The sequence below is a fragment of the Pristis pectinata genome, chromosome 7 (assembly GCF_009764475.1).
Source record: "Pristis pectinata isolate sPriPec2 chromosome 7, sPriPec2.1.pri, whole genome shotgun sequence".
Lineage (NCBI taxonomy): Eukaryota > Metazoa > Chordata > Chondrichthyes > Rhinopristiformes > Pristidae > Pristis > Pristis pectinata.
The window spans coordinates 59,203,924-59,440,736 of NC_067411.1; the positions used below are offsets into that span (position 1 = coordinate 59,203,924).

Consider the following 236,813-nt stretch of genomic DNA (forward strand, 5'->3'; position numbering starts at 1 on the left):
CATACAGCACAGAAACAGGCCCTTCAGCCCAACTGGTCCATGCTGACCCAGGTGCCTACCTGAGCTAGTCCCATTTGCCTGCATTTAACTCATACCACTCTAAACCTTTCCTGCCCATGTACCTGTTCAAATGTCTTTTAAACATTGTAATTGTACCCACCTTCACCACTTCCTCTGGCACTTCATTCCACTTAGCCATCCACCCTCTGTGTGAATCTTTCCCCTCTCACCTTCAATCTATGCCATCTAGTTTTAGACTCCCCTACCCTGGTAAAAAGACTGTGACCATCTATGCCCCCATGATTTTATATAAATCTATAAGGTCACCCGTCAACATCCTACACTCCAGGGGAAAAAACCCCAGCCTATCCAGTGTCTCCTTATAACTCAAACCCTCCAGTCCCAGTAACATCCTTGTGAATATAACTCAAAGCCTCCAGCCCTGGTAACATCCTTGTGAAGGTGTCCTGTTTACCTGATTCTTGGATGAATGATTTCAGAGTCATGAGGGCAGGAGTACATCAATGAACCTTCTAGAAGACCAGAAGAAACTATATAAAAGAGGGGCCATCGAGGACATCAGTAGCGATAACCTGGGAACAGACAGTGCAGAAGGAAGACCCTGAGTTTGGAACTCGGAGAAGACTACAACCGCCATTGGACTGAGCATGGCCAGTTCACCTAACACTGGTAGTGTTTAAGACCAAACCGTGAGTCTTGTGATTTGGTATAGTGAGTGTAGGTTAGAACAGTAAATCAAATTGGAGTTAATAGAAATTAATTGTATGCCAGTATGTCTAAGTAACTTGAGTACTAATAAAGACTATGTCCAACATGTGAGTTGATACCCTATAGAAGTAAGAGGCTCAACAACGTCTTAGTGTCTGTTCAAGAGTGTCAATAATGGAGATCCTGAAGGAGACACCTCCTAGCAGGTAGAATTTGATTTTTCTTCAACTTCAGTGCAATAAAAATGACCACTGAGCAGTTGCACAACCCAGTTATTGTGAATCTCGAGTTCATTGTCTCAGTACTGCTGTAGCTGCAAAGTTTATTTTGGTGTACTTGTTTGCAGAGACTTAATTAGTCATCTTTCTTAAAACACAATGGTTAGTTTGGTTGAGCTTATTGCAATTTCACTAATTCAGGTCACAGATTTGGTTTAGCCAAACTATAAATTAATTCTTTTTAAATTGTTTGTCAAGGAGAATTATTGAACTTGTTGACATTAAGAGGAAAATAATGAGTGAGGTCATGCTCTTCATTGGCTCCCTCTTTCCTTCCTCCTTCAGCTGCTCTAGGACTTTTATTCACTATTCCAACACAAATCAGTTGGTTTAGCACCAGAAGTACCAAGAAAATACAAGCAAATACAACCAAAGTTCAGGGATAGACTCAATATCCCCACCCCATCGCCATGGAGATTACTGAATCATGGAGCTCAAATACAAGCCTTTTGGCCCACGAGGTCTACTCAGACCACCAACCATCCACTTTTTACATTAATCCTACCTTAACCCATTTCATTCTCCCAACATTCCCGTCAACTCCTTCCAGATTATAACCCACAGTACAGGCAACATAGTGGCCAATTAACCTATTGACTCACACATCTTTGGGAATTGGGAGGAAACTGGAGTACTTGGGGGCGTGGGGTTGGGCTGGGGTGGGGGGAACCACGTAGTCGCTGGGAGAGCGTGCAAACTCCACACAGACAGCAACCAAGGTCAGGACTGAACCCAGGCCTTTGGCACTGTAAGGCATTGACTCTACTACCTGTGCCAATGTGCCACCCTTACTCCTGTTTGCTCTCACTCCCATAGCTAGCTTGTGTGAATAACCATGGGGCCTGCCTTTCAGTCATTTCTCCGCCATCCATCCTTTTACCTTTGGTTTCTGGTGACAGCTTTTGGAAAGCAGTAGATATGGTTAGGCCCTTCACTCTGTGTCCACTCCATGTCTTATTTCCAATTAGTTACTTGGATTATTTTCCTTATCCTCTTCAGATTCTTCGGCCACTTTAATCCTTTGCCGTCTCTTCTCTTGCTGATCTGCCAATCCCACTGTAGATTCTGCTGGGGGCCTGTTCCTTCAGTCCTTTGAGCCCTGACCTGGGTAAATTAGGTCACAAACCTTCCACAATGTTGAGCATCATGGGAAAATCCAACCCTATCCCTCCTCCTTTATCATCTTCTGTCTTCTCTTCACAAGCTTGTCCTCAACACCTCAATCTGTTAGACTTTCTTCTCAGCTTTGTTCTATTTCCTCTCTGCTTTATATCTTAAGAACATGAGAATTTAAGAAATAAGATATCTTTATTAATCACATGTACATTGAAACACACAGTGAAATGCACCTTTTGTGTAGAGTGTTCTGGGGGCAGCCTGCAAGTGTTGCCACACTTCCGGCGCCAACATAGCATGCCCACAACTTCCTAACCCGTATGTCTTTAGAATGTGGGAGAAAACCAGAGCACCCAGAGGAAACCCACACAGACACGGGGAGAACATACAAACTCCTTACAGACAGTGGCCAGAATTGAACCCAGGTTGCTGACGCTGTAATAACGTTACGCTAACTGCTACACTGCAGTGCCTGCCCTCAAATATAGAAACTGGAGTTGGTTTTGTGGTCCCCCTCAGCTGCTCTTTCACTTAATGAAATCATGGTCGTTCCTGTGGAGCTTTCTCATCCAATATCTGTGTCCCCCAATTTTCTTGGTATTTAAAACCTATCCATTTCAGTCTAAAATATACAATACTGAGTGACCGAGCTCCACAGTGGTGCAGTTCATAGAATTGCTGACTCACGACTCCACCACCCTGTGTTCAATCCCAGCCTCTGGTGCTGTCCATGTGGAATTTGCACATTCCTACATCCCAAAGAGGTACGGATTGGTAGGTTATTTGGCAACTGTAAATTGCCTCGAGCATGAAGATGAGTGGTAGGCTCTGGGAGAACTTGATGAGAATGTGGAGAGAATGAAATGAGATTAGTGTATGATTGGTGAACATGTGCTCCTGATGGTCCGCACCAACTGGGTGGGTCGAAGGGCCTCTTTGTGTGCTGGGTGGCTCGGTGATTCTACCCCACCAATGCAAAGAATTCCAAAAATTAACAATGTTCTTAAATTAACAACTCATCTCAGTCCTAAGTGGTTAGCCCCATATCCTGAGACCATATCCCCAGTTCTAGACTCTCCATCAAGACGAAGCAGCCTCTCAACATCTACCTGTCAACTTGCCAGAATTTACTTTGCTTCATTGTGATCGCACCTTATTCATCCAGAACTCAGGTGAGTAGAGAGAAATTGTCTTCCGCATCTTGTTATAAGGTAATCCCCTTATCCTGTTTCTAGTGAATCTGCAGGGAAAGTGTATCCCTTTTGTAGTTCTGGAGACAAAAACTGTGCACAGTCTACCAAACCCCATTGTCACATGTTAGGGACTTTTGACAAGGTCCTACCATGCAGGGCCATGTCAAAAGCCATAAGAAAGTCCATATAAACAACATCTACCACCCTGCCTTCATTCATCTCCTTTATTATCTCCTCAAACAACTCAAACAGGACAGGATTTCCCCCACACAAAGCCATGCTATCTCTGATCAGTCTTTGGAATGTGGGAGGAAACTGGAGCACCCAGAGGAAACCCATGCAGTCATGGGGAGAATGTACAAGCTCCTCATAGACAACGGAGGGAATTGAACCCCAATCGTTGTTGCTGTAATAGTGTTACGCTAACTGCTAATTAGAATTTTCTCCAATAATTACTCTACCACTGATTCACTGCCCTGTAGTTACCTGGTTTATTGCTGCCGCCCTTCTTAAATAAAGGAACAACATTAGCTGTTCATGTAGTTTTGGGATTGCCATTGTCAGGCACTTGGGCCAACATATATTTAATAGTGCTGCTCCCTTCTGACTCATTAATTACTTTCTCACAGTAACATCTGCCCCCACTCCCTAATCTCACCTCTGACCAATTAGCACAGCCAAAATCCACAATCACTCCTAGCCATAATCACTCCCTTCACCCATGGCTCCTGTCCCACTGATTTCCCTAATCACCCAACTCCACCAAATCAACAGCCCAAATTTACCATCACCCTCATTGTCAGCTTCCCTGACTTTCACAACCCCAAACTTCCCAGTTAAAGTCCTGATCACTGCCTGCAGCATTCCCACCCTACCACATGATCCCAAAATCTGGCCAGCCAAATCACCCTCCAGCAGCAAGACCTCAGACAGGCCTCTGACTGCTGATAGTCTCTTCCCTTGAACCTGGCCTTGGTTCTAGATACCACCCGCAGCCAACGAAGGCAATGGAGCAACAACTTAGTAATGCCTGAGCTATTGAACCTGTTGAAACTTTACATATAAGTTACTGATACAAATTGTGACTGGCTGAGGCCCATCTCTGATCCCACCTATATCAGACAGTCAACCAGAAACAGATCTATATATTCCCATGCTCTCTGAAGGTCTTTCACACACTTTTCTTTCCTGAATCCTTCAGTTTCTCCTCGTGTATCTCCTATTTTTTGAATGTCCAAAAGCCCCACTTTAAAATGCATCCAAATCCTGCTTTGTAGGACCCTGTAGGACCCTGGTTTGTAGAAATCAGTACAGCTCTTCCACAGTCTACACAAGGGATCCATCCCTGGAAAACATTTTGTTAACCAAATTTTGTAAATTTAAAAGGCTGGGCAAAATATGTTATAGGTATTTTGGTATATGTATTTATTAATTCTTTTTCAGGAACTGTGTGTCAGTGACAATAAAGACCGTGTCATTTTATGCCCATCCTTAATTGCTCTTGAGGAGGTGGTGAGTTGTCTTCTTGCATAGCAGCAGTCCTTCTGGTGGGTTGGGTAGTGAGTTCCTCAAGTGGGACCCAGTAATGATGAAGCCCCAGTGATGTATTTCCCTGTCAGGATGGTGTGTGACTTGGAGGAGAACCTGCAACTAGTGGCATTCCCAAGTGCTTGCTGCCCTTGGTGTTAGAGGTCATGGATTTGGGGGCTGGGCTCAGAATAGCCTTGGTGAGTAACTCCAGTGAATTTCTGTGGGTGGACATGCGTTTTCACAACAAATGATAAAGCCGTGAAATTATAGGCTTGTTGTAGAAGTTCATTTGGGTGATTAAGTCCTGCAGGCAAGGTCTTTTGCGCAGTCTGTCCACGTTTGTGACTCCAGCATCACCAATGTGGTTGACTCTTAACAGCTCTCTCAGTTCAGGGGCAATTAGGGACACAAACTACTGGAAGAACTCAGTAGGTCAGGCAGCATCTGCAGAGGGAAATGGACAGTCGATGTTTCAGGTCGAGACCCTTCATCTGGACTTGAAACGTCGACTGCCCATTTCCCTCCACAGATGCTGCCTGACCCACTGATTTCCTCCAACAATGTCCACATCATGTGACTAAATAAATATATTTTAAAAATTCTTTTCATGAGGTTCCATCTGCTTTCAGCACATCTAATCTGCCTGCAAAAGCCCCAAGGGCCAGTGTTAGAAACATATGGGAACCAAACAGGTCAGGAACTGGCTGGTTACTAATTGACATTGAGATTTTATGATCTTAGTGGGCATTCATTTCGAGAGGACTGGAACATAAAAGCCAGGATGTACTGCTGAGAATTTATAAAGTGTTGGTCAGACCGCATTTGGAATATTGTCAGCAATTTTGGGCAACATGTCTGAGGGAGGATATGCTAGCCCTGAAGAGGGTCCAGAGGAGTTTCACAAGAATGATCCCAGGAATGAAAGGCTTAACATACGATGAGCGTTTGATGTCTCTGGGCCTGTACTCAATGGAGTTCAGAATGATGAGGGAGGATTTCATTGACACCTACCTGGTACTGAAAGGCCTGGATAGAGTGGATGTGGAGAGAATATTTCCATTAGTAGGAGAGACTAGGATCTGAGGGCACAGACTCAGAATAAAGGGACTTTCCTTTAAAAGTGAGATGAGGAGGAATTTCTTCAACCAGAGGGTGGTGAATCTGTGGAATTCATTGCCACAGAAGGCTGTGCAGGCCAAGTCACTGGGTGTATTTAAGGCAGAGATTTATAGGCTCTTTATTGGTAAGGGGGCAAAGGCAGAAGGTGGTAGAATGGGGTTGAAAAAAAATTAGCTGTGATTGAATGGCAGAGCAGGCTCGATGGGCTGAATGGCCTAATTCTGCTCCTAAATCTTATGGTCTTGTGGTCTTAACTGATGTGGTTAAAATCAACCTTAATGAATTAATCTGGATTCTTCAACTGTAGTTTTGAACAGCTGCTATTTGAACCCTTAACCTTCCAATTTCTTGCATAACCAACATTGTTAGTTCATATTTTCTTTACGTATACAGACATAAATGGGATATGACTCAAATTGTCAATCATATGTTTCAGTTAAACATGATCACAGGACATGTACTTGAACAGCAAAGCAATCAACTCAAATTTCCTTCTACCTCAAGAGTTTGTGAATCAGATTTTTAAAAGGTGCAAAGTTATTTCACAGAACCTTCTACCAAGTTGCACAATGACAGAATAGGATGTGGGCTAGATGCGAGGGGGAATAGATAGAGTAGATAATAAGAATCAGAGTAGATAATAAGAATCTTTTTCCATTGGTGGGGGTGTCTAAAACAAGAGGGCATAGGTATAAGGTAAGAGATAAGAGGTTTAGAGGGGATCTGAGGGGATATTTTTCCCCACACAGAGTGGTTGGAATCTGGAACACGTTGCCTGTGGAGGTGATGGAGGCAGATGCTCTCATGACATTAGAGAAGCATCTAGACAAGTACTTGAATCACCAAAGCATAGAAGACTATGGACCAAATGGGGGTAAAATGGACTAGTTTAGATGGGTTGTGGGTTGCCCCCAGAACACTCTACGCAAAAGATGCATTTCACTGTGTGTTTCGATGTACATGTGACTAATAAAGAGATCTTATCTTATCTTACAATTGTTGGCCTGGATATGGTGGGTCCAAGGGCTTGTTTCTGCACATCTATGACTCCAGCATAATTGCAATTTATTTGTCATGATAGAGCTGAAGGAAAACTCTGATTAATGCACACGGCATTATTATTGGGTAAATCAGCAGGAACTTGTGAGCAGAAAATGTTTCCTGATCAGCAAATCATAAAATATTACTTGACATGCTACACTTCTTACAATTTTTGCACAAGACCATCTTTGTATTTATTATAATTGCACAGTATCACTCAATATTGTAAATTGTTGTGGAGACACAAGAGACTGCAGATGTTGGAATTGGAATCTGGAGCAAAAATGAAACTGCTAGGGGAACTCAGCAGGTCAGGCAGCATCTGCATAGGGAAATGGACAGCCAGCAGTTCCTCTAGCAGTTTGTTTTTTTGTAAATCATTGTAACGTTTGTAACTTGGTAAGGGCAGTTAATTAAATCCATCAATGATCCTTAATCATTTCAAGACCATACTGTTGTTGCTACAGCAATAAAATTACCATTGTTACTGTTGCCCTGAGAATCCTGATGTTACAGCATGCCTCAGTCAATAGCATTCCAACCACTGCAGTAAAATGTCATAGCTTTGGGCCTCACTCCAGCTCTTGAGTGCGTCACTTAGGCTGACATACAAAGAACAGCACTTTGGATGTGCTGTGGAATTGGTCTATAAAAGATCTCGGGACTATTCAATATGGTGCACAGAGTTGTCCTTTTATGCCAATGAGCCTTTGGCCTTCAAACACTACCACAAGATCAAAGCAGCTGTTCCAATATCTCATTATGAGAACTTATTACTTCCCTGAAGGTCTTGTAGAAGTACGATGGGGTATTAGAAAATTCTCCAAATGGATTTTAGAGCTTTAACATCAAGTTAAAACATATTTACAAAACATCTTTCCAAGCTGCAGTGAGTGAATGAACTGCTTTATCTGGCAAAACCTCACTGGGCAGATTCACCCCATTTACAAACTCTGCTTTAGATCATTGACCAGGAACCAACTGATCTTAAACCAGGGAAAGGACAAATAGGTGTCCCTTTTCAATGCTGTGTTAGTGCCTCCTTCAGAAACAAATATCAGATTTCAGAAACAAATATGTAACAAATATCAGATGGACATATCGATTCAGTTGCACATTCACTGTACAGTCATGGATCATATTCAAAGGTTAGCACTTTATTGAGTTAGTGACACTTGCTGTTATCCATGGAGCTGTGACCATCCTGACTCAGCCAGGTGACTCTTTGTGTTGTTTGCTTCCCCGCAAAGAATCATTGCCAGACAAGGGCTATCCGCAGAGATCATTCACATTGCATCCATACCCACGTCGCACCTGATTGCATTCCAGTTGGTTACTACAGTGGCCCAGGGTTTGCACACGAGAAGTGGAAGGAAACCTCATTGTGATAGATTAATGTAGAAACCCCATTCATCCCCATCCCCATCACCAGCAGGTCAAGGGTTTTAAATCAATAAAAATGTGAAAATTAATGCCTTTTTTTTCAGATATGCCTGTTTCAGGTTGAATCGTTTCACCTATGTTGAAAAAGAGTAATCTGCCTGGAGAGGTGAGCCCGCATGCAATTGCCCATCCCTAATTGCCCTTGAGAAGGTGGTGGTGAGTTGTCTTCATGAACTACTGCAGTCTTTGAGGTGTGGATATATTCACGATGTTGTTAGGGAGAGAGATCTGGGGTTTTGACCCAGCGATGGTGAAGGAATGGCGATATATTTCCAAGTCAGGGTGGTGTGTGGCCTGGTGGTGTTTCCATACTTTTACTGCCCTTGTTCTTCTATCTGGTAGAGTTGTGGGTTTTGAATGTGCTGTCTAAGGAGTCTTGGTGAGTTGTTGCAGTGCCTCCTGTAGATGGTACAAACTGCTTCTACTGTGCGTCGGTGGTGGAGTGAGTGAATAGTTGTAGATGGGTGTCTTTCAAGTGGGCTGCTATGTCCTGTATGGTGTCGATCTTCTTGAGTGTTGTTGAAGCTTGACTCATCCAGGCAAGAAGAGAGTGTTCCATCATACTCCAGACTTGAGCCTTGTAGATGGTGGGCAGGCTCTGGGAGTTAGAAGCTGAGTTAACTCTGATTCAAGATTCCAATCCTCTGACTTGCTCTTGCAGCCACATTGTGTATATGGCCATTCCAGTTCAACTTCTGGTAAATGGTAACCCTCAGGCAATTGATAGTGAGGGATTCAGTGATGGTAATGCCATTGAATGTCACGGGGTGATATTAATATAGAACATAGAACAGTACAGCACAATACAGGCCCCTTGGCCCACAATGTTGTGCCGACCTTTAAACCTCGCCTAAGACTATTTAACCCCTTTCTCCCACATATCCCTCTATTTTAAATTCCTCCATATGCTTATCTAGTAATCTCTTGAATTTGACCAATGTACCTGCCTCCACCACCACCCCAGGCAGCGCATTCCATGTCCCAACCACTCTCTGGGTAAAAAACCTTCCTCTGATATCTCCCTTAAACTTCCCACACATTACTTTAAAGCCATGCCCTCTTGTATTGAGCAGTGATGCCCTGGGAAAGAGGTGCTGGCTGTCCACTCTATCTATTCCTCTTAATATTTTGTACACCTCTATCATGTCTCTTCTCATCCTCCTTCTCTCCAAACTGTAGAGCCCTAGCTCCCTTAGTCTCTCCTCATAATGCATACTCTGCAGACCAGGCAGCATCCTGGTAAAACTCCTCTGCACCCTTTCCAACGCTTCCACATCCTTCCTATAATGAGGCGACAAGAAATGGACACAGTACTCTAAGTGTGGTCTAACCAGAGTTTTGTAGAGCTGCATCATTACCTCGCGGCTCTTAAACTCGATCCCTCGACTTATGAAAGCTAACACCCCATAAGCTTTCTTAACTACCCTATCCACCTGTGAGGCAACTTCCAGTGATCTGTGGATATGGACCCCCAGATCCCTCTGCTCCTCCACACTACCAAGAATCCTGCCATTAACTTTGTACTCCGCCTTGGAATTTGTCCTTCCAAAGTGTACCACCTCACACTTCTCCGGATTGAACGCCATCTGCCACTTCTCAGCCCAGCTCTGCATCCTATCAATGTCCCTCTGCAATCTTCGACAGTCCTCTACACTATCCACAACACCACCAACCTTTGTGTCATCCACAATACCTATTAATATCTAATACTTAAATGCCTCGCTTACCTAGATGTTGTTAACCATTTGACTATAAATATGTTGGGACAATTTTCACAGAGCTGTGGAAACCATACAGCTAAAGGATGGGGTAAACAGTCAGATCCAACAAATAACTGCTATTCCAGCACTTTTTGTGTGATCTCAGCACTATTTCTTCAAGCCATCAATGAACTCACTTGTCTTATCTCATCCTTCCCATCTAATGGCTGCCAAGACCTTTCCCTATCAATAATCTTTATTTCCCTCCCTAATATTGTGCTCTGAGAGTCTCTCACATTCCCTCCGCTGCCTTGTTTTAACCTCCTCCACAGCCAAGGACTATCCTCAGCTGTCCCAGAACCAATTTCCCACTGCTGGCTTTTTGGCCTGACAGCCAACGTCCTCTCAATCTAAAAAGTTATAGAAAAAATGCAGTGTAAGTTCTGCCTTCAAAAGATTCAACAGGATTTCTGTGTTCCCAGTTTTTTCCTTCCATGACACTACAGCCTCCCATCTCCCCATCAACATGTGGTCCATAATTAACGCTTAACTAACTGCATGCCCAAGGATGTAAATAATTCAGTTTCAACCTTTCGTTTGTTTTTTTTCTGAGGCTGGTGCTATGGTTGGAGAGGGTTCTGACATAGGATTTGACCTTCCAGCTTCTAGCCATCAACCGACCGGGTGAATTATGGTGACTGACAGCTGCTGGTTCCAAAGGGGATTGCTGACTATCTGCTGTTTGTGGCTTAGCACATGTCAGGCTTCTGGGTGTGTGCAGTGAAAGCTAAAATCTAAGGCAAGCTCAGAGTCAAATGCTGGTGCATCTATCTGTCTAATACCAGAGAGTTCTCAGCAGCAGAGCACTGCTGTGCTAAAGAGATGATCCAGACACACTTTCCATTCGACTCTCAGCTGCACACTAGGTAGGGATGGCGTTTGGAAAGCGCCCTATTCATTTAAATGCGGTCACCAATCCTGTGGACAAAGGGAAGTGCAGGTAAGAGCTTTACCTAACTTTAAGGCAGTCAATCAATTAAAACAGTGGGAGTTCATCGCAGTTTTGATGTCACTCTTGAACAACTGAATACCAATATTTTTCAACAGTCGAGTGGGAAACACTTTGTCTTATGAATCTCTCCTGATTTCATGATGTAATTTATATTTAAATCCCTCCATGGACTTGTACCTTCCGGTCATTGTAACTTCCTTAACTCCACAAACTGCAGGTCTCTGTGCCCTATATTTTTGGCCCCTTTCACATTCCTGATTTCCTTTGCCCCAACCAGTGGCGACTCCCTAACTCATTATCAGGTAGCTTGGTTGCAATTGCTGCTAAATTTATGCATTAAGAATAGTTTTTTTTGGATGAGATGCTCCAAAGTGAGAGGAATGAGGAGCCTAAGGAGAAAAGCTAGAAGCTCGGAGAGATCAGCAAGGAGTCTAGATAAACAGGACTGGGTTTAGTGGCTCCTCACTGGCAATTGCTCTGAGTGCTGATGACTGGTCCATTGTCAGCTTGAAGGTTATGTGGAGGATGAGACTTAACCTTGGATTGGATCTGGTTCTGGGTTGAGATGTTGAGTCAGATTGGAACCAGTTATCATTACTCCCAATGCTGGGTCAGTTCCTGGGAAAGTGAACAATAAATCAAACTGACCACTGACTTTCAGTCATGTGAACTGAGTCTGAGTTAAAAACAGAAGATACTTGAAACACTCAGCAGGTCAAGCACCATCTGTGGGAAGAGAAACAGCATTACTGTTTCATGTCCAAGAACCCCTGTCAGAACTGGGAAAGAGAGTGAAAATAAGAGAAATAAAGGACTGCAGATGAAAAACATGATGATGCTGGAGGAACTCAGCAAGCCAGGCAGCATCCATGGAGAAAAGCAGGCACTCAACGTTTTGGGTCAGGACCCTTCAGGACTGAAGATAGGAAAAGGGGAAGCGCAATGTATAGGAGGGAAAAGCAAAGCAATGATAGGTGGACAAAAGAGGGGAGGCAGGCTGGGAACAGGGTGGTGATAGGCAGATGCAGGTAAGAGGTAGCGATAGGCAGGTGCGGGGGAGGTGGGGAGAACAGATCAACCGGGGGATGGGTCAAAGGTAAGGAGACAGTTGAAGTGAACTCCCCCTCCCACACTATCACAGATATCTCAGTCCTCGGCCTCCTCCACTGCCAGGAGAATTCCAAGCGCAAACTGGAGGAACAGCACCTCATTTTCCGTCTCGGAACCTTGCAGCCTAACGGCATGAATATTGAATTCTCATACTTTAGGTAATTCCCACCCCCCCCCTTCCCCACAAACAGCCCCCCACCACCTTGCTTCTGTCTTTTTCACTTTCCTAGCCTCTTTTTCTACTTTTTTCCCTTTCTCTCTTTATCTTTGTAAGGAGAAAGGTACCTTTAAGTTTTCAGTTGCAGGGAAGGTGGGGGAAAGTGTGGGTAGAACAAAAAGAAAATCTTGGGTAGGGTGGGGCAGAGGGGGTTGTGTGCATTGGAAGTACTTCATGCTTCTTTGTCTGTGTTTTATGGTGTTAATAGCAGGGCTGTAGGAGATGCCCAGAGGAATTCATTTTACCCATGGAGAGAGAAACAAACACGTGAATTGTAGAAAAGCCAGTTCTGATACAGATGGAAAGAAAGAGCAAGTTACCTAATGTTGGAGAACTCAGACTTAAGTCTGGAATGCTGCCATATGTCCAAATGGAAGGTAAGATGTTGTTGAGCTTGAGTTGGGCCTTGTTGTAACAGTGCAGGATGTTACAGATAGAGAGCAGAATGGAAGTGGGATGGAGAATTAAAGCAGCAGGCGACCAGCAGTTAAAGGTCATTCCTGGAGACTGAGTGCAGGTGCTCCCTAAAGTGATCGCCAATATGCATTTGTTTTTTCCAATGTAGAGGAGATCATGTCGTACACATTGAATGTGGTGCAACTTTTACAGATGCACCATAGAAAGCATCCTATCTGGATATATTGCGGCTTGGTACGGCAACTGCTCTGCCCAGAACCGCAAAATACTGCAGAGAGTTGTGGACACAGCCCAGCGCATCACGGACACCAGCCTCCCTTCCTTGGATTCTGCCTTTACCGCTCGTTGTCTTGGTGAAGCAGCCAGCATAATCAATGACCCCACCCACCCAGGACATTCTCTCTTCTCTCCTCTTCCATTGGGTAAAAGATACAGGAGCCTGAAGGCATGTACCACCAGACTTAAGGACAGCTTCTACCCCACTGTGATAAGACTATTGAATGGTTCCCTTATAGGATGAGCTGGACTATGACTTCACGATCTATCTCGTGACCTTGCACCTTATTGCACTGCACTTTCTTTGTAGCTGTGACACTTTACTCTGTACTGTAATTGTTTTTACCTGTACTACATCAATGCACTCTGTACTGACTCAATGTAACTGCATTGTGTAATGAATTGACCTGTACAATCGGTATGCAAGACAAGTTTTTCATTGTACCTCGGTACAAGTGACAATAATAAACCAATACCAATACCAATACTAGAATGGAAGAAGTGCAAGTGGATTGTTGCTTCAGCTGGAAAGTCCCTGGATGGTGGAAAGGGAAGGGGTTTAAGGATCAATACTACAAATCCTGAGGATGTCAAGAAATAGCGGTAAGAAAGAGAGTGGGTAGTGGAGATGGAAGACCAGACCAGGGAGTCATGAAAGGAGTGATCCCTTCAAAACGTTGAAACGTTGAAAGAGGATAGAGTAGAATAGGTGTTTGGTGGTGGTGGAAATTGTGAAGGATGATCCACTGAATGTAGCTGGTGGGGTGGAAGGGGCGGACACAAAAGCTCTGTTCTTGTTTTGTGCAGAAGAAGAGAAGGATGAGCACACAGCTGTGGGAAATAGATGAGATGAGGTCATAGGCTCAGTCCACCTTGGTGGAGGGTTCAGGAAGTAGGAAGACATTTCCAAGACACCTGCAACATACGTCTTATCGTTGGAGCATATGCAGTGGAGGTGGAGACTGTACCTGGGGGAATGAAACCTGAAAGTCTGGAGTCTGTACCTGGGGGAATGGAACCTGAATGTCTGGAGCCTGTACCTGGGGGAATGGAACCTGAACATCTGGAAACTGTACCTGGGGGAATGGAACATGAACATCTGGAAGCTGTACCTGGGGGAATGGAACATGAACGTCTGGAGACTGTACCTGGCAGAATGGAACCTGAACGTCTGGAGCCTGTACCTGGGAGAATGGAACATGAACATCTGGAGCTTGTACCTGGGAGAATGGAACCTGAACATCTGGAAATTGTACCTGGGAGAACGGAACATGAACATCTGGAGCTTGTACCTGGGAGAATGGAACCAATATCTAGAGCCCGTACCTGGGAGAATGGAACCTGAACATCTGGAAACTGTACCTGGGGGAATGGAACATGAACATCTGGAGCCTGCACCTGGCAGAATGGAACATGAACATCTGGAGCCTGTACCTGGAAGAATCGAACCTGAATGTCTGCAGCCTGTACCTGAGAGAACGGAACACGAACATCTGGAAACTGTACATGGGGGAATGAAACATGAACATCTGGAGCCTGTACCTGGGGGAATGGAACCTGAACATCTGGAGCCTGTACCTGGGGGAATGGAACCTGAACATCTGGAGCCTGCACCTGGGAGAATGGAACATGAACAACTGGAAACTGTACCTGGGAGAATAGAAACTGAACATCTGGAAACTGTACCTGGGGGAATGGAACATGAACATCTGGAGCCTGCACCTGGCAGAATGGAACATGAACATCTGGAGCCTGTACCTGGGAGAATTGAACATGAACGTCTGGAGCCTGTACCTGGGAGAATGGAACCTGAACGTCTGGAGTCTGTACCTGGGGGAATGGAACCTGAACATCTGGAAATTGTACCTGGGAGAACGGAACATGAACATCTGGAAGCTGTACCTGGGGGAATGGAACATGAACGTCTGGAGCCTGCACCTGGGAGAATTGAACATGAACGTCTGGAGCCTGTACCTGGGAGAATGGAACCTGAACGTCTGGAGTCTGTACCTGGGGGAATGGAACCTGAACGTCTGGAAACTGTACCTGGGGGAATGGAACCTGAACGTCTGGAGCTTGTACCTGGGAGAATGGAACCTGAACATCTGGAAATTGTACCTGGGAGAACGGAACATGAACATCTGGAAACTGTACCTGGGGGAATGGAACATGAACGTCTGGAGCCTGTACCTGGGGGAATGGAACCTGAATGTCTGGAGCCTGTACCTGGGAGAATGGAACCTGAACATCTGGAAACTGAACCTGGGGGAATGGAACATGAACATCTGGAGCCTGCACCTGGAAGAATGGAACATGAACATCTGGAGCCTGTACCTGGCAGAATCGAACCTGAACGTCTGCAGCCTGTACCTGGGAGAACGGAACATGAACATCTGGAGCTTGTACCTGGGAGAATGGAACCTGAACATCTGGAAATTGTAGCTGGGAGAACGGAACATGAACATCTGGAAACTGTACCTGGGGGAATGGAACATGAACGTCTGGAGACTGCACCTGGGAGAATTGAACATGAACGTCTGGAGCCTGTATCTGGGAGAATGGAACATGAACATCTGGAGCCTGTACCTGGGGGAATGGAACCTGAACGTCTGGAGCCTGTACCTGGGGGAATGGAACCTGAACATCTGGAAGCTGTACCTGGGGGAATGGAACATGAACATCTGGAGCCTGTACCTGGCAGAATGGAACCTGAACGTCTGGAGCCTGTACCTGGGAGAACGGAACATGAACATCTGGAGCCTGCACCTGGCAGAATGGAACATGAACATCTGGAGCCTGTACCTGGGAGAATGGAACCTGAACGTCTGGAGCCTGCACCTGGGAGAATTGAACATGAATGTCTGGAGCCTGTATCTGGGAGAATGGAACCTGAACATCTGGAAATTGTACCTGGGAGAACGGAACATGAACATCTGGAGCTTGTACCTGGGAGAATGGAACCTGAACGTCTGGAAACTGTACCTGTGGGAATGGAACCTGAATGTCTGGAGCTTGTACCTGGGAGAACGGAACATGAACATCTGGAAACTGTACCTGGGGGAATGGAACATGAACATCTGGAGCCTGTACCTGGGGGAATGGAACCTGAATGTCTGGAGCCTGTACCTGGGAGAATGGAACCTGAACATCTGGAAACTGTACCTGGGGGAATGGAACATGAACGTCTGGAGCCTGCACCTGGGAGAATTGAACATGAACGTCTGGAGCCTGTATCTGGGAGAATGGAACCTGAACATCTGGAAATTGTACCTGGGAGAACGGAACATGAACATCTGGAGCTTGTACCTGTGAGAATGGAACCAATATCTAGAGCCTGTACCTGGGAGAATGGAACCTGAACATCTGGAAACTGTACCTGGGGGAATGGAACATGAACATCTGGAGCCTGCACCTGGCAGAATGGAACATGAACATCTGGAGCCTGTACCTGGCAGAATCGAACCTGAACGTCTGCAGCCTGTACCTGGGAGATCAGAACATGAACATCTGGAGCCTGTACCTGGGGGAATGGAACCTGAATGTCTGGAGCCTGTACCTGGGGGAATGGAACCTGAATGTCTGGAGTCTGTCCCTGGGAAAATGGAACCTGAACGTCTGGAGCCTGTACCTGGCAGAATGGAACCTGAATGTCTGGAGTCTGTACCTGGAGGAGGTTGAAATATTTTATTGTTAATTTTGGATTTGGCAGATCCCTCAGCTTTTCTACAGAAGCATTTAATGAAACAGTAATTGGCTGTGAGGTGTCTTCATGCGTAGTTCCTCTGTGGGCATGAATCAAGTTGGCACATAGTACTTGACAGTGTTTTAATTCTGAGTCAGGAGCTCATTTATGGTTCTTGGACTCCTCTAAACCAGATAATTATCAGTTGCTGACAATGCTGTGCTCAGAAAGCATACTTCCTTTAAAAAGACTGCTCTGAGGTTTTGTTTCCTGTCCTCATTTCTGAAAGTTATATTTTTTTGACACTTGGGACATGGCACAACTTATATAAAATATATTGTAACAGAACGAATGTCCCTGTCTTATTAAACAAGTCAGACCTGGTTTCTCTAACAGAGCTAGCAGGCTTGGTAGATCAAACCCATGGACCACTGGAACATTTTCTAAGACATAAGGGGGGCATAGGTTTGATCTGCCAAGCTTGCTAATCTCTGTAGGTGATAGTTCTGGGAACACAAATGGTCAGCAGAAAGAATGTTGCTGCTAATAACGAACCTGTTGAATACAAATGACCTTTGGAGGGATGTAACATGTTTTATTGCAAAAAAAGGATATTTTGTTATGATTAGATACTGACCAGGGTAGGCTCTCCTTTCTAGTTGGTCAAGAAGTAATGATTAAATGTTGATAGGTTGATCAAGAAATGTGCTCATCTATGATGAGTAACCTTATTATTATAACCATTCACATCCTCATCCCACAGTGAGTGAGCTGTGAAGAGGTGTAGAAGTTTAACAAATCTGGCCTCAAAGTCTCAATTCTCTGCTGCGTCAATGACCTTTCAGTTTATGTCTTCTCTTCAGTCTTTTTAAAAGGCCAAAGGGTAAATCACCATACCCCATGAAACTTTTTGGTTGCTATGTGATGTTATGTCTCATCTTTTCTTGGAAGCTAAGCAGGAGAGATGAGTCCTGATGCAGGGTTTTGATCTGAAATATCAACAGTTCCTTTCCTCCCTCCGATGCTGCTCGACCCACTGTGTTCCTCCAGCAGATTGTTTGTTGCTGGAGAGACAAGAAATTGAAATAAGAACATAATGTAAGAATATATGAAATAGGAACAGAAGATGCCATGCAGTTCCTTGAACCAGTTCCACCATCAAACTGCCTCGGTACTGATAAGCAGAGGCCCAACTAGTCAGTTTTGTCTATGAGACCAGAGAAATGGGACGTGCTCAAGTCCCATAATACCTAGTCAGTTTTCCATTTTCTAACATACTCTATTGATTGTTCTCTGCTTTGCAACATACCTACTTATGCATTTCTCCATGTCTACTTTGAAATGCTATTTCTACCCTTCTGACAACTCTTCCCTTCAACCCCACCCCCCACCCCCCCGCCCCCGGCTTCAAATCATTAACAAATTTGCATAAACCACACTCTATCTTCTAATCTAAACTGTTGGTAAAAACTGAATTGTTGATGTGTCTCACTGGTAACATCTGACAAAGACCTATGTTTTCCACTTTCTGTTTATTGCCCTTTAACTGATCCCATATACCTTATTTTATGTTAGAACTTTTTCTGTGGAAGTTATCAAATGCCTCTTGAAAATCTAGAAATGCCACTTCCACTAGTTTCCCTTCAACTACCCTTCCAGTTACATCCTAACAAAACTTTATGACATTCATCAAACAACTTTCCTTTCATAAACCCATGCTGCCTCTGCCCAATCAGATTATGATTTTCAAAGCACCCTGCCATCATGTCCTATGTCTTCCCTCTTCCTTCTTTCTTAAATAGTGATGTCGCATTTTCTGCCTGCCAGTCTGCTGAGATTGTTCCAGGATTAAGTGAACTTTGAAAGATCTTCACTAATGAATCCTCTATCCCTGAGTCTTGGGTTGCAAGCAATCAGGTCCAGGGGATCCGTTAGCTTTTCTCCCCACTGTTTTCTCTAGTACTTTCTCTTTAGTCATATTAATGACTTGAGATTGTTATGTCATTAGACCCTTAGTTGCATACTGTCTTTCTTCCATTTATTCTATCTTCTATTTGTTTTATCCTCAACCATTTCTTTGTTCCTGTTATAAATTTTCCCACCTTTGGCTCTGAGGTGTCACACTTATTTTTCCTACTCTCTTTTCTCATGGTCTGGAAGATATATTTTTTAATAGTTTGTTCTAAATGGCCTGAAGGTGACTGAGTAATGCTGAGCTGGGTGTAACAGTATATATTTGCATCATGTTGGAAAGTGGATTGAAACCTACACTCCAGGAAGTAATATGGTGAGAATTCCAGGCAGGTTCTAATAAGGGGAAAGTATCTTGATACTGTGTACTTTTTCTTAATTTGTTCTATAGGAGGAAGTAACAAATCTAACCATTTGTAAACCAGCTATTCATAAAGTTTTCAAAAGAAAATATTCTCAGAAGCAGAAGCAATAAAAATGCAAGCACTTTTCTTTTGGTACATAATTGTTGATTAATCGGTAAAATGTATGCAACAATTTAAATGAAAGTCAAATCTTCCTTTGGTAGACCTTCCCCTCAGATTAAGACACAATCTTTTGATGTATTACTACATTCTGGCTGCTTTCCAGTTGGTAGGTTTCCTCTACTGATATTGCATTTGCTGAATAGAAAGTGTGCCTAATCTTACTATAATTGCATTTCTTGAAAGTAGATTTAAAGGTGTGGAAACCAAAGGTGCAGTGAGTCTCTCATCTCCTGACACCCCAAAGCCCTTCCACCATCTACGAGGCAACGTCAGGAATTCTCACTACTTGGCTTCTCCAACAACACTTACGAAACTCAACTCCATGAAGGACAAAGAAGCCCACTTGATCAGATCCCATCAACCTAAAGATTCACCCCGAACCATCTCATAGTGTCTGTGGTATGTGTAATTTACAAACTGCACCGCAGTTACTCATCAGGCTACTCTGACAGCACCTCCCAAACCCTACCACCAATAAGAACATGGGTAGCAGTCGCATGGCAATTGCCACCTGCAAGTTCCCCTCCATGATGCACACCACTCCAATGACTATTTATTTCCAATTATTTGGAAATAAATAGCCGTTCCTTCATCACTACTAAATCCTGGAACTCCTCCCCAAAAGCAATATGGGAGTATCTTCACCAAAAGGACTACAGTGGTTCTAGAAGGCAGATTACCATCACCTCCTTCAACATTTATTGCTTTATCGTTATATACCAACAATACCCAGTCATGCACCATTGTCACTTACTGAATGAAGACCAGTTTATGGGGTTTAGAAAATGCTACTGCTGAAGACCACTAGCACCTCTGAGGGTGACAGTCCCACTCCGGCTGTAGGTACCAGTAGATACAATAAGAAACACAGAAATTATTCCAGACCTGCACATCTGGTCCCCAGCACCTCAGGTACTTTGGAGTTCTGAGCCCCAGAGGTGGACTGAGAACGGGACTCCCATCACCCGAGGGGTAGAACATGTTCCAGGCAGCTTTTCTCCTTATAGTGGGAAGAAGCCACTGAGGCAGTCAGTTCCAAGAGCTTAGATTTGAAGGCATACCTGACATGTCAGGATTTAAAAGATAATACCTAGGCAGACATGGTTTATAAAATGTCTTGTTACTTACTGCTCACACATCATGCTGAACCCTTTCCAGAGTTCCCTTCAAGGGGGAGATAGTTCAGGTACAGCAGTCTTGACATGAGCTGCAGAACAAAAATAGAAAATGCTGGAAGTACTCAGCAGGTCAGGCCGCATCTGTGGGAAGAGAAACAGAGTCAAGGTTTCAGGTCGAAGACCTTTCGTCACTGAAAAGCAGACAAAAGAAGCTTATACAGCAGCGGTGGGGGGGGGGGGGGTGTATGTGACAGGGTAAAACCGAGGTCACCACGGGGATAAAGTGTATTTCCACCTGAGATGAGCCACAATCTGGGTGGGGCATAGGGGAGGGCAGGAGGAAGTGGTATTCTATGCTATATCTGTTCTTCCTCTTCTTCATACCGCTTGTTCCTGCTCCAGACCTTGCAGCCTGGCTGATGGTAAGAGCTGGTCTCTCACAATGGTGACATTATTGAGCATGCAGCTGATCATAAGCCTGACACCCGTTCAGGGCAGCGTTCCTCTAAAATACTCCATCTGTGGAAACGTTGCTTGGGCGTGGCAAGTGTCGAGCAGTGAAATGAGTCTGATTGTCACCAAATCTGCAGCTTTGCACAGGTAGTGGGAATGAGTCACATTTGAAAAGGATAAAGCTTGTTGCTAAGCAAACAATCTCTAATTTGACAACAGGCTTCATGAATGCCTGTGGTCCTTGGAGGGGAACTTGCAGGTGGCAACTGCCACGCGACTGCTACCCTTGTTCTTACTGGTAGTAGGAACCCAGCTCATTCTTGAGGTAGTGGAATCTTTTTTGATTCCAAAGATACCAGGCTGGTGCTGAGGAACAGCAACAGCAGTTTACAGCACCTTACACTCCAGGGAACTACCACACGTAAGAAAAACTAGTGCTCTCCTGCTCTGCCTTGTTTTATCAAAATGAAACTTAAGCAATAAACCAGCAAAATCTTACTTGAAGCAGTCCATTTGAATTTTCAGGAGAAGGATAGGCCATAACCAGCCAGAAGACAACCAGAAACCAGAAACGACAATAATTGGAATTGGTTTATTATTGTCAAGGTACGGTGAAAAACTTAGTTTTGCAAGCCATCCATACAGATCATTTCAAGACATAAGTATGTTGAGGTAGTACAAGGGAACAGCAATAACAGAATGTGGAATACAGTGTTACAGTTACAGAGAAAGTGTAGTGAAGGTAGACAGTAAGGTCAAGGGCCATGATGACGTAGATTGTGAGGTCAAGAGTTCATCTTTAATGTACAAGAGGTCCATTCAAGAGTCTTATACCAGCGGGTTAGAGGTTGTCCTTGAGTCTGGTAGTGCGTGTTTTCAAGCTTTTATATCTTCTGCCCAATGGAAGGGGGAGAAGAGAGAATGTCCAGGATGAAAGGGGTATTTTATTATACCGGCTGCTTTTCTAAGGCAGTGAGAAGTGCAGACTGAGTCATAGTATAGCACAGGAACAGGCCCTTTGGCCCATGTTGTTCTGCTGAGTAATGGAGGGGAGGTTGGTTCCCATGATGTGCTGAGCTGTGTCCACAACTCTCTGCAGTTTCTTGCGGTAGCTGGCAGAGCAGTTGCCATACCAAGCTGTGTTGTATCCAGATAGGATGCTTTCAGTGGTGTATCTATAAAAATTGGTGAGGGTTAATGGGAACATGCTGAATTTCCTTAGCCTTCTGAGGAAGTAGAGGCACTGGTGTGCTTTCTTGGCTATAGTGTCTATGTGGTTGAAGTAAGACAACCTATTGATGGTGTTTACACCTAGGAAGTTGAAGCTCTCAACCATCTCCACCTCAGCACCACTGATACATATTGGGGGCGAGGGGGGCTGCTCCACTCCACTTCCTGAAGTCAACGACCAGTTCTTTTGTTTTGCTGATATTGAGGTTGTTGTCCTGACACTGCCACTAGCTTCAGCAAATACATAGGGTGCAAGATCTCAATACAGAGCTGACGATTTTGGTTCTTTTATCTTTCTAACCAGAAGAGCAACAGTGTTCCTTTTAATGGCTCTTGGTAGCACATGATATCCTACCCATAATCAAGCAAGCTTCCAATTAAAGATGTCACTGATGCCTTGGGCACATGCCTCTAATGTATAAATCAGGCTTCCCCGGAAAAAGGCCAGGTCAGTGCCCAGTGACTTAACCGGGTATGACATCTCCAGGACCATCTTCCCTAATGGAGTGGAAGATCAGATATCACCAAACCGTTATTATATAACAGGACAAAGACAGTATGTTAAAGCAATTCATTATTCTGCTCGCAATAATTAGATTATTTTAATCAGAAAAGATAAAGTTTTGTAACGTTTCAATTGCTGGGTTTGATTGATCGTGAGATATTTTGCCATGAAACAACTAAAATACATAAAATTCTTGGAAAAAGTGTTGGGAATCATTGGGACATTTATTAAATCCATAACTGCATTCTGTGTGAGCTAAGAACATCTCAGAAGAAAGGACACCACTGATATGTCTGCTGTGAACTAGTTGGCAGTTATTCACTGGGAGGGATAGGTCCAGCTGAGTTTCCATTACAAATTCATGGGAGATGATGAAAAACATTTAATGTGATTCTGAAAGAGAATCAATGTAGGGCAAAACGCTAAAGTTTCAAACCAAGTTCTACCTTATTTCATACTGGTTTGTTAATCTTCACAAAGTTTACTTGTAGCAATTTGCCGTCCTGGACTTGGTGTCCTTGAATCACCACCGTCTTTCTGGTGAAGATACTCCCACAGTGCGCCTACAGTTACCACAGTGCACCACTGTTAGGTGAGGAGTTCCAGGAACTAAACCTAGCAATGACGAAGGAACAGTAATATATTTTCAGGTCTGGATGATATGCAAGTTGGATGGCAACCTGTAGATGGAGTGTTCCCATTGCCTTTGCCATCTTGTTTTTTTTGATGGCGGTTGTGGATCCAGAGGTTGCTGCTGGTAAATTGTTGTAGTGATTTGTTACTGTAGCCACGTTACTTATGTGACTGCTCCAGTTAACTTTTGGGTTATTTTTAATTTATTTGGCTTGGTCGTACTCCCCTGCATCTGGCATTTACAATAAATTGAATGTTCTTTCAAATTACGTTGTTATTTCTATTATTATTTTTTAAAGAGTGTGATTTATTTAAATGTCTTTCAACAGCTTCTAAATGTCTGACCATCAGAAACATTTAGGAATGGTGGAAAAGGCCTTTTGGAAGAATAAGCTGTCAAAAGGCTATCAGGGCAGGTTGGGGGCAGGTCCACACTATCTTCAGCCAAGTTACCACCAAACTGTGATGGAAGTAAATATTTAAAATCTTTAAAAACCATTGACTGTTTCCCAATACGTTGAAAACTTGTGATTAAGACCTTGTGGAATCAAGAGTCAAGTAGTACAATGCTTAGCAAATTGCTTATAAAATGGGAAATAGAAAGTAGGAATGATAGGTAAGATCTTGGATTGGAAAATGGTCTTCCACAAGGACTACTGCTGTAATTCTCTATTTCCTTGAACAATTTGGACATAAATTGGAAGTAAACTTTGAATATTTTTAGATGGCAGCAAATTGGGAGGTGTAATTAATACTGAGGAAAACTACTTCAAAATACAGGAAGACATGAATGTACTTGCAGAATCTTCATCTATTTGACAAATGAATAAGTGCAAGATGCAGTTTAGAAGGAAGGGTAAGGAGGCCACTTATTCTTTCCAGAAAAAAGAGGGTCAGGTCACACCCAACTCAGCCTTTTGTCCATTATCACTGCCTGCAATCTCTGTATGTCTGCTTTTATCTAGGTTGGAGGCAGAGGGCTGATGTCAATGATCCTGTACCTTCTTGATCGGGACAATGAGGACAGAACAGCAATTGGAGGCCTGAGTTCCGAAAGCCTGTAATAGGAGGCAAAACTAACGCAGGAACTTTTTCTCTAGTCTAAACTTAGAGGTATTGTAAGAGTTTTTATTCTTATTTCTCTTAAATAAGAATATATATATTTTTAAAGCACATACATACTATTAGAAATAAATAAAAATATCAACCCAAGGAAAAATAAATATAATTTATCTTCTCAGGTTTAGATACAATGGGACATCAGATCACCTACTGTGTCTGTCCAGGAGCAGCGTTTAAGTAGTGAATGTTCAGTGTAACTCAGATGATTCCCCCAAGACTAGACTCCAGTGTTGGAGTCATGTGATGTTCAGCAATAGAGCAGAATGACTGATGCCACATCACATGTGGCTCTGACTAGAACAGCCAAAATGTTACCAGCGAGATTCACCGCAGTGTCTGAAGGGGCAAGGAACAAGGGATTTGGAAAGTACAGATACACCAGTCACTGAAGGTCGCAATAGTTATTATTAGAACCATAAGAAAGCAAGGATGACATTGAAAACAGATATTAATCCCCACCTGATTTTCTGCAGTCAGCAGTTCTGGTCTCCCTTTCATTACAAAGGGCTTAGAAGTGTTGGAGAAAGTGAAAAAGCATCTTGTAAGAGTGATGACAAAAAATCATTGGGAAAGAACAAACAAGCTGGGAATTTTTTCTCACAATAAGAGAATTGTGAGTGTCCTGTTAGAAATCTTTACCATCAGGAAAGGTGTTTCTGCTTGCAGAAGAGGCCAGGACCAGAGGCATAACGACCAATTGCTTCTGCAAATTTTACTTTTTCAATTAGTGTCATAAAGATAGGATGGTAACTATTTGTTCTGGAGAGTTTAGGAGGAAGCTATCCAGAAAACAATTAACATGAAGAACTCATTGCCACAAGAAATATTTGAAACAGATATTTGGATGTGTTCAAAGGGAACCTTGAAAAGTACATAGGGGCAGGAAAAAACAGATGTAGGTGGGATTGAAGCATAAACATTGGAATGGCCTGATTCTATGCTGTAAATATTTTGTAATAGTTTGTAAATCTGTCGGCATGACTCAGTCTGGACTGTGTGTGACTCAAGTCCAACACCTAAATGATTATTTATTAACTTCTCTCTGAAGTAGCCTAGTCAGACACTCAAATCTATCAGAGTTCATACAGCTGTCGATGAAGTACCTGCCTCCATCTTCACAGGGCTCCTGTAAACTGTCAGTGAATGGTCCCTGTGTCAGCAGCAGCTGGATCCCAAAAAGAAAGTGAATGAAATAACTATCCATAGCAGATTCAGAATGTGGATAGGTACAGACTCAAGGTGAGGAGCAAAAGCAGACTTTGAGACTGGCTCTGTGCAGATTTCACTGGAGGAGAGGCAACAATGCAGTCTGCACAGGAACTGTGTAACTCCACATGTGCGAATGTGGGAAGTAGTTTTCAGCTTTACTCAATAATGATGGTGATGGTGACAGGTTTGCTGAAATCACATCTGCATTATCTGACTCTATATCTCATGCAAATATTGAATTGCAATATCAGTCTAGGTTTTCTGTTCAAGACTTAAAACCACATTCTCTGGCATTGAATTGCGAATGCTACTACAAAGACAAGCGAAACCATTGAGTAAACTCCCACTTTCCAGAGAAACAGGTGAAGTTCCAAATTAAACTCTTAATGTCAGTTATTAATGAAAGATTACTTAAAGAACAGATTGAGATTAAGTTTCACTATGCATAATTAGCAACAGCAGAAAGTAAAGTATGAATACCTTATGCAAAAGTCAACGGAATTAAATTTGGAGCAAAGTAAAGCAGGCTGGTGACTCATCACCCTTTACACCTTTCGAGAAGGCTCATCCTGACTTTTGTACACTGGTTCCCTGTCTGCCAATAAATAAATGCAGCACAACAGGATGCTGAGATTAGAAGACTAGAATTGTTCTGGCACTGATTTATGCTGGCTCCTTGAAAAACAATGTTTTCAGTCCCATATAGACCTGAAAAATTATTCCCCATCAACTGCTATCCAATTCACTTTTGAAAGCCCCCTATTGACTCTGCAACCACCATTCTTACAAGAAGTCAGTTCCAGATCATAACCATCCTCGTACATTTAAAAAGAACCTAGAGAAGTCCATAGGGAGAAAGCAACAGGATAAGTATGTAAGGTTGAAGCATAACTATCAGAGTGGACCTGTTGGCACAAATGGCCTGTTTCTGCACTGTTTCTGCACTGTAAATACTTTGTAACACTTGTAAATGTGTCAACATTACCCAGTCTGGCTAAACGTTTCACATGTTCAACAACATTATGGTTAGATTTTTCTCACTTGCCTCTGTATCTTTTACCCTTCACTTGTCCCTTGTGTCCTTTGGTCTTTGAACTATCAGCTCATGGGAACAGATTACAAAATGTCTTGTCCAACCTCAGGAGGAGTTCAGAATGATCTGATTTTATAGCATGGGCCAGAGGGAATGTCTTTTCAATGTGGAACTGGAGGAAGAATTGATGGCAAACAAGCAGCTGAAGGGCACAGAGACAGTTGAGAACTTAAATAAAGAAGGGAGAGTGGAGTGAGATATCATCAGCACACTTGCAAATGTTGATCCTTTTTTCTTCAGATGTTGTTATGAAGTAGTTGCCTATAGACACCACCTCAAAAAGCTCAGTCACATTTGTGAGACGGGATCTCCCCTGCACAAACCCATGCTGATTCCTTCTTATCAGTCCCCACTTTTTGAATTTCTATTGGATTTCCTGGAGCCTTCTAGTTATGATCTTCTCAAGTTGAAACATTCTCTCTGGATCCGTGGTATTAAAATCTTCCATAATTTCAAAGACCTCACTTAAGTCAGCCCCTCAGTCTCCTTTCCTCATGAGAAATGAGATGTTGCTTGACCTTTGCATTTCAGATATCATCTTTGTAAATCATCCTTTCACCCTTTCCAGTATCCCCACGTCCTTTATACATCGGGGCCCATCATCCAATCAATGTGAGCTGCGTAGTGCTGTTCTGCTGGCTGACCCTGTGGGAGGCATAGAAGGGCACGTGGCTTCTGCATACAGTTGGGTTTTCTCCCAGTGATTCACATATCATAAGTGATCGAGAGGAGGTGGTGGAGACAGGGACAGCAGTGGAAAATCCAAGTCAGAGGTCTTAGTGCTGTTGAAGTTGTGCTCAGATGCTGAACCTCAAAGGCCAGCAACCAACAAGATACTTCTGATGCAGCAACAAGTCATGTGGAATGAATAGACAGACTCCCCAGCCACAATGTACATGCTTACACAAAGATTGGAGGAGTCCATTTTGACTAGGAATGGTATGACATTGCAGGACCCTTGCAATGTCTATGGAAAGAGTGGTTACCTGTATGAAGCAGCAGATGTGACAATCACAAGAATGTGTGCATGTTCTAACCAAATTAAAACAGCATGCACATTATGAACACTACCTTGAATAGGATGCATAATATCCTAGCATTTGTTAATCTCTGCTCCACTGATCTGCAACAAAATACTCAGCAAGGAAATGCAGGTAGGCGCTAGGAGACTTGGAAATGGGAGTCTAATGCATGGGGGCCATTTTCACAGTGTTCAAAGCACTGCTGGATTTCCATCTCACCCTCTTTCTTCAATTGTGCTGCATTTTGCACTGGTGGTTTGGTTATCTATGCAGCCATTCTTCTCAGCCAAAATCATAGAAACAGTGCTGTTCAGCATGGTAGCATTATTTGAACTGCAGCAGTTGAAAAAGCAGACTCAAGGGCCGTAAGGTAAATGCTAGCATGATGTCCAAGTCCTGAATAAATTAAAAAGAATCCCAAAACAAGGTCAGGGTTAGGGATTCAGACAAGACATAGATGCAACATGCATTCATATGTTATGTGCCTTCACACAGACTTGATCCTGGTTAATCCCAAATCAACCAACCTGCACTCATGTCCATAGACAACAAATCTCCCACCCTCCTACTAAAAACCTGGGGTGGAGACCAATTTCACTTCGTTCTTGCTGTCGGAAGGCAGAGAAGTCCCTTTAACCACGCATGTGATGTGTCACCACCTGCCTCTGTTTGAATATGGTAGTAGGGAACTTCTTTGGCACTAAAATCTACTCTGGACTTCCTGTAAGTCTCTTTCTGAATTCCATAAATTCCCATGTACATTACTAAATGACTTTATTTCTGATGATAAATTCACGGAACTTCATGCATCAGCTGTTTTTATGAACTTTGAGCTTGTAACTTACAGTCTTGAAAATTCCCCTGTGCTTTCTCCACACTTACAAAAAGAATGAAGATACCCAGGTATGAAAATTAGATACATTCATCCCAATTGTCTTCAAGTTACTCTGTCTGCCACCTGGGAAATGCATGGTATCTCTACTCAGCGCTCTGTGTCAATAACTAAATGAATTTTAGTTGTTTAGACCTCAGCAATTGCACTAACCATATGGTCTTGCATCCCTCACTGTTTCCAACTGCCTTTAACTTCTCCAAACTCACGTATTACACGTTAATTTAAATGATTGGGCTTAAAAAGGGCATGAAATTAAAATGTCAGATTAATTGCTGATGTTATTGACATGTGTAATAATCTTAATGATGGTGTGGGCCTTATTCCTTCTCCCTCTCTCTTCACAGCCTCTTCAAGGGTGCCTTTAGCCCAAGCTGTTTCTTGATTTGCATCCTTCCAAGCTCCTTTTAGATCCAATTAAAGCTAGCAGATATAATGGGGGAAAGTGTTCAAGTTCATTGTCATGGATATACCTACTCAGGGTATAAATGCCATGGAAATTAGCTTTTTGCAGCAGCTGCACAGTACAAACATAAATAAATGACAAAGATAAATAAAAAAACTAAAATTAATATAATTTATACATAATTTACACAACAAATAATCTAAATACAGACCTTTACCTCTGTGATACAGGGACAGCAATAAAAGACCAAATGGACACAGATGGAATAAAAAGCCTTTCCTTTCATGTAAACTACAGCCTTGTCAACTGGCCCTTAATCATAAATCAGGCCCCACACATATGAAAGCCGGCAGTTCTGTAGTGTTGGGTAGTGTATTCACATTACAAGCTGTTTTCAATGAGAAAGGAGACAGTGCTATTTTTACATGAATAGTAGCAGTCTTATGTTCTATACCCATTGCACACTCAATGAGGTCATACTATTGGTCGTATCCTTTAGCCTAAACATTGAGGTCCATGGCCATCTTGAGTTAGAGTGGCTGTGGATCTTCTTGAAACGATTACCAAATTCTGTTATCAGGGACTGGCTGGAGGGACACTTGGAAGATGCTGAGACCAACAGAAAATTGCAATCAATCATAGTTAAGGATGTTAAGGGATCTGAAACAAAGAGGGTAAAAGTAAAGATACTGAACAACCAAACAGAATGCAGGATAGACTCAAAGAGCTGAATCACCCATTCCTGTTCCTTTGTTCCTACAGCCCAGTTTTGTTCCAGTGTCCCTGAGCTTGTACCTCTTCAGTCACTGTGGTGAACTGCTGCCTACAGAGAATACAGAGTGTTACGGACTCGGTGAAAGTCCCTTTAAGATAGAGTGTGTGTGTGTGTGTGTGTGTGTGTGTGTGTGTGTGTGTGTGTGTGTGTGTGTGTGTGTGTGTGTGTGTGTGTGTGTGTGTGTGTGTGTGTGTGTGTGCCGTGCTTATGTCAATAGAAGATAAAGGACGTAATGACGTTGTTGAAGAGGTCAGAAAAAGGGAGAGAGAGAGAGAGAAGGGAGAGAGACACCAGCCTGCTAGTTTCTCTGTCGATGGATGAGAAACAATAACTGTGTCTGCCACAGAAATCCATGTATGGAAATTGGAAATAATCCGGCGGAGTTCACTTTGTTGCTGACCTGTAGAAGGAAACAGGTATTTGTGTGGACGACCACGATTCGGATGCTTTTCGGGGTGAAGAAGTCACTACCGCGTAAACGCTGAAGTGTCATCTGGGTTCCATCGTGGAACATTTGGACTTCGTAATTACTCTCTCTCTGTTTCTCTACGTCTACGTCTTATCTTCAGACAATGGTGGTTGTTGAAGAAGCCTTTGCTCATGTTTCACCTTATGGCTTGAAGAACTGAACTTTAAGAACCATCCCTGAAAGTGGAGTTTGGGACTTTGACACACACACACGACGAGTTTAGTTTTTGGGGTTAATGTTCAAGGTTTAACATTTTTGAATTCTAACATACTAACATTTTTACTTCTATTTTTCATATTATTATAAGTAGTGATTAATAAAATAGTTTTTAACACTGAATTATGACTCAGTGTGTTCCTTTTGTTGCTGGTTCATGACAAAATTGGAGGCTCGTCCGGGATCCAACCCAAAGATTAACGAGTGTCGTCTGGGATCGTTCCCCAGATTGACGAGATTCGTTTGGGATTCAATCCAGAGATTGTTGAGGGAGGTCTGATAAATTCTTTTTAATTGGCTTGTGTGTGAAAACCAGCAGCAATGGATATTAAGGCATTTTTGGAGTCACCAACTCTAAAGGGATTGGAGGTGGTGAAAAAGGATGATTTGGTAGAGATTGCTACAAGGCTAAACCTTACAGCAGTAAAGCGGTCTATGAGAAAAGCAGTTATTCATAGAATGATAGTTGACTATTATTTGGAGAAGGAAGTGTTTGAGTTGAGTGAGGTAGTTGAGTTTCCTGAGATTAAACCAATGATTTCTGATGTGACTTCTCAACCAGTGGAGTTGGAGGATCTGGAGGAGGAAGAATTAGAACAGTTAGAAGAGTTTTCTGAGAATGAGTCAGAGATTCCTGTTAGCCAGGTGCAGATAGCAAAGGTGGAGTTAGAACAAACATGAATGAAGTTCGAGTTGGAACAAAAAAAGATAGAGGCCGAACAAAAGAAACTAGAGGCTGAACGAAAGCTAACTCGGATGAAGTTAGAGGCTGAACGGGAACAGGAACTAATTCGGTTAAAGTTTGAGGCAGAGGAGAAGGAAAAACAGAGGCAGCACGAGTTAAAAATGAAGCAAAAGAGTTTGGAATCTGATTCTGCTGATGGGTTTTTAGCCAGCAGGGAGGTTCGATTAGTCCCTTCTTTTGAGGAAGATCAGGTTGATCAGTATTTCCAACATTTTGAAAAGGTTGCTGTGAGTTCAAACTGGCCAAAGGAAGGATGGGCTCTTATGTTACAGAGGGTTTTGTTTCACTGAATGATGAGTCACCCCAGGTGCCAGTGAAAATTCTTAGAGATACTGGGGCTTGTCAATCTCTCTTGCTGGACAGTGTTTTAAATTTTCGTGAAGAAACTGACACTGGTGAGGTAAATCTAGTGCGAGGCGTTACAGGTGACATCATGTCTGTCCCTTTGCACAAGGTGATTTTAAAGTCAAAGTTCGTAGAAGGACCTGTCGAGATAGGGATAAGACCTAGTTTGCCAATGGAAGGAGTTTCTTTGCTATTGGGTAATGACCTTGCGGATGGAGAAATTGTCCCTGTGGTACGGTTAACGACCAAACCAAGGACTGATGATTCTGAGAATGATCCAGATGTTTACCCATCATGTGCGGTGACTCAATCTAAAGCTAAAGAATTAGCCAAGACCGATAGTCCGGTGCAGTCTGATGTGGTTCCTTGTAACAGTCCTAAACAGGAAGAAAATTATGATGCCTTGTCTGAGACTTTTCTGTCTTCACTGGAGAATCAACATCCTTGTAGTGAGCCTGAATTTAAAGATTTGTCTTTGTCGAGGAAGGAATTTATGGTGGAACAGACAAAGGACCCTGAGTTGACAGAATTGAAAGAAAAAGCACTCTCATGTGAGGAGATTGAAAAAGTTCCAGTTGGATATTATATCAAAAATGGAGTGTTAATGAGGAAATGGAGACCTCCTCATGTCCCTGTTAATGAGGAATGGGAAGTTATTCATCAGGTTGTTGTTCCAAAAGTTTATAGGAATGAGATTTTAAATTTGGCTCATAGTATGCCTTTGGGTGGTCATTTTGGTATGAATAAAACTGTAGGGAAGATCTTGAAACAATTCTATTAGCCTGGTTTGAGAAAGGATGTGGTGATGTTTTGTCGAACTTGTCATACATGTCAGATGGTAGGTAAACCAAATCAAAAACCCCCTGTGGCTCCGTTGAAGCCAAGTCCTGCTTTTGGTGAAGCCTTTTCGAAGGTGATTGTGGACTGTGTTGACCCATTGCCAAAGTCTAAGACTGGAAATCGGTATTTGTTAACCATCATGTGTGCAACTTCTAGATTTCCAGAGGCAATACCCCTTAGAAATATTAAGGCCAAGATGGTGTCAAAGGCTCTTTTAAAGTTTTTTACTTTGTTTGGTTTGCCAAAAGAAATCCAATCTGATCAAGGCAGTAATTTTATGTCTAATTTTTTTCAGCAACTAGTCTATGAGCTGGGAGCAAAGCAGATTGTATCATCTGCATATCACCCAGAATCTCAGGGAGCTCTGGAGAGATTTCATTCTACTCTCAAAAATATGCTGAAGACTTATTGCTCTGAAAACACAAAGGATTGGGATGAAGGCGTTCATTTACTTTTGTTTGCCATTAGAGAATCAATCCAGGAGTCATTAGGATTTAGTCCGTTTGAGCTTGTATTTGGACATAGGGTGAGAGGACCTTTGGAATTGTTAAGAGAGCAATGGGTTAATGAAGAAGTGCACTTGAGTCTGTTGGACTATGTCCAAAAATTTAAAACTCGGTTGGAGAGAGTCTGCCAGCTAGCGAGAGAGAATTTGAAAACCAGCCAGATAAGAATGAAGACATGTTTTGATAGATGTGCTTGGCCTAGGACATTTGCAGTGGGACAAAAGGTGTTGGTATTTTTCCCTAGCCAAAATAATCCCTTGCAATCTTGTTTTTCTGGACCCTATATTATTGAATCCGGAGTGACTGATTTAACATATATAATTAAAACACCAGATAGATGCAAGAAAACACAACTCTGTCATGTAAACATGCTGAAGCCTTATTATGAAAGAGATTCAGTTGTGGCCATGGTGGATGATATGAAGGTTGTTTCTAGAATGCCTGATGTTGACATTGAGGAAGGCCAATTTAGACCAAATATTATTCCATCGAAACTAAAAAACCAAAATACCCTGGAGAACCTTGAAACAAAGTTGGACCATTTACAAGTTTCACAAAAACAACAGATGAGAGAATTAATTTTAAAATTTAAAAATCTGTTCCCAGATGTTCCAAACAGAACATCGATAATTACCCATGATGTTGATGTTGGGGATGCAAAACCAATCAAACAACACCCATATCGAATGAATGTGGAAAAAAGTAAACTTGTTGATCAGGAGATAAAATACATCTACTTCAAACTGGAGTTCACCTTGTGTTATTGTGCCTAAACCTGACGGAACTGTTAGATTTTGCACAGATTACAGGAAAGTGAATGCTGTAACAAAGTCAGATGCTTACCCTATTCCTAGGGTGGATGATTGCATAGATAGAGTGGGAAAGGCAAAATTTCTTACAAAGATTGACCTATTAAAAGGGTACTGGTGTGTTCCATTAACAGATAGAGGAAGGGAAATATCTGCCTTTGTAATCCCTTCTGGATTGTATAAATACAATGTTTTGCCATTTGGAATGAAAAATGCTCCGGCAACATTTCAACGAATGATTAATTCAGTGATCCATGGGTTAAAACATACAGATGCCTACATTGACGACTTAGTGACCAGGAATGATACATGGGAGGATCACATCTCTGCATTAGAAAGGTTGTTTGAAAGACTTTCCGAATTTGGCCATGCCACTGTGACGTATCTTGGGTATGTTGTAGGTCAAGGCAAGCAAGCTCCTGTTCAGGCAAAAGTTCAAGCAATATCTGAGTTCCCTATTCCCACAAGTACGAGGACTGTTAGAAGATTTTTGGGAATGGTTAGATATTATCGAAAATTTTGTAAAAATTTTGCTGATATTGCTCTTCCCCTAGCTAATCTTCTGAAGAAGGGAGTAAAGTTTGTTTGGACAGATTCTTGTCAAGAAGCATTTGAGAAGCTGAAAGCCATTTTATGCTACCATCCTGTGCTCAAAACACCTGACTTTGAAAAGCCATTTTCATTAGCAGTAGATGCCAGTGATGAAGCTGCAGGAGCTGTGTCGTTGCAGAAGGGTGACCTTGATGATATTGACCATCCTGTAGCTTACTTTTCAAAGAAATTTAATGAGCATCAAAAGAATTATTCCACCATAGAGAAGGAATTACTGTCACTTGTTTTCGCCTTGCAACATTTCAGTGTATATGTTTGCACTGCTCAGAAACCACTGACTGTGTATACAGATCATAACCCATTGGTGTTTCTGAGCCGAGTCAAAAACAAGAACAGAAGGCTGTTAAACTGGAGTTTAATTTTGCAAGAGTTTGATCTCATGATAACTCACATTAAAGGCAAAGATAATGTGATTGCTGATTGTCTTTCCCGATGTTAAGTGGGAAGCATGTATCTGTACTAATCTGATATTCTGTAGTTGTGTAGCATGATAATTATTAACATTACTAACTGTATGCGTGGTTAAATTTTTCTTGGGAAAAATTCTTTTTAGGTGGGAGGTGTTACGGACTCGGTGAAAGTCCCTTTAAGATAGTGTGTGTGTGTGTGTGTGTGTGTGTGTGTGTGTGTGTGTGTGTGTGTGTGTGTGTGTGTGTGTGTGTGTGTGTGTGTGTGTGTGTGTGTGTGTGTGTGTGTGTGTGTGTGTGCCGTGCTTATGTCAATAGAAGATAAAGGACGTAATGACGTTGTTGAAGAGGTCAGAAAAAGGGAGAGAGAGAGAGAGAAGGAAGAGAGACACCAGCCTGCTAGTTTCTCTGTCGATGGATGAGAAACAATAACTGTGTCTGCCACAGAAATCCATGTATGGAAATTGGAAATAATCCGGTGGAGTTCACTTTGTTGCTGACCTGTAGAAGGAAACAGGTATTTGTGTGGACGACCACGATTCGGATGCTTTTCGGGGTGAGGAAGTCACTACCGCGTAAACACTGAAGTGTCATCTGGGTTCCATCGTGGAACATTTGGACTTCGTAATTACTCTCTCTCTGTTTCTCTACGTCTACGTCTTATCTTCAGACAACGGTGGTTGTTGAAGAAGCCTTTGCTCATGTTTCACCTTATGGCTTGAAGAACTGAACTTTAAGAACCATTCCTGAACTTGGAGTTTGGGACTTTGCCACAAACACACGACGAGTTTAGTTTTTGGGGTTAATGTTCAAGGTTTAACATTTTTGAATTCTAACATACTAACATTTTTACTTCTATTTTTCATATTATTATAAGTAGTGATTAATAAAATAGTTTTTAACACTGAATTATGACTCAGTGTGTTTCTTTTGTTGCTGGTTCGTGACAAGAGTGCATCAGTGGTGTCACAGGAAGATCCATCGGAGTGTTAAGCAATGATTAACAAAAGGTTGTAAATAATAAGGTAACAATAAAAAGGGAGCATAGAACTTCATAGGGCATAAACACACCTATGTTTTTATTCCTGGATACTTTAGGAAAAAGAAAATGATGAAGAGGCAGATTGAACCTTTGAGAACAAGAGCTGGTGGTATCGTAAAGAAATAACAGACATGCAGAATCATTACTCTGCATCACACTTTCAATGGGAGAATTACATGCCAGACATCCCAAGGAAACTTGTATTGAATCAAGAACATGGATTTGGCACAACTAATGTAGGCAAGATGACACCAAAGAGCAAAAGATGGCACTAAAGAACAATAAATCACCAGGACCATTCTGGGTTTGAAAGGAAGTAGATGAGATCACCTTGGATGCTCTGAATGTAATCATTCAACGATCTCTTCAATCAGGAACCATTGCTTGGGATTGTGAAATTACTGCTGTCACTGTGCATTTAGGAAACTTCAGAAAAGAAAACCAATATTACAGACCTTCAGACAGTTTAAGATCAGTTGTCAGAAAGGTACTTTAGTCCATAATTAACGATAGAATGACTGAAAACCTTGGAAAATTTTAGCTGAGAGAAGCAGCATGGATTTATGCAAGGATATGTCATACCTGATGAACATGACTGAACTTATTGATGAGGTGGCTAAAGTAACGAAGAAAGGAACATCAATAAACGTTCTGTATTTGCACTTCCAGAAGCATTTAATGGAGTCCCAAATAGAAGATGATTGGATAAAATTATCTTTCATGAAACTGAATGTAAATGGGTTGAGTAGTACAAGGTGGAGTATATGGATAAAGGTCAAAAACTCTGATTGGTGGTATGTGCTTAATGATTCCAGAGATGGCAGGCTTTGCCATATGAGAAGAAAGTGAGTAGACTAGGTCAGTATTCTCTAGAGTTTAAAAGAAGGGAAAGAGGGTCTCTTTAAAAATTAGAAAAGTCTATAGGGAGTTTAAAGCTGAGGTTACAGTTTCAGAATATGGTTGTAGTCTAACTTGGACTGAGATGAGGAAAAATTTCTTCACACAGTGAATGGTGAATCTTTGGAATTCACTACCCTGGAGGGCTATGGAGGCTCAGTAATTGTGTTTATTCAAAACAGAAATTAATAGGTTTCCAGACATGAAAGAAATAAAGGGATATTGGGATACTGCAGGAAAATAGCATTAGAGCAGTCTCCAAGGCAAAATGGCCTGGTCCTCTTCCTATTTCTTATGTTCTTATGGAACACCAATAAAAGTACAGGAGATGATCAAAAAGGCTAATCAAACACTGAAGTTTATATTGGGAGGGCAGGCGTATAAAGGAACAGAAGTTATGTTACAGCTGTTAGTCCACATCCAGACTTGTGTGAAGATTTCTGAATGCCATGGCTTAGAAAGAATATGTTGGCCTCGGAGGGTCTGCAGCTTAGATTTACCGCAATGATATCTGGCCTCTATATTAAATCATGATGAAAGATTATATAAACTAGGCTTGTATTTCTCTGAATTTCAAAGATTAAGGAGTGATCTGGTTGATATTTTCAGTTTAGGAAAGGGAAATGATGGGACAGATAGAAAGTAGTTTTCATTGCACGGGATAAAATGGAGCATGGCCTAAATATTAGAATCAGACTTTTCAGGAATAAAGTTGGAAGTCCATTTGCACATATTTCATGGCTTGGAACTGTCTTCCACAACTTGCATTGGTGCCTGGTAAGTCATTTATTTTGACCTTGACAGATTTTCGCTCACCAAAGAGACACAGGGGAAAGGTAGGTATGTTAAGTTGGGTTACGGAGCAGCCATTTTCCCATTGAATAATGAAATAGGTTCATGGAGGAAAGGGCCTACATTTGTTCATATGTTCCTTCCTTTAGTGCCATCTGAGGTCCTTGATAATTGTTTAACCATCATTAAGGCCAAAACCTGTACAGAATTCACCCTCCCAGGACATTTATCAGGCTGGAACTTTAAACATCTTGTTTAGATTCCACCTGACCTACCGAGCATTTTCAGCATTTTCTGTTTTACTTCTTAACAAGCCAGGACACATTAATTTTGATTTTATGGGCAGCCTGAGCAAATCCTGAAACATGTGATTAATAGTGAATCACTCTCAAAAATCAGAAGCACTGGAAATACAGAGCAAATTCAATAGCACCTGCCAAGAAAAATATAAATTATGTGGAGAGATGTGCACACTCACAGACGCACGCATGCATGCCAGCACGCACACGCGTACATGCACACACATACAATAAATAATGGTAACAGTGTGAAGTAAAAACTGATGTTCTCCGTGCAGCTTCTAAACCCTAAACTATGACTTCTTCCAAGTTATTCCCTCGTAGAAGGGATGTGAGTACTTGGTGGCTAATGGAGTTTTTAATAAGTCATTGGGAGTTAGAGAGTCCTGCAGCTTTTAATGCTGGTTTCTCACATGACCTTGCATTTGGTTCAATTTGTTACACCACTTGTCTGGCTGTTCATTAGGTTGGGATTTTGGATAGGGTCCTTTGCTAACTGTGAGGTCAGTTTCTGCTTGAGTATGTAATTGGGTTTCTGCCCCAGATTTTGGCCTAGTTTTGGCAGGAGATTAAGAAACCTGCAACATGCCTTAAATTTGTTATATTAGATTTATTGAATTTTGAATTGAATTGTTATATTGAATTTATTACATGTGTTTACATGTGCTATACTAATCTATATAAATTCTTAATATTGAATAGTTCCACATGTTTACTCAGAGTTATTTGTTCTTTTCACTTTGGTGGTGTACTGTATCCATATTGGTTTGTGGCTCAAGTTGGTGGGGTTGCTTTACCTTAAGAACCTGTGTTGGATAGTTAACTTATCTAATAGTAGCTATTATTTTAGTTACTATGCTTCAGTTCAGTTATAGAGTTGATTGCAATAGTAAGAATATGCTCCATGTCCAAATGAGTTTATGTTATACTCCACAGTACAGCTAAAAGAAGAATATATTAATGTATAAATCAAGAGCAGGGGTAGGCTACTTCCTGCCTTAAATCTGCTCTGCCATTCAATAGGATCTCGACTGATATGATGGCAACCTCATCTCCACATTCTTGCCTACCCTAGGTAACCTTTCACCCTTTTTCCTCATCAATAATCTATCTAAATCTGGTTTAAATATTCAACACCTCTGCTTCCACACCCTTTGAGGAAGGGAATTCCAACGACTCAAGACACTCTGAGGGAAAATAAAATCACCTCATTTCCATCTTAAATGGGTGACCCATTTTTCTTAATCAGCAAGCTCTCGTTCCACAAGACAAAATATCACTTCCACATGCAGCCTGTTAAGACCCCTCGCATTCTTATAGTTTCAATCAAGTCACCTTTCGCTCTTCTAAACTCTGGGATGTTAGAGAATATCAGACAAACTTGAATTGTATTCACTGGAGCGGTGGAGGCTGAGGGGCAACCTGATAGAAGTATATAAAATTATGAAAGGCATAGACAGTGTAGTCAGTCTTTTAAATGTTAAATATTGGAGGGCATAGATTTAAGGTGAGAGGGGGATTGTTTGAAGGAGATTTGCAAGACCAGTTTTTTTACACAGACAGTGCCTGGAATGCACTACCAGGGGAGAACATAAGAAATAGGAGCAGGAGTAGGCCATCTGGCCCATCAAGCCTGCTCTGCTATTCATTAAGATCATGGCTGATCTGACCGGGGACTCAGCTCCACCTACCTGCCTTTTCCCCATAACCCTTAATTCCCCTACTATGCAAAGATCTATCTAACTGTTTTTTAAATATATTTAATGAGGTAGCCTCCACTGCTTCCCTGAGCAGAGCATTCCACAGATTTACTACTCTCTGGGAAAAGCAGTTTCTCCTCATCTCCATCCTAAATCTACTCCCCTGAATCTTGAGGATATGTCCTCTAGTTCTAGTCTCACCTACCAGTGGAAACAACTTTCCTGCTTCTATTTTATCTATCCTTTCATAATTTTATATGTTGCTATAGAGGTGGTAGAAGCCAATATGATAGCAACATTTAAGAGGCATTTAGACAAATTCATTATGGATTGAAGGGCCTCTTTCTGTGCTGAACTGTTCTATGTTCTATATTCAATGGATGCAAGTCTAGCCTGTTCAACCTTTCCCCTAAAGACCACCCATGCATTAGGATTTTAGTTGGGCTTTGGGTTTGCTTCTACTAGGAATTTTTATCAGTTTCCAAGTGAGTTTCTGCCTCATCGCTTTTGGTTTGTGAGTGAGTTTTTGGTTAGATTTCTAGATTATTTATTTCTAGATTTCTGCTTAGATCTTAGGCTGTTTTTGTATGGGATTCAGTCACACATGCACTCATTTATAGAGGGAAGTGACTAAATCACGTATGGGATTACTTGGGGAAAAAAATCTCCTTTCATGTTTACACTAACCAAATCCCAGTTACTATATGGCCCCATTGATCTACGGGGGAAATCAATGAAAGAAGTGGGGTTTCTAAATCTCTTTCTCAATCTCGTTTCAGCTCTAAAGCCAACAGGAGCATTGTAGTTACATTACTGGACTAGTAGTCAAGATACCTGGATTGAAAATACAGAGACATGAGTTTGAATCACTCTATTTAGTTCAGTTAATTAATTAATTAAGATTAAAATGGCAGATATCGTTAATGGTAAAGAGCTGTCATAGAAACAGATCAAGGACCTTTAATGTAGGAAATCTGCTCTCCATACCCTGTGAGTCATGACTCCAGCAATGTGGTTAACTTTTAACTGTCCTCTGAAATGACCTTGCAGTTTATTCATTTAAAATCACAGATCCTATGTCTGTCAATCTAGCTTCAACCTGCCTTGCCAAATGAGTTTTGGAGTGTACAATACCTTGGCAGCACCATCACACAAACCACATTATATGTTGCTCAGAGGCACAAAAGAGTTCTGATGCAGGATCTTGACCCGAAACGTCGACTTTCCCTTTGCCTCCACAGATGCTGCCTGACCCACTGAGTTCCTCCAGCAGTTTGTCTATTACATGCTGCTGATGACTGCCAGCTGATTATTTTCAGTGCTGGATTACATAAAGTGTATAAGGCAACTGAAGACGATTTTCCTTTGATCTGACCAATCCTCCGCTCTCTTTCTCTCCAGCTTAAAACCGGTTTCATTTCTAATTTTTCCCAGCTCGGATGAAAAGCCGTTGATCAGCCCTTTAGACACAACATTGAATTCAGCAGTTTCAGATAACCATACTTTCCAGTTTGTATCAGATTTGGCCAGTTCTGTTGAAAACTTATCAACTGTAACAATAGCTCAGACTTATTCTGCCTCATCTCACCCAGTTCCTTTTAGCCTAAAGCAGCCATTAAATGATTCTTCCAACAAAAGATCACTGACCAGAAATGTTCAATCTGTTTCTCTCACCATGTGTTGCCTAATCTGCTGAGTATTTCCAGCACTTTCTGTTTATATATCAGATTTCCAGCATCAGCAGTTATTTTCTTTTGAGGCCAATAAGTATGACCTGTGATTGACATGCTGACTGATACACTTCAGAAGCACCTTCACCAGAGGGTTCAAGAAGGTGGCTCACCACGACCTTCTCAAAGGTGTTAGGAATGAGCATTAAACATCCTGGGAGTGAATAAGAAACAAAAGAACCAAACTTGTGTAGATACATAATATTTTATAGAGGAACCCAAGGCCTCTAATGCAATAGAATGAGCGTTCTACATTTAAGGTGAATACTATTAGAAGGTCTCACCAATGACACTACTGCAGTATATTGATCTTTCCACTGTTAAGACATGTTCCATTGGCAGCGCTGCAGTCAGTGTTGTCATAAAGTACATCATGTGGTAGCACATAATTCAATGGAACTATAATTAGTGATGGCATGATTGCAACAAGTAAAACTTGTTTACACACCCAGCCAGATGTTCCAAAATGGCCTGTTTACTTGTAAATAGGCTTTTTAAAGAGAAGAACAAAACTAGTGGAAGTACGCAGCTGGTTGGTCGGTATCTGAATAGAAGGAAAGCTCTTTGCATAGTATTTCATATCAGAAGTGAAGACATGAAAGGTAAGGGAAATGGAGAAATTTATTCAAATCCCGGACAGTGGTAAAAGATTATTTCAAAAATTACCTCTCTTCATCCACCTCAATTTCCGTTAGTGTCAACACACAAACTATAAATGACCAAAACACATACAGTATATCCCTTTGGTGCAAAAAACAGCCTGCTGGAGAAACTCAGCAGTTCAGCGGCATCTGTGAAGGCAGAGGGATGGTTGACATTTCAGGTCTAAAACTCTGCATCAGGACTGAGAGTGTTGAGGGGAGAGAGCCAGTATAAAAAGTGTTCAGGGCTGAATATTTCCACAGATGTTGCTTGACCCACTGAGTACTTCCAGGAGTTTGTTTTTTTGCTCCAGCTTCTAGCATCTGCAGTCCATTGTGTCTCTAGATCCCCTTGATATTTGTCACAAACTCTTCTCCACTTTTGATTCTCCCATTGAATCTCTCTGCATTTTCTCTCACTCTCTTTCTTTCTCACTCTCTTGATTTGGTTCATTTACAGAAGTATTTATGATTCTGAAATGTATTGGTAGAGTGGATGTGAGGAAGATATTTGCAGCTGAAAAACACAATGATGCTGGAGGAACTCAGCAGGCCAGGCAGCATCTGTGGAGAAAAGCAGGCAGTCAATGTTTCGGGTCAGGACCCTTCTTCAGGACTGAAGATAGGAATTTTCCCACTTTAAGTAATCCATAGCCCCCTTCCCAACAAAACCCCCAACCCCACCATGCTTCTTCCCTTTCCTAGCCTCTTTTTTTCAAACTTTTTTTCCTTTCTCTCCTTACCTTTGACCCATCCCCCGGTGGATCTGCTCTCCCCTCCTCCCCCGCACCTGCCTGTCACTATCTCTTACCTGCACCTACCTATCACCACCTTGTGCCCACCCCACCTCCCCTCTTTTGTCCACCTATCATTGCTCTGCTTTTCCCTCCTATATATTGGGCTTCCCTTTTTCCTATCTTCAGTCCTGAAGAAGGGTCCTGACCCGAAACGTTGACCGCCTGCTTTTCTCCATGGATGCTGCCTGGCCTGCTGAGTTCCTCCAGCATCATTGTATTTTCCATCTAGATTTCAGCATCTGCAGTCCTATGTTTCTCTAGATATTTGCGGTTGTTGAGTAGACCACAAATGAAGTTCTTAAATATAACACAAACATGAATGAACCCAGAGGGAATTTAGGAGAAACCTCTTCACCCAGGTGTTAGTTAGAACATAGATCTTACTACTGAGAGGAATAGTTCAAATATGGTGCATAGATACATTTAAAAGGAAGCTGGATAAACACAAGAAGGAGACATGAAAGAAGGTCAGGTTGAGGGGACGAAATGAAGAAGCTAGCGTGGAGTAAAAGACCAGCATGGATATTTGGGCCTTGTGAAGGATCGCTGCCTGTTCATGGTGTGTAATTTGATGTAACAATTTTAGAGGAAGCTTAAGGCAATGGAGCCAATGGTGTAAATGGGGAGGGAAGTGTACAACAGGCTGATAATGAATGGTAGTGGATTTCTTCACGCTGTAATCTGAAATTAACCTCCTTCAAAGAGAAATAAGGGCGAAGGCAATGAAGAAGCAAAAATTAAAAAAGAACAGGGAAATGGGATCAATTAGTGAAAATTTTGAAAATTCAAGAGGCCAGAAATTAAACCAAAATGTGGGTCAGTTCCTATAGCGTGGAGCTAATGAGAGTTCCAAACTTGTTCTTTCACAGCTGATGCTTACTCCTTTCTTTCTCCTCTTCACAGATCACTGCAATTTAATTAGTGTGACCTCCTGCTGGACTGGGTACTGGATATAATAAATGGCAGGGAATCGGTGATGTGGGTCTGTGAGTCTGATCTTCTCCTTGCTCTGGTACTCTGTTCTTGCCAGCCTACAGAAAGAGGAAAGAACTATATGTTATGAACTGAATGTAATACACCATTTTATATGGTGTTTATACTACGATATTCTATGCACCATGGCATTTTGCTGGATAGGATACATCGAGTGAGCAGAGAAGATTTACCAGAAGCAAGTTTATACAATAAGCATAGTGAAGGGAGAGTCTTCTTCTACTCCTTTCAAACCTTTGACTGTAATTAAAACTTGAAATTATGCCTTACTACAGCATAGCTGCACAAAATAAGTATTCAACAATCCTGATGAAGGGTCTTGACCTGAAATGTTAATTGTCCATTTTCCTCCATTGGTGCTGCCTGACCCGCTGAGTTCCTCCAGTATCTCGTGTGTTGCTTGGTGTTCAACAAGTAAGGTGGTGTGAGGGCTTTAGCAAGTGTCATGTAAATAAATAATAAAAGATGAGAAGCAGGTAATAACTTTGGATAGCTAATTGGTGCAGGATTGGGTATTTTGGAAATAACTTATCTGACAAAGATCATCTACATGAAACATTACCTCTGTTTCTCTCTCTACAGGTGCTGCCTGACCTGTTGAGTACTTTCAGCATTTTCTGCTCTTACTTAAACTATAGAGTCACAAAGAGATACAGCACAGGAACAGATCATTCAGCCCACCAAGTCTGTGTCTATTTTTACTCAATAACTCTACCCTAACCCACACTATCCTCCCCAGATTTCCATTAACTCTATCTCCACCTCAGATTCTACTCCTCATGTACACTAAGGACAATTTACATTGACCCATTAACTTACCAACCCTAATGTCTTTGGGATGTGAGAGTAAACTGGAGCACCCGGAGAAAACCCATGCAGTCACAGGGAAAATGTGCAAACTCCACACAGCATCAGAGGTCAGGATGGAACTCAGGTCACTGTGAGGTTGCAGCTGTACCAGCTGTGTCACTATGCCATCAAAAAAATGTTTTCTTATAAGCGGAAAGGGAGGAGGCTGGGGTGGGGAATGAGGAGCAGTCATTCAACAAGCCAGCTTTAGGCAGAATGGAACTGGGTGAGATGATGTAGGATAGATCTGTAGGGAAATGTAATTAGTAATCTCTAGGACTCTCTTAGGTGCTCACTTCTGAGAACATCTTTAGGGGAATTTACCTCCACCTTCCCTCCCAAAACCTACCTGCTGACCACTGCTGGCCTGGGTTAGCTTCCCCTGCCTCTCCACCTCCCTATACTTCCCTAAGACCTGTCTACATATTCCAGGAAGTAACCAGTATTTTTCAGACACACAATATCTTTCTAAGCTGCTTTACCACATCTAAAGCTGTGGCTGAGATCATCACATTTCATGAGGCTTCATCATTTGCCACAAATATTGCCCTAAGTGAAATACTAAAGCACAAACTGAAAAATCAGAAAATTAGTCCAATACCTCCTTGACCCATAGTAAAATTTTCTGTTGCAATGCAAAACCCACAATTGTGTTAGAAGCCCTGTAATTACACTGTTATGTGATGTTCCCAATTCCAGTAGCCTTTCAATATTTTACAATGATAATGCTTCCAGACAATAACCTATTCACTCTCTGATGTCTCTGTTTTTAATCATGCTTACAAAAATGTTTCTTCTGGTAATTTATAAACTAAAAACTTCCCAATCTTCCTAACATTTTAACATTTTAAATTTAAGAGAGGCTCCAATAAAATTGTGTGAGAAAAAAAATAAAATGCTTCTCATGTGTTTTCAAATGTAGTTACAAAAGTTCTATTTATCTAAGCACTATCAATTATTCAGTGAACATTGAAGGTAAATTAGATTTCCACCATGACAAATTTGCCACCTTCTCTTCATTTGGGCCACTCTGATAATCAACATTTTGGACTGTTTTAGTGACTTTACCACAGTGAGAAGCTCCAAGGAGAGTTACAGCAGATCCTCACACCACAGGAAGAAGCTGTTCAGTCCATCATGCCTCTCTAAAGGAAGTGACTGACTAGTGCCAAGTCCTCTGTGTGTTCCCTATTTTCCCTTTCATGTCTGATTCTAATTCCCCTCTGAAAGTTAATACTTTCTACACCTTTGATCTAACTTCACACCAGAAATCACTGCCATTCTCATTAATCTTTATTTATTAGTTGGTGTTTTCTGCCTTCTCAAGTTTGGATTCCCGAAAGGCCATTTTCCTGCTCACTGCCTTCCACCCTGGTTAATCCTCTGATGTCTGCACTTGTGCACTTGTCATTAATGAAGAGAACACTTGATGTCATGTGTTCAATCACATTGACATAGCTGGGGCTGGCGTATGTCCTGTGTGCTTTGCACATCTCTTGAAACTCACTGCTCTCCTTACTCGCAAGGTAATGTGGAAAAGAACATAAAGACATAAGAATCAGAAGCAGGAATGTGCCATAATTTCTTCAGTCCTTCTCTGCCATTCATTATGACCTTGGTTAAGCAAATCTTGGCCACAGCAACATTTTCCTGCTCTTTCCCCATACTCCCCGATTCCTTTGTTTTTCAAATGCCTATTATCACCCACCTTGAATATGTTCAATGACTATGCCACCACACCTCTCTGGGATAGAGAAATTCAGAATCACAACCTTCAGAGAGAAGAAACTCTTTCTCATCTTCATCCTAAATGGATGACCCTTCTGAAACAATGCCCCCTGGTTCTTGGGAACCTCACCAGAGAAACATTCAGCATCCACCTTGCCAATCTCCCACAGAATCTTATATGTTTCAATAAGATCATCTCTCATTCTTCTAAACTCCGGTGAGTAGAGGCTCAACCTACTGAAACTCTTTTCATACATCAACCCCTTATCCCAGGAATCAACCCTCTCCAACACACCCTTCCTTAAAAACCAAAGCGGTATTCCTGGTAAAGTTGCATCAAAAGATCCCCGCTTTTATATCCCATGCCTCTTGAATTAAAGGTCACGTTCCATTAGCTTTCTAAATTACCTGCTGTGGTTATATGCCAACCTGTTGTATTTCATGTTTTCTGATGTACTACAACTCACTCCACTTAAATAACAATTTACTTTTTCTTTCTTTCTTCCAAAGTGAATAACTTCAAATTTCCCCACACCATATGCCATTGCCAACTGCTCACCCATGCACTTCACCTATCCATATCCCCAATCAGGCTCTTTGTGCCCTTATCACAACTAGTTAACCCTATTACTTTGTATTATTAGCATATCTGAGTACATACACTGTGTCTCTTCATCCAAGGGATTACTATAGGTTGTAAATAGTTGAGTCCTCAGCACTGATCCCTAGGGGAGGAGGAGGGGTGGGGCACTAGTTGCACTAGGTAACTCCCAAGACCCATTCATCCTGATACGTTCTAACAAAAAAGAAAACTTCCAGGGACAAGACATACCATTCGTGATTAACTAAAATATTTAAAAGATAGAGCAAAGCATTAAGAATAAGCACAGAGGCAATTTGGGTGGAGATCAAAACCAGGAAAGGTGCAATTATGCTGATGGAATTATACTATAATCCCCCCACTAGCTACTGAAAGGTGGAGGAACAGATTGTAGATGGATTATGCAGAAACAACAGGGTTGTCATAGTGGGGACTTCAAATTCCCCTGTATTGACTGGAACTTCCTTAATACAAGAGGCTTAGATGGGGCGGGATTTCTTCAGTGCATCCCAGAGGGGTTCTTAGAACAGTGTGCGGAGAGTCCAACTACAGGAGAGAACATGACCTGGTTTTTGGAAATGAACCAGGCCAAGTGACAGACCTGATAGTGGGTGGACATTTTGGGAATAGTGACCACAACTCATTATGTTTTAAGATAGTTATGAGTAAGGATAGAAGTGGATGCTGCGGGAAGGTACTATATTGGGGGAGGAAAAATTACGGCAGGACAAGGCAGGAGCTAAGGGCCATTGACTGGGAGCAGCTGCTGTCGGACAAGTCCATGTCTGACATGTGGGAGTTGTTTAAAGACCAGTTGATCAGAGTTCAGGATTGGCCTGTTCCAGTAAGGAGAAGGATGGTAAGGTAACGGAACCTTGGATGACCTGAGAGGTCCTAAACTTAGTCAGGAAGAATAAGGAAGCATCTGTAAGGTTTAGGGAGGTAAACTCAGACTGGGCCCTCGTGGAATATAAAGATAGCATTAAAGTGCTCAAGCAGGCAATTAGGAAGGCCAAAAGAGGCAATGAAATGTCCTTGGTGAGCAGAGTCAAGGATAATCCCAAGGCATTTTATACATATATTAAGAAAAAGAGGATAACTAAGGAGAGGGTAGATCCACTCAAGGATAAAGAAGGGAATTTGTGCTTGGAGTCAGAGCAAGTGGCTGAGGTACTAAATGAGTACTTTGTGTCGATATTTATTGAGAAGAAATTTGAGGATAGCGAAAACAGAGTGAGGCATCCTAATGTGCTGGAAGATTTTGAGATTAAGGAGGAGGTAGTGCTGGGTCTTCTGAAAAGCATTACGGTGGATAAATTCCCAGAGCCTGATGGCATATATCCCAGAATATTGAAAGAAGAAAGTGAGGAGATTGCTGGCACTTTGAGAAGAATCTTTGATGTCCTCACTGACAAAAGGTCCCAGAGGACTGGAGAGTAACAAATGTTGTGCCCTGTTCAAGAAGTGAAATGGGCATAATCCAGGTAATTACAGACCAGTGAACTTCACGTCAGCGGTGGGGAAGCAGTTGGAGAGGATACTGAAGGATAGGATTCATACACATTTGGAAAGGCATGGTCTCTTTTTTTCTTTTTCTATCTTTTTATTAATTTTCAAATTAGTACAAAATAATATATATAACATTAGTAATTATACTTATGGTGCGAAGAGATCAGGATAACAATCATAACAGATAATATATATAATCACAAGGAGTAAAAAAAAGTAATCTAGCCCCCCCGTTCTCTTATTAAGTGAACAAATACAAGAGGAAAGATTGAAAAGAAATGAAATTTAATTATATGAAAGAAGAACCCCCAAATCAAAAAACTATTGATAATAAACCAAAAAAAAACAAAAACTTCAAAAAAAAACTGGACTGATATTTTTTCAATTAAAAGGAAAAAAAACATTACTATGTTGTCAACTCCACTCCTCTGCATTCAAGGGTTATTGAAAGGGATCTGAAAAAGGTCAGCTTATATCAAATGGAAATATTGAATAAATGGGCTCCAAACTTCCTCAAATTTAAGCAAAGGATCAACAGTACCACTCCAAATTTTTTCTAAGTTTAAACATGCTATAGTTTGAGAAAACCACTGAAGAGTGGTGGGAGGTATTGGATCCTTCCATTTGAACAAAATAGATCGCTTGTCCATTAATGTGACAAAGGTGATCATACAACAAGCAGAAGCAGATAAATGGCGACATTCCATCATTGGTAACTCAAAAATTGCAGTAATAGGATGAGGTTGTAAATCAATATTCAATACAAATGAAATAATGTTAAAAATATCTTTCCAATATTTTTCCAAAAGGGGACAGGAACAAAACATATGTGTCAGGGAAGACATCTCTGAATTACATCTGTCACATATAGGATTTATATGATGATAAAAACAGGCTGGCATGGTCTCCTTAGGGAATCAGCATAGCTTTGTGCAGGACAGATCATGTCTTACAAACTTGATTGAGTTTTTTGAGGAGGTGACAAAGGTGCTTGATGAGGATAAGGCATCTACGTGGACTTTACTAAGGCATTTGACAAGGTCCCTCATGGTAGGTTGATTCAGAAGATAAAGATGCATGGGATCAGGGTGAATTACAAGTTTGGATTCGGAACTGGCTTGCCCATAGCAGACGATGAGTAGGGGTGGAAGGCTATTCTTCTGGCTGGAGCTCCATGACTAATGGTGTGCTGCAAGGATTGGTGCTGGGACCTCTGTCATTTGTGATATATATCAATGATTTGGATGAAAATGTAGGTGGATGGCTTAGCAAGTTTGCGGATGACACAATGATTGGTGGAGTTGTGGACAGTGTAAGGGGCTATCAAAGAATACAGAGGGATATAGATTGGTTACGGATATGGGCAGAAAAGTGGCAGAAGGAGTTTAAACCAGGCAAGTGTGAAATGTTGCACTTTGGGAGGTCAAATGAAAGGAGAAAGTATTCAGTTAATGGTACGATTCTTAAATATCATTGAGATACAAAGGGATCTTGGGGTCCAGTTCCATAGTTCACTGAAATGTGGCTACGTAAGTGGATAATGTAGTAAAGAAGGTGTATGGAATGCCTGCCTTCATTGGTAGGGGTGTTGAGTATAAGAGTAAGGAAGTCATGCTGCAACTATATAAAACTTTAGTCAGACCACACTTGGAGTATTGTGTGCAGTTCTGGTCACCCCATTATAGGAAGGATGTGGAGATTGTGGAGAAGGTGCAGAAAAGGTTTACCAGGATGCTGCCTGGATTAGAGGGGATGAGCTGTAAGGACAAGTTAGATAAACTTGGGTTGTTCTCCTTAGAGCATTGGAGGCTGAGGGGAGACCTGGTAGAGGTTTTTAAAATTATGAGAGGCATAGATAGGGTAGACAGTCAGAACCTGTTCCCCGGGGTAGAAATGTCAAACACCAGAGGAGATGCTTTTAAGGTTAGGGGGGAGGGGGAAGGTTAAAGGCGACATGAAGGTCAAGTTTTTTATGCAGAGTGTGGTAGGTGCCTGGAAGCAGACAGTTTGGTGGAGGTTAAGAGGCTTTTGGATAGACACATGAATATGAAAGGAATGGAGGAATATGGATGATAATCAGGAGGAGGACACTTAGTATAAATTGGCATCAAGATCGGCACAACATCATGGGCTGAATGGCCGGTCCTGTGTTGTACTGTTCTATGTTCTATAGAATTGCACAAAGGCGGGTGGTAGGTCAGAAGATTGGACATAATATTAAAAAATAATGGAAAGACGAAAAGCATTAGAGTACAAGATAAAGCTAGCCAACAATGTAAAATCAGATAGTAAGAGTTACTGTAGATAGTTAAAAAAGAATTCAAAGTGAGCTTTGATCCTACAGAAGGTGACTCTGGGAATTAATCACAGAAAAAAAGGAGTTGGTAATTGAATTAAACAGATATTTTACAACATTCTTCACTGCAGAGGATATTCAGGTAAGTAATATAATTTAATCATGGATGAGGTTTACAAAACTGAGGTCTGCCTGTCCTTTGCATTAAAGTTCCCACCATCTCAAGGTAGAGTAGGGGTGTTCTCTCCAATGTATTAGTCAATATTTATCCTTTCATTCATGTCAACATTTTATTACTTATCTCAGTCCTGATGGAGAATCATACAGTGCACAAATTGAGCACTCAGTTTACTGCATTGCATCAATGACCATACTTCAAAAGTACCTCAGTGGCTACAAAGCCTTTTGGGACCCCCTTGGGTTGTGAAGGCTGCTGTATAAAGACACATCTCTCTTCCTTTGTATGTTCTGATATAATCTTCCCTAGCAGGAAAATTCCAATAATGCAGTTTCCTGCAGATAAGTCTGAAGTTGAGATATATAATCAACAGAATGCCTGAAAATCAGACTACTTTCCTACCAGAACTAGGAATCTTTTCTGTGGAGAGGAGAAATAAGAAAGGCACTTGATGGAGTTATTCATATTCATGAAGCTTAGGATTGTAGGCTCAAGGCAAATTAATTTAATACAGGATAACAGAACAAATGGGTAAAAGTGAAATTGAAAGGGAGTATGCTAGGGAACAGTATCCCAGTTTTGCAGCTATCGTGGCAACTGACTGGGCGCCAGTGAGTGAAATATTTGAAAGGTCAAATTGGGCAAGTATTTTGGAGCAACACATTTTTAGATACAGTTGTTGGATGATAAGCAGGGGAACTCTATGCGCCTTATTGAGAAAGGATTTTCTTATATCGCAGTGGCATGCAAGTAACAGAGTGGAGCATAGCAATAGGAAATCAAAAGTCTGAGTTCATACATCCATAATGGACCCTGCCTAATTCTCCATCCAGTACACAACCAAAATCTTCAGTAACAATGATTTCTTTGAGGTACTTCACCACATTTGTGACTCAGATCATAACATTCCATGAGAATTTATCATTTGCCACAAATTGTTTCAATAAAATCTTTCTTCCTTGAACAATGTTTATTATAAATTGCCTGTTGCAATGCCAAATCCACAACTGTCTTCAATGCCTGTAGTATTTGTCATGCATAGTACCTCTCTGGCAGCCTCTCGCTATGTTACAATCATGGGATTTCCAGACATTACACTTTATCTCGCCCTCTAGTATCCATGTTTTTAATCACCCATTAAGCTTGCAGAAGTTTCTTCTGACAATTTATAAATTACTGATTTTTTAAATTTTCCTAATATTTTAGCGTTTTTAAATAAGTGGTACTCTAAGGGGAAAAAATTGAGTAATTACTTAAACAGTTTTCCAATTGTAAGAGTACAAATTCAAATTATCCGATTGCTAACAGAAGTTATGAAAGGAAGTTACATTTCAACCACAGTAAATTTGTCATCTTCCACTCATTTGGACTATACTGATAATCAACAACTTTAATCTATGTCATACCCTTAACCTAGTGAAAGATTTCAAGCCGGTTATGCTACTGAATTCGTGCCAACTGGCCAAGCTTTCTCCATAGATGTTTCCCCACTTTTCCTTTCAAATATATATTTGATCCCTCATTGAAAGTTAATACTCTCTATGCCCTTGCTTTAAATTATGGCCTGAAATGATGTCCACTATCTATTAAACCTTGCAGAGAAACTGATGTATTTAGAAGTTGATGTTCTGTCCCCTCTCAAGCCTTGATTCCTTAAGCAACCTTTTCCTGCTCACTACCTTCCACCCTAGGAGATCCATCTGATGACTGGGGATGTCATTAATGATGTGGTGTTGGAGTGCTCTTTGTGAGCTTTGCAAGTCTTTGGAGGCTCACTTCCTTCTTTCAAAGCAACATAATGTCAATGAGATATAAAATCAAGCTCCATCTTCTTTTGGGGGAGGGGCCATGCTGAAGGTCCTGTAGGAATGTCTAATTGATTGTTCACCTCTGAGCAGTCATTTTGCAGTGGGGATTATTTTGTTGTTACTGCATGATCTTTGGCAGATGCCATTTATCTCTATTAGGATTATGGTTGACAGACACTTGTTGGCTTAGCTGGCTTGCAAGGAATAAATAAAACTGTGAAAGTTTTAAAAATTAGCCTCCTCCACTTTGTTAAAAATACAACAGACCCCATAATCTCAAGGAAGAGGAAGAGTAATACTTCCAGCATCTGCAGTCTCTTGTGTCTCCAAAAGTAATACTTGGTTCAGGAGTTGAAGTGGATGTATAATTGAGCAGAGAGACCTGCACACTTGGATGGGAATTTCTGCCTCATTTTCTTTGACAGTTGTGGGATTTTCTTGACTCCTAACCAAGAGTTTTGATATTGATAAGAAGGATTTTTTAGCTTAATCTGTAGGTTTGCAGTGTTGAAACTGAGTTTCAATATTAGAACTGAGTTTAGTTCTTAGAGATACAACTGGATAAAAACAATGTCATTGATACTGGAACATCCAATATAATGAGCTAAGTGACTGCTTTGTGAAACCCGTTTTCACTTGCAATGTATTATCTTCTAAAACTTCAACTATTTTTATTGTCATTGATATTTGACCAGATTAGTTGAATCATCTCTGGTATGGATATGACTCTTTGTTATTATAAGCTGAATAAAAAATATTTTGTAATTACTTGGTGGTTCCACATTGGTATCAATATAAACCTAATGGAATGTAGAATGAATTGGAGAAAATTTAACCCTAAATTAGGCAATAGTTTTAGGGAAACTGACTAACACAAATACTATTACAGTATTATATGTCTCTCATAAGAAGAAAGTCTCTCCGTCCACTGCTGTTCACGCTGCTGACCCATGACTGTTCTGCCAACTCAAGCTCCAAGTATATCATCAAGTTTGCTGATGATACAACAGTGGTGGGCCTCATCAGCAGGAATGATGAAACAGCTTACAGAGAGGAGGTGGCAAGACTGGCGGATTGGTGCTCGGTCAACAATCTCTCCTCGAACGTGGACAAAACAAGAGAGATGATTGTGGATTTTTGAAAGACTCAGGCTGACCACTTACCCCTGTGCATCAATGGCATCATTGTACAGAGAGTCAGCTGTTATAAGTTCTTGGGAATACATATAGCAGACCACCTGTCCTGGTCAACTAACATCTCTTCCCTCGCCAAGAAGGCACAGCAGTGTCTCCACTTTTTACGGTGACTGAAAAAAGCAAACCTGCCCTCCCCCACCCTCACCACATTCTATAGGGGTACCATTGAGAGTGTCCTGACTAGCTGCATCTCTGCCTGATACGGTAACTGTAACATCACTGACCATAAGTCTTTGCAGAGAATTGCGCGTACAGCGAAAAAGATCATTGGAGTACTTCTTCCCTCCATCTCGGATATTTACAATACACGATGTACACGTAAGGTTTATAGAATCATAGATGACCCTTCTCATCCCTCCCACAACTTGTCCCACTGCCGTCTTGCAAGTGGTACCAGAGCATCCGGGCCAGAATTACCAGAGTGCATAACAGTTTTTTCCCCCAGGCTGTCAGGCTCCTGAATATCCTGGTAGATAAATGCCGTGTCAAAAGCCCTGGTTTGCACAACAGCGTATAAGAACTTTGGCTGCTGCTGAACATGTTTATACAATGAGTACAACACACTGATCTTGTATTTCTCTTGCCCGACTTGGATTTGCACTAACTCTGCACTAAATTTGTATTTTGTATATACCGTTTTTTTGCACTATTTGTACTTGCACTATTTTTTTTGATTTTTTGTTTTTTGTTTGTGTTTATTGTATGTCTTCTGTTCCATGCATATCCTCTGTTGTGTGAGTCTGGGGGAAACGACATTTTGTTCCACCATGTGTTTTTATAGCATGGATGAATGACAATAAAGTAACTTGAACTTGAACTTGAAATAATTAATTACATGCTCTCAGATTCTTATTTTGTCTTTGATGTTTATTCATCTTTCTAATTTCACTATAACTTTACCTCCTAAAACATTTGGGTAGTTTTTGTACCTCTTTCATTCTTTCTCCTGGTGCTCTCTACCTATTCAGTTGAAGGACTTTTGCAATTATCTGTAATTGATTATCTGAAAGTCGAGGTCCAGTCAGCTCATTGGGCGATTGAATAGAAGACCAGCAAAATTAAGTCTTCCATAATCTGAAATATCCAGCAATGGACTCTCTTCCCACTCCTGTTCCGTTACATCAGGGACCATCCAAGGATCTAACCTTGGCCCCTCGTTTCTCATCTACATTCTGCCCCTCAGCAACGTCCTTTGAAGCACAACAGCAGTGTCCAGGTTCTATGATGATACTCAGTTCCATCTCATCAAGGCCTCTGTTCAGCCTCTACAATACTGTTGTGTGGTGGGTAACCTGTCCAACATCAGTTCCTCTCTGAACCAAAATTTCTCCCACAGAACATAAGGAAATGGAAGACATTGCCTTCAGTTCTCAAAACCAACTCCATTCCTTAGCCACTTAATACAAAGAATAAAACTCATTTAAAATGTCATTGTACTAGGAGTTTCAAATAATTTGGCAGTGACAGTGAGAAATCTGCTACTGATGTCCATTCCTGGTAAGCAATTGAAGGCTGCTAGTCAGTCTGAGTGGAGAGGTGCACTTTATGTACGTACTCAGTTGACCTTGTCACCTTCTACCATTCTTAAGTTCCACTGGTTCCATCCTCCTTCCTCTCCACTGGCCCACAGACAATTGCAACCACAGATTCTAATAACACCCGAGCTCAGTTTACATCCATATCCTCTCAGTCTCTGTAATGTTGCCTGTTCTCTGCCTCAGCCTTTTGGTTCTGAAGCCTCCCTCTATGTTTTTATTGCCTCCTAGCTATTCCAATACTTTCCTTCTTGTACCAACGTCCTTCACAAATTTAAGTTCATCTGAAATTCTGCGACCTGTATCTAACCTGCATTGCCCAGTTCATCCATCACCTTGTGCTTCGTGAGCCTTTATTGGACTTCTGGTACACCAAGAGAATGAATATATAATGGTCAGCCTGGTGTTGAAATTCTCCATGCCTTCGTTTCCAGCTCCCCCACCCCTCCAACCCCCACCTATCTCTCAAACATCCTGTAATCCCTTGGCCCTCTGAGAACTTTGAATCCTTCGAACTCTGGCCAAATCTTCTTTCCTCATGACCTGATGACTTGGCCCTAAACTCTGGAAGTAATGCCTGGAAATTGGATCAAAACCTTACTTGCTTTATCAGCACTGTGAGCTACAAAATTGTTTATACAGGGAGAGAATTGCAATGATGATCTTCTCTGCATAAAACTGCAATCTCTGCTCAGTTCGACTGGGCATATCACGTCAGGAGGTATGGTGGTGCAATGGAGTGGGACCACTGGTGACTCAGGATATCATCAGGACAAGTGATTGTGTGTGTGTGTGTGTGTGGGGGGGGGGGGGTGCATGGTGTGTGGGGGAATCACCATATCCTGCCTCCCCTACGCTTTCCTCACCTCCACAGCAGCCTCCAAGCTGCCATAGGGAGAAGTCATTCAGGGTCCAACTTGACCAAGCTTTTAATCGATCTTCTCAATATCTACTTCAGCTCAGCATCACCCTTTGTCTAATTTTAACTTTGCACTCTACTCTGGGGCATTTTTCTATCATAAAGGCCCATTAAAAATGCAGGGCTGAAATGATGAAGGTGAATTTGAGTTCTTGGCTGGCAGCGGGTGGGATTGGAAGTTGGTGTCATCTCTTTTGAAGGTGATGATTAGCCAGCTCAATAACCTACAGCAAGTTTTCAGTATTGTGAATTATGCTGAAGAGAAACAAGGTATGTTTCAACAAATCAGGGAGCTACTCCTTCAGTAAACAGGAGACTTCAGCTTTACATGATCTCACTGTGCAATGGGATACACTAAGTTGTTGCTCAGAGCACTATATATGCATATGGATTCCAACTCTCATCTCTTCATCCAGTTAGATTTTGTGTAAGACTGTACCCATGTACTTTTGGTATTGGTATTGGTATTGGTTTATTATTGTCACTTGTACCGAGGTACAGTGAAAAGCTTGCCTTACAAACCATTTGTACAGGTCAATTCGTTACACAGTGCAGTTACATTGAGTTAGTACCGAGTGCGTTGAGGTAGTACAGGTAAAAACAATAACAGTACAGAGTTAAGTGGCACAGCTAAAGAGAAAGTGCAGTGCAATAAGGTGCTTTGTGAACAGTACTGCTGAAAATCCAGTACCTTTTAGCCTTGCACATCCTCTCAGGGCTTTCACATATAATCTTGTCTCTAAACTTGGGGCCTGGTCAGGTCATTTCAAGCCCTCACTGACATTGAGTTAAGTGGGAAAGTTGTGTTTTGAAATCCTCACCTTTGTACTTAATTACACTAAACTGTCTGAGCATCACGTTCTCACAGTGGACTCCAATGTCATACAAGATGTGACAGATGATGAAGAAGTGATTTATGTTGAGAGAATGTAGCCTCTGCCAATCAGAACCAGCATATCAATAGTTCATTGTAAAACCTGCTTGTAATTGCTGCGTCAGAACCACCTCAAGGATATGGCAGTAGACTTGCTAGCTGGGGCTGATCCATTTCCTGTCACTATTTCAAAAAATACCTGTTTTACTTTCCAACACATGCAGCTGCATGTACTTGCTTTGGAGTTAAATGCGTAAATGGTAATCTGTCAATCTCAAAGTGTCTGGGAATCAATGGAGTAAACTAGTCCAGTCAGATAATTAGCTAATACAACTTTGATGGCAGAGATACTACATCACAGATCACAATCTATTTGGATGTAGCACAGGACAGTGTTCAACAGCTGTGAGAATATTTTAACATGTTGTTAACCTGGAATATTCTTGTCATAAAGCAACTGTTCCAAACCCTTGCTACTCCAGTGAGTACTGGGGGTGAGAAACAGTCCTCTTTGATGTCCCAGACTGCTCAATATCCCAGAACCCCTTAATGATGAGACCCAGTGGAGCATTATTAGTGAAATACAAGCCCCAAAAAATATATTAGGACCCTAACCAGGGTTAACAGTACGAATTTCCACTTAGAGAATCCCGATCTGGCTAACTACCTATATTCTAAAGAAAATAATAAAATCTGAATGCTGGATCTGTTTCCTGGAATTCTTTCTGTCTCACACAGCAGAAGAATCCCTACAGAATCTGATGCTTCGCTTGTTCAATTTCATGTTACAATACTGCAGTTTTATTATTACATTATTTAAAAGAACTGGTCAGAATTATAAAATGGGAATTAACTGTTTCTATTGGTGTGAAGATTGATGTCGGGTAGGGCAATTGATCTAATTAGATAGGTGATCAAAAGAGGTGACACATATAAATGACCAGCCTAATGAACTCCTAATGTGCTGTCAGACTCCATTGCCTAGAAATTTATCACTTGCAATGTAGTCATGGATGTTTGTGAACTCTTATTTCGAAAATTCAGTTCCATTGAAATCTGTTTGAATCAAATTATTCACAATTTTACTACCAACCAAACAATGACAAAATGTGTGTAGGATATTGGACTACAGCTTGATGATAACTACAAAAATACACACATGAAAATATTTTGCTTCCTTGATGCCCTTAAGCAGGTTTTTCAGAATTATACTAGAGGTTGAGGGGTTCACCAGTAAAGAGAAACCAAAAAAAAACAGGTAGAGTTCTTGTAAAAACCTTCATAGTGAAGAGTAAGCTTTAAGACCCTGTGGGACCCCTGTATTGTCATTCTATTGGTATCAATGCCCACCAGTAGACGAATGTACAAATAAAAATGGCTTCTCCCATAACTAGCAGATGCCCTACCTTCTGCATCATGAGTGATAGTTTTATGTGATGGTTGAAAACATTGAAGAGTGTCATGATGATAGTTCTCCTTGGAGTATGGAAGATTAGACCAGAGATTTAATGGAGATGTTCAAAATAATTGGAATAGGTAATGAGAAACTGAGTCCCCTGGTGACAGGAGGAAAACATTAGTATGCAACCAGTTGAAGGAGTGACACAAATGGATTCAATAGTTATTCACAGAAGTGATTTGAACAAATGGTTAAAGGGTAAAAATGTGGAGGGCGAGAGGGGCCGACCGGGGCTGACAATTGGATTGCCCTTCCAAAGAGCTGGCAAAGCTGCCACTTTCTACAATAAAACTATGTAGTAACTTGTTATGAAGTACCTTATTTTATGTATTTCATAGTGCTGAGTCATTTGGTAACATTTATTTAATTCTACAACTTAACCCTGAGAAGTTGGAGCCAATGGTATCACAAAACTTCCAAATTGGCTATATCAGTGTTTTCAATGGAGACTGCATCAAATAATTCCATTGCCATTTTCTACAATAAAACTACATTGTAACTTGATGTAAAGTCTTCTCTTTGGAGAGAAGGAGGATGGGAGGTGACTTTGTAGAGGTGTACAAGATGATAAGAGGCATAGATCGAGTGGACAGTCAGAGACTTTTTCCCAGGGTGAAAATGGCTAACACAAGGGGGCATAATTGCAAGGTGATTGGAGGAATGTATAAAGGGGATGTCAGAGGTAAGTTTTTCACACAGGGGGTGGTGGGTGCGTGGAACACACTGCCGGCAGAGGTTGTGAGGGCAGATACATTCAGGACATTTAAGAGACTATTAGACAGCCACGTGAATGATGGAGAAATGGAGGGCTATGTGGGAGGGAATGGTGAGATAGATATAAGAGCAGGACAAAATGTCGGCACAACCTCGTGGGCCGAAGGGCCTGTACTGTGCTGTAATGTTCTATGTTCTATGTTCTAAGGCAAAGATGGGCCAAGTAGCCTCTTACTGTAGTCTGCAATACTATGTTACACATTTGGTCTGACTGATATGTCAAACCCATTCCTGCTCTCTGCTTTAACTGCCCAGTTGGGATGCCCTGTGTAATTGATCGGTCAGTACCTGCTCCTTCAAAAGTTGCAGTTTTGTCTGCTTGCCTCAGAAAGAAGCATTTCAATTGTAATGTGCATGCCAGAATGGTATCTTTCAGAATTGTGCATACCACCTAGTTTGACTTGGTCACACTGGTGTGTCAGCCACTGCTATTAATTGCGTGTTGGCTACCAACAATAAAGAATATTTTGTTGGTAGCTCTGTCTCTGTTATATACCTAACAGAAATAGAAGCAGAGTGAGAGAGTTGGAAGGGCAGGGCATAGGGAAAGAGAGAGCAAACAAAGCACAGAGAGAAAGTAACTGAGAATGTGAGACAGGTAGAGAGACTGTGAAAAAGACAGGAAAAGAGAAAGTTGGTCAGAAAATGCTGAGTGACCATGTGAAGAATCCTCAGAGAAAGGTTTGTGTACCGTGTCGAAGGAGCCTACAATGGCACAGAATGTTCCTTCATCCTGAGATTTGTATTGGTATTGGTTTATTATTGTCACTAGTACCGAGGTACAGTGAAAAACTTGTCTTGCATATCAATCGTACAGATTAATTCGTTACACAGTGCAGTTACATTGGGTTAGTACAGACCTAAAGATCTAAAAATAGGAAACAAAGGGTTTGTTCAGAGTTCTGGTCATTGCCACACCTTAGAAATTGTGACCACCTCTGGTCAGTAGAAACCAGGCAGACATCCATTTTCTGAAGGCAGAGAAGGGAAGTATCACCAGCTGACCTCCAGAATCAGAGACTTGGGGTATGAGGAAATACTGGAAGAACCTGTATCAAAAATGATTCATTTATGAATTTGGGTTGGAGAAAGCCAGGTTGTCCAAGCTGAAAAGAAGGTAATTGAACAGTGATCTTACAAAGGAATGCAAGTTTGCAAATATATACAAAAGACAAATCCAGAAAATTGAGTCAAATTTTAGGAATAGATAAAAGAACATTGAAGGCTGTGATTAGGAAGCTTTTCCTTACACAAGTGATTAACACGGAACTACCTCCCAGATGTAAAAACTTTGCACATAAGAACCAAATTAAGTAACAATTGAATTCTGCAATGGAAGAGACTTTAGATAAATTAATCCAAAGGAGGTTAATTGTCCTTCTCAATTACTAATTACCTAGAAATTTCTGTCCCTAGTTTTGTTCCAGCCTTCCTGTTTACACAACCCTTCCATCCTGTACGTGCTGACAAGCACTGGCTTGGTAGCAAGCTCTTCCATCTGCATTTATCCAAAGTTAGACAAATATCTTTGACAACTGGACAAGTTACTTTGCTGAAGCATAATACTTGCGTGGTCAACTGAAGTATTTCCACGTCTACAGCGGACACTTGTATGTTCAAGCCCCACTGCAAAAACTTGAGTCCACAATCCATTCTGTGCAGTAGAGGGTAACTACTACATACTCCACACCTCTGAAATATTAAAAAATGTTCCCACTATCCTGAACAATGTTTAGCACCAAAGTAGACAATTAAATCATTTATGCCTTTGTAGTTTGTTGGATCTTGCTGTGTACAAACTGACTGACTCATTTCCTACAAGATAATACCTGTAAAAGGCTTTATTCTCAAGGAAACAATGGTTTGTAAGTGAAAGTTCTTGCTTTTCATCTCTGCAAATTAGATTTCTTATTTGCCATTGAAGGGTTTAACAATCAAACTAAGCTTTCTTTTTAAAGTGGAGACGTCAATTCTCATTGGCATTTTATCAAATCTGCTGGTAGGCAGTAGATTCAGCTCATAAAAATGAGATGCTAAGGGGATTCAATCAATGGTTGGGGAAAATTGATTCATAGATTCATGGAGTTATACATCACGGAAACAGGCCCTTTTGCCCAACTCGTCCATGCCAACCAAGATACCGATCTAAACTAATCCCATTTGCTTGTGTTTGGCCCATATCTCTCTAAATCTTTCCTATCCTTGTACCTATCTAGATGTTTTTTTAAACATTGTAATTGTACCTGACTCTGGCAGCTCATTCCATATACCCACCACCCTCTGTGTGAAAAACTTGCCCCTCAGATCCCCTTTAAACATTTCCCTTCTCACCTTAAACCAATGCCCTCTAGCTTTAGACTCCCCTACCCTGGGAAAAAGGCCATGATTATCTAGCCTATCTATGCCTCTCATAATTTATAAACTATAAGGTCACCCTCAGATTCCTTCACTCCAGGGAAAACAGTCCCAGCCTATACAATCTCTCCTTATAATTCAAGCCCTCCAGTCCAGACAACATCCTTGTTCCATGTGTGGTCTAACCAGTGATTTGTACAACTGTAACATGATATCCCCACTCCTGTACTCAATGCAACAGCCAATGAAGGCAAGCATTCCATACACCTTCTTCACCACCCTGTCTACTTGTGTCACCATTTTTAGTGTACCCCAAGGACTTGCTGTTCATTAACACTCCCCAGGACCTTGCCAGTCACTGTGTATGTCCTGGCCCAGTTTAACTTCCCAAAATGCATCACTTTGCACTTGTCTGAGTTAAATGCCATCTGCCATTCCTTTGCCCACTTTCCCAGTTGATCTAGATCCTGTTGTAACCTTAGACAACCTTCTTCACTGTCCATTAGACTACCAATTTTGGTGTCATCTGCAAACTGATTAATTGTGCCCCCTACATTCTCATTTAAATCATTAATGTAGATGACAAACAACAGGGGACCCAGCACCAATCCCTGCGGCACATCGCTGGTCACAGGCCTCCAATTTGTAAAACAACCCTCACTACCACCCTCTGCCTCCTACCACCAAGCCAATTTTGTATCCAGTTGGCTAATTTACCCTGGATCCCATGTGTTTTAACCTTCTGGACCAGTCTACCCTGCAGGACCTTGTTAAAGGCCTTGCTTTTCACCCAGAGGGTGCTCAGTCTATGGAATGAGCCACCAGAGGAAGTGGTTGAGGTAGGCACATTAACAACATTTAAAAGATACTTGAACATGTACATGAATAGGAAAGGTTTAGAGGGATATGGGCCAAACGCGGCCAAATGGGACTAGCTTAGATGGGAATCTTGGTCAGCATGGACCAGTTGGGCTGAAGTGACTGTTTCCATGCTATATAACTCTGTGATTCTTTGACTCTGAAGTCTATGTAGACAACATCTATCACCCTGCCTATGTCAATCTTCCTCAGTAGTAAAAGAAATGCACCTTAACCAGCTTTTTACAACATTAGAGCAACAGACTCACTGTTTCCACTTGTCCACCCTGTGTGGTCACAGACTAATGTCTTGGGTGATTGGACATGGGGGATGCCCAATTACCCAAGCCTTCCAACCTTCAGGTATCATGTGGCATGACCAGTTTGCTAAATGGGATAGAATCAGAAAAGATTTGGTAGCTCAGCACTTGGCATGGATGAGTCTCTGTGGATCAGCAGCAGAAGTGTACTCCAACATAACCAGCAACCTCAAGGTCCAGCATATCCCCCACTCCACCATTAAAGTCAAGCCAGAGGATCAACCTGGTTCAATAAAGAGTGCAGAAGAGCATGCTACTGGAAGCAACACCAGGTGGACCTACAAATGAGGCGCCAACCTGATGAAGCTGCAACAAAGGACTGCATCTGTTCTAAGCACCAAGACCACTGTGCTAAGGGCAGACCTAAGAGACTGCACATTCAACAGATCGAGGCTCTGCCTTCCTGCCACACCTAGTCTTAAATGGTGGTATATAATTAAATAGCTAACAGGAGGAAGACACTTCAAACAGGAGGAAGAGGCTGCAAGAACATTCCCATCCTCAAGGACGATTAGGCCCAGCATATGAGCATAAAGATATGGTGGAAGCAATTGCAAGCATATTGAGCCAGAAGTGCCAGATGATCCATCTCACTTCCTTCTGAGATCCCTACCGTTCTCGAACGCAGTCCTCAGCCAGTCTGATTCACTCACATAAGAAACAACCAAGGCTACAGGACTAGACATCAATCCTGCACACCTGTTCTCCTGAACTAACCACACTTCCAGCCAAACATTCCAATACACTTACAAACCTGGCAACTACCCAATGGTGTGGAAAATTGTCCAGGTATCTCCTGTTCACAAAAAAGCAGGACAAATCCAATCCTGCTAAATTCTGCCTCCTCTCAATCTTAGAAAAGTGATTTTAAGTTTGTTGATAGTGCCAGCAAGTGGCATTTACTCACCCTTAACCTGCTTACTGATGCATGTGCAGGAAATATCCAGTAGATTATGCAGGATCCGTGAAGAGAGTAAATCAAGCGAATATTACAGGTCGACAAGCTGTCATTGCAACCGGCCAGATATGATAGAAACTGGAAAGGTTGATGTTGTGAAATTTTTGAATTCAATGCTGTATCTGAGGGCTATAATGTGCCAAACTGGAATATGAGATGCAGTTTGTTGAGTTCTTATTGGGTTTCATTGGAATGGTATAGGAGGCTGAAGGCTGAGAGGGTGGGATGGAGAATTAAAGTGACAGATAACTGGAAGCTCAGGGTCATCCTTGTAGACTGAATGTAGGTGTCCTGCAAAGCGGTCACCTGATCTGTATTTGATTTCTCCAATGTAAAGGAGACAACATTGAGAGTATTGAATGATGTACATCAAATTGGAAGAAGTACAAGTAAATTGCTGCTTTGAGTTTGATACCCCAGATGGTGAGAAGGGAAGAGGTAAAAGAGCAGGTGTTGCATCTTCAGAAACTGTGGAAGGGAGCCATGAGAAGAGGAATGGGCGTTGAGAAGGGAGAGGAAATCAGGGAGTCACTGAGGGAATGTTCGCTTCGGAATACTGAAAGGGAAAGGGACATGAAGTTATATCTGGTGCTGTTGTATGTGGAACCCGGTGGCTTGGAAGGTGAGGACAAGGGAACTATGGCATTCTGGATGGAAAGAAAGGGGGTGAGAACAGAAGTATGGGAATTGGAACTCTGTGCCATAGATTTGCCAGGCCAGCTTCCTGTGTCCCACACTGCCAGCATGCCAGCAGGAAAATGCTAAATCAGTGCTGAAACAATGAAGTTATGTGAACTATTGCATCTGCACTTGCTGAAGGCAAAGTCAAGACTGAGTGAGTGTTCATCATCTATACAACTAACAAATGTGTTGCAGTGTTGTTATTGTCTAGTCAGTAACATTAAAGGTACAGGCCACTCTCAGTGGGCTGTGTCCTTATGACCTGTGATGGCCAGAAATCATTGCTTTGTTGTGTTTGTTGTATGACAGTGGACAGTGAGGAAGGTTGTCTAAGGTTACAAGAGGATCTACACCAACTGGGAAAGTGGGCCAAGGAATGGCAGATGGAACTTAATTCAGGCAAGGGCAAAGTGATGCATTTTGGGATGTTAAACCAGGGCGGGACATACACAGTGAATGACGGGGCTCTGGGGAGTGCTTTAGGACAGAGGCACTTTACAGAACAAGTATGGAATTGCCTAAAATTAGCAGCACAGGTAGACAAGGTGGTGAAGAAAGGCTTATGGCATGCTTCCCTTCATCTGATGGGGCATTGAGTACAGGAGTTGAGACATCATGTTACAGCTGTACAAGACATTGGTAAGAACACACCGAGACTATTGAGTGCAATTCTGGTCTCCGTACTACAAGAAGGATACAATTAAGCTAGAGAGGGTGCAGAAAACACTCACAAGGATGTTTCCAGGACTGGGGGGCTTGAGTTATAAGGAGAGACTGGATAGGCTGGGAATGTTTTCCCTGGGGCAAAGGAGGCTGAAGGGTGACCTTATAGAGATTTCTAAAATCATGGGAGGCATAGATAAGATAGATTTTTCCAGGACTGGGGAGTCCAAAACAAGATGGCATAGGTTTAAGGTGAGAGGGAAAATGTTCAAAGGGTACCTGAGAGGTAAGATTTTCTCATGGAAGGTAGTGGGTATATGGAATGAGCTGCCAGAGGAAGTGGTAGAGGCGAGTAAAATTACAACGTTTAATAGACATTTGGACAGGTTCATGGATAGGAAAGCTTTAGAGGGATTATGGGACCAAATGCAAGCAAACTGGACTAGCTCAGGAAAGCATCTTGGCTGACATGCACGAGTTGGGCCAAAGGGCCTGTCTGCTCCATGAACTTATGGCTCTATGGCCTTACGATCATCACGGACTAGTAGACAACACAGAGGTTTCAAGATACACTGAGGCCCATATCAATTATGTGATGCTGTGTTGCCACCTGCTGGAAATCTGAAGGATCACATCACCATGGTTTCTCATTGCCCCTACTGGAAATTATGCTCTTCACAAAGCAGTCACTTCATTTACTCACACCCTAAAGAACCTCACCCAAGTAAAGCAGATAGTTCTCAATATTCAGTCACCATTCTGTGTCAAAGAAACATGTCATCATGAATAGCTTCCATGTTGTCATTACATTGTTTTCAATGAAAATACTCTGTTCGAGTAATTGCATTGGTCTTTCTTGGATGATATTTCCCTTCCCTAACTTCAGCAGCAAAGGTATTTCAGTCCCTCAGACTGGATTCTGTGCTTTCTAATTCCACAGCCCATGAATTTCTCTTCCACTGTATTTTTCCTTCTCATTCCTTCCTTTGACAGGTCTTCCGATTTAACTCTCTATTGGTCAATCCCTGCTCCACAACACCAACAGCACAACGGTCCAATATCACTAACAGTGTACCACCAACACTAACACAAAGACAAACACCAGCAGTCCCACACTAGCACTCATTCCAATTTAAACCAGGGTCCATCATTCTATCATGAGTTGGTGATTTCCTGTCCACAATATCTTGTTGCTTTACCAAATCTGATGCACCCCTCCATTGCAGTCAGTTATTTGCAGCTATAACATCAGGGTGTACTGTACACTGATATTTTAATGACCATGGAGCAGTGCACTTCACCAACAGCATCCTTCATTCTCCCCCCAGGCGTCCCCATTCCCCATATCCAAACCCTCTCCATTGGCACTGCAGGGTCCAACTTAGCCCAGGACTCATTCTGGGCTAACCTTGGAAATGTTGGATGTTAATGAGTCCTGGGCCTCCAAATAGCTGGGATCTCACAGCAGCAGTAACAGGCAAGTTACAGACACACAAAAACACAGAAAATAGGAGGAGGAGCAGGCCACTTAGTCCTCAAGTCTGCTCCATCATTCAAAAACATCATGGCTGATCTTCTCATTTAATACCACATTCCCACACTCTCCCCATACTCCAAGATGCTTTTTGTGTGCAAATATCTGTCTATCTCATTCTTAAATGTTTTCAGCAACTTGGCCTCCATAGTAATTCTACAGGTTCATCCAACCTCTTGAGTGAAGAAATTTCTTCTCATCTTAGTCCTAAATATTTTTTCCCATTTTCCTGAAACTGTAACCTCTTCATTCTAGACCACCCAGCCGGGGAAACATGCTCCCTGCATCTGGTATGCCAGAAATTTGTGCATTCATTCAGATCTCCTCTCCTTCTGAACTCTGGTGAATGCAGGTCCAGGTGATCCAACAGTCCTGCCATCCCAGTGAACCTTTGCTGCACTCCCTCTATGGCAAAGTATATCCTTTCTTAGGTAAGGAGACTAAATCCACAAACAGTTCTCCAATTGTGCCTTCACCAAGGCCCTGCGTACTTGCAGTAAGACATCTTTGCTCCTGCATGTAAAACCTATTGCAATGAAGGCCCACATGTCACTTAACTTCTTAACTGATTGCTAAACCTGCATGATTACTATCAGTGACTTTTCATGCATTAACACTTCCTAATTCATCATCATTTAAATAATACTGTCTTTTTCTTTTACCTACCAAAGTGTATAACTTCACATTTATCCATGTCACATGGCATTTACCCACTCACTCAACTTGTCTACTTCACCATGAATTCTCTTTGCATCTTCCCCCACAACTCACAATCCAATCCAGTATTGTGCTGTTGGCAAACTTAGAAATGTTACATTCAGGATCCCCATCCAAGTCATCGGTATGTGCTATGAATAGCTGAGGACTCTGCAATACCCCACTAGTCCTGATGCAGGGGTTTGACCCGAGACGTCAACAATTTCTTTCCTCCTACAGATGCTGCTTGACCTGCTGAGTTCCTCCAGCAAATTGTTAGTACCCCACTAGTCACTGCCATCCATCCTGAGAAAGACCCATTTATTCCTTCTCCTGTCAGTCAAACCAATTTTTAATCCATGCCTGTATGTAGCCTCCAAATCTCATGTGCTTTAATTTTGCCTTCAAAATCACTCCAGCACTTTTTTTTTATCAATAGTAATTTCCTTTAATTCCTCCTCTTCATTGAACTCTTGGTTCCCTAGAATTCTGGGAAGTTATTGTATTTAATTACTCCTCTGTTGGCCAAAAAGGAATTAAAATCTGCAAAACAGCTAAATGGAATGAGCCAAAGACAGAGAAAGCAGATAAACCAAATGCCTTTGTTCATGCAATGTGGTCGAAGGAATGGGGGCTGCCATTTTGTGAGACTGTTCTTGCAGCCACCATTTTGTGAACTGCTTTGTGAACTGGTTCTTGTTCAGAGATGACTTGATCAGAGCAATTGAAGGTGGACACAATGAGGTCCCTGCTGATGAGCTGCTAAACCACAGATCATTTTCAAATAAGAAGCCACTTATGAACTGTTTGTTTGGTTAGGTAGAAATGGCAGGCTTATGGTAAGAACAGCGTGAGACCTGAAGTAACCTGAGCCCAGTGCTTGGCTGAACTGGCTAAATTGGTTGGAACTGGCCTGGCTCAGGGAGAACAAAGAAAGTGACATGAGGCACAAGTCTGGTGGAAGAGCAATAAAGTAATACTGCTTATAGCGTTGGGCTAGATCCAATGAGAAGCTAACACAAGCTAGTCAGATAAGCCTGGGCCAACGAAATCAAAATATAGCAGTTCGATCTGATAAGAAAGAGGATAAGAATGGAGGACTTCGGGATTAGAAGCAGTGAAAACGCTGGAGACCAACTATCGTGGAAGTGGATGACCCCAAACTGGAAATGTAGAGATTACGTTGGGATCAAGAGGAACATCCGGCCAGCACAAACTCCTATTCCCAGGTATTACCTTTTTTATTCTTTGACAGTTCAGTGAGGGTCAGAGAAACCTAGCAGGAGTGCGCACAGATACTTAGTCTTGTATGAATTGCATGCTTGTTGTTAACTGAACCAATAAAGGTATTTGTCAGTTCTCTCTGTGTCTAACCAATCATTATTGCTGAGGGTAGTTACAAGCAACACCTCCATTTCTTTTTTTTCCCCATTATAATTTCTTCCATTCCTAATTGCAAGAGGCATACATTTGTCTGCATTAAACTATATGTTTTCATTCTTGTAGAAGCTTTAAGAATTTGCTTTTATGTTCCTTGTAAGCTTACTCTTATACTCTATTTTTTTCTCTCTTTATCAATACCTTGCTGAATTCTAAGTGCAGGTCCAACAGTACTTCACGATGGACACCAACCAACAACTTTGAATAATGCTGAGAGTTGCTGCCTCTTTATCTCCCTGGTATCAGGTTGGACGTCCAGCTTCGGATTTCTTCCTACTATATCTACCAGAAACTTCCTGTGTCACTTTTCCTTTAGAAGGGGAAGTGTTGCCCCTATTGTTTGTGTCCTTGCTACTTCTCTAGCTCATCTCCTCACATGACTTGCCCTTCCTCATTCATATCCATCTTCAATCACTTTCTGGTACAACAGCTCAGCTTCTCCCAGGGAGACAAAGATAGAGCCTGAATTTTTAAATAGCAATGCCAGATACATTGGACAGAGCACCTGGAGAGTGTGGACAATTGGAGGAGATCTTGGATGGGTTGGAGCATGTTGAGCCCAACAACCTCAATTTGAGGCCCGGGTTAATTTAATTCTCAGGAATCCTGCTGGAAAGCCATCCATTTGGAAAACAGGTGGAAGAAGCAATGTGCTTGGGGTGAGAGGGGAAAATGGCAGAATATTGTGAAGCTTCAACCAGCACAAGGAGTGCAAGGTTTCAAGAGACCTGGGTGGGTCCGAACAGCAAAACTTTCTGAGGCCATGGATGTGGAAGGGAATGGGCAATGAATGCTGCCCTTGCCAGCCTGAGCCATATCTGGAGAACAAAAATAAAATCTAAGGTAATATTAATATTTCCAATATTGAAACTGTGAATTTGGCAAGAAAAATAAACTAGAGGAGTATTATCTAAATGGTGATAGATTGCAGGGATCTGAGTTACAGGGAGGTCTGGGTGTCCTTTGCGTGATTCACAAGAAGCTAGTATGTTGGTACAGTAAATAATTAGGAAACCTAGCAGAATGTTATTTTTTATTGTATGTTCTCCCATTGTTGTGTGGATTTCCACCGGGTGCTTCGGTTTTCTCCCACATTCCAAAGACGTACGGGTTAGGAGTTGTGGGCATGCTATGTTGGCGCCGGAAGTGTAGCGACATTTGCAGGCTGCCCCCAGAACACTCTACGCAAAAGATGTATTTCACTGTGTGTTTCAATGCACATGTGACTAACAAAGATATCTGATCTTATCTTATACAGGGCATTGGTGAGACAACACCTGGAGTGCTGTTTGCAATATTGGTCTCCTTATTTAAGAAAGGATGTAAATGTTTTGGAAGCAATTCAGAGAAGGTTTGCTAGACCTTTAGGGTAGTGGAAGGAGAGTCTGAATATTTTTAAAGCAGAAGATTATAGATTCTTGATAAAGAAGAGGGTTAAAGGTTACCACAGGTGGAAGGGAATGAAGACGTGACAGCCATGATCTTATTGAATAGTACAGTAAGGTTGAGGGGCCGAATGGTCTACTCCTTCTAATTCATATGTTATAATAGAATTAGATGAACAGAGTTAGTACAAAAAATGAGAAAATTATGTGCATTAAATCTTAAATTGTTTCTTTAACAGAAACAACTATGTCCTGTAGTACTTTAAAGAGGAATTGTAGTACAAAGTCATATAATAAACCAGACACATTACAATGCTAACTAAATACTGTGATTGTACAACGACTGGGGACATCCTGAGAAGGAGAAAGGTCTTTCTTGCTTTTTACTAAGTAAAAGTTTTGGTCATCAGTTACAGTGAAAAGGACGATTATTTTGAGCATGTCCCATCCTGCAATTACAACCAATAATGTTTGTTAATGATAAAGAAATATTTCACTCTCAAACATGTCAGGTCTTGCACTTTACAAGCAGCAATGGCTCAGTCATTCATTTTTAATTCTGGAAAGAAATCTTCAAAAAGAAAATAAACCTCACAGTGTACATTACATTAAAACAACCAAAGTGGAGCTGTGTGTGATGATGACAATGTTCTCACGTTCTGTACTGACATATTGACCTTTGCTGCGCGTAAATGTGTGGATCTTAACGCAAGTCTTGAATATAAGTTCAAATGCTTTAGCTACAGAAAACATTCTCAATATTATTGTCTACCTGGCGGTTGAAAGTACCCATTGGTCAAGGTGAAGTGAATTTTATTCTTACCATATGTAACTGTGGGCACAAGCCAAGCTCTCTATATCCTGTACTCTTCAGTTTTGGCCTTTGAGATAGGAAGGGCTTCGAATCAATTTTGCCAACACATGCCTTCAACAGGGAGTATCAGAAATCCAGCATTTTCTGACCACACTTTGTCTAAGTTTTGCACATTGTTGCCAAGGAAGACCTTTGGCTGAAAAGGTAGATGGTAAATCCTGCCATCAAATGCGCACAGCTCCTCTGGCATGAATATTCTAGTCCTCTTTGTTTGAAATGATAATTCAGGTTGTATACTGTAATAACATTTTCTTAGGGTTTAATGCTCTTGTTAAATATTAAACATAACCATTTTTGGAATATGTGTTTTGATAATATGTATCCAGCTTCTGCCTTGTTGGCATTGTTATTGGGCTTGTTATTACCTGAATAGGGGACTGGGTAATGCTATGCATTGGCATCTCTGTATCGTGCCAAAACCTTCTTGCTCACCATAAGGTTCCTACAATTTGTTTCAATCATCAGCATGGTGGGGGTGAAATATTGCACTGAATTCGCCATAGCTTTAATGCAATGTAATTCCTCCCACTGGGAATGTATGCCAGGAAGTTATGGGGTGCACATCTGCATTTTCCTAATATGTCTCTCCCAAAGGGTGAGGTTTCATGACAGAAGCAAGCAATTGCAAACTATTATTTTGTGAAAAATATCTCAATGGCTTACAGTGGGAACTACTATTGTATTCCACCATTTGAAAAAGCAAAAAGCTTCCTTCTGCCCTCTACTTAATGCAGATATAAATCCTCAGAACAGTTCAACGTCATATTCCCCACACTCACTTCCATCACGCTAATCAACATTGATGTTTCTCTGTTCCAAGCAGATTAGCTGTAGTTTCTTCCTCTGTGTCAGGATTAAGGCGGGGTTTAGCTATATAACAGGCATGAAGTGACAGGAAATCGCAGTTTGCCTAAAAAAACAAATCAGTGTTTAGGAATTCATTTTTTCAAAGAGAAATCATCCGTGAGGGCCTAACTTAATGACTTAATTTGGTAAAAACACAGGCAACAACTTGTATATCTGTTCAACCCACATATGTCACATTTTAGAAAAGGAACATTCCAGAACCTTTAAGTATTTTTAGGCTGGCTGGAATCCCATTCTCTACCTACCACACACACAGCTTGTCCAATGTTCTGCTTGCTGAACCTATCCTGCATCAAGTTGCACTCACCTGTCACCTGTGTTCTTATTAGGAGTACTATATCCCTGGGCCTACAATAGCCAAGTTTAAAATTCTTGCTCTTCTAAATCCTCTGGCATGAATATTCCAGTCTTTTCTCCCTGATTCCCATCCCAGTTTCTTCCCACTTTATAACAACCTTAACTTCTCCCAGCTTCACAACACTTTCATTCACCTGGTCCTCAAGCTCTGATCCTCCCAGCACTCTTGCCTCTTGTGATTCCCAATACATTTTATACCATTGGTGGCACCCCTGTCTTCAGCCATGCAGGCTCTTGTCTTAATCCCTTCCTTAAGTCCAACTTTCTAGTGCTCTCTTTTCTAAAATATAGTTAGAATATTAGAATTCATGCTCTAGTCTAAACACAATGTGACTGAATTCAATGGAACAAAGTTCAGAAGCAGAATTCTACATGCATACTTTAGTGCACAACAGAGGACAAAGTTCTACTTCTCTGACTCAGCATGTGATCACCTTTTTGCTTTGACAGTGTCAAAATTTGGTCTAATTGTATTTCTGCTTTGCACATTGATACATTTTTCTACATTGAAGGTACTTTGTAGAAGTTGTTGTTGTTGTTGTTTTTACCTGCACCCGGTGATTTACCTGAAGTCAGGACTTGTACATCAAGATCCTCCTGTTCTTGAATATTCCCTCAGGCCTTATCATTCATCGTGTATGTCCTAACGCGATTAGCCCTCCTAAAACGCATCACCTCACATTCATCAGGAATAAATTCAATCTGCCATTGCACTGTCCATTTTACCAACTCATCAATATCATCTTGTAGCCTAAGACAGAGGTTTTCAGCCTGTGGTGTCCTTGCCGGGGGTCCGCGAGCAAGCCAAGAAAAAAAATGGAAAAACGACCTGTTACAAATACGTAGCTTACTTGCTTGCTCCAGTTTTCCACTATTCAGGAAATCGGCCATATCTATTCTATCTGCTATAGGCGACAATCTTAGAGATTCAGACAGTGTTCCCTTCTGGTAAGCTGCCACTTAATATTCAGTTTGTGTAGTCAGAGTAGTCAGTAGTGCTCACTACTCACTACTATTCTGTTGTGCACTGTAGTGTTAGTGAGACTGAGTGACGTTATTGGTGTGCCTTAATAATATTGCTTACTTACCATGCATTTACGCCACAGTGATGTCACTGTTAGACGAAAAGTGCACAAGCGTGTAAATTTTAGATTAGTTTTGATCATTTTGTTTATCAGTAATAGTAATTAAACTGTCCAGCGTGTATTGCCAAGTATGGAGAAATTTCTGAAGAGAAAAGCTGACCAGAAACCGTAAGATTCTGATGACAAAGGGGATAAGGGTGACCGAAAGAGAAAACAATGCAAGCACGATCCAGAATACATTTCATATGGCTTCATCGCAGTGGGGACAAATGCAGACCAACTTCTCTGTGTTGTGTTTTTGCAAACACTGTCCAACGATGCAATGAAACCAGCGAAATTGAAGCACCATTTAACAACAGTGCATCCAGATATTGCCAGTAAGCTGAAGGAATATTTTGAGCAGCAAAGGGAGCTGTACCTCAAGCAGAAAGGCAAAATGACAGCCTGCGCCACTGTAAATGAGAAGGCTCTTCGCGCATCATATTTGGTAGCATTACGAATAGCACGTTCCAGAAAGCCTCACACAATTGGAGAAGAGCTTATACCGCCTGCAGCAGTAGATATGTGCGAAGTTGTACTGGGAAAAGAATCTAGTCAAAAACTGAAAGCCATTCCACTGTCTGATAACACAGTAAACAGAACAATTGGCGATATGGCGGAAGATATACAGAGCCAGCTGATAGCACGTCTTCAGCAAGTCAGATTTGCGATTCAGCTCGATGAAAGTACTGATGTTGTCAGTGCTGCGCAGTTGTTGGTTTATGTTCGATATTGCTGGGAAGGAGAGGCTTTGGAAGACTTTTTGTTTTGCAAGGCACTCCCAGGGTGTACAACCGGTGAAGAACTTTCCATGTGCTTGACACTTTTTTTGTACAATCGGCATTGGCGTGTATTGGAGTATGTACAGATGGTGCTGCCGCAATGACGCGACGGAAGTTGGGTCTAGTCACACGAGTGAAAGAAATAGCTCCACATGTAGCAGCAACCCACTACATGATTCACCGTGAGGCTTTGGCTGCAAAGGATACGGATGAAAATCTTGCGGATGTGGTTTCCACGTGCATTAAAATCATTAACTTTATCAAAGACAGCCCGCTCAATCATCATTTGTTTGAAAACATATGCCGTGAAATGGAAGCCGAGCATAAGCATTTGTTGCTAAATACAGAAGTCAGATGGCTGTCACGAGGCCGCGTTGTGCAGTATGTATATGAATTGCGAGATGAACTGCTCATTTTTCTAAATGAGCATAACGGATCATTGGCACAGTTCTTGACAGATGAGACGTGGGTTGCCAGATTAGCTTATCTTGCAGATATTTTCAACATTTTGAACAGCTTAAATCTATCATTGCAAGGACCTGGCTCAAATGTTCTGAAAACGCATGACAAAATCAATGCCTTCCAGAAAAAACTCCATATCTGGAAGGGAAGATGCGAACAAGGCGTCTATGATATGTTTCCGTTGCTGGTTGAATTTCTGACAGTGAACGAGACTAAAACAGAGGCCATTGCGAGCACCGTTTTGAACCATATTCAACAGCTGTCACATTACTTCTATGAGTATTTCAGCGACGATGACACGAGCATGTTTGATTGGATTCGAAATCCGTTTGAATGCATGCTTACTGATTTAACTAGATGTGAACAAGCAGCATTGGCTGAACTGTCATCTGACAGAACTTTGCGCCTGCAGTTCAACCGAATGTCACTGTGTCGTTCTGGATAGCATGTTCCCAAGAATATCCACTGCTGTCCGGCAAAGCCGTCAATGTTCTGTTACCATTTGCAACCACTTACTTGTGCAAAATAACATTTTCTGCAGTCACTGCCATGAAAACCATACAGATCAAGACTGAATATTGAGGATGACATACACGTATGTTTGTCGCACATACCACCACGTTTGGACAAACTCTGCAGTGCAAAACAGGCACAACCTTCACATTGAACTGAACACTGAAAGTCATTGCTGGTAATTATCAGTGATTGAAATAGCCACTATTTCAATAGGGCCTATGTGCAGTAATTTAAGTGTTGCATGCATGAATTATCGATTGTTTGATTTTGTGGACTTTGGGGGTCCGCCACCTAACAAGGACATGTTCTGGGGGTCCACAGCATGAAAAAGGTTGAAAACCACTGGCCTAAGGCTACCCTCTTCACTATCAACAACACCACTAATTTTTGTATTAACTGTGAAATTACTAATCTTACTTCTTGCATTCACATCCATATCGTTAGTGTGTAAAATAAACAGTGAGGGTCCCACACCAAGCTTTCCAGTACACTACTGGTTATGGGCTTCCAATCACAAAAGCCACCCTTCATTATTATCCTCTGCTTCTTACTCTCTGTCCAATTTCAGGTTCAATTTGCCAAATTACCCTGGATCCCATGGGCTCTAACCCTTTGAACCAGTCTCCCATGTGGGACTTTGTCAAGGGCCTTACTGAATTCATGTAGAATATCTCAACTGCACTGTCCTCATTGATATACTTTGTTACCTCTTTGAAAAATTCAATCAAATTGGTCAGGCAAGATTTCCCCCTAATCAAACCACATTGACAATTTTTGATTAATCCCTATCTTTGCAAGTGTAGATTAAACCTTTCCCTCAGGACTTTTCCCAATAACAACCAGTGCCATCAGATTAACAGGCTTTAATTAACTGGTTTATCCCTGCTGTCCTTGTTGAACAAAGGTCCCACATTTACTGTCCCCTGGTCTGGCACCACACCTGTGGCTAGTGAAGGTTTAAAGTCTCTGTTAGAGCTCCAGCAATCTCCTCCCTTGCTTACCACAGCAATGCAGTATCCATCTTATCAGGCTCTGGAGACTTATCCAGCTATAGACCTATTAATATCTCCTCCTTTTTAGTAGTAACTTATTTTAGAATTTCATTGTTCCCCTCCGTAAATTTTCTAACAACTATGCGCTTCTTCTTAATAAGTACAGATGAGAAGGATTCATTTAAGATCTCACCTATGTCTTCTGGCTCCACACACAAATTGTCCATTTGGTACCTAATGGGTCCTGCTCTTTCCCCGGTTACACACTTGTACTTAATATATTTATAAAATGCTTTGGGATTTTCCTTAATCTTGTCCACTGGTGATACTCTTTGCACTCCTAATTTTTTTTTAAGTACCCCCAATACACTTTTATACATTTGTCAGGCTTCCTCCCTTTTCAGTTCTCTATATATGCCACATGCTTCCTTTTTTTTTGATCCAACCCTTGATATTTCTTGACATCCAGCGTTCCTTGAATTTGTTGTCCTTACCTTTAACTAGCTCAGGACTACATTGGCCCTGAACTCTCACTATTCCACTTTTTGGATGTAGACTTACTTGCAAGTAGCTTCTCCCAGGTTACTGTTCCTAGTTTCTGCACCAAGTGTTTTTGAAGTAGACTGGTTAAAACGTTAATTCACTAAGTAATGTTCAACATAGGGTTAAGGCAAGTAAAGGTCCTACATGTTTTGGGTCTGAAGGTTATAACTCCTTGAGGTCAGGAGGGAGTTATAATTCCATATAAGGTGACTGACATTAGCCATTATGGGAGAATAAATGTAGTTTCTGGGAGTTGTTGTCCTTTTGCATGAGCTTCCATGAAGGCAAAATGGAATTTAACACGGAACACAATAAGGCAATCATTCTTTTGATATTACTGTATACCAAGGAGAGGGAGATTCTTTCAGACACATTTTTGGAAAAATAGATAGGTACTGGATCTTTAATCAATTTACTGGTGGTAGAATTGTTATGTAATTATGTTATGAATATGACTATAATTGTCATGAACACATTATCTGTGATCCCTTTCTGCAACTGTCTTTGTGAAAGGAATCAAGCTGTGAATGATGACATGCTACATAAAATTTTGACTGACCGATCAAAGTGTAAATGATCAACTATGCTACCATGGGAAATTCAGGAAAAGAATTCACCAGACAATGGAGAGTATAGTCCCTACCACTGTAGATGCAGTTGATAAAGGATTCTATATGACAAATATCCTGACTGATATCAGTACAGTAGGTATATTGAAGAGATATCCATCAAATGCAGCAATTTGTTGTGTGATAATGCACACTCCATGAAAAGTGTGAGAAAAGATTATTGATTGATCTCACAGTATTGCAACAAATCTTGCAGTGAAAGGAAATGCCTCAAATTAAATGGGTGCACTCAAATCATCAACTGTCAAAGATAGTTTCAGTGAAAGAAATATCTTGAGGAAAAATCTGTTTGAGTTACTGGAGAGGGGTCGCCTCACGGTGCAGTACATTGTACAGTATGGATTACGCAGCAGATTGAAGTATTTAGTCTTTTTTGAGAGAAGGGAATTGGATAAAATCACAGAGGAATAGTTTTCAACACTCATGGTCAATATAATTATTTTACTCTTGAATAATTTTCTTCCCCACCAGATCTTGGTTACTGACTCTTACATTGCTCTATAAATAAGTTTGCTCATTAGTCAACATACAAATCCTAACACTTTGATTTATTCCTGTGTTAATTACAGCTGCATAATGATATCCCTTTCCAATACCCCTGGTGTCAACAAATTACTTTTTTCTTGCTAATTAAATAATATATGCTCACTAATTTTTCAATTCTCCCCTTAATAGACTTCCAAAACATAATGAATTGAAGCCACAGTCTTATGCATAAATTAATAAAATATTGTCGGTTAAGGAGGCACAATGACGCGGCTGGTACTGCTGCTACCTCACATCCCCAGCGACCTGGGTTTAATCCTGACCTCGGGTGCTGTCTGTGTGAAGTTTGCATGTTCTCCCTGTCACCACCTGTGTTTTCTCCAGGTGCTCAGGTTTCCTTCCACATCCCAAAGACCTGTGGATTAATAGGTTAATTGGTCACCGTAAATTACCCCTAGTGTGGAAGTGAATGGTAGAATCTGGCTGGGGGGACTAGGTTGGTAGTTGATGAGAATGTGGGGAGAATAGGTTACACAGGAAATTTGTGGGTGAATGGCATTGTTCTGTGAGCTGGCATAGACTCCATGGGCTGAATGGCCTCCTTCTCTGTCTTAAGAACATATGATATATGACACTTGTACGGTGCTCCCTCAATAGCTGAGCAAGGCAATAGCTGAGCAAGAGCACTGAAGGAAAGAATCACATCTCTTCTCACCTCCCTTGACTCCCATTCCCAGATTATTCCTAATGTCTTTTCTCTTCTTTTACTATACCTACATGGCTTCTTATCTTTCTTCCTTAGCTGGGTTTAATTTCCTTGATTTTTCAAGAGTATGTACATCTTACCACGGTGAAATAAATGAATCAATTTTAATATACCTTTAATAAACTAATACTTGTTTTTTCAACCTACCTATGTGTCCATCCTCAACAGTCTAGGATAAGATAAGAGTAGATATCTTTATTAGTCACATGTACATTGAAATACACAATGAAGTGCATCTTTTTGCGTAGTGTTCTGGGGGCAGCCCGCAGGTGTGGCCATGCTTCCGGCGCCAATATAGCACGCCCACAACTTCCTAATCTGCATGTCTTTGGAATGTGGAGGAAACCGGAGCACCCGGAGGAAACCCACGCAGACACAGGGAGAACATACAAACTCCTTACAGACAGTGGCCGGAATTGAACCCGGGCCACTGACGCTGTAAAGCAGTATGCTAACTGCTGCACTACCATGCCTGCCCTAACACTCAGCTCCAACTTCATTCATCTAAACCTGCGAGCGCCCAGCTATGGTCAAGGTGGGGAAGTCTGGGCTCACAGTTGAGGTCAGAGGTCTGGACTCTTTCTGGGGTCGGTAAAGTCAGAAATTCCCAATTGGGATAAGAAAGTAGGAGAACGTCCCAACTACGGTGTGGTGGTGCAAGATCTTCTAGCAGAGGCTGGGTGACTCTTGGAGTCCAGGTATACACCTCACCAGATCTAAAGTGAATCTTGAAGGAAAAAAAGACCCTGAACCGAAGTGCAACAGAAAAAAATGTGTGGTGTGTGTAGAAGCACCTGCCATGACAGAATGTTTTGTGCGCAGATGTGTCCTGGATTGAGGTTTTCACCTTCCAGCAACATTCAATACACAGCCTCCTCCAACACAACACAGGTAACAACATGCTGTGGACTCTGTGGTATGTGTCTTCAAAGCCACAATTCATACCGAGTGCTTCACCATGAAATATTCTCCTTCGTGTAAATAGGCAGTGAAGGATAGTTCACAGTGCTAATACACTAATGTGTAGGCAATCCTGGATTGAATGTAACCCACAAGAGCATCATCAGCTACAGCCGTATAGATTTGAGGGAGGGGGTCTTGCATTCTTTGGTTTTACATTTTATTACATTTACTTTCGAAATCTAATTCTGAACACACCTTGAAATAAATATCATAAACACAGCCTGTCATAGGATCAGTAATTGAGAGATAGTGATGTTCCGCAGGGATCCGTACTGGGACCCTTGCTGTTTGTGATGTATAAAAATGACCTGGATGAAAATGTAGATGGGTGGGTTAGTAAGTTTGCAGATGATACGAAGATTGGTGGTGGTGTGGATAGCGTAGAAGACTGGCAAAGGATACAGCGGGATATAGATCAGTTGCAGATGTGGGCAGAGAAATGGCAGATGAACTGGGCCAAATGTGAAGTGTTGCTCCTTGGAAGATCAGATGTAAAGAGACAGTACACTGTTAATGGCAAGACCCTTAACAGTGTTGACGAGCAGAGGGATCTTGGGGTCCAAGTTCATAGCTCCCTGAAGGTGGCTACACAGGTTGATATGGTGGTGAAGAAGGCAAATGGCATGCTTGCCTTTATTAGTCAAGGCATTGAGTTCATGAATCAGGGAGTTATGCTGCAGCTTTATAAAACTCTGGTTAGGCTGCATCTAGAGTATTGCATTCAGTTCTGGTTGCCCCATTATAGGAAGGATGTGGAGGCTTTGGAGAGGGTGCAGAAGAGGTTTACCAGGAAGCTGCCTGGATTAGAGAGCATGTGCTATAAGGAGAGGTTGGACAAACTTGGGTTGTTTTCTCTGGAGCGGTGGAGGCTGAAGGGAGATCATAGAGGTTTATAAGATTATAAGAGGCATAGATAGACTAGACAGCCAGTATCTTTTTCCCAGGGTTGAAATGTCTAATACCAGAGGGCATGCATTTAAGGTGAGAGGGGAAAGTTCAAAGGAGATGTGTGGGGCAAGTTTTTTACACAGAGAGTGGTGGGTGCCTGGAATGTGCTGCCTGGGGTGGTGGTGGAGGCAAATACAATAAGGGCATTCAGGAGGCTCTTAGATAGAACCATAGAACCATTGAATAATACAGCACAATACAGGCCCTTCGGCCCACCGTGTTGTGCTGACCTTTAAATCACGCCTAAGACTATCTAACCCCTTCCTCCCACATATCCTCCTATTTTAAATTCCTCCATATGCTTATTTAACAATCTCTTGAACTTGACCAACGTAGTAGTCTCCACCACTACTCCAGGCAGCGCATTCCATGCACCAACCACTCTCTGGGTAAAAAACCTCCCTCTGATATCTCCCTTGAACTCCCCACCCATTATTTTAAAGCCATGCCCTCTTGTATTGAGCATTGGTGCCCTGGGAAAGAGGCGCTGGCTGTCTACTCTATCTATTCCTCTTAATATTTTGTATACCTCTATCATGTCTCCCATCATCCTCCTTCTCTCCAAAGAGTAAAGCCCTAGCTCCCTTAGTCTCTCCTCATAATCCATACTCTCTAATCCAGGCAGCATCCTGGTAAATCTCCTCTGCACCCTTTCCAACACTTCTCCATCCTTCCTATAATGAGGCGACCAGAACTGGACACAGTGTGGTCTAACCAGAGTTTTGTAGAGCTGCATCATTACCTCGCGGCTCTTAAACTCGATCCCTCGACTTATGAAAGCTAACATCCCATAAGCTTACTTAACTACCCTATCCACCTGTGAGGCAACTTTCAGTGATCTGTGGATATGAACCCCCAGGCACATGACTGTGCAGGAAATGTAAGGATATGGATACTTAGGCAGAAGGGGTTAGTTTAGTTGGGCATTTGATTACTAATTTATTTAGATCAGCACAACATTGTGGGCCAAAGGGCCTGTTCTGTGCTGTACTGTTCTATGTTGTAGATACAGGCCCTTCAGCCCACTGAGTCCAGACTGACAATCAACCATCCATTTACACTAATCTTACATGAATCCCCACTTTTTTATTGTTCTCATCAATTCCCCCCAGATTCTACCACTTACCTACATACTAGGGGCAATTTACAGTGGCCAATGCAGGAGGCCAAGACATTACTTTTGTTTCTCCTCTTTACCCCTACCAAGCAAAATGTTCTTTGGGACGGGACTGACTAATATGGCAGAAACATTTTTACTTTGTACATGGTTGTCTGGTATAATAATGGATTCAGATAAATGAATACAAACTTCAAGATAACGCATTTACAAAATTCTTAACAGAAAGTGAACAACCACTATAGTCGCAGAGCAATCCCATTCACCCACAACTTTTTCCAGAGATGCCTGCCAATAGAGACAAAAGGTTAAAGCAACCTACCCTGCCTCCAATCACTAATCTTAAATGGCTGCGGCTCCAGTGAAGACAAAGAGTTATGGAATTTGCAGATTGAACAGAGGGTGCCTTGCAAAGTAATCACCCAAATTGCATTTCATTTCCCCAATTTAGAGGGGCAGTATTCTGAACTGGAAGAAATATAAGTAAATCACTTCTTTACCTGGAAGGAGAGTGTGAGTTCCCTGGACAATGGGGAAGGTAAAAATGGTGGTGTTGGTTCTCCTGTAGTTGCACAAGGAAATGAGTTCATTACTTCAAGGGTTCTACTGGAGTTGGAACACTGAGCCAGTTCCTTCAGAATGCGGAAAGAAGAAGGAAAGGTGTGTCCAGTGGTGGCAGCACTTTGGAGGTATCAAATATTATAAAGTGGGTTACACAAGCACATCAACTAAATTTAGTCATAAGTCTTTGAATGTGCTACGTCATTAAGAACTGGTACAGGAGTTAATGTACTTCGGGAAGTTCCTCTATAGAAGTCGTACATTCCTTTAACAGAAAGTTTCCCAAAGAAGTACAGAGTTCTCTTCCGACAATGCCAGTGGGGGAGTGTTTATATCAGCTGATACAACAGCAAAGTAAACACTTCCAAAGGCACACGGTAGCTGGTACTGGGTGTGTCATATTTCAAACACAACAGTTTTGCTTGGCTGATAATTAACTTCTTCCTGAGGCCCTTCCACATTTTTAGAGGTGAACTGACGGGCATTTCTGAAGCTATCATGATCCTGAATGGGCAAGTAAAGGGGTGCGTGAAAGAGTTCAACATTTGTACTTTGGATTTCATCAGGTGAGTGAAGCTTACAGATTAAGATATTATGTTTATGACTGTTCCTTTGAATATGTCTTTGTTAAATTGGTCCGGGAATGAGAAGATCAGGATCGAAGAGTAACCCGTTTTATTATTCACCAGACTGGTTGCACAAAAGCATCCAGATCATGTTCTTGTACTAATCCTGAAATTTTCCCAGCTGCTTAAATTTTAATAGCATCTGTTTGATGTGTTCAGTCATGGCAAACAACTGAAAGCCACTGGCACTGGAATTAGTTTACATGTTTCACTACAAACTGAAAGGCACCATGTTTGTTTATACCAACAAAATGAAAGCTCGAAGCACACTGTTGTAATAACACTGACTGTGTTTTAATTTTCTGCATTTAAATAACCAGCAAAAGTTAGGTTCTTACAGTGCTATGTTTCTCAACATAGTTTATAATTCTGCCACGTTAGCCTTATCAGCCTGGAGTTCATTACAGAGCTCAACATGTTACAACTTGAGAATGAAATAGCATTCCTGCTGCTTAATCTTTTGCTTTTAAATCCTGCTTGTGACTGAAGTACTTTGTTGCAAATGCATGTTTACTTTATTCATTTGTACCCAATAAGAACTGCGAAGGGTTAATGAATATTTAACCAAAACACTGTACTTTAGGGAGTATGCAGTATAATCAAGTCCTTTGCCATTTTTACACCACAATTCAATGCCCCCTTTACCCCCTCAGGTTGAAAGTGTTAACTCCATGGCCAGTGTCTGGTGTAGTTTCCTTAACATTTAGCCCTCAACAGCACCAAGGTTCTATCTTATTCTTGCTTATGGAATCTTGTGCACAATTTCTTTTTTTTTCTTTTCTATCATTTACTCTTTTCATTTTTTTTCATAGTGAACCAGCTTGCTGGCTTTTTATTAACATACTTCTCTCGATTCATTTCTTCTGGTTACCCTGTATTGTGTACTTTGGTTGGCAAAAAGTGAAGCAAGTGTCAATCTTTCAGCTTTCAAATATTTTCCTTCCTTGAGTGCAGTGAGGTTCCCAGGCAGAGAACTCTTAAATACAATCAAAACACCACTTCAGTCCCAGAATTCAAGAAATTCAAGAATTTGCCACCTTTGCCTCCCTCTTTAAATTAGAAAATACATTTAACATTGCTCTTTGGATAGTGATGGCAGCTAAAGTGAAAATAGGAACTAAATAAAGAACTGTGGATGAGTTATGTATTAAAGAAACATGGTGAGTATGTGTTGTGACCAATGAAGAAGAATCCAATAAATAATCTACCATTGCCTGCTGTGTATTAAAGGTTGGAGAGAATTTAGATACCTGGTCTCCAAACGAGTTTGATCTTCTGGGCCATAGCACCATGACCTCACTCTGTCAAGGCCAGTGGTAGCTGGTGTGCATCAGCCAATACAGGTTAAAAGAAACAATTTCATCCTGTGGAAGTCATACTTGACTCTAAAGGACTGCTCAGGAAGAAGAAAGGCGGATAGATTAGTTTGCAATTGATCATCAACCAGGAAGTGGAAAATCTGTTGCAGAAAGTAACCTTTAAGTCACGTTCCTGGCAAAGGTGAAGCTTCCAACATTGTTGCGGATAATTCACCCTTCGCCTGAAGACTTGAACTTTTGGCATGAGAGTAGTTTGCCTTTCATCTCTGCAAACATTCAACTTTCACTGTTTCCAATGGTCTGTTGTAGTGTAGGTCTGTTGTAAGTTTTTAGACAGGATACTGCAGTCACTAATTTGCATGCATGAAACTCATTTGCAAAGTATCTGATCCTTGGAATTTAATCTTCCTCTGGGTCATGCCAGATAGCAAGTAAGGGTTGTAGTAGAGGCAATCTTCACAAACCACTAATCAGATAATAGGACAGATTCCACCTCCATATAGCCATGTGTAGCAAACTTTGGACTTTGAATCCCCACTGATGTTCTGCACATTGAATCTATTGAATTTGATTTTAACCTTGGTGGTTTCCAAACCCAGTTTCAGAGATTTGAAGAAAGTATGCTTTATCTTCTCTTCTTCAGTAATCTCTCATAGTTGACTTGGTTCCCTCCAGATCTGTAGATTCTGAAGTGACTGAAGAGTCTCACATCTGATCCACAGACTCTGGACAACAATAGCAAGTGGAGCTTGACCAGATGGCTGGGTTTAGGATGTTATACACCCCTTCCACTGTTTATAAATGCTCTGTGTGTGCTCCCATCGCAGAGACTGGAGGTGCTCAGTTCATTCCCAGACACTCTTTCCCTATTTTGAACAGCCACAAACCAGTGATTCCCATGAGTCAGTAAGGATGTCAAGAAATCCAATAAATACCATAATACCAAGAAATAGGAATATTCTGGATGCAGGGTCTTGACCCGAAACGTTGACTATCCCTCTGCCTCCACAGTTGCTGCCTGACCCACTGAGTTCTTCCAGCAGTTCTTTTTTACTGCAAATAGGAATGTTCCTTTTGCAAATGTGTTCTGCTTCAAATTTTCATTGAAGGCTCAAGGTTGTTGATTTCATGAACACAGACACTAATGCTGAAATACCAAACAAGTTTTGGATACTTCAGAGTATCTTTAAGCTGCCAGACAGGTTCACCTACAAGTGACTGAGTTCTTATCTAAGGTTTCTCATTGTTAGTAAATGAGTTGCCATAACAACAAGGAGTGAACACAGCAGTATTGTAGGGCAGATAGAATGAGTTGGTACTGCTTCAGGGAGATGTATGGATTCAGTACCAGGACACAATAATAAGAGGGATTTGGCAGTGATGCAGGGGAAATGGAATGAGTCAGTATTTTATACAGGGGAGGGAGACTGAATCAACGTTTTGCAGGGGAGATGGAGAGAGTCGCAGTGCCCCGCAGAAATACCCCCTCATAGTGCCTTATTCTCTTGGCACTTCCCCTCCCACAGTCTGGTGCTCAATTGGCAATGCCACTGCCAAGAAATGTTGCCCACTCAGAAATGAAGAGGAATGTCAGGATGGTACTTGGAATAAAAAAGGAGTACAGGAGGGAGAAACTTGGGGATAGCGCAGTGAGCAGATTGTTTCTACTTGATGAAGAAAGGCTCAAAGTGAGGATGAATCCACTCTACGGCCTCCTTTACTGCCATGTTGAGACCAGATGCAGGTTGGAGGAACAACACCTCATATTCCGCCTTGGGAGTCTCCAACCTGAAGGCCTCAACATGAATTTCTCTAACTTCCGGTAACCCCACCCCTTCTTTTTCTTCACCTCCTCCCCCCCCACTCCTTTGTCTTTCCTTCCCCTTCTGGATGACCTGCCTATCTCCTCTCCTCCTCTCCCCCATTGTTTATTCCATGATTCACTGCCCTGTCCTACCAGACTCCTTCTTCAGCCCTTTGCCTCTTCTACCTATCACCTCTCAGCTTATTATATCTTGCCCCCCACCCATCTACCTTCCCCCCTCACCTAGACTCGCCTATCACCTGAACTCACCTATCGCCTGCCTGCGTGTGCTCCTCCCCCTCCCCCCACGACCTTATTCTGACTTCCTCCCTCTTCCTTTCCAGTCCTGATGAAGGGTCTTGGCCCGAAACATCAACTGTTTATTTCCCTCCATGGATGCTGCCTGACCTGCTGAGTTCCTCCAGCACATTTTGTGTCTTGCTCCAGATTCCAGCATCTGCAGAATTTCTTGTGTTTCCATCTGCATACAGTCTGCCTACATCACTGCTTTTGCAACCTCTTTAAGGATGATGGTAATCTGTGTGAGAGTGACATCAAATGAGCAACGTATGTCATTTAATGACAGAGTGCCAGTGCTAGTTTTCATGAACTACCAAACCAAGTGCCAGCAACAACTTTGGCCCAGAGTTCCAACTTGAAAATGGACCCTCGTGCTTAAAGCTTTGGGCCCTACCTGATGTAACAGACAGTGGAATTTATGCCATTGGAATCAGCCTTGCAAGAAACATTAACTAAGATGTTTAGTTGATGAGGGAGACAATTAAATTCTGTTTTCTAAAAAGAAAAGGTACAAGAAGAGACCTTGCTCCTTCACAAGGTCAGATGCTTTGTTGATAGAAGTGAGGGACAATGTTTTTTCTGGTCTCTGCATTTTTCCCTACACTGCCTTAAGGAGAACATCTTGTCTATTGTTGATCTTTCTGCTCCAACGCTCCACTGAGGTCCTAGATACACTCGCTCAGCCGGTGTCTGTTGGCTCTTCAATACCACTCGAGCAAATAGTTTTCCCATCATGCTTCGCAAAGAGACCCCACAGTTGTTGTCACAGTCGCTTCAGTTCTCTTTGTTCTTGTGATGTGCCAAAATGTTTGCATTTTTTATTTCTTGTGGTACATCAGCGTACAAAGGTCAGTTCAAGTAGCCATGGCAGAGGGGCCTTCTTCTCACATTTGAGAATGGAATTCCGCCTGCTGCTTTGTTATACGTAAGCGTGCCTGGAATTTTATTCAGTTCTTCCCCACTGGGCTCCGATTGTTCAGTTTATCCAGCCCTTCAATGGCACCTAATCCTGACTAGTGAAATGCCTCTCAAATTAGACTGCAGTCTCTAAAAAGCCAGATCTAGATGAAGTATGCAGCAGCAAACAGGGCACGGCAGTCAGTGTGGGTTCAGTCAGCTGCACTGGAGGATCCGGCAGAGGCAACAAAACTGGAGCAGGGCACTTTGCAGGCTGGAAAGAGTGCCTAACTTTAGCAGGCCAATGTTAAATTGCACTGCATAGAGGCAGCAAATGAGAGAGAGAGACAGCGAGAGAGAGACAGCGAGAGAGAGAGAGAGAGAGAGAGAGGGAGAGAGAGAGAGAGAGAGAGGGAGAGAGGGAGAGAGAGGTTACGAGGTATAGAGTGACAATCAGAAAGAGATTCAGAGGCACTGAGAGGATGGGAGAACAGGAAGTGAACAGAGAGTGACAGCAGAGACACATCCCATATCCAAGGAACAGGTGTGGGCCTTATCAAGCAAAATAATCCCTGCCTGTTTCTCAAACCCTCTCTTTCTAAGATTTTTTGTTTAATAAAGCACTTCATTAATTCATTATTATATTTATAATGTAATATTCTAGTATCTTAGAAAGTGATAGTTCTAAAATCTACATCTCTTACGTCAGCTGTTAGGTACCAGGAGATATCCCATCATTACTTTCAATTTGTTCTCAGTCTTGTGGCAGGTGAAACTTTACTGCCATGCTGTGAAAAGCAGTCAAGCAAAGTGTCTCCAACCTCATTGCCACAGGGCTCAGGCCTTACAGCTGCTCAACACACAATCTCTTGATGCCAAGGCTGCAGGCAAGATCAGTGGTACAGTATCACTGGCGAGTGAGTGAATGTGCTCTAAATGTCACCACAGGCTTCCACAACACTCTATGCATTCTTAGACCTATGTTCCTACTCTTCCAGTCTTGATGAGATGCCTATTATGTGGCACCCTATCAAACATTCCTTGGAAGTCCATATTCTACAACATTTCTCTCATTAATCCTCTTTGTCACTTCATCAAAAAAGTCTGTCAAATTAGATTTGATTTGCCTTTTACAAATCCATGCTAGCTTTCTCTAATCATTTCACACTAACCCGCATAACTGCTAATTCAGTTCATGATTATTGTTTCTCTAGTTTTCCTCACAAGCAAGATTAAACTGACTGGTGCATAGTTACTGGGTTTGTCCCTGAGCTCTTCTTTCAACAAGATAGTATTATTTTTGATTTTCCAGTCCTCAAATGGCACCCCTGAACCTATGAAGCCAAAAGAGACTGCAGATGCTGGAATCTAGAACAAAACAGAATCCTGGAAGGGGAAAAATTGCTGGTATACAGCAGTAAGAAGTGTGGTGGGGGGGTGGACACAGGCTGGTAGTTGATAGGAGGGGATGATGGGCGGGTGGAACCAGGTGGGAGAAGGATGGGAAAGGTGAACAAAAGGAGAAAAAAACTGGATGGACAGACGAGTGTATGGAGGAGGAGAGCATCAGGATGGGTGGGTTAACTGAAATTGGAAAATTCAGTGCTCATGTCATTGGGTTATAAGCATCCCACGTGGAATATGAGATGTTGTTTTTCCTCACATGTACTTCCTGCATTTCCTCCATGTCCGCTCTGACCTTCCCCCTTCCCATTAGAACAGCAATGGAGTTCCCTTGGTCCTCACCTTTCACCCCACCAGCCTCCAACAAATCATCCTCCACCATTTCTGCCAGCGCCATGTCCCCCTTCCCCCCTTTTTGCTTTCTGCAGGGACCACTCTGTTCATGACTCCCTGCTCTGCTCATCCCTCTCCACCCACCGCTCCCCATCTCCTGGTGCTCTCCCTTGCAATGGTCAGACGTGTTACACCTGTCCCTTCGCCTCGCCCCTCACCACCATCCAGGGACCTAAACAGCCCTTCCAAGTGAGACAGAGGTTCACCTGCACCTCTTCCAACCTGGTCTACTGAATTCAATGCTCACGATGAGGCCTCTTCTACATTGCTGGAGCACTTGTACCCTGTCCACAATGGCCACCTCCAGTTTCTGGTTGACATCCCATTAATTCTCCTTCCCATTCCTACACCTACCTGTCTGTCCTCGGCCTTCTCAGAGACAGAGAGACTAAATGCAAATTTAAGAGTAGCATCCCATATTCTGCTTTGCTAGCTTACAATCAATGACATGAACATTGAATTTTCTAATTTCAAGTAACCTACCTGATGTGCAAGCACATGCACACACATGCACACACATGCACACATGCAACACACACACATGCACATGCAAGTGCACACACACGCACGTGCACACACACATACGCAAGCACACACGCAAAGCACACACACGCGCATGCACACACGGGCAAGCACACACACAAGCACATACGCGCGCACACACATACATGCACGCACACACATACATACACGCGCACGTGCACACACACGTGCTCGCAACCTATCCAACTACTTTTCTTCTCCCTCTGTTCTCCCTCCCATCCCCTCCTCCCACCTGTTTCCGTCTGCCCATTACCCCCTCCCCATCTGGTTCCACCTATGACCTATCAGCCTCTATCTCACCCCCCTACCCGCTGCTGTATACTGGCAATCTTTCCTGTTCCTTCTGAGTCCTGATGCAGGGTCTCAACCTGAAATGTCAACTGACACATTTTGCCTCCACAGATGCTGCTTGACCTATTGAGTTCCTACAGTGTTCTGTTTTTATTACAAATCTGTATTATTTAATTGAAAACCTGAAACAAAAATCTGGAAATCTGAAATAAAACAGAAAATGTTGGAAACACTCAGCAGTTCAATCTGTGGAAACAAAAACAAAGTTAACATTTCAGGATGATGACCAATCTCCAGTTCTTTCCACAGATGCTACCTGACCTGCTGATTCTTACCACCATTTTCTTTCTTTAATACCCCCAAAATTGATCGATATTTGGAAAGTTACGACCAGGACCTTTGTAATTCCCCCCCTTCCTTCCCTCAACAATCTAGGACCATGTGATTTATCCAGTTCAGGGCAGTCAGCCATTATAATACCTCCACTTAACAAGTTTTAGCCCATCAAGAATCTCAACTGCATCTTCCTTTGCTGATTCTCCACCAGCATCTTTTTCCTGGGTAAAGACCAATGGAAGATACTCATTTAGTACCTCAAATGCCTATAGAATATTTTTGTTTTCCCTTTTATGTTTGTTGCCATTCTTGTGACATTCTCTCTTTGCCTTCCTTGTTTACTCTTTGAACTTCCCATCTGAACCTTTTGTGATCAACCTGCTTCTCACTTGTGTTAACAACCTGGTATCTGTCAAATGTTCTGTTCTCCATTCTGTTTTACTCTGCCTTTTTGGTCATCTAGAAAGCTCTGACATAAGTTTCCTGGCCTTTCTTCTTCATGGTAATGTACCTAGTTGGTAACTGAAAACACTTTCATCGTAAAGGCCTCCCATTGTTCAATGACAGTTTTGTCTGCTAGGTTTTGATTCCATTTTACCTGGCCAGATCTGTTCTTATCCCATTGATGTTGGCTCTTCAGTAACTGATTATTTTTCATGGAGTGGTTTATGTCCTTTTCCACAGCCGTTCCAAATCTTATGATTTTCTGAACACTATTTCCTAGATGTTTCTCCACCAATACTTGCTCTACTTTGCCAAGTTCATTTTCCAGATCCAAGTCCAGGAACTCCTGGTAGGCACAGAAATTGAACTCAATAAATTTCAGGAACTTCTCTTTGCCTCTCATATCATTGCCGGTCCATATTTGGCTGGTTGAAGTCCTCCATTCGTTATCACTATTTTATAGCTTTTGCACATCTCCACAATTTCTGTGCCAGATCTGCTCCATGATATCCATCCCACAAGTTGAAGCCTATAGAATAGTTCTAGTTGTATAATCACACCTCTCATAAACAGATCTTGATCTTTCCAATACTTCCTCTCTCTTCAGCACTGTAAAATTCTCCTTAATCAAAACTCTCCCTCCATTTTTTCCCTTCCCTTTCTTTCCTAAATACTTTGTATCCAGGAATAAGTAAAACCCTTCCTTTTTGGAGCTAGTTATCTATTATTGCCAAGACATAAGAATCTCACTCACATGGTTAATTGCATCTGCTGCCCACCAGCGTTGTTTAAAATGCTTCTTGCATTTATGCATTTGAACTGTTAACCTACCTTAGATGATAAGCCTGATACAAGTTAAAACTGTGCCCCTCGCCCAAAGTTAATTGGAAGGGGCTATCAACCCAAACACACAGCAATGCACCTACAGATTTTTATAGCCAAATTGCCCCCCACAAACACATCACACCTGTCTATCTGAGACCTTTTATTTTGGGTTAGAAATCCATGGAAATGAAGCAATTTTCACCCACAAATATGTCCTTAACTTGATATAGTTTGTCTGATTAGTAGAGGACAGTCTGCCAATAAATTGCAGGCTGGTAACTTTGTCTCTAATCATTGGAACTAGCTGGGAAATCTCCGCCATTTCTTGTTGCGCTGGAAAAATTAATCTGCAGTTTTTATATTATTTGCCTTTGATTTAATGCTCTTAATTAATTGATAGTGTTCTTAAGTACTTTTGTTTTAATAATTTTAATTTCTAATTATTTATTTAATTAGAAAAGTAACAACAGAACCTTCAGAAGCATTCAAACCTCTTCACAAGATTGGCAAATGGTGAAAGTGGGGATGTGACTTTGACATGTCAGAGCTTTTATTTCAGAGGCTTCATAGGCTAAATATATCTACCTGAGTATATATATATCTGTTTGTGTTTGTTCTGACCAATGTGACTAGGTTACAAAGTGCAGGGCTAGGCCTAGCTCAACGTGTCCTGGATGCTACCATTCAGGAAGGTTAGCTTTCCAGATATCACCTCAGCATTGAATGTAGATGTTTTCAGCAAGTTTCTCAGGGAAGAATATTACAGTAATCATGGCATGTGTTGATAAAAAAAAATCCCATGTTATTTATTCAGCTATTTAGGTTTCCCTCTTCTCTGAATAAATGCACTTGTCATGAACACTGTACATCTGCAGCCTGAAATTCAAGTTCGTAAAGGCAAGACCATTTCCAGGTACCAAGATTCTGTTTAGAAGATTTATTTATCTTTGATTCCTTTCCAGTCATTACTATAAAGTGATTAGTTTTGGCAGAGCTTCCTTTGTATCTGAATGAATAACATATTTTGGCCTTACCATTGTAAACAAACATATGAAGGGTACATCAGTGTTGAGTTAGAATATTCATGGTTGAGAGCTAGTGATAAAACATCTATATACCTAAGACTTCTACACTTTGCTGCCACATAGCTAACTACAAGCAATCCAAACGTCTGCTCCACATATGCTAACTCTCATCATCTCTTGGTTAAGCAATGCCTTGATTGTAACATCTTTGTTTTCAAATCCCTCCATGGAATTGCTCCTTCCTATTGTTACAACATCCTTCTGCCCTTTAGCCCAGCAAAATATCTGAGCTCCAATATGTTCTAGATCATATTTGATTACTCCACCATTGGTAGCCATGTCTTCAGCTTCCAAAGCCTAAGCTCCGGAATTCCGTCCCTCAGCCTCCAGGCCCACCTCACTTGCTTCCTTTAAAAATTCTCCATAAAACCTACCTCTATCTGACATTTTGTTTTTTTTTTCTGTGTAACTTTTTGTTTGGTAGTCCTCCAATAAAGCACCTTGTACCATTTTTCTATGTTAAAACCATGATATCAATAGATGTTGTCACTAAGGCCTTACCAGGAATTTGGTTCCAAACACCATTACTCAAGTTCCAAGTAAGGAATATGGGCTCAAAAATGCAAAACACCGCATTAATTCATAAAAATTAAACAGAAAAAAACCAGAAAATTAGAAATTGAAGCAGCAGAAGACCTCAAGGCTATTCAAGCCTTCTCTGTCTTTCGGTGACATCATGGCTAATCTGATCTCCACTTCCTGCCTGGTGCCTACAATCCTCAATTACTGTGATATAGATTATTCTAAAGATTCACAACCCTCTGAGAGAAGAAACTCCTTCTCATCCCTGTTTTAAATAGGTGACCCCCTTTTTCTGAATGTCTGCCATCTCATTCTTGATATAACCATGTGGATAAACTCACATTTCCTTAGATTATAAGCCACCTGTCAAATTTTCCCATTCATTTATCCTCTCTATATCTCTGTGCAGACTCAATGTGTCATCCTCACAACTTATCCTCCCAATATCTTTGTATTATCAGCAAATACACTTGGATCCAGCACCTAAATCATTAATGTAAATTGTAAACATTTGAGCTCCAAAACTTATCTCTGTGGCACCCCACTTGTAATGCCTGCCAACTTAAATTGACCCATTTATCCCAACCCCTTATTTTCTGTTAATTAGCTAACCCTCCATATCTGCCACTATATTGTTTCATCTCAATGAGCTTCTATGTTTTAAAGCAACCTTTATGTGGTGCCTTATCAAATGCCCTTTGGAAATCCAAATATCTATTTGATCTCCTGCACCCAGCTTCTATATACACCATCAAATAAGCTAATAAAGTTGTCAAACACAATTTGGTTTTCCTAAAACCAGGTTGACTCTGCTATATTGAATTATGATTTTCTAAATTCCTGATTGTTTCCTGGGAGTCTTTAATCCAATATCTTTATCTGTACCCCCCCTTTTTAGTAATAATTATTGTTTTAAATTCCTCCATCCCACTTACCCTTGACTTTGCACTCTATTATTGTGATCCTTTAATGTCTTCTGCTTCAAAGCAGATACAAAATATTTGTTCAAATTCTCTTCTGTTTCTTTATTTGCCATTATTCATTCCTGAGTATAATCCTCAAAGAGAACAATATTTATTTCAAGCACTCACTTCCTTTTTCTATAGTGTAAAAACTATTACTGTGTATATTATTTTTCTTACTAATTTTCTCTCATAACCTTTTTTTCTCCCTCCTACTTTCTTTTATCAAACTAACATTTTCAAAATGTTATTGACTACTGCCAATACTCCAATATTTATGCCTTTTCTTTCAACTTGACACTATCTTTAGCTTTTTTAATTGTCTGTAGATCAATTATCCTCCTTGAGGAGTCTTTATTTTGCAATGGAATATGTTTGTCAAGAATTATGAAATATTTCCTTAAATACCTGCCACTGCATACCACTTGCCACTTAACCTGTTTTCCTTGTCAATTCTACCTTGTGATTGCCATTTTTAAGTTTAGGACACTAATTTCAGAGTCTCTTAGAGTCAAAATGAATGTGAAACTCCATTGTGTTTTGATCACCCTTTCCCCAAGGATACTTCCTCATTACACATAACCAAATCTAAAATGGCCTAGTTCCTGGTTGGGTCCTAGATACACTCAATGAACTCATCCTCAAAATTACCTTTAAGATGTCCAAACCATATGAAGATTTAAGTCACCGTGAATATTTTTTACAAGTCCCATTATTTCTTGATATGAACTCTGTCCTAGGATATAGCTACTGTTAAGAAGTCCACAGACTGCTTCCATCAGAGACTAATTTCACTGGTTATTTCTTACTTCCATCAAAGTGATATCTTGGTCTTCCAAACCAAGATCAATTATCCCCAGGTTACAATCAGATCATTGAGATTTCACTCATATCAACCATGATCTAATTAAATGGAGGAGCATTCTTGAAGGGCTGAGTGGTTAAGTCAGCTGTCTGTCAGTTTGTATGTTCTACCATAATGATCCAATTCTTTACTAACAGACCTAATGCATCTCCGATTCATTTTGCCTGTACTTCATACTCTTTAAGCAATAAGACAGTCTCATTACAAAACTATGTAAAACAATTTCATTACTCACTCAGATAGCTGGAATGAACATGTCAAGATTCTTAAACTTACATTCTTATATTCCTCAGGCATGAGTTTTTGTCATTGTTGAGAACATACAACTGTTTTCATGAAGATAAGAAGAATTTTCAACTGTCATATTATGTCGTAAGTACATTTTATAGACCATTCAGATAATCAGAAATTAAAGTTTATTAATACCATTCAAGGTCATTGCCTAGCAAAAACAGTTCACCTCCAAGCAGAAGTGAAAGCAAACCTATACAGTACAGTACAGTGTACATGAGAAAGCAGCTGACGTAATTGGTGCAAATGTGTTAAATCAACAGGATTAGCTACACAACTTTACCGATAAAAAATGTAAGATACTTTCACATCTGCTTCCAAGGTATCATTTTTCCATCTTTGACTTTGCCTAATCTTTTTAATTCTTCAGAAAGAGTGCTGGATTATTCATCAGTGATATTTTAAAGAGATAATAATGACACCTGCGTGAATCTTACAATCAGGTGTGGAGTTCAGCATAATTTGAGTCCAATGCCATAATCAAGTTCTATTTAAATTAAAGGACATTTCTCTTCCTCTTGGTCCTGCCTGCTCCATTGCCATATCTGTATTTTGTCCCATGGCAAGACTTGATGCCAAGAACAAGAAGGAAAATCTGACCCATTTGTTCAATTTAGGACACTTTATCTTCAATTGGACTTTGTTTTTGTTAAGAATTCAAAGTGAAATGAGAATGGCTCTGAGTCTTATGGTTTGAAGGAAAGAAGGGATAATAAAAATCAAACAAGTTTTAAGTTCACAGAAAGCTTTGAGGAATTCACAATCTTTAAGGTGCTAATGTAGATCTAAGTTGGCTTTTTGCCTTGGTGTGTTAACATAAAACAAGATTGCAATGGTTACAAGACAAACAAACCAGATAGCAAAAACACTATTCCCACATAAACAATGATAAGTAGAATGAATAAAAGTGATTGATGTTGGCTAGTTCACCCAATCAACAGAAACTATAAAAATGGTTGGGAATAGCATTGAAAATTCTACGGATAAATAGGGACATGAAAGTCACATATTGCATTGGTAAATGTCAGCAAGAATGGAGGAGACCAATCTCCTCTTTGGAAAGTAGTGGGTTAAGAGTTAAGAAATAGAGACCTATAAATAGGTTGATATTTTGGATCTAATTTTTAGGCATAAGTACTTCAGAGCCTGAAGAGAACCCAATGCTGCTGAGCTAGTTAAGATGCTAAGTGTGATATTTGAATCTATTTCGTTCAACTAATTAGACCTGTTATAAACTTCTTTTGTTTTCTGTATAACATTGTGAGTTGAGACTTCTCATTTAAATTAAACATTTCACTATTCCCTTTGAAGAACAATGGAAAAATTGTCTTGGAAGGATTATTGGATATTTCCTGGAGTGTACAACAACCAATAAGATTACAGATAAATGATGAGAAATCCAGATCATCATCAAAATGTTCCCAATCTTCTGACACTGTGATGAACAAAAGGTGGGTCTATCATTGTCGCCTTCTTAAACTTGGTAGATAAAATGTACAAACACAGGAATGCAGAGTGAACGCATTATCCCAGGCAAGTCTGTCTCAATGGGAGTGCAGGGCTAAGAATTGGACTACACTATTGTAGTTCTAAGTACAACTTCTATAATAGTGTTCCAGAGAATACTTCTCTCAGACTCTAGCTTCTTTAATTATGCCTGACACTATCCCCCTTACAGTAGAGTCCTTATCCCCTAGCTCTCCAAACTGCACTATCCCATCCCCCAGACTATCCTCTTTCCCCAGAAATATCTAACCCCATCTCCCTTGGACTACTTATCTCTCTGCTCTCTAACCAGCCCCTCCCCATTCTCTATCTTATCCCACCAAAGGCTATTACCCACCACCCTCAAACCATTTTCCCCTCTCAACGCCACACACCACACCACCATTTGTTGCATTCCTACCTCTGAGTCACTTTGACCCACTTCTGAGATTTGTTCATAAGGTGTTGTCTGAACCTACATGCACTGCAATGTCAGTGGTTTCATATTTTGAATGAGTTCTTAAACTGAGGTCCTGTCTGGTCTCCCCAATGGGTACGAATGATCCTACGAAGCTATTCTGAAGAAGAGCAACTGCACAATATTGACCAACTGCACGATATTGACCAACTGCACTGGTCAATATCTATCCCTCAGTCTTAACACTTAAATAGATTTTCAGGTCATCCAGACGTTGCTGTTTGGGGAAGAAACTGTGAGTAAATTAGTTGTTACATTTACAAAATCAAAATACTTCATTAGTTGTAAAGGCATTGTGGATTTCTTGAAAAGGACACTACACAGATGTAACATTTTCTTTTTCATTGCAGAGGAATGACACGATGGGGAGAGTTTGATAATTTGTGCAACATTGCTGAACTAGAAGAGGATGCAGAGTCAGAAGCTGAGGAACAGCAGGCTGCCCAGGAGCTGAGTAAGGTTCCTAGGTCAATATTTAATGGTCTTCAGAAACATTGGCCTTCGTAAAACATGGCAGTGTAATTACTTGCTGTTGGGAAAACAGAGATTTTTCAAATTAGGTCAATTTTGATAAGACTATGCCCTGGGCTCTTTCTGGAACAGGGGTGAAGTTACTAAAATTATGAAAAGTTGTGAGAGTAAATAAGGAAAGACTCTTTCCTGTAGTTTGCCAAGTCAGTAATAATGAGGGAGGGTCAACAATTTAAAATTGCTGCTGAGGGTGAAGAGGGAGAGATGTAAAGATGTCTGTTCATTAATAGTCTATAGTCCTTTAAAATGGGCTGCTGACCTCATCTTCTCTGCAAACCGAAATCTGGTGTTTTCAATGTTAACTCATTTAATTTCTGATTAAAGGAAATGTTGTACATGAAAGTGGCAGCAGGGAGGTTGATTCTATAATTGGATATTCTCTTAACTCAGAGTTGTGAGCAGAAAATTCCAAGAGTCTGATTTTTCATGCATTTGTGAAGTTTGACCATTTAGCAATAATTTTGTTCTGCGCAAAGTGAGGACAAAGATTCAACTAACTTGAGCTCCAGAGAAAAAGGTGGTACATTAAAGTTGTAAGTTAATACATTCTTCTTCTCCAATTTTCTAGTCTTTGAAAGCAGTACATTAAAACCACAACGCAACCGAGAGCCAGAAAGTAGCAACTTAATACGTACCAGGAGTGATGTATCACTGGTGAAGATGAGGGTAAAGAACCAAGCAGTGGCTGCAGCACGGAAAGCTAGGCGCCATCGCTTTTCCATCAATGGCCATTTTTACAACCATGAGGTATGAGGAGAGAATCCAGTTCTTTTCTGCTAGAACAAGTGCAGCTATGCTGCAAAGTACAGTGTGTGAATTATACGTGTCCAACTAGAAAACTGCACTCTATATGATCAGTGTCCAATATCTTTCCTTGGTAAAAATTAAATGGCTTGAATATATCAGCAGTTTGAGTTCAATGTCCAGTTCAGAAAATTGAGCACATAATTTAGTTTGACACTTCAGTGCAGTAGTGAGGCAGTACTGCACTGTCAGAGGTGGTGTCTTTTCAGGTGGATGAAAAGATTCCATAGCACTATTCAAAGATTAGCATGGAGATCTTCTTGTGTTCTGTAATCTTTCTGTATCTGTAAGCTGTAAGCATTAATTATGCACATACCAGTCATAATTATTGAAAATTATGGAGTCACTGCTAACCGTTCTTCTACAATACTCCTGTATGTTCCTGTGAAGCTAGACTAGTACTCAGAGATCCCTGACATCAGCTTACATGTGCTCCAAGCTTTAATATCTCTCTCCCCACCCACCTAGAGGAGATGGACCAGGTTTTGTGTACCCATTTTCTTCATAGGTAACACACCAAAGTTTGAATATCCTCCCATACCTAATAAATCCATTCTCTTGTAGTCACTCCATTCTTGATAGGTAATAAACCCAACCTCTTGCACACACCCACTCCTGGGAGATAATGGCCCCAAACTCATGTATAACCCATCTATAGATAACGAAACCTTGCATATCCCTTCAACAAGTATGAAAGTTAACATTGTTAAAATAAAAATGAACTATATTTTCTCCTTGAAATAAACCATTATTTTCCTGTCCCTTAAATGAAAATGGACTAAAAAGGCTGGAGTTAGACAAGTCCTAAAGATGACTCTTAATAACAGCAATGATTTCTGTCCACTTTGGGCAAGCTCCAGAGTTTATCCTCTTTCTTCAGCCAAATCTGGCCACAAACTGAGCTGCTGGTTTAGGGATTTCTGTAGAACTCACCAGCAAGTGCTTAGTTAATTTAAAAGATGTCATGTTTGCGGTACTTGCTCTCTTTTCTTTTTTTCTTTTCAACAATTTTCTCACTTTCAATTTAATTTCAATACTTCTCATTTCATATTTCCACTATGTTTCCTTCCTCATTTCATGTGAAATAACACTCTGACTTTTCCTGTGTAAAAGTTCCCCTTTGACATCACAACCATTTTAAACAAAATTTTATTTTCTGAGGCAGAGCTTTTAATATAAATAATTTGTCCATCTTTTACCTTAAAACTCAGAGATTTGCCACGAAACATACGTTATTGTTTTAAATCTATCAGCTCTTCTGTAACATCCCAGCACTTCTGAAGTTCCCGAAGACGGGAAGGTGGCTAATGTTGTTCCATTGTTTAAGAAGGGTAGCAAGGACAAGCCAGGTCAGCTTAACATCAGTAGTAGGGAAGTTACTGGAGGGAATTCTGAGGGACAGGATCTACCAGCCTTTGGATAGACAAGAGTCTGATTAGGAGGAGTCAGCATGGCTTTGTGGTGTGAGGCCTTGCTTGATGAACCTTTTGGAGCTTTTTGAAGAGGTAACCAAAAAGGTAGATGAGTGTAGGGGCAGTGGATGTTGTCTATTTAGACTTTATCTAGGCCCTTGACACAGTCCCACATGGGAGGCTGGTCTGGAAGGTTAGGTCCCATGGAATCCACGGAGAGTTAGTTAGGCAGATGCAAAATTGGCTCAGAGGTAGGAAGCAGAGGATGATGGTTGAAGGTTGTTTCTGGGAATGGAGGCCGATGACTAGTGGTGTGCCGCAGGGGTCAGTGTTGGGACCTTTGTTATTCGTTATTTATATAAATGATTTGGATATGAATGCATAAGGTTTGATGAGTAAGTTTGCAGATGATACAAAATTAGGAGGTGTTGTTGATAGTGAAGAAGGTTACCATAGATTACAGGGGGATCTTACTCAGTTAGGGAAGTGGGCTGAGGAGTGGCAAATGGATTTCAATACAGATAACTGTGAGGTGATGCATTTTGGAAAGTCAAATCAGTGTAGAACTTATACTATGAGTGGTAGGGCACCAGGGAACAGAGAAACCTAGAAGTACAAGTGCATAGTTCATTGAAAGCAGCATCGCAGGTAGACGGGGTGGTGAAAAAGGCACTTAGCACGGTGGCCTTCATCAGTCAAGGCGTTGAGCATAGGAGTTGGGATGTTATGTTGCAGTTCTATGAGTCGTTGGTGAGGCCGTACTTGGAGTACTGTGTACAGTTTTGGTCACCCTGTTATAGGAAAGATGTGCTTAAACTGGAAAGAGTGCAGAAAAGATTTACAGGGATGTCGCCAGGACTAGAGGGCCTCAGTTATAGGGAGAGGTTGGTCAGGCTAGTTCTTTATTCTTTGGAGTATAGGAGAATGAGGGGTGATCTTATAGAGGTTTATAAAATCATGAGGGGCATAGATAAGGTGGATGGTAGCAGTCTTTTTTTCAGGGTAGGGGAGTCCAAAACTAAGGGTCATAGATTTAGGGTAAGAAGGGAAAGATTAAAAAGGGACTTGAGGGGCAACTTTCTCACGCAGAGGGTGGTGAGTATATGAACGAGCTGCCGGAGGAACTGGTTGAGGCAGGTACAATAGTATCATTTAAGAAACACTTTGGTAGGTACATGCAGGGGTGGGGCTTAGAGGGATGTGGGCCGAACGCAGGAAATTGGGACTTGATGGGTGAGCACTGTGGTCGTCATGGACTCATTGGGCTGAAGGGCCTGTATCCATGCTGTACTGCTCTATGATTCTATGACTCTATCCAGAAATCTATCAGCTCTTGTGTAACATCAGGACATAAATAATATTGCTTTCTAACAAATGTGAGAGCATCAAACACATTACTCTTCTTTAATTTTTGTTTAAGGCCACAGAGTCCAAGTGTTTCAGTGACTAATCAGTAGTTAAATGTGGTTGTTGAGGAAAGTTTAACCTTTCCAAAGTCAGGATGAAGTCAATCCCTACTTATTCTGAAGAGAGCTATGCTGAAAACTTTGTGTAAGTGCACGACTATGCACAACCACATGTATATACTGTAAGTCTTTACAAATCATAGGTCCATATGTGTGCACATCCAATGCCGAATGCTCACAAAATGGAGAGCAGAAATGTTGGGCCTAATTTTTACAGAGATGTTGGAAGAGAGTAGAGGGCGGAGGGTGGAGGGTGGTGGGAAGGCAGGAGGAAGAAAGCAGTAAGGTGGTAATTGCTGATTTCCAGTCAGAAAACCTGAAAGAAGGGATTTCCCTCAGATCCTGTTGAGTTGAACATCAGCATATGACTAGAACTACAAACAATTTGCTGGAGGTACTCGGTGGATCAAGCAGCATCTCTGGGGGGAAAGGAATTGTTGACATTTCAGGTTGAAACCCTGCATCAGGATTCCTGAACCGACCCGAAACTTCGACAATTCCTTCCCCCCCACAGATGCTTATCGACCCACTGTGTTCTTCCAGCAGATTGTTTGTTGCTCCGCATCCCAGCACCTGAAGTCTCTTATGTCTCCATAGGACTAGAACCTTTTTTTTATAAGATATCTTTATTAGTCACATGTACGTCGAAACACGCGGTGAAATGCATCTTTTTGCGTAGATTGTTCTGGGTGCAGCCCGCAAGTGTCGCCACACTTGCAGCGCCAAAATAGCATGCCCACAGCTTCCTAACCTGTACATCTTTAGAACGTGGGAGGAAACTGGAGCTCCTGGAGGAAACCCACGCAGACACGGGGAGAATGTACAAACTCCTCACAGACAGCAGCGGGAATTGAACCCGGGCTGCTGGTGCTATAATAGCGTTACGCTAACCGCTACACTACCATGCCTGCCCTTGTCCCTGTTTCCAGCCACAGCCAGGCAAAACGAGAGACTGGCTGACTGACAGGAAGAAAAGATTTTCGGGCTGTCCATAGCCTGAATGGAGAGAAGGCCAAGCTGGGGGAGAAAGGAAGCTGGGAGGAAGAGGAGCAGCAGGGAGGGCAGGTCAGAGAGCAAGAGAAGATCAGGTCCCAGGAGAGGCGAAAGTAGGGGCTGGGAGAAGAAAATCAGAAAAGCCATTCAGAGAATGGAAAAGTTGGAGAAGAAATCAGAAGGATTGAGAAAATATGAGAAGAGTGAAGGAAGGTCAGGATGATCTGGTGGCTTGGGGAAAAATCCAGTCATTAGTGGAGGGGGAAGGGCTGGTATTCTGCTCAAGGGAATTGTTTAATGGGCTGGAGTTGAAAACTCCTCCTCCAAAGACAGGACTGGAAAGGTATTTCCCTGCTGCATCCAATAGATTTCTCCTGTCCTTAGCTACTGGGTTTACTTCAGCCTGCGAAATCCAGCTAGTCTTAAGATTGAGAAAATATGTGAAATGCGTCCTCATTAATATATAATTTGTCATGAGTCTTGCTCCTAAAATTTCCTAATGTTGACAGTCCTGCAAATTAATATTTCATGCTGCTAAGGTGCAGTTTGCACAGCAACTGGACACTGACCAAACATTACTGTTCATTCAGGTGGTATGGCTTACAGCACAAACTGAAAAAGGACTTTGTTCATCAACATTTAAATGAAACAAACATCATTAATCATCTTACACACACACACACAAATCTTATTTAAAGGTCTTACTGAATATATTATTTGTAGTGGCTGGTTTAAAATTATAATTGGAAAGATTTGGGTAGAACTTTCAAATTGATGTCACCTTGCAGTGGTGAGGATGGTCATGAAATTCACACATGATTAATTCCACTTATCTAAATCAGAGAAGCTAGATTAAGGAAAAATACCACATGATGGAAATAGTCCCCACCGACTATTCTGTTTACCCAGAGATCTGCCAAACAGTAATAGCCTTTTCTCATTATTATAGGTGTCAATTACAAAGGCGTTATTTAAACTGTATTAAGGGGGCAAGCTATTTCAGGCAGTAGAGCAGCTGTTCCACTGCAGTTATATCATTAAATCCTCTCAGACAGTGCCAAGTGACTTACATGTGACCAAGCCTGTTGAAACTCATGTTGCATTCACTGGAACTCTGGGATGGTAGAAAAGGCCGGTGGTGAAACTATCAGGAACAAAGGGAAAAATTTTCCAAGGCATAGTTTCTTTAGAACTTGTTTTATTTTTCTGAAACACATTCATAAGAAATATTAACAATGTTGAATAGAAATTTCAGCTGCAAGGAGGAGGAAAATGGAGTCCTCGCAAATGGCCACTTCCTGACCACTGGAAGAAAGGACATGGAGATTTAATTTCAGTTCCCAGAACTGACAAGACTTAAAAGTCAAACAAGTTATCAGAATTGTATGTAAAATTAACTTGATACAGGAGTCAGGTTTACAGATATGTGCCCACTATAAACAGCAGGGGCTAAACTATCTATGGGCACCACATCTCTGGAAGGATATATTGGACTTTAAAGGTATGGAATGCATTTTGAGTTTGAGTGCAATTAAGAAAAAGTACTAAAGGCAATGCAACATTTTAATTACTTCCCTTTAAAAGAGAAAGAAAATGGAGAAAGTAATTTGTCATTCGTTAATCAATATTTGCTTATCCCTCAGAAAGTGTTGCATAAAACAATCAAATTGGATTGATTATTATGTTAATCAAAACAAAACTTCAGTATTTTTGTGCACTAGTTGCTGAAGGTTGACATGCAAATTGTATGCTGGCCTTCATAGCTGGTGGATTCAACTATAGGATCATCAATGTCTTAATGCAATTTGTATAGGGCCTTAGTAAGATTGCACCTTAAATATTGTGTGCAGTATTAGTTTCCTAATCTATGGAGAGATACTCTTGCATTTAGGGAGTTTGGGGATGCAACCAATGAATGAAGAGAATTTGGGTTAAGTAGGTTTGTATTCATTAGAATTCAGAAGAATGAGAGGGAATCTCATTGAAAGCAACAAAATTCTAACAGGACTGGATGCTTCAGGATGCAGGAAGGATGTTCATGATGGTGGGAGGTCACAGTCTTAGGGTTAGGGGTAAACCAACTAGGATTAAGATGAGGAGAAATTTCTTCACCTACTGAGTGATAAACCAGTGGAATTCTTTACCACAGAAAGCAGTTGAAGCCAAATTGTTAAATATATTAAAGAAGGAGTTACTGTTCTCAAGCCTACAGGGCTCAAGGGATATGGGGAGAAGGCTGGGACCCAGTACTAGATTTGGATGATCAGGCATGATCATATTGAATGGAAGCTCAGGCTTAGAGGGCTGAGCCCACTCCTGCTGCTATTTTCTGTACTTCTATGTTTAATGAACTCTCAGGCTGCCTATAGTTTTTGTACTGGATGAATCCATGTGTCACATTTACATTGAACATGAGATCCCAGTTGGTGGGATGCTATATGAAGAGTCTACTTCCCTACTTTTGACTTCTCTTCTCTCTCACATTCATGGTCTTTGGCTTCCTGGAATGGAGAAGAGTTGGCATGGTGGAGAACCTTTTGCAGATTTTCTTCTGGACCTGACCAGGGTGGCAGCCACCAGCCCAGGAGGGACATGGAGTTTTGCAGTGCTGGACAGCACATAATAACTAAAGTAATAGCCCTAAAAATTAAAGCTTGTTGTCTATAAAAATAATGGTTTTGTGTTTTGCAGACATCCATTTTCACACCAACCAAAGGCTCAGTAACCAGTGTGAGAATCAACAGCACGCTGACGACCAAGGAGGTGATAGCATTACTCCTGCAAAAGTTTAAGGTACTTTTAAAAGTTTCCAAAGGATCTGTAACGTTTCTGATCAGTGCCAAAAGCTAACAACCACACTCCCCCACCAGTATCACCCTTGCTCACTCAGTCATCGCATTTTCCCAGTCCACTATTCCTATACTCCCTCACAACCACTTTCACTCCCATTTTCTGTTCTGTTCCCGCACTTTTCACCTTCAAATCCTCAACCCTTCATTCCACGTATCCTCCACTCCTCAAACTCCTTCCATTCCCACTCACCTTACTGCTCCACTCCCCTTGTCCTCCATTCCCCTCACTCCCTCATTCCCCTTGCCCCGCCACCACCTCCCACTCCCCCAATTTTCCTCATGTACCTACTTTCCTTGCTCCCCCTATTTCCCTCACCACCCCACTCCCCTCATTGCATCTATTCACGTCAACATTCCACTCCCTTTCCTCTTCCACACTCCTGGGGTGGTTTACAGGTTTGTCCTGTTCCTCTTGGATCACAGCCACTGCTAGAACAGAGCTCAAATCTTCCCTTCAGCTGCCGCTTCTCCCAAAGTATTGAAGTTTTAGGTTAAGAGCAAAACTGGTGTTCAATTTATGACAGGCGGCCCCTTTATTATATAAATGATGGACTCACCTACAAAGAGCAGGTTGGGCATCCACACCCAACTCAACTCTGTTTAAGCCAAATGTACGTGCTATGGGTTTGAGATGGTTTCTGCATACTTTAGCTAAGCAGAGGTCTGGGGAGCCACTGAAACTCTAACATTCCTTGTTGTCTCCAATCAATCATTAAGAATTATACCTCAATTCTGCTTTAAAATTGGTGTTTCTTATTTTCTTTAAATAATTAAAAAATATTTGAGAAGAAGTGCCAGTGTCTTAACCATTCCTCATTAGAATAGACTGAATGGAACTGATACCTCCTGAGAAAGTATGCACACTAAACTCAACTTCAGTTAACACTGCAAGGGAACTAGAATAAATCACAGTTTTGATCCCAGGCTTTAATTTCGGACCTTCTGGTGAAGTAGTAAAGGAGTCAAAGGATAAATTTAGCAATAATTTGGATTATATATTGTTTTATTTTGCTGAAACCCTTATTTTGTCAATAGGAAGTATAGATATTAAAAGAAAATGTTCACAACGCCATTCTAGAGATTTGTGGGGACTGGTTGGTACAATCTGAACCAGAAAGTGATCTTCTACTAGAAATCTAGGATAAGAATTTATAAAGGGAAAGCTGACACATTAGGTGTGACAGAAGTATGACAAAAAGAATTCAAGTGGCACAGATGTGCTCTAAGTGTGCTCTAAGCCAAGTGATTTCAGTATGTTACAATTTCTCTTCCTTTGATGCATCTTTATTTCATGACAGATAGAAAATGACCCCAATGATTTTGCACTGTATGTCGTTCATGCCAGTGAAGGTAAGTGACCTGAATAATTTCCCCTTTTGCTATTGGTTGGAATCGAGCATGTTGCCAGTAGCTAATGTGGAGAAGGAGGCCCAACCAGGCATGTGCATGTGCACATGCTAAGTCTGTGTACCAGTACCTGGTCTCTATTTATCTAGGATCTCCTTGCCTTTGTTCCAAAACCTTGCTCTGTCAGTTCCATGGGGTGTCTGGCATGGAACAGCTACACTATGTTAAAGGAATACATGAACAGGCATCTTCCTCTCCTTAGAATTGTATTGGAAGCAAGTCGATCTCTATCCTGAGGGACTTCCTAAAAGGAAGAGGGCTAGGTGTTAGCAGCAAGTAAAGATCAGCTGGTTGGCTGGTGTTACTTGCCTGACCAGACCCCAAACCTTCTCACAGTTAACCCATAGGATTTAGTCGGCAGAAGATGAAGACATGGGGTTCCTCAAATTCTAAAGTTGTATTAAATAAGTAAAATCCTAAGGCAGTGTATAGAACATAGAACAGAACAGCACTATCCAGACCATTCAGCCCATGATGTTGTGCTGATCTTGATGCCAATTTATACTAGATGTCCTCCTCCTGTTTATCATCCATATCCCCCCATTCCTTTCATATTCATGTGTCTATCTAAAAGCCTCTTAAACTCCAGCAAACTGTCTGCTTCCGCTACTACCCCTGGTGCAGTACCTACCACTCTCTGCGTAAAAACCTTGCCCCTCATGTCACCTTTAAACTTCCCCCCTCTAACCTTTAAAGCATGTCCTCTGGTGTTTGACATTTCTACCCCGGGGAACAGATTCTGACTGTCTACCCTATCTATGCCTCTCATAATTTTAAAAGCCACTACCAGGTCTCCCCTCAGCCTCTAACGCTCTACGGAGAACAACCCCAGTTTGTCCAACCTGTCCTTATAGCTCATACCCTCTAATCCGGGCAGCATCCTGGTAAACCTCTTCTGCACCTTCTCCACAATCTCCACATCCTTCCTATAATGGGGTGACCAGAACTGCACACAATACTCCAAGTGCGGTCTGACTAAAGTTTTATATAGTTGCAGCATCACTTCCTTACTCTTATACTCAACACCCCTACCAATGAAGGCAGGCATTCCATACACCTTCTTTACGACCTTATCCACTTGCACAGCCATTTTCAGTGAACTATGGAACTGGTCCCTAAGATCCCTCTGTACTGCAATGCTATTAAGAGGCCTACCATTAACTATATACATTCTCCTTTCATTTGAACTCCCAAAGTGCAACAGCTCACACTTGCCTGGATCAAACTCTATCTGCCACTTCTCTGCCCATATCTGTAACTGATCTATATCCCACTGTACTCTTTAAGAGTCTTTTACTTTGTTCACAACTCCACCAATCTTGGTGTCATTCATAAACTTGCTAATCCACCCATCTACATTTTCACCCAAATCATTGATATATATCACTAACAACAGAGGTCCCAGCACTGATCCCTGCGGAACATCACTGGTCATGAAGCTCCAGCCAGAAGAACAGCCTTCCACCCCTACTCATTGTCTTCTATGGGCAAGCCAGTTCCGAATCCAAACTTGTAATTCACCCTGATCACATGCATCTTTATCTTCTGAATCAACCTACCATGAGGGACCTCATCAAATGTCCTACTAAAGACTATGTAGACAACGTCCACAGCCTTACCCTCATCAAGTACCTTTGTCACCTCTTCAAAATACTCAATCGAGTTTGTAAGACATGATCTGCCCTGCACAAAGCCATGTTGACTGTCCCTAAGCAGGCCATGCCTTTCCAATTTGCATAAATCCTGTCCCTCAGTATCCTCTCCAATAGCTTTGCTACTACTGACATGAGGCTCACTTACCTGGATTATCCCTATTTCCCTTCTTGAACAAAGGCACAACATTTGCTACTGTCCAGTCCTCTGGGACCTCACCTTTTGCTAGTGAGAACACAAAGATCCTTGTCAAAGCCTCAGCAATCTCCTCACTTGTTTCTTTCAATATTCTGGGATATATGCCATCAGGCCCTGGGGACCTATCCACCTTAATGCTTTTCAGAAGACCCAGCACTATCTCCTCCTTAATCTCAAAATGTTCCAGCACATTAGGATGCCCCACTCTGTTTTCAGTATCCTCAAATTTCTCCTCCTCGGTAAATACCAACAGAAAGTACTCATTTAGTACCTCAGCCACTTGCTCTGACTCCAAGCACAAATTCCCTTCTTTATCCTTGAGTGGACTGACCCTCTCCTCAGTTACCCTCTTTTTCTTAATATAAGTATAAAATGCCTTGGGATTATCCTTGTCCCCGCTTGTCAGATGTGGACTTGTCTGACAGAAGGTGCTCCCAATCAATGCCCCTTAGCTCCTGTCTTGTCCTGCCATAATTTGCCCTCCCCCAATATAGCACCTTCCTGCAAGATCCAATTTTATCCTTACTCATAACTATCTTAAAACACAATGAGTTGTGGTCACTATTCCCAAAGTGTTGACCCACTATCAGGTCTGTCACTTGGCCTGGCTCATTTCCAAAAACCAGGTCTAGGATGCTCTCTCCTGTAACTGGACTCTCCACATACTGTTTCAAGAACCCCTCTTGGATGCACTGAAGAAATCCTGCTCCATCTAAGCCTCTTGTATTAAGGAAGTTCCAGTCAATACTGAGGAATTTAAAGTCATCACTATGACAACTCTGTTGTTTCTGCACCTTTCCATAATCTGTCTACAATCTGTTTCTTCACCTCTCGGTGACTATTGGGAGGCCTATAGTATAATCCCATCAGCGTAATTGCACCTTTCCTGATTCTGAACTCTACCCAAATTGCCTCTGTGGATGAGCCCTGCAGTATGTCCTCTCTGAGTACTGCTGTGACATTCCCCCTTATCAGTAGTGCAACCCTTCCACCTCTTTTACCCCCCTCTCTATCACATGTAAAACAACAAAACCCAGGAACGTTGAGCTGCCAGTCTTGTACCTTACTGCATCCAGGTTTCTGTCATGGCAACAACATCGTAATTCCATGTAGTGATGCAGGCTCTAAGTTCACCATCCTCACCCATAATACTCCTAACTTTGAAATAAACACATTTCAGCCCATCAGTCCCAGCACGTTTATTAGCCTGTCCCTTGCTGTCCTTCCTTTCAGTCTTACTTGTCATAATATTTTTCTTGCCCTCAACCCTACCACCTGTTGCTCTGCTGCTGTGGTTCCCATCCCCTGTCACTCTAGTTTAAACCCTCCCGAGTAGCACTAGCAAACCTCCCAGCGAGGATATTGGTTCCCCTCCAGTTCAGATGCAAACTGTCTTGTTTGTACAGGTTCCACCTGCCCTGGAAGAGAGCCCAATGATCCATAAATCTGAAGCCCTCCTTCCTGCACCAACTCCTTAGCCACATATTGAACTGCACTATGTATCTATTTCTCACCTCACTGGCACGTGGCACGGGTAGCAATCCTGAGATTACAACCCTGGAAGTCCTGCTTTTTAACTTTCTACCTAGCTCCCTAAAAACCCCTCTGCAGGACCTCATCCCTGCTCCTGCCCATGTCATATGGACCACGACCTCTGGCTGCTCACCCTCCCCTCTCAGAATGTCCTGTACCCGCTGTGAGACACCCTTGCCCTGGCAGCAGAGAGGCAACCCACCATCCTGGAGTCTTGACTGCAGCCACAGAAATGCCCGTCTGTGCCCCTTACTATTGAGTCCCCTATCACTATCGTTCTGCCTGACTTCACCCTTCCCTTCTTTGCCGCAGAGCCGGGCACAGTGCCGCTGACCTGGCTACTGTTGCTGGCCTTTGAAAGGTCAACACCCACCCACCCACCCCCCCCCCCACCCGAACAGTATCCAAAGGGGTATTCCTGTTACTGAGGGGAATTGCCACAGGCGATCCCTGCACTGTCTGCCTACTCCCCTTACTTCTCCTGGTGGTCACCCATCTATTTGTAGCCTGCACCTGAGGTGTGACCACCTCACTAAAACTCTCATCTATGATATCCGTAGAATCCTGGATGATCCTGATTACATCCAACTCCAGGTCCATTTCCTTCACCTGGCCTGTCAGGAGCTGCAGCAGGGGGTGCACTTTCCACAGATGTAGTCATCAGGGAGACTGCGAGGTTGACTACATCTGTGGGAAGTACACCCAGCTGCAGCTCCTGACAGAGGAGCTCTCTGTAACTGGAGCTTGGGAGGTAAAGCTGTGCTTCTTTCTTACTTTGGCAGAAGAAGGTCTGCAAACAAGAATGAAATCCAAAGCTTTTCTCTGGAGGTTGGGAGGGGAGAGGAATGTTCTACCAAAGCACATAAGAAAAGCAATGGTCTCACTCTTCCAGAATTCCCAAGATGGGTCTTCCTTCCCAAAGGAATTCCTGAAAACCTTCTTCGCCCCTGCTTGCTGAAGATGGCACATGGCCAACCTCCATCCAAGAGCATTGATGAAACCCGCCCTATGGTCTCTTCACTTCCCTTCCAGAGAGAAAATCAATGGCTGGATATAGACAAGTCTGGTGTTAAAGCCGCAATGATCTCTGGCTGCTTTTGCTGGGGATGATTCCCATTTAAACTCATTCAGTTTTAAAATCTTGCCCCCATGTTAGGTAACAACAGTCACATAGTGAGACTAGAAAAAGAGCAAAGGGTTTCCTACAGTCAAGCATAAGTTACCCAGTTGTTCATCTGAAGTTTCATTGTAAGATCTTGCCATGCTCTTCCTTTTAAGCCATGTATTGGAGCTCAATAAATGCAAGGGCCTTAATACCAACTTCCCTACAGTGGGCAAAAGAGGATATGATTAAACAAGTTAAAAATTTTGCAAAAAAAACATTTTTACAGAAAAGAAGAAGCTTAAAGACACAGCATTTCCATTATGGGAGAGACTGCTTCATGGACCATCACGCAAAATAGTAAAAATATTTTTAATGGACAAAGATGCCGAGGAAATTAGCATTGATGTGAGTAAGAGTTTAGAAACCAATCCTCAGAACTCTCCACCACAAGTTAATAACTTCAAACGTCTGCACTCTAACTGCTGGTTATTATCACTGTTCTTACAGGTAGCACAGTATATCAAGTTTGAACTTCCTGTTTTAAATGCAATTCTTCAGAAACTAAATGAGGAGGAGGAAAAATACATTGGAAATACTTACTTACGGTGAGTTTTTAATTGTAATTAAGTCCTTTTACAAATATTCTCTATTCACCATGTTGTTAGTTTCTTGACTGATTTGTTGTGCAAGATTTAAGAATCTTTAGGACATTGTAAGCAATTAAGAAGACATCTGCAATGACTTTTGTCTTGTCACAGTCCCATTATTGAATGCAAGTGGGAAAAATTAAGCAAGTAAAGCCAGTCTACTGCAGATGGCCTACTTATTCTTATTGTCAGGAGAACCATTATGCTTGCAGATTTCCTCCAGAAACAGGAGGAAACCTCATGAATGTGTCCAAATAGAAGTTTAATGTTAATCAAAAATCTGTAGATGCTGGAAATTTGCAGTAGAAACAGAAAATGCTGGAAACATTCAGCAGGTCAGACAGCATCTGTGGAAAGAGGAACAATTAATGTGTCAGGGCAAGGACACTTTGTGGGAACTTCATAGAAGTTCAATGTAATTTTCAGAATCACACTGCCACATTTGTTCAATCAGCAATGTCACTGTAACTTCCCTAATCTGCCCATAAAATATGGGTGGCACAAGGTTATTGAGACTACTCACAATGCTGCTTAATGAATTTCTCAGCTGCTCTAATAGATCAAAGTGGATTTTGACAATTTAAAGTGTTCACTCTCCTGTAAAACTGTAAGGAGTCTGATAAAGCACTGGTGGAAAGAGTGCAGAAAGCTGCAAATGGAGAAAAATCCATACTATCTCAGCAGAATATATAGCCAGGAGCTAGGGAAAGGTAGGAGATGGGGAGAGAGAGGAAGGAGAAAGAGAGAGGGAGTGGAAGAGGGCAGGGGGAGAGGGAATTGAGATGAATGATTTCATGACCACAGTCATCTTACAGACATAATGGCTTGGGATTTTCTGGTTAGTGGTTAAGGTTGCCAATTCATTGCTGACTTCTGAAGTAAATTAAAACTTGCCACAGAACAATCTTCTTACTGGCTGTTTCAGCAATATACCAGATCCTTTCTTTGAGGCAAACTCCCAAAACAAACTCCACCCACAGCAAGTTCCATTCTACAGGCCAAGCATTTCTTGAAGATGTTCACATTTCACCAGCGACCATTTATCTGTGCAGGGTGGCTGTGTTAGTCTAGGAATCCTTCATCTGTCCAGGATAGTTGTGTTTCTCCAGGGAAGCTGCATTAATTTTCTGAAACCACATTTCTCCATGGTGTCTGGGTCACTCCACGATGACTGGGTTACCCCATGGTGACTGGTTCCTCCATGGTGACTGGGTTACTCCATGGCATCTGGGTCACTCCATGCATCTGGGTCACTCCATGGGGTCTGGGTCACTCTATTGTGTATGGGTCACCCCCTGGCATGTGGGTCACTCCATTGTGTCTTGGTTACTCCATGGCAACTGGGTTATTCCATTGTGTCAGGATTACTCCATTGTGTCTGGGTTACTCCAGGGCGTCTGGGTCATTCCATTGTGTCTGGGTTACTCCATGGTGACTTGGTTAATCCATGGTGACTGTGTTACTCCATGGTGTCTGGGTCACTTCATGGCCTGTGGGTTACTCCATGGCGTCTAGGTTATCCATGGTGACTGAGTTACTCCATTATGTTTGGGTCATTCCATTGTTCCTGGGTTACCCCATGGTGACTGGGTTGCTCCATAGTGTCTGGGTTCTCTATGACAACTGGGTCACTCCAGGGTGACTGGGTTACTCCATGGCATCTGGGTTACTCCATGGCATCCGGGTTACTCTATTGGTGACTTGGTTACTCCATTGTGTCTCAGTTACCCAATGGCGTCTGGGTTACTCCATGGCGTCTGGGTTACTCCATTGTATCTGGGTTACTCCATGGTGACTTGGTTAATCCATGGTGACTGTGTTACTCCATGGTGTCTGGGTCACTTCATGGCCTGTGGGTTACTCCATGGCGTCTAGGTTATCCATGGTGACTGAGTTACTCCATTATGTTTGGGTCATTCCATTGTTCCTGGGTTACCCCATGGTGACTGGGTTGCTCCATAGTGTCTGGGTTCTCTATGACAACTGGGTCACTCCAGGGTGACTGGGTTACTCCATGGCATCTGGGTTACTCCATGGCATCCGGGTTACTCTATTGGTGACTTGGTTACTCCATTGTGTCTCAGTTACCCAATGGCGTCTGGGTTACTCCATGGCGTCTGGGTTACTCCATTGTATCTGGGTTCTCCATGGTGACTGGGTTACTCTATGGTGTCTGGGTTACTCCATGGTGACTTGGTTACTCCATTGTGTCTCAGTTACCCAATGGCGTGTGGGTTACTCCATTGTGTCTGGGTTCCCCATGATGTCTGGGTTACTCCATGGCATCTGGGTTACTCCATGGTGACTTGGTTACTCCATTGTGTCTCAGTTACCCAATGGCGTGTGGGTTACTCCATGGTGACTGGGTTACTCCATGACTCCATAGTGTCTAGGCTTCTCAGAGGAACTTATGTTTCTCTAGAGATGTGTGTTTTTTCAAGGACTTTGAGTCCTGGGTGTACTGCCTGGATCCTGCTAACTTCAATTTTAAAATGAGCTTCTGAGCTGGCAACAAAGGCCTAAATTCCAACTGATCCCATCCAAATATGGAGATTTGGGTCCGGTGACATCAATGAGTTGTGTTTTTCCACCAGATAATGTCAAATGGAAGGAATATCAGGAAGCAGAAGTGTTTATTCCAGGTAAGTTATAACAACGTTACTGAACAATGTGGCCTGAAATATTTAGGGGTCTTCCAATCTCCAGGGAGAATTAACCTTGCTTGTCAGGACGACACCTACCACAAACAACCTACTACTGCCTTTCCATACTGTGAGGTCCACTCTGCATCTGGGTTGTCAGGCGCCTGGAATTTCCACAGGTCAGGAACATCATCCAAGCTTTCTCTGCCCTTTCAGGCTGGATGTTGGCTGGTATCCAGTGTTGAAATTACTGTGGCCTCATCCTGTCATGCACTGTGGTTATTCCAACAATGGAAAATTAACTGGCCCATAAAACTTCTCCCACATCCTGACTCATTCTGCCGAAAATGAAAGTTTAAACAGGTATCAACTTACCAATGTTCAAATCAATGAACTCGCTGTATTCGTCTTTAACAATCATTGTTCTGAGGTTTGTTTTAAAAGGGGATTAATTTGTCTTGAAAGTAAAATAAAGTAGCTACATGAATCTCAGGCAGACAAGCACAAAAAATTGCTTTGTTTGCAACTTTATTGGTGACTTACTTAGAAACTCCCTGGAACAACGTAAATAAACAAAACCTACCCATATGATCGCAATGAACACATCAATGGTATTTACTTAGTAAGGTCACTGATGTCTTTATAATCCACCTGTAAAGAATTCTGATGAAGGGTTTCAAACCAAAACATTGACAATTTTTCACCCCCCCCCCCCAACAGATGCTGCTCGACATGTCGAGTTCCTCCAGCAGAATGTTCATTGCTCCCAATTCAGTAATCTCTCATCTCTTGTGCCCCTCTGTAAAAAATTCTACCTGCCATTTTTACAGATACAGAATGGAGAAAAGGTCTTTGGTTCAGCAGCTGCGAAGACGAATGATGGTGAGGGCAGAAACTTCAGTTTAAGGAACAGTCCGGCAACTGAGAAGCTGGATGCCAGGAAGTGTTGAATTGCAAAATTAGTTGCCTAGATTTTCCTTGAGGCTTGCAATGATGCATCAACAGCTCTCAATACATGAACAGTGCAAAAGGAAACTGTGGACTAAATCACATGGCATTAATTGTGTTACTCCGTATATTCCAGGGATATTTCTGTTGCAACTCCCATTTTTTACTCAACATCACCATCCTTCCATTTGGCAACTGTCCGAACTGAACAAGACTATTCACAGCCTGTGGTGTCACATTTACTCTGAGAATGGCTTAAAACAACATTTACACACATCATTCAGGTTACCTCCAGAAGCATTGCCCGACTGTGCCCAAGCCTCAGCTGCTGCTGAAACCCTCATCCATATCTGTTATCTTTATACTTGACAATGCCAAAGCACTGCTGACCTGCTTCCCTCATTCGACCTTCTACAGTTTTGAAGTTGTTGAAACTACTTCTTTCCAAGTCCTGACACACACAAATCTTGTTCAACCACTGTGCTAGTTTCCTTTCTCCAGATCTTATTAAAATTGTCACTCCTGCTTTCAACTGTCTCCAGGGCTTTTGCCTCTATCCTTGTGAGATAACTGCCCTTCTCTAGTTCTGGCCCCTTGCTCATTCTTGAACTTAGAGAAGAGTGCCATTAGCCTCTTGAATAATTTCTAGGATGACTTGGTGTGAAGTTCTGTTTGATTAAGTTCCAGGATGTATTTCTATGTTTAGTTTCTTTTTCTTGCAATTCCATTGTGATCCTCAAAGAAACGTGAAAAGGTATGGTTGTAGTTCTGCCTCCAAAGATGTCATTGCTGAAGTCATGTTTCCTGGAACTAAGCCACATTTTATATTGTTACTCTTCAAACTGAAAATAAAAGTAGAACAACATTGACTCCATTTTTGTTCATTGTATCAATTTTAAATAAAGTTGAAAATGCATGAAACTCAAGCAATAATATATTTTGTTTAATTTTTCTTCCATGTATGATCCTGATTTATTTTCTAGATTAAAGGGACTATATAAATGCAAGTTTTGGTAAAATTGTATGCTTCCAAAAATATGTTTGCAGGGAGTTTCTGAGCAAACATTATCATTAATAATGATGATGATAATAATAATAAGAAGAAGAAGAAGATGCAAAAAAATAAACTGCTGGAAGAACTCAATGGGTTAAGCAGCATCTGTGGAGGCAAAAGGGTTGTGTTGACTTTTCAGGCCGAGACCCAGCATCAGGACCTTTTGCCTCCACAGATGCTGTTTGACCCTTCCAGCAGTTTATTTTTTTGTTCCACTGTCCAGCATCTGCAGTCTTTTATTTCTCCAGTAACACCAAGGAGTTGAATTCACCAACTGGTGTTCATTTCTTCATTATGAGGTACAAACTAAAATCAGCTTCAAATATTTTGATTTAATGATCATTTTATTTAACTTGCTACTTCTTTAATTGAGGTTTCAGAAACTCAAATGAAATGTGCAATGACTCCATTATTGAAATAGGACCAAATGCATGAATTATGTTCCAATTATATATATTTTACCACTAAAAACACTCTGTAGCTTTTTAAATTAAACAATGAAATTCAATGATCAACTTGTTTAACATTCCATGTTAGCCTGGCAAATTCTGATGTTAAATAGATATATTTTAATATTTTTAACACAAATCAAGTCCATAAAGTAGAAGTGCCGATTATCAGTCTCATCTATGAAATAAAGTCTCTGCATGATGCTCCCTACTAGAAGTCAGTGAAATCCGGTGTGATTCTGCCACAGGAAGATCAGGTGTAACAATGGGCTAGACTGTGAACAATCTGGTCTGCTCACATGCTTCTTCAACAGCTGCCCTTACACTTTGCACCCCACAAGTTCATTTCAAAGCCCTCAAGGCTCAGCTGCCATACCCATCACGTAAAGTGGAGCAGTCTGCAAATGGAAATTAAACCTGAGGTGGCCCTGCCCCAGACTGTCCTTTTTATAGCCAGGAGCAAATAGATATAACAAAAAATAACAAACTTACTTTAAAACATGCTTAACAGTTGGAAATTAGTAACATCATTAAATCAAATAGAGAAATAAAACAATGAACTTACCTGCACTTACAATCAAAGTTAGTGACCCCATTGATCTACTTACTCCAGCTGTAGCTGACATAAACTTAAGGAGCAAAGTGCATCTGGTCTCTCAGCTCAGGATATTTAAACTCGATGCTGACCCCAATGATGGAGTGTTAGGTCAGATTGGCTGAATTGTTCCTGCCCTCCAGCTGGTCCCAAAGTCGAGACACCTAAGTCCAGAACGAATTGACATGCGTTCTGCAGTTAGTGGACAAAAATCTTCAGAATTGGCAGCTGATGATTAGCACAATCCCAGCCTATTCTGTCCAATGGTGCTTAATATCAGTGTTACTATTCCACTAAAATTAAGGATATTTACATTGCAACATTTTCAATTTAGTTTTATTGTTTGAAATACAATCTAACATTTTATTGGAAACTCACCGAAGACAGGTAATTCTCTCACATGGAACAAGTGAACTCACATTCTAAACCTGACTGGATCCTTTATAAACTGAGATCACACCTGCAGATTTGATACAAGTTCTCCTTGTTGACAAATTTGTGGGCATGATGTCACCAGGAATACACAGTGACATCAAATGACATGCAGCAAATGTTTTCACATCATTTGTGTAAATTTTATTTGCACAACTAAACTCTTATAGGTTGACAGATTGGCTTGCTTAATGATTTCAATGTTGTTGGACACTGTTCTAAAGAGGCCACCAGACTGCAGGGCCCAGGGATTAGATTGCAGAGCTCTGCATTTCTCGGTGCTATATGACTGAAAATCTAATTCAGAATAAATCACATTTCTGACTATTTCCAGGTCAAATTACACCAATAATGAATTTCAACAGGTATTTCCCACTGTGAGTCACTCTTGCAAACCCAATGACACCTGGGACGACGTTGTTCCCTGCGCAACACTCATTTTGGAAAATTTAGTGGGAACTTGCTCCACATTAACATGGGGCTCTCCATAGTTGGTCATTCCTAATAAAATATGGTCTTAATCTTGCAATTCCAATTTGGGAGAGCTACAGTTAATTGAAATGCATCTAAGCCCTTGAGTCACCATCCACCCACCCATTACACTAAACTTCCCCCTGAAGCTGGTCTTCCCAATTTCACCTCTCACAAAACTGTTCCACTTCCTTCAATCACAATGCTGTTCTTGATTCTATCTTCCACCTCTCTCAGAAAATGGCTTTCAATTCTCCTCACTGTATCCTGCTATCCCATGCTGCTTCAGGTCTATCTCTCCTGTGATGAAGCCTGGTATTCACAACATAACCCCAACTGCCAGCCCTTACCATCACCCCCGATGCTGAAGGTGAAATCGAACCCAAACCATCACCCACATGTTGGGCTCAGGCAATCCAGTCGTGAATCTCTGGAATTCTCTTCCCCAGAGACTTGTGGATGCTGGCTCGTTCAAGTATTTAAACTGGAAGTAGATTCATTTTTGAAAGGTTGAGGGATGGAGGGTTATCGGGATCTGGCACAGAGGAGTTGAGCCCTAGAGTAAATCAATCATGATCATATTGAATGGCAGGTAGGATTCAGGGCCAAGGCGGACTCCTCCTGCTCCTATTTTCTTGTGTACTTGTGTGACCCCCACTTTGACCTTGGTTCCGGTGCTTGAATTTGGCTTTGGGAGGTGAACACCTACTAATACATTTCAGAGGACTCGGCCATAACTGAACTTTAACACAATGGGACAAATAACCGAAGAGGATTTTGCACTACTGCATCAGTGCCATTCCAGAGCAACACCTAGGTTGCGGTGAAATTACCAAGTGCACACGATGAGGAAAAATGTTGCTAATATTTTGGGGCAACATTAGGGTCTTTCACCAATGACTTCAAAATCCAGGGTCAAATGATACCATTACATAATGACAATGAATTACTGTGAGAGTTTTTGGCAGATTCTGCCTTCAGGAGCTTTTATTTCCTAACTTTCTGCTTCATACAAAAAGTGAACATGAAAAGCGCACAACAAAGCGCGCGCTTCTGGCCTTACTGTCTGTGACGTCACCGACCCGCTCATCACTATCAATGTCCTGCGCGGGGCCGCTGGCTACTGCGCATGCGCATCGGGGGTCCCCCCGCGGTGAGGAGGCTCGGGCGTCACCTGGGTCACGGAGAGCGGCGGCTGGTCGGCGGAGCCATGGACTCGCAGCGGGTAAGTGGCCGCACCGGCTGGGGTGGGACGGGACCTCGCCCTACGGGGACACCAGGCCCACTCCCCAAACATTACCGGCACCTGTGCCACCTGACCTCAAGAGTCCGGGAGAGGAGGTTGGTTGTTCCTGACAGGTCCGGGCCCTTCCCCCGCCTACGGCCCCCTCTCACCCACGATTCCTACTTACGGCCCCCCCCCATCCCCCACGGCCCCTCCTCAGGCCCCCCCATCCCCCCTCCCCTCCTTCCCCCCACCCTTCCCTCCTTCCCCCCACCCTTCCCTCCTTCCCCCCACCCTTCCCTCTTCCCCCCTCCTCTCCTTCCCACCCCCCCCCCCCCCCCCCATCCCTACAGCCCTCTCCCCACGCCTCGGGCTTTCCTCCCAGAGTCTTGGACCTAATCGCCACCACCGCAATAACACAATCAGTGATGTGGCTACTCTGGTTTTCTTTTCTATGTGGTTTTAATTTCATTTGGTATATTATAGCTTATTATGTTTAATTTCATTTGTTTTTAATTTGTACTTCTGGGGGTGGGGGGGAATCCATGAGATACGCCGGAGACGGTGGAGGGGAGTGGGGAAAGAAATGGGGATGGGCTGTTTTTTGTTTTGGGAGGGGGAAATACAGAGATGGGCTCAGTTTTTTGTGGGGAAGAGAGGGAGAGAAAGATTTTGGCAGAAAGAGAGAGGTACAGAGATGGGATGGAGGTTTTATTTTGGGAGGGCATAGATAGACAGGCAGATGTTTTGGGTTTGTGTGGGAAAGAGAGAAGGAGAAAGAGAAATAGGCTGTGGTGATTTGGGGAAGTGGGATTGAGAGAGAAGGTAGAGAGAGACAGCCCAGTGTGTTTAGTGGGGGTGGTGCGCGGAGGGAGAGAAGAGAAGTGGGCCAGAGTGTTTTGTGGGAGTGAGTGGGGGGTGGGTAAAGAAGAAGAGACAGCTCGGAGTGTTTAGTGGGAATGGTGGGGAGAAAGAAGAGAGGTGGGCCAGAGTGTTTTGGGAGAGTGGTGATGTGTTAAATTTTTGGGGGGTGGGGGTGGTTGGCAACAATGATTGTGAAAGTCCTGGTATTTTGGGGTGGTGGGTGGAAAGGGCAAGGGAGTGATGGGTATATAGATAGATTCTGTCTGTCTGTAAATATTTACGGTGGGGGGGTGTGGTGGGGGATTGAAAGGATAGGTGGGATAGGTTTTTTTGTATGGGGGTGGAAGAGAGAGAGAGAGTGACTGGCGTGGCCTGGCCTGTCCTGGAACGAAGTGACAATATTAAGAACAGCTAATAGTTGGTCCTTAGTCCCGGTCTTGGGATGCAAGTGGTTCATTCGCGTGGCGAAACAGCTTGTGGGCTGTTCCAGTGAGTTTCAAGTTGTCATAGTTTCCATTACAGACAATGCAGCCATACACTCCACACGGGTGGACAACTGGCCTTTGATACATTTATCACTAGTCATTCAAGTTTTTTTTTCCTGCCGAGAAGTTATGAGATCGAGTGCAGTACCAGGAACAGACAGACTGTCTCCATTTCCACGTTTGTTATAAACTTGGGGATCCTGTACAATCCCAGGCCTCATTACTCGGCATAATGGGACTAGTTCCCACCATACTCCTTAATTGCATCCCAGTGGGATCCAGCTGTTCCTATATCTTTCCTATCTCAGGGTTGAAAAAAATTGCAGTAAATTATCTATCTTTACTGTCATCCTGCTTGGTTTTCCTGCTTGTTTTCCGGCAGACCCCCCCCCCAGGGCTAACTTAATTAGCTGAAAGGCAGTGAGTAAAACCTTCATTATCTTTACTCATGCAAAAATTAACCATTTATGCAATTCATTCTATATCTTACTATTCCCCATACAAGCAGGTGAGGGTGAATGTTTGGGATAGTGTAAGAGAAAGACTGGATGCTTGGTAGTGGTCCTCGCAGGTAGTAGGATGTGGGGTGGGTGATTTTTTTTTTGCTGACTTAATATCTTGTGATGGAAGACTTAAAGTGCTACATCACTGTGGTACACTGACACTGTGCAGTATTATCCAATCTGTAAGTTACCGTTTTCAGTACAGTATATTAGCCTTGCAGGAAGATCAATCGTGAAAGCAATGTAAGAATTTGGTCCTATTGAAACCATTGTTGCAGTGTAGATTTACATTGCATCCTTCAGAAGAAGATGTATTTCTATCAGTACTGAGATATTATAAACTTGCAAATGAAACTGTTACTTTTTCCAATGGCTGCAAACTTTCCTAAAGAGTAAAAGAGTGGCTAGGGAGAGAGCAAGTCCCCTTAGAGATCAGGGCCACTTATGTCTCGAGCTGCAGGACCTGCGTGGGATTTTTAACACAAATTTCTCCCTCTGTGTTTACTGTGGAGAAAATCATGGTTGTGTGGCAACTTACCGCACTGGCATCGAACCGGCTCCCAACATCGTGACGTCGTCGGAGGCCCCGATCCAAGATGGCGCGGGGACCTCCTCCTTCCCTGGCGTTGGGCTGGGAAAGCCTGTGCGCGGGAAGGTCAGGTGACCCGCACGTGACGTCAGCGCGGGAATTGCTCGGCTATTAAAGGCGCACCGCGCCCCGGTCAGCAGTCGACCTTCGATTTCGAAACCAACGACTCTTGTGTCTTCATTTGGTAGTGTGTAGCTAGCCGCTACATTGGTGACCCCGACAGGCCCAAATGTTTTTGGACCCACGATGTCTGCACAGCAAGAGGTACAGGCAGTAGCCCTTAAACTGCCCACCTTCTGGACCCTCTGGCCCAGTGTCTGGTTTGACCAGGCTGAGGCCCAGTTCCAGGTTTGCCAGATCACCAGGGACGATACCAAGTACTATTACGTGGTGGGCGCCCTCGACCAATACACCGCCGCCCAGGTCGAGGATTTCATCCAGACGCCCCCGAAGGAGGAGAAGTACGATAAGTTCAAGACCCTCCTCCTCGAGACTTTCGGCCTTCCCCGACGCAAGCAAGCCTCCCGCCTCCTCCACCTCGATGGGTTGGGCGACAGGCCCCCCTCCGCGCTCATGAATGAGATGTTGGCCCTGGCAGACGGGCATAAGCCCTGTCTGCTGTTTAAGCAGATTTTCCTGGAGCAGTTACCCGATGACATCCACCTGCTCCTGGCGGATGCCGATTTCAGCGAACCCTGGAAGGTGGCCGCCTGAGCGGATGTCCTTTGGTGGGCGAAAAAGGGAGAGCGGGGCATCCGTCGAGCGCGTTGCCAAGCCACGTACCCAGCAGGCCAGACCCAGCGATTGAATGCCCCCCACCCACCACCAGGTCTGAGGCACCGACCGACCAATGGTGTTTCTACCACCAGTGGTGGGGTGCTGACGCCCGCAGATGCCAGCCACCATGCTGGTTTCTGGGAAACGCCAGGGCCAGCCGCCACTGATGGCTATGACGGCTGGCCACCCGGATAGCCTCTTGAATGTGTGGGACAGGCGTTCTGGACGTTGGTTCCTAGTGGACACCGGAGCTGAAGTCAGCGTCGTGCCTCCCAACGACCGCGAGACTTGCAACTGTACACCAGGACCCACCCTCACAGCTGCCAGGAACATTTCACGCACCTCCGCCAACTCTTCTCGCCTGAGGGATTTCGGCCTGACCGTCAACCCAGCCAAATGCCAATTCGGGCTGGAGACAATGGATTTCCTGGGTCATCGAATCGACAAACGTGGTGCCTCACCCCTGCCTGCGAAGGTCGACGCCATCCACCATTTCGCCAGACCCACCTCCATCAAGGGCCTGCAAGAATTCCTCGGTATGGTAAACTTTTATCACCGGTTCATACCATCCGTGGCCCACATCATGCGCCCGTTGTTTGCTCTCCTGTCAGGTGGAAGCAAGGACATTGTTTGGTCGGAAGAGGCTCACACCGCGTTCGTCAAAACCAAGCAGGCCTTGGCGGACGCAGTCATGTTGGTGCATCCTCGCACGGACGTCCCGACTGTCCTCATGGTCAATGCCTCCAGCACAGCGGTCGGAGGCGTGCTAGAACAGCTTATCGAAGGGCATTGGCAACCGCTGGCGTTCTTCAGCAGGCACCTCCGACCACCAGAGCTCAAATATAGCGCCTTCGACCGCGAGCTGTTGGCGTTGTACCTGGCCATCAGACACTTCTGATACTTCTTGGAGGGCAGGCCGTTTACAGCTTTCATCGACCACAAGCTGTTGACCTTCACCTTCAACAAGGTCTCAGATCCCTGGTCAGCGCGGCAACAGCGGCACTTGTCGTATATCTCGGAGTTCACCACTGACATCCGCCATCTACCGGGGAAAGAGAACGTGGTCACGGATGCACTGTCACGGCCCACCATCCAAGTTTTATCCCAAGGGGTGGATTTCGTTGCCTTAGCGGAGGCACAGCGAACGGACATGGAGATGCCCAGCTACCGCACTGCAGTCTCGGGCCTGCGACTGCAAGACCTTCTGGTAGGCCCCAGTGAGCGCACCCTGCTCTGCGATATCTCCACAGGTAGACCCCGCCCCATTGTCCCAGCTGCCTGGCGCAGACGGGTGTTTGATGCCGTCCACAGCCTTGCACACCCATCCATCCGGACAGACAAATTTGTCTGGCATGGCCTGCGTAAACAGGTTTCCGAATGGGGCCTGGTCCTGCACTCACTGCCAGACCTCAAAAGTACAGCAGCATGTCAAGGCCCCCTTGCAGGATTTTCAGCCTACCCGCCGGAGGTTCGACTATATCAATGTCAACCTGGTCGGCCCTCTCCCAGTCTCCCAAGGAGCGCGGTACCTCTTCACGATTGTCAACCATTTTACCCGCTGGCCTGAAGCCATTCCCCTCACAGATACCTCCGCCCAGTCCTGCGCACGGGCCCTTTTGTCAGCTTGGGTGGCCCGTTTCGGTGTCCCAGCACACATCACTTCCGACAGGGGAGCTCAATTCACCTCTGGCCTGTGGTCTGCCGTTGCCGACTTGTGGGGTTCCCGGATCCACCTCACCACCGCCTATCACCCGCAATCCAATGGGCTGGTGGAGAGGTTCCATCGCCACCTGAAGTCGGCACTCATGGCCTGCCTTAAGGAGCCCAACTGGGTAGACGAACTCCCCTGGGTCCTGCTGGGGATATGCACCGTGCCAAAAGAGGACCTGCATGCCTCGTCCGCGGAGATGTTCTACGGAACGCCCTTAGCAGTCCCAGGTGAGTTCCTACCAGTCCCTCGGGGGCCAGAGGAAGGACCTACCGTGGCGCTCAACCTGCTGCACGAGCAGCTTGGAAGCCTGGCCCTGATTTCCCACCTCGCAGCACGGACAGGTCCCGGACCATATGCTGATTTCCCTCCAAGACTGTAAGTTTGTCTTCATCAGGAGGGGCGCGCACCGATCACTGCTGCAATGGCCGTATGAAGGACCGTTCCGGGTCGTCAGGAACAATGGATTTACGTTCGTGCTGGACATTGGGGGGCGTGAGGAGGTGTTTACGGTTGACTGGCTGAAGCCGGCTCATTTAGACTCGGACCAACCCATGGTGGTACAGCGAGCGCGGCGCAGTGGCAGGCCACCCAAGTCATAGTTTATTTCATTCTGATTTTTGCGACGGTATTGCCGATTCTGGGGGGGATTATGTAGCGACTCACCGCACCGGCATCGAACCGGCTCCCAACATCGCAACGTCGTTGGAGGCCCCGATCCAAGATGGCGCGGGGCCCTCCCTCCTTCCCCATCGTTGAGCTGGGAAAGCCCGCACGCGGGAAGGTCGGGTGACATGCGCATGAGGTCAACGCGGGAACCGTAGCGCGGGAATCGCTCGGCTATTAAAGGCACACCGCGCCCCGGTCGGCAGTCGACCTTCGATTTCGAAACCAGTGACTCTGTGTCTTCATTTGGTAGTGTGTAGCTAGCCGCTACAGTTGCTAAAGAGATAAGGGAAACAAGTGGAGATGTTTTGGAGGACATTAGTATTACCAAGGAGGAGGTATTTGCAGCCTTGCAGCATATTAAGGTGGATAAATCCCCAGGGCCTGACCAAGTGCATCCTTGGACTTTGTGGGAGGCTAGAGAATAAATTACAGAGGCCCTTGCAGAGACACTTGCTTCATCATTAGCCACTGGTGAAGTTCCTGAAGACTAGAAGGTGGCTAATGGTCCGTTGTTTAAGAAAGGTAGCAAGAACAATCCAGGGAACTGCAGGCTGGTCAGCCTGGCATCAGTAGTGGGAATTTACTGGAAGGAATCCTGAGGGACAAGATCTACCAGCCTTTGAATCGACAGAGTCTGATTAAGAGGAGTCAGCATGGCTTTGTACATGGAAAGTAGTGCTTGACGAACCTTTTAGAGCTTTTTGAAGAGATAACCAAAAAGGTGAATGAGGGTAGGGACAGTGGATGTTGTCTATTTGGACATTATCAAGGCCTTCGACAAGATCCCGCATGGTAGGCTGGTCTGGAACGTTAGGTCCCATGGAATCCAGGGAGAGCTAGTTAGGTGGATTCAAAATTGGCTCGGAGATAGGAAGCCGAGGGTGATGGTTGAAGGTTTTTCTGGGAATGGAGGCCAGTGACTAGTGGTGTGCCGCAGGGGTCGGTGTGGGGACCCTTGTTATTCATTATATAAGTAATTTGGACACGAATGCACAAGGCTTGATCAGTAAGTTTGCAGATGACACAAAATTAGGTGGTGTTGTTGAAGGTGAAGAAGGTTATTATAGATTACGGGGGGATCTTGATCATTTAGGGAAGTGGGCTGAGGAGTGGCAAATGGATTTCTGTACAGATAAGTGTGAGGTGATGCATTTTGGAAAGTCAAACCAGTGTAGGACTTGTACAATGAATGTTAGGGCACTAGGGAGTGCAATGGAACAGAGGGACCTTGGAGTATAAGTGCATAGTTCATTGAAAGCGGCATTACAGGTAACTCTGCAATGGCAGTAAGAAGCTTTCCATCTGAGATTTAGATGGTAAGATTAGGCTCGCCACTAGTTTATTGGTTTGGACTGAGTTTAAAATTTGTTTGGCTTCCAGTGATTGGATGTGGGTATCCTTGGCCCAGATCTACAGTGGTTTGACCAGCACTTTGTAAAAGTATGAAGGTAGCGAGTTTAGGGAGGATGAGATTTAGCAGTGTCAGAGCTGATTACTAAGAGTCAAAAATTTGTTGTTCACTATTCTGGCCATTAAATTTTCCTGGCTGAGTCCCCCTTTCATTTTTTCCTTCATTTCTGAGCATGCCAGTGGGTAGCAGATTGACTTTCAAAGGGGAATTGAAATGGAGCAAAAGTGAATGTGCATTTTGTATGCAAACGAGAAGATCTGACTTAGTATCTCAGTTCTTTTCTATAGATTGAAACGTGGGAGAGTAATTCTGAAGAACCTACAGTTTTGCTGGTTTACCCAAGCTAATTACTGATACCATATAAACAATTTCAGGATGTCACTGAAGACAGTTGGATGCAGGGCTGTAAAAGATCACATTATGCAAGTCGTAAGGATGAATTTGTTCTGCTGCAGATTTTTTTTTACATTGGTTTATGTTGTCACATGTACTGAGGTACAGTGAAAAACTTGTCTTGCGTACCATCCATACAGATCATTTCATTACAACAGTGTATTGAGGTAGTACAAGGTAAAATAACAATGCAGAATAAAGTGTTACAGAGAAAGTGTAGTGCAGGTAGACAGTAAGGTGCAAGGCCATAACGAGGTAGATTGTGAGGTCAAGAATCCATCTTATTGTACTAGGGAACCATTCAATAGTCATAACATCAGGATAGAAGCTGTCCTTGAGCCTGGTGGTATGTGCTTTCAGGCTTTTGTATCTTCTGCCCGATGGGAGAGGGGAGAAGAGAGAATGCCTGGGGTGGGTGGGATCTTTGATTATTTTGGCTGCTTTACTGATGCAGCGAGCAGTATAGGCAGAGTCCATGACAGGGAGGCTGGTTTCTGTGATGTGCTGAGCTGTGTCCACAACTTTGCAGTTTCTTGCGGTTATGAGTAGAGCAGTTGCCATATCAAGCAGTGGTGCATTGATAAAAATTAGCGAGGGTCAAAAGGGACATGCCTAATTTCTTTAGTTCCTGAGGAAGTAGAGGCATGAGTCAACTTTCTTGGCCATGGCATCCACGTAGTTGGACCAGGACAGGTTATTGATGATGTTCTCTCCTAGGAACCTGAAGCTCTCAACCCTCACAACCATCAATTCCATTGATGTAAACAGAAGCATGTGCACTGCTCCCCTTTCCTGAAGTCAATGACCAGCTCTTGCTGACATTGAGGGAAAGGTTGTTGTCATGACATCAACATCTCTATTTCCTTCCTATACTCAGACTCATTGTTATTTGAGATAGGCCCATTATGGTGGCACCGTCTGCAGACTTGTAGATGGAGTTAGAGCAGAATCTGGCCACACAGTCGTGAGTGTATTAGGCAGTAGAATAGGGGGCTGAGGATGCAGCCTTGTGGGGCACCAGTGTGTTGAGGATAATCGTGGTGGAGATGTTGTTGCCTATCCTTATTGATTGCAGTCTGTTGGTCAGGAAGTCAAGGATCTAGTTGCAAAGGGAGGTGTTGAATCCCAGGTCTAGGAGTTTGAAGATGAGTTTGCTTGGAATTATAGTATTGAAAGCAAAGCTGTAGTCAATAAACAATCGTCTAATATATTTACTGTCCCGATGTTCCAGAGCAGAGTGTAGGGCCAGGGAGATGGCATCTGCTGTAGACCTGTTTCAGCAGTAGGTGAATTGCAGTGCGTCGAGGTTATCTGGGAGGCTAGAGTTAATGTCTGCCATGACCAGCCTTTCAAAGCACTTCATGATTGTGAATTTCAGAGCCACCGGGCAGTAGTCATTAAGGCACATTACCATGTTTTTCTTGGGTTCCGGGATGACTGTGGTCTTCTTAAAGCAGATGGGAACCTCGGATTGAAGCAGGGAGAGGTTAAAAATGTCTGCAAATACCCCCGCCAGCTGATCTACGCTGTATCTAAGGACACGGCCAGGGACACCATCCAGGCCAGATGCTTTCCGCAGGTTCACTCTTGCATCTGCAACAGTGACTGTGGATTCAAGTGCATTGGAGGGCGGGTGGTGACATACTAACACCCTTCTGTTCAAAACGTACTTAGAATGCATTAAGCTCATCAGGAAGAAATGCACTGTTGTCGGCGATGCTGCCTGACTTTGTTTTGTAGCCTGTTATAGCATGTAAGCCCTGCCACAACTGGCTGCTGGTCTGAGACTCAATTTTGGTCTGGTATTGTCTCTTGGCATCCCTGTTAGCTTTACTGAGATGGAGGTAATTTCATATGCATTTTCATTTGTCTAACATTGCATATAGATGGATTAGTTGAGCTTTGTGTTTTCAGAACCTAGAATGAAGCCTAGGTGGTTAGTATTTATAAATCAAAGAATTTATCAATGAGCAATATCTACAATTACAGTAAAAATAGGGGGCGTGGGGTGCAAAAGCAATTGTTAGGTAAGGAGTGGTTGAATAGTGCACTTTTGAGGAAAAATGGAGTTAATAAATTCACATTGGAGCAAACACTGGAAAGGAGCTGGAAAAAAAAGTGAAGAGAAGGAAGAAAAGGGATGTAGATTAAAATACAATTAGTACATTGTGTGATGGATGGCTGATTTGGCATGAAGTTTACAAAGATGTGCTAAGGGTATGAGATTTCCTGCTGCAGATTCATTTCTCAAAATTAAGGCTCAGATTCCTTTTCAGTCTAGCTGAAATGATCAAAACACAGAACTTTATGGTTTTATGGTACAATGCAGATATAAAGTGAAGCATGGAAGAGCACCCAACATTACAAAATGTGTAATGTATGATGTTTCATATGGTAACAAGTGCATTCTGTATTAAACAGATTCCCATTTGACTTTTCTGGTCTTTTTAATGCTAGGTATAGGAGAAAAACACTAGGGACATGTGGTTAATACATTTCTTGTTGAACATTGAATGCAATAACACTATATTAGTACATAGGTGGTATAGTTTTATTAGGTGGTTAATTTGTGTTTTACTCTAATTACAGGAAGAATTGCAAAGGATAATCTCAACACTGGCAAACAAAGATGATGAAATACAGAATTTCATTGAAACGTTGAACCACACTTTAAAAAATGTTCAGGTAATACTCGGATATGTGGGATTACTTAATATTATGTTAGCGTCTTAGCTTTGCTCCTGAAATGTGCACCAACTTACAGGTTTTAGATCCTGTGGGCTTGTCTGCTGTTTCTTATTTCTTCCATTTGATTGGTTGTATAGAAGGCTTTGTAATTGCAGCCTACATGTATGATATCTATTAGGAAGTTTAAAAAGTGAACAAATAACATTGCTGATAGTGTCTTCATAATTGTCTTGCTGTCAATGCTACCCAAAAAACGTGAGAGCAGTATACAATGGTATCCTTGAGAATCAATTTTGGGACCACTGCTGTTGCAGATCTATAGGGCAAAATATCAAAATTCACAGACGACAAATTTTGAAATTACATTTTAGAATGACATGGGCAAATATGGCTGAGGCATAAAGAAATTCATTCCAGAGGTTTGAGGCAGTGGAGTGAACATCTCAGCGAGGATGAGATCAATAGCCTGGAAAACAATGGTTTGACATCTGGTGCTGTGGTCATGGTCTAGAAGGAGGCATGAGGAAGTGTGATAAGCCCATGCAGTGTACTGGTTGGTTTGCCAAAGAACAATAGTTTATCCTTTAACAGCAAGTTTTTTTGTCTAAAAAGCAAAAAAAACTCCATGTACTGGAAATCTGAAATCTTAAAAAAAAAATTAGAAATACTCAAAAGGTCAGACAGCATCTCCAGAGAGGGAAACAACAATGACGTTTCACCAGAACTGGGGAAAGTAAGAAAACAAATGTTTTAATATACTGAGAAGGGGATGGGTGGAGACAACAAAGCAAATGTCTATGATAGAACAGAAACCAAGTAGATCCAGATGCCACACGTGACGCAGATGCTGTCTGAGAATGTTATAAAGGAGAAGGAGGTGTAAGTAGAAGGTGATGAATGAGAAGAGGGGAGAATAAACACCACTAGAACAGAGCTGGAGAACAACAGTTGTCAGAAATCTGAAATAATGCTGGAAATACTCATCAGGTATATCAGGAAAAACTGAGCTAACAAAGGGCGATGACTTTTCATTACAACTGACCAATTCTATCAAAAGCTGGTAATGTTGATTGTCTAAAATTGTTGGATTCGTTGAGTCCCAAGGGCTGCAATATACCTGGACGGAAAGTGAGGTGTTATTCCTAGAATTTGGGCTTCATTGGAACAGTGCAAGCAGTCAACGACAGAGATCAGAGTAGGAGTGGAGTGAAGGGTTAGTGACAGGCAACTGGAACCCCAGGGTCACTCATGGTCACTGAACAGAGCTGTTTTGCAAAGCAGTATCCAATCTCTGATTTTCCCGGTATATAGAAGCCAACATAATGGGGATCAAACATTGTATATTAAATTGTGAGTGAATCACTGCTTCACCTGGAAGGAGTCTTTGGGTCCCTGGACTGTGGAAAGAGAGGAGGTAAAAGAGCAAGAGTTCCATCTCCCGCAGATCTACTGGAAGGCTTCTTGAGACCATCTGGCCACCTCACCTCTTCGCTCTCAGTCCTGATGCAGGGTTTCGACCAGAAATGTCAACAATTTCTTTCCTCCCACACAGACTTCCCAACCTGCTAAGTTCCTTCAGCAGATTGTTTGTTGCTCCAAATTCCAGCATCAGTAGTGTCTCAGGTCTCCTTGAGGAAAGTGGTTGTAGGCATGGAATGAGTGAACCAGGGAGTCGAGGAAGGGATGGTTCCTTCAGAGTACTGAAGCAAGGGAAGACGAGTCTTATGCTTGTTGAAGGTGGTGGGAATTATGGAGGTTTATTGAATGTGGAGTGAAATGTTGGTGGGATGTGAGATGGTGAGAGCAGCATTGTGGAATATGAGGCAGATGTAGTTGACATTCCTATCAACTATAGTAGGTTGTCATAGTTAAAGAAGGCCTCTCAGAAAGACTTGTGGAAAGTGCCATTATCAGAACAGCCAGTGTGGAGCTGGAGGAACTGGGAGAATGGAATGGGAACACATAATGAAGATAGCAATGTGGATGAAGTAGTTCAAATGTCCCTAATTTATTCAAAAATGGAGGGAGGCAGAAAGCAGGAAACCGCAGGTCAGTTAACTTCTCTCATAGGGAAATTGTTAGGCAATTATTAAGGGCATTTAGAAAACAAGGTAATTAAGCATTGTCAACGTGGCTGTGTGAATGGGGAATTGTGCTTGACCAATTTATTGTTCTCTGGAAAAATTGGTAAATTGGTTTATTATTGTCATGTGTACTGATGTACAGTGGAAAAACTTAGTTTTGCATGCTAACCATACAGATAATTTCATTGCAACAATGCGTTGAGGTAGTACAAGGGAAAACAATAACAGAATGCAGAATAAAGTGTTACAGTTACAGAGACAGTGCAGGCAGACAATAAGGTGCAAGGCCATAATGAGGTAGATTGTGAGGTCGAGTCCATCCTATTGTACTAGGGGGCCATTCAATATAACAGCAGGATAGAAGCTGTCCTTGAGCCTTGTGGTATGTGCTTTCAGGCTTTTGTATTTTCTGCCCAATGGGAGGGGGGAGAAGAGAAGTGCCATTTACCAGATTTACAGAAGGTATTCGACAAGTGCTCCATCACATATTATTGTGGAAAATGAAAAGGTGGTGTAGGTGGTAATATGCTGGCTAAAAGAAGACGGTAGGTGTATATAGGGTCTTATCCTGGTTGGCCACATGGAGTGGTGCTGTGTTTCACCTTTGACAGTTCATGTAAATGACATTGAAGGTATTCTTGTGTAATTTGCTAATGATACAAAGATGAGTAATTTATGAAGAAGACATAAGGAGGCTTCAATGGGATATTGATAAGTGAATAGGAAAGATCTGGGAAATGTGGGAAAATATGAAATTGTCCATTTTTGTAGGAGAGATGCATATCATCTAAATGACATGAGCTTGCAGAGAAATCTGACCTAATGACTACCAGAAAGTTAATAACATTATTATTTATTGCTTAGGGAATTGAATGCAAAAATAGAAAGGTTTTGCTTCAATTAACTGAAAAAAGTTGCTGGATAATCTTAAGGGGTCTTTGGGGAAGTGTAATCATAATATAAAATTTGAATTTGAAAATTTGTCGTTCAAAGTTGGAACTAGGGTCTAAAATCTAAACGGAAATTATTAAAGTATGAGAGGAGAGTTGGCTGTGGTTGATTGGAAGAATACATTGAAAGGTATGACTACATAGTGATTAGCATTTAAAGAAATAATTCATATTACAAAATGCTATCTTTCTGGGCACAAAATGCTATGTTTTTAGGCAAGAAACCTAAAAAGTAAATTGGCTTAAATTGAAGGAACAGGATCAAAGTTGTCAGATATGGCAGTACTCCTGAGGGTTAGCATATTTTAAAACTTGACGAAGTAGGACAAAGAAAGGTAAGATAAAATATAAGAATAGGCTGATGAAAAATGTAAAATTTATGCTGTGTAAAAAGAAAAAGACTGAAAAGGGCAAATGTGGGCCCCTTGCACACAGACATGGGAATTTATAATGGATAAATGAGGAAAAGGCAGTGGAGTTAAACAAATGCTTTGTGTATATGTCTTCTCTAGAAGACACACAACCTCCAGCTATGTTAAAGAAATCAAGGGTCCAGTATGGAAGATAAATTGAAAGAACTAACTATAATAGTACTAAAGATGTAGCTGGGCATGAAAGCTGATGAATCCCAAATACATGATGATCTATGTAACTATAAACTTTGGTTCTTAGGACTATCCTGAACCTTAAAATAGTCTTCATGTTCTTCCTAAAATGTGCCCAGAATTGAATGTGATACCTTAACTGAGGCTGAACCAGTGTTCTCAGTAGGCTTAGTTTAAATTATGGTTTTTATAAAATAAATCCTAGTATCCCTTGTTTTTTGTGAAGTGCTTTGTTTACCTGTTCTGCCAACATCAAAGATGTGTGCATAATCAACCGCAGGTCTTTCCTTGCACTTTTTTTATATAGACAAGAGTGTGTTATTTAGCATGTATTTTCTCACATTCTTATAACCATTGTGTGACCAAACTAATGTCACACTTTAATGTGTTGAAAGCTACCTTTATCTGCCTATTTCACCACCCTGCTTATGATGGTCTTGAAGTTTATAACTATGTTCCTTATTGCTTTACCACACTTTGAACTTTGAGGTCTTGTGAAACATTTGGAATGGTCACGTTACCCTGTCCAAATAAGTATAGTATATCCACACACAGCTAACATCTCTAATTTTTGGTACTTCATTAATTGGCTTTAAAATGTCCACTTAAATACTCACTATATTATTCATTCCCAGACCTGAAACATTCATTGTTTTTCCTTCCAAGGATGCTAACTGACCTGCCAAGTGTTTCCAGCATTTTTTAAATTTAGATTTCTAGCATCTGCAGTTTTTTTAATTTGCATACTCATTCTGTTGTCTTGCCATAAAAGAACTCAATCTATTTCGTAAAATGTGGTGACCACTTATTCGCCCACTTGTCAGAAGAGATAGCTTTGTGTACTCCCCTATCAAGTCTTTTTATCTTTAGTCTCTTAGTCACTTATTTAGCCTTAAAAGCAGCAAAGGCTGTAAACGATCAGCAGTTGATGCAGCACCTGTGGAGAGAGAAATAGAGTTAATGTTTCAGCTCAAAGACCCTTCATCAGAGCTGGGAAAGAAAGCAAAGCAGTTTTAATTTGCAGAAGTTGAGGGGTGGTGGTGGGGGATGGATAGGACGAGGGGAATATCTAATGGAGTGAGGCTAGGCTTGTGGTGTAGATACTGGTTGATGGATTAAGAAGGGCTGTTAGAGAGCGAAAACACAGAAACATGAAGTCGGCAAAATGCAGCACTTTAGGGAATGCTTACATGTCAGGCTAGTGGAGAGGGGTAGAAACAGCCAAAATCTATAAAGTTTTTCAAAGTGGTGGGGACAATATTTATTTATTTTTCCTAAAATAACTAAATATTGAACAGGATTTTTTTAAGCATGGCTTGTCCTGTTAAAGCTGAGACCTTAAATTGGTGTTCTTACTATGTGGATTCTGTATTCCAGGCAGTTCATTTAGGATGGACGATTGTATTCCAGCTATTACTGCTAGACTTTTTGAGCCTTCTAATTTTATTTTTTATTATTATTGTCCCATATTTTTTAGACCTTTTGTATAAAATAGACTGCAGAAGTGCTAAATTTCAATAAAATTTAATCAGTCTTCCCAATTCATTAATAATCAAGAATATTGCATCTTGTCCTGTTTACCATATAACTAAGATTTGATTTCTTACTTTCCCATTTCATGGCAGGTCAATACTGCCAAGGTGCTGTTAGACTTAGAACAAGAATTTGGTGCTCTCCAGTCCACCCTGGATGAAATGAAGGACAGTATGACAAACAAGATCAAGCAAGAACAAGCATATAAGAGTCAGGAACTTCAGGTAGGAGCTGTGCTTCATAATGAAGTTTCCATCTTGTGTTATGCCTATTTTGTTGTAATTAACTGCAAGAATGAGATGTTTGTGTATGTACTTTATTACATTTTTTTCTTGTACCTTAATTATATTGTTACCAAATCCAACTGATAATTCAGAAATTTTATCATGTTCTCCTTAATTTAGCTGCTCTTGGGATTAGAAGTTTACATGTCTAAATTCAGATTCTATTTCAACCATTAACAACCTTCAAGAGCTTGCAACAGTCTAACTTAAATGATGGAAGGATCACACCACCTCCCAAGCGATCCATTCATCTGTCCCACCAAGCACCTCTTGCAGTATCTGTGGTCATACTTACCTGGCAGGGGAGAGACCATGATCAGAAAGATGGTTCTTCCAGGACGGATTCGTGGTGAATCTCTGCAGACACTGACATTGAAGAAAAGACATCAAGGACTCTTCACGATTAGGCGGCTGCCTGATGAGAGCTTAACCTGCTGACACAGAGGTGGATCCTAATGCTGATTGGGGAACCAGTCTAACTCCTCTGTTCAGCAAACGACTACATCAGGATGGTGGCAGCGACGAGCACTTCGGGAGGAGGGATCTGCAATACAGAGTGACGGTGAAGGATCTCAGCGAAGGGAACCCTTTCACATGGGAGCTCTTCATCAGAAAGGTCTGGCTGGATACTTGCAAGTTTGAGGCTAAGGACATCAACTGCCTCCAGGACTTCATGGGTAACGGGTACTTCGATATTACCTTCAAGCACCCAACAGGATGACAGAAGCTGCTGCAGGACTTTCGGAAGAAGGGGAACGAAGCTCCACTGTCACTGCTGAAGGTGCAGCCACTCTTCACCCCCACCCAGAAGGAATGTGTGGTAACGGTGCTCATGTTCAACCCACATGTGCCCGTGGTGGATGTCCTCACCTCCCTGGCTCATTATGTCAGGGGAGTGGGAGGCTGTGTCGACATCAAAGACCTGTTCGGGATCTGGACCAGTAAGCGCCAGGTGAAGGTCAAATTGAGAGTTGACGGAAATGGAACCATCATCCACCACGCCACCCCCCCCCCCCCCGTGTTTGCCATCAGAGGGAACTGTAGATATATGGTGTACATGGGACAACCCAGGGTGTGTTGCAATTGCAACCAAGCTGGACGCGTGGCAGCCCAGTGCAGCGCAGTCATCTGCAAGAACTACAAGCAGGAAGGTCACCATAGAAAGGTCTGTCAGGAAAGCAAATGTTGAAACCTGTGCGGGGAAGCAGGCCACCTCTACACGGCCTGCCCGAAACGGGCCTGTACATGCGCATAGGCAATAAGAGGGGGTGTCAGCACCAATAACACCCCGAGAAACACTGACACCGCCTCCCCCCCCCCCCCCCACCAGTACAGGAGGCAGGAGGGATGAGGACAGCCCGACCGCCTCAAGCTCCCAACTTCCAGCCGTGAACTCCCAGCCCCCTCCCCAAGAGGAGTCAATGGAAGAGGGAGTGGGGGAGGGACAAGAAAGGGAATGGCAGGTGGTGAAGAGGAAGGCGGCACAGAAGACACCACCCAAGATACAACGGGCCATGGAAAACAAGGGGAGTGGAAAGAAAAGAATAATGCAGCAAATGGACACCAGCAACCTCTCCTCGTCAGAGGATGAAAGCAACCATGGAAGCAGACGATGGAGGAGAGAAACCAAAGAGAAACAACAGACTGGAAGAAGGGTGAGTGAAGAACCTTGCCTGCAGACCCCCAGCTCCGGGAGATCAGGAGCAGCACAGAGGCTGTCGCCCCCCCCCCAGCTCTGGGATACCGGGAGCAGCACCGCATCCGATGCACCCCAGCACCGGGAGATGAAAGAAACTGGACCACCAGAGAAAAGAACAGGCACAGATGGATCTCTCACTCCCCCAGAGACACCACCAGCCTTGCCACAAGGGACCCCACACCCGGGGGAGACCACTCCCAATATCTGAGCCCAGAATTGGTGATGCAGTTCGCCAAAGCTGTGGGCATGAGGGCCCAAGACTAATGAAAATGGACTGTGTGATTGGTACTGAACTCCAAAAGAGCCATGGAGATAAAACTGGCATCTCTAAACGTGCTTAATGTGAAGAGTACTGCGCAATGTGTTAATGCCTTGCAGTTCCTCACCAAGGTCAAGGCAAATGTGACACTCCCGCAAGAGTGCAGGCTGCCGCACCTCCGCAGCATGGACTGTGTGATTGGTACTGAACTCCAAAAGAGCCATGGAGATAAAACTGGCATCTCTAAACGTGCTTAATGTGAAGAGTACTGCGCAATGTGTTAATGCCTTGCAGTTCCTCACCAAGGTCAAGGCAAATGTGACACTCCCGCAAGAGTGCAGGCTGCCGCACCTCCGCAGCTATCAGAGGTGGTCGTGGTGGTGGTCCCATGGACTGTCGGTGTGGTTGGGAGGCAATGATTGTCGTGTTTCCGGCCTGGGGATTCTGATGTGGGGGTGGGGGGGCAACTTCTCAATCACCGGTCAGAGGTTGGAGGGGGGGCGGCTCCTCGTGGCAGATGTGATGTACCGGAACACTCCGCTCTGGTTAATTAATGTGTATGCCTCACCCGTGCAGGGTGAGCAGCTGGCTGTCCTCCAGCAGCTCCCACCACTGCTGGCGACGTCCCAGCTGGTCGCTCTGGCTGGTGACTTCAACTGCATCATCGATGCGGCTGGATGATCCGGCAGTGCCAACAGCAGACTGGACGCACCTCCAGACTCCTGATGGAAACAGTTAAAGATGCTAAGTTGCACAATGTCTTCAGCATCCCGGCAGATGGAGCACAGCCACAACACACCTGGTGGAGATCGGACGGCTCAGCCTGGTCCCGGATTGACTTCCTCTTCGTGTCAGAGCCAGTCACGGTCAGATCCACTGTCCTCTTCTCTGACCACCATCTCCTTCAGGCCTCCTGTCACCTACAGGTGAACCAGAAGGCAGGCGGGGGGACATGGAACGTCAAGCTGCTGACCCCAGAGAGCATTGAGGAACTAAAGAGGGATTACGCAGGTTGGAGAACCTGGAACCCCTCTTAGACTCCCCTGTGCACTGGTGGGAAGTGACAGAGGAGAACATCAAGGGGTTCTTCATCTACAGAGGGGTCCAGAAAGCAAGACAGAGTTAGAAGGAAATGTGCCAACTCCAGACAGACCTGCAGCAACTTCTCCTGCAGTTCGGGGGTGGATGTGAGGGAGGAACTCCGAGAGGTGAAGAGCCTGCAAGCCCAGCTCCACACCGCCGAATCCTCCAAGATTATCTTCCGATTCAGGGTCCGCTCCCTGGAGCAGGATGAGACATACTCACGTTTCTTCTTCCAAAAGGTGCTCAGGGGGACCTCTGTGATCCACAGCCTTAAGGACGAGGACGGCTCAGTAACATCCTCGCAGACAGACAGATTAAGGATCTGCAGGCCCTTCTATGTCAGTCTGTATGACAAAAATGCCACAGACAACACAGCCTCCCAGAACTTCCTGTCCTCTATCACGTAGGTCTTAGATGACAGCAAGCGGGAGAGTCTGGACCAACCACTGACTCTGGAGGAGCTGACTGGCTCTGTCTGTTCCCTTGATTTGAATAAAACTCCCGGAAGCGACGGCTTACCGGCGGAGTTGTACTCGGCTCTGTGGGACTGGATGGGCCCGGACCTGCTGGAAGTGTATAATGCTATGCTTCTGTCTGGTAGCGTGTCAGAATCCATGAGGAAGGGCACCATTACCCTCATCTATAAGCAGAAGGGGGAGAGGGAGGACATCAGAAATTGGAGACCCATCTCACTGTTGAATGTGGATCATAAGATCCTGTCCAAGGCCTTTGCCAATAGGGTCAAGTCTGCTCTGGGGCAGGTGATCCACCCAGACCAAACCTGTGCTGTACCTGGCAGGAAGATCTTTGACAGCCTCGAGCTGCTCAGGGACACCGTCGCTTATGTGTAGGACAGGGGTGGACACCTGCCTGGTCAGCATGGACCAGGGGAAGGCCTTTGACAGGATATCACACACATGCATGTTGGACCTGCTCTCCAAAATGGGCTTTGGGGAGGGAATCAGCAATTGGATCCAATCAGCTTTCCCATTAAGTCTGGAGTCAGGCAGGGCTGCCTTCTCTCCCCTGTCTTGTTCATGTGCTATATAGAACCCTTTGCCAAGGACAAGAGCATCAGGGGTGATGTTGCCAGGCAATGGGGGCACCCAGGTGAAAATCTCCCTGTACTTGGACGACGTAGATGTCTTTTGCTCGGATCCAAGGTCACTTCACAGATTGACCGACATCTGCGACCAGTTTTAGTTGGCATTAGGGGCCGGAGTTAACTGCGCGAAGAGCAAGGCCATGCTCTTTGGCAACTGGCCTGACCGATTCAACGTGCCCTTCACCATCAGGTTTGACTACCTGAAAGTGCTGGGGATCTGGTTCGGAGGGGCCGGGGTGTGCAACAAAAATTGGCGGGAGCGGATCTGGAAGGTGAAGCAGAAACTGGGACTGTGGGAATGGCACTCCCTCTCAATATCTGGGAAGAACTTGGTCATCAGGTGTGAGGTGTTCTCAGGGCTGCTATACTTGGTGCAGATGTGGCCTGTTCCTCGCTCCTCTGGCTTGGGAATCACCTGTGCCGTCTTCCAGTTCATCTGGGGTTCCAAGATGGAGTGGGTCTGATGGGTCACCATGCACAAGACCCTGGACAATGGGGGCAAAAGTGTCCCCAATGTTGCCCTCATCCTGATGACCACCTTCGTCTGTGGCTGTATCGGGCTGTGCGTGGAACCAAAGTACTTGGGCACCAAGTATCACTACATGCCAAGGTTCTACCTGACCCCGGTGTTGTGAAGGACGGGCGCGGCTCCAATGCCGCGCTACATCCCAGTCAGCTGGATGTTGCCGCATTACCTGTCCTTCGTGAAAAAGTTCCTCCAGACCACAAGTCCATCAGGCAGTGGTCAGCACGGAACATCCTGCAGACATTGCAGAAGAAGGACTCGATGGATACTGTAGCATCCCTGAGCAGACTGTCCAGACCATCTGGCAGAATGCCTCATCGCCATAACTCACCAACAAGCACCAAGACCTCGCTTCGCTGGTGGTGAGAGGGGCCCTCCCAGTCAGAGCCTTCCTGCATGGTCAAAACATCAGTCCCAGCGTGCACTGCTCCCGGGAGGACTGCGCTGGGGACGAGGCGGTCGCCCACCTCTTTGCGGGCTGTGGGTTTGCGAGGAGGGTGTGGCAAAAGCTGCAAGGGTCCTTGTCACGTTTCATCCCCAGCAGCTGTGTAACAGAGGATTCTCTGATCTACGGGCTGTTCCTGGGGTCTCTCACAGATGGACATCAATTGCTGCTGGTAGGTCTGTCTGAAACTTGTTGGTCTCCCAGCACTGTGAGATGTCCGTAGGGGAATGCTGCCGACTGGCACATTCCAGACTGCAGGAGTACGTGCTGAGGGACGCACTGAAGCTGGGTGCATATATAAATGTATATATATATATAAATATATATATATAAATATGTATATATATATATATATAAAAATACGTATATATAAAAATAAAAGTGTGTGTGTATATAGATATATATATATAATATATATGTAAATAAAAATATGTAAAACTAATGATTGATCCTTACACAAATGTAAAGGCTTGCACTGTTTTTATTGTTGTATATAGTTTTTTTATGATGAATAAAGTTTATTTTGGAATAAAATAAAAGGTGGTTCCATACTGATCTGTTTAATAACCTCAGTACCTACAGAACTGGTGTTAAAACAAGTCATCCTTGATCACTAAGGACTGCCTAAACCAAATGTTGAAGATCCATTGTCTATGGCATTGTCTACAGTCTTAAACACTGTGTGTGTGCGTGTAATTTTTTAAAACATCTGCATCGTTGATATTTTCAGTTGGCTTGCAGCGATCTGCGGGCAAAATTCTTTTTTCAATTAAATAAAACATTTTTCTATAAGAACCACCAAGTCCAGTACACTTGCTGAAAATAAAAATTGCAAATTAAGAAGAGCAAATGATGGAAACGTTCAGCAGGTCTGGCAGCATCAGTGGAAAGAGAAACGGTTCAAAGATCTGAAACTTGACAGATGCTGCCAGACCTGCTGAATGTTTCCAACATTTTTCTTTTTATTCTAGTATACAATAAAGCTCTGGTAATCCAGCATGCCAAATTGGCAGATTTCTGGACTACTGGATATTATTTCTGTTAATACCACAACGTGCTCTCTCTTAATTCACTTTTTCTAAAAGATGCTACAGAATCTCATAACTTTTTCAGTCAACTGGGTAATGGTGAGAATCAGGGCCCCAGCGAGTGAAAAGGGAGTGCAGGAGCTGGGTCCTAGTGAGCTGAAAGGTAGCACAGCAAATGTTACCTAGTGAACCAGATACCAAGTTGTCAGGATTTACGAATAACTGGAGAGCAGATTATTGAAGTTTTACTGTAGTTAACCTCCATCAGTTTGTGTTCCCAGGGCAACAAACCAGAGAATAATGTTTCTTAATGAGGAATTATGAGGTGCAACATCTTTTAGGTTTGTTAATTATAGTTTTGGAAATTTTTTATTTGGTCCAGATTTGAATACTTTCAAACATACGAGTATTGGGGCCATTGATATTACTTGAAATGGGACTTTCCAGTAATAACTGCAAAAATGTGAACTCTTCTGAGGTATTCATTCTGTGGGCTGACTGCTGTGTTCATCTGAGCCAATGAAAGTAAGCAAGGATGAGCTGGGTGGAGAAGGACAGGATTGAGACAGTAGAGTTTTGTATAAAGTTGAAGTTTATGGAGTGTAGAAAATGGGAGGCTGCCTGAGAGAGCTTTGGAATAATGAAGGTGGGTAAGAGTTTCAGCAATAGATGAGCTGAAACAAATAGCTGGGAATCTTAAAAAGCTGAAATTAAGGGGACTTCCTAATGAAATGGTCTAAGCACAAAGTCAAGAAAGGATAGAGATTGGAAGTAGTTATTGAGCAGATAATGTGAAAGATGTAATTGATAGTAAAGCTAGAAGTTTGTGGTGGGGCCAAAGGTGATAATTTTGGGTATGCTTGAAATTGCAACTTATCCAGGACTGGTTAAGCAGGCTGACAACAACGGATAAGCATAAGTACCAAAATGCCTGTTTCACTTTAATTGTTTCTATGTGATGTTGTACTCTATGCTTTCAGCCTACTACTGGCCATACCCTTGATGTTTGATTAGCATTTCAAGCAGCTCTGTTGTCAATCCTCAGAGTTCTTCCACTTGCCTTTTTGGATAACTTTGACAAATATTCACTGTGTGAATCTGTGGTTAAAAAGTGAAACAAATGAAAACTTTTTTGTGTGCTAACTTCCTTTCTGTTATAGCTGAGGTTAAATCAATCTAATTAATGTTTTGTATGGTCATTATGAATAACCTGGTTGTTCTTGTTTTTTGGTATAGGAGCATAATTTGTAACTTGGGATGGGAGTAACCTCGTTTTTGAGATTAGGTAACAGTAGACCCATTTTTAATGAACTATTTGTTTAACAAATGCAATAGTTGGAACTAAGAAAATGTAAATATTGAGTTCTTTGTGTGTTTATATCCACTGCTGAAATTCAAAATTCATGCATTTGAATGAGGTGTGGAACTTATTAAGCCCTCTTGGGTAGGAAAATCCCATTGAACATTGGTGTCTAATTCCTGTTGATCGTTTTTTGACTTTATCAGAACCAACTGACCATATGCAGCAATGCATTGGAAGGTTCAGAGGAGCTGTTGGAATATGCAAATAGGACGCTGAGCACAAAGGACACTGAAGCTTTCACTAAGGTATGGATTTGGCTATTTGTAGAAATGACAGGGAAAATATTGAATATTATCAAGTTTTTTAAAGAAACGGAATCCATTATTTTTAATTGAAGTGGAATATTTTTAAGATCAGTTAAAAGGTATCTAACCTTTTTCTTATTGGCAAACCACATGGCATGTAATTAGATCCACCCAGGATCAAACTTCCTGACAAATTTCAACCTTGCCCTTTTAAACAGTGACAACTGTCAAGTATCACATTGATCCATTTTAGGGTGCTGGAGAATTGGAAAGTCTAATCTTGCCTGCAGTTAACCATACAGTACACCACTCAATTTGGTAGACAACCTGGAAAGTTGCAGTGGTAAACTTAATCTATGTCTGAATGAGGGAGAGCATTTTGCTGAGGACTGTTCTTGTGTAATGATTGGTGGTTTGCAAGAGTGACAGAAATTCTTGATTATATTCCCCGTCTCTGGCCCTAGCCTGAGAACTTGTGTTTTTTCCTCACCTGATCTAACCCAGTGACATTTGAAAATATGGAATCTAGACAATGACATTGTCAGGCTTGACATCCATGCCCAAAAGGCACTCCCAGCGCAGGCAAAGTTGCTGTTCCACTTGCTATGAGTAGATGTTGCCGCTTGATTGTGGCACAGGCAAACTTTGAGCTGATGTCCAGGGTTAGGTGGATTTTTCCAGGACTATGTTCCCTTTCCATTCCCTTGCCAAGTACCACATTGTGTCGTGGACAGAGATAGATTTGAAAGGTTACATTTGCATCCAGGTCAAGACACTCATCTATTCCCTAGCTGAGTGTCTGTCTAACCTGCTATCTGTTGTTGCTGACTTTGATAAAGTGCTGAACAAAACTGAGGTCTGACCTAACCAAATCTGATGTAGTTGGAGTTTGGATGTCTATGGATTGGCAACTCTGATCGGGTAGCCAATCCATAATCAGCAAATAGTGGAAGGGTCAGGAAGGTAGATTCAAATGGAATAGGAGAGACCTTGGGGATGGCTGTATTTGGTCTATTCTGTGAGTTTCATTTTGTATTGGTTTGGAATGTATATAATTTTTTTTAAAGAAAAGTGCATTGAAGTACTAATACCAATTTTTGTGGCATATTGCAGATACTATTATATTTTAATGAAATGCTTTCACATTGACCTGAAATTCTGTGATTACCTTGACCAAATGTTGAGATAGCGACCAACCTTTTACCTACTAACACTTAAATTTCTGGTTTTAGTAATCTTGAAGTTTATGTGCTAACTTTTCTGCCTCTAACAGATGAGAATGCCTACTTTGGTTTTGGGTTTCTCTTGTTGATATGATAGTCCCCCATCATGGAGAAAATAAAACATTTGGGCCACGGGTGCTCTGAACTTAGTCAGATCAGATGTTGTTATTGTCTTAGAAACCTGCTGCATATCGTGTATCCGAAACCTGCATTTGACCATCTGTTTATTTGAATATGAAGAAACATTATAAAAGTGTGTCAGAATCTGTCCTTAACAAAGGCTATTAAATATGCTGTGCAAAAATATGCAAATTGGCCTGTGTGACTTGGGGGGGTGGTGGGGGGGGGGGGGGGGAATGGAAGGGACTGAGGCAGATATTGGGGAAGGGAAAAAAGAGGATGTTAACATTGTTCTGTGGTTTTGAGGTGTTTATGAATTGAAGCATGAAGAACAGTAGGTCACCTACTTATAGGTCTGATCAGTTTCTTGATGTCAAAATTAAGGTAGTCCATCCCATGATTCTCTGGCCTGATACTTTTGGAGCACTTTTTATACAGACAAAGAAAGAGTGGGCTATCTGAAGTTGAGGAATTTATTGAGTCTCAGTTAAGTTTCCAGTGTATTAAACAAGCTTTTAAGAGCTGCAGGTGCAATTAAGCACGTGCCTTTTATTGCCACAAAATTGTAAATACCTGGCACAAATAAAAATTCAGGACTGAGTTCTAAATGTTCCTAGGTACAAGGTGTTTGCAAAAGGAAGGAAAGGGACTGGCAATGTTGATTAAGGAGAATGTTGTAATGCTGGAGAGAGGATGTCCTAGAATGATCAAGGGCCAAGATCTATCCATTTAGAAAAACAATGAGTGCAATTACAGTATTTGGATTACTCTGTTGACCTGGAGCAACACAAAATACTTGAGGAACTCAGTAGGTCAGGCAGCACCTATGGAGGGAAATGGATAGTTCCCTCCACAGTTGCTGCCTGACCCGCTGAGTTTCTCCGGTGTTTTGTGTGCTGCTCCAGATTCCAGCATTTGCAGTCTCTTGTGTCACTATTCTATTGACCTGACAATTACAGGAAAAGGTATTAAGGAAATGTGAAATAAATTTGCAGAGATGTGTGAAAGCCAGAGAGTAGTGATAATGGGGGACTTATACCATAGGTATCCACTGACTTGCGAACATTCAGTATACAATTTTTTTTCTGTAACATTGACTCTAGAGTATGTATCTTCTACTAAGTTTTTCCACAATGAATAATCCTTAATGTTCAGATGCAGAGGAATATTATATTGAGAAGAGCAATAAACAGCAATTGCAATCCCAGGTGATGCAGCTGTGTCAACAAATATTGTTAAACTAATGGCTACTTGGAAATGCACTGCTGTTTACACAGACCAATGATGTACCCACCTTTTGAAAGAATCTGCAGCCTATTGACACAATTGACTGTTGGAAATAGATCTCTACTGTTAGAAATAGATAGCAGATGTTAATTCTGTAAGTGCATTATGTGTTACAAAGGGCAAAGGTGTTATAAGGGAGAGAATGGAAAAATGTATGTGGTTAGTTCAGAACTACAGTATGTACCCCTAGTTTAATGATCCAAGAAAATACAAGGTTTGCTCGGGACCAGGCATGGCTAATTTGAACATTTCAAGTGTGCAAACCTCCATGATATTCATCTTGCAGGAGAGGCAGCAAGTGCAGGTACTGTGGTGGCACAAAATTTTCCAAAAGGCCCAATATGAATCAACGAGGAAGGTAATTACTCACCTAAACAAGCATTTGAGGAGGATGAGACCGGGCTCTTTTGGAAGAGGATGCACTTGCCCACACTCATGTTGAGCAAGAAGACTGCTTTAGACTTCAAAGCAGCTAAAGATCACCTTATTCCTCTCCTTGGAGGCAACGTTGAGAGTGACTGTAAGCTTAAGCCTCTCTTAATCTACCAGTTTGAGAATGGATTTAATGGGATATTTAAAGGCTAATCATTCAGTGGTGTGGTGATCTAACACAAAACCGTAAATAATCCTACTGCTCTTCCAAGATTGTTTCAGATTTTCTATCCCCCTTCATTAAATGATACTGTACAAGGAAGAATCTGGTAACAGAGACTTTCTCATCCATAATGTCTCTCGATATCTGGTTATCATCAATGATATAAATGACCACATCCAGTTGGCGTGTTTTATTTCTATTCAAATCACTTCATTGTTACTGCACGTGACCCAGATGCTATCACTATGTCTGAGGCTTACTACCTGCAGGGTATAATGGGGCATGTCATTTTGGAATTGAGCAGCAATGACAAATCCATTATCAGGAAATTTGAAAGAGGTGTCTCTTGAGGTGACAAAATCCTTGCAACAATATGTAGAGAAAATTATGGTAAGAGGTACATATCTCCTATACATTTATGGACTGGAAAAATCTCAGATGAGGCCTGGTTTGGCTACTGAAAATTGTCCCTGATAGATGGGGAGTAGGAGAATTTGGCGGGGGGGGGGGAGGGGGATGCGGGGTGGGGTTGGATAGTTATAGTGGAGTGCATGAGAAGGAGAAAGGTTGCAGAAAAATAAGTGTGGCAAAGGGACCTGGAAATGCTTTGAGATCTGGAATTGACTTGATGGGCATTCTCTTCTGTATGAAGGTAATATGTGGTATCACATGGTGAGGATCTGTCAGAGGTTGAGCAACAGAGGTCAACAGATGAGCAAGAAGTCACCCAAAATAGCATTACCTCCATCGAAATATCACAGAGCTTTCACAGGCAGTTCACCACGCCAAGAAAGCTAAAGCTCTCTTCAAAGATGACAATGCCAGCATGATGTATGGCTGCAGGAGAGAAACTGCTTTATCAGTGCAAGAGGAGAGCTGCCTGGATGTCTGTCAGTCACCCAGGAACAGCCGTAGGAAGAAACCTTGCTTTCGCTGCTGCAAGCTCACAGTGAGGATTCACTAACATCACCACTTTCTAAACACCAATGACATCTCTGCCTCTTGCTTCCCTTTCCACCACTACCAGTGACAAAGCCATTGTGAATTAAGAGCAGGAGTAGACACGGGCCTGCTCCACTGTACGTTAAGATCATGGCAGCTCTGATTGCTATCTTCACGCTGCCTTCCCGCTGCCTATATGTGGTAACCTTTCATCTACTTATCTGCTACAATGAAGGTTCTGCATCCATCAGCTTTTGAGAATGAAGACACATGACACTAGTAGAAAATTCCATCTTGTCTGTCAGAAAATGTGGGCCTTTATCTTGAGACAGACTCCCTAGTTCTACGTTCTTGCACAAGGGTGTGTCCATCCTGTCAGGACCCCTTAAAATTATTTTTTGTTTCAGTTGAGTTCCCTCAAAGGCTCCATTGTCCCTGTTTCTACTTTATTTTACTAATAATTAAATCCTAAATTATTTCAGATAGTTGTTTTCTTTTGCATGTTTAGATATTTTTGGCCAAAACTCTCAAGCTCCAAAATATAATCAGTATTTTTACATTGAAGCTATTGGGAAACACTTGAGTGTAGACATTTTTGCTTAATGATATGTCTTCCAGGCACACAACCTCTGAAAACAGTACATCTGTAACATAAGGGGCAAAGAGGGGGAGGAATTTCTGAAATGATTTCAGGAGAATTTTATTGATTGGTATCCTCGTAAATGAAGATGTTGACGGAGCAGGATCTGACCTGACTCACTGCTCAGAACCAAGTGGGGAAAAAATAACATGGGAGAATATCCAGGAAACAGCAAGTATAATGTGGAGAGTAGCGATAGGATGACTTTTTGAATGAGGGGATAAAAATTAGTCATTTGCGGAAGGGCCAATTTCAATGAGATGAGATCTAACGTGGTCAAATTGAAATCAAAGCTTAGCAGTAAAGTTGTACTTGAACAAAGGAATGCCTTTGAGATGCCAAAGAGATGTTACAGCTGCAGTCTAGATACATTCCCATGAGGGAGAAGGGTATGAGAACTTATGTTGGAGCTCCCTTAAATAGAGCAGCATTAAAGAGCACATCATAGATGCCAGATTCCTTATAACCAGGCTGATCACAAAGTTCAGTGGGAAGTATTATATAAAAAAGGAAACGAGATTGAGAGAATGAGAAAGCAGAAAAATAAAGGGAATCCAAATAATTCTATGATGTGAATATGGTAATAATAGAAGAGTTGAGGCAGATTAGAAACCAAGAAGGAAATCTGATGGAAGAGAGCCTAGCAGAAGTACTGAATGAGTTCCTTTACGTAAGACTTCATCCAAGAAAATGATGCTGCTGAATCTTAAAGAAAGATATGGTTGCAATTGATGAGATAAAAATTGGCTGTAGGAGGTATTAGAATGGCTGGCTGCCCTAAATAAGGTAGATCACTTTGGTTGAGGGAAGGAAAGGAAGAAATTGCAGATGCTCTGATCATAATCTTCCGAATATCTGGTGTCATGTTTGAAGACTAGAAAATTATTATATTATCCTTTTTTGTTTAAAAATGCATCATGCGGCAAACACTAGACAACACTAACTTCTGTAATGGGGAAAGTTCTAGAAACTATATTGATTTTGATCTGGCAACAATGAGTGCTGTCCTTCAAGGTTGTGTGCAACTTGGGAAATTTTGACTGTAGTGAAAGTGAGATATTTGGTTAGTGCTACCAAAAAAGTCTTGACAAGTTTCTGTATTGTAAATTTTCTCCCATTACTGTCATGGTAGACAGAAACTAGAAGGGGGGGAGCATGGGGTGCAAATGTTGGCAGTGAATGGAACATTGATCAAGCAAACAGTTTTGAATAGTCAATATTCCTGATTATTGGTTGTATGTCTAACTCCCTGGCCTGCCTGTCAGTTCCAGCTTCCAAATTTTTTGCATCCAAAGCATTGTTAAAAGATGCTTCTAGATATTTGTGGAAAAAATAGCATAAGAGGATTGGTTTTCTATACCAGTCTTGGCTAACAAAAGGTTGTGAGATCAAGCTAAATTCCAGAGATTTGACGGACATTTCCATCCACTGCTAAGGACAGGTTGCCTGGCTAGAACTGAGGAATTTTGGTGAGCAATCAAGCCAAGGTTTTCTCAGCCCCTCTCGGGGCAGATATAAAAGATTTCAGGTAAATATTTCTCAAATATGCATCATGCATACCCAAAGGTCTCCAAAATAATTAGGACAAATATTTGGCAGAATAGGCAGATCTGGATCAGTGATTTTTGGAGTTGCATGGCCAAAGGTAATACCTGTAGTAATTAATGAGTTGTTTGATCTTCAAACTAACACCTAGTTCACAAAAATGTCAAGATTCATCGAACATTGGTAAGTTCCTCCCCATTTAAAGATTTTTGCAATCTCTTGCAATTTTCCAAAAAAAATTACCTCCTGTTCTGTTTTGCAGCAAATTCTCCAAGTGCCTAGACCAATGTTTATAGTTCTTGACAGTTCCACAAGGTCAAGGATTACTTGCTCTCACAGTTTCATGTGCTTAAGGTGGTTGAGTCAGTGTGGGGTGGTTGATGAGCCAATGTGGGATTTGGAGACTGCCACATGGTGATGCTTGATGGCAGAATGAATTGTTTAGGGTGTTGTGTGCTCCATCTGCTAATGTGCTTAGCCTTGGCTGTATAAAGACTCGGGCTGCTCAGTGGCTTCCTAGGTGCTGTTGCTCCAGTTTGGTAGGACTGGGAATTTTGCATGAGTCTAAATGGATGTTATGTATTTTCAAGGAGTCTTTAAGCACGTCCTTGAACCATTTTGTTTTGGACCCCCTAGATGCCCTTTGCTGTAATGGAGCTTGAAATCACTCTTTAGGGGTCTGAAATCAGCTGTATGGTGGCCTAGAGCAGGTTCAGAGAACAGAACTCCAATTACAACATAGTTTATTATTAACATCTTCAATTGAAAATTTACTACTTAAAAACAAAAGTCAATTTTATATACATGGTGACAAATCCGGTAAATTATTGGCCAACCAATTGAAAGCTACTTTAAACGTCAGATTAATAAAATTCATAAACCAGATGGTACCTACACGATAGATCATGTTCAAATCAACAAACCCTTGCAAGAATTTTATTCTTCTTTATACCAATCAGAATCCCCTGAGGATCCTACATTAATGTTTGAATTTTTAAGAGATCTGAAGATTCCCCAACTACCTTTAAATGAATGTTCTACATTAGATGCTCCCATTTCGGAGGAAGAAATAAAGAAAGTAATATTTTCAATGAACTCGGGTAAAGCACCCGGCCCTGACGGATATACAGCTGAATTTTTTAAAATCCTTTTCTGATATTCTTGTTCCCTGGTTAGCCAAAATTTTTAAAGATGCCCTATCAGTGGGTAAACTACCACAATCTTTCTATGAAGCAACTATTTCTTTAATTCTTAAAAAGGATAAAGATCCCACTGTGCATCTTATAGTCCTGTTTCTTTATTAAATGTAGATTCAAAAATATTTTCCAAAATATTGGCCTTTAGACTGGAAAAGGTTCTCCCACAAATTATCTCTGAAGACCAGACAGGATTTATTCAGAATCGTTATTTACATTTTAATATTAGGAGATTAATGAATATTATATATACCCCTTCATCCCAAATTCCAGAATGTGTTGTTTCACTAGATGCTGAAAAGGCATTTGACAGAGTCGAATGGGAATATCTATTCACTACACTTCAAAAATTTAATTTTAGCCCTAAATTTATATGTGATTAAAATGATTTATTATACATCTATGGCTTCAATACTTACTAATATTTCAAAGATCTCCTTTGTTTAGGCTTTTTCGAGGTACTAGACAAGGTTGCCCGTTAAGCCCTTTATTATTTGATGTTGCTTTAGAACCCTTGGCTGTTGCACTCTGGGACTCTTCAAATGTATGTGGCATTACTCCATTATTTTACTAGTATTTATTTCTCAACCCAGCAGCAGAAAAATTATCTGATCATTTATTTCATTGCTGTTTTTGAAGTTTGCTGTAAGAAAATTTGGCTACTACATTTCCAGTACATAACAATGATTACAATTCACAAATATCTCCCCAACCACATCAGCGGTCCTAGTTTTCTTGCTCTAGTTCAGTTTTTCCCCCGCCTTCTATTCTCTCCTATAATGCAGGCTGTTTTATTTCATGTTTTAAAATGGAGGTATTAATTTAACCCAACTTTGAATTTACAAACTTTGATTGTGGCAAAATCCCAGTGGATTTTAAATTGACTGAACAAAACGATATGTTTTTCGGAGATGCAAGAAATTCTGCAGATGCTGGAATCTGGAGCAATACACAAAAAGTGCTGGAGGAGCTCAGCAGGGTCAGGCAATATCTATAGAGGGAAATAAACAGTCGACATTTCGGGCTGAGACCCTTCATCATGAAGGACTGAAATGTCGACTGTTTATTTCCCTCCATAGATGCTGTCTGACCTGAGTTCCTCCAGCACTTTTTGGATAATGTTTTTACCATAATGCTGATGATAAAAACAGGCCTAGAAAAATAGAAGAGAAACACTAATTCCTGACGTGAAGTCAAAGGAATGATTCCTAGTTTGTCAAATCCACAGTCAACCCGCAAGAGCAGTTGATTATCTATTATAGTTTGTCAGACAGTGATCGAGAAAGATTTATGAATGAATGAAATGAGTCTCATGGTTTAAAAAAAACAATAGATCACCCCAGTAAAATTAAAGGAGTGATTCGCAGGGGCAGTCTTTAATGATCATTGCTTATTGTACTTTATCTAGGCAAAAACAGCAATGTTTGCTGGATTTTGATGAATTAAGTTATACTTGGATTTATGGAATGGCTGACTATTGTTTAAAAATTTAATTTGAATGTCATAGAAATATGCAACATTAGGTGTAAAGTGCAATTGAAGTTCCAGCAGACTGGATGTTTTGCACTTACCAGCATTCAATGAAAAAGAAAAATACTTACATCGTTTAGGTTCATTCCCAACAGTGGGATATACCAGTATGCTTCATATCCGATAGTGTTTCTGAAGTGTTACCACTGTTGTGGTGTTGGGAATACAGTTTCTCTAAAAGAATTGCATTGCTTTTGGTTTGATGAAATTTGTACTTCCCACATTAAGTTCCTGTGACTGACCTGTTTCTGACCCATTACTTTTTCTTGGCCAGTACCAAGAGTATATAAATATCTGCCTCTTCAGAGACTGGGCTGAGGAATATAACAGATGAGGGTACACATCTGCACCCAGCATTATTGCCTTCCAAAAGTGCACTGTGACTGGAAATTCTAATTGCTTAGAGTTAGAAATCATGGTTCATTGCAACTTAATAACACCAAAGTTGTAAAATTTGAAATACTTGCTTAGTGAGGGTAACAATTTATGCTGCAGAACTGACAGGAATCAACTGAACAGAACTGCATATTTGAGCTTCTCCACAATCTGAAAACAGTGGTGATGTGAAAAATGTCAAAGCTATACATAGGTAGTTATTTGGCATATTTATGTAGCCTGCTGGAGATGTCTGGTATAGTAAATTTCTATAATCTTAAACTTGGAATTTACTTTTGGCCCTAACAATATTTACGAATTGTAATTATCTTTGCTACAGTTCTGTAGCAGCTGTCTTTTGGATTTGAAGTTGTACTGTAAAAATAAACTTAATGGTGTTTTGGGTTTTTAAACTAACTGGAATCAAATGCATAATCATGCAAGCAAAGACTGGTAAGTCATTGTTCACAACTCTTGGAGGCTGCTTTTTGACAATTGGCTTTAAATGTCTGTTGTGGCCTATTGGCACTACAGTATAAAGTTCATAATAACATGCTTTGCAAGCACTTTCTCTGTAGAAGATAAAAGTTACAACTGCTTGAGTTTTGGCCAATACAGTCTGCTGCTGGTGTTTGTAATATTTTTGAATTAAATTAATTACCTAGCAACTTTTTTTAATTGGGACAAGTGTACTGTACTTATAAACATCTCCGAACCACTGCACTTTTGAATTTGTTTTTCAAAGCCTTGATCCAAAAGCACTTTCCCTAAAGTTTGTGTTGCTTGAATAACTGGAAATTTTATGTGCTTGTGTGCTTATGAAAGTAACTTTGGCAACTGCAGCTCTAACCCACTAACTGCTGCAGTAATGTTTATGCTGTCATCTCTTTGCAATATTGCATTAATATAAAATGTCACTGTTTATTGAAGAAAGTCTTGATTTTCTGGAATAAATTTGTACCTTTTTTTGTACTTTCACCTCTTGCCCTTCAGCATGATGTTTCAGTCAACTTGCATGAGTGGAACTAACATCCTTTTTTCCTCTTCCTTTTTCACTCCAAGGCTGCCAAGCAGATCAAAGATAGGTAAAAAAAAAATTATTTATCTTCTACAGCAATTGTTCATTAATGTACATGTGTGTAATATCTATTATAACTTTAATGCTGTCAGGCTTGAGAAAATGTAAAGGAATGAGAATAGAATTTCCATGTTTTTTTTTATTGTAAAAAGAAGGAATATCTTTACATGCGAGGATAAGAAAAATACCTGAAGTAATTTCCCAACCTAATCCACTTAAACATGCAGGCTCTCAATTTAGGGAGTTTGCCATTGGTGGCAAGTTATTGAGCTGGGAACTGCTACCTGATGCATGGAACAACAATGCTCCAACATCGGGGTACGCAATGCAGAACTTAGCATGGCAATTGCGGAAGATCTAGTTTATTAGTAATCACTGTGTAGATTGCTATTTTGCAGATCTCTTCCACTTGCCTGCTCGCTTTCATTGGCTTTGGTTTGGCATCAGGGAGATAGTTATTGTTTTTTTTCAGCCACCCTTTACAGAATTCAAGTTCAAAAGCTTCCATACAGGTCTAGCTTCAATTAGATACCCTTTTAATGATTGATCTGGCTAATAGCACTCATCAATGCTCTGATAATTCTAAATTGAGAGCATTAGAACATAGGAACAGCAGTGGGAGATTTTCACTTCTTTATACTCCCTTATGCAGTAAGGTTATGACTGATCTTTTACTTTAGTGTGCTTTTCTGCACTAACCCATATCTCTCAATTCCCTTAATCTGAAAAATCTTCTCACCTGCCTTGAATATACTTGGTTAATGAGCTTCCATAGACTTCTAGGAAAATATTTACAAAGATTCACTACACGATGGATGGAGAAATGTTTTTCCCATTTCTTGTTCTGAATTGCCAAGCCATTCTTTTGAGATAGTGAGCCCTTGCCTGGGGAACATCATCCTTGCATCTACCCTAGCTAGCCTCAAGAATTTTGAATGTTTCTTTGCGATCTCATCTCATTCTTGTAAATACTAGAAACCGTGGGCCCAGTCTTGCACAACAAACCTGCCATACCAGTAATCTGGACTTTTGCTGCACTCCACCTTTAACAGTGATATCCTTCTTTAAGTAGGGAAACCAGATCTATGCACTTTTCCAGAGGGGGTCACAAAAGGGCCTATATACTGTAATTGAAGCAAAATGTTACTACCTTTGTACTCTTACAATAAAAGCTAATGTGTCATTTAACTTCCTAATTGCTTGCTACATCACATATTTCCAGTTCATATTCAGTCTGCCATGTCCTTTATCACCTTTCAGTCCCTAACTTCAATACTTTTGTTACTAATGCTAATTTCTTTTAAATTCATGTACTCCAGACTTCTGATTTGCCACTATTTCTTGGTTTTCTGACAAACGTGTAATATTTGTTTAATTTCTCTGCCATTTCTTTATTCTCAAATATAACTCCTCCTGTCTTTAAGTAAAGAGACTCTCATATCTTCACTAATCATGTACTCTTTTCATACCTATAGAAGCTTTTATATTCCTTTGCATATTTCTGTATAGACTACTCTTGCATCCTATTTCCCTTTGCTTTATCAATACCTTGGTTGTCTTTTGCTGAATTCTTAAAATTTCCCATCTTAAGGCTTTTTGGCTACATTATAAGCCTTTTCTTTGATCAAACATTTAATTTCTTGATAGCTGCTTTATTGTTTTAAAGGTCATTGAATGATACTTCTAAAGTATTTATTAATTACACCGTTAGCCATTGCTTACTATCAAACCTTTTTAATGTAGTTTTTCACAACTACTATTACCACATTGTACTTTACACCTTCATTGTTTATTCAGTTTTTAGACCCTGGTTTCCGATGGAACTAAATCACTTTCAACTTTTATATAAAATTCTATCCTTTTGGGCTCATTATGTTGTATTCCCAAAGTTGAGAATGGTATTGCATTAATAACAAAGAGTAATATCCCTGCAAAGTCACACAGAAAAAAGAATAAAATGAATATGGGGACTGGCAGACTGGAGATTACTAGACACTATTATATTCAGATCTATGATAGCATTTCCAAACTGGCATTGTTCCGTTCTACCAAACACTATTCCCAGCTCATTGACTTGTGTATCTCTTAAAACTCTGTCTTCAGCTAGTGATCTTGCCTTCAGATGTTAGTGTTAATGTGAATAAGTTATTTTTAGCATCTGTCCAGCTCACCCAGTATTACAGTAAAAGCTGTATCATTGTACTGTAATTTTGGGCCAGCTCTAGCTATTTCACTGCATCTTGGATGGGCTATTGAAATAGCACTGCCTTCCAATTATAAAATGGACAAGATTTCTGCAACCTGTAGAAATACACAGAAGTACTGCTTAATCAGTTGTGTAGCAAGGTTGCTGGTAGCTGTGTGGATCATTAACTTCATAGAATTTAGTTGTTGTGGGGGTGGGGAGAAGAATATATGGGGGAGCATAGTGGAAATAGTTAAATGGATGTAAATTTGTTTTCATCCATTCAACTAACTGGAGAAGAATACCTTGTGCTTGTAATAACTTATAGAATTCACATCAATTTCATAGGGTAACAATGGCTCCTGCATTTCGACTATCTTTGAAACCAAAGATTAGTGACAACATGACTCATTTGATGGTTGATTTCTCCCAGGAAAAGCAAATGCTGAAATCACTAAAATTTTTACCAGGTAAGATTTGTTTGCCTACCTAAGTTGATAATGATACTGCTTGTATGGTGTTGTTTCCGTTAATGTAAAGATGTGGACCAGTGCAGTCGTTGGTATTAAAATAATGCGGTTTATCCTATCATAGCTTTCTTGCTCTTCCAATAATAGAAATCAGGCCACTAGTGCAAATAATTGAGCTGGTTAGACCTCTGTCTATTGATTCCAGCTGCTTCATTCTACATCTAGCCAATGTAGTACTATGTAGCTCTGGTTTTTGCTCCCCTCCCCTTGAGGGTGGGGGGTGGAGAACTCAAAACTTCTATCTCATCCTCAAATGATTTCTCAACCACTGCTACAGAAAATAGAATTTTATTCCTAGCTCTGTTGCCAATGTGAATATTACAATTTTGTGCAGCCTCCATTCTCCTTTAGAGCTATTCCTGCAGAAACAATTGTATCCTCACAGATGAAGCTGTCTTGCAGGAGTTTTTAAAGATGTGGCAAATATTCTCAAACCTATAATATAGTATTTCCACAAACACTTCATCCAATTATCCAACTACAAATGTTTGTCTACTGGTTTGCTCATTTTGTGCATTGAAATCTCTGGAGAAGAAATATTAATATTGTATTAAGTGGACATTTTTCAAATCTCTGTTCTATCCTGAGAAAATAATATAAATGTGAATCATGATTGATTGAAATGAACTGTCGAGACCAAGCTAGCATGCATTATCGTGATCTGTGAAATCCATAATGTAAGACAGAATTGTTCCTAATCTGCCAATTTTTTATAACTGTAATTAAAAGATGCATTAAAAGCATCTATAGATTATGTATTTTGAACTTTTCTAATTGCCCTGATATGATTTGACTGATGAACATGTATCTGACTGTGGTCTAATCTGCAGTGGCTGAATTGGCAAAAGTACAAGATAACAAAAACTGTTGAAGTTGAGGTAATGTTGCAATAAATCTTAAGACGGAGGTGAGGAATTTCTTCTGAGGGTTATGAATCTTTGGAATTCTCTATCCATAGAGATGTGACAGCTGAGTCATTGAATATATCCAAAGTTGAGAGACAGAATATTGCTCTTACAGGGAAGATGAGGGTTAAGGGGAACAGACAGGATGCAGAGCGGACACTGATTTGATCAGTTGTTATTGAATCCCGGAGTAGACTTGGGGTCATATGGCTTACTTTCCAATTTACAATGTCATTTTTTTCCTTGTAACTTTTTTCCTACATTTTTTTAAAATATCATTTCCTCTTTCCATATGGATTTTGAGAAATTAATTTAAAATGTCTACTTGTCCACAGTGGAAATGTCCGCAAATTTTTTAAGCACAGCTCTGTCTTCAAGCATAGGAGAGTTTGTAAGGGACTTAGTCACAGCAGGCTTGATTATGCCACCTGTCTGTCTAGACTATACAGAGTCATATTAACCAGACATCTGTCGCCTTTTCAGTAAGCTTTTGTAATTTATAACAATGCAGATTATTGGGTTTCCTAGGTGGTTATTTTCACTCCCTAAGCTGAACTTTTAAAAAAAAGTAATTATTTAGAATATATAAACACTATTCTAGCTTTATCCCACTTACTTAGGCCATTCTGCACAATTTTAATGTTCCTTTGCGCTAATGTGCAGCGTAAATTCAAACTAATTCAAATTATTTTTTTATTTACTGCAATCATCCTAAGTAGGTTCATATCAGAAAGTTTCTTGTATACCTTTCATGAGTGGTACAGAAATCATGATTATTAGGCCTGACCTCTATTCTGCAGCTTGCAAAAAAAATCTCTCTGCTCTGTCTTTGCAGCTAACCATAATGTTGTTTGGTTTAAAGATCTGTTTGGAAATTTATAACCTAGAACAGGAAAGGTTCTAAGTGCTTTTGAAGTTTGTCCTTGATCAGTCCACTAGTGTTTAATTCCAGGTTGGGGCAGTACCTGAATCTGTCTCCTCTAATTGTCCCTTCATTTGGCTCTCAACAGAATGTGTTAGAGTGAGTGACCAAAAGCAGTAATTGGTAGTTTTATCAAGTAGGTAATATTATTGGTTCCACTGAGCCTTGGGTAAACCATGTCTCTAATATGTATCATCAGCTTACTGATGGTGATGATCCTTTGAGCTTTTTTTTAATATTCAGTTTTGAGATTTGCATGTTGCTGGCACATTGCTAATTGGAAGGTGATGTTGAGTCTCCATATTAAACCATTCTACAGTGCTGTTGGGCTGGGAGTTCCAGGTTTTAACCCGTTAATGTTGAAAGACTGGCAATATATTTCCGATGGTGTACGACTTGGAGGGATCCCACAGGTGTGGCATTCCCAATTGGCTGCTGCCGTTATTCTTGGTGGTAGAAATTGTGGGCTAGGAAGATGCTCTTGGAGTAGCCTGGGTGAGTAACTCCGATAAAGTTTGTAGATGGTATACTGTAGCCACTGTGCATGTTTAGGATGGTTGATAGGGTGTCAGTTAGCTACTGTTTCTGGATGGTGCTAAGCTTCTTGAGAGTTGTTGGCATTGCACGCACCTGTGCAAGTAATGAGTATGCCATCATATTGTGCCTGGAAGATGGAGGGGAAAGGCCTTGAGTTTCAGGAGCCAAGTCACTTGGCACAAGATAGCTAACCTCTCACCTGGTTAAGTCACCATACCAGATTGAAATACTAAACAGATTTTCTTATGTTTAGCTTTGTGCAACTCTGAAACTGCAACCATGCCTTTAAACCAAGAAATCTGAAATTAGACGCTACTCTAGAAGCGGCCTTACCAAAGCTAGCAATAATGTCAGAATGGCTTTTTTAGACTTGCAAGCTAAAATCAAAATTTTTAATGCCGCCTTCAAAATGCAGATCAAATTCATGTAACGATTGATCCCCACCCACCCCTCAGGCCTTGTCCAGCTCTGAAATAGATCAGCGCTAAAGGTCTACTCAGATATAAAATTAACCTGACCTCGGCCAATCAAAAATGGCTAAACTGTTGATATGCAGAAATACCAGTACTGCAAATAGCTAGCAGTGGGCGATACTGCTTATCCATTGCACATTTGATACGGAGATAGACAAGTTCTGTAAGATGTTACTTATCTATCACATAAACAAGTTTAGTTTAGTAATTATATTTAAATAAAGAATTACTTTATCATCCTCTATCCAAAAATACTTTTATCTTTTTTCCCAGCTATTGGTATAATGACTTTTTTGCATTTATACCCCTCTCTGAAATTTGTTTTGAAGGTATGTAACGGGGTAGCTTTTTTTCTCTCCAGAGTTTGCTCTCTGATGGCTAGGACTTTGTGATGGTCAACATCATGGACAGTCTTGAGTTCAGCATCTCAGCACTTCTGTGCAGGGCTCCACAGATGCCTCAAACATCAGTGTTCCCAAAGTGCCTCAAAGCTAAAACCTCCTCCCAAATAATGTCATAAAGCTACAACTTGGTGGCTTAACTTGTGGAATGTGGGAGGAATTGGGCTTGTTGGTCCACTTTTTTGATGTTGCTGGGTGGATGGAATGGGATGGAAGTTAAGACTTCTCTGCTGTACATAGCTTCCAAATCCTACAACGACTCTGCTGTGGATGTGTGCAGGATCTCTCAGTCATGCTGATAAATGCATCAGCCAGGTTACCAATGACTTGCTTGCCTGTGCCCGTACTTGTATAGATTTCATTTGTGATAGTGCCAGGCACATTGAGCAGTTTCTCATGTTTACAATTGCTGATTTTTCAGAAGTGCCCATTTTTGGTCTATAAGCAAACTTAAAAGATGTCAGAGATGGGAGGTGCCCACCAAATTTGGAGAATGCAACATGATGCATTAAATGCTGCATGACCACTAAATGTAGGGTCAGGCAAGCCACAGAATGCCGATACATATTCTGTAGGTGCCTAATCTGATCTGGAGGCATTTTAATATACTTCAGTCATCCAGAGGCTGTCTGGCCATTAACATATCAAATGCATTGATGAATGTGTGCTGTTTCTCAGATTTGGCCACTCCATCTATGGAAGAAGACATCACAGTGACCCATGACATCATGCTTGCCCAGACTTTTCCATTCATTCTGCATTTAAGGTCATAGAGTTATACAGCATAGAAATGAGACCTTAGAGTCCACCATGTCCATGCCAACCTTTGTACCCATTTATTCTAGTCCCATTTGCCTGCATTTAGGTCCTTATCCTTCTATGCCTTTTTCAAGTGCCTATCTAAGTGTCTGTTAAACATAGTGTTTGTATCTGATTCCACCACCACTTCCGGCAGCAAGTTCCAGGTATGTACTGCTCTCTGAAACAAAAACAACTTTCACTCAAATCCCCTTTAAAACTCGGTCCTCTCACCTTAAATCTATGCCTTTGTTTTTTTTGATACCCCTACCATGGGGGAAAAAAAAGATTCTGACTATCTACCCTATCTATTCCCTTTTATTATTTTGTTATACTACTATCAAGTTACCCCTCAGCTACCTTTGTTCCATGGAAAACAAGTCCAGCCTATCCAATCTCTCTCCATAACTAAAGTCCTCTGACTGGGCAACATTCAGGTGAATCTCCCCTACACTCTCTCTAGCATAATCACATCCTATCTCTAGTTTAGTAACTAGAACTGTACACAATATTCCAAGTGAGGTCTTACCAGTGTTTTTTAAAGTTAATAATACATCCCAGCTTTTATATTCTATACCTGACCTAGCATGTCATATCCCTTCTTCACCACCCTATCTACCTGTGTTGCCACTTTCAGGGAACTATTGACTTGAACCCCAAAAGTCCCTCTGTTCATCAGCATTCTTTAGTGCCCTACCATTTATTGTATTTTTCCTATCCCTATTGACTTTCCTAAATGCATTACCCTGCACTTGGCAGATGGAATTTAATCCTGACAACATTCTGCCCAACTTTCCATCTGATCTATGTCCTGTTGTAGCCTTAGACAACCTTTTTTACTGTCCACAACACCAATTTTTGTGTTGTCATGCCATTCTGATGATCATTCCTCCTACATTCACATAAGGTCATTAAATATATATCACAAACAGAAAGGGTCCCAGCTCCAACAAGGGTCCTAAATATATGCTTTGAAATTCTGTCTAATCAGTATTCATTTAATGGGTTTTGGCAATTCATTTTTATGTCTGCCTATGATTTTAGATCTGAGTCCACTTGAGCACAGCTTGGAAGGAGCTTTGCCCTCAGATTCAGACTCTTGTCAAGTAACTACTGTACCACCACCATGTACTCTTAATTGTGAGGTACTGACATACTGGGTAAAACTACTAAATAGTCACATCAAAATATTATAGGTCCTGCTGAAGTATACCCACAGCTGGGATCATTGTCCATGACCTCTGCTGCACATGCAACCAATGATAAAAGATAGCAATTTGTATTTGAGGAAAGAATCTCACTGCAGAAATTCAGTCAATACAAACTGTGATGTGTGAATCTCTGGTATTTAAATTGGGATAAGAGAAAAATGATATAATAGAATTTTGTATGCTGTTTAAGAAACAGTTCAGTCATAAATTAACCAAATTATCCTTTGTACATAATTGACTAAGGTAAATTGGTAAATTTAAAAATTTCCACTAGATGAAGGCAGTCACTTCAGAAATATTTCATAATTCTGCAATGTACATTCAACTGAGAAATCAAAACAAGGCACAGTAGCGTAGCGGTTAGCACGACGCTATTACAGCGCCAGCGATCGGGGTTTGATTCCCGTCACTGTCTGTAAGGAGTTTGTACGTTCTCCCGTGTCTGCGTGGGTTTCCTCCCACATTCTAAAAGACATATGGGTAGGTCAATTTGGGCTTTTAAAAAAAAATGGGCGGCGCGGACTCGTTGGGCCGGAAGCACCTGTTACCACGCTGTAAATAAAATTTTAAAAATTTAATTTAGTCCATCTGTAATGAGTTAAGGAGGTTAAGGATTGTAATATGTTAAGAGGCTTATAATATTGCCAAGGAAAGCATTAGAATTCTGAGGATTAGGTAAGTTTTGGGAAGCAACAATAAATAACCAAAAAATAGATGGCAGTGAGAGGAAATCAATAAGAAATATGAAAAAGACTGGAGCTTGTATGATCACTTAAGAATAAAGTATCAAAAGTAAATCTGAGTTCAGTGGACAGAATGGCAGAAATTATCGTGTGAAATAAGAAATGGCCGAGGCATTAAACATTTTGAACCCATCTCCACTGTGGTAGCCCCAATAAATATAGCAGGGGGAATGTGAGTAATATGTAAGGAATTTAAAACAATTCATGTCATTATGGAGAAAATGAGAGAAATTAAAGGGATTAAAACTGAACAAGTTCTCTCGACTAATCTACATTCTGAGTTACAAAAAGAAATCGCCGCAGGGATGATGTATCTGTGAGCGATGATCTTCCAAGATTCCTTAGGTTTTGGAATAGTTCCAGCAGATTGGAAAATAGTAAATCCATCCTCCTTACTGAAGAAAGGAGGGAGCAAAAATGCGAAGAACCATGGTATACTGTAACCAGTCTGATACGTTGCTGACAAACTGCTGTAATCAATTATTAAGGACAATTTTTTAATTAAAAAAATAATAAAATTAGGTAACATTAGCCTGCTATATGAAGGGAAAATCTTTTAGGGGGGAAGCCAATGAATAATCTTCCTAGATTTTCAAAAGGCACTTGAGTTTGCATATTTTCCCTGAAATTACATGGACTTCTTCTGGAAGCTCTTAAGGAAGGCGAGGGAGATTGATGGACATCTGAGAATGAATAGATTACAGAGAAATGAATTGAAAGATAGGATGGATGGGAATGCTCTGAGAGCTAGCAGAGACCTGATGAGCTGAATGTTTTCCTGTATTGTGTGAAAACATGGGAAATTTTAGATGGCCAAGTTTAAAAGTTGCCATCAGTTCTCTCTAGTTTGCCCATACAGTGCTGGACTCCATTCACTCCACTTCCCAACATATAAATAATGTAGATCAAAAAAAAAAGCCTAAGGATGCTGGAAATCTGAAACAAAAACAAAAGAATTCCTGGAGGAAAAACTCAACTGGTCAGGCAGCAACTCTGGAAAGAGAAATGGTCAATGTTTCAGGCCTGCAATTATCACAGTTTTGGGAGTATTATCTCTGATTATTTCAGTCAAACGTGCAGTGATTCAGCTGATAAAATGCATTGGTGATGGAGACAGATATCAATACTGCAAAAGCCTGGCACTAAGAGATGCTGTTTATCCATCGCACATCTGACACTGAGATGCACAAGTTCTATAACATGTATCTGTCACATAAATGGATTTGGTTCAGTAACTATTTAAATAAGGAAATATCTTTAGCAATCTCTATCCAAAAATACTTGTATCTATACATTTTTTTTTTACTGGTTATTGGCATGTTTACAAGTGTCTTTTTAACCCTTGCATGGTGAATCCATACCTGCAGTTGAAATTCATTTTGAAGGTATATAATGGGGTGATCTCTTCCAGAGTTTGCTCTCCAGTGGCTAACCATCATGGGCAATCTTGAGTTCGGCAGATAAGACAAACACATAAGGGGCACTTAGACAGATATATGAACAGGCAGGGAATGGAGAGATATAGACCCTGTGCAGGCAGATGTGTGGTTTAAGCTGGCATCATGGTTGGCACATCATGAGCTGAAGGGCCTGTTCCTGTGCAGTACTGTTCAATGTCTGGTGTCTCAGCACCTCCAAGGCAAGCTGTGGGGAGCTGCACAATCATCAGTATTCCCTCAGTGCCTCAAAGCTGAAACCAACTCCCAAATAATATCATAAGACCACATCTCAGTGACTCAACACAGAATGCCAGAGGAATTGGCCTTGTTGGTCCACTTTTTTGATGTTACTGATTGGATGTAAGACGATGGAAGTTGAAACTTCCATGCTGTGCATATCTCTCATGTATGCAGAATTTATCTACAGGAGCTAGAACTCCTCTGTCCAATTGAAGCATCCAAACTTTGGAGATAAGAGCTTTGGGAGAAGAACAGATTCTTAATGAGAGAGATCATGGTAACATTTCCAAGAAACACCGGCTAACTTTATTGGTAAGTCTGTATTTTTGTTCTTAATTTGTCTTTTTTAAATGGATATAAGGTTGAAATGTGTGAACAGTAAAAAGTCAGAATCAAAAAAACTTGCACTTTTGAATTGTGACCCCTTTGTATAATTTCCCCATAAGTTTTAAAATCGTGGATCTCGAGTGATAAGATCATTCAGTCTTAATTGAATAATAAACTGACATTCTTGCACTAAATTAATTAAATATTCTTCTCTCTAGATAATTCAACCACAACCACTTTCTGTACATTGCTTGTGGTGGAGGACAGGAAGGACTGCAATAGAAAGTAAACCAAGAGCCATAGGGTTTGTGTTGTAAACCTTGGCAACCTCAAAATGACTGGAGTATTCAATCATATTCAATATTTTTTTAATGCTGTAGAAAGAGGCTGTTTGACTCATCGAGTCCATGCTGGTTCTTGGAGCACACCAATCAGTCCCATTTCCCCTACATCTCCCTGCAAACTTCCCTCTCACATTCTGCGAATTCAACTGCCACCACCTATCGGCACTTCTTTGGGAAGTGGGAGGAAATCAGAATACCCAGGGGAAACCTTTCAGTCAGTGGGAGAACGTGCAAACTTCACACAGTCATCAACTGAGTTTAGGATCAAACATGGATCCCTGGAGCAGTGAAGAGTTTCTACATGAATGTTGTAGAGGCAGAAGAATTTCAAAACAATTTGGGAAATGTCAGCTACACTGGTCAATGCTGGCTCTGCATATGAAGAACATGCTGGAGGAGGAAGTCATTAAGAAGTTGCAGATAATCATCTATTTTCCTTTCGCATACATAACTTGTATATGACTATGCATCTTTTTGGTAGGCTGTGATTGACACTGGTTTATTATTGTAGTTTATCTCTCTTCACTGGCTATAAACCAGAAACTGCAGTCCTTGTTCTTGTTACTGCTGCTCATACCTTGAATTATTAATTTACTGGGGCTTTAAGGTTGTTTGACTATATCTAGTGTCTGAGTTTGAGGCTAATGATTCAGTCCCCAGAATATGGATAATTCTTCACATAACTTCCCAAACCTTTTACTTGTAAATCATCTTGTTGCGATTTCTTTTTCCTTTTGGAAACAAAGGGAAAAGAAGTTGTTAAATGGATGACTAAAGTTTCAATCAAAGAGAGAGGCTTGGGGAGGAATATGTAGAGGAAAAACTCAGGAAGGTAATTTGGAGTCTATGCTCTTGAGTTTGGTGTGATCCACTGAGCCCTGTGATGGATGGGCAAGTTCATCAAATCCCTTGCATACCAAGGGACCAGTTAGATGACTAATATCAGTGGGAATTATGGGATGGGAGAAGGTGAAAATAAAGCTGAGGTTGATCAATTTTCGTGTTTTCCCAGATTTGGGCATTGATGGTATGGGCAGCATTTTATTGTCAATCTCTAAATACTCTTGAACTGACTTGCTAGTAAATTTCAGAGGCAATCATATTGCTGGATCTGGAATGGTGGATTTTCTGTCCTGAAGGACATTAGTGAACCAGATGTATTTTTATGACTATTCCAGACTATTAACCAAAAGACTCTGATCCCATTGGAAATTTGTTGAAGAGCCAGGCTCTACTCCTTGTATGTAACACCAAGACATTGATTCATTACTGCTGCCTTATTTTGGGGGCAATTAGGGATGGAAAATGGGGAATTGTCAGCGAAGCCCATGTACTTTGCATAAATAAAACTTGCACTGCTGCTCAGAAAGACTTTTTGCCCCCTTTTTCTCTATTTTTTTGGGGTTATGGACACAGTTACCATTATTAGCCATGTGGTATTTTACTAAATATCTTTATGATTAGCTTTTTATTCAAATTGTATTTGATTAACTGCACATGTTTCTTGGTTCCCTTGGTAGGATTTGATCTCCTTTCTGCAGATCATTAACCAGGACTCTACATTTGTAGTTCAGTATGTCTTAACGGGGTGCACTTCTTGTGACTATTAAACTGTGGAAGGTTGTTGAAAATAACCTGCTTCATATCTGAAACTGGCACACTGTACAATAGGGCTCTGATTTGAAGCAGGAACCTTAATTTTCCCATTTTTCCACTTCCTTAAAAAATACTAATGCTCTGCCCCATCACTTGCTGAAATTCACTCTTCCTGTCCTAGCTGAGGTTAGTCAGGCCTTGTAGGCCAGAAGTCAAACCTAGGGTACCTTTTTGTGGCTCAGCTGTCCATTTTCTCCATTAAGGAGCCAATTACCCAAAAACAGAAGCAAAGTATGTCATATACCCCTTTGGGTATATCATTCAATAACACTTGTCCGGTCCCTACATCCTCCAATTTTTATTGTGTCCAAAAAAACTATTGATTTCTACCTTGGATATATTCAATGACCAAATACCCACAGCTCTGCATTGAAAAGTTTCTCTTCATCTCTTATCCTAAATGGCCAACCCTTTATCCTAAGATTATGTATTTTAGATCCAGATTGCCTAGCCAGGGAAGTAAGGCCTCTGATCTTGTCAGTCCCTGACTATCTCAATGCAATCTAATTCCAATCACAACTAAGTATAGGTCAAACTTACTTGATCCCTCTGCATATGACAACAGTTTCATCCTAGGAATCAAGCTAATAAATCCATACTGCACTGACTCCAAGGCTTTCCTTTAGATATCTGGACAAAAATGCAAACAATACTCCAAATGTAGTCCTTCAAATCCAGGATAACTTCTAAACTTCCTTTTGTACCCTAACCCTTTACAGTAAAGGTCACCATAACATTTGGTTCCATGTTTACTTGCCGTAATTGCATGTGTATTTTCTCCACATTATGACTTGCACACTAAGATAAGATTTCTTCATTAGTCACATCTACATCGAAACACAGTGAAATGCATCTTTTGTGTAGAATGTTCTGGGGGCAACCCGCAAGTGTCACCACGCTTCTGGTGCCAACATAGCATGCCCACAACTTCCTAATCTGTATATCTTTGGAATGTGGGAGGAAACTAGAGCACCCGGAGGAAACCCATGCAGACATGGGGAGAACGTACAAACTCCCTTCAGACAATGACTGGAATTGAACCCGGGTTGCTGGCGCTGTAATAGTGTTACGCTAACCACTACACTACCGTGCCTGTCTTGCACTACCATGCCTGCCCTAATTTATTCATTTTTCACTTTTGCATTTTTACTGCTGAAATGAATAACCTCCTTTCTCATTGTATTCCATCTGCCATTTTTTGCCCACTAGCTTAATCTATCCATAACCCTTTATAGAATCTATCCTGCTCATAGGTCATTTAGCTTTGAATCATCAATAAATGTTACATTATAGTCATTTCATTTATTAATGTAAATTGTGAGTAGCTGAGTGCCCAGGACTGATCACTATCACGTCCCACTACAACCAACCTGAAAGTTATGCTTCTATTCCTAATCCTTGCTGCATGTCCCTTAATCAGTTCTCTATCCATATTCATTTTTTTAGTCCAACCCTATGAGCCTTTGTTTTTTGGGAGCTTTTCTGCAATACTTTTGTCTTTTGAAAATTCAGATTCAGACTGGTTTCTTCCTTATCTACTATGGTAAACAGATTCTTAAACATTTGGATTTGTTAAATATGGTGATCACTTCAAAAAAAACCTATTATGATTTTCCAAGTGGTCTGTCACTGCATCCCTAATGATAGATTCCAGCATCTTGCTGACAAATTATTAGGTCAACTGTTTTGCAGTTTCCAATTTTTTTCTTCTTTCTTTCTGAAATGTTGTTAAAATTTGCTGCCTTCCAATCTGCTGGGACTGTTCCAGAATCTTGGGAATTCTTGAAGATTCCTACTATGCTCACAGCCACCTCTTTTCGCACCCTGGGTTATGGACTCTGTTGCCCAAGCAATTTTTCTGGTTTTAATTCATTAATTTCTCTATTACATTCTTAGTGAACTCAGCCAATTAAATCATCCGTGTTATTGGCTTTATGGGGTCCACTTTTTTATTGCTGCTCTTTTACACAGTTGTAGAAATTTTTACACATTTCTCTTGCTAATTTACTCTCATCTTCTCCCTGAGCATTTTTTTGTTCAGTTGTTCCTTGAATTGCTCCCAGTCCCTCAGTTTGCTGCTCTAGAATGCTTCCCTTAACCTAATACCATCCCCATCCTCGATTAGCTGCTAATGCATCACCTTGCATTTTTATTTGTCAATGGAATGTATAATTTAGAATTTTATCTTTCTTTGAATGCCTGCCATTATCTGCTGAAAAATCTGTTAATCTCTCAGTCTCCAGCAACAGTCTCCACCCTTAATTTCCTCTCCTTCCACCTGGCTCCATCTGCCCATCGTCCTTCACCCTCTGAAGTCCACCTACTGGCCCCTCTCACCCCTCACCCTCTCTTTATACCGGCGATCTTCCCTCTCTGCGCTCACTCCTGATGCAGAGTCTCAGCCCGAAATATCAACAGTTCCTTTCCCCTCACAGATGCTGCTCGACCTGCTGATTTCCTTCAGATTCCAGCATCTGCAGTCTCTTGTGTCTCCAATCTCTAATTTAAATGTTATAATACTGTGATCACTTTCTCTCTAAGGATCCCCTTCTGTGAGATTCCTAATTAACCCTGTCTCATTGCACAAATTCTGTGGCCTGCTCCCTACTTGGTTCCAGGACACACTGTTCCAGAACACTGCTCTTAATAAGTTCTATGAACACTAACTAAACATTAAATTGCTTTTGCCAATTTTATTTGTCCTCCCTCTATGGATTCTAAATTCCTTAATAATTATTGATTTACATTGGAGAGTATGGATTATGAGGAGAGACTAAAGGAGCTAGGGCTGTACTCATTGGAGAGAAGGAGAATGAGAGGAGACATGATAGAGGTGTACAAAATAGTAAGAGGAATAGACAGAGTAGACAGCCAGTGCCTCTTTCCCAGAGCACCAATGCTCAATACAAGAGGGCCTAGCTTTGAGGTAATGGGTGGGAAGTTCAGGGGAGATGTCAGAGGGAAGTTTTTCACCCAAGGAGTGGTTGGTGCATGGAATGCGCTGCCTGAGGTGGTGTTGGAGGCTGATACGTTGGTCAAGTTCAAGAGATTGTTAGATAAGCATATGGAGGAATTTAAAATAGAGGGATATGTGGGAGGAAGGGGTTTAGATAGTCTTAGGCGTGGTTTGAAGGTCAGCACAACATGGTGGGCCGAAGGGCCTATATTGTGCTGTATTGTTCTATGGTTACATTTGCTACAAGCTTCCTTTACTGATTAAATCTCTCTCCAATTTGTTGCTCCTCTGAAGGGGCTTATTAACCTCTCCTACCTATGTGTTTTGTCTCTATTGCCAGTTTTTCTGGGCCAAGATAATTCCTCGCTACTGACCTTGTCATCCTGTATTATGATCAGGTCTGCTGGCCCTCTATTTCCAGTCTTAAATTGAGAAATTATTACCTTGAATTTATTCCACCCAAAAATTACTATCATTTATATATTTATAAGTTCTTGATTATTTACTAATGTGTTCCTGAGTTATCGACCAAGAAAGCTGAAATACTGATGTAAATGATGAAATGTGTAACTTTTCCCACAGTCCCACGAGCTCCTGAGATAGACCTGGCTGACTGTTTGGTTGCTGATAATTGTGTGACTGTAGCATGGAGCATGCCAGAAGATGATAAAAAGATTGATCACTACATATTAGAATATAGAAAAACCAACTATGAAGGACCTCCTAGAGTTAAAGAAGAAAGGAGCTGGGACATCATTGATAACATCAAGACTGCTGAATACACACTCTCAGGTCATATCTGTGTTTTAAACCTTGAATGTAATGTATGTGCAAAACATGCTGGAGTCAATTTTGTTATTGGTCCACAGATACTCTGCCTACTAGACTGGCCATTCTGTAATGGTTCTTCTATCTGTCCATGGCTGTGTTGTCATCTGATCATATAGCTTCATTCAAGAAATTCAGTAGATATGGATATTTTTTTATTTGCTGAAAGTACTGTGGATTTATGATCTTGTCATCCTCTTGGAAAAAAAATACTTCCCTTTACCCCGATTTCCCATTTTTTAAAAAAAAACTTTCATGCTTGAAAGAATTTCTTATGATTGGAAAAGCCATAGCAGCATTCCAAGATTGGATTGTGTGATTCCACTGCCTAACCTTGGAACCAGTGACAGTGCTAATATTTGTTACTTTCAGTAGGGTGGAGGAAAAGTGATAGTGGAAGATTTTTAAATTTGGTGCAAAATTCTGATCTTATCACGAGAGGAACATCCATAAATAATTTTGTTTTTAATCAAGTGCCTTCTCTGTCCTCAAGATTTTACTAAGAATAATGTCCTTATGAACTGTAGTCATTGTTGCAATATAGAAAATGTAGCAACAAATTTATGAATGAATTCCATGAACAAAAATGTAGTGATTTGTTTTAGTAGTGTTAGTTGTAAAGTAATTTGAACAATATTTTGAATGAAACTCCAACTAACATGGATTATTTTTATATATACCTCAGGAAATAGATGGGGCCATGGTATAAAATTTAATCAAAAAGGCACCACTATGTTACATAGTCAATGTAGCATTGACATGTCAGCTTAAATTTTGTGTCTGCATTGCTGAAGTTAAACTTGAACCCACAACCCAGAGTGTTACTGCTGAGCAAAGGCTTTTACACCCATTAGTTCTGATGCTTGTTGTAGATGACCCCTGTATTACAGCCGTTTGGGTAATGGAAATGACAAATCACTATCCAAAAATTTGAGATATGGAATAAAATTTGCTCTTACAGAATTTATGTGACAAAAAGTAAATAGATGAACATAATTTATTTTCAACTTTAAGTTCTTGACACGAGCAGATGATGCAACTTTGCATTATGGACAATCGCAATACAGAACATTTTCTAGGAGTATAACTATCTCCTTCCCGCCAATAATGCGGCTGTTGCCTGTATTCCACAAAAGAATTCCACCATAAATAGTTGTCGGATATGGGGTCCAAACAAGGTTCTTCGTAAATTCCATATAAACACCCAAGAAATATTTGATAAGTGAATAAGTGGTTATGTTAACTTACCAATTCTTGCAGTTGGAAGCGGGGTGAAGGCAGTAGGACTCTAATCAAGGCAGCTAAGGATTTGGGCATTTCCCACTTCACCCAATTATCAATGGTAAATAGCTGGGTGCAGAGGTCTGGCTGCAGATTTAAAGATTGTGTTCGGACAAAATAAAGCTTTTCATATAAGCCTAGTGTAACCATTCACTCTATTGGGATGGATTTTAAACTTCCCATACAATGTTTGTGCAGTAAGATTGATAATTAAGAACAATTCATTCAAAAAATATTTGCAACAAATTTCCAGCTTGTTTACGTAATTGAAAGTTGACATGTTTTCCCTTTCCATTGTTGTCCAAATCTGTTAGTTTTAGGAATATGGAATCCTTGAATGAAGGTTGATCAGGATGGGTTTAAACCTATTTTTGCAACATAGCACTGCCAGCACTATTAATTAAATTCAAAATTTCAATAGATTGATATATTGATTCTCTGCAAAAAAAATTAGTCTGCTCCCTAGCATTCAACCCAAGAGGTACTTGTGTAACAGTTTTCTATGTAATAAAAGCAGGTCAATTGCTCTTAGTTTTGGTATTTTCTAAATTGTCAAAAAGAATCAAAACCAAGTAACAAAGCAGGTTGTAAGTAGGCTTGGTATCCCAACCAAGAACAAATCAAAAGGAGGAATACTTATTCCAGTGTGCTGTTGAATAGGAAGGCTTGTATGGCAGGTAATGAGCCAGAAAGGAGAGAAGCTGTAATGCTGGAGGAGAATGTTCATATTTGTATGTTTTGTTAATGGGTGTGGAACATTGACTCACAGTTGGGTTTTGTTCTTCAGGATTAAAGTTTGAATCCAAATACATGAATTTTCGAGTAAGGGCATGCAATAAGGCTGTGGCAGGAGACTATTCTGAACCAATAACCTTGGAAACAAAAGGTGATCTGCTTGCATTTATTCCCAATTAGTAAATTATAGGACTGTTATTTCAAAGACTGCAGTTCTAATGACTTTCCCAAATAAACGTTTATAACATTGGTAAAAGTCTTCACAAAAACTATTTTAGAGTAATTCCCAAATGAATTATTGTGCAGAGTGAAATGTGAATCTTGCTGCTTGAATTCCTCAGAATTGACCTTCTCCCAATCAGTTGATACTGTTGGGCATGAGTTTAGATGGTATCCCCCAAAATGCCTTGCAGCCTCAGGCTTGCAGTTTAAGTGTCAAACTGCCCATTGTTGATTTACGGAGGAAAGGTTCCTACTGTACTTCAACTTGCTAAAATGGCATCATGCACTACATACAGGCTAAATCAAGGTTGCATCTTACATGCTAGTTTGGCCACTGTGCAGGCTCTTTGCCTCTTAAAGGAGTTGAGGAAAATCAACCAATGACTGTGCTATTATTCTATCTGAGCATCTCCCATGAACTTACTCCTTTCACGATCCTCCTCTCCTATAAAACCAAGTTCCCATTCCTGATGCATCCTTTTCCTCTGTCTGAAAGCTATCAAGTGACTAAATGTTAATGCTTTTGACTATTTTGTTGAAGTTTTGCAAACTCACTAGTTTGTCAAACATTCAATCCCAGTATCAAGGGCATGGGTTGTAGAAGATAGTTTGTATTTCTTATTGAATGCTTTGATTCCTTTGAATTAAATCTGAGGTTTTTTGATATTTGGTTTAGGAGTCCCTTTTCACTTTATTTTCTGATGACTTAAAATTCTGTTTGGTTATTTTTATATTAATTTATTCTCAGGTTTCAACTTTAACTTTGATGCTACAACTTCACACCAGAACTTAAAAGTTGACGATTTTAATGTTGAATGGGACTCTTCAGGAGGAAAAGGGCAGGAGAGTAAAATAAAAGGAAAAGAAAATAAGGGCAGGTAATTTTTTATTGTATTAAGTTTGTTTAGAACATACCAGAAGTTGCTGTTTTGTTTTAATCTGTTACTGTTTTTCAGGATCATAATATATGGATTGAAATTTCTACAAGGGAGGGCTTATATTCAAAGATGCTTGTGATACAATTTTATTTCAACATGAAATGAACAGAATTGTGCAATGAACTTATTATTGCTAAAGCGCAAACTATTTGAAAGCATGAACATTGTGGATGATGTATTCAGTACTATTTGTGTCTGAGTGGACAAAACAATTGTCCTAAACTGGAAAGCATTTGGCTTCCTCTTTTTTCAACCATGTGCTGTACAATTTCTACCATATATAGTTCCTAGCTTTTGCTGAAAATTTTGGTAAGCTCCCCCTCTACCCCCACCCACCCCAGTTTTGTTCTAACATTACAGAAACTCCATTTATGAAAGTGAATGGGACTTCGATAAAGTTACTGTACAGGAGCAAGAGAAACCTGTAGAAGTCAATTCAGCATTTAAAAGTTATTCCAGCATTTAAATCAAAACAGAAATCTCAAAATTATACACTTGCATGTGAATTGGCTTGTAGAGTTTCAGTAATTGGTTCTCTATGCCTACCCTCATGCAGTAATATTGTAGGAAAAATATACATTGTACAGTAAACCTGATAATCCACTGTCTCATCATTTGGAAATCCGAATGGTTCCGTATATGGTGCACCAGACTTGGATCCCCCACTCCTGTCCCTGGTTCTCTTCCTTCCCCCCTTCCACCCACCCCCCCCCCCCAACCTTATCCACAAAAGCCCTGGTTCTCTCTCTCCCTCCCCCCCTCCCTCCCTCCCCCCCTCCCTCCCTCCCCCCCTCCCTCCCCCTCCCCCCCTCCCTCCCCCTCCCCCCCTCCCTCCCCCTCCCCCCCCTCCCTCCCCCTCCCCCCCTCCCTCCCCCTCCCCCCCCTCCCTCCCCCTCTGCTCCCATTAAGCTCCCCCACAGCCCCAGTCTTCTCCTACAACCCTGTCTTTCCATCCCTTCCTCTCACTCTTTTCAAGCTCCACCAGTTCCCAGTACTGCTCACCCCCTATCCCCCTTCAAGCTCTGCTGGGGCACCAGTTCACAGCAGAGGCGCTCGCTCGCGCTCTCTCGCACTCTCTTGCACTCTCTTGCACTCTCTCTCCCCTTTCAAGCTCCACTGAGACCCTTGCTCCCTTTGAGCACCACCAGAAACCCAATTTCCACCCCACCCCATCCCCTGCTCCCTTGAAACTCGGCAGGTTAGCTGGAAAATTTTACTACTATACAACAAAAATAAGTGAATTCAGTGTTGGTATTAATTGGAATAACATTAATAGTCTAGAAAATCTGCCTGTCCAGCATCACGAAATCCAGATTAACGGTTTTACCATACACACAAATCCAGTGATAGAATAAAATGCATGTATTAATCCTAGAATTGCTAATACCTTTTTCCAATTTCTATGCCATTCCTGCTTTTATTGAAAAACTTTAAAACTGATAAAGCCTGGTAAAGATAGGAAAGTTATACAGTTATCTCAGATTCTTCTACTTCTGTAGGCACATTTAAGGAATAGTCCAAAACTGAGATTTGAATAGCAGAGATTCATTGGATTTTGCTCTTGCAAACGGAACCCTTTTTTGTTAGCTAGGAACAAAGTGTAAAGTAGAATGTGAAAACCTATCCATGCGTAATTTTTAATTTTCCCTAATGTTCACAATGTATTGTGCTAATCCCCTTATTTTCATCATCTCACAGTGGCCAGGTTTCCTTGGTGAAGAGGAACATGAGGTGAAATATGATAATTGCATAGTTTGAGCTTAGCTGGAAGCAGTAGCCTGCTGATAACTGTACTTGTATTGCCTGCACTAATGGAAGTATTGTGCAACTGATCTAACCTGTTCTGTTTCAATTCCCTTTTTTTTGGTTTGGAATGCATCTACTTTGTACAGGTTGCAATTGACAAGACCAGTCCTTGATTTATTTAGGGCACCGAAAGTCTAATTTTATTTGGCTACAGTTAGGGCTGTTTGGATTAGATATTTGGCCACCTCATGATATATCAGTAATGTTCCTGACCCCACTAACTGGTTTTCAAAAGAAACTAAAAATTGCTATCAATATATTTGAAAATTTGAGTGAGGTTATCAGTGAAATTTGTTGTAATAAAAATAAAAATAAAATGGCTTGAAATGGTACTAATGCAATGCTTCATACCACATCATACATTTCTGTGAAATCCAAAGAACTGAATTATAGTAAACAGATAAATCTGTTTCAAAGGAAATACAGCATCCAGTATTTTTTTTGTTTACAGATGAAGTGATATGTGTTCCTTTGGAAGTGTAATAGCTGGTAGAAATGGATTTCAGTATTTTTTTTAAATCCATCTTTGGGATCTAAGTGCTGCTTTCAAAGCCGATATTTATTGTCCATCCCAAATTGCCCTTGAGAAGATGGTAAATTGTGTTACATGTGGATCAAGTATTGACTTGCCAATTCAGTAGTTCCTTCCCAAAAGTTCAAATTGCAGCACCTTTGCCTAAATTGCATTTTTCAATAAACAGATGATTCTGGAAATGTCCAGTATCTATAGGGAGAAACAGTAATCATATTGTAACAATGGTCATTCATCAGAATTGGAAAATATTACAAACCAGTCAAGGCAGTGGGGAAAATGTGATTAAAGAACAAAAGATAACCAGGAAAAGCGCTGGAATATGAGTATGGTAACGGGGCTCTTAGGAAATAATGTGATTGGACAGAATTAACATGGAATTATGAAAAGAAAGTTGTGTTTGACAAATCTTTTAGTTTTCTGAGATAATAGTTAACAGATCAAGACAAGCCACTTGATGGAGTGCAGGACTTCTATAGAGCATCATGCATGAGATTTAAACACAATTAGAAACATGGTACTGGGGCTACTGTACTGCTTAATGGATAGAAGACAAGGTTGCAGATTGGGATAATGTGACTAGAAGGATGCCACAGAATTTGGTGCTGTAATCCCAGCTGTTCACAAATTATATCCATGATTTGGATGAGGATCTCGAGTAATGTTTGCCACAGATACAAAGCTAGCTGGCGATGCAGACTATAAGGAGAATGCAGAGAAGTTTCAGGGGGTGGGGGGGCATAATATAGATGGGTCAAATGATTGGGCAAGGACATGGCAGATGGAATATAATGTGGAAAAGTACCAGGTCATTCAGTTTGGTAGAAAAAAATAGAAAGGTAAAGTATCTTTTAAATGATGAGAGACTGAAAGGTGTTCGTGTTCAGAGGGACCTGGGTCCCTTGCATATGAATCAAAGTTAATGTGCAAATACAGAATGTAATCAGAGGGACAAAAGATATATTGGCCTGCACTGCAGGGGGATTTGAGTACAAGGTTAGAGATGTTTTACTTTGATTAAATAAGCTGTTAGAATACTGTGTACAAGTTTGATCTCCCTTTCAAAGGAAGGATATTTCTGGTGAAATAAGCTTGATTTAATATCAAAGTAGCTGTTGGTGTGAGATTCAAGTTTTGCTATTCACTTGCATCTTTTGAACATTAGAATTCAGAATTTCTAAATTATGCCACTTTCTATATAATTGCTACATTTTTTTCTTCTATTTCTTGGCTTTGCACAGCATTCCTGAATCCTTGATGCTCCAACAATTCCAAATGCTTCACTTCAAGTCATCTTAATTATGCTTAAGAGTGGACTTTAGTTGAGACATAGTCATATCATATCCAGTTAAATGCTGCATATTAAGCTAGAGAGGGTGCAGAAAAGATTCTCAAGGATGTTGCCTAGATTGGAGGGGCTTGAGTTATAAGGAGAGATTGGATAGGCTGGGTCTGTTTTCCCTTGAGCGAGCAAAGGAGCTAAGGGGTGACTCTATAGAGGGTTATACAATTATGAATGATGTAGATAGGTTAGATGGTCTTTTTCCCAGGGTAGGGGTAGGGGGCATAGGTTTAAGATGAGAGGGGAAAGATAGGGGATCTGAGGGGCAAGTTTTTGCACACAGAGGGTGGGGGTATATGAAATGAGCGGTCAGAGGAGATGGTAGAGGCAGGTACAATTACAATGTTTAAAATAAAACATTTGGACACACATGGATAGGAAAGGTTTAGAGGGATATGGGCCAAACACAGGCAAATGGGATTAGTTTAGATAGGCATCTTGATGGGCGTGGACAAGTTGGGCCAAAGGACCTGTGTCCGTGCTGTATAACTCTATAAATCAATTTGTTCAAACTTCATTCTGGAGACAGACCAACCAATAACATTAATTCCTAATTTACTTTGTTCCAAAAGTCTTAATTTCCATTCTCTTCAAATGATTAACACTCAAGCATTTTAAAATCTGATTATTGAAATTTTGCAAGCTGCCTACTAATGAGTTTGTTTTCAAAGGTATTTCTAGATCCATTCCTTTGTGTTAGTGCTGCATAACTATGATCATCCAGGAAGAATTAGATGTAGGAAAAATTGTTGAAAATCAAGTTTTGCAGAGCATCTTCTCAAAAATAGCTGTGGTTATCAGCTCTTTTGCCCTAGTAGATAAGCTCATTTAATTTTATTATAAAAGCATGCCTCTTAAATAAAAATTGATTGCACTTGCCCCTCTAAGTGATTGTGTAGAAGCACTGTTTCCTGTGGTTGAATTTATCAGCTGTTTACAGTTTATTTCCTGATTAATGCCTGCTTTATGAAAAGCATATATGATGTAGGATGATGATTCCTTCAAATGCCCACTTCATTTCCGAGAGTATAGCATTTATTTGTGATTATGAACTTAGAGGCATTTTACGTGAGATATTTTAAATAAGGTACACTTTTAGAAGCAGTTTGAACTTGTAAGTAAGGGCATTTCATAAACTTTTAAACCTAACATCATGGAAATGTGGTTTAAAACTTCTTGTTTTTTCAATATAACATCAAATTCATTCTGGTGGGGTTGTAGATTATCTGCTGGACTCCAGTTTTACATCCTTCTGTTTTGGGAGCTGAAGTGAGCACTTTTTAGGCAATCCTCTATCAATCCATCATAAGTCCAATGTTAACTTATTTGCTTTTTCTTTCCTGCGGATTCATTTGCATTCTCTGGTAAGTTTTGCTTGCCTTAAGTTATGCCTGTTCTATTTTTTATTAAACCCCCAACCCTGCACGTGCATGTTTGTGTTTCACTCTACACATCCTGTCTGTGGTTTACCCAAAATATCAAACACTGGACTGATGATTCAGTAAACCCTTGCCTTAGTCTTTGGACAGCTGTTCAAAGGATTTATAAAAACAGGATTGGGCTGAGGGTTAGCTATATAAAAATGTTACCAAATGCTGATGGGCTACTGGAATTGTAGAGTAGCCTGAATAAAACATTTAGAAATTTGTTGAGATAAATGTCACGTGGCTTTGCTGTTAATTGCAGTTACTCACTTATCCCATGAGCTCTACCTAAAATCTTGTTAAATAAGCAGTTTTGTTTTAATTACAAATTAAATAGCACCAAATAAGATTTGTACACTTGTCCCAAAAGAACACTGGAATGTAAGCTTCTCTTAGTTTGTGATTCTGTTTCTATAACTTATTCCTTTTCATTTTGGCCTCATTTATTGAATATAAGTTGATGTTGGTTTCTGTTAATTTTTCTATAGAAGTGGTACACCATCACCAAAAAGGACATCCATGTCCTGCAGACCAGGATCTGGAAGAAGTAACAGAGATCGTTTTTCTGGTGAATCATATACAGTATTAGGTAAAACCATGCCTCTGTGTTCATTAAAGATGCAGGATAGTCTCTTTCCCACCACCAGCCCCCAAGTGTATTCTATACTGAATCTTGCATTCTGTTGATACTTTCCACATTGCAGAAGAATTGAGTAAAAATGGGAATGTTGTTTGAGCTTAGATGAGTTCATTATTTTGTGCACTGTGGCATGAAAGTGTGTACCAGTGTGTTTTGGGGTTGTGAAGGAAGTACAGAGTGGAAATGTTAGAAGAATAGTGGAGATATTTAGGATGGTTGCTACATAACTGATTATTTTAGGAGGGGCAGAATTAGCTCTGTAGGTTTTCTTACCTGTACTTATTGGTTTTCAACTCCAAATCGTAAATGTAAACACATACCCATATAATCATTAGCAGCCTTATCAATTTGAAAAAAAATGCTACTGGCATTATTGTGGTTTTTAAAGATGGGTGCAACTATCCTCCCCCCCAACAATATTTAATTCATTAAGAAAGTAGTTCAATAATTCAACCAGTAACCCAGAGGCCTGGACTGACAATCCAGGGATCCAATTTCAGGTTCCACCATGGCAGTTACAAAATTTTATATTCCGTTAATAATCTGGAATTTTTTTTAAAAAACAGTTAAATGTTGCTAATGACCACAAAACTATAAGATTGTCTTAAAAGCCACTTGTTACACTAATGTCCTTCAAGAAAGGAAATCTGCCCCATATGACTCAATACCCATTGTAATGTGGTTGACTCATACTCTGAAATGCCTACTGACAAATGAATTTTTAAAAAAATTTCAGTGACCTGCAAAAAACACTTTTGAATTTTAAACATTTGTTTGAGAGACTGGTGCTCTGATTTTTTTTCTGAAAAAAAGGTTTCATCGTTACCTCTGTGTAGCGGTAAATCCAAGGCCATTCTATTCATCTTCAGTTGATGGTGCAACGTCACAATTAATGGGTTATTATAATTTGATGCTTCAACAGAAATCATGAAAACTGCCAGAGTTTTAAAGTGTGCAGAAACACAGGGCCCAGATGTATATTTGCATATATCCTTAGAGGGAAGGCATGTTGAGCGAATGGTTGGTGAAGCATATAGAGGTCGATAAAAGCAGGTAAGTTATGTTGAACCTGCAGAAAACACTGAAAGGGCCACAGTTGTTGTGACCTATTTGGCTTAACACATTTAAAGAAGAATGTGAAGATAATGGCCCCAAGAGCAGGGAAACATGGATTCGACATCAGGAGGAAAAGATACAGTGGATATGTAGAGAATAAAAGCTTGAACACATTTAGACACTCCTTCATTGGAAGTTATGTCCAACACTTTAACTACCTGGCTATCATCTTTGATCTTTGTCTAGTGGTAAAAGGCCTTAAATTAGTTCATCGAGTGAAAAATGTCGTAAAAACCCAAGTTGTTTATTTGTGCTAAAGTGTTGTGTATCAGCCACAGTGAACTTACAACTGTGTTTGTACTCCACAGGAGACGCAGTCGTAGAAAGTGGGCAACATTATTGGGAAGTGAAGCCTCAAAAAGACTGTAAATCCTATAGTATAGGAGTGTCTTACAGAAATCTTGGCAAGTTTGATCAGCTGGGGAAGACTGTTACATCATGGTGTGTTCACGTTAACAACTGGCTGCAGGCATCCTTTGCTGCTAAACACAACAACAAAGCTAAAGCCATGGACGTGCAGGTTCCAGACAAAATAGGCGTATACTGCGACTATGATGGAGGTAGCTTTCTTGTAAACAGATATCAAAGCTTTATTTATATTTTCCTAATTTCTCGTCTTCACCTGTGTTGAGGTCTGCCAGAGTTATGCTGATAGTTTTGATGTCAATTAAGCTTTGGGCTGAATAGTACTGGATCCATCCCATGGCCTGGACTCTCTATCCCCACCAGCAATTCTGTTATACAGATGCAGTGTGGTGGATTAGCTGACACAGTGTGTCCAAAAAAAAGTGCCTAGAGGCGAGTAGACTTAAGGTGTCTTGCTGTTTTTAAATGTTTCCGATGGTCAGACATTTAATAACTAATCGTATATATTTGAATAATTAAACACACTGAAATACTTATTAAGAAGAAAACTTAAAACATTAAAATAAAGCAAAAAAAAATGGAGTCACTATTGGCATGCTGTGGTGAGTGTGGTGGTGGAGTTGGGAGGTCAGAGTATATCAAGTCATTTTGGAGATCAAACTATGTTGCATCGTCAGCTGTAATTCAGAGGAATTCAGGCCTTTGAAAGGTTACAAAAGAGCACACAGCAGTTTTATCCTTTTAATACTACTGAGAGTCATCTATCTTGAAATTACTGTCATTCTTTCTAATCCAGTACACTTGGTACACATTTTAGACATGGAGATTGTGTTCAAGTGAACTTTTCATAAATTGAAACACTCTATATTACTTTATAAAGAACAATTAATAAAGTAATTTTGAATGAATCCTCTGGAATTAACATGTAAGAATAACCTCCTGTTTGAATATATTTAATAATTTGACTTCAACTGCTTTCTGTGGTAGAGAATTGCACAAAGCCATCACTCTCTGGGAGAAGTTTTTCCTCATCTTGGTTTTCGTTTATTCCATATTTGACAGTGAACCCTGTACTCCCTGCCATTGCAAACAACCTTCCTACATCTAACAAGCTGCTGGAGTAACTGAGCAGGTCAGGCAGCATCTGTGGAGGCAAAGGGATAGTCAACGTTTCGAGTTGAGACCCTGCATCCCTTTGCCTCCACAGGTACTGTCTGACCTGCTCAGTTACTCCGGCTTACTTTTTGCTCCATTTCCCAGCATCTGCAAGTCTTCTGTTTCCTTTCTGCATCTAATCTATTCTAATAGAGTTTTGTGGGTTTCTGTGATTCCCTATAAATGATCTAAACTCTAATAAATATAAGTTGAATTGATCCAATCTTTCTCCATAAGTCTGTTCTGCATCCCAGAGTTCAGACTGGTGAACCTTTGCCAAAACCCCTCCATAACAAGAACATCCCTCCTCAGCTAGGAGATAGAAGCTGCACACAACATTGAAGGTTAGATCTCACCAAGGCCCTGTACAATTGCAGCAAGACATCCCAGCTCCTATACTCAACTCCTCTCACTATGAAGACCTGCATACAATTTGCCTCAATTGAATACTGCACGTGGTGCATAAGGACACTCAAGTTTTGTTGCACCTCCCCCTTTCCCAATATGTTGCCGTTCAGAAAATATGCTTTCCTGTTATTGCCATCAAAGTGAATAAGCTCACAGTTATCCACGTTACAGTGCATCTTCCCACTCCTTCAACCTGTCCAAGTCAACCTGGGGCTTTTCTGCAATGTCCACAAGGTTCACCCTCTCATCCAACTTTGTGTCCTTGGCAAGCTTACTGACATTACATTTAATTCCCTCAGTCAGATCATTAATATATATTGTGAATACCCCACTAGTCAATGCCTCCCACTCAACCAGTTCTCTGTCCATATCAGCACCTTAACACAATCCCATGTGCTTGGTAATCTCTTTTGTAAGAGTTTATCAAAAGCTTCCTTAAAGTAAGAAGTGGTTAAAAACAAGTGGACTTATTTCTGGAATAACTGAATTGTTTTATGAGGAGTAATTCAATAGATTAGGTCTACATTCTTTGACTTTAGCAGAATCAGGAGTAATCTAACTGAAGCACAACTCTTAAAAGCTGCTGGGAGAGTTTTCCTCTTCGCAGGGGAGTTGAGAATAATTAGTGATAATTTATGAATAAGAAACCAGACACAGAGTGAAGTAACTTATCTTAGTTCTCAAAGGATTGTGTATCTGGAATTCTCCACCCCAGAGAAAAATATATTGAATAATGTAGTTGAATCAAGGGACTGGATTCTTCACCACCACCTGCTTGCAAGTAGGAGAAAGAAATAGAAAAAAAGTGCTTTAATTATTAGATGATAAGGAATGGATGCAAACTTTTGTGTGGAACATAAATGCTGGCATAGGGCATCTCAATGCTAACTTTGCTTTTTTTTTCTGCTTACTTTGTCACTCCCTTGAGTTCCTCAAAATGTGCCTATTTGACTAAGCTTTAAGTGATGAAACATCTGTGGTTTGGCTTCAAATTATACTGGGCAAAGATATTACTACAGTATCTTGTTATGTTTATGTTATACCATTCTCTATATATAACTGTACCTAAACTAATTGTGGAAGTCATATTTTATTTTAGTCCATTTGATTATCTGATGCATCTTACCTTTTTTCACTCTTAAGAAACAAAGTTAACTTTGTTTCACTCTTAAGAAAATGTAAGTATTCCCTTGTAAATTTGCATTTTGCTTTTGTAGGTCAAATTTCCTTTTATAATGCTGATACGAAGCAATTATTACATACTTTCAAGACAAAATTTACTCAACCAGTAATTCCAGCATTTATGGTAAGTGACTAATCAATGTTATGCCAGAGGACAGTTTTGCATAATGGCTTGTAAAGTGCCATAGTTCATAGAATCTTAAACCTAGTGACACAGCAGTTCCAATTTTGTACAAATGATTATGTGCATTTCTACAAATAATGAAAAGTTCATAAAAATTAGTACATGAAAACATGTTGGATATTATACACAAAAGTGAAGTTTCTAGGATGTAGGCAAGACATTCATTAGATGTTTTTCATTAATAATATGGTACAAAATATATAAATAACTTCATCAATGAACTGAATAGCATTTGTTCTTGAATTAAAAGGTTCTGCCCAGATAGTCCTGATGAGTGTAAATGCAGTCAAAGTGGTGCACTTGAACTTCCATTTGTGATAAGGTGCCACATAACAGACTTATCAGCAAACTTGAAATACATCCCATAAATGGGACATTAATGGCATGGAAGTAAAGTTGGCTACAGAGGGTCATGGTGAATTATTGTTTATTAGACTAGAGTAAGGTAAAGAGTGACACTCTGCAGGGGTTGGTGCAAAGGCCATTGATTTTTTTTCTATATTAATTCCTAGAATAAGGGTACAAGCCACAGTTTCTAGATATGTGAATAACATAACTTGACAGTATTGTGAATTGCACAGAGAATGGTAATAGATTGCAACAAGATATAGATAAAGAAGCTGATGCAATGGGCAATGGTGTGGAAGATGAAGTTTAATGCAGAGAAATGAGAACTGATACATTTTGGTTGAAGAATGAGGAGAGGAAGTATACTGAGAGGTCTGCAGGAGCAAAGGACCTGGCAGTAGGCACAAATCATTGAAGTGGCAGAGCAGGTTGAGAAAATGTACACAATTCTGGGCTTTATCAACTGAGGCAGAGAGTATAAAAGCAGGAAAGACATGCTGAACCCCTACAAAATGTGGTCTAGCTTCAGCTGAAGTATTGTCTTCAATTCTGATCACCACATTAAAGGGAGAATGTGAGAGCATCAGAGGGGATCCAGAAAAGATTTACAAGAATTATTTCTGGGATGAGGGACTACAGTTACAAAAATACATTAGAGAGGCTAGGATTGCTTTCTTTAGAAAAGGGAAGGCTGAGGGGAGTTTTGAGTGTATAATATGATGAGGGGTCTGGATGGAGTGAAGAGTGGGAAGCTGTTCCTGTGGTCAAGGGGTAGAGGAATAGAGATCATAAGTATAAAATGAAGGGGAAGAGAATTAGAGTGACATGAGAATATTTTTTACCAAGCATGTGGTTGGAATCTGGAAAGCACTGCTTCCAGCTGTAGCTTTTGAAGGAATTCATTTGATAAGCATATGGTATAGAAAAAAATCTCAAGGCTACAAGAAAAGACTGGTGGGTGGAAATGGAAAGTTGCTCTGATGGAGAGCTGGCATAGGCATGATGGGCTGAGTGGTTGCCTCCTGTGCTTTAACCATTCTATGCTTCTATAATGTTATATTCTCATAATAATTTAAAATTAGCTTCATTAGTTTGGAGTAAACATGTTAATTGTATGCTTTAGGAAATATCTGATTTATTAATTGACATTTTCCTCCTCTTGTAGGTCTGGTGTGGTGGCCTAAGCTTGTACACAGGACTCCAAGTACCAAGTATTATAAAGTCCTTCCAGAAGGGCGATGGCGGATTGAGTGGCTCTGCAAACAGTTTAATTACTCTTGCTCAGTAACCAAGTGCGTGAGACTAACCTACATGGAGTGGTGTGATTTTTAGTTTTTCACTGATTTGAAAATCTGTCATACTAGCAATGGAAGCTTGGATACGATGGACCAATCCCACTCTGTTTCTTCTTGTGCACCCAGTTACGGCAGAAATTTCCAGTGTGTACTAGACACGTGCTGAATCGTAACTCAGGGTTACATCCATAGTCAACCATGTCCATGTTTTCATGAATTTCAAAAACAGACATTTCTGTATAGTTTACATGCACTACTTCAGGTTTTTATCCTCTGTGTGCACTCTGTACTCATGCCATTATTCCTTTAGCTAGAAGGAACATGTAAAAATCACAAAAAGAACTAAATTGATTCTTTTGCTTGGCTTATAAAACTGACCTAGAGGTATGATGGAGAAATGTATCATTCCTCCTTTTGGGTGGGATAATTTGGCTAGAATGCCAGGAATTGATTGTCTTTTGGAATTGGAATGTTTGGTAATCAGGCTGAATGCAATGATTGCACAAAACTATAAAAACACCAAAGCATGATGTTTAAACTTCCCTTTCAGTGTGTATGTGTTTTAAAGCTGCCTTATTTAATGCAACTTGAAGTGTAAATTAAGGGAATCTAAAACCACAGAAGATAAGTAGTTGTTATAGAAGTGTTTGCTGGCGAGGACTTTTTATTAAAGCTAAGGGAATCTGCTAAACACTGCTTAGTAGAGCTGCTTCATCATAGTGCAGCACCACAACAGTTACATTTCCAAACACATTGGATTCAGAGTTGGACTTTACCAATTAACAAATGGAATCCTGTAGTGTGCTTCATGAGCTATATTAACTAGCATTGAGAATTGTTGAGCCTGTTAAGTGGTAAATTTGCAGATCACTTGTGTTAAAATGTACTGAAGCTGTCAGCAAAGGTGGAATGACAATTAGCCTGCCTGAGCTGTGTAAAAAAAAAAGAAACACTATACCCTCTCTACAACACGGTGTGCATGCTCGCTGTCTAATATTAGTGCCTATGAAGCCATGGCTTCTTTAAGTTGTCAGAAAGATAAATATTCTGTAAAAGTCTTGACATTCATCCTTATGGTATAATGAATACATTCATCAACTAGTTTCATATTGTCCACATGGTTTCACCAGACAGCATTAATCCACTTTATGAGCCACTTCCAGCATACCTTTAATCATCACCTCCAATTCAGTCTGTCAAACCATCTCATTGAATTTCTGTTCCCGGGAGTTCTTAGCTCAAATCTGTATTCTATCTCACTGTTCCATGGGTCAAGACAGGAAACCGAGGGGCCTTGTTTCTCCTGTTAGAACAGGTGAATCTGAATTTTGGATCAAATTGTAATTAGTCATAAAGCGTTTGTCACATCACATCTCTGCAATCGTAGGTTATTTAACTGAAAATAAATGCTATCGAGCAAAATGTGAAAGTGAGCATCATTTCAAGTAGTCGTATGCACTTTAAGAATGTCAAGTATTTATTTCCATTCCAGTTTTTTGCTCTCCACCTTCACCTGGGTAGTTTTTATTAATGTTCAATTTATTTACTAAATAAACTTGCATTACTATGTTTTGTAATGGTTCTAAACAGGATTTGGATTTACTAGTTTACCTAAAATAACTTTAATTCCAGGATACCAATTAAGATAATAGGGGAGAGAAATTGGAGGAATCATTCATTTAGAGATACTGGCAGGGCAAATGATTGCTGCTTTACTAGTGTCAGAAGGCAAATAGCTCACCACTGAAATAAGTATTCATCTTGCTCAAAGGGGTTTTGTCAGAACTGTGAATTCAGATTTTCTTTTAATGAAGCATAGGATATCAAACTGAGGATTTTTAAATTGTCAAAATGAACATGTTGTATCCTTGAACCACAAAACATCAATATTGTACAGATGTTTAAAGGATTATCCGCAAAATCACATTCTTGAAGTACAAAATAGTAATTACAAATGATCCTCTCAGCTGTATTTAAAAAAAATTACCAAGTGCAGGATTCATTTACCTTTGATTAATTCTCATAACTTGTGGAAACTACTGTATACTGGCACCTACTACAAACTAAATATTTGTTGGCATCTACAGTTTTCATTGTATTGAGCAATAATTTTGTTATTTATTGTCTATGGTTTAATTAGGAAATATATCACTTGTACAACAATAGACTAATTCCTCCATTGTTATTATCCAAGACTTGAGCATTAGTCTTTGTCCTAATAAAACTTGGTTTTATTTCCAGAAGAATAAATGACACTTAGATAAACATACCATTCAAAATTATCTTGTCAATCTTAAATGCCTCAGATATCAAGTTATCTCTAACCTTACTCCTGTTAATGTTGAATAAATTGAATATTTTTAAGACAGTTTATGCATTTGGCTTTACAAAAAGGAAGTATGGTGTTAGCAATTTTTTGACCTCTTGGAGGTTTTGCACTGGAAGATGCCAACCGAGAAACCATTTATTTCAACTAGATATTTACCACTGTAATTCCGGTATAACTTGTATAAGATCATCAGAAGGAAGTATAACAGTACTGTTTTAAACATAGATGTCATGTTTACTGCAACAAGTGTTATGTTTTGAACTATGTCGTATTACAAATGATCCTATTGACTGTCGTATTGTTGAACTGCAGCAAGTAACTTTGCATCATTTTTCTGCGGTGAATGGGATCTGTGATTATCTTCGTTGCTGTAAATTCATAGGATGTACCTGTTGTTGGCTAGAGTTCTTTAACATAAGCAAGTGAGCTGTAATTATGCAGACTGCAACAAAGCACAGTTATAAATGAACATCGTGTGATCTTTCGAGAATGTGTTGCAAAAGTTTACAAATCTCATTTATTCTGTCTTATATTTCTCCTGTTCTCCACCAGATCATAATCAATGCAGAGTTACTAGCTACATGATTTAGGTCCTGCTGAGTGAACAATATTTGTTTTAAATTGGGCTTCCTTGTTTTAATATAATGCTTGTTTCTAATGGCTGAGATGGAATATTCACCAACCCCCAAGACTGTAAACTAGGAAGAGCCTGTGCAACAGATGTTTGTAATTTCAATAGTAGTTTAACTTACTCAGGGTTAGAGAAATTACCAAATATACAGCAAAAAAAAGTAGTAACTATGCCGTCTACACAATAAAAACCTGCTTTGAAAACAATTGTTTACATTTAATTATTTATAATTTTGTCAAATTATTGATGGAGAGCATAATACAAGCACTGATTGTTGAATGCCTAGTGATGAGCTTTCTTGGGGAAGGGGGAAAATTCTGGTTATGATCTTGTTTCATTAGTTTTGGCAGTTTTAAGTATAGGTAAAGCTGGAAAGATCAGATGACATTATCTGACTCATTTCAAGTATTTAGCAACATTTGGATACATTAGTGTTTACAATATGTAACCCCATTCCATAATGGGTTATAATAGACATAATTAAATGGTATGCAATTAATTGCATACTGCCTGTGACATGGTGTCAGTACATTGGGTTTGAATTTCAACATGTATGAGTTTAGGGTTTTGGTCTCTGCATTGTTGGTCACTATTGTAACTAATCTGAGCCTCATAACCAAGGCTGTGACTGTACTGTCTAGTGTCCAATAACTTGTAAATTGCTGTGTATTGATCTTATATCATCATTTGCACATGTCATGACGTACCTCTTGTATTCAAAAAAAAACACCGGAGGAACTCAGTGGCTCAGGCAGATCTGTGGAGGGAAATGGATAGTTGATGTTTTGGATCGAGACCCTTCATCTGGACTGAAAGATGGATGGGAGATGGCCAGTATAAAAAGGTGGGATGAAGGGGTGGAACAAGAGCTGGCAGCTGATAGGTGGATCCAGGTGAGGAGGGGTGACAGGCAAATTGAGGAGGAAAGAGTGGACATGGCATCTGATGCTGGGAGGTGATAAATGGAGGCAACAAAGGGCTGCAGATGATTTGCTGGGCTGCAGGTGCCTCAACAATCTGTCACATTTCATGATCACTTCTCCTGGGTGTCATTAATTTTGCATTGGTACGTGGATGGGAGGGGTTTGGAGGGATATGGTCCTGTTGCGGGTAGATGGGACAAGGCAGAAGATCAGATTGGCGTGGACCCAATGGGCTGAAGAGCTTCTTTCTGTGCTGTAGTACTCCATGACTCTAATACTTGCAGAGGTTCCATGAAGCAACAAACGTAAATTCACAAGACATCATCTGATTAGAGCTAGATCAAGAAAGGGTGAGAGCAGCTTGCAGACATGAAGAAGTGGAGAGAATTCTGCCTTCTAGTGGTGCAGTGTGTGATCAATGTCATCAACAGGTGGATGGTTGATTTTACAATGAGCAAGTCAAAGCCAAGTCCCAGTAGTCATTCCAGTAACTGCTGATGCACAAGTTGGATAAACTGGTCCATTAACGTCTTTTCCTCTATAAATAAATGTTTTCTTTTAAAAGGCAGAACTATTGCAAAGAAGGCAATCAAGTGAATTTGAATTATACAGTATGAAGAAGCAGTCCAGCCAATGCCAGCACTTCTGATCAATCCCACTGTTCCACATTTCACAGGCTAGCCATTTTGCTATTAAAACTGTTCGATCTTTCTTTCACTTGTTGCATTTCTTGATCATAACTAGCTGCTTTAAGAAATCATATTACATTAAAAAAAACTGCAAATGCTGGAAATCTAAAACAAGCAGAAAGTGGAAAAACTTAGCACTTTAGGTGACATCTACGAAAGGAGAAACAGTCAACATTTCGGGTCTATGACCATCAGAACTGGGCAAGGGAGAGATGCAAGTTTTCAGTATGAAAGGTGGGAGGAGAAGGAAAGGAATATCTGATGGTTGGGTTGAAATGGCTTAATGGCTGTTGTTACCAGCACATTAAGTTTCTTGGTTTGTGTAATGAATATAGAACAGAGCAGTACAGCACAGAACAGTCCCTTTGGCCCACGATGCTGTACTAATTAGTCAAGTAATTAAATGCCAAACTAAACGAATCCTTAGTGCCTGCACAATGTCCATATCCCTTCATTATCTACACATTCATGTGCCTAACAGCATCTTAGACGCCTCTATTGTGTTTGCCTTGACCACCACCCCTGACAGCACATTCCAGGTACTCACCATTCTGTTTAAAACAAAACTTACCTCGCACGTCTCCTTTAAACCTAAGCCCCCTCACCTTAAATGAATGCCCTTTGATATTAGACATTTTGACCCCGGGAAAAAGAAATGGACTATCTATTTATGCCTCACATAGTCTTTTAAACCTCTGTCAGGTCTCCCCTCAGCCTCTGCCACTTCAGAGAAAACAACCCCAAGTTTGTCCAATCTCTCCTTATAACCCATGCCCTCTAATCCAGGCAGCATCTTGGTAAACCTCTTCTGCACCCTCTCCAAAGCCTCCACAACCTTCCCATAAGGGGGCAACTAGAATTTAATGCAATGCTCCAGATACGGCCTATCTAGAGTTTTATAAAGCTGCAACATAACTTCCCGACCCTTGAACTCAGTGCCGTATGCCTTCTTTACCACCCTATCAAACTGTGCAGCCACTTTCAGGGAGCTATGAACTTGGACCCCAAGATCCCTCTGTACACCAACACTGTTCAGGGTCCTGCCATTAACTGTGTACTGTCCCTTTACATTTGACCTCCAAAAGTGCAACACCTCACACTTGGCTGTATTAAACTCCACCTGCCATTTCTTCACCAAATCTCCAACTGATCTATATCCTGCTGTATCCTTTGGCAATCTTCTACACTATCCACAATACTATCAATTTTTGTATCATCTGCAAACTTACTAACCCATCCACCTAGATGAGGTGTGTAATCGTTAATAGGTGGTGTTGTTAATAGTAAGGTGATGGGACCTACCTGACAGGTGACACTTGTGTGAATAGGAAAAGAAAACATGAGCCAACATGATGTAAGAACAGAAAATGAAAAATGCTGGAAAAGTTAAGCAACAGTCTAACCTGGAACAAACTCAGATGAAAAAAAAAGTGGGATATATACCTGAATGAATTAATGATCAACATTTAACACAAATAAGTATGAAATTTCACCTGATCTGATCACGTGTAAATTAAGGTTAATTACAAAGTCCATTACGTTGGATGACCCACCTGATGGTATGGTCCCAGGCAGAGTAATAAGGAGGTATTGGACATATATTGAAAGGGAGAGACATAATAATGGAGCACCAAGGCAAATCATGTAAGATCAAAAATAAATGAGGATCCCACCAAGATAATGACAGAAATTATCATGGGAAGTAGGAAAAGGGTACAAACATTTTGTGCCCATCTTCACTGTGGTAGTCCCAATAAATGAAGCAGAAATGAAGAGGACCAAGGTTAATAGGTAAGGAATTTTAAGCAATTAATATTACTAAAGAGAAAGTAAAGGGATTAAAACTGAACAAGTTCCCTCACTTTTGATTAGTCTGCATTCTGGGGTATTAAAAGAGATGGCTGCAGAAGTAATGTATCCATGAATGATGGTATTCCAAGATGCCCCAGATTTTGGAATAGTTCCAGCAGATTGGAAAGTAACCAAAAAATCCTAATTAAGAAAAGAGGAAGCAGAAGAGAATTATAGATTGGTAGGTTGTGGACAAAATGCTGTAACCAATTATTAAGAACCATTTGAAAATCTTAAGATAATTAGGCAAAATCAACATGATTATTTGAAGGGAAAATCATTTCACAATGGAACCAATAAACGATGGGGATTTTCAAAGGGGTCATGATAAGGTACCAAACAGTTAATACAAAATAACAGTTCACAAACACTAGCATGGATGGAGGATTGTTTAAAGGACAGGACCCAGAGAAGGAATTAACAAATTGTTGTCATTTTGGCAAAATATTTACAAGTGGAGTGCCATAGGAATCTGAGCAGAGTCTTCCGCTAGATGAAAAGACAGAATGAATTTATCCAGGTTTTCTAGTGGTGCAAAGCTATGTGGAAAAGTGAGCTTTGAACATGACATAGGACACAAAAAGCCTGCACAGGGTATAAACTAACAGACAAGAAGGTGGCTGATAGAGTATACTGTGGAGAAAATGTGAGATGGTTCAATTTGGTAGAAAGGATAGAAAAATGTTTTTTAAACAATAAGAGCTAGCTGTGTTGATTCATTAGACACAAAAAATTGCTGTGCCAAATTCATATTTATGTTAGAGAAACACCACTGACAACTGATGAAAGGATACTCAGACTTTTAATTGCCAAGACAGAGTTCAGGCTTGCACAGTATACTAGCCATCAAGACACAAAGTGATCAGTCTTGGGGTACCCAGCATTCTCCAGGGTACTCAGAGACACTCCTTGTGAGTTTTGGTCCCAGGTTCTTGTGTCATCCCAAGTTGTAGTAATGAGTTAAATCTCGTTTCCAGAACCCATCTCCTTGTATTACTTCTGTTCTCCTCCAAAGGGGACTGTTCCATAAGGATTGTGTAATATAGGTGCTACACATTTCAGTCATCTTTGTCCCATTGCAGCTAGACTATTAATTGTCACAGTATCACCTTCCATTCACCTCTTCACCAAACTGTGGCATCTTAGTTATTGGCACTGAGCCTTTCCGGTACAGACGATAACATCATTGCTTGCCCCTAACATCATTTACGCTGAATAATCAGTTCATACAATGACTTCATTCTCTTCATAGTCTGATGGTCAATGATCAAGCCTCGTCACTTAGGTACTTCTCTAAGCCGAGGTCTCTAAACATACCCAATTGCCATGCAAACAGCTCATGGAGCTCATGAGGCTCTGAGTAACGCATCTTCAGTGTAGGTACATCGTCTCTTCTTGTCACAGTTCCCATATCAACCTCCAGCCTTGTATTCCCCGTGCATTCTCAGAGAGTTTTACAGATCATTAACCTGTATGTGGTGATCTCCAGACGTCTGTTAAAGACATTGTTTGTTCTTCTATCCTGTAATGGTTGTCTTAACCCTCTGACTACCACAAAGTAAATGTGCAAGTATAGCGAGTAGTGAAGCAAAATAATATGTTGCCTTTATTGCAAAGGGTGAGGTACAAAAGTAAAGAGGTCTGAGACTGTGCAGGGTTTCGGTGAGATCTCATTTGGAGTACTATTATGGTCTTTTGTGATTCAGACCTCATAAAGAACATACTTGTTTTGAAGTTGGTGCAGTGTAGATGAACTAAATTGATTCTAGAGATCAGGGACTCTTTATAGCAGTTAAAAATTACCCATTATGCAATGGAGATTAAAAGATTGGGAGTTGATCTCAATCTGTGAAGGACTGACTGGGTAGATGACGGGAGGCTGTGTACTCTAACTAGAGACTCTCCAATAAGGGAACATAATCTCCAGGTAGGAGGTTAGCCACTTAGGAAAGAGATAAAGAAACTTCTCTAACCAAGAGTTGTAAACCTTTGGAACTTTGTACCTCATAGCTGTGAACACTCTAGCATTGAGTGTGCTCAAGGCTGGGATTTGGATGAAATAAGGACAAGTAGAAACAGAAATAGGTCATGTGACCCCCTTCCCCATCCTCCCCCAACACATGCTCCATCATTCAATGATAAGAGCTGATCTTTTTCCTCAGTGCCACAATCCCACATTAACCCTTTATTCCTTTATTCCCTTAATATCTAAACATCTATTGATCTCTCTTGCACATATTCAACAATGTCAGCTTCTACAGCTCTTTTGGGCAGAGAATTCCAAAGATTTACTCCCCTCTGGCTGAAGAAATTTCTTCTCGTCTCTGAGCTGAATGGGCAAGGTCATCTTTTCAGATTGTTAGCCCTAGTTTCAGACACTCAGCCAAGGGAAACAGGATCTACCCAATTCAATTCTGTAAGAATTCATGTGTCTTTATGTCACCATTTTCACCAAACAGGACAAATCTATGCGACTCTGTGACTATGTGATCTATGTGACAATGAGAATTGGGGGGAGCTAACAGACATGTGAGAGAACAGGAAGTTAGTGGGGGACTGATGGGGATGATCTGAGGGCTGGCAGAGACCCAATGGACTTGACGATGTGTCATAAGAAAATATGAAATTATAGCAATATTAAATGGCTATGGTTAAAAAGTCACTGAGTTTTCTCTGATTTTCCATACAATGTCTGACCCCACCCATCCCATTTTCCAATGTATCATAAATAATTAGTGCAGTCAAATATAGCAATAGTTCAACTGAAATAGATAAAATGTATTGGTGAAAGAGACAGATACCAACACTATAAACACCCCACACCAAGAGATACTGCTTATCTTTATCCATTGCATATCTGACACTGAGATGCACATAATATGTTACTTATCTATCACATAAACATGTACGGTTTGATAACTGTATTTAAATAAATAAATATTTTTAGCACCCTCTATCCAAAAATAACGTTATCTATACACATTTCTATGGCATTATTAGAAATTGTTATCTTTGCACCCAATTGCGAATCTATAAGCTTCTGATGAAATTCATAGAAAAGGCATGTAATGGGGCCATTTTCTCCGTAGTCTGCTCTCCAGTACCTAGGACTTTCAAAAGACTAACTATCCTGGACTGACCACCTTGAGTTCAGCATCTCAGCACCTCCGAGGCAATCTGTAGGGAGCTGCACAATGATCAGTGTTCCCTCAGTGCCTCAAGTGGAGCCTCAGTGACCCTCCCAAATAATATCATAAAACCAAATCTCACTTGCTGAATGTGAAATTGGGCTTGTTTTTCCACTTTTTGATGCTGCTTGTTAGACAAAAAAGGATGGAAGTTGAAACATCCCTGCTGTGCATATCTCTCATGCCCACAGAATTTGTCTACAGGAGTGAGAACTCCTCTGTCTAAATGAAGTGTCCAAATAAAGTGTCCAAATTTTGGAAATAAGAATCTCCGGAGAAGAGTAGGTTCTTAAAGTGGAGGAAAATCATGGTAGCATTTCCAACCTATGTCAGCTAAGCATATTTGTGTTCGCAACTTGTATTTTTTTAATGTATGGACACAATTTTGGAATGTGTGAACAATCAAAAGGCAAAATCCAAACAAATGCTTGTACTTTTGAAGCACATTTTCTGAGTGTTATTTCCCCATGAATTTCAACACTTTTAATCTAGAGTGACAATATTATTCAGATTTAATTGAACAAAAAACTGACATTCATGCAATTAATTAATGACGTGTTCTTCCTTTCTCCTTAGATTATTCAGCTACACTGATTCCTGGATACCGCTTGGAGGTCTTGACACATATTGATGGTGAGGACAGAAAGGGCTGGAATAGAAAGTAAATTAGGAACCAAAGTGACTGGAGGATTCCATCATATTCCCTTACCACATAGAGGACGCCATTCAGCCAATCAAGTCTATGCAGGTTCTAAGAACCCATTGAACAGTCCCATTCTTATGCTCATCTTCCTCCAACCTTTCCCCCCTCACATATGTGTTAACTCCCTGTTAATTTTCCTGCCACCCACCCACACTAGAGGTAAGTTACAGTAACCAATTGACCTATTAGCAAATCTTTGGAGTGTGAGAGGAAACACATGCATTCGCCGGGAGAATGTGAAAACTCTACACAGACAGCAGGGGAGGTCAGGATTGAACCTGCGTCCCTGGAGCAGTGAAGGGTTTTCTACATGGCTATTGTAAAGACAGAAGAGTTTCAAATCAATTTGGGAATATCAGCTGCATTGGTCAATACTGGCTGTGATGCATATGAAAAATATGCATGAGGAGGAAGTTATTCAGAAATTGCAGATAATCATCTTTTTGCCCTCTGAGTAGTGACATATCCTGGATGACTATGCATCTTTTTGGCTCTCTGTGATCAATACAGGTTTATTCTGGTTTATTTCTCTTCACCGATTATAAACTAGAAACTACACTCTTTGTTATTGACATTGTAGCTAATACTGTACCTCATATTTTTAACTAACTGGGGCCTTGAGGTTGCTTGGATATATCTATTGTCTGGGTTTGAGGTCATGATGTGATCTCCCGAATGTGGATAATTTTTCATGTAAAAACTTCCCAAACTAAACTTTGCCTTCATCTTAGAAACATTCACAGGGTTATTTACAAGAACACAAAAGGGAAAATTGAACACCCAGTTCAAAGGAGTTGTTAAAAGGGAGATCTGAAGCTCAGTCAAAGAGCTGGGCTTGAGGAGAAGGCAGACGAAGGTAATCTGGAACCTGTTCTGACAGTTTGGTGTGATCTGGTAAGTCCTGTGATGGATAAACAGTTTCATCAAATCCTTGCAGTCTATCCCTCCTTGCAGTCTAAGGGACCAGTTGGGTGGCTCATATCAGTGGGAATTATGGGATGGGAGATAGCTGGGGACAAGAGTTTCAAAGGTGGACATGTACCCGAGGTTGATCAAACTTTTTAAAAATATTTTTCCACGTCTGGGTGTTGATGACAAGGGCAGCAATTTCATTGTCCATCTCCCATTGCTCTTGAACTGGTTTGCTAGTCCATTTTAGAGGTGATTTCAGAGGCAACCACACTGTTGATCATTATTCTAGGCCTCTGGGTTAGTAATTTGGTAGTTTAACTATTGCACGACCTCTGTACCCAAAAATTAGAGAGCTTGCAAAGTAATTTGAAGAGACATGGGGAAGGATTTTCTGTGGGAGGGATTATTAACTGTTAATTCAACTATGCTGGGATGTATTGTGTAACCACAGCTGTAGAAACTTCTACTTACATTGAAAATGTGACTTGCCCAGTTATATAGACAACATTCTGTGTTGTCCCTACTCAGACAGTCTCAGTAGAACATTGAATCTTACAACCCTTACACCAAGAAAAATAACTGTATATTGATACATCTGACCAATTGTTTAATGAAAGCTTAGTAAACTGTGTCAGCAAATTTGGATATGATATTGACCTGAATGAACAGGAACTTTGTCTTAAACAGTTTTAATTAAAAGCAGATTCTGAGTTAAAGAAAAATGCAAGAAGTCCTTTTCATTCACAAAAAGATTTATCTAAGAACACAATTTACATTATCTGTTTTCGCCACAAAGTGTTTGCAGTCTGACTGTTTACTGAATGTCTGTAGATGAGGAACAACTTTTCCAGGTACCAATAAACTCAAAGCTCTTCCTCACCCCAACAACTCTTCAGTGAAAATTGATGACCCAGGACCAATTAAACTAATTGTGTTAGGGTGCATAACCATATAAGGAATAAACTGAACTATAGGGACAATCACAAAGGGAGGGGTTTGCATCAATCAACTGCAATGGGCGTGATTTTGCTGCAATATAAAAGTGGGATCGGGGCAGACTGAAAAGAAACAACAGACAGATCTGATCAACCTACCCAGACGAGTGCTGTCACCAGGGTGAGTTATGTCCGAAATCAAAGTTGGAATTATTTACATGGTAGCTGAAGGTAAATTAGTGAAGAGTTAAGATTGTCAGAATATAAAACTTGCAGCATTGCATGGACTTTTTTTTACCATATAATTCTATACTATATAAGGCTTTTGTATTTTCTTGTAATATTTTATGTTATGTGTAATATTTTACCTTGTATTAGTTGTTATGTTCCTTAGTTTCTGAGTAGTGCTGCTCTGAGTCTTGGCAAGCTGTAATCCACCCCTGTGTTGTGAGCTCAACACAGATAATGGCATCAAGGAGCGTGACATATGGAGGGTAGGACAGGGCAGGGCATGGCAGAGAGAGCCAGTGTAGCGAGAGAGAATAAGGTAAAGATAGAGAGTCCCCGTGCATGGCAGAAAGAGAGAGCGAGAGAGAGCCAGGGAGGGGAGTGTAAAGAGAGAGCAACATTGGGACAGGGGAGCATAGAGACAGTAAGATCAGGGCAGAGGCAGTAAAGGCAGGGCAGGGTAAGGCAGAGAAGGGGTGAGAGAGAGCCAGGGCAAGGCAGGCAAGGCAGAGCAGAGAGAATAAGGGTAGAGGGATAGAGGAGACAGAGGGGGCATTTCAGAGAGAACTGGGGTGGGCATGGCAAAGAGAGCCAGGGCATAGCAGGGCAGGGTGAAGAAAGCTGAGGCAGGAGCGACTGGGCCCTTCTCTCACTGGGTCACCGCTGCACTGTTGGACACAATGGTGAGTGCAGCCACAGTGTGTCATCCCGGACTTTCACCCTGCCCCAGTCCGACACTGACTGAGGTCCAACAAGTGATAACCGACACGATCTTCACCATTCACTAAGGATCACTCTTTAGTCATTCAGCAATGAAATGAGATGGTGGCAATTTTAAAAACTGCAGCAACCTGGACTTTAATTGTTATAGGTTGTTACTGGGCACACTATTAACCAGAATAAATTTGCCTAATTGTCTGACAATACTCTGGTCCTTACTTAATGTGTAGAGCTTAAGAATAAGTTTCAGAGGTAATTCTGAGTAACTTTCTTCTATAGAGAAGTTGATGTTTTCTTATATAACTACTCCATGTCCTAGTTTTCTACCAGGATGGCTTCTTTACACATAACCGACCTGTTCGAGAGGGACAATTGTGGAGGGTATCGAATCCCTGCACTGCTCCACATTCCGAACTCAAACACAATTTTGGCGTTTGCGGAGAGGAGACTTGGCTGCTATGATGAAAATGCTGATGTGCTTTACCTGCGCAGCGGCACGTATGACAAATTTTCAAAGGATTTTCAGGTAAACTAGAAGTAGAACCCAGAACAGGTAACATTTATGTGATCCATAAGAATGTCATTTGTACATGATCCTTGACTGTGTTGGTTGTATTTTTAAGAATGAATGAAATAGAAAGATTTTGCCCTTGCTGAGCAAATTGTTGATACCAGTTTGGTCACAATGACAGAATGTACTACAGTATCCTTATAGGATCGGCCCAGGAGCCATTGGAGCAGTGTGTCTCTAACAGGTAGGGGCTGAGTATTTAAAAAAGAGTATTGATTGGTTGATTAGAGGGAGTGAGTACTTGAGATAATTGGCAGGGACAAATTAAGGAGGGGTAACTGAAGAGGAGCAGCCAGTGTGTGAGTGGCTCAGGGTAGAAGTGGAGCTCTGAGGCTTTGGCTCGAGAGGCTTCGGCAAGCAGAGGCTGAGGAAGAGCTTGCACCCAGAGAGGTAAGGTCAGGTAAGTTCCTTTAATTAATTTAATTAACTTAGGAGCAGGTAATGAAGGCAGCAGTTAGGGCAGTCGTGTGCTCCGTATGCAGTACGTGGGAAGTCAGGGACAGCACACTTGTCCCTGATGACTATACCTGTAAAAGGTGCATCCAGCTGCAGCTCCTGACAAACCAAGTTAGGGAACTGGAGCTGGAGCTGGATGAACTTTGGAGCATTCGTGAGGCAGAGGCAGAAATAGACAGGAGTTTCAGGGAGATAGTCATCCCTAAAATTCATGAGGCAGGTAGCTGGGTGACTGTCAGAAAAGGGAAGGGGTATAGACAGAAAGAGCAGAGCACCCCTGTGGCCGTTCCCATCAACAATAAGTATACCGTTTTGGATACTGCTGGTGGGGATGACTTACCAGGGACAAGTTGCAGTGGTTGTGTTTCTGGCACCGAGATGGGACCCGCGGCTCAGAAAGGAAGGAGGGAAAAGAAGAGAGCAGTGCTGATAGGGGATTTGATAGTTAGGGGAACAAATAGGAGGTTCTGTGGGAGAGATCAAGAATCCTGGATGGTCTGTTGCCTCCCTGGTGCCAGGGTCCGCGATATCTTGGATCGAGTTCTCGATATTCTCAGGAGGGAGGGTGAGCAGCCAGATGTCATGGTCCATGTAGGGACCAATGACATGGATAGGAAGGAGGAGGAGGTCCTGAAAAGAGAGTTTAGAGAATTAGGTGCAAAGTTGAAGGACAGGACCTCCAAGGTTGCAATCTCAGGATTGCTACCCATGCCACGAGCTAGTGAGGCTAGAAATAGGAGGATCATGCAGCTAAATACATGGCTAAGGAGATGGTGCAGGAGGGAGGGCTTCATGTTTCTGGACAATTGGGCTTTGTTCCAGTGAAGGTGGGACCTGTTCCGATGGGACGGTTTGCACCTGAACTGGAGGGGGACTAACATACTTGCGGGTAGGTTTGCTAGTGCTGCTCCAGGGGGTTTAAACTAGATTTGCAGGGGGAGGGGAACCAGACTGTTGGAGCAGATAGTGAGGTGGAGGAGGAAAAAGGTCATGCGAGGACTGCAGGTATAGACAGAAATCAAAGGTTTGTACATGATAGAAATGTTCTCAGGTTCATCTATTTCAATGCAAGGCGTATTGTAGGTAAAGCGAATGAGCTTAGGGCGTGGATTGGCATGTGGGATTACGACATTATTGCTATTGGTGAGAGGTGGTTGCAGGAGGGGCAGGACTGACAGTTTAATGTTCCAGGGTTCTGTTGTTTCAGACGTGATAGAGGGGGAGGAGTGGCATTACTAGTCAGGGAAAATATCACAGCCATGCGTAGACAGGACAGCCCAGAGGGCTTGTCTACAGAGGCCGTATGGGTGGAGCTGAGGAACAGGAAAGGTGTGGCCACACTAATAGAGTTGTATTATAGACTGCCCAATAGTCAGAGAATTGGAGGAACAAATCTGTAGTGAGATAGCAGACCAATGTAAGAAACAAAGTTGTAATAGTAAGGGATTTTAACTTTCCACATATTGACTGGGACTCCCACACTGTGAAAGGGCCGGATGGCTTGGAATTTCTCAAATGTGTTCAACAGAGTTTTCTAAATCAATATATAGAGGTACCAATGAGAGAGAATGCAATACTTGATCTCCTATTAGGGAACCAGACAGGTCAGGTGACAGAAGTATGTGTAGGTGAGCATTTTGGGTCCAGTGACCATAATGTCATTAGTTTCAAGTTAATTATAGATAAGGATAGGTCTGGTCCTTGAGTTGAAGTTCTAAATTGGAGAAAGGCCAATTTTGTGGAATTGAGAAAGGATCTAGGAAGAGTGGATTGGGATAAGTTGTTTTCTGGCAAGGATGTGTTCAGTAAGTGGGAGGGCTTCAAAGGTGAAATTTTGAGAATGCAGAGTTTGTATGTTCCTGCCAGGATCAAAGGCAAAGTTAACAAGCATAGGGAACCTTGGTTTTCAAGGGATATTGGCTATCTGGTTAAGAAAGAGAGGTGTATAGCAGGTATAGGCAACTAGGAACAAATGAGGTTCTTGAAGAGTATAGAAAATGTAAGAAAATACTAAAAAAGGAAATCAGGAAGGCAAAAAGAAGACATGGGACTGCTTTGGCAGATAATGTGAAGGTAAACCCGAAGGGTTTCTACAAGTATATGAAGAGTAAAAGGATAGTAAGGGACAAAATTGGTCCCCTAGAAGATCAGAGTGGTTGTCTATGTGTGGAGCCTTAGGAGATGGGGGAGATCTTAAACAGTTTTTTGCATCAGTATTTCCTCAGGAAACTGGCATAGTGTATATGGAAGGAAGGGAAACAAGCAGTACTGTCATGGAACATATAGAGATTAAAGAGGAGGAGGTGCTTGCTGCCTTACAGCAAATAAGGTAGATAAATCCCTCGGGCCTGACAAGATATTTCCTCAGACATTGAGAGAGACTAGTGTAAAAATTGCAGGGGCCCTGGCATATATATTTAAAATGTCCTTAGCCACAGGTGCGGTGCCGGAGGACTGGAGGGTAGCTCATGTTGTTCCGTTGTTTAAAACTGCTCTAAAAGTTAACCAGGTAATTACAGGCCGGTGAGCCTGACATCAGTAGTAGGTAAATTATTGGAAGTTGTTCTGAGAGATCGGATATACAAGTATTTGGACAGCCAAGGGCTGATTAAGGATAGTCAGTATGGCTTTGTGCATGGTAGATCATGTTTAACGAACCTTGTAGAGTTTTTCAAGGAGGTTACCGAGAAAGTAGATGAAGGAAAGGCTGTGGATGTTGTATACATGGACTTTAGTAAGGCCTTTGACAAGGTCCCACATGGGAGGTTAGTTCAGAAGGTTCAGACACTAGGTATCCATAGAAAGGTTGTAAATTGGATTCGAAATTGGCTGTGTGGGAGAAGACAGAGTGGTAGTGGATGATTGTTTCTCAGACTGGAGGCCTGTGACTAGCGGTGTGCCTCAGGGATCTGTGCTGGGGCCATTGTTGTTTGTTGTCTATTACCAATGATCTAGATGATAATGTGGCAAATTGGATCAGCAAGTCTGCTGATGACACTAAGATTGGAGACGTAGTGGACACCGAGGAAGGCTTTCAAAGCTTGAAGAGGGATCTGAACCAACTGGAAAAATGGGCCAGAAAATGGCAGGTGGAATTTAATGCAGACAAGTGTGAGGTGTTGCATTTTGGAAGGACAAATCAAGGCAGGACATACACAGTAAATGGTAGGGCACTGAGGAGTGCGGAGGAACAAAGGGATCTGGGAGTTCAGATACATAATTCCTTGAAAGTGGCGTCACAGGTAGACAGGGTTGTAAAAAAGGCTTTTGGCATCCTGGCATTCATAAATCAAAGTATTGAGTATAGGAGTTGGGATGTTATGGTGAGGTTGTATAATGCATTGGTGAGGCCAAATTTGGAGTATTGCGTGCAGTTCTGGTCACCTAACTATAGGAAGGATCTCAGTAAGATTGAAAGAGTGCAGAGGAGATTTACTAGAATGTTGCCAGGTCTTCAGGAGTTGAGTTACAGGGAAAGATTGAACAGGTTAGGGCTTTATTCCTTGGAGCGTAGAAGAATGAGGGGAGATTTGACAGAGGTTTACAAAATTATGAGGGGCATAGACAGAGTTAATGCGAGTAGGCTCTTTCCACCTAGATTAGGAGAGATAAGTATGAGAGGACATGGCTTTAGGGTGAAAGGGGAAAGGTTTAGGGGGAACATTAGGGGGAACTTCTCCACTCAAAGAGTGGTGGGAGTGTGGAACGGGCTGCCATCTGACGTAGTAAATGCAGGCTCACTCTTAAGTTTTCTTCTTTCGCTTTCAATCTTATTATTAAATTTCAAATTAATTTCAGATTAATATACATAACATTACTGATTATACACATGGTGCGAAGAGATCGGGATAGCAATAATAACAGTTAATATATACACTCACAGGGAGTAAAATATATAATCTGAACCTCCCAACCTCTTACTAAGTGAGTATGATACAAAAGAATTTGAAAAGAAATTTAATTATATGAAAAGAGAACCCCCAAATTAAAAAAAAATAATAAACAAAAGTAAACCAAAATCTTCAAAACAAAAAGCTGGACTGATATTTCTTCGGTTTAAAAAAAACATTATTATGTTGTTAGCTCCGCTCCTCTATATTCAAAGGATATTGAAAGGGATTAGATAAAGGTCTGCTTATATCATTATTGGAAATACTGAATAAATGGACTCCAGACTTCCTCAAATTTAAGCGAAGGATCAACAGTACCACTCCTAATTTTTTCTAAGTTTAAACATGTTATAGTTTGAGAAAACCATTGAAATGTGGTAGGGGGTATAGGATCCTTCCATTTAAATAAAATGGATCTCTTGGCCATTAATGTAACAAAAGCAATCATATGACAAGCAGAAGCAGATAAATGGCCAGAATCCGTCATTGGTAGCCCAAAAATTGCAGTAATAGGATGAGGTTGTAAATCAATATTCAATACAGTTGAAATAATATTAAAAATGTCTTTCCAATATTTTTCCAAAAAAGGGCAGGACCAAAACTTGTGTCAGGGAAGCCACCTCCGAATTACATCTGTCACATATAGGATTTATATGGTGATAAAAACAGGCTAACTTGTCCTTAGACATATGGGTCCTGTGCACCACCTTAAACTGTATCACTCTTAAGTTTTAAGAATAAATTGGATAGATACATGGACAGGTTATGGACTGGGTGTAGGTAAACGGGACTAGTGGAATAAAGTTTCGGCACAGACTAGAAGGGCCCAATGGCCTGTTTTCTGTGCTGTAGTGTTCTATGGTTCTAAAGGTCCAAATCTGCAATTCACTCAGAATCACTTTCTTTGTAAGTATCAAGGGACCACATGGTGACCTTAAAACTGGCTTAGCGACTGCCCCCAGTGGTAGATCATAAATGGAGGAACGTACCTCCTCCTGTGGGAGAGAGGAGGTAGTAGATTCTGATTTTTCACTTTCCTCATCAACTCTCTTTATTTTATAAACCTTATTTAAACCTTTTAAATATTTTATAAACTTAAGAGCTGTTGATCCCTCTACTCGTGTGAAGTTGAATTCATCCACCCTCTCCATTGTCCTCTTGCTGGAGGCTGCCCCCTCCTGGCTCAGGATCTGGATATAGAAACTGCTTGACTTCCTAACTAAATTACCGGTCTCTATTCCAAAGGGCAAACATTAGGTCAGCCATGATGTACACCAATTTTTCCAAAGTCTGTTCTTGTCAATTTAACCAAAACATGCTGTGGGTCTTAACTTTTTTCTATTTTTCCCCTTTAATTTGGCCAATCCTATCCATCTGTAACATGTTTACATCACCCACTTACACAGGTCTTTATATTTAGTATGCAAAAAACTAAGTTGGTGGAATGGAACAGTGAATAATTGCCCTCATTAAGAACATAATACATGTGAGACTTGCCTAGACACCCTTCAAGACTGCTCCACTATGCTGTCAGTTAATCAGTGATCTGATCTTTGACTCAACCCTTTCCCCACCTGTCCTGTGAGCTTTGATTTTCTGGAGTTTGGAGTATTCAGTCTCGAGTGCTCTTTGACTTGGCATCCTCAGCTCTCTGGGGTTGAGAATTACAAAGATTCACAACCCCTGAGTGAAGAAATTCTCCTCCTTTTACACAAATGACCCTTATCCTGAGGTTCTGCCCACTTGTTCTAGATCCTCACTGCATCCCCACCTCTTAGCCTCTCCTACAACTCCAGCTTATTGCCTTAAACCACTCAATAAGATTTATGTGATCAAATGATTTGTGTGGTCATTCATCTAAAACATTAACTCCAATTCTCTTTCCATAGATGCTGCCTGACCTGCCGAGTATCTCCAGCCTTTTCTGTTTTTATTTCAGACTTCTAGCATCTGCAGATTTTTATTTTTCATTAAAATTTGTTTGTTTTGAGCATGTATTTCAATTCAGACAATATTAAGGAGAGCAAAAAAAACCACACGTTTTCCCAGTTATGATTAGGTTGGCCATTATACCTTGACTATTGGAATATGAGTGCCACCGAGAAGGATGTCCTTTATTTTCTATCCCTAATTGGTATTGAGAGGTGGTGGGAGCAGCTCTCATGAAGTGCTGCAATCTGTATGCAATAAGACAACATCCAAATTTGCACCAAATGGCAATACATTAACGTTGACAGTTAGATTTGTATGACACTTGTCAGTTCCTAGCAATCTCAAAGGAAAAAAACTACCGCCCCTTAGCATTTAGTAGGACTATTATTGTCAAATCCCCCAGAATTAACATCCTTGAGTTCCACAAATAACTGTAGCTACAAGAACAGGTCAGAGTCTGGGTTCTCTGTGGCAGGTGATTATCCTCCACATTTCCCCAAAGCCTTGCTGCCACCTAGAAGGCAGGTCAGATGTGTGATGGAAAGTTCTCCACTTACCTGGATTGGTAGAGTTCCAATAATGTTCCAGAAACTTGATTTCATTTCAGAGAACAGACACCTCTTGACACCAACTCTGACCCCTTAAACTTGCACCTCTACCATGGCTGCAGTACATGCTGTCTATTTAATCTCATTAAATGGTGGTGTGGACTGAGGAACTGAATGGCTAACCTCTATTCCTCAGTCACAGTTCCGAAAGTATCCAAAAACTTATTAAAAGCTAAACTATCCCAACAACATTATGGGAAATCTTCAACCCAAGGACTGCTGCATTTCAAGAAAATGGTTCACCCCCACCCTCCCAAGAGCAATTAGGGAAGGGCAATAATGCCAACAACCTGTGATAGAATGTGAGTATGCTTGGCCACAAAGCCAGACCACTGGTAACTGGATGCTCTTTTAGGCATTGTTATTTATTTTCCGTGTCACTGAGAAAATACGCAGACACTTAAAGAAATAAAGGAAAAGGATTAAACATAACTTAACTCAGGAGGACTGGAATTTGGGGATGGATTAGAACAAAGTAATAAATGTGGAGTTAGAGAGCATGCAAAGTTGTACAACTGGAATGGAGGAGATCAGTACCAAGGACGACTACATATTACATTATGACTGTAGATCGACAATCATGGCTATAAATTCATAAAAGGTACATTCATTTCTGAAGTCAGAGAACTGTCTTCTGCTGTAGAGTGATTGATGTCTGCAATGGATTGCAGAAAGCACTGGCAAAAAATGCAGCTGTTCTGGAGTCAGTTGATTTAAATGGGGATTGGGTGGACACAGATTTCTACAATAGGTTGAGCTGAATGGGTCAAATGGCTCTCTCCATTCATAACTTACTTCTTTTAAAGGAAGTAGAAAATCAAAATAAGTTATTGAATGTCAAAATTGCTGCAATTCTGTTCTATCTGACTATCTCTTGGTCTCATTTTCTCAGTGGGAGGATGCAAAACCTATCCAGTCTGCACAACTAAAGCAACACCGATCCATGAATCCTTCTCCCATCTATGAGAAAAACACGGACACTGTCTTTCTCTTCTTCATTGCAGTCGAACGATCAAAGACTGAGCAAGAGCAAATCAGGAGTAGAAAAAACGCCGCACGACTTTGTTATGTTTCCAGTAAGGACAAAGGGCAGACCTGGAGTGAAACTAATGATCTAACAGGGTGTACCATAGGTCACACCATCAATACATGGGCAACATTTGCTCTGGGTCCAGGCCACGGCATTCAGCTAGGGAATGGCCGTCTTGTTATCCCTGCCAGTGCTCATGAGATACAGTCCAATAACGAAGTCAGGGTATGGGCTTTCACTTTCTTTAGTGATGATCATGGAGAGTCCTGGCAGTTTGGGAACTTTGTTTCTGGGGAGGAGTGTGGGGAATGTCAGATGGTGTTGGTGGATCAAGGCAATGCATCCAGTGAGCAAGCTTTAATGTATTGTAATGCTCGGAGCAATAAACGTGGTGAGAAACAGTATCGGGTGGAAGCTTTCAGTAAAGATGGTGGAAAAACCTTCACAGAAGGGCAACTGATAAAACAGCTGGTTGAACCTCCAGGAGGTTGCCATGGCAGCATCATCAGTTTTCCTGCCTCAGATATTCCATATTTCAAAAACTTCCTTGACATTAAACAGTATATGGGAGATGCCACCTCAGATTTTGACATTATATTGTTCTCCCACACCACAAACTCCACATCACGGAAGGATTTAGGAATTTACCTTCGTCCCTATTCTGGTAGTCCTCAAGCCTGGACAAGTCCTTGGGTCATTGTCGACGGTGAATGTGCCTACTCAGAACTGGCATTTGTGAAACTTCCTGAGGAGAGCAATCCTATTGTTACTTGTTTATTTGAATGTGGGCCTATAAATGATAAGATCTCATTTTGTGTTTTGCAAATTGATGATATCATTCAGAACACTGTAAAGAAAATGCTCTGATCTTGGGAATCCAGAAGCAGATACATCCATAATTTGAGGATACATTTTCTCGGCTCACAAATTGTACGTTAATCATTTGTAAAAGCCTTGTGGTATGTTAACTGAAGCAAAGGAACTTTGTAATGCTTGCTAACTTTGAAATGAAAATGCAGATATAGCCACTGAAGCACTATTATTAAATGCAGACAATCGCTGCACAAGCCTATTAGTAATTTTACAATGCTTACTGCTACAATTTCAACATTCTCCCAGCATTGTTTTGCTTGCAGCAGGGTGTCAGATTCCACCTGCAGATACCAGAGATCAGGTGGAAAAGTCTCCACATTCTCTATTTACGTCAAAGGTAGAGAAGAGCAGTCAGATTGCTAATTTTTGCTGAAAATAAATGATTTATTTAATAATGGAGCTCATGCACAGAAGGAGTAAATCTTTAATAACCTATTATTAAAAAAAGGATCAGTCTATTAAAGATAGAAATACCTTTATTACTACTACTTGTGGAGTTTATCGTGAGTGAAAGCTTCTGCATTGTTTTGGCCCCCGAAAATGCCATGGTCAAGCATAGATGATGCAAGGTTGTGTTTGGTTTCTCCAATGCAGAGGATGCCACACTGCCAGTTGAAGGAATTGCAAGTAATCATCGATTCACCTGGAAGGAGTATTTGGTTCCCTCAAACTGAGCTCATGATTAAACCACAATTTCTAATATCTACAGCAACAGAAAGTTGTGTTCATGATGATGGTGGAAGTATTACCCAGTCAGCCTTAAAAGTCCAACAGTAATTTAGTATTTACCTGTATTAAAACACATTCTGCTGAAGTTTTCAGCTTTCCTCTCCCATTTGTAAACTTAACTACCGCAATCAGTAATAAACATTTGACATGAAACAATGCAGACTTTGTCTTTACTGCACTCAGTATAAATAACATGACTAGCAGATTTTGAAATTTCCTAACCCTCACCCAAGTCCAATGTATTATATACCGTTCCCCACTTCACACTGCCTTTGTTTTAATTCCCACAAAATAAGTGCTGGATTACATTAAGATCTTTCAGTGGTTTAGCTAATTCAGCCTGAACTTCACGTTCAAGCAAATCAATATATTTATTTATTAGTAACATGATCTCACAAGTGCCATACATTCTATTCCTCTTTATGAAGAACTAACATTTCCTGGTCTCCCTGGTGGAGACTGCATGGTACAATTGAGACTCCTTCCAGAGAATCTACAGGTTGAACCTTTGCAGTCATGTCATCCATTTCCCTTATTCCTGACCACTTCTGGGGCAATTTAGGAGTGGTTTCCTGTCTGCTGAGATAAATCCTTGCTTTTTCTAAATCACCAGAAACTATATCAGTGAATTACAAACAAACATGGAATCTGAACAGATAGTACTTGGTGGTGGCAGGTCTGTTGCTACATACACAACTGCAGTCAAATCCTAATGCTATGCACTCAGTAATTTCAAACACATGCTACTTAATCACTCGATCAAGTGCTGATAAATAAATGTAGGCGGGAAAAGGATGTGAAAGTAAATGGTATTTCTTCACTCTTACTATTTTCCTTTTCACTCCAATATTGTCTCCAATATATAAAATATTCAGAAATAAATCAAACACAAAAACAAGACGTGACCAATAAACAAGCTAGTATCACATACTACCTTTACCATCAAATTGTTCTCAAAATTTATAAAATGCATTTATTGGCCATTTCTAATTAAAGGAGCTTGTTTGATGGAAGGCATTTTTTTTTACCTTTGTACACCAACTTGGCATAAGCCATGCATGGTGCAGTATTGTGAAAATCCACTTTTTTTTTCCTGAGGATAAACTCTGTCATTGTTACATCTGAAAGAAAGATGTTCTTTCATTCAATGTACCTGTTCTATGTACCTCATCATTGTTAAACACCTTGACAATATTCCTCAAATCGCTGAATTACTACAATACCACTGGTTAAAAGTTTACACTTCTTTATCTGGAGGATAACACTAGCAACTTGCCTTAATGGTGTTGAAATATGTATTGCCAACAGCAACTGCAATTTGCAAATAAATGAATTTCATTAGAAATCAGTCAGAACACTTTTTCTTTCAAAAAAAAACCACCGATCTTTGGTTGGAGAGGAGCTGTTATTTCTCCTTGACCTACTATGATGAAGGCAGCTGGACCAAAGAGAAAAAGAACCTTTGCACGGATCTTCATCTCTCCAGTGCCTTCAATGTTGAACATATTAATTCTTTAATCTTTTCAGAATTCATAGCTAATAAACAGTGATGCAGATAAGCACCTTGGCAGCCCTTGTTGCACTAGTTGGACAGCCTAGAAGTGGAGGATGGTTTCACTCTTCTGTGTTTACTGAGCAAGTAAGAGCAGAACACAACCTCCTCCCTGCAGTATCCACTGTCTACTCTGGTTGCGTCTTTTCTGATACTTCTTCCTCCTTCCATCTTCCTACATCTAAACTTCAACACAGCCACTTTCTGCACAATCTCCACAAATCCCACACAAATTTTCAACTGCCAGTCATTCTTCATTTTCCTTTGGAAAGATAAGTGAGGACCTAATGACAGAATGGAACAGGGTGAGTGGTGAAACACTGATGAGGTGCTCACAGGCTGTACGGAAAGCCAGGAATAAACGACGTTCCAAATGTTTGTGACCATCAGATCAACAAAGACTTTTATTCCGTCTAACGGGTACATGCAAAATTACTTGTGTCCCTTCTAATTCAACTCGGCACGAACACATCAAGCTAAGCAACATTCGCTTGAATTATGCAATGATGGCTTATGGGGTAGGTAGAAAAGTGGCTGGCTAATTGGAAACAGAGTGTGCATAAATGGATCTTGTTTTTGGCAAGGTGTAATGCACGGTATGCCAGCAGGATCGTGTTGGGGCTTTACATTTTATGTAAAGGTACCAAGGGTTGAATCACATAAATAAGGATGTAGATGGGACTTAAAACTAAATAGGAGGTGGGTGGACTCCAAGAATAGGATGTTTAATAAATCAAGAGGAAATGAGAGAGCGGTGGTACAGGATGGTGAAGGGAAAGTTATGAAACAAAGTGTGAGCGCTGGGGCAGAAAATGTAAACAAAAGTATGCAGCACAGAGCAAATCCAGCGTTGGTAAAAACTGTAAAAAATCAAGTATTTACCGTCATTATTTGAATGCAGGGAGCATTTGTAATAAGATAGATGAATTGACAAGCTCCGATAACAACATATCATGTAATAGCTATTACAGAGAAGTGGCTGCAGTGTGACCAGGACTGGCTGCTCGATATTCCAGTTATAGGATGTTCTAAAAGAACAGGCCAAAGGGGAATAGAGGTGGGTAGTGTTGTTAATCAAGGCAGGTATCAGAGCAGTGTTCAGTTGTGATAGAGAGGCAATAGATAGTAATACAGAATCAATTTGGGTTGAAATTATGAATAGCAGGGGAAAGAAGACATGGGATTAATCTATAGTTCCCCAAAGTGTGATCTCTCAATGGAGCAGAACAGAAATGGGGAAATATCTGGAGCATGTCTGAAAGGAACTGCAATTGTCATTGGAGATTTTAAACTACATATTGATTGGACAAACCAAACTGTCAGGGGTATTGCAGAAAAAAGAATTAGTGGAGTGTTCAGGGATTGCTTCTTAGAACTGCATGTTACTGAACCTATTCGGGAACAGGCTATTTCAGATTTGGTCATGATTAATGAGGAATAATTAATAAGAGATCATGTGGTTTAAGATCCCCTAAGAAGTCAGTGACCACAATCTGATAAAATTCCAGATGCAGTTTGAAGGTGAACACCACAGGACCAAAGCCAATGATACCAACTTAAATCAAGGCAATTATAATGGTATGAGGGAGGAGTAACTAAGAGACAGGTCAGTAGGCAAACAATTGCAGATATTCAACCAGCTGATCAATAACAGTCAGCAGGAATTTATCCCAAATAGAAAGAGGAATTCCATGAGAAAGAGGCATCATCTGTGGTTAACAATGGAGGTGAAGGATAATACTAAATTGATGAGTGGAAAGATCTGCTGGTAGGCCAGAGGTCTGGGAAGGTTTTTTGATCCAGCAAGAAAAGAACAAAAAGCTCATAAAAAGGGAGAAGATTGATTTTGAGGGAAATAATTTCAAAACGAACAGTAACAGTTTCTATGGATATATAAAGAGGAAGAAGGCAGCCATGGTATGTGTGGGACCTCCAGAGAATGAGGTTGGTAAATTAATAACAGAAAACAAAGAAATGAGAGATATGGTAAATCAACATTTTGGATCTTTAGATTTTTAAGACTTTTGTGTCCTTAGATCCTGTGCAGATCAGCTGGTGGGGGTATTTGCAGACATTTTTAAGCTCTCCCTGCTTCAATCTGAGGTTCCCACTTCCTCTAAGAAGACTACTATCATCCCAGTACCTAAGAAAATCAAAGGAACGTGCCTTAATGACTACCGCCCGGTGGCTCTGACATCCACCATCATGAAGCACTTCGAGAGGCTGGTCATAGCACCCATTAACTCCAGCCTCCCAGACAACCTTGACCCACTGCAATTCAACTACCGTTGAGACAGGTCCACGGCAGACATCATCTCCCTGGCCCTACACTCAGTTCTGGAGCATCTGGACAGTAAAAACACCTACATTAGGCTATTGTTTATTGTCTACAGCTCCGTCTTTGATACTATAATTGCAAGCAAGCTCATCTCCAAACTCCTAGACATGGAACTCAACATCTTCCTTTGCAACTGGATCCTTGACTTCCTGACCAACAGACTGCAATCAATAAGAATAGGCAACAACACCTCCGCCATGATTATCTTCAACGCTGGTGTCCCACAAAACTGCATCCCAGCCCCCTGCTCTACTCCCTATACATTCATGACTGCGTGGCCAGATTCTGCTCTAACTCCACCTACAAGTTTGCAGATTTGATAGTGGGCCGTATCTCAAATAACGATGAGTTGGAGTATAGGAAGGAGGTAGAGAGCCTAATGACATGGTGTCATGACAATTACATTTCCCACAATGTCAGCAAAACAAAAGAGCTGGTCATTGACATCAGGAGGTGGGGTGGTGCACATGCTCCTGTCTACATTAACGGTGCTGAGGTCACAAGGGTTGAGAGCTTCAAGTTCCCAGGATTGAACATCACCAATAGACTGTCCCGTTCCAACTATTCAGACACTACAGACAAGAAAGCTCACCAGTGTCTCTACTTACTCAGGAGGTTAAAGAAATTTGGCATATCCCCTTTGACACTCACCAATATTTATCGATGCACCATAGAAAGCATCCTACCCAGATACATCATGGCTTGGTATAGCAACTACTCTGCCTGTGACCACAAGAAACTGCAGAGTTGTGGACACAGCTCAGCACATCACAGAAACCAGCCTCCCCTCCATGGAATCTGTCTACACTTCTCACTACCTTGGTAAAACAGCCAGCATAATCAAAGACCCCACCCACCCCGGATATTTTCTCTTCTCACCCCTTCCATCAGGGAGATGATACAAAAGCCTGAAAGCATGTACCACCAGGCTCAAGGACAGCTTCTACCCCACTGTTATAAGACTATTGAATAGTTCCCTACTATGATAAAATGGACTCTGGACCTCACAATCTACCTCATTATAGCCTTGCACCTTATTGTCTGCCTGCACTGCTCTTGTCATGGTTCCAAGTGCTGACCCTCGATTCGGCTCCATTGATGGTGCCTTGTTGTGCAGCACATGGAGTCCATGCACTACTAATCGCATAACAACGCACACCTGAGCCCCATCAGGAGACTAGCATAAGAGCCCTGGTTTCACTAGCACTGGTTGCCAGAGTATTGGTCAATCTTTGGGTATAATCTGTTGCCTGGCTGCTTAGAGCTGGCAACTATAGAGTAGTCCTGGTTTTGCTGTTTCTCTTAGGATATCATGTTTCTGTGTTGGGACTCTGCCTCATAGCCCTGAGGCAAGATTCCTTCTGGTCACTGCTTGCATTCAGTTCTGAGGAAGCATCCCAAATCCAGTCTAGTACTGGTGTGCTGCATTTGGGTTCTCTGTGATCTTGCTCTTTGCCCAACATTGTGACAGCACTTTCTCTGTAACTGTAACATTTTATTCTGCACTCTATTATTGTTTTACCTTGTACTACCTCAATGCACTGTTGTAATGAATTGATCTGTATGAACAGTATGCAAGTCAAGTTTTTCATTGTACCTTGTACATGTGACAATAATAAACCAATTTACAAATGTACTGTTCTTCACTATGGAGGATACTGCGAATATCCCTAAGATAGCAGATGCACTAATTTCAATTAACATGAATGAACTTATAAAAAAATCTCAATCAGATGGGAAAAGTGCTTTTAAAAAAAAACTAATGATAAAGACAGACAAGTCACCAGGACCCAATGGTTTACACCAAAGGGATTTAAAGGAAGTGGCTGCAGAGGTAGTGAACCCATTTGCTACATTCCAGGAGGGTACCAGAAGATTGGAAAACATCCAATGTGACACCCTTGTTCAAAAAAAGGAGGAAGACGGGAACTGCAGGACAGTTAGTTTAACATCTATTGTTAGTAAGCTGCTAGAATCAATAATTAAAGAGGAAATAACTAATCATTCACGAAAGCTGAATATAAGCAAAACAAGTCAACATAATATTTTGAAAGGTAAGCCATTGTTTGACAGTTTTTTCTGCTCTACTTCTTTGGAGATGTAACAGGGAGAGTCAATAGAAGGGAACCCGTAGATGTGGTGTATTTAGATTTCCAAAAGGCATTTGACAAGGTGCATAATTGAGGTATTGGAGGATGGGTGTTCATGTGGATTGAAAACTGGCTGCCACAAAGAAAACAGAGTTGGAATGAATAGGTCCTTTTCAGGCTGGAAGGACATAACTACTGGAGTACTCCTGGGATCGGTTCTTGGCCCTCAGTTGTTTACTATTTACATTAATGACTTGGAGGAAGGAACAAAATGTGAGGTTTCCAAGCTTGCCGATGAGACAAAAATTGGTAGAAAGGCATAGGGTGATGAGGACTTTGTGAGTCTGCAAAAGAATAGATAGAATAGACTAGCCGGGAGAAACCAGTCACATGGGATTAATGTGGGGTAGTGTTTGATCAGGCAATTTAGTAAGAGGAATCAAAAGATGGATTATTATCTAAATGCAGAGAGACTGCAAATGAGTGAAGTTCTGAGGATCTAGGTGTTCTAGTGAATGAATCACAAAACTCTAGCAGGCAAGTTCAAAATGTAGCTTAGAAGGCACATTGTATTTTGGCCTTTATTGTAAAAGTGGTTGGGGTTTAAAAACAGGGAGGTTTTGCTACTGTTGTACAGGGTGTTGGTGAGGCCACACAGGGAATACTGTGTTCACCTTTAGTCTCCTTACCTAACAAGGGATGTAGCAGTATCAGAGGCAGTCCAAAGGAGATTCACCAGTCAGCGATGAGAAGGTTGTCCTGTCAACTGTGGCTAGACAGTTTGTGTGTGCATTCTTTGGAGTTGAGAAGAATGAGGGGTGACTTTAATCAAACATAGTAGATGTTGAGATGTTTTCATGTGAGAGAGTCATGAACAAAGGGACACAGTTACAAAATAAGGGGTCAGTCTTTTACAACTGAGGTGACAGAAATTCCTTCTCTCAGAGGGCAGCGAATCTCTGGAATTCTCTGCCCCAAGGGGTGGCGGATGCCAGATCATTGGAAATACTTAAGATAGAGATTGAGGAAATTGAGGGTTATGGGGAACTGACACAGGAGGAGTTGAGAACAGCACAGATCAGCCGTGATCAGACTGAATGGTGGGCAGACTACTCCTCCTCCTGTTTCTTGTCTTCTTGTGATAATGCTATTTGCTGATGACACAACGATTGGTAGGAACGTCATTTGTAAAAGGGACATAAGGAGACTACAGAGGGATGCAGCTGGATGTCATGAGTGGTGCAATATATGTAAGATGGTGTATAATGAAGGAAAATGTGAAATTCTGCATTCTGGCAGAAAAAATGATGAATCTATGTGGTGAGAGATTGTCTTCTGAGGAAAGGTTGGACAGGGCGGGTCTGAAGATTATAAAAGTGAGAAGGAAATTGATGATAATATAAAAGGTATATAAAATTATCAAAAAAGTTTTCAAAATTATGAGAGGCATGGATAGGGTTGACAGTCGGTGTCTGTTTCCCATGGTAGGGCTGTCCAGCACTGGAGGGCATGGGTTTAAGGTGAAAGGGAAGAGGGTTAAAGGGGATGTGAGGGGTAAGTTTCTCACACACAGAGTAGTTGGTATCTGGAATGAGCTGCCAGAGGAGATGGAGGAGGCGAGAACAGTAACAACATTTAAGAGGCATCTTGAAAGGTACTTAATGAGCAGAGTATAGAGGGATATGGGATTATCGCAGGCAAGTGGGATTAGTATGGATAGGCACGATGGTCAGCATATCGTAACCATGACCACCATGGTGGGCCGAAGGGCCTCTTTCTATGCTCTACAACTCCATGACTCTAAAATAAGAGTTTCTGAGGGGTCTTGACAGGTTGGATGTGGAGAGGAGGTTTCCTCGTGGGAGAATCTAGAACGAGGGTCACCGTGTTTTTGAAATAAGAAATTGCCCATTTAAACAGAGATGAGATGAAAATACTTCTCTCAGAGTGCTGAGAGCTTTGAAAGGATGGTGGAAACAGAGTCTTTGAATATTTTTAAGGCAGCGATAGATTCTTGATAAACAACAGGATGGAAAGTTTGGGCAGAGTTGAAGTTTAACTTAGCTCGGCCATGATATTATTCATTGGAGGAGCAGGCACACGGGGCCCACTGGTCTGATGCTGCTATTAATTTCCTTTTCCATATCATGTGCAGCCTCCCTTGCTTTTTTCTGGGCCTTCTGAACACCAGGAGCCCAACGATAACTTCCCTCCCAGTTCTGCTGAGGATGACTTTGATGTGGGTGAATGTTTGGAAAGGGGCCAAGGAATCTCGATCACGACGAGTAAGAATGTAGAAGACTCTGCACCAACATCTTTTTTGTCCATTCTTATGGCATTAACAGCCATCAGGCCATAAAGCAGGGAGAGAGCACCTCTGACACTGCAGAACTCCCTCAGAAGTGCATTGAATTGTTGCTGGAGTGGGACTTGGTTGGTCATCTTTAAATAAAAACTCATCCGATGGAAGCTATTTATTACATTTGGCATTAAATCAGGAAGCTTCATTACAATTGGCACTTTGTAAAGTCATAATGAGAACCTAGAACAGGATTTTCAGCCCTTCTGTGCAACCGAAATGCCAAATTAAGCAAATCCATTTGCCTGCACTCAGTCTGTATCCCTCAATTCCCTGCCTGTTCAGATGAAAAAAATATCAGGAAGTTGGAGGAACTCAGCAGGCCAGGCAGCATCCGTGGAGAAAAGCAGACAGTCAACGTTTCGGGTCAGGATCCTTCTTCAGGACTGAAAGCAGGAGAAGGGGAAGCCCAATATACGTATAGGAGGGAAAAGCAGAGCAGTGATAGGTGGACAAAAGAGGGGAGGCGGAGTGGGCACAAGGTGGTGATAGGTAGTTGGGATGAACATCGAATTCTCCCACTTTAAGTAAACCAACATCATCACCCCCACCTTGCCTCTTCTTTCCTTCCCTTTCCCAGCCTGTCTCTCTTTTTTCTCCTCGCCATTTTTTTCTCTTTTTTTTCTCTCTCCTTTTCCTCTCCACCCCCCCCCCCCCCACCCACCCACCCATGCCGCCTGCCTCGATAACTTTGACCCATTCGCTGGTGGACCTGCTCTCCCATCCTCTCCCGCACCTGCCTATCAATATCTCTTATCTCTTACCTGCATCTCCCTATCACCGCCTTGTGCCCACTCTGCCTCCCCTCTTTTGTCCACCTATCACTGCTCTGCCTTTCCCTCCTATATATTGGGCTTCCCCTTGTCCTATCTTCAGTCCTGAAGAAGGGTCCTGACGGGAAATGTTGACTGTCTGCTTTTCTCCACAGATGCTGCCTGGCCTGCTGAGTTCCTCCAGCAGCTTGTTTTTTTTCATCCAGATTCCAGCATCTGCAGTCCTTTGTTTCCCGGCCTGTTCACGTGCCTGACTAAATGCCTCTTTTCTGACGTATCAGCTTCCACCACCTCCCCAGCAGTGCAGTCTAGGCATCTACCACTCTCTGTGTAAAATATTTGCCTCGTAATTCTCCTTTAAGCTTTCCCGCTCAAAGCTATGCCCTCTAGTATTTGATATTTCCACACTGCCAAGACTCTAACTATCTACCCTATCTACGCCAATCATAATCTTATAAACTTCAGGTCTCCCCTCAGCCTCCAACACTCCAGAGAAAACAATCCAAGTTTGTCCAACCTCTCCTTATAGTTAACACTCTATAATCCAGGCAAGATTCTGCTGAACCACTTCTGCACCCTCTCCAAAGTCTCCATATCCTTCCTGTAATGCGGTGACCAGAACAACACACAGTACTCCAAATGTGGCCTAAATAAAAGTTTATACAACCCCAACATTTTTTACCAAGTTTTATACTCAAAGCCCCAAACAAGATGACATTCTTTACCACTCCATCTACATGTGTAGCCACCTTCAGGGAGCTATGAACTTGCACCCCAAGATCCCTCTGTACATCAATGCTCCGATGGGTCCTGCCATTTACTGTATACCTTCCACTTACGTTTGACTTCCCAAAGTCCAACAGCTCACACTTGTCCAGATTAAACTCCAGCTGCCATTTCTCCACCTATATTTCCAACTGATTTATATCCTGCTGTATCCTTTGACAACCTTCCTCACTATCCACAACTCAGGAAATTTCTATGTCCTCTGAAAACTTACTAATCAGCCCACCTGCAAATACATCCAAATCATGTGTATATATCACAAACAACAGGGATCCCAGCACTGATCCCAGCAGAACAGCACTGATCCCAGCAGAACACCACTGGTCACAAATCTCCAATCAGAATAACCTCCTCCACCACTATGCTCTCTCTTCAGTGGCCAAGCCAATTTTCAGTCCAATCTACCAGTCTCCGTGGATCTCTTAATCTTCTGGAACAGCCTACCATGATGTGCCTTGTTGAATGCTTCACTGAAATCCATGTAGACAACACTCACTACCCAACCCTCATCTCTGTCACCTCCTGAAAAAACTCAATCAAGTTTGTAAGACATGACCTCCCCCACACAAAGCCATGCTGACTGTCACTAATAAGTCCATGCTTTAATTGTTGGGAATTATAAAAAAGAGAGATAAAATAAAAAGGAAGTTCTGTGGTCAGATCTGAGAAGTTTAATCTCGATTTGGAAAAAGACAAGAACAGTTCAAAATGAAAATATTTGATATCAGGAAAGGGAAGAATTCCCTGGGGTATGGGGAGAGGGCAGGGGACGAGGTCAAGCTGGGTGGCTCTTACATAAAGTTGAAATGGACTCATGGGCCAAGTGGCCTTTTGGAAGCCTATCTGTTACATCAGCCACCTTTGCCTCATCGACTCTCCCTCATAAAACAGAAAATGCTGGAGATGCCGCACATTTCAGGGAACATCTGTGGAAAGAGAAACAGGGTACGTAGTTCAGTACGACTTTTCATCAGAAGTAGAAAATGAGAAAACACACACATTCCCAGTTGTAGAGAGGGGAAGGAGTGGAGAGGACTGTTTGAGTGGTGTCCCAACTCAGCGTCAATAAAACTAAATTACTGATTGTTGCCATCTTATCACAGCTACCATCGGGCAGGGGGTACAGGAGCCTGAAATCCAACACCACCAGGTTCAAGAACAGCTACTTCCCTTCAACCACTCAGTTCTTGAACCGACCTGCACAACCCTAATCGCTACCTCTGTAGAGCAGTGCTATGACCACTTTGATCATTTGCATTACAACGGAATTTGTTTTTTTTTCTAATTGTGTTCTTTCTTGTATAATTTTGTATAATTTATGTTGTTAATTTATGTTTTTCTTGTTAATGTTGTGTATCTGATGCTATGTGCCTGTGATGCTGCTGCAAGTAAGTTTTTCATTACACCTGTACACACACGTACTTGTGTATATGACAATAAACTCGACTTTGACTTTGAGAATGGGGGAATGATATAAACAGCTGGCAGTAGGAGATACCAACTTATTTATTGCACATATGATACCAAGATACGCCAGTTCAGTGAGATGTTGCTTATGTATCACATAAATAAGTTAAGTTTAGTAATAGTATTTAAATAAAGAAATATCTTTAGCACTTTCTATGTAAAAATACTTTTATCTATATGTATTTTTCCTATTATTATTTGCATGATAATAAATGTTCTTTTCCTTGGCATATAATAGTGAATCTATGGCTCCTGATGAAATTCATTCTGAAGGCATGTAAGGGGGGCACAGTAGTGTAACGGGTCGTATAACGCTATTACAGCACCAGTGGCCCGGGTTCAATCCCACCACTGTCTGTAAGGAATTTGTATGTTCTCCCCTTGTGCCTGCGTGGGTTTCCTCCGGGTGCTCTGGTTTCCTCCCACATGCCAAAGACCTACAGGTTAGGAGCTGTGGGCATGCTATGTTGGTACCAGAAGAGTGGCGACATGTGCGGGCTCCCCCAGCACATTCTCAGTAACGCAAAAAGATGCATTTCACTGTGTGTTTTGATGTACATGTGACTAATAAATAAATACCTAATGGGGTGATATCCTCCTCACTCTGCTCCCCAGTAGCTAGGACTTTCAGATGTTCCACCGTTGTAGACTGCATTACTTGAATTCAGCATCTCAGCGCATCTGAGACAATCTCGATTCCTGCACAATCATCAATGTTCCCTAACTTTCTCGATGCTAAAGCGTCTTCTAAATAATTTCGTAAGACCACACCTTAGTGGTTTAACTTGCAGCTTGTGAGTGGAATTGGGCATGTTGGTTCACATTTTTGATGTTGCTTGTTAGACAAAAGGGGATGGAAGTTGAGACTTCCAAGCTGTGCATACCTCTCATGGACACAGAACTTGTCTACAGGAGCTAGAACTCCTCTGTCCAATTTAATCTCTCAAACTTTGGAGGTAAGAGCCTCAGGAGAAGAGCAGGTTCTTAAAGGGGAGAGATATCGTGGTAGCTAACTCTGTTTTTGTTCTCAATTTGTATTTTTAATATATGGGCACAAGGTTCGAATGTGTGAATAATCAAAAGGCAGGCTCCAAAAAATGCTTGCACTTTACAAGTGTATCCTCTCCAGTAGCTCAGACTTTCAGATGGTCAACCGTCATGGACTGACCATCTTGAGTTTGGCATCTCAGCATCTCTGAGGCAACCTGTGGCATCCTGCACAATCATCAGTGTTCTCCCAGTTTCTCAAAGTTAAAACCTCTTCCAAACAATATCGTAAGAACACATGGAGTTTCAACACTGTGGGTCTGGAGAAATTCAGATTTAATTGAAAAAATCAGATGTTTCAGATTCAGATATAAATGACATCATTCAGATTTCATTGGAAAAAAAATGACGTTCATGCAATTAATTACTGAGGTATTCCTCCTTGCTGTATACATTATTCAACAACACAAATTCCTGGATACTGCTTGAAGATCTTGTCACATATTAATGGTGAGGTCAAGAAGGGCTGCAATAGGAAGTAAATTGGGAACCAAAATGACTAGAGGATATATTATATCTCCTTATGACACAGTGGAGGACATTCAGCCCATCAAATCTATGCAGTTCCCTTACTAATCTCTCTCCAACCTCTTCCCCCTCACATACACATTAACTTACAGTGATTAGTTATATAGCCTAATAATTCACAAGTAAACTTTATTCCACACTAGTGCTGGGCAATGACCATCCCTTGCACTCTGTAGTCGAGCACTCTAGTTCTAGTTTGTATCATTTACAAAGGGAACTGCAGCAACTCACCAAGGCTGCTTTGACAGCACCTCCCAAACTTAGCATGTATCAACTAAAAGTGAAGGTTCTCCCCAGTACTATTGGGTAGGAGTTTTCAGGAACTAGACAGAAATGTAGGAATGGCGATATATTTCCAACTCAGGGTAGTGTGAGACTTGGGGGTGGGGGGAGAAATTGGTGGCATTCCCATTTGGCTATGGCCTTTGTACTTTTAGTTGATAGATGCTAAGTTTGGGAGGTGCTGTCAAAGCAGCCTTGGCGAGGTGCCCAGTTATATAGACAACATTTTGTGTTGTTCACACTCTGACAGTTTCAGTAGAACATTGAATCTTCCAACCTTTACACCAAGAAAAATAACTGTATATTGATATATCTGCCCAATTGTTTAATGAAAGTTTAGGAAACTGTGGCAGTAATTTTGGATGTGACAGTGACCTGAAGGAACAGGACCTTTGTATTAAACAACTTTAAATAAAAACAGACTGTGAGTTGAAGAAAACTGCAAGGAGAAGTCCTTTTCATTCACAAAAAGATTTACCTAAGAACACAATTTACATTATCTGTTTTCTCCACAGAGTGTTTGCAGTCTGACTGTTTACTGAATGTCTGTAGATGAGGAACAACTTTTCCAGGCACCAATAAACTCAAAGCACTTCCTCACCCAACAACTCTTCAGTGAAAATTGATGACCCAGGACAAATTAAACTCATTGTGTTAGTGTGCATAATTATCCCTCTACGCGTGTGAAGTTGAATTCATCCACCCTCTCTGTTGTCCTCTTGCAGGATGCTGCCCCCTCCTGGCTCAGGATCTGGACATGGAAACCAGATAGTTGACATCCAGGAGGCTTCTCAGGATTCTTCAGATGTACATGTTTTTGCACACACACCACCATTTCAGCACTTGGCAATGAATGATCCATAGAAAAAAGTTTATAACATTTTACTCTCTTGTGTTCCTTTTTCTGACTAGACCTAACTAAATTACTGGTCTCTATTCCAAAGGACAAACATTAGGTCAACCATGACATGCACCAATTTTTCCAATGTCTTTTCTTGTCTCCTCTGTCAAACCACCTCTCCTACAACTCCAGCGTTTAGGTACAAACTACTCAATAAGATTTGTGTGATCAAATGAAGGGTCATTCTTCCTTATTTCTCTTTCTACACATTATGCCTGACCTGCTTTTTCTGTTTTATTTCAGATTTACAGCATTTGCATTTTTTTGTTTTTCAATAAGCTTTGTTTGTTTTGTGCATGTATTTCAATTCCAACAACATTAAGCAGAGAAAATGAAATCATAAATTTTCATAATTGTCAGGACCCTAACCCATATTATGTCTTGACTTTTGGAATCTGATGTCACTGACAAGGTCTTCCTTTAGTTTCTCTCCATATTTGCTCTTGAGAAACTGTTGGGAATAACTTTTGAGAAGTGCTGCAATCTGTTTGGTGAAGGTTCTCCCCAGTACTATTGGGTAGGAGTTTTCAGGAAATAGACAGAAATGAAGGAATGGCGATATATTTCCAACTCAGGGTAGTGTGAGACTTGGGGGTGGGGGGAGAAATTGGTGGCATTCCCATTTGGCTATGGCCTTTGTACTTTTAGTTGATACATGCTAAGTTTGAGAGGTACTGTCAAAGCAGCCTTGGCGAGTTGCTGCAGTTCCCTTTGTAAATGATACAAACTAGAGCTAGAGTGCTCGACTACAGAGTGCAAGGGATGGTCATTGCCCAGCACTAGTGTGGAATAAAGTTTACTTGAGAATTATTAGGCCATACCTAAATGTTATCCAGGTCTTGCTGCATGTAGGGATGAGATGCTTCATTTTCTGCGTAGTTGTGAATGGAATTAAATATGGTGAAATCATCAGTTAACATCTCCACTTATGACCATGTGGAGGGACAAGAGGGACAGAAAAATATACCTACTAGATAACAGTATTCTGAATTACAAATGCAATATGAGTTCTTGGCATTGTGTAAAAGGTTACTGCATCCTAAGACTTGCTTTGAATTAATCTGGCTGAAACGGAGAAGTGGGCAAAATTAAAGAAAGAACCAAAGCAAATTCTGTTGATGCTGAAAACATGGAATTAGAAACATAATGGAAATACTCAGATTGGACAGCAGCCCAGAAAGAAATAGGGTTAATGTTTCAGGTGAAAAATGTTGTTATTAAGGAAGAAGTAGTCTGTAGGAGGTGGACTTGCAGAAAAAAATACCTGGTATTTTTACGTAACAATGCCTCCTTTCACTGTGCACTATCACCACCTCTGTCAGTTCGTCTCTTCAGTCTTCCACCAATCACCAAACCCCTTTTATTCTCAATTTGCTACATCCTAACAGTTGCTTCATCTCCAGTTGTGATGGAAGGTCATCTTACGAGATGTTAAATGTGCACGAATACTGCAATTAAACAACCAAAATGAGGCAGAGTTCCATCAACATCACCATCCTCAATGGTGGTGAGTTTGGCAAATTCAAAGACAAGACTGAAGCATTTCCAACCATCATCGTCTAAAAGTACCAGGTGGATTATCCATTCTAACACCCTCCTGAGACCTTCACATCCCATTGGCCAATTTATCCAAATTGTTGCACACTACATGATTTCAAGAAATGGTATAACATACTAGATCCAGTTAGAGATATGGGCAGCAATGACAGCCTGGCTGTAGTGCTGAAGGTGTGTGCACCGGAAACAGTTGCATCTGTAGCAAAACTGTTCTAGAAAACTACAACACTGGCATCAAGCTGGGCCAATTAAATCCAAATGATCCCTTAGTGTCCTCCCTCCATTGAAGGATCAGGGGTGGGCTGTTTGGTGACCATTGCAGTGTCCAGTTTTGTTTGCAACTCCTCAGGTAATAAAGTCCATGTCTGTATGCAACAAGAATAGACAACATTCAAATTTGCACTAATTGGCATTACATTACCATTAACATATGTGCAACACAGTTCCTCCCCATCTCCAATGAGTTAAACTACCACCCCTTAACATTTAATAAGATTATTATTGTGAAATAACCCAGTATTAACATCCTTGAGGATAACCATTTGATCCAAACTGGAAGTGACCAGACACACACAAACTGTAGGTACAAGAACAGGTCAGAGTCTGGGTTCCCTGTGGCAGGTGATTATTCTCCCTAATTCCCCAAAGCCTTGCTGCCATCTAGAAGGCAGGTCAGATGTGTGATGGAAAGTTTTCCACTTGTCTGGATGGGTAGAGCTCCAATAACATTCAAGAAACTTGATTTCATTTCAGAGAATGGATTCCTCTTGACACTAAATCTTACTCCTTAAACTTTCATCTCTATTGTGGCTACAGTACATGCTGTCTATTTAATCTCATTAAATGGTGGTGTGGCCTAAGGAACTGAATGGCTAACCTATATTCCTCAGTACCACTTCCAAAAGTATCTGAAAGCTTATTAAAGCTAAACCATTCTAGCAACATTATGGGAAATCTTCAACCCAAGAACTGCTGCAGTTCAAGTAAATGGCTCACCACCACCTTCTCGAGAGCAATTAAGGAAGGGCGATAAATGTTGACTTTGTTACCAATGCCAACAACCTATGAAAGAACGTGAGTGAGCTTGGTGCTTGGACACAAAGCCAAACCACCGGAGGATGATGGTAAGTGGATGCATTTTTAGACTTTGTTGCCTGTTTTCCCTGGGTCACTGAGGAAGTACTCAGACACTGAAAGAAATAAAGGAAAAGGGGTAAACATGACGTAGACTCAGGAGGACTAAAGTTTGGCGATAGATTAGAAAAAACTAATAAATGTGCTTTTAAGAGGAAACAGATCATGCAAAGCTGTACAACTGGAATAGAGAATATCAATGCCAAGGACTACTTCATGTTACGTTGTGACTGTAGAGCGAGAATCATGGCTATAAATTGGTAAAAGGAAAATTCATTTCTGAAGTCAGAGAACTGTCTTCTGTTGTAAAGTAATTGATGTTTGCGTAAACAGTGGTGCAATAAGTGTGGTGAGAAACAGTATCGGGTGGAAGCTTTCAGTGAGGATGATGGAAAAACCTTCACAGAAGGGCAACTGGTAAAACAGCTGGTTGAACCTCCAGGAGGTTTCCATTGCAGCATCATCAGTTTTCCTCCCTCAAATATTTCACTTGTCAAAAAAGGTAAGATAAGGTAAGATTTCTTTATTAGTCACATGTACTTCGAAACACACAGTGAAATACATCTTTTTACGTAGAGTGTTCTGGGGGCAGCCCGCTAGTGTCACAACACGTCCGGTGCCAACATGGCATGCCCACAACTTCCTAACCTGTACGTCATTGGAATGTGGGAGGAAACCGGAGCACCCGGAGGAAATCCACGCAGAGACGGGGAGAACATACAAACTCCTTACAGACAGCAGCGGGAATTGAACCCGGGTCGCTGGTGCTGTAATAGTGTTACGCTAACTGCTACACTAACGTGCCGGCTAACCTGACATTAAAAAGTTTCACTCTAAAAAGGGAGATGATTGTGTTATTATGTGTTATTATGTAGTTATAATAAAGAACTACAGTTCCCAGTAGGCAATGCAAGGGTCACATGGGGGAACAGGAAGTGGCTATAAAAAGAGAGGGAAAGCAAGCCAGTCTGTTGTTGGTTAAGAAAATGTTCAGATGTTAAACCCACGCGAAGTTTGTCTCTTGATGAAGAACAAACATAACATGGTGTCAGAGGTTGGAGTGAGGTCTGAACAGGGAGAGTAGATGAATACTGTGTGCAATTGAGAAAGAGACTCAGTGAGTATGAAAGAAAAGCTGTAATAAGATGGAGAAAAAGCTGGCCAGCATGGCGAGGGAGCACATTGTTCCTGAAGTTCAGCAGTCACCGGATTTGCCAAGAGAGATTCAGGTGAGAGGCCGAGCGTTCCCGTTATGGATAAGCTAAGTCCTCCCATGCCTATGCAGTTTACGGCAATCTAACCGCTAATTGGAAACGCTTCAAACAGCGATTCAACATATATTTAGATGCTAGTGGAGCGGGAGAGAATGATGAAAAATTGAAAGGGTCTATTTTTCTGCACGTGATTGGTGAAGATGCTTTGGACATCTATAACAGCTTTCAAATTGATAAGACAGCTTTTGAGTTGGGCACTTTGATGAAAAAATTTGAGGAGTATTTTATCCCAAGTAAAAACATCACATTTGAGAGATATACATTTTTTTCCTGTGACCAGAAGCAAGGTGCTAGCTTCGACCAATTTATTGGCTATGTCTAGACCCAAGAGATCTCAGTAAAGCCATCAAGAGAGAGCATTTTAAATTGCCAACACCAGAGGAGTTCATGTCCCGGTTTTCAGGTGCCAAATGGTTTAGCAAGCTCGACGCATCGTCTGGGTTTTGGCAGATGAAGCTTGATGAGGCAAGTTCGAGACTGTGTACTTTTAACACACCGCAGGGAAGATATCGCTGTCTTCAGCTGCCATATGGGATCCTGTCTGCACCAGAAGTCTACCATAAAACCATCTACATGATTTTTGAGGGCATACCTAGTGTCGAGACCATGATGGATGATATCATCGTCTGGGGGTCCACCAAGGAGGAACATGATACTCGACTGAGACAAGTGCTTGACGTGACAAGGAATGTCAATTTGAAATTAAATAATGAGAAATGTGAGTTTGGTGTGAAGACACTGACCTTCATAGGAGATGTCATATCTGAAGAGAGAGTGAAGCCTGACCCAAGAAAGACATCAGCCATTGAAAACATGGAGAGGCCCCAAAACAAAGAGGAGGTGAGACGTTTCTTAGGGATGGTGACTTACCTGGCTAAGTTCATCTCTCGACTGTCAACAGTGTCAGCACCACTTAGGTCACTCCTTGAGCAACAAAATGAATGGATTTGGTCTCATGAGCAAGAAGAGTGTTTCCAGACATTGAAAAGGGTCCTAACTGAAGAGCCCATGCTGAAGTTTTATGATTCAGTAAGGTGTATCAGGATATCAGCTGATGCGTCCCAGCACGGCCTTGGATCAGTACTACTGCAGCAGCTTGATGGCACATGGCAACCTGTGGCCTATGCCTCAAGGGTTTTAACAAGTGCAGAAGCCAACTATGCACAGATAGAGAAAGAGCTTCTCGCCACTACATATGCATGTAAAAGGTTCCATCAGTATATCTATGAGCAAGCTATTGAAGTGGAGACAGACCATAAACCATTGGTCTCAATTATGTCCAAACCACTGAATGACTGTCCCATGAGGATACAGCACATGTTGATAAGGCTGCAGAAATATGAGGTGAAGATGATCTACACACTGGGAAAATATATGTTTGCTGCTGATACGCTGTCTCGAGCAGTCGACAAGACAGAAAAGAGTGACCAACAGATTAATGCAGATATACAGGCATATGTTGACATGATTGTCACCTCTCTTCCAGTATCTCCGGATAGAACAGAGCAGATTAGGAAAGCAGCAGAGGCAGATGAAACAATGAAAGTACTCAAGGATACAATATGGAAAGGATGGCCAGCAGCAAAGGATGACTGTCCAATGTGTATTCGGGATTATTGGGCATGCAGAGCTGAACTGTCAGTAGTGAAAGATATGGTCTTCAAAGGGAACAGGTTTGTGATTCCTGTGTCACTACGCAAGCAGATACTCCAGAAGATACACGAAGGGCATCTTGGGGAGGAAAAATGTAAGCGTAGAGCACGTGAAGTGATGTACTGGCCAAGAATGAACCAAGACATCAGCTGGACTACTGCTTCATGTGAAATATGCCTTATCTACAGACCAAAGCAGCAAGCAGAACCACTTACACCACACCCTGTACCAGACAGGCCGTATTTCAAAGTTGGAGTGGATTTGTTTGACTGTAATGGGAAGAGCCATATTGTTGTAACAGACTACTTTTCCAATTACCCAGAGGTTGCGACACTGCAATCAATGTCCAGCAAAGCAGTTATCACGTTCCTGAAAGCTGTGTTTGTGAGGCATGGAGTTCCATGTGAAGTAGTATCAGACAATGGTCCACAATTTTTGAGCTGTGAATTTGAATCCTTTGCCAATGTTTGAAGGTTTTGACATATAACGTCAAGCCCACATCACCCAAAATCTAATGGCCTAGCAGAGAGTTCAGTTAAGGTGGTGAAGGGCCTCATGAAGAAAGCGCAAGATGGACGAGAGGATTTTCACAGAAGTCTAATGATTTACAGAAGTGCGCCACTGCAGAACGGCCTTTCACCAGCCCAAATGCTGATGGGTCAACGCATACGCACTAACCTTCCAATACATGAAAACCTGTTGACACCTGAAGGAGCACACAAGGTCAAACAGGCTAAAGAGGAAGGGAAAGAAAAACAGAAACACAATCACAACAAGACAGCGAAAAGCCTACCAGTCCTGAAGCCTGGGGATCAACTGTGAATCCGAGATCATGATTCTGACACATGGTCCATGCAAGGAGTTGTGCAAGAGGAAGTAAATCCACATTCATACCAGATCCAGATCGAGCGAGGGACACCTCTGAAGAGGAACCGTGTGGATCTACGACCACAAACTCCAATCCATGGCTGTGAGCCGTCCCCTGTCAGTACACCAAAGGGGCCAGCATATGGAGAAAATGAACACGTGGACCAGAGTTCCCAGGAAAACACCAATAGTAATGCAGCAAATGAAAGCAACACACCTGCAAAAACAAGTACCAGACCAAAAAGGACCAGTCTGCAGTATCTGCAAGGCATAACTCAGAAGGTGATGCCTGGATGAATGCAGCTCCCTCAATATTCAAGAAGATCAGCACCATTGTGGAGAAAGCAGCCTGCCTGATTAGTATCCCATCTTACTCTTCTACCATCCATGCACCGTGGCTGCAGAGTGTACCCATCTGCAAGATGGACTGCAGCAACTCACCATGATTTGTTCAGCAACATCTCCCAAACCTGTGACCTCCTCCACCACCATCTCCATATTTCCCTCCAAGGCACAGGTCGTCTTGGCCCTCCCAGTTCCTGGAGGAGCTGTAAGTAAAAATAGAGTAATGGGAAATCCTGCTCAATTTATTTATTTTCCCAATCATTTAAGTCAACTATTAAAGCTTTTACTGGAACTTGTTAAACAACTTATTCCCATTATTGAGTGATCCAATACCAGAGGGCACACATTTAAGTTGAGAGGGGGTAGGTTCAGAACAGATGTGAGGGGTACATTTTTTACTGAGAGAGTGGTGGATGCCTGGAATGCATTGCCTAATAGGGTGGTGGAGGCAAATTCATTGGGGGCTTTTAAGAACGGGATTGGAGGGGCACATGAATGAGAGGAAAATAGAGGGATATGGGCATACTGTGGGTAGGCGGGATTAGCTCTGTCAGCACAATATTGTGGGCTGAAGGGCCTGTTCTGTGCTGTACTGTTCTATGTTCTATGAAACCACCGCAGAGACTGATTGAAAGCTGCTGAGTGGGCAAGGGTTCTTGGCAGGTTTATAAGGACAAGGTATTGTGTTTATTTTTCTATAAAGGGGGAAGATGTGTTATGTATTATTATGTAGTTATAATAAAGAACTACAGTTCCCAGTAGGCAATGCAAGGGTCACATGGGGGAACAGGAAGTGGCTGTAAAAAAGAGAGGGAAAGCAAGCCAGTCTGTTGTTGGTTAATAAAATGTTCAGATGTTAAACCCACGCGAAGTTTGTCTCTTGACAAAGAACAAACATAACAATGGTGCCTCAGATTTTGACATTATATTGTTCTCACACACCACATCTGCAGATTTAGGAAGTATTTAGGAATTTACCTTAGTACCTATTCTTGTAGTCCTCATGCCTGGACAAATCCTTGGGTCATTGTCTGTGGTGTATGTGCCTACTCAGAACTGGCATTTGTTAAACTTCCTGAGGAGAGAAACCCTACTGTTATTTGTTTGTTTTAATGTGGGGCTATAAATGATAAGATCTCATTTTGTGTTTTGCCAATTTATGATATTATTGAGAACCTGTAAACAAACAGCCATGCTGTTTCTGCCAGTATTGCCCTTTCTGCAATATCTGCCTACATCAGTCTCCTTGCATATCGGCTTGCTGTGTACTGTAGGGGCTGTGTCAGTTTGAGCTGGTTGCCCTTACAGAATGGCTGGCGAAGCCCCCCACCGCCACCCCCCCCCCCACCGCCGGCTCACCAGCTGTCACTGTTATTTTACGTGAATGTCTTTCTTTACAAACATTCAAAACTTTCTTGAGAATTAAGTAAGACAGCCAAGTCAAATAAAAATCATTGAAACAGAAAGAAAATGTGTTTATTTTTCTTTAGCTCGTGGGCAGTTTAAAAAGTCGAGTAAAAAAACTTCGGAAGTTCCGTTAGCTTAGCTTCGGCAGGCTTCGGCAGGAGTCGGGGCTTCGGAACAGATAAGTTTCTTTTTCATTAATTCTGATCGGGAATAGTGGGGCAGGACTGCGCAGGCGCGTGACGTCAGCAGTTAGCGCGCAGGCAGTTTAAAAAGAAGACTGCCATATCCAGCGGGCGGCGTTCGGAACGCGCAGTGGAGTGAGAGGGAGCAGAGTGGCTGGGCTTTGGCTCAAGGGGCTTAGGCGTAAAGGGGCGAGGAAAGGTAGGGGACTTGAGTAAAGGAAGGAGAATGAGTGCAGTTTCCTGTACTCAGTGTCAGATGCGGGAGTTCCCAGAGTCTCCTTGCCTCTGGGAAGGCTACATCTGCACCCAGTACGTTGAGCTGCAGCTCCTAATGGACCGCGTTAGGGAACTGGAGATGAAGCTCGATGACCTTCGTCTGATCAGGGAGAATGAGGAGGTGATAGAAAGGAGTTATAGGCAGGTGGTTACACCGGGGCCACGAGAGTCAGGCAAGTGGGTCACAGTCAGGAGGGGGAAGGGGAAGAGTCAGGTACTAGAGAGTACCCCTGTGGCTGTACCCCTTGACAATAAGTACTCCTGCTTGAGTACTGTTGGGGGAGACGGCCTACCTGGGGGAAGCAACAGTGGCAGTGTCTCTGTTACACAGAGTCCAGCCCTGTGGCTCAGAAGCGTAGGGAAGGAGAGAGGAGGGCACTAGTGATAGGGGACTCTATAGTTAGGTGGGTGGACAGGCGATTCTGTGGATGCAGGAAAGAAACTCAGAAGGTAGTTTGCCTCCCAGATGCCAGGGTCCGGGATGTTTCAGATCGCGTCCAAGATATCCTGCAGAGGGAAGGAGAACAGCCAGAGGTCGTGGTACCAACGACATAGGTAGGGAAAGGAATGAGGTCCTGATAAAAAGACTATAGGGAGTCGGGAAGGAAGTTGAGAAGCAGGACCGCAAAGGTAGTAATTTCAGGATTACTGCCTGTGCCAAGTGACAGTGTGTATAAGAATAGAATGAGGTGGAGGTTAAATGCGTGGCTGAGGGATTGGAGTAAGGAGCAGGGATTCAGATTTCTGGATCATTGGATCCTCTTTTGGGGCAGGTATGACCTGTACAAAGAGGACGGGTTGCACTTGAATCCCAGGGGGACCAACATCCTGGTGGGGAAGTTTGCTAAGGCTACTGGGGGGAGTTTAAACTAGAATTGTTGGGGGGTGGGATCCAAACTGGAGAGACTGAGGAAGAGGTGTTCGGCTCTCAAATAGAGAAAGCTAGTAGTAGGTACGAAAGGGAGGACAGGCAGGTGATAAAGAAGGGACGTGCTCAGACCGGCTTGAGGTGTGTCTATTTTAACACAAGGAGTATTATGAACCAGGTGGATGAGCTTAGAGCTTGGATAAATACTTGGAGCTACGATGTAGTGGCCATTACAGAGACTTGGATGGCTCAGGGACTGGAATGGTTGCTTCAAGTGCCGGGTTTTAGATGTTTCAGAAAAGACAGGGAGGGAGGCAAAAGAGGTGGGGGAGTAGCACCGTTCATCAGAGATAGTGTCACGGCTGCAGAAAAGGTGGACGTCATGGAGGTACTGTCTACGGAGTCTCTGTGGGTGGAGCTTAGGAACAGGAAAGGGTCAATAATTTTACTGGGTGTTTTTTATAGGCCACCCAATAGTAACAGGGATATTGAGGAGCAGATAGGGAAGCAGATCCTAGAAAGGTGTGATAACAACAGAGTTGTTGTGATGGGAGATTTTAATTTCCCAAACATCGATTGGCATCTCCAGTGAGGGGTTTAGATGGGGTGGAGTTTGTTGTGTTCAGGAAGGATTCTTGACACAATATGTAGATAGGCCTACAAGAGGAGAGGCTGTGCTTGATTTGGTATTGGGAAATGAACCTGGTCAGGTGTCAGATCTCTCAGTGATGAGTATTTTGGAGATAGCGATCATAATTCTATCTCCTTTACGATAGCACTGGAGAGAGATAGGAACAGACAGACTAGAAAGGTGTTTACTTGGAGTAAAGGGAATTATGAGGCTCTCAGGAGGAAATTGGAAGATTAAATTGGGAACAGATGTTCTCAGGGAAAAGTATGGAAGAAATGTGGCAAATATTCAGGGGATATTTTTGCGGAATTCTGCATAGGCATGTTCGAATGAGACGGGAGTCGAGAGAGGATACAGGAACCGTGGTGTACAAAGGATATAATAAATCTAGTCAAAAGGAAAAGAAAAGCTTACAGAAGGTTCAGAGAGCTAGGTAATGTTAGAGATCTGGATGAGTATAAGGCTAAAAGGAAGGAGCTTAAGAAGGAAATTAGGAGAGCCAGGAGGGGACATGAGAAGGCTTTGGCGGGCAGCATTAAGGAAAACCCCAAGGCATTCTACAAGTACATAAAGAGCAAGAGGATAAGATGCAAAAGAATGGGCCTATCAAGTGCAGCAGTGGGAAAGTGTGTATAGATCCGGAAGAAATAGTGGAGGTACATAATGAATATTTTACATCAGTATTCACTACGGAAAAAGATCTGGGGGATTGTAGTGAAGAATTGCAGCAGGCTGAAAAGCTTGAGAATGTAGATATTAGGAAAGAGGAGGTGCTAAAACCTTTGGAAAGCATCAAGTTGGATAAGTCGCCGGGACCAGATGAGATGTACCCCAGGCTGCTGTGGGAGGTGAGGGAAGAGATTGCGGAGGCTCTGACGATGATCTTTGCATCATTGATGGAGACGGGAGAGGTTCCAGAAGATTGGATGGTTGCAGATGTTGTTCCCTTATTCAAGGAAGGGAGTAGAGATAGTCCAGGAAATTATAGACCAGTCAGTCTTACCTCAGTGGTTGGTAAGCTGATGGAGAGGATCCTGAGAGGTAGGATTATGAACATTTGGAGAGGTATAATATGATGAGGAATAGACAGCATGGCTTTGTCAAGGGCAGGTCCTGCCTTACGAGCCTGAATGAATTTTGTGAGGATGTGACTACACACATCGATGAAGGGAGAGCAGTAGATGTAGTGTATATGGATTTCAGCAAGGCATTTGATAAGGTACTCCATGCAAGGCTTATTGAGAAAGTAAGGAGGCATGGGATCCAAGGGGACATTGCAATGTGGATCCAGAACTAGCTGGCCCACAGAAGGCAAAGAGTGGTTGTTGAAGGGTCATATTCTGCATGGAGGTCGGTGACCAGTGGTGTACCTCAGGGATCTGTTCTGGGACCCTTACTATTTGTGATTTTTATAAACGACCTGGATGAGGAAGTGGAGGGATGGGTTAGTAAGTTTGCGGATGACACAAAGGTAGGAGGTGTTGTGGATAGTATAGAGGGCTGTCAGAGGTTACAGCGGGACATAGATAGGATGCAAAGTTGGGCTGAGAAGTGGCAGATGCAGTTCAACCCAGATAAGTGTGAAGTGGTTCGTTTTGGTAGGTCAAATATGATGGCAAAATTTAGTGTGGAGGATCAGAGGGATCTTGGGGTCCGAGTCCATTGGACGCTCAAAGCGGCTGCACAGGTTGACTCTGTGGTTAAGAAGGCATATGGTGTATTGCCCTTCATCAATCATGGAATTGAATTTAGGAGCCAAGAGGTATTGTTGCAGCTATATAGGACCCTGGTCAGACCTCACTTGGAGTATTGTGCTCAGTTCTGGTCGCCTCACTACAGGAAGGATGTGGAAGCCATAGAAAGGGTGCAGAGGAGATTTACAAGGATGCTGCCTGGAATGCGGAGCATGCCTTATGAAAGCAGGTTGAGGGTGTTATGTTTGTTCTTTAGTACGAGACAAACTTGGCTTGGGTTTAACATCTGAACATTTATTGAAAAAACAAAACAACAGACTGAACAGACTTACAACCCCAGGCTGACTGGCTTTTGCCACTCTTTCCAGCCACTTTCTGTTTCCCCATGTGACCCCTTGCATTGCCTGCTGGGAACTGTAGTTCTTTATTATAACTACATAACAACACATAATAACAGATCTTCCCCCTTTAAAGAAAAAACAAACACAATACTTTGTCCTTAGAAACCTGCCAAGAAGCCTTGTCCACTCAGCAGCTTTCAATCAGTCTCTGAGGTGGTTTTATGGTCCTTTTTGGTCTGGTACTTGTTTCCACAGGTGTGTTGCTTTCATTTGCTGCATTGGTGTTTTCCTGGGAACTCTGGTCCACGTGTTCATTTTCTCCATGACAAGAGACAGGTCACAGCCATGGGTTGGAGCTTGTGGATGTAGATCCACGCAGTTCCTCCTCAGAGGTGTCCCTCACTCTGTCTGGATCTGGTATGAATGTGGTTTTACTTCCTCTTGCACAACTCTTTGCATGGACCATGTGCCAGAATCATGATCTCGGATTCGCACTTGATCCCCAGGCTTCAGGACTGGTAGGCTTTTCACTGTCTTGTCATGATTCCATTTCTGTTTTTCTTTCCCTTCCTCTTTAGCCTGTTTGACCTTGTGTGCTCCTTCAGGTGTCAACAGGTTTTCATGTATTGGAAGGTTAGTGCGTATGCGTTGACCCATCAGCATTTGGGCTGCTGAAAGGCCATTCTGCAGTGGCACACTTCTGTAAATCATTAGACTAATATGGAAATCCTCTCGTCCACCTTGCACTTTCTTCATGAGGCTCTTCACCACCTTAACTGAACTCTCTGCTAGGCCATTAGATTTTGGGTGATGTGGGCTTGAGGTTATATGTCGAAACCCCCAGACATTGGCAAAGGATTCAAATTCACTGCTTGAAAATTGTGGACCATTGTGGGATACTACTTCACATGGAACTCCATGCCTCGCAAACACAGCTTTCAGGAACGTGATAACTGCTTTGCTGGACGTTGATTGCAGTGTCACAGCCTCTGGGTAATTGGAAAAGTAGTCTGTTACAACAATATGGCTCTTCCCATTACAGGCAAACAAATCCACTCCAACTTTGAAATATGGCCTGTCTGGTACAGGGTGTGGTGTAAGTGGTTCTGTTTGCTGCTTTGGTCTGTAGGTAAAGCATATTTCACATGAAGCAGTAGTCCAGCTGATGTCTTGGTTCATTCTTGGCCAGTACATCACTTCACATGCTCTACGTTTACATTTTTCCTCCCCAAGATGCCCTTCGTGTATCTTCTGGAGCATCTCCTTGCATAATGACACTGGAATCACAAACCATATCTTTCACTACTGACAGTTCAGCTCTGCATGCCCAATAATCCCGAATACACATTGGACAGTCATCCTTTGCTGCTGGCCATCCTTTCCATATTGTATCCTTGAGTACTTTCATTGTTTCATCTGCCTCTGCTGCTTTCCTAATCTGCTCTGTTCTATCCGGAGATACTGGGAGAGGTGTCTATCATGTCAACATAGGCCTGTATATCTGCATTAACCTGTTGGTCTCTCTTTTCTGTCTTGTCGACTGCTCGAGACAGAGCATCAGCAGAAAACATATATTTTCCCGGTGTGTAGATCATCTTCACATCATATTTCTGCAGCCTTATCAACATGCACTGTATCCTCATGGGACAGTCATTCAGTGGTTTGGACATAATTGAGACCAATGGTTTATGGTCCGTCTCCACTTCAAAAGCTTGCCCATAGATATACTGATGGAACCTTTTACATGCATATGTAGTGGCGAGAAGCTCTTTCTCTATCTGTGCATAGTTGGCTTCCGCACTTGTTAAAGACCTTGATGCAGAGGCCACAGGTTGCCATTTGCCATCATGCTGCTGCGGTAGTACTGATCCAAGGCCATGCCGGGACGCATCAGCTGATATCCTGATACACCTTTCCGGATCATAAAAATTCAGCACGGGATCTTCAGTTAGGACCCTTTTCAACATCTGGAAACACTCTTCTTGCTCATGAGACCAAATCCATTCATTTTGTTGCTCAAGGAGTCACCTAAGTGGTGCTGACACTGTTGACAGTCAAGGGATGAACTTAGCCAGGTAAGTCACCATCCCTAAGAAACGTCTCACCTCCTCTTTGTTTTGAGGCCTCTCCATCTTTGTAATGGCTGATGTCTTTCTTGGGTCAGGCTTCACTCCCTCTTCAGATATGACATCTCCTATGAAGGTCAGTGTCTTCACACCAAACTCACATTTCTCTTTATTTAATTTCAAAGTGACATTCCTTGTCACATCAAGCACTTGTCTCAGTCGAGTATCGTGTTCCTCCTTGGTGGACCCCCAGACGATGATGTCATCCATCATGGTCTCGACACCAGGTATGCCCTCGAAAATCACGTGGATGGTTTCATGGTTGACTTCTGATGCGGACAGGATCCCATAT

The 236,813-nt window shown here is 41.5% G+C and overlaps 3 protein-coding genes and 1 long non-coding RNA gene across 9 annotated transcripts; 3 read left to right on the forward strand and 1 right to left on the reverse strand.

Annotated features, from left to right (window-relative positions):
* Positions 1 to 17,460: 17,460 nt before the first annotated feature.
* On the reverse strand, positions 17,461 to 84,272 carry LOC127572768 (uncharacterized). Of its 3 annotated transcripts, XR_007956684.1 has the most exons (5): positions 82,202 to 82,346; positions 71,929 to 72,059; positions 43,547 to 43,697; positions 20,490 to 20,620; positions 17,461 to 17,927 (listed from the first exon to the last, which is right to left on the reverse strand). It is a non-coding gene; the product is annotated as an uncharacterized LOC127572768 (long non-coding RNA). The 3 variants fall into 3 exon arrangements; XR_007956683.1 differs by lacking the exons at positions 17,461 to 17,927; positions 20,490 to 20,620; positions 82,202 to 82,346 and adding an exon at positions 84,139 to 84,272 and having other exon boundaries at positions 42,859 to 43,697; XR_007956682.1 differs by lacking the exons at positions 17,461 to 17,927; positions 20,490 to 20,620 and having other exon boundaries at positions 42,859 to 43,697.
* rassf6 (Ras association domain family member 6) lies at positions 82,608 to 116,239 on the forward strand. Of its 3 annotated transcripts, none has more exons than XM_052020376.1 (11): positions 82,608 to 82,828; positions 95,172 to 95,250; positions 96,481 to 96,620; positions 97,483 to 97,586; positions 98,232 to 98,410; positions 105,030 to 105,131; positions 106,489 to 106,540; positions 111,373 to 111,491; positions 111,594 to 111,691; positions 114,328 to 114,375; positions 115,206 to 116,239. In XM_052020376.1, exons 1-10 carry the CDS (start codon positions 82,761 to 82,763, stop codon positions 114,329 to 114,331), a joined length of 945 nt encoding a protein of 314 aa, XP_051876336.1. In that variant the 5' UTR covers positions 82,608 to 82,760; the 3' UTR covers positions 114,332 to 114,375; positions 115,206 to 116,239. The 3 variants fall into 3 exon arrangements, with proteins under 3 accessions (XP_051876336.1, XP_051876334.1, XP_051876335.1); XM_052020375.1 differs by lacking the exon at positions 114,328 to 114,375 and adding an exon at positions 92,259 to 92,357 and having other exon boundaries at positions 82,669 to 82,828; XM_052020374.1 differs by lacking the exon at positions 114,328 to 114,375.
* A 3,211-nt stretch (positions 116,240 to 119,450) lies between these two features.
* On the forward strand, positions 119,451 to 188,004 carry fsd1l (fibronectin type III and SPRY domain containing 1-like). Of its 2 annotated transcripts, none has more exons than XM_052019554.1 (13): positions 119,451 to 119,549; positions 129,538 to 129,633; positions 134,901 to 135,032; positions 142,744 to 142,845; positions 153,361 to 153,383; positions 155,910 to 156,031; positions 169,626 to 169,835; positions 171,940 to 172,038; positions 172,858 to 172,987; positions 178,640 to 178,740; positions 180,216 to 180,467; positions 183,054 to 183,142; positions 184,716 to 188,004. In XM_052019554.1, the coding sequence occupies exons 1-13, from the start codon at positions 119,454 to 119,456 to the stop codon at positions 184,836 to 184,838; spliced, it is 1,575 nt and encodes a 524-aa protein (XP_051875514.1). In that variant the 5' UTR covers positions 119,451 to 119,453; the 3' UTR covers positions 184,839 to 188,004. The 2 variants fall into 2 exon arrangements, with proteins under 2 accessions (XP_051875514.1, XP_051875515.1); XM_052019555.1 differs by having other exon boundaries at positions 178,643 to 178,740; positions 184,716 to 187,997.
* A 10,281-nt stretch (positions 188,005 to 198,285) lies between these two features.
* On the forward strand, positions 198,286 to 207,540 carry LOC127572894 (sialidase-4-like). The gene is made up of 2 exons (XM_052020619.1): positions 198,286 to 198,480; positions 206,304 to 207,540. Exons 1-2 carry the CDS (start codon positions 198,286 to 198,288, stop codon positions 207,306 to 207,308), a joined length of 1,200 nt encoding a protein of 399 aa, XP_051876579.1. The 3' UTR covers positions 207,309 to 207,540.
* Positions 207,541 to 236,813: the final 29,273 nt, after the last annotated feature.

Excerpts from the sequence above, each read along its gene's own strand:
- fsd1l (XM_052019554.1), top strand. The coding sequence starts at position 119,454 with ATGCGCATCGGGGGTCCCCCCGCGGTGAGGAGGCTCGGGCGTCACCTG. Across the intron at positions 153,384-155,909 it reads GCCAAGCAGATCAAAGATAG|GGTAACAATGGCTCCTGCAT; the intron begins GTAAAAAAAAAA and ends TCAATTTCATAG. Across the intron at positions 156,032-169,625 it reads ATCACTAAAATTTTTACCAG|TCCCACGAGCTCCTGAGATA; the intron begins GTAAGATTTGTT and ends CTTTTCCCACAG.
- rassf6 (XM_052020374.1), top strand. The coding sequence starts at position 82,761 with ATGATCCTGAATGGGCAAGTAAAGGGGTGCGTGAAAGAGTTCAACATT. Across the intron at positions 97,587-98,231 it reads GCAGGCTGCCCAGGAGCTGA|TCTTTGAAAGCAGTACATTA; the intron begins GTAAGGTTCCTA and ends CCAATTTTCTAG. Across the intron at positions 98,411-105,029 it reads GCCATTTTTACAACCATGAG|ACATCCATTTTCACACCAAC; the intron begins GTATGAGGAGAG and ends TGTGTTTTGCAG.
- LOC127572894 (XM_052020619.1), top strand. The coding sequence starts at position 198,286 with ATGGCTTCTTTACACATAACCGACCTGTTCGAGAGGGACAATTGTGGA. Across the intron at positions 198,481-206,303 it reads AATTTTCAAAGGATTTTCAG|TGGGAGGATGCAAAACCTAT; the intron begins GTAAACTAGAAG and ends TCATTTTCTCAG.